The sequence below is a fragment of the Schistocerca americana genome, chromosome 5, assembly GCF_021461395.2.
Source record: "Schistocerca americana isolate TAMUIC-IGC-003095 chromosome 5, iqSchAmer2.1, whole genome shotgun sequence".
Lineage (NCBI taxonomy): Eukaryota > Metazoa > Arthropoda > Insecta > Orthoptera > Acrididae > Schistocerca > Schistocerca americana.
The window spans coordinates 657303420-657591777 of NC_060123.1; the positions used below are offsets into that span (position 1 = coordinate 657303420).

At 42.7% G+C, this 288358-nt stretch overlaps 2 protein-coding genes and 1 non-coding gene across 4 annotated transcripts; 2 read left to right on the forward strand and 1 right to left on the reverse strand.

The window, feature by feature from the left end:
* The first annotated feature begins 17089 nt into the window (after positions 1 to 17089).
* Positions 17090 to 198150, forward strand: LOC124616617 (probable cytochrome P450 6a13). The gene is made up of 8 exons (XM_047144940.1): positions 17090 to 17272; positions 75491 to 75686; positions 119083 to 119522; positions 135439 to 135611; positions 158935 to 159164; positions 167818 to 168051; positions 191791 to 192048; positions 196750 to 198150. The coding sequence occupies exons 1-8, from the start codon at positions 17090 to 17092 to the stop codon at positions 197004 to 197006; spliced, it is 1971 nt and encodes a 656-aa protein (XP_047000896.1). The 3' UTR covers positions 197007 to 198150.
* Positions 190827 to 190901, reverse strand: Trnat-ugu. Its single transcript has one exon. It is a non-coding gene; the product is annotated as a tRNA-Thr (tRNA).
* A 25165-nt stretch (positions 198151 to 223315) lies between the features above and the next one.
* On the forward strand, positions 223316 to 235651 carry LOC124616093 (poly [ADP-ribose] polymerase tankyrase-1-like). Of its 2 annotated transcripts, XM_047144347.1 has the most exons (4): positions 223316 to 223375; positions 228861 to 229428; positions 231827 to 232108; positions 235076 to 235651. In XM_047144347.1, the coding sequence occupies exons 2-4, from the start codon at positions 228872 to 228874 to the stop codon at positions 235560 to 235562; spliced, it is 1326 nt and encodes a 441-aa protein (XP_047000303.1). In that variant the 5' UTR covers positions 223316 to 223375; positions 228861 to 228871; the 3' UTR covers positions 235563 to 235651. The 2 variants fall into 2 exon arrangements, with proteins under 2 accessions (XP_047000303.1, XP_047000302.1); XM_047144346.1 differs by lacking the exon at positions 223316 to 223375 and having other exon boundaries at positions 228753 to 229428.
* The last annotated feature ends 52707 nt before the right edge of the window (positions 235652 to 288358 follow it).

The window sequence follows — 288358 nt, forward strand, 5'->3', positions numbered from 1 at the left end:
TATCTGCTCCTGGGTACGCCTTACAATCCAGTATCTGATTTCGGAATCTCTGTCCGACCATGATGTAATCTAATTGAAATCTTCCCGCATCTCCCGGCCTTTTCCAAGTATACCTCCTCCTCTTGTGATTCTTGAACAGGGTATTCGCTATTACTAGCGGAAACTTGTTACAGAACTCAATTAGTGTTTCTCCTCTTTCATTCCTTGTCCCAAACCCATATTCTCCTGTAACCTTTTCTTCTACTCCTTCCCCTACAACTGCATTACAGTCGCCCATGACTATTAGATTTTCGTCCCCCTTTACATACTGCATTACCCTTTCAATATCCTCATACACTTTCTCTATCTGTTCATCTTCAGCTTGCGACGTCGGCATGTAAACCTGAACTATCGTTGTCGGTGTTGGTCTGCTGTCGATTCTGATTAGAACAACCCGGTCACTGAACTGTTCACAGTAACACGCCCTCTGTCCTACCTTCCTATTCATAACGAATCCTACACCTGTTATACCATTTTCTGCTGCTGTTGATATTATCCGATACTCATCTGACCGGAAATCCTTGTCTTCCTTCCACTTCACTTCACTGACCCCTACTATATCTAGATTGAGCCTTTGCATTTCCATTTTCAGATTTTCTAGTTTCCCTACCACGTTCAAGCTTCTGACATTCCATCTGAAGCAATATATATATATATATATATATATATATATATATATATATATATATATATATATATATATATATATATACACAGGGCGGGTCGCAGGTGGCGGATAGCGAATGATCCATCAGATATGGTGGACAGTTGCGAATAAGGGGAAACCCACATAAGCAGTCCCGGACCGAGGCGGCAGCATCACGAGGGTGTGGGAGGGTGACTTTTGGCAAGGGTCACACTCATTCAAAAACCACAGAACCCGAAGACGTTGCTGTGTCATGGCGAGTAAGTGCCGCCATTACAATAAGCACTGTCAACACCCAAATCCAGGACGCGTCTGAAGTGGGAACCATCGGCATCCTGGTCAGCGTCTGTTCACACAATGTGCGGCTGGTCATAATGCGCCAGGAACTAACAATCCCTGGTTCTAAACACCCAGTGGAAACACTGGACCAACTTGATTACAAGCAAGTATGACTCGTGCAAGTAATAACAACATTACCCCAGGTGGTAACCAATCCACCCATCAACAGATGGCAACCAGGAATTCGGATTCTGGGGAACCTGGACTTACACGATTACATCAGAGAAAGTCGGAGCTCTCTGGCAAACTTCCACTTAAAACACCTACATACATTGGAACCTTTAACATAAATACATTAATCCAACCAGGAAAACTTCTAAACCTTACAACAGAACTTGAAAAGCAAAAGATAGTAATACTAGCTTTACAGGAGACACGTTTTACAGATGAAGAAACATCAGATTATGGCAACTATCGCATCTTTAAGAGCAAGACGGATAAACGAATCGGAAGAGGAGCCCCCCATCTCGGGATGGCGTTTATCATACACAAGAGCGTGCTCAGCTCCATCAAGGAAGTTATTCCCGTAAATAATAGGATAGTGACGATGCGCTTACAATGTGCCAACAAAACATACACAATGGTTAATGTTCATGCTCCCACAAACGGAGACAACAAGAAAAACCCCATAGAAACAGAAAAGGTCTGGGAAAATTTGGAGAATACAATGGCCAAGATTCCAAAAGATGATACAAAAGTTCTACTCGGCGATTTTAATGCCCAAATTGGTAGAGAGAAAATCCACCAAAAAACCGTAGGCAAATATCCTGCACATAAATTTACCAATAAAAATGGTACAAGGCTCATCGAACTATGTAAGCAGAATAACCTGAAGATAATGTCAACATCTCTATGTACCACCTGGGGTAATGTCCAAGAAAACAAAAGACATGGAGATCTCCTATACAACAAATTGGCGAGTTTCAAATAGATCATGTGGCGATTTCATACCCAGTACAAAAAGAAATTTACGACGTCCAAGTACGCAGAGGAGCAAACATTGATTCAGACCATTACCTAACTAGAATTAAAATCAAGTTTACAGCACGAAGAAGTCATCAGAAGAAAACAGAAATACAGAAATATGACACCAAGAAGATTAAAGAATCTAAAGTAAAAGAAGAATGGGAGAAGGAAAAGGCAAACACATGGGAAGAATTTCATTCTAAAATCACGCGAATAGCTAAGGAAACTATTCCCTTGAAAAAGATATTCAAACACCCTTGGTGGGATTCAGACTGTGAAAATGCATTGGAAAGGAGAAAAAAGGCATTTCAAGAATATAACAGTAAAAAATCACAAGAAAGTCTACATTTATTTAACGAGGTTAGAAAACAGGTTTCAAAATCTATTAGGCAAGCAAAAAGGAAGTACACAAAGGCACAACTGGATGCCATAGAAGAAAATTTCCAAACCATAATACAAGAGACTTCTACAGAACTTTCCCAGATAAAATACGAGGATATATCCCTCAAAATTTATGTTTCAGAAAACCAGATGGTAAATTAGCCCTAACAAACCAGGAAAACTGTCAAGTATTGGCTCAATATTTTTCTAACCTACTAAATTGCCCAGAACCTAGTTTAAGGTTTCCCAAAGAAATCTGTGCCAACGCTCAACCGGATTCATTACCACCAACACAGGAAGAAATCAAATGTCACATTAAAAACTTAAAAATAATAGAACATCTGGCGAAGATGGCATTGTTGCAGAGCTATTAAAAAACCTAGGACCAAAGACGTTGCAAGAGCTCACAAAAATAATAACAAAAATATGGGAAACAGAAAAATTACCAGAGGATTGGAAATGTGCCCTTATTCACCCGTTACATAAAAAAGGAGACAGAACAAATGTCAATAACTACAGGGGAATCTCACTTTTACAAGTCACCTACAAAATTCTCTCAACATGCCTGCTGAAAAGAACACAAGAGCAGCTGGAACGCCAAATTGGTGATTATCAAGCAGGCTTCCACCCCGGTCGCTCATGCATAGAACAAATATTTAATTTAAAGACAATATTAAAACACAAAGCAATTAGAAATGCCCCCATAATTTGTACATTTGTAGATTTTAAGAAAGCCTATGACTCAATTGACCGGCAGTCTTTGTTTAACATTTTAGAGGAACTTGGACTTGACTCCAAAACACTAAGGCTCATCAAAGAATCACTGACAGACACTGTATCTAAAGTTAAATTCAGGGGAGAAATCTCTGAACCTTTTCTCATAAAAACTGGAGTACGTCAAGGTGACGGGCTATCTCCACTTCTGTTTAATATAGTCCTGGATAAAGTCATTAAGGAATGGGGAAAAGAATTAAAAAATCAATCCTACTGGAAACCAATCCATCTTGGTAGAACCAAAGACAACGTGGAGATATCTTGTTTAGCATTCGCGGACGACTTGGCCATACTTGCAGATGATGAAGAAATCGCCACCAAACAAATAGAGATCCATAAGGAATGCGCGGATAAAGTAGGTTTACAAATTTCGTTTCAAAAGACAGAATTTTTCTGTACGAAATTCCATATACACAGTTTGAACACAAAATATGGAAAAATAAATAGAGTAAAACATTTTAAATACCTAGGTGAAATTTTGGAGCCAACCGGAGGAGAGAAAGTTGCACAGAAGATCAGACAACAGAAAATGAAGAGAGCATATGGTATGACACATGAAATATACAATAAAAAATGCATCTCCTCGAACACAAAAATCAGACACTACTGCGCAGTAATTAAGCCAGCAGCACTATATGCTAGTGAAACGCTCACACTTCACACAAAATGTGATTTAGAAAAAATACTAAAAGAAGAACGCAAAATTATGAGAAAGATTTTAGGTCCAAAATTAACAGAAGAAGGATACCGGATACAATCAAGAAGAACCACAGAAACTACACTCCTGGAAATGGAAAAAAGAACACATTGACACCGGTGTGTCAGACCCACCATACTTGCTCCGGACACTGCGAGAGGGCTGTACAAGCAATGATCACACGCACGGCACAGCGGACACACCAGGAACCGCGGTGTTGGCCGTCGAATGGCGCTAGCTGCGCAGCATTTGTGCACCGCCCCCGTCAGTGTCAGCCAGTTTGCCGTGGCATACGGAGCTCCATCGCAGTCTTTAACACTGGTAGCATGCCGCGACAGCGTGGACGTGAACCGTATGTGCAGTTGACGGACTTTGAGCGAGGGCGTATAGTGGGCATGCGGGAGGCCGGGTGGACGTACCGCCGAATTGCTCAACACGTGGGGCGTGAGGTCTCCACAGTACATCGATGTTGTCGCCAGTGGTCGGCTGAAGGTGCACGTGCCCGTCGACCTGGGACCGGACCGCAGCGACGCACGGATGCACGCTAAGACCGTAGGATCCTACGCAGTGCCGTAGGGGACCGCACCGCCACTTCCCAGCAAATTAGGAACACTGTTGCTCCTGGGGTATCGGCGAGGACCATTCGCAACCGTCTCCATGAAGCTGGGCTACGGTCCCGCACACCGTTAGGCCGTCTTCCGCTCACGCCCCAACATCGTGCAGCCCGCCTCCTGTGGTGTCGCGACAGGCGTGAATGGAGGGACGAATGGAGACGTGTCGTCTTCAGCGATGAGAGTCGCTTCTGCCTTGGTGCCAATGATGGTCGTATGCGTGTTTGGCGCCGTGCAGGTGAGCGCCACAATCAGGACTGCATACGACCGAGGCACACAGGGCCAACACCCGGCATCATGGTGTGGGGAGCGATCTCCTACACTGGCCGTACACCACTGGTGATCGTCGAGGGGACACTGAATAGTGCACGGTACATCCAAACCGTCATCGAACCCATCGTTCTACCATTCCTAGACCGGCAAGGGAACTTGCTGTTCCAACAGGACAATGCACGTCCGCATGTATCCCGTGCCACCCAACGTGCTCTAGAAGGTGTAAGTCAACTACCCTGGCCAGCAAGATCTCCGGATATGTCCCCCATTGAGCATGTTTGGGACTGGATGAAGCGTCGTCTCACGCGGTCTGCACGTCCAGCACGAACGCTGGTCCAACTGAGGCGCCAGGTGGAAATGGCATGGCAAGCCGTTCCACAGGACTACATCCAGCATCTCTACGATCGTCTCCATGGGAGAATAGCAGCCTGCATTGCTGCGAAAGATGGATATACACTGTACTAGTGCCGACATTGTGCATGCTCTGTTGCCTATGCCTATGTGCCTGTGGTTCTGTCAGTGTGATCATGTGATGTATCTGACCCTAGGAATGTGTCAATAAAGTTTCCCCTTCCTGGGACAATGAATTCACGGTGTTCTTATTTCAATTTCCAGGAGTGTATATCAAACCTGGCAGCAGACATAAGAAGGCGAAGATTAAAATTTTATGGACATGTCACTAGACTTCCCCCCACATGACTCACCAACAGAATTCTCACTTACATAGAAAAAGTCAAATCAACAACACCATGGATTAGCCAAGTAAAATTAGATTTACAAAAAGCAAATATTGAACTTAAAGATGTCAAAGATAGAAAAACTTTTAGAAATAAGGTGGAAAAGTGGATTGTATTGTCGGAGAAGGAAGCACTAAAGAGACCAGGAACAAAATGGACAGAAGAAAGAAAAAGAAAACATGGAGAACGAATGAAAGAAGTATGGAAGAAACGACGTCAGAAAGCTTTGCGTGATCCTTCTGGGTCCATTCGCGATAAGTAAGTATATATATATTAAAAAAAACAGTTTGTGGAAGTACGGTACAAATATGGAATACTAGGGTAGGGCTATGGAACACTAGTATTCCAGATTAGTGACACGGCCATCTAGAAATTTAGAAACGCAAATAAAATCGGTAATTAAATTTAAGTAGGTAACAACAGCTTAACGTATTAGCTAAACGTCTGTTTAGAAAGTGTATTAATAATTTGTACGTTATGACCAGAATGAGAAACTGAAAACCACCAACCTGCAACAATTATTCATCCTAGTGAATTCGTTAAAACAGCTTCACTCACTGCAACGGCTGCCAACTGCAGTGTGAAAGCAACCCAAAGCAGTCTAGAGCTACTGAACATGGTTTTCAAGCAGCTCTCCAGCGCAGAGCATTTACTACCACTGCTTCACATTTGTACCTCTTCTCTCTCTTTTTCTCTCTCCCCCCCTCTCTCTCTCTTACTAAACAAATGAACTTACCATTTTTTCAGAAATATTAAACTCACCATTTTTAACGGCTGTATGGGCAAGTACAAAAAATTATGTACTCTTACTTTGCTCCACACTACAACATATTCAGAGCCGATCAAAATCAAAGTGTGGATAGGCTTACTTGGAAGTGTTATGGGATACAGATGTACCCACCGCGTTACCAATCTTTTGGGAACAACAGACGTTAAGCTGTATAAACTCGTATACACAGCCATGAAGGATTCGAAGTGTCCAAGTAATCAGCCACAACGAAATGTAAGTGCTGCGAGTAGAGAAAGAGTTTCTCTCTCATTTTGCTTTTTAATCCAGAGGAAAGCAGCGACGTGAGATCATATGCGAAATGCCTCCCTCCGGGGAAGCAGAACTAAAACGAAGAATCGGATTCCCCGAAGGCCGGACCTTAATTACCCAATACTTCAGAGTATTAATCGGAAACGTATAGATACAAGTTTCCTTTTTCCTTTTTTTATGAGAGTAAATACTTGTTTTGTTCAAACTAAATTTAACTTAAGTCCTTTGCATAAAAATACGCTACAAGGACAAATGCAACACCTTCAAGGACTGTGTTCAGTGACACCAGAGTATAATATGTGCATACTGAGCGGATGTAGACCCGTTGTCAGGGACATCGGTGACTGGATGGTGGTCGGGAGACCATTCTGCGCGCTCTCCGAACTGAACAGCAAGCAATAAGTGCGCTGAGTTTACAGGTAAACAGTGCGTGCAACACTCATTCTAGGGTACAACCATGCCCCACCAACAGCTTCAGCCATTTGAACGTCGTCTCATTACGGGTGTGTGAGAACCTGGACGGGCATATCGGCCGAGTGCTGCTAATGTTGGTCACAGTGAATCGATAATCTGTCGTTGTTTTCACATGTGGTCTGTGGAACATTCCCACTCACTTAGACCAGTTTCTGGACATTAACATATTACAGACATACATGAAGATAGACGCATTGTGAAAGCAGTACCGGTCGACCGACATCATCCAAGGACGAAATCCAGACACATGTTGCAACTGCTGTCTCTTGAGCAGCCACTGGGTACCATCTGCTTGCAACAGACACTGGATACCGTCTGCTTGCTACAGCATTAAGGTCACATGTACCTCTGCCAAGGCTACTACTGACGTGACGACACCGCCAATCACGGCTAATCTGGCGTCGTAAAACAGTTGACTGGGGCGTGGATTGGCGCTCTGTTGTCTTGTGTGATGAGAGTCGCTTCTGCCTACATCCGAGTGATGCACGTGAAGGGTATGCTGTAAACCTAATAAGCTCTGGCACCACCACGCTAGTCTACAAAGGTGTCGTAAAACAGTTGACTGGGGCATGCGCTGGCGCCTTGTCTTCAGTGATGAGAGTCGGTTTTTTTTTTCCGTACTCCGCAAGCCACCTGACGGTGTGTGGCGCAGGGTACCTTGAGTACCTCTATCGGTTCTCCCTTCTATTCCAGTCTCGTATTGTTCGTTCAAAGAAGGATTGTCGGTATGTCTCTGTGTGGGCTCTAATCTCTCTGATTTTATTCTCATGGTCTCTTCGCGAGATATACCTAGGAGGGAGCAATATACTGCTTGACTCCTCGGTGAAGGTATGTTCTCGAAACTTCAACAAAAGCCCGTACCGAGCTACTGAGCGTCTCTCCTGCAGAGTCTTCTACTGGAGTTTATCTATCATCTCCGTAACGCTTTCATGATTACTTAATGATCCTGTAACGAAGCGCGCTGCTCTCCGTTAGATTTTCTCTATCTCTTCTATCAACCCTATCTGGCACGGATCTCATACTGCCGGGCAGAATTAAAGTAGTGGGCGATGAATCTCAGTCTGGCATCTGCTTTACCGACGATCAACTTTATATGATCATTCCATTTTAAATCACTCCTAATGCGTACTCCCAGATAATTTATGGAATTAACTGCTTCCATTTGCTGACCTGCTATATTGTAGCTAAATGATAAAGAATCTTTCTTTCTGTTTATTCGCAGCACATTACACTTGTCTACATTGAGATTCAATTGCCATTTCCTGCACCATGCGTCAATTCGTTGCAGATCCTTCTGCATTTCAGTACAATTTTCCATTGTTACAACCGCTCGATATACTACAGCATCATCAGCAAAAAGCCTCAGTGAACTTCCGATGTCATCCACAAGGTCATTTATGTATATTGTGAATAGCAACGGTTCTACGACACTCCCCTGCGGCACACCTGAGATCACTCTTACTTCGGAAGACTTCTCTCCATTGAGAATGACATGCTGCGTTCTGTTATCTAGGAACTCTTCAATCCAATCACGCAATTGGTCTGATAGTCCATATGCTGTTACTTTGTTCATTAAACGACTGTGGGGAACTGTATCGAACGCCTTGCGGAAGTCAAGAAACGCAGCATCTACCTGTGAACCCGTGTCTATGGCCCTTTGAGTCTCGTGGACGAATAGCGCGAGCTGGGTTTCACACGATCGTGTTTTTCGAAACCCATGCTGATTCCTACAGAGTAGGATGTGCATCACATCTGGTGTTTCTGCGAGGTAAAGTAACCCAGTGCCCGCTACATTGTGCAGGTTTTTAGCCCCGTACTAATCCCATTTCTTCGGTGTCCTTTTCGAGCAAGATAATGCACGTCCACAGGCGGCTGGGGCGATGGAACTCGCTCTTAGAGGTGTACAAAAACTCCCCTGTCAGCAAGATCGACAGCCATCTCGCCAAAGGAACACGTATGGAGGATGATGATGTAGGTATGGCGGGTATTGCTGTAACTACTCATTTTTTTGTTATATCTGGGTTTTTACGCTCCAGTTTATCATGACAGTGAAAAACACTTATAATAACCGGTTTCTGAAATAACAGATTTTCAGTTTTTTGTTACTATTATCTCCAAAAATAAATTTACACAAAATATAGCTTTTACCAAAAACAATTACATGTCAATAGTTAAAATTTCAGTAATGAATTAGTACATTGGCCAATATTCATGGTTCAGTCTGTTCATTAATACTCGTTCTATCATGTGTTGTTCTGTACGTGAACCATTTTCATCATTATCATTCAAAAACCATACCAATCTTTCAGGATCAACAGAACTTCCTGCCACACTTGCTCAAAAACTTTGAAAATAAATTTTTTAACACCATTGCTATGACAAATTGATATATCGGTTTTATACCCGACTGACAGTAAGAAGTAAAAATATCTTTTATAACCGACGCCAAAAAATACCTTACGTACCGGTTATTCATTATTAAAATACCGATATCGGATTTAACCGATCGGTTTTCCTCATCCTTATGATGAAGTAGGAAGTCACTCGTTCATGAAGGCCTGTAAGAACCATTGCTCAATTGAAAAAAAGGAAAGGGTACAACATACTTTGCCAGATGCCATTTGTCACCTTTATGCTTGTTTGGATGCGAGAATACGCTTGCGTTGCCTCAGAAGGGAGATATACTTGTGACATTTGTGTTTCATTTGGTTGGATTTTGTTATCATATTCGCTGCAATGATGACCTACCTGTTCAAATGGTTCAAATGGCTCTGAGCACTATGGGACTCAACTGCTGAGGTCATTAGTCCCCTAGAACTTAGAACTAGTTAAACCTAACTAAACTAAGGACATCACAAACATCCATGCCCGAGGCAGGATTCGAACCTGCGACCGTAGCGGTCTTGCGGTTCCAGACTGCAGCGCCTTTAACCGCACGACCTACCTGTCACCTCACTTGTCAACCAAGTGATTTTGTTCATGAGGATGCTACTTTTTACCGGCCGTGCAGATCTGTGTAGTGTGTACACGCCAATTTTATTAAAATTATACCTCTTTTGCTCTATATGGATTTAAATATCGTACACGGACAATAGTCAAAACTGACAGTTGGTAGTAATGTATAAATTATGGGTGGCTTTATGGTTGTGAAAACAAAGTAAGTATTAAAAAAAGGAACGGTTTTTTTCTGCGCTGACAATACACTGAAGAGCCAAAGAAACTGATACACCTGCCTAATATAGTGTAGGGCCCCCGCGAGCAAGCAGAAATGCCGCAACACAACATGGCATGGACTCGACTAATATCTCAAGTAGTGCTCGACGGAACTGAAACCATGAAGCCTGCAAGGGCCGTCCCCAGATATACTCAGTAGTGTTCATGTCTGGGGAGTTTGGTGGCCAGCAGAAGTGTTTAAAACTCAGAAGAGTGTTCCTAGGGCCACTCTCCAGCCATTCTGGACGTGTGGAGTGACGCAATGTTCTGCTGGAATTGCCCACGTCCGTCGGAATGGACATGAATGGAGTCAGGAGATCAAACAGAATGCTCACGTACGTTTCACCTGTCAGAGTCGTATCTAGACATATCAAGGGTCCCATATCACTCCATCTGCACACGCCCCGCAGCATTACAGAGGCTCCACCAGCTTGAACAGTCCCTGCGGACATACAGCGTCCATGGATTCATGATTTTGTCTCCATACCCGCACACGTCCATCCGCTCGATACAATCTGAAAGGAGACTCGCCCGACCAGGCAATATGTTTCCAGTCATCAACACTCCAATGTCAGTGTCGACGGACCCAGGCGAGGCGTAAAGCTTTATGCAGTCATCAAGGGTACACGAGAGGGGCCGTCGGCTCCGAAAGCCCATATCGATGATGTTTCGCTGAATGGTTCGCGCGCTGACACTTGTTAATGGCCCAGCATTGAAATCTGCAGCAATTTGCAGAAGGGTTGCACTTCTGTCACGTTGAACGATTCTCTTCAGTCCTCGTTGGTCCCGTTCTTGCAGGATATTTGTCCTGCAGCAGCGATCTTGGAGATTTGATGGTTCAAATGGCTCTGAGCACTATGGGACTTAACATCTGTGGTCATCAGTCCCCTAGAACTTAGAACTACTTAAACCTAACTAACCTAAGGAGATTACACACATCCATGCCCGAGGCAGGATTCGAACCTGCGACCGTAGCAGTCGCGCGGTTCCCGACTGAGCGCCTAGAACCGCTAGACCACCGCGGCCGGCTCGGAGATTTGATGTTTTACCGGATTCCTGATATTCACACTCGTGAAATGATCGTACGGGAAAATGCCCACTTCATCGCTACCTCGAAACGCTGTGTCCCATCGCTCGTGCGCCGCCTATATCACCACGTTTAAACTCACTTAAATCTTGATAACCTGCCATTGTAGCATCAGTAACCAATCTAACAAGTGCGCCAGACGCTTGTTGTGTTATATAGGCGTTGCGGACCACAGCGCCGTATTCCGCCTTTTTACACATCTCTGTATTTGAATACGCATGCCTATATCAGTTTCTTCGGCGCTTCGGTATAAGATCATGTAAGAATGAAATTTTTTTAACATATTTCATAGACGTGGGAAATACTTATACCAGAAGGTAATATGGAGCGAGGACTGGGTTCAAGAAAGGCGAACTGACAATTTAAAATTTTTATTGGAACTAAATATTCATCAGTGATTACAAATTATTGAATGATTAGAGTCTTGTTTCTTGGGTACACCTTCTGTGGATTATATGTCCCAGTGGATATTTAGCAAATAATTTTCATTTATACAATTCACGAAAACTTGCTACTAAATAGAACTAAATCTTTGTAAAATTTTAATTTTCTTGAAATAGTTAACCACTGAAAAAACCGTAAGAGCATAATGACCATTGACGCATATAAAGTTTACTTGAAACTGCCTGATTAGGAAAACTGTGAAACCATAATAAATATTTACGCAACACAGTATAACATGCACAATTTTCTGCTAACCATGAAAAGGTAATGAAAGAAATTTTTACAATTTTTTCCCCGATTTGCATACCAGGCAACGAAAATACCTCACGTACTGTGGCAGGCATGTAGCATTAACAGCCCTTAAGGGTACAATAACTACCAACACTTGACAAGGATTCGAAATTTTCTTTTGACCGCAGGTTGGTTGAGAACCCAGGCGCCACGATAGGTTCAGACCCTACGGAGACAACAGCCGCGCAGCAGACGGCGGCAGATGACGCCGGACTAGTACTACTGACAACACTCACTGGAGAGCCACTAACGTTACGTTATATCAGACATTTCATCAGGTAATCTGAAAACAACCATAACTAGTTCCTGGACACAGTATCACTAAAGGGAGATACCCACAGAATTCTACCAAGTTGCGAGAAAATTACACAGCCAGAACTAAGAGACTAGTTTCTTCCAAATATTTTTTGAAACAATAACACAGTTGTCACACATTATAATTTACTCAGTCATGTAGGACTAGCATTATGCAGAAGTCTCAGATAACCGTGGACACAAAATGAGCCGAAACATCGTGTGCTAACAGCATGAGCAAAGCAACTAATACCCCTTTTTTCTGAAATAGAAGAATATCCCTTCAGCATACTTAAATATCAGTTTGTACATACATCTGTATTTGAATGTTTGCCACTGTAATGCGAACCTCTGAAGTCACACATCTTATATCACACAGAAATACCCCAATGCACATTTGTCTGCTCAGGCATGGCATATGACATATACAAAATGTGTGTGAATTCTTAAGGGACCAAACTTCTGAGGTCATCGATCCCTAGACTTACACTACTTAAAATAACTTAAACTAACTTAAGCTAAGAACAACACACACATCCATGCCCGACGGAGGACTCGAAGCTCCGGCGGGAGGGGCCGTGAAATATACACTGGTGTCCAAAATTAAAGCAACGCCGGCCGCTGTGGCCGAGCAGTTCTAGGCGCTTCAGTCCGGAATTGCGCTGCTGCTACGGTCGTAGGTTCGAATTCTGCCTTGGGCGTGGATGTGTGTGATGTCCTTAGGTTAGTTTTGTTTAAGTAGTTCTAAATCTAGGGGATTGATGACCTCAGATGTTAAATCCAATAGTGTTTAGAGCCATTTTGAATTAAAGCAACAAGCGGAAATTTTGCAAGGTTGCGTTTATTTTGCCACAAAACAGTACAGTCAGGTGATAGTAAAGTAGAAACAATATAAAGAACACAAAATGTAAAAACTGCAACAAGCGTAACGGTAGACGAAAATGTTCTTCGTTTTTTGCAACTTAACGGATTTACATACACATTCCGACCAGTGGTTAATGCGCTCAGTACGAGGTGTGACTACCTCTGGCAGCAAAACAGGCCTGACAGACGACGGGGCATGCTGTGAATGATGTCACCAATCTCATGTTGAAGCAATAACGCTCTTTCTTCCTGGAAAGCTGCTCGCAAGTCTTGGACAGTGGCTGGCGGACGCTGATGTGATGCGACCCGTGTCTGTAGTGCATCCCAGACGTGCTCTATGGGATTCAAATCGGGAGAGCGAGCAGGTCACGCCATGCGTGCACTATCCTCCGATTCCAAGAAAACACCAGCCATGCGTGCTCTGTGAGGTCGAGCACTATCGTCCAGCAGTACGAAGTCTGGGCCCACGGCACCTCGCAACAATTCCATACGAGGTCCCTAGATCTCGTCACGATACCTGACACCAGTTAAACCTCGCCGATCCACCCCCACAATTTCATGAAGAGGTGCTCGAGTGGTCGGCGTAATCCCTGCCCACACCATCAGTGATCATCCTCGATATCAGCCTCTTTCCACTAAGGTTGGCTACCGAAATCGTGTTCCACGTTCCCCCCACGAATCCACTGTTCGACTGCCCGCGTGACATGTTGACGGCTCCACTATAGACGTTCCCTTGTGTGAACACGCGTTAGAGGTTCACATACAGCATGTCTCCAACAGTGAAGGCCAGTCTGCCGAAGCCTTCTGTATACCGTTTCCCTCGATACAATACGTGCAGTGGATGCTGCAGTGTTAGATGCTAGTTGCCGTGGAGTATAACGCGCTACCGTCGTGGTGTTGCAGCCAAATAACGGTTCTCTCTCTCTGACGTCACTCGCGGTCGGCCCCACCCTGGTCTTCGGGATACACTTTGGATCTCTATAAACTGTCACCACATCCGACAAACAACAGAACGCTTCACATGAAGTCCTCCTCGGGCCACGGATCAGTTTGCGACAGACCTGCTTCCATTCTTCCCATGGGCCTTGTAATGGTGCTTGAACTACGTAACCATTACGGCACCTCACCTCAACCTCTCGATACCAGCAATATTCTACTGTGTTTCTGTAAAATAGTTAACATATTTCTGTGACAATATTCAGATTTGATTTCATTAATGTAGACGTACTTTGATACATCGATATGTTTATATTGCAATGATATTACTCTTATGTGTATTCTTTCTTTTGTCACTATGATCTTTACTGTACTTGTAACTCTGATTTTTGGGCGCGTAAGCGGTTATTGGAGAGTCAAGTCTTGGTCGTCATGTTGAAAAGACGCAAATTGTAGTCAGTTTATGAAATGGGAACTTTAACAGTGAGGAAGATATTTTCAAGTATGTTTTATATCGTGAAGCGATGTTGCAACAAAAGTAATAAAAAGAAGTGTAACTTAAACTCGGAGTGCTGATTACTTTTTTACATCATCATTGTCCTAACTTGCAAAAGTTTAATCTTAAAGAATGATTTATGAAACACGTCTATAAAACTTTTGAATATCGCAGAATAACACCTAGGCCTCTTTGCATCCGAGCTTGGAATCATCACTACCTAGATTTTCGACGATTGAGCCATGAGTTCACAACAAGACCAGCGCGGGAAACACGAAAAGATGAGTGCCTAGTTTATCCATTATTTCAAGAAATCGCTTTATTAACTGTGCTCTAATGACACCTGCCACATAATATAACTTTGTTGTTGCCCGAAAATGCAATATTTAGCAGCGTGAGCAACACTACAATCATAATTAATTTTTGACCTTTGTTGTAGTAGGGTTTTTAGAGCCTCCACAGCAGAGAGCCTTTAGGCGATTTCTGTGTGTCATAGTGCACCGTCTGTGACTGTGTACTCAGCGATTGTGGGTGTGGGACTACCCGGCAAACACTACCCCGTTTAGTAGGTGCCCTGACGTCATCGTTAGCCTGGTTGTCCGTTGACCAGAATGCCATCTTCCGTGCAGAACACGATCGTACACATATCTGTTTAGAGTTTGTACGATTATATCGTGTATTAGACAGAGGACGCGGAGATAGTGGTTTGTTGCTTAAACTTTGGACACCAGTGCATATGAACGGCTGATTTCAATAGCGGTACAAGTCCATTACCTCCACTTTTCTCTCTATAATGCTTCTGAAATTAATGATGCAAACAAAAAGAAAGAAAGGTTCATCTCTGGCAAGAAGCCATATGCTTGAATATTTCTGGTATCTCAACTGCAGCTTTTTCAGCGCTCATTTAACTTTAGGACCCTGTATCTGATAATGAACAAAAATGGACTTGTACCACTATTGAAATAAGCCCTTTATATAATCAGAGAGGTTATGGAGAAGTGAGAAACGTCTCTAACACATGAATTACAACTGCTCCTAAAAGAGAGAATTGTGTGATTTAACCAAAAACATTAGCAAGTAAAAGTTAACAGAATACTGGTTTGTTACCACTGGTATCCACAACAGGCTACGTAACTTGTAGTGTAGGCACGCGTTATGCAGCAGGAATATAGGCGTAGAACACAGTATTAATTCTTTGCTGTCTATTAATCACCCAGCATACTACTGTCGTACAAAATCCATCGTCTCAGGCCGCAATTGCACGTCATCGCCATATGCGTATCCGACCGTGAAGTCTATATGAACACTGATCTCTCCCGAGGTCCATTCAGTGCCTTTAGCCAGAAAAAATTCGCACGCATTCCGTACTGAGCTTGCTCAGGAGGAACCGGCAGTCTCCATGCGCCAATTCACACTGCTACCATTCTGCGCCTGTAGCTCCGGTTTCCGGACCAGAATCTACATCTAAATCCATACTTCGCAAGCCACCCGACGGTGTGTGGCGGGGAGTATTTTGAGTACCTCTATCGGTTCACCCTTCTATTCCAGTCTCTTATTGTTCGTGGAAAGAAAGATTGTAGGTATGCCTCTGTGTGGGCTCTAATCTCTCTGATTTTATCCTCATGGTCTCTTCGCGAGATATACGTAGGAGGGAGCAATATACTGCTTGACTCCTCGGTGAAGGTATGTTCTCGAAACTTCAACAAAACCCCGTACCGAGCTACTGAGCGTCTCTCCTGCAGAGTCTTCCACTGGAGTTTATCTATCATCTCCGTAACCCTTTCGCGATTACTAAATGATCCTGTAACGAAGCGCGCTGCTCTCCGTTGGATCTTCTCTATCTCTTCTATCAACCCTATCTGGCACGGATCTCATACTGGTTCAAATGGCTCTGAGCACTATGGGACTCAACTGCTGTGGTCATCAGTCCCCTAGAACTTAGAACTACTTAAACCTAACTAACCTAAGGACATCACACACTTCCATGCCCGAGGCAGGATTCGAACCTGCGACCGTAGCAGTCGCACGGTTCCGGACTGCGGATCTCATACTGCTGAGCAGAATTAAAGTAGTGGGCGATCAAGCGTACTGTAACCTACTTCCTTTGTTTTCGGATTGCATTTCCTTAGGATTCTTCCAATGAATCTCAATCTGGCATCAGCTTTACCGACGATTAATTTTATATGGTCATTCCATTTTAAATCACTCCTAATGCCTACTCCCAGATAATTTATGGAATGATCTGCAAACGTCAAAGGCGCTGGCCGTGACAAATGTGCCACACTACGGCACAATACTGAAGTATTAGTTCGGAAGCGTTCGGTCAAGGTGTCGGCGGTTTAAACCCTTTCCACTTTTTTAAGTGTAGGTACATTCGACCCAGGCCCAGAGCAGAGGTTTTTCCAGAGACGCGCAAAGTCAAAAAGTTAACAAGCGGCGTGGTAGCTGACGTCTGCATCACGTGCAGTCGCTGGACCGTGACGAAGTAATGCGCTACCCTTTCAAGGTCTGTTCTGCTGGAGGAAAAGGAGGCGGGCAACCGCGTAATGGGCCAGTCGGCGGTTGTACCTGGAGTCGGCTGCGGCAGTGCGAGGCGTGGGGGCAACAGTGGGAGAGCCAAGTTCACAGCGGCCGCTTCCTCGGACTCACTTCAGGGGCGCCGCCGACACAGGTAAGCGTTCCGGCCCTGTACAGCGTGATGTTATACTTTCGCGGCGCTCTCTGCTGTGGAATGTCTTACCGTATGACAGTGGCGCACCAGGTGGCGAGAAAACCGGCCATCTCGTAACGTCATAACATACACTCAGTCGCAAAAGTATTCAGACGACACGTAACGGCGCATAATTTTGCTGTTTGCCGCATGAACAAATACAGAAATTGCACTTTGTAATGTATTTGGGACTCTGGGTACGATGTCGCAACATGAAACACGCGTCAAATACGAAGAATTGTTGTTGGACATGTGTCTGTTACGTAATATTTCCTGAAAACGGCATGGGAAGGTGCAACAAAAGTATTCGGACCAAGGCGGACAACGTGAGAGAATAGTTCATTCCGACACTCACAGAGGGTGAAGCGACTGCAGTGTGTCCATTTCCGCGAGACGATAGCGATGATTCGTAAACACGTATCGCGAGCCTGTGCAGGTCGACGATGGGACGCAGAGGGAAGTGTTCTACATTCGAGCAAAGGCAACTTGTCGTTTATCATCATGCGAAGGGGAAAACCTGCAGGGAAATTGCCGCAATAGTGAACATGAAGAAAAGTGCAGTTCACGACATTATTAAACGGTTCGAGAAAGAAGACGGACTGGAATTCCGTTGCAGTACAGGACGGCCACGGGCATTTTCACAGAGAGATGAACGTGTGATTGTGCGAAAGGTACAACAGAATCCGAAAATATCTGCCACACGAATTGCAAGTGAGGTGGAGGGAGACTTTGGTATAAAAGTTCATCCCGAAACGGTGCGGAGAGTACTACGACGGATCGCAGTACCATGGTCGAGTGGTACGGCGAAAGCCGTTCGTAAATGCAGTGAACCAGAAGAAACGTATGCAGCTTGCGAGGGAATACGACGAATACGATCAGGCTTGGTGGAATCGGATGATATTTTGCGACGAATGTAAATTTACATTATGGCAAAGCGACGGAAAGGCAGACGTGTGGCGAAAGACCGATGAAGAGCTGAATCCCAGGAACCTCAAACCAACAGTAAAGCATGGAGGTGGGAGCATCATGGTGTGGGGGTGCATGTCCGGCAGTGGTGTGAGTGATTTAGTGTTCATTAATGATACGATGAACAAGGAAGCGTATTTGAATATACTGCGAGGACCTTTGAAGCAGAGTGCACGACATCTAGGTATTGCGAACAACTTTCATTTTTATCAGGATAATGATCCCAAGCATACAGCGCATATTGTACAAATGTGGTTGCTCTTCAATTCCCCGAAAGTATTGCATCCCCCTCCCCAATCACCAGACCTTAACCCAGTCGAACATTTGTGGGATAAATTGAAACGGACTCTCCGCGCGGACAACATCTATACGAAGGAGACCTTGAAAGAGAAACTGCGCCAACAATGGGCAAATATAGGCCCAGATTTCACGAAAAAACTCGTGGAAAGTATTCCTAGTAGACTGGAGGAGGTATTGAAAATGAAAGGTGGACCCACAAGGTATTGACATTTTCGTCGTACAACTTATGAACATTTATTGGACAGTGTCCGAATACTTTTGTAGCAGCAGGGTGTGCAGGATGTTTCATTTTTGTTGTTAATTTTTCTGTTATTTATGTTTTGGAAACGAAATAATACAATAATTCCTTTGTAATTAATGTTGTTACGCATATATATTGCTAATAAATATGTTTGGGTTCATAGTGAGTGTTTCTCGAGTACTCATTGTGAAACTTCCCACTGTCCGAATACTTCTGCGACTGAGTGTAAGTAGGAAACAGAGTCGTCAGAGCTTCCACTACAATTTTCATAACCTCCTCGCAATATGCAATACATTTCTCGCGACACACGTGAACGGCACGATGGCGTAATATTTTGGACTTCGAACAAGGTGCGAAAGTAATGTTATTCTGCGTCACAAAGTAGCTGCAAGCCGTGCTACGAACTTGCGTTCGTGACAAACTACGTATCAACCTAGTACACACCGAAACTATCCACAACACTGCCGCAATCCCAACTGTAAAACGCTGACATACACAAGTTCACGTTTTTGTCTTTGTGTACTAATAGCCGCTCATACAGTTGCAGATGCAATGGGGTACACTGAGAAAAACTGCAACAAAAGAACGCGGAAGATATACCGTAAACAGCGGCAACAATCGTGAAACCATGCTGTTGCTTATAGTAAATTAGGTGTTATAAAATTATTCACAGGAAACAATATTTGGAACCAAACAGTACACATATAATAATGTTTTACGATGTATTATAACAATGCTATTTCTGCAAGTCTAAGAGTCAAAGAACCCACAGATGAGGCGAAATTTGTCGCTAAAACTACTTTGCGAATAAATAAATAAATAACACAAGTGTTTTGCATCAAGGCGGACCCACAATCTCATTGTTCTTTTTAATTGTTATTGTAAGCAATTTATGAAACAGTTAATATATTAGGTTGGAGCATCAGTTCGTTGCGTTTTTGTTTTTCGTGTTGATATTCCGGTTGCTATGAGTTTATTTATAGATCGTCATTACTTGCTATTTGACTGCACATATTGTCTTTTTCTCATTTGGATATAGATAGTGGACGATAGAAAATAGAGTGCCAATTGGAGAAATGCGTGGAGTGATACTTCGCCACGAGCATTCCGCCGGCCGGAGTGGCCGTGCGGTTCTACAGTCTGGAACCGAGCGACCGCTACGGCCGCAGGTTCGAATCCTGCCTCGGGCATGGATGTGTGTGATGTCCTTAGGTTAGTTAGGTTTAATTAGTTCTAAGTTCCAGGCGACTGATGACCTCAGAAGTTAAGTCGCATAGTGCTCAGAGCCATTTGAACCTTTTTTTTTTTTTTTTTTTTTTGAGCATTCCGCTTGACAGATAAAAAACACTATACACTGGCTGGGAAGCTGTTCCGCAACACTTTATTCACTTGGTCTTGCACCCTCAATTCTCCACCTTTTCCACTCTCTGTCGAACAAGCTTCAAGCAACGTACTATTCGGATGAAAATGCGCTCCGAATATGGCGCAACGAGTTCTTTGCCACAATACAACGTGCTTGCTGCACTTGCGGAATGGTAAAGTTACCCCAGCATTGTCAAACTGTTGTAAATAGTGATGGAGAATATATTATTGATGAGTAAAGTCTCTGTTATGCCTATCACTTGTTTATTAAACTTACGAAAAAACGGTACGAATTTATGCACCAAGCTAATACATTACTGCGTCTGGTGCGTTAATAAAGTATCAAGAAAGCTGAATTATCGCAGAATAAATGCAAACAGAGTAAAATCTCATAATGAAATAAGCTACAACATATTTGTGAAGAACTATTTTCAAACTTATTTCCGTCTTTCCACCTTACTTCCCGATTTATCCTCAATAGCGTATTTTTTTTAAACTTAGATCTAATATTTTTAAAAATATGCTTGTAATCTATGACTTTGCCTCTACGATACTTCTGTGGTTGGATGTCTTACTATGGCGGGCACTTTTCTTGTCACGTCGTTATTTTGCACGCGTGCTGAGGGTTGACACATTCTTACATTTCACTCGGTGTTCCAACACGTGAATGATTATTATCTAATCTAATTATTTCATCTTCAAGAGACATCTGTGTTGAAGACTCTGTTGTTACTGTGTCTAAAGTTGTCACTCTGATGCAGTGAGGATTGTGGTTTCCTCTGTCTATCCAGTTTTATTGCATTTGCTATTTTATCGTCACGGCCGTGTGGCAATACTCTCTTCAGCGGCAGTTGTGGTGCTGTTCTTAAACTGATTGTGCCCGAAGTGTAGCGGCCTACACTTCGTGTCACAGTCTGGGTACACTAACTCTTTCTGCAAAACGTGTTGTTTTGTGCTATCAAAAATATTCAAATGTGTGTGAATTCCTAAGGGTCCAAAGTGCTGAGGTCATCGGTCCCTAGACTTACACACTACTGAAAGTAACTTATGCTAACAAGGGAACCTCCCCATCGCACCCCCCTCAGGTTTAGTTATAAGTTGGCACAGTGGACAGGCCTTGAAAAACTGAACACAGATCAATTGAGAAAACAGGAAGAAGTTGTGTGGAACTGTGAAAAAATAAGCAAAATATACAGACTGAGTAGTTCATGGGAAGATATGCAATATCAAGGACATTAGGAACGCAGGAGCGGTGTGGTCTCGTGGTAACGTGAGTAGCTGGGGAACGATAGGTCCTTGGTTCAAATCTTCCATCGAGTGAAGAATTTAATTTTTTATTTTCAGTTTATGTGACAAACTCTAATGTTTTCATCACTTTTTTTGGGAGTGATTATCACATTCACAAGAAAACCTAAATCGGGCAAGGTAGAAGAATCTTTGTACCCATTCGCCAAGTGTACAAGTTAGGTGGGTCGACAACATATTCCTGTCATGTGACGCACATGCCGTCACCAGTGTCGTATAGAATATATCAGACATGTTTTCCTGTGGAGGAATCGGTTGACCTATGACCTTGCGATCAAATGGTTTCGGTTCCCATTGGAGAGGCACGTCCTTTCGTCTACTAATCGCACGGTTTTGCGATGCGGTCGCAAAACAAAGACACTAAACTTATTACAGCGAACAGAGACGTCAGTGAACGAACGGACAGATAATAACTATGCAAAAATAAAGAAAGTAAAATTTTCACTCGAGAGAAGACTTGAACCAGGGACCTCTCGTCCTGCAGCTGCTCACGCTACCACTGGACCACGCCGCTCCTGAGCGCACAGTGTCATCATGTTGCGTATATGGTCCATGGACTACTCAGTTTGTATATCTAGCTTAATTTTTCACAGTTCCACACAACTTCTTCCTGTTTTCTCAACTGATCTGTGTTCAGTTTATTAAGGCCTATCCACTGTGCCAACTTATAACTAAATCTGAGGGGGGTGCGATGAGGAGGTTCCCTTGTAAGAAGAACACACACCCATGCCCGAGGGAGGACTCAAACCTCCGGCGAGAGGGGCCGCGTAATCCGTGACATGGCGCCTCAACACGACACCCCCGGGATAACAAGGCCGCCCAGCCGTGTTAGTGACGTCACAGTAAGCGGCCCATAGCCGACGCAGCAGTCCACGGACACCTCCGTACAGACGCGCCTGATGCTAACCATCTTCTGTCCGTCATACAGAAAGGAGCGAACTATAATTCGAACCAAAGACCAAATTATATATATTCTTGTAAACAGCATAAAGGTTCATAACGAAATACCGATTACATATACGGGCAGGAATAAGTTTAATCGATTGAGGAACTTTGCCAGTATTTTATAATTGTCAGAACACTATTTAGCTTTAAAACTCGCATACAGGTGGTGACAAATGCCAATTGACAGCAGGACTTAACATTTTCAAGCTATTACACTGAAAGTAAATTATCTTAAACACTGTCATACATAGCAAAACCCTCACAACTTTCGTTTACAATAAGGTAACAAGAGTTCGCTTTATCTCATAAAACACATGACTATTGTGAATTTACTCATATGTTCATGGTGACAGCTCTTTTCAAGAATTTTTACAAGTGTATCCCCAGTAATAAAGAATGGAAACAAAAGATAGATATCAAATATTCTCCTTTTAACATAGACATCACTGAACACAAGATTCTGTCTTGCACTGTGATACTAAGGGACTGCTCTTTCCTTTAAGAAAAGCCTGACAATTTGAAGTTCACTCTGCTATTGAAGATACACTTCTTGAAACAATATTAAAAATGTTATGAAAGGTAAGGAAATGAAATACAGCCAAGTGCATTACATGTAAGAATATGAGCAAAAGGCTGAGGCTCTCTTTACTTACCATTTTCAATCTCTCTACAGCTTATTTCCTTTTCCACGTAGAAATCACCAACTGCAAGTCTCATTATTGCTGTTACTAACAAAGTGCTTTTCTATTTAGAAAACCTGACAATTTGATGTTCATTCTGGTACTGAAGATAAAAACTTTTCAGAGGAGTTCTAGAACCTATTCCTGCCCGTATATGTAATCGGTATTTCTTTATGAACCTTTATGCTGTTTACAAGAATATACATAATTTGGTCTTTGGTTCGAATTATAGTTCGCTCCTTTCTGTATGACGGACAGATCGTTAGCATCAGGCGCGTCTGTACGGAGGTGTCCGTGGACTGCTGCGTCGGCTATGGGCCGCTTAGTGTGACGTCACTAACACTGCTGGGCGGCCTTGTTATCCCGGGGGTGTCGCTGAAGCCGCGCGACAGCTCGGCGCGGCTTTGTTCTATCCATTAGTCATTTTGTACTCCCGAAAATAAACGTTAATGAAGAAAGACAAACGCCGTGTCAGTAGCATTTTATGTTTATTAGGATTACCGGCTTCACCACTTGCCAAAGACCACCTTCAGATCTTAATCTAATTACTGCGAGTCACAGTTAATCACCAGACCGAAGCTTTAATTTAGGTTTTAGTTGAAGCTTCGTCCTAATAGCGAATTAGGATTCACAGGATTAGATTTGTGTATGAAGGTGACATCTGGCAAGGGTCGAATAAATCTGAATAAACATAAACTGCGTCTCACACGGTGTTTGTTGTTCTTCGTTATTTTACAAGTCACCCTACTCTCAGATGTCATTTCTTCAATCATGAGAAACGTTCATCTTCAGTAAATGTCTGTAGTTTACGAGAGAATCGTAATTAAGCCGCCCGGTACTGTGATGTTACATACCTCTTGGGGTCCTTAGGAATCCGGAATTAATGCAGATGTGGTATTTTTTTATTGCTGGAATCTTTTGTAAGAACTGTGTTGCGAATCACTGTAATGCGTCGGAAATCGAATTCAACAATGTGGATTATCGGCTGCTTGATGGTTGTAGATGTATACAACAAAAATAAACAGGTGTGATGTGATTGCATGTATCAAACTGTGATTGCGAGTTACCAGTTTGTAGTGGGTTAGTCAATATTCTGCAGGCTGAGCCCTAACTATATCGACAGACTTTGAAACGTGGACCAGCACTGCTTGGTAGGTGTTTTGATGTAAGAAATTCTACGTGACTCCGTGCAGAATAATTCATTCGTTTACTGCCGCATTTATCTTTGCGATTAAATTATACTGGGAATATCGCTTCTGTAGAGATACGACGACGACGATTTTATCGGAACCGAAGTCGAAGTCAGAGATTACGCAATTGTGAAGTCGAAATCAGAGTATGTACTTAATTATCTTTTCTAGATGATAACAGCATTGTTCAACATTGTCAATGTATTTACTCAAATAGCAAAATTATTTTTAAATAACTCTGTACTACCTGTAACGGTAAACTTCTTTGTTTATTTTGCGTACTCTCTTACAACTTCTAGTACCTAGGTGCAGTTAGTGACTGCAGGATCATCGAAAATCTGCGATTTTAATGATCCTGTTGATGACGTCAGAAATAAGCTAGAAATTCTCCAAATCAAAGGGCAGTCAGCAATTTTTTTTACCCAAACGATTCTGTCCATTTCTTATTATCTTACAGGTTTAGAATAATGTTACAATAGTAATGTACAAACAGTTTCAAATATAACATAATTAAATCTGAGAAGGTCGCAACTTGAAAATAATAAGTAGTACCCCAAGTGTAAAAAGACAACGCAAATCCTACACAAGATATTTCATACTTCATAAAATTAAAATAAAAAATATACGTTTACGTATAGAACAATATATGTACGATACACAGGGTGTAAATTTTAAGTTGACAAACACGAAAAATAAGCTTCACATGAAAAAATGTGTAGAATCCAAAGTTGATTATTTTCTAGGGGGACATGTGCTGGTGCTAAAATTAGCCCGCCACCCCTGCCCTTAGGGGGTGGGGCAGGAGGCAACTTTAAAATTTCTAATGGGAACCCCCATTTTTTATTGTAGAATCAGATTCTACATAAAAAACTATGTACATGTTATCTTAAACATTTGTTTTGATTCTTGGTAGTTGGCGCTGTAATTCAAGAAAATCCATGTTCTCATTTTTGCGTGGGAAATGAAAAATTTTGATTCGCTAAAATTAAAACTCTTCCTCTCTCCCCATAGGGTGGGGTATGAGAGAGAGGAATTAGAGTTTTACAAATGTTGAGCCAAATATTAATTTTTTCCGCAGATTCGGACTGGGTCAACATTTGTAAAACTCTCATTTCTCTCTCTCAAACCCCATACTATGGGGAGAGAGGGACAGTTTTAGTTTTCGCGATTCAAAATTTACGAAGTAAAAAAGTATTTTTTACTTATCCGTAACCATTTTCCACGGGAAAATAAGGACATGGATTTTCTTGAATTACAGCGCCAACTACCAACAATCAAAACAAATGTTTAAGACAAAATGTATGTTGTTTTTTATGTAGAATCTGATTCTGCAATTAAAAATGTGGGTTCCTATTTGAAATTTTTATTTGCCTCCCGCCCCACCCCCAGGGGGCTGGGGTGGCGGGCTAATTTTAGCGCCAGCAATGTCCCCCTCGAAAATAATCAACTTCGGATTCTATACGTTTTTTCGTGTGAAGTTTATTTTTCGAGTTATTCTAGTCAACTTAAAATTTACACCCTGTATATTTAGGATATATTTGCCTGACAATGAGAAAGACTTGTTAAATGACCCATCATGACAATAGCCACTGAAGTGCAGAAACATCGGTCAAGTGTAGAACGATATAGAAATATTTCTAGCTGATTTCCGCCAGCTGTGTCGTTGGGAATACCATTTCATATACGCGATTGCATATGGTGTTACTGATGCTGTACGTATTACTGCTAATCGAATGTCGAAATGAAAAACAAAGTAGTAGGGGAGGTGGGGTATAGGGGATTTAGAAAAGAAACGACTTTTTAGACAGATCTCCGTGCACCGTTGTAACGTACATTAAGGACCATCAAACTAGTATTTGAAGTTTTTTTAAATATGTGTCACCTTTTCGAGGGTGTTCATTCATAAGTATTAAACTCAGTTTTTCCAAGGGCGTGTTTCACCCTCTTAACGGCCATATAAACGCGTATAAAAATGTGTTTCTCTAATTTTGGTCTACACTACAACACATTCAAAGCCGATCAAAATCCAAGAGTATTGTTAGAGAGCTTTACTTGTGAGAGGTTCGTCGCGTGCGACAGACGGTCCATTAACAGTGACACACAGACGTATTTTACGACACTGCAGATGTGCATTGGGAGACGCGGAGATATTTTGAATTTAACCCACGACAAATGGCGCAACTTTCGGTGATCACAAACTGTACACCAGCTCCTCTCCTCCTTTAGGCCACTAAATAGTGACGACGAAAATTTCTGCCATCACGGGGATTCGAATCGCGCATCTCATAGTCTAGCGCGACCTTACAAGCTTGTGTTAGCGGTCCCGTACATGAAGGTGGGTTTACGTAAGCACCCAGTGTGGGTGCATCTACTTATGAAGCGTTGGCGGTGAGATACAACGCAACAGCGCCACAAAGACGATAAGAAGAGCTGTTCCAGCAATCTCACCGTACTGCCTTTGGTCTGTGCTTAGAGGTTTGCAAAAAGCCGCTTTTTTAGTGATGAAGTGTTACGTCTGCGAGTAGCTTTCGAAGGGCCTTGTAGCGCGTAACTCAGAAGTGTCCATGGACCTGTGAGTCACGGGTAAAATGAAGTTGTTGTTGTTGTTGCCCTCAGTCCTGAGACTGGTTTGATGCAGCTCTCCATGCTACTCTATCCTGTGCAAACTTCTTCATCTCCCAGCACTTACTGCAACCTACATCCTTCTGAATCTGCTTAGTGTATTCATCTCTTGGTCTCCCTCTACGATTTTTACCCTCCACGCTGCCCTCCAATGCTAAATTTGTGATCCCTTGATGCCTCAGAACATGTCCTACCAACCGGTCCCTTCTTCTTGTCAAGTTGTGCCACAAACTCCTCTTCTCCCCAATTCTGTTCTATACCTCCTCATTAGTTATGTGATCTACCCATCTAATCTTCAGCATTCTTCTGTAACACCACATTTCGAAAGCTTCTATTTTCTTATTGCCCAAACTATTTATCGGCCATGTTTCACTTCCATACATGGCTACACTCCATACATATACTTTCAGAAACGACTTCCTGACACTTAAATCTATACTCGATGTTAACAAATTTCTCTTCTCCAGAAACGCTTTCCTTGCCATTGCCAGTGTACATTTTATATCCTCTCTACTAGGACCATCGTCAGTTATTTTGCTCCCCAAATACCAAAACTCCTTTACTACTTAAAATGTGTCTCATTTCCTAATCTAATTCCCTCAGCATCACCCGACTTAATTCGACTACATTCCATTATCCTCGTTTTGCCTTTGTTGACGTTCATCTTACATCCTCCTTTCAAGACACTGTCCATTCCGTTCAACTGCTCTTCCAAGTCCTTTGTTGTCTCTGACAGAATTACAATGTCGTCGGCGAACCTCAAAGTTTTTATTTCTTCTCCATTGATTTTAATACCTACTCCGAACTTTTCTTTCGTTTCCTTTACTGCTGGCTCAATATGCAGATTGAATAGCAACGGGGAGAGCCTACAACCCTGTCTCACTCCCTTCCCAACCACTGCTTCCCTTTCATGTCCCTCGACTCTTATAACTGCCATCTGCTTTCTGTACAAATTGTTAATAGCCTTCCGCTCCCTGACTTTACCCCTGCCACCTTTAGAATTTGAAGGAGAGTATTCCAGTTAACATTGTCAAAAGCTTTCTGTAAGTCCACAAATGCTAGGAATGTAGGTTTGCCTTTCCTTAATCTATTTTCTAAGATAAGTAGTAGGGTCAGTATTGCCTCACGTGTTCCAACATTTCTGCGGAATCCAAACTGATCTTTGCCGAGATCGGCTTCTACCAGTTTTCCATTCGTCTGTAAAGAATTCGCGTTAGTATTTTGCAGCTGTGACTTATTAAACTGATAGTTCGGTAATTTTCACATCTGTCAACACCTACTTTCTGTGGGATTGGAATTATTATGTTCTTCTTGAAGTCTGAGGGTATTTCGCCTGTCTCATACATCTTGCTCACCAGATGGTAGAGTTTTGTCAGGACTGGCTCTCCCACGGCCGTCAGTAGTTCCAGTGGAATGTTGTCTACTCCCGGGGCCTTGTTTCGACTAAGGTCTTTCAGTGCTCTGTCAAACTCTTCACGCAGTATTGTATCTCCCATTTCATCTTCATCTAGATCCTCTTCCATTTCCATAATATTGTCCTCAAGTACATCGCTCTTGTATAAACCCTCTATATACTCCTTCCACCTTTCTGCTTTCCCTTCTTTGCTTGGAACTGGGTTTCCATCTGAGCTCTTGATATTCATACAAGTGGCTCTCTTTTCTCCAAAGGTCTCTTTAATTTTCCTGTAGGCAGTATCTATCTTACCCCTAATGACATAAGCCTCTACATCCTTACATTTGTCCTCTACCCATGCCTGCTTAGCCATTTTGCACTTCCTGTCGATCTGATTTTTGACACGTTTGTATTCCCTTTTGCCTGCTTCATTTACTGCATTTTTATATTTTCTCCTTTCATCAGTTAAAACATTCAATATTTCTTCTGTTACCCAAGGATTTCTACTAGCCCTCGACTTTTTACCTTCTTGATTCTCTGCTGCCTTCACTACTTCATCCCTCAAAGCTACCCATTCTTCTTCTACTGTATTTCTTTCCCCCATTCTTATCAATTGTTCCCTTATGCTCTCCCTGAAACTCTGCACATCCTCTGGTTTAGTCTGTGTATCCAGGCCCCATCTCCTTAAATTGCCACCTTTTTGCAGTTTCTTCAGTTTTAATCTACATTTCATAACCAATAGATTGTGGTCAGAGTCCACATCTGCCCCTGGAAATGTCTTACAATTTAAAACCTGGTTCCTAAATCTCTGTCTTACTCTTATATAATCTATCTGAAACCTGTCAGTATCTCCAGGGTTCTTCCATGAATACAACCTTCTTTCATGATTCCTAAACCAAGTGTTACCTATGGTAAGTTATGCCCTGTGCAAAATTCCACCAGACGGCTTCCTCTTTCATTTCTTACCCCAATCCATATTCACCTCCTGTGTTTCCTTCTCTCCCTTTTCCTAGTATCGAATTCCAGTCACCCATGACTGTTAAATTTTCGTCTTCCTTCACTATCTGAATAATTTCTTTTATCTCATCATACATTTCATCAATTTCTTCATCATCTGCAGAGCTAGTTGGCATATAAACTTGTACTACTGTAGTACGCATGGGCTTCGTGTATATCTTGGCCACAATAATGCGCTCACTATGCTGTTGGTAGTAGCTTGCCCGCAATCCTATTTTTTTATTCATTATTAAACCTACTCCTGCATTACCCCTATTTGATTTTGTATTTATAACCCTGTATTCACCTGACCAAAAGTCTTGTTCCTCCTGCCACCGAACCTCAATAATTCCCACTATATCTAACTTTAACCTATGCATTTCCCTTTTTAAATTTTCTAACCTAAGGGATCTGATATTCCACGCTCCGATCCGTAGAACGCCAGTTTTCTTTCTCCTGATAACGACGTCCTCTTGAGTAGTCCCCGCCCAGAGTTCCGAATGGGGTACTATTTTACCTGCGGATAATTTTACCCAAGAGGACGCCATCATCATTTAACCATACAGTAAAGCTGCATGCCCTCGGGAAAAATTACGGCTGTAGTTTCCCCTTGCTTTCAGCCGTTCGCAGTACCAGCACAGTAAGGCCGTTTTGGTTAACGTTACAAGGCCAGATCAGTCAATCATCCAGACTGTTGCCCCTGCAACGACTGAAATGGCTGCTGCCCCTCTTCAGGAACCACACGTTTGTCTGGCCTCTCAACAGATACCCCTCTGTTGTGGTTGCACCTACGGTACGGCTATCTGTATCGCTGAGGCACGCAAGCCTCGCCACCAACGGCAAGGTCCATGGTTCATGGGGGTAGGTGAAATGAAGTACTTCTTTTAAAATTATTGCATGACGTTCATTGTTGCCTCTAAATATAATTTTCTGGGCTATGTACTTAATTACCTTAACAGATGGACACACGGCAATGCGAAACAGGTACTGAAGCTGCTGTAGGACTCACCTGAAAAAATGTTGCTTGAGTTGTTTACGTAATGCATACTGTTGCAATTATCGTAATTCGATATAGCTCTACCGGTTCCAAGCAATGTTAAGCTCTTCATCACTCAGCCATCAGTTTACATTGTTCCATATTATTTTATATCCATTTTAGATTTCTTGCCATGCAGACTGTTTATGAGGGCGTGCTGAAAAGTAACGCCTCCGAATTTTTTACTATGCTCGCAATATCCGTTGGTATATTAAATGTCATGCTTACTGCTCTGTCGAATTTCCCGCTTCGCTGACGCAAGTTGCGACCTTCTGTGGCGAAATGGCTCCCAATTGTAGCGTGTGACGTGGCGGTGTGAAACGTAACAATGTCGATGGGCGAGAGAAACTCTCAGAAAACTGAAAGCAGGAATTCGAAGAGTTTGTCCGCACATGGAACACTCTCTCATTCAGCACGGCAGTGCCAGGAGCACACAACACTGCGACATGTGCAACAATCCGACGCCTTGTGATCACTGTCATAGATCATCCTCCACATATCCCGACTTGTCCCCAGACGATTTTCATCTCTTTCCAAAACTTAAAGAATAACTTCGAGGACTTCACTTTGATAGCGATGAAGCGGTGCAAGCAGAGGTGAGGTATTGGCTTTGTCAACAAAGTCAAATGTTCTGCAGTGACGGTATCAACAAACTGGTCTCTCGTTGGAAGAAAGTCACCAGGGAGACTATGTTCAGGAATAAATATGTAGACATGAAAAATAATGGTGTTGAGTATTAATAAACTATGTTTTATTTAAAAACTTTAAGAGTTTTCACATAAAAAATCGGGAGACTTTAGTTCTCAGCACGCCCTCGTAATAAATTTGCTGGCAAAATGTTCCAGATTATTATTGCGTGTATTTAATGCCTCTATTAACCCTTAGGTGACGTCTAATTTGGTTTTTCGAGTTACCCAGGATGTAAGCAACTGTCTATTTTCGCTAGATTTTATTCCTGTACCATGCTGAGAACTATCCACTAGCGACTGCAGAAGCTACCTAGTTAACAATGTGTGCCTAGTAATTGCGAAATTGACTGATATATCGAATATCGACTTTTCATTAACTCATCTGTGAGATTTCCATGCTGACGACTGATCAGAGTTAAAATATCTCTATTCGTATCGTTAGAAATATTAGATAGCGTACTTCTTACTTGAAAAAAAAAAGGTTTGATACAAGAAAGTGGTATTATTTAAATTTGTTCGACAAGAGATCTGGCACTGTTGAGTTACGTACAAGCTTTTCCAAAACATTTGTTCAGTTTTTACAAAAAAGAAATTTATTGCTTATCAGTTAAAGAAAGTTTATGGTGGTGGTTAATTACAAAAAATCTACATTAATACAGACATCCGAGAAAATACGTCGTTCCTAGTTGGAATTCTTTTAAAATCTGCAACGTCAACATTTCTTAAAAACTGATTTCATGAATGACATTATAGTGACAGATTAAATACGAATATTAACATTTCGAAAACAGTATCGCTGTAGAAAAATTTAGAACAATGGCGAAAAGTCGTGGAATACTAACTTTTAAAACTGAGCTATCTTTTTAGCTTGTGTACAGAAGCCCATTTTTTCCTGTTACAAGATAGAAGGTTATTTCTTGATTACCAGTGAAAGAAGCTCTCTTTCAATGATTCTACAGCCTCCTCCGAACTCTGTAAACCACTGTCAAGTGCATGACACAGGACACTTTCGATTATACAATGTATTAGGCTCTCTTCCTGTTCCATTCTCATATGGAGGGCGCGAAGAAGACTTCTTCAATGCCCAGTTTTACACGGTATTTAGTCTAATCTTGTTTTCGCAGCCCCAGCAGGAAAGGCAGGCAGGAGACAGTTGTACAATCCTAGATTCTTCACCCAATATTGGTTGTTAAAACTTCGGAAGTAGGCTTTCGCAGGATACGTGGCGTATATCCACAGACGTGTGCCAGCTCAGCTTTGCACCATTTCCGAGCCACTCTCCTGATGGTCAAACAAACCTTTCATCATTTGTACTGCATACGATCAGTATCCCCTGTTAGACTTACTTTATGTGAGTCCCACACACTTGATTGTATTGCAGGATGGATCGCACATACTATCGGAGAGATCATCAAGCCATGTCTGGCCCAAATTGTCACTCTCTTCAACGGGGATTCTTCCACTCAAATTGCGCCGAATACGTGCTCGTTGTCGACGTCCAAAAATATCACGCTTCAGTCGATGCCACACACGTTCGTTTGCGTTTATGTCCGAGGAACAAGCGGGCCATTCCATTCTGATGATCCCAGCAAGCCGAAGGAACGTGTCCACGAGAACAGCACGATGAGCACGCGATTTATTCTCCATCAACATGAAATTTTCACCGAAATATTGGCGACGGGGTTCCACTATTGGTTGCAGAATCTCATCCCTGTATAGTAGAGCAGTGATATTACTCAAACTTCCTGGCATATTAAAACTGTGTGCCGGACAGAGACTCGAACTCGAGACCTTTGCCTTTCGTGAGCAAACTGAGCTACCCAAGCACGACTCACGCCCCGTCTTCACAGCTGTACTTCCGCCAGAACTTGGAAACATCCCCCAGGCTGTGGCTAAGCCATGTCTCTGCAATACCCTTTCTTTCAGAAGTGCTAGTCCTGCAAGATTCGCAGGAGAGCTTATGTAAAGTTTGGAAGGTAGGAGACGAGGTACTGGCGAAAGTAAAGCTGTGAGGACGGGGCGTGAGTCGTGCTTGGGTAGCTCAGTTGGCAGAGTACTTGCCCGCGAAAGGCAAAGGTCCCGAGTTCGAGTCTCGGTCGGGCACACAGTTTTAATCTGCCAGGAAGTTTCATATCAGCGCACACTCCGCTGCAGAGTGAAAATCTCATTCCAGTGATATTGCTCTGAACAACTGCCCCCATATGTTGCTACCCCAGACCATACCTTATTGACCATCGCCGACACTGTGTTGAAGGCGTTCGAGTTGTAACCGGGTTGTCTGCAAACACTTTGTCTGTGATTATCAGATCAGAGATTGGTCCGTAAACACCCCCCGGCCGGCCGCTGTGGCCGAGCGGTTCTAGGCTCTTCAGTACAGAACCGCGCGACTGCTACGGGCGCAGGTTCGAATCCTGCCTCGGGCATGGGTGTGTGTGATGTCCTTAGGTTAGTTAGGTTTAAGTAGTTGTAAGTTCTAGGGGACTGATGACCTCCGATGTTAAGTCCCATAGTGCTCAGAGCCATTTGAACCATTTGAAACAACCCCCGGCGCCAACCTAGGGGCGTCCATTCTGCATGATATCTTGCCCATCCGTAACGGAGTCCATGGTGTTCTGGTGTCGAGAATGGAAATTCGCATAATTCAATAGTCTCCTAACAGTCTGTTGCGACACTTAAGGTCCTGCAGCCTCTTAGAACGCCAAATTCACTTCTGAAGCACTCAGTCCGTGGTTCCTTTGACTCAAATGTAGTAGATGTCGATAATCCTGTGCACCCACTGAACGAGAAAAGCCTGTGCGCTGTAAGCCCTCAGCACTACCTGTTATCTCGAACCGATTTGATCTCGGTACACACGTCGAACAACTTCCCCGGTTGACAAGCGTTGAACGCATAACGTGATGATGCAGATTTGATCATTGGCTGCGACTGTCCTTCGTGGTATGACAGTTATTCACTCTAATGTTGCACAGACGCCTCACATGCGCCCATACTGGAGATTTTGCTTTCAACTGAAATGCGGCTATCTTTTCGAATGCGGCGTTCTATCTGTGGGTAGTGCTCACGGTGTCTGTATATATGTTTACAAACAATGTCATGGGTTACCTTCCGATTAGTATATAGACATGCCGGTGGTGATGATATTTGGCCGGCCGGTGTGGTCGTGCCGTTCTAGGCGCTTCAGTCTGGAACCGCGCGACCGCTACGGTCGCAGGTTCGAATCCTGCCTCGGACATGGATGTGTATGATGTTCTTAGGTTAGTTAGGTTTAAGTAGTTCTAAGTTCTAGGGGACTGATGACCTCAGATGTTAAGTCCCATAGTCCTCAGAGCCGTTTGAACCATTTTTTTGATGATATTTGGATTGTGGGGCACTCAGCTGCGTAGTTATGAGCACCCGTATAAATTCTCAATCTTTTTCACTGTCTAGTCTCGCCACTTTACCGAATGATGATGAAATGATAAGATCAACAAACACCCAGTCTCCAGGCGGAGAAAATCCACGACATGGCTGGGAATCGTACCCGGGACACCGTGATCCAGAGGCAGCAACGCTAGCCACTAGATAACGAGCTGTGGACTGTACATGAACAGGCATACTGGGGTGTTGCAAAAATTTTGCTGATGTGTGTAGTTATTTCATTAATATACAACATGAGCAACGAAGGCCACAGCGCAGTCTACTGGGCCATGTATGACATTATTTCTGGTTCTGCCACTGACTCTTCATCCAAGATAACTTTATACAGTCTCCCTACCAAAAAATTTTCAATCCGGTGACAATGTTTCTTTGTACCCTAATGACAGTACTTTCGTTGACAAGAGTTGGTATGGTACTGCATAAAACAGTGTTTGGAAGCGAAGAGTTACCGCATCTAGCTGATGGCCTTAGTGAGTGGCTTGCAAAATATGATGCGGGAAAGTGGTAGATAGGGTTCAGCTATGCTGGAAGGAATGGGTAATGTCGCTCTGTTCGTGATATCTCCTCGTGTTCGAACTCTGAATCTGTTCTAAGATTCTGTAACAGATCGGTGTTAAACAGATTGTATGATACTTTTGTACATCGCTTCTGCTACCCTTCTAGAAGACTGGTGAGACATTTGCTATCTACTGGGCACAGTTCGCAGTCAGAGATCTACACTGTAATATGATTAAAGGAGAGGTTAACACAGTTGAAAATTCTGTATATAATCTGATAAGAATTCCATCTGGCCCTGATGCGTTGTTCAGTTTTAGTGATTTGAGCTGTTTCACAATCCCATAACACTAATATCTATGTCGTTTGTAGACAGGTTGCCCCATAGGGAATGGTCAGAGTTCCGCGGTATTACAGGAATGATAATTTGAAGCAAAAACTTCATGCGGATATAAGCCCTATTCCGAATGGTTTTCAAAACAGAACACAGTTAATCTACATTTTTATTTATTTTATGTATTATTTAATAAATTAACTGGTTCACACATGTACAACACTTAATAAACATCACAACATGCATTTTACAAAGTATCGACTGGAGAATATGTACTTTTAACACATTCACCTCAAAGTATTATCGTACATATCATATTATCATATTACAGCTGTTATACAGTTCACAATAAATGTTCAAATACCTTATTGTCAACAAAAATGGCTCTGAGCACTACGGGACACAACTGCTGTGGTCGTAAGTCCCCTAGAACTTAGAACTACTTAAACCTAACTAACCTAAGGACAGCACACAACACCCAGCCATCACGAGGCAGAGAAAATCTCTGACCCCGCCGGGAATCGAACCCGGGCGTGGGAAGCGAGAACGCTACCGCACGACCACGAAATGCGGGCTATTGTCAACATCAGTGCATTTACCGAGCGAGGTGGCGCTGTGGTTAGCACACTGGACTCGCAATCGGGAGGACGACGGTTCAATCCGTCTCCAGCCATCCTGATTTAGGTTTTCCGTGATTTCCCTAAATCGTTTCAGGCAAATGCCGGGATGGTTCCTTTGAAAGGGCAAGGCCGATTTCCTTCCCAATCCTTCCCTAACCCGAGCTTGCGCTCCGTCTCTAATGACCTCGCTGTCGACGGGACGTTAAACACTAACCACCAACCAACCAATCAGTGCATTTGTGTACTCTTGAGAGAACGTGTTGTGTTGCACGTTGCCTAATAGCTGGACCTAAGAACATGTTACCGATCGTGCCGCAGCAAACAATGATCGAAAATCAAACTTGGGAATTGGTTTCCACTGTAGCATGTGGCTTTTTCTGTGACCGTCGGTGATTATTACATGTGTTGTTGATACAATTCCGTGTAAACGTGACTTCAGCAGTGAGTAGTATTAATGGAAGCAAATGACGATTGTCATTCAAGCAGTGATAAAATTCAAGTCGTGTGGCATTGTAGTCAATGCGATGATTGTGGGAACGCTATATGTGAAATTGGTACAACTTTACGTATTTAATGTTCGCCATACAAATGTCTGTGAGTCTGTGCAGAATACTGTGATAAACGCGGAGGGGTAGTCCCGTTCTAAACTGAAGTCTACACTCACTTTTTTTGTAAATGTTAAGTGCGGCCCTCCACGCCGACACTTGCGTGGTGACCATTCAAAAATACGTTACCTCTGTTTTGGTTAGTATCTAAAAAGAATTCTGCCGAAAATGCAGTGATTTATTTTCGCTTGGCTTATTAACCATTTGTAACTTTGAGACAAGAGACACGAGTGGCGAGTAATGCGTACAACCTACGCACTTCTCTTGTTGCTATATCAAACTTTGCTTCTTTTGCCAAAACACAGCGGAGTTTACACCTCACTAACGTGTTATGCAGACTCAAATATGAGAGAAATCTAAAGCAATGGTTTATTAAGTTAGGAACTGAGGAAACGTAAGGTCAGTATCTCATGAGAAAGCTCATCCTAGGTACAAAAGAAACGTGTGATGTCCTCACTTATGTTATTTCAAAACCCATAGCATTTGTCGTTCACCAGCTCTCTGTGGCCGTTAAAATCAGATTCTTTCATCGAACAAGCCTGTAGTTAGCGAAATAACACGGTAGATAATGAAGTTTTGCGTGCTATCGTTTGCCAAAATCTCATTTCGGTATCTCAAACATTTTATGAAATATGAAGAACGTTGTGGATATTTCACCTGGCTATATCGCTGACGCAGCGCGATCGCAAATGAGCGTGCTGCCTCAGATCAATTTTCTCGAGACTGGTGACAGAGACCTCCACCCAAGTCTAAAGAAAAATTAGATGTTAGCTAAATTTCATATGCACTAAAGTATTATGTAATATACTATACATAAAATCATAGCGACCCCCATATTTCATTGCAAACTTTTTCGAATTTCGCGCAGTGTCTTGCGTCCACGTAAATATCACAAAAAGCATGACGATTAACGAAATGATGGGCACATCATCATGAACTTGACATAAAAAGCTATAAGTAAAAAAAAAAAAAAAAAAAGAAATTTCTTTTGCTAAACAGTTTCTGTAAAATCGTTTGAGAAAAGTTACAGGGAGTGAACTTCGATTCTATTGCCGACAGACAGTATCGGCCTCCCCTTCCGAACAAACGAATGAACTCGCCCAGACCTTTGGACGAAAATTGGTCACTGTGAATCAGCCACCGACAGTATCCTGTGCGGACTCTACGTGCAGAATGTCGCTGTGTGTTGGTTTTAGGGCAATGCTGCCCCATTTCCACAATGCGTTGCTGTTCCTGCGCAGATTGTTGAACCACATGTTCAGAAGAAATGGGAACGTGGAAGAATACGTGTTTCACGCAGTGTGCTGAAAACTCTGATAGACAGCAGCCGTGAACATACACCGTATCTCCATATTCTTCGTTAGTACAGATATGTGACATTTTAGCCAGCGAGTGCACAAACACAGTTAACCGGTGGTTGCCTCTGATGCACTCTCAATCCCTCACCATAGACAACTGCGTGTTCTGCGAGGCAGCGTAATGGTAGAAAGACATACCGAGCAAAGAGCTTGAAAGCAACGAGGTGGCTTGGCCTAGATTACAACGTCAAAGAGTTTGATTTGGTAAGACACGTGGGTGCGCGCGCTTGCCCAACAACAAATGTACATTAAACGTGTTCTATCTCGGAAAGCATTCGGAATAAGGATAAGTTTCTTGCTTGAAATGAACATTCCTGTCATATCTGTGAATGTTGACAATTTCTCCTGTGACATCCTGTACTTGCAGTAGTATAAGTATTAAAGTGAGGCTGCTGTAATTTCGTTGGTAAAGGAACATTTGAAAATGTTCCTTTTGCTTTTTTGCCCTCAGTTTCGGATCCTTTGTCGTCCATGAGTGTCTGTTGACGGCTTCGAAGGTCTTTACATACGACCAGAATTTCTTTTGGGATTCGTGAGAGATCGTTCAGTAAGTAATCGTTGAAGGCTTCATGCATTGCTCTTCTGGCAGTCAAACACGTTTCATTTAGCATATAACTGTAACCCTTTGTTTTGTTTTGTACATATTTTTGCAGTAATCGCTGTTTCTTTAGAAATTTTTTAATAGAGACTGTAAGCGAAGGTGATTTCCACACATCATACACTGTTCTATCGAAGGAAATAACTATCATATGCTCAGTCCACTACGTTTCTAAACTTGCACCACAGTTAATCTGCATGCACACGGCCAGAGGTAAAAGTGTCATGTTCTTACTGCCACTTTATCTATTTTACGTAACATTTGAATCTTTCTACTTTCTTTAGTTGTCCTTTGTACTTTCGTAATCAATATTAATCCAGTTGCGTTATGACCATAGCGAACAGGCTCACTGTGGACATGCTCAAAGAAGTAAGATATATTTATCGCCAATAGAGCCGATAGTTACCATGTGTTCTGGGCAGTGTGGTTGCGGGACATACATACTACCTGCAACGGAGGGTGTTTGATCTGCGTATTGTAATTTACGCACTTACCTCTGTTAGTTTCTTTAAAAGCACTGACTGCCCCGAAGCGACGTGTAGTGTAGTTCAACATGGAAAACCTGTTTAAAAGAGATGCTGCACTATGTATGTCAGCAAGGCACGTAAAACGTTGTGGTTCCTGCTACAAAGAGGGTTCGTTATCATACGTGTGACTGAAGTTACCGCATAAAACAAGTTCGAGACTAAACGCTCGTCCTACATTCTGATCTTCATAATTCCTAAACAGATACATTGTCCGCCCTAACATACAGTTCTTGGCGTAAAACACATATTTACCCTCTGTTGACTCCATCACTTTCATTCAAAAATCACATGCTGTCAATAGTGGAATGCGCAAGTACAGAACTTGTAACTTTTTGTTTAAAGAAACCAGCAGCTTTCAACAGTCAATAAACGTGTTTAAAATACAACAAAAAATTGCCCTGAGCACTATGGGACTTAACATTTGAGGTCATCAGTCCCCTAGAACTCAGAACCACTTAAACCTAACTAACCTAAGGACATCACACACATCCATGCCCGAGGCAGGATTCGAACCTGCGACCGTAGCAGTCACGCGGTTCCGGACTGAAGCGCATAGAACCGCTCGGTCGCCGCGGCCGGCTAAAATACAACAAGGGTTATCAGTTTTTGCTCGCTCTGTACTACACAACTCACCAATGTCTAGTCATCTGAAGTTCGGAATAACAATTGTTCAGCATGCCATACGGAATTTTTAAGATTATCGGAAGGGACTAAAATTTTTGAAACTTATAGAAACGTTGTTTACGGCAGATCGCAATCATTATTTGAAATACTCTATTTCTTAACGAATGTAAATTACATTTTTACTAGCACGCACAAGCGCACGAAGGCTATGAGCCCCGAGACGAGCGCAAGTAAATTTTGCCATTCTGATTGGCAGAAACACGCTGTAGCTTCATAGTGCTTCGCGGACAGCTCGTTAATGTCGCCCGCTGACAAATCCTCATTCTGAATTCATTTAAATCATTTACTATAATTTGTATTCCCGAAAATTAACCAGAAGTAGTCTTATTTTTACTTGATTTAAGGACAGAAATAACAATTTTGCTTCTACGGTCCTTGAGCTGCTCAGTGTACATTAAACAGGTGTGTGCGACTCACTGCTATGTTGCACAACATGAGTCACGCCCTTACCTACAGCGTGCTGACAAACTTTCAGAGTTAGTAGTATGGCCCAAAACAAGAAAGATTTGCCTGATAAACATGGGCTGTAGAATGCATAATTCCAGAGCTATGTACACTCTTTATTAAGGTATAAAAGTTGTTTCCTGTTGTTTTTATGTAATTTCCAGAGAGCGGGGCAGCTTATAGGATAGAGTTGGCAACAAAGTGAAATATGATAGCAAAGTTAATCGACGATTCAGACATGATTTCTGTTTTCAGCCACTCGATGGTATATCATGTCACTTCGTTATTGACCTCTGAGAAATGCTTACCGAAACTTGCTGTAATGTCAGCAGTTCAGAAGTTCGGGAGAACTGCTCAAGAAATTACGATTCGTTGGTCTTGCAGGTTAGATGACGAAGCATAGTCTCAAGAATTTGGTTCCATTTAGCCCAGTCCTAAAAGTTAATAACAGGTTCTGACTATACAGGGTATCCCAGGACGGATGTCCGTTGTGCATTACGACGGACTTGAGCAATTCCAGCATAAAAATGCGTCCAGAATCGCTACAGACACTTCTGAGCTTAAACAGTTCCGCTGACCACCAGACTCCCCAGACATGAACATTATTGATCATGTCTGAGATGTATTGCAACGCGCTGTTCTGAATAGATCTCCACTCCCTTATGCTCTTACGGATTTAGGGACAGCCCTGCAGGATTCATGATGTCAGTATCCTCCAGCACTACATCAGACATTAGTCGAGTCCATGCCACGCCGTGCTGCGACACTTCTGCGTGCTCGCGGGGGCCCTACACGATGTTAGGCAGGTCTGCCAGTTTCTTTGGCTCTTCGGTGTAGTCGCGCCAAAATTCTGTGCCATCCCGCACCCGCATCACTGGTCGATGACTAGGAGCTGCCGGACAGGGGAGTATAGCGTCCCATGAGTAGACTACTATTGACACCACGACACTAACGGCTGCATCTGGTGTAGTGCCGTGAGTGGGAAGTATGGACCGATGTTGAGGGTCGCCGCACTGTACTCTGCGATAAGTCTCAGGTCTGCTCTACCCCAGGCGATTCTGTCGGCGGGTATGGCGGCGACGTGGGAAAACGTCACATTCTCTCAATGTTTTGAATGGTACATGTGTATTAGTTTGTGCGTCAGCTCCCACAAAATGCCAGTGTGCTCGATATCAAGGACTAACTACAACAGCTGTGGCCTACCTTGTCATATTAGAGAAACAACGGCTTTATGATACAGTTCTCAACCGAATCAAAGCACGTGAGGGATATGTCGTAAAGAATCCACGGTTTGGTACTATTGTGGATTGTTTCATGCAACAACAATGAAGCCGGCCAGTGTGGCCGAGCGGTTCTAGGCGCTACAGTCTGGAACCGCGCGACCGCTACGGTCGCAGGTTCGAATCCTGCTCGGACATGGGTGTGTGTGATGTCCTTAGGTTAGTTAGGTTTAAGTAGTTCTAAGTTCTAGGGGACTGATGACCACAGAAGTTGAGTCCCATAGCGCTCAGAGCCATTTGAACAACAATGAAAATATCGTCAGGTGTAATTGGGAGCTTGAGGAAGAGGCACGTGTTTTTGTTTTATCTCTGTGTACTGTAACATTAAATTGGGGTGAGATAGAAATGGACCGTGCAAGGGTCTCGGGTAGTGTGACTATTGAACACTAGAGGTCGCACATTGAGATCTAAACTTTATGCGGCAAAAACTTACAGAAATCCACAATGCGTTAATTGAAGTTTGTCGTGAGTTTACAATAGATAGAAGTACAGTTTTACGTTGGGTTAATCGTTTTCATGGTGGTGTTATGAGTACAGACAATAATCCAAGACCAGGGAGGTCAAAAACGTCAACAGATGAACGAAGTGTGAAACTTGTGGCAGTTGCTCTTGAAGAAGATCGTAGCGCGATTTGTGAGGAATACTGTGAAACCACGGGAATTCTCCCAACATCATTATTCCGTATTCTGTCAAATGATTTCAAGAAGAGAAAAATTTTTGCGAGATCGGCCCCACACTATTTGACTATTGAAGAGAAGCAGAAACACCTGGACATTGCAACCTTGCTCAATCAACGATTCGATCGTCAAAGTCAAGGATCCTTGTTTAGAACTGTCTCTATTGATGAGTAGTGGATCAGAGACTTTGAATCGGAGCTGAAGTCACAATCCAAGCTTCGGGTCCTTTGCGTCCAAAAACTTTCGATGCGTTGAATGAAATCTCAAGCAAATGATGATTTTTGCTTACGATCACCAAGGAAACATCATGACACATAGAATGCCATGTGGAACAAGTGTCACAGCAGTTTACTGTCGCAACTCCACGCAAAACCTGCGCAGAGAAATACACAAAACCCATCCTCAGTTGCTCAAGCCTGGGCCATTTCTTCTCCACGACAATGCACGCCCGCATAAGGGGCTCTGTTAACAATAGCTGCGCGAGCACTGATGGGAAACGCTGCCGCATCCTCCCTATAGCCCCAACGTGAGTCCACCAGACTTCGACATCTTCCCGAAGTTGAAAAAAAACCTATGCTTGGACGTCGTTATCTTTCTCTGGAAGAGCCATTCGACAGTACAGAAGTGCTGTCCTGGATGGAATAACAGAGTTTCAGTTTTGTATAAAATCTATGACGGACACGTCGAGACAGTCCGCTCGCGCTAGCGCTTGAGACCTCTAACCTCCGTCGCTGCTAACTGTTAACATCCAACCTCCATCACTGTTGGCTGTTCACGTCCAACTGGGACCTCGACCAGCCACACAGAGCCTCTAACAGAGGGCGCACAGCGCTGTCAGAGTTGTTACCGCAGTCTGTCGCGCTGCCAACATACACACATATAAACAGGCTACTTACAACACTCTGTACGAAGCATGTATGGCAGTAAAATTGACATACGTACACCGACGGTAAAAAATCATAACACCAAAAATAATTAATGTAGAGTAATGAAATTTCGGGAAAACATTTGTCTAGGTAGCATTGCAAGATCACACGGTAATATAAGCACAAGATAAGCCACTACAAATATGAAATGCTGATACATTCATCATCCGTGTTGAATGGTCTCTGTTGGATTCCTTTCATGTTACTTTCTCAAATCTGTTGTCATTTATGGCATACATTTCACTTCTATACGGAACCTACATCCGCTTTCTTTTATATACTGTATATGATAAGATACTGTCATCCCCCTTCCCTTCTGTGTGAGAGGATGAATGAGCGAATGTATTTCTAGTTGCATGCTTGATGGCAGTAGACAAGCCTGTCTGCTAGAGAACAGTAGGACCAACGTCGGAACAGGTAGCTACACTTTCTAAAAGCAAACAGGTTTCTATTCTTAGTATGGTTTTGTCCGTCCCTTGTCATGTTGGTATAGGAAGCTGCCTCTGGTCACTTCCGTTTCTATCTGTGAAGCACCCTCGGTAGGGGCCCACGGCAGTCTGTCCGTGGCGAGCGTCTGAAGTGGTAAGATCTCCCGCTAAGCGCGTCTCTGCTAAGTCCGTAGGACAATGGATTTCTTAAGTTCAGCCTAACTGAAAATTTAATCACCTTTATTTCAGGTTTAGATCTAAAATCTCTAATGTTATCTTAAATTGCAACACAGTGCAATTTGAGTGCGAAGTTCAGAATATCTTCCAGTAGTTGCTTTGTCACTACCTTGTGAGTAAAGTGGAACCACGTGTTGAGGATCCGTAACTCTCACTAATATCATCAATCTTAAATGCGAATGTGCGTGAGATTATAACGTTTCGTCTTGACAATATTTTTCAATATAGCAACTTTTCTTTATGTTCAACCCACGTGAGATGTACTTTGTGAGACCAGTACCACGTGCTTATACAATTGTTTGACCCATCAGGTTAATAGTAAGACGACAGTAACCAGTTCAAGGTTTTTCTTTTGGAAATTGCGTTTCAATGTAATTTATTTTAATTATCAAAATTATTGTGGAGTTACACTCTTTGTGTAAACCAAGTTGACCAGGTGAAGCATGTGGTGTAATCATCAAAGTAGCCCTCAGCTATTCTTTTCGGGAAGATTTCACAGAGAGTTAGTATTAATTTAGTATACCAGTGTGTGGTAATTTGATGACGGACAGGATTGCGCTACGAACGTAACTTCTTTGGGTGAAAATTGAATCGGTTGGTTGTGGTTAATTTCCTCTTGCATATGTTTTTACGTTCTTTGTGTGTTATTTTACGAATGCAGTGATGTATGCAGTCTCGCAACCTTGGCTCCATATTTGATGTGTTCCGTAAGATTACAAACTCACATTTTCACAATCCTAAATAAGGCACCAGCTCAGTTATGAATCAAGTTTAATATGCTGAAATTTTAACGGAACAATGATCAATGTTAAAATAAATGTCCCAATATGAACTGATTTATTTCTTTTTATTTAAATTCTCTTTATATATATATATATATATATATATATAATCACCAGTTGTCGTAAGATGACTACTGAAAGATTATAATTAATGTTAGTCTGGTTGGGAATTTGGTATGCTAGACTGGATACCTGATGAAACAGTTGCTCAGTAATGCAAGGTTAACTTCCCCAGATAGCTCACGGCTTTTAACCCGCTTTTATTGCCTTGAATATCAGCACTGCTTTAAGAACAACTTAATGCATCAATATTACAGTGTAACCGCCAGAATGTTGAATCCTAGCATGCGAACGTGCCTGCATTGTGGCGTACAGTTTCCAGATGTCAGTTTGTGGGATGGAGTTCCATGCCTGTTGCACTTGGTCGGTCAATGCAGGGACGATTAATGGTGGATGTGGATGACGCCGGAGTCGTTGTCCGATTATGTCCCATACGTGCTCGATTGGAGACTGATCTGGTGATTGAGGAGGCCAAGGAGACGTGTGGACACTCTGTAGAGCATGTTGCGTCACAACAGCGGTATGCGGGCGAGCGTTATCCTATTGGAAAGAAACACCCTGGGATGCTGTTTATGAATGACGGCGCAACAGACAGCTCGGTTGCAGGCCCTCAGCTAGCCTCCGTCTCACCATCGCACGGCCATCACTGGCACCGAGGCAGAATTAGCTTTCATCAGAAAACACAAGAGACCTCCACCCTGCTCTCCAGTGAGCTCTCGCTTGACACCACTGAAGTGGCAAATGGCAGTGGTTTGGGATCTGCGGGATTCACACTACAGGGCGTTCGGCTCATCGCTGTCCTCGAAGTAAACGATTTGTAGCAGTTCGTTGCGTCACTGTGGGCAACTGCTGCTCAAATTGTTGCTGCAGCTGCAGTATTATGTGCCAGAGCCACCTCCACCCTGCTCTCCAGTGAGCTCTCGCTTGACACCACTGAAGTGGCAAATGGCAGTGGTTTGGGATCTGCGGGATTCACACTACAGGGCGTTCGGCTCAGAGCTGTCCTCGAAATAAACGATTTGTAGCAGTTCGTTGCGTCACTGTGGGCAACTGCTGCTCAAATTGTTGCTGCAGCTGCAGTATTATGTGCCAGAGCCACCTCCACCCTGCTCTCCAGTGAGCTCTCGCTTGACACCACTGAAGTGGCAAATGGCAGTGGTTTGGGGTCTGTGGGATTCACACTACAGGGCGTTCGGCTCAGAGCTGTCCCCGAAGTAAACGATTTGTAGCATTTCCTTGCGTCACTGTGGGCAACTGCTGCTCAAATTGTTGCTGCAGCTGCAGTATTATGTGCCAAAGCCACCTCCACCCTGCTCTCCAGTGAGCTCTCGCTTGACACCACTGAAGTGGCAAATGGCAGTGGTTTGGGGTCTGTGGGATTCACACTACAGGGCGTTCGGCTCAGAGCTGTCCCCGAAGTAAACGATTTGTAGCATTTCCTTGCGTCACTGTGGGCAACTGCTGCTCAAATTGTTGCTGAAGCTGCAGTTTTATGTGCCAGAGCCATACGCCGAACGCGATGTCTTGCCTCTCCATAATGTCACTTGGTCGTCCGGAGCCATGTCTTCTTGCGACCGTACAGTCTAGCGGCCACTGCTGCCAGGGATAATGGACATTCCTGCCAAGTCTTTCTGCAGTACTGCAGAAGGAGCATACTGCTTCTCGCAGCCCTAGTACACGATCTCGTTCAAACTCATTGAGGTGTTGATAGGGGCGTCTTTGTCTCTTTAAACGCAATCTTGACTAATCTCAAAGGCAACTAACGCTCACGACCATTACAGAAGTGTATTTAAAGCAAACTTGTTTTGCAATCCTCATAATGGCGCTCTGATGCTAATACCGCTACTCTTACGCGACTGACGCAAAATTCGGTTAGACATCATCTTTCAGGTGTACAAACACGCCTGTCAGCTTTCGTTTATGTCGCACAAGTCCTTCTTGGTGTTGTGACTTTTTTTCTGTCAGTGTATGTGACATATAGTTCACTGTCTCATGAAAATGCCGTCTCCAAGTTGTAGGTAGACCCCGCTGTGGGCCAGAAACAGCTTCACTATTCACTTCGCAACAGATAAACGAAATAATTCATTGCACAACACAACAGTATCTATATGATAGCTACTACACTGCTATAGGGCTTACGCAGTGTTGCTGTTATTGTTATTAGTGGCAGTAGTCAGACACACAGCATTGGCAGCCTGATATCTTCGTTTCTGCCAGTTCAGAAGTAAGGAGGCCACCAGTGGAATGCTTTACAAACAGTAAGTAGAATGCACACATTTTTGTTTGGTTAATTTTAAATGTGTGTGCAGGGTGTTGTAATCTTACCCTCCCACACATAACTATTAAAATTCTCTGTCTTTTCGAGAGGTGTAAGATATACAAAACAGAAACTTTTTGCTTACCTTCATTTTCTCTTCTTGTTGTTGGCTGCAGTTATTGCGTCTACGGATACATTCTTGCCGCTGAAATTTTGAATTTGTAGGTTCTTGATGACTAAATAACTGATGAAGATATGCCTGTATTACTCTTGAATTTTATTCTTTGAGACATATTCGATATAACACCGTCATTACATTTCCACTTAATATTCCAAATTACATTGTTAGTGTCGATCATAAAACAATAAAACGTCTGGCTCCATCAGAGGCACAGCCACTACTACTTACGTTCTGCGGTACCTACAATATTCCAAAGAGTTTACAAAGCAAAAGAGTTTACAAACTTTCTTCACAAAAAAACAATCATCACCAAGTTATAACATTATTTTATAAATGAACCCAGAAATAAATTTAATAATTAGCGTTAGATTGTGCAATTAATAATATGAATTTTAAGTACGCCAGATATTTCTATAAGAAGAATAATTTTAACCATACATGCAGAGTGTAACAAATTAATTTCTTTTTATATATTTTATCCTGAAATATAATGCATCGTAAACAAAAGCAAATGAAATTCTTTCAGTGAAACAACGGGGATAATGTTTGCCTATACGAGATTCGAAATTAATCCTGGTATCGGCTATTTCTATAAAAAAAGTTAATGCTAAAGGAGGATGTCCCATTGAGGCAAGGAGAAGGAGGGTAGAGGAAGAAAGTTTTGTAAAAAGTGCCTGTCTTCACTAAAGATAATAATTAGCTTTCTTTTCTGAGAAGGAGTTCTAGGTAGCACTCATGATGTACTGAGAATGGCTTCACCATTGTATAGAAAAGGTTGATATAAATAAGCAGTACCAATTGTCTCTGTTGTGACTTAGCAAGACAGCCAAGTCATAACGAGAGGAAGCCGAAAGGCACGCGTTAAGCTCACGCAGATTGGCGTGAGGTCTGGAACAGTTAAAAGGAAATGAGAACTTAGAAAATGGACGCAGTTGCTGTAATACTTAACTTTAATCCACAATTGTAGAACATCTCTCTTTACGGTACATGCTTCATAATATTAATTATCAATTGAATACGGCGCCTTGCTAGGTCGTAGCAAATGTAGCTGAAGGCTATGCTAACTATCGTCTCGGCAAATGAGAGCGTATTTGTCAGTGAACCATTGCTATGAACGTCGGCTGTACAACTGGGGCGAGTGCTAGTACGTCTCTCTTGACCTGCCGTGTGGTGGCGCTCGGTCTGCTATCACTGACAGTGGCGACACGCGGGTCCAACGTATACTAATGGACCGCGGCCGATTTAAAGGCTACCACCTAGCAAGTGTGGTGTCTGGCGGTGACACCACAGTCTCATTGACTTATTTGTATATGGTTTAATAGAACACTTAAAAACACTAAGTATCATTTATCTTTCGACATTTTAAAAATAAAAATGTCCAAAGAAAATTATGTTTTGTTCTAAAGTTTCAAAATGGTTCAAATGGCTCTGAACACTATGGGACTTAACATCTGAGGTCATCAGTCCCCTAGAACTTAGAACTACTTAAACCTAACTAACCTAAGGACATCACACAGACCCATGCCCAAGGCAGGATTCGAACCTGCGACCGTAGCGGTCGCGCGGTTCCAGACTGTAGCGCCTAGAACCGCTCGGACACTCCGGCCGTCTTCTAAAGTTTATTTAGGTGATAATGTTGATAATAGGGGGGGAAGGAGGGAGTGGAGGTACTAGTAATATCTGATCCCACTCGGAGGTAACGGTCTCAGAAATATTGGAAAACGCTGGTATAAATCGTGCTACTCTTCAACCAACAACTGTCAGATAACTACGTGAAAGATCGAGCAGGCGTGGCATAACGTATTCCAGGACAGTATTCGCCATCACTACGATTGACTGGATGTCAGTGTCATCCTCTGCGTAGCCACCTGTGGAGGCTACATCACTTACTAATACGTGTGTGTCATCATGGTTCGATACCTGGTACTTCACAAACGTTTGTGCTATTGATCTGCAAATGAATTCATGTACTCCCTATGCACTTTTGGAACAATAAATCTTGAGTGAATTGGAAACCTCTAATATGGTGTACTAATTACACACACTAAAAAAAGATTTGCATCACCTCGGTTGCCAGAACTCTTTAAGATAGACGGTGACTGTGGATATTGTAACACAGACAAAGTCCCTTTGACTGTTCAGAGATGTCACTAAACCCACCCAAAGATGTAAACAACCACGCATGAGCAGCACCTATTAGACGGAGATGGTCCGGCAGCCGATCAGTTCCAGTCATTCCACCAGGAAGGAGGTACACAGCTCGTGTTGTCTGTAGTTCAACCATGCCTAGACGGTCAATACCCGCGGTTCGATCGCGTCCGCGTTGTTACTTTGTGCTAGAAAGAGCTCTCAACAAGGCAAGTGTCCAATCGTCTCGGAGTGAACCAAAACGACGTTGTTCTGACATGGAGGAGATACAGAGAAACAGGAACTGTCGATGACATGCCTCGCTCAGTCCGCCCAAGGGCTACTACTGCAAAGGATGACCGCTACCTGCGGATTATAGCTCGTTGGAACCCTGACAGCAACGCCACCATGTTGAATAATGCTTTTTGTGCAGCCACAGGACGTCTGTTACGACTCAAACTGTGCGCAATAGGCTGCATGATGCGCAACTTCACTTCCGACGTGCCTGGCGAGATGCATCTTTCCAAGCACGACACCATGCAGCGCGGTACAGATGGGCCCAACATGCCGAATGGACCGCTCAGAATTGGCGTCACATTCTCTTCACCGATATGCCTACAAAGAGACAGTCGTCGGAGACGTGTTTGGAGGCAACCCGGTCAGGCTGTTGCACTGTCCATCGAGTGCATCAAGGTGCGGGTTTCCTGATGTTTTGGGGTGGCATCATCTGGGGCGGACGTACGCCGCTGGTGCTCGTGGAAAGCGCCATAACGGCTGTACGATACGTGAATGCCATCCTCAGACCGATAGTGCAACCATATCGGCAGCATATTCGCGAGGCACTCATCTTCATTGACGACAATTCGCGCCGCCATCGTGCATATCTTGTGAATGACTTCGTTCCGGATAACGACATTGCTCGACTAGAGTGGCCAGAATGTTCTTCAGACATGAACCCTATCGAACATGCCTGGGATGGATTGAAAAGGGTTATTTACGGACGTGAGCCACCAACCATTCTGAGGAATCTGCGACGAGTCGCCGTTAAGGAATGGGACAATCTGGACCAACAGTGCCTTGATGAACTTGTGGATAGTATGGCACGACGAATACATTCATGCATCAATGCAAAAGGGCGTGCTACTGGGTATTAGAGGTACCGGTGTGTACAGCGATCTGGACCACCACCTCCGTAGGTCTCGCTGTGTGGTGGTACAAAAGTGCAATGTGTGGTTTTCATGAGCATTAAAAATGGCAGAAATGATGTTTATGTTGATCTCTATTCCAATTTTCTGTATAGGTTCCGGAACTCTCGGAAACGAGGTGATGCAAAGCTTTTTTTGACGAATGTATTCTTCCGCCAGTGCAGATTAGGTAACACCTAACCAAAATTTAAAGATTAAAAACAGTCTCGATCAAGACTGTTTTTAATCTTTAAATTTGAATTTTAAAGATCACATTATAAATACGTTTATCAATTATGCAGGGAAAATATAGTCCCATCGGAATGAAGAACTCATTTTTTAAATTCAAGGCAGTAAGTTGCCTACTACGAGGTTGCCCATTATAACTACTTCTATTTAACAATGATATCGATGCATTAGTAAGACAATGGTGTTTAGCAAATAACCGCAACATTCAACTTCAGTGTAATAACATCTTGGATTCTATACTGTAAGCAGACAGTATAGGCACGCGTTGCTTACGCTGGAGATGAGTTGCCACACCATTATTCAGCCTCTAAACGTTTCAGCAAAAAACTATAACATGGTAATCTCAACGATGAAATATAGGGCCTCGGCCTTAAGCACAAAATGTTTATCAGAAGGAAAATTTGTGTAGACCTCCAATAACAGAGTAAATCAGTTATTTTACAAATATTTAAAGTTAAGCATTGTGTTATACAGATGATCCAGATGTATCACACAAAATACGTAACCTCAGTAGAGCACTCAGAATTACCAGTCCTGTTTTCAAAACAACGAAAGTAAAAAAACAAACAAGATTATCGGTTAATAGAATTGTAGCACTACCTCTGCTCTGTTATGAAAGCGAACTATGGGGCACTCGACCGCTGTGTTATCGAAGCAAACTATGGGTCATTGGAAATCAAAAATGGAAGTACTTTAGAGCCATTGAAATGAAAATTCTTACGAAAACTCGGTGATATTCTCTTCTGCAACACAAATACATATTAAACTCCAGCCAAGAGACGCTTATAACACGTTACCTCGAAGAATACAGGATGTTATAAGAATTGGCTATTTCAAACTGCCGCGATAAATTCTGAATTACATAACGAAGAGGAGGGGTTGGGGAGGGGGGAGGTCAGTGGGTCGGACAAACAAGAAATGGAAGGATACCTTAACAGACCACTAGGTCTATCACTTGAAAGGATTATGATTACTATGGCAGGAGGCCGGAAGGAATGGAGGCCATCGTACAAATAAGCGAAGCTTTTAGCTGAATGTTACACATAGTTCTGAATTTCGACTGCAGTTAGAAAATTTTTTGTAGAACCTATATCGTCAGTCAAGACAGCATTAATTATACCATCTTTCGATATTAGTTTGAGCATACGATAGCAATTTTCAGACTTGTTATTTAAAAGCTTCCATAAGTACACGAACCTTACTGACAATAGGAGTGTTGTAATTTACGATCGCTGTCTCTTTCTAACTTCGTAGCAAGATTAAAAATCACTTTATTTGCCATAGTCTAGAACACCGTGCTTCAAACAGAGATAATTGACAAATTTGGTTGAGTTATATGTAGTTTAGAGCAACAGCAAATTTTCTTTTCAGTTTGTATTATAAGGAGTGACAGTACGCAGTAAGAGTGCTGTTACATAAACGCCATGCGCCTGGGTTTCTCCACTAAACGGCGGAGATTCCGCGTGTAGCTGGAGTTACGTAACAGCACTGAAGGACGAAGCTGTGTCCTTTAATCACCGTTAGGTGCTCACCAGGAAAATTACGAAGCAAGGGTTCGTCAGGTCGTTCTGCTAGTGTCGACGAACTTAATTTCCTCCTCTTATTGTGTTTTAAGAGCGGGTCCGCACCGCACTCGGAGGGGACTAACTTCACTGACGTAGCTTGCAGCTGGATTAATGCAAAAGAGCAGAGCTGTATACAGCGAAACATTAACTCAGTTGACATATAACTGAAGCTGCGAAAGCTGGTGATTGTTGGTGCAAGTCGTGGATGAGTACAGCATTCACTGAGAAAACTGTAGAACAACACTCTCTGCAATGTGTCTATGTTGTTCATCACATCAGGTTTACAGCATCCTGGCATTGTGCATTCTCGACAGTGAGATACAAGCCTGCTGAGTTAAAGGCATTGATCAGGACTCATTTTCAGGACACAACAGTTCTCAGAATTTGTTATTCCAAAGAGAATTATCGTTAGAAAAAAAGTGTTTTCCTTGTTGACCACACTTTGAAAGACGTCAGTAAGAAAGATTAGTGGCTTTAAAATTAATTTTATAAGCGATTGTGCAAGGAAGAGAGGTTGGAAGATCTGAATTCGTATCATTTGATGAACACTGTATACTGAGGTGACAAAAGTCCTGGTATGACGATATACACACATACAGATGGCAGCAGTGTCGTGTACACGAGGTATGAAAGGGCAGTTCCATGCAGAAGCTGTCATTTGTACTCAGGTGATTCATGAGAAAAGGTTTCCAACGTGATTATGTCCGCACGAGGGGAATTAACAGACTTTGAAGGCGCAGTAGTAGTTGAAACTAGACGCGTGGAACATTCCGTTTCGGAAATCGTTACAGAATTAAATATCCCGAGATCCAAAGTGTCAAGAGAGTGCCGCGAATACCAATTTTCAAGCATTACCTCGCATCATCGACAAGGCAGTGGCCGAGGGCCTTCACTTAACAACGAAGGGCAGTGGCGTTTGCGTAGAAATGTCAGTGCTAACAGGCAGGCAACAACGCGTGAAATAACAACAGAAATCAGTGTGGGACGTACGACGAATGTACCCGTGAGCACAGTGCAGCGAAATTTGGCGTTACTGGGCTACGGCAGCAGACGACCGACGCGAGAGTCTTTGCTAACAGCACATCGCCTGAAGCGCCTCTCTTGGAATCGTTATCATGTTGGTTGGACCCTATACGATTGGAAACCGTGGCCTGGTCAGACGAGTCCTGATTTCAGTTGGTAAGAGCTGGTGGTAGGGTCCGAATGTGGTGCAGACCCCACGAAGCAATGGACCCAAGCTGTTAGCAAGACACTGTACAAGCTAGTGGTGGTTCCATAATGGTGTGGGCTGTGTTGAAATGCACTGGAGTGGGTCCTCTGGTCGAACTGGACCGATCGCTGGCTGGAAATCGTTATGTTCGACTACTTCTAGATCATCTGCGGCCATTGAGTTGGAGCTCCCAAACAATGACGGAAATTTTATGGACGACGATGCGCCATGTGACCCGGCGATTTGTTTGAAGAACATTGTGGACAATTCGAGCGCCCGACATGAATCCTATCTAATATTTATGGGACGTAATCGAGAGGTCAGTTCGTGCACAAAATCTCGTACCGTTAACTCTTTCGCAATTGTATACGGCTGCAGAGACATCGTGGCTCACTATTTCTGCAAGGGACAACAAAAGACTTGCTGAGCCCACACCATGTTGAGCTGCTGCACTACGCCGGGCAAAAGGATATCCAACTCGATATTAAGAGGTATACCATGCATTACCTGTCACCTCAGAGTACAGGGGATCGGTAGCATAATTATAGACAACATTTTTGTTCCTTCTTCAGTACTAGAGGAGACCTCCGTTAGTAAAAGGGTAAACGGCTTTCTGAGCCTAATGCACAAATTTCAACACTAAGATGAGTTTATTCACACACACACTTGTTAAATATAAATCCACAGAAATGTTAATCCACTAGTAACAGAGATTTTCTTTAAACATCATTACCGAACAAGAGTGCTGTCAGTTTAGGCGATAAATTTGATGCTGTCTTCACCTCACTCACGTTCTTTGAAACCTGCTTTCCATTAGAACGTTTAAAACGGGGCAGTAGCACGAGCAGGTAACATAGGTGGATGACTAATGGGATAAGGATACCATTAGAACAAAGTTGGAATTATATCGTAACCTTAGAAATAATCACAACAGAACTGCCGTAGTCCATTACAAAGAGTACGGTACTGGAAAGCGCTTAAAATGTTAAGAACGCAAAAAACGTGTGGTACTCACATGGAAAACATAATCTCAGGATAAAAATAAAACCAGTTTTTTTTTATTTTACACGACTAGTTCTGCAGGACCAAATTGAGGAGAAAATCTCCAAGGTCATGGAAAGTGTCAATACATGAAATTACAAAAAAAAGGAATAACGGATAGAATTTAATGTTTATGAACCCAAAAATACAAGCCATAAATGTATGTAAACGCATTCAGCAATATACCACAGGAATTAGGTTAATTTTTCAAGGAACTCCTCGACAGGATAGAAGGAGTGACCCACGAGGAAACTCATCAGTTTCGATTTGGAAGCGCGTCAATTACTGCTAAGATTTTTTAATTCTTGTGGTAGCTTATTGAAAATGGGTGCAGCAGTATACTGCACACCTTTCTGCACAAGAGTCAAGGAAGTGCGATTCAAATGCAGATTGGATTTCTGCCTAGTATTAACTGATTGAAATCTTCTAATTCTTGGAAATAAGCTGATATTGTTAACAAGAAGGGTCAGTAAAGTATATATATTGAGAAGCCAATCCCAAAATATCCAAACAGGGGTCGACAAGAGGTTCGCGAACTTACACCACTTATCGCCCGAACCGCCCTTTTCTGAGCCAAATTATCCTTTGAGAATGGGAAGAGTTTCCCCAAAATATAATATCATACATCATAAGCGAATGAAAATATGCAAAGTAGACTAATTTTCGTGTCGAACTATCACTTACTTCAAATATCTTTCGAATAGTAAGAATGACAGCATTAAGTCTTTGAACAAGAATTTGAACGTGGGCTTTCCATGACAATTTTCTATGTATTTCAATACATAGAAATTTGAATCAGTCATGTGACCATTCTGTGGAATTAAAACGTCGGGTTTCGTTGAATTTATGTGTTAGAAACTGTAAAAACTGAGTCTTGTTGTGATTTAGCGTTAGTTTATTTTCTACAAGCCATGAACGTATGCCATGAACTCCACTATTTGAAACAGTGCCAACGTTGCATCAACATCCTTTACTACCAAGCTAGTGTCATCAGCAAACAGAAAATTTTAAAATCACCTGTAATACTAGAGGGCACATCGTTTATATAAATAAGGAAAGGAGTGAACCCCAACACTGATCCTGGGTCACCCCCCCCCCCGCCCCATTTGACTGTGCCCCACTCAGACCCCACATCACAAACATTCTCAGCCATATTGATCAGTGATCAGTAGTGAAGGAAATGGTGGCCAGCAACACATGGTCAAATATATAAAGCCAATATATTGTGAAAATGTTTTTGTTCTTGGTAAGTCAGTTACCTGTACAGAATTTTACAATACCTTTCTGAGTACAGCACGTGATTTAACAAAATTTAATTTCTACAGGGAATCACGTAACTCTTCTAGAAAATGACTGCCGCCTGAAATAAAACTCCGTGATACAGAGAAGGGGAAATGAAATGAAATGATCATATGGCATTTTGGCCGGGAGGTCCCATTTGAGAAGGGGAGTTGTGTCATTAATTAATTCGCTCAAGACTAAGAACTCCCATGGATGAGATGGAGTAATCTAGCAGCATACTAAAGCACTGTGCTGCTCATATTAGTCCTGTATTTAGCCACATTTCTAATTTTTCCTGTGGGAATAGGCAGTTTCCTGAACTGCTAAGGTACTCAGTAGTTACACTGCTTTATAAAAAAGGGAGAAAGGAGTAAACTAGAAATTTCAGACCTTTTTCCATTCAATTGGTATTTGAAAAGAACATGTATCTTAGGGTGACAGAGTAAATGTATAGTTTGGTTTTAGAGGTAGGTCAACAACTGAAAAAAAAAATTGTATTCTCTTTTCTCTTTGAACCACTGGACAGATTAAACAAGAATTCGCGAACACTAGGCGTCTTCTTTCATTTAACTAATTTTGTTGGTCACAAAATATTCCCGCAGAAGCACGATCACTATGGGATAACAGGATACTCTAAGAACAAACATCGAAAAATCATTCTCCACAGTAATGAGAACGATTATGAGGTGGCGTCTGACTGGAGCATGGTTAAGTGGGGGGTTGCCCGAGGGGTCACATGATATGCTTTCTAATAAGTCAGGTGATTCTAAAATATATCTGTTTGCTGGTAGCACTAGATTGGTAGTGAAGGGTCTTGAGTGCAACATAAGTAATGTATCAAATAGTGCAGTTTCAAAGCACAAATTCATGACTTGTAGAAAATGAACTAATGCTAAATCATAGCACGGCTCAGTTTTTACAGTTTCTAACACAATTCATCTATAGCTGAGATTCTTATTACACATAATGGGCATACGATTAGTGAGACTAAACTATTCAAATTGCTACGTTTTGAGAGACGTGGTAGCTGTCATGGAAATCCCATGTTCAAGATCTTGTTCAAAAACCGAATCCTGCTATATTTACCAGTGGAATTGTGGTAGTCCAAGATGAACATTGGTCTGCTTTGCTTATTTTCATTCGCTTATGAAATATGGCATTATATAAAGCGGTAACTCTTCCCACTCACGAAGCGTACGGTATTTTTTGTTCAGAAGTGGGCAGTTTGGGTGATATGTGATGTAAGTCGTGAATTGTTGATCAGGAGTCTGAAATTCTGACGTTGGTGAGCTTATTCCCAAAATTTTGCAGCTTTCATTCAGTTACTAGGCAGAAACCCAATCTGCATTTGGTCACACATTCCTGACTCTTTATGAAGAAAGGTGCACATCTATTTTCAATAAGCTACCAGAATGATTAAAAAATCTTAGCAGTAATACATTTTCTAGTCTTAACTGAAGAATTTCCTCATGGCTCACTACTTGTATTCTGTCGGGTAGTTACTGAAAAAAAGCAAACTCTTGAGTTATATTGTTGATAATGCTAATATATACTAAGCAGAATGAGTTTCACTCTGCAGCGGAATGTGCGCTGGTATGAAACTTCCTGGCAGATTAAAACTGTGTGCCGAACTGTGACTCGAACTCGGACCTTTGCCTTTCGGGGGCAAGTGCTCTACCATATTTTTTTTATTTTTGTCTGATCATGTAGCATACTAATTTATTTATTTCATTTTTTTGTACATTTGTTGAGATCACACAGGCGAAAAACAATTGTGTGTAATTACCATCAATAACAATCAAAATAAAAAGGGAATTATAGAATTTAAAGAAAACGCCCTCCTGGCAGAACGGACAAAATGGCATCCGCGTCCCGCGAACTTGTGGGTAGACGCACTCAGAATCCGTAGGCAGTCAGGCATGTTCCAGGCACGTCTTCACGAAGAATATTGCATTTGCTCGCACATTGCACTGAGTTCTGGTATTACACAATCTCACTGGGATCACCTTCTCATACCTGGGACACCCCAGCTGCAAGGGGTATCGAAGAAGGCACTACCCAAAAATTTGGCATAGTACTGACGGTATCGCGGATCGTGCACGAGAAAAGTAAAGCGATCTTGCAGGAACGGCCAAAACTCAAGAACACTCTTATCACCTTCACAGAACAAATAAGAGTTCGAGAGGCCTTTTATTCAGATCACAGCATTGGTCTTCGTACATGGGAAGTACGTCTCATCTGGGAACAGAAGAGATTTTGGTGTAATGGCATGGGGAGCCGTACGTAGAAGAAAGGCAAGCGTCTTCTGAACCAGCTGCCACACCTCTGCAGAAGATCCAAACAGCAGTCGATGTTCGTCCGCATCAAGCGTGTGACAACGAGGACACAGCGGCGAATCTGTCATTTTTATGGCATGTAGACGAAGTTGTGTCATGTATTTTCCATTAACGATCAGATACCAGGTCGCACGAGCGTTCATGTCGAGGAGGATATGTTGCACAGAACGCCAAACCACGCACCATGCGATCGTAGGATGTCGGCTTTCCACAACATTCCGAGTATGATTTATCATCATTAGGCGGTAAACATCACGTGCAGTAGAGTTTCTCTGGTACTAGGCAAGTCGGCATGGACATAACTGTATTCGATAAAAAAGGTCCCGATACGTGAGAGCGAGGAAGAAATATGGGCTTCTGCAACAGGGGCCACTCGAGAGGGAGGGGCCAGTTCGTCAATCAGACTTCCCGATAATCCGGTTCGGCGGCGGGTCCACGACTTAACCATCGTTCTTACATAAGGGGCAGCTGCTCTCGCTTGGACGTTGACAAGGTCGAGGCCGCCATCTCGAGGAGGAAGTGCCGGCCGAAGTGGCCGTGCGGTTAAAGGCGCTGCAGTCTGGAACCGCAAGACCGCTACGGTCGCAGGTTCGAGTCCTGCCTCGGGCATGGATGTTTGTGATGTCCTTAGGTTAGTTAGGTTTAACTAGTTCTAAGTTCTAGGGGACTAATAACCTCAGCAGTTGAGTCCCATAGTGCTCAGAGCCATTTTTTTTTTTTTTCGAGGAGGAAGTGTCTGCGTGTCGTAGCGGACTTTGAAGATAAAAGACCCGCGCTTACAAAGTAGCCGAAAGTCGCCTGAAGTCTGTGTGCCATTGCCTTTTGGCATCGGTAAAATCTGTGCCAAGTGGCTAGTCTCGAGACTAGATGAGTGTTAACAAAATCCACCCTTTGTAACATGTCCAATGCTCTCAGGAGATTGCCACGAACGTACGTGCGGATAGCTTGAAGCAGGCGTTTATAGTTAAATGAGATCGTGCGCTGCATATCACGCGTGAAGGTGATCCCCAAACATTTGAGCTTGTCCACTCTCTCTGCTGGAAGACCTCTACCGACGGACATAGCACTAGATTTCGTCAGGTTCACACGGGTGCCCGCAGCAGTCCCTTACTGGTTGATCCACGCCAGTGCCTCTCGCACTTCATCCTCCGATAGAACCATGAACACCGCGTCGTCAGCATAAGCGCGGCAGATGAAAGCATTCTCCCTCATTGTTATTCCTGTGAGCCGGCTCCTCAAACCGTGTAACAGTGGCTCAAGGGCTATGGCGAAAAGCAGCATCGACAGCGGACATCCTTGACGGACCGACCACATGACATTAATAGGGCCCGCCACACGGCCATTGACCAGCACTCGCGACGTGGCACCACGGAGCAGCCGCAAGACGATGTGTATAAACCTGTGGGGAGAGGCCATCCGTCTGCGTACGTTATCTAGAAAGGTATGACTCACTCTGCCAAAGGCGAGGTCGAAGTCCACTTTCACTAAGGCACAGCGACGGCGGCAGGCCGTGGCCAGTGCTATGACGTCACGGTAATCGCTGGGTGCCGTCTGAATGTTACTGTCACCACCAAAGCACGTTTGATCCAAAGAGATGGCTTGAGGAATGACGCGCCAAAGGCGAGCGGAAAGAATCCGGGTAAAAATCTTGAAGTCACAATGTAACATGGTCAACGGCCGATAATGCCCAACTCCCCGACCTACCGATGGCTTGGGGGACCGGGATAAGCAAGCCTTCTACGAATTCGGGAGCGAGAGGAAGTCAGGGTTCATCCTTCATACGTCGCAGTCGAGCGTGAGCCCATGATGTGATGGAATGTGCAGTAAAACTCCAGCGGGTACGCATGTGGACCTGGGGCTTTATTCGCCGCACCCATATGAAGAGCATCGACGACGTAATCAGCCGTAATTGTCGGTGTGAGAATCTCCGCAGCAGCCTCATCCAGGCAGGGTACTCGTCAAGCAACGGAGGACATCAGTCGTTACCGCTATGGTCTGGTCCTCTGCTGCATATAACTGGTTGTAGTGATCCACAAAGGCTTTCACGATGTCATTCTGGGACTTCAATCGACGACCATCTGGCATGTCGAGAGCGCTGACAAGCTTTCTCCGATACTGCTGCTTCTCTCGGATAATATGATGCATGGACGGGGGCTCTCCTAGTACACAATCGTGACATCTTGCGCGTACTGTTATGCCTTCAAGACGGTGGCGCATAAGAGAAATTATCTTCGCTTTAATACGTTGAATTTCATCCTGTCCTTGAACAGAGGGGGGCATGAATGAAATTTTCACTCTACAGCGGAGTGTGTGCTGATATGAAACTTCCTGGCAGATTAAAACTGTGTGCCGGACCGAGACTCGAACTCGGGACCTTTGCCTTTCGCGGCTTTCACAGCTTGTTGAAGTTTGGAAGGTAGGAGGCGAGGTACTAACGGAATTAAAGTTGTGAGCACGGGGCGTGAGTCGTGCTTGAGTAACTCAGTTGGTAGAGCACTTGCCCGCGAAAGGCAAAGGTCCCCAGTTTGAGTCTCGGTCCGGCACACAGTTTTAATCTGCCAGGACGTTTCAGAGGGGGCATGGTTTGAGAGTTCCCGGAGAATTGTGAAATAGTATTCCATGGTATGTCATCGCCACAGCATTTTGTCGCGACCGTAATTCATCATCGAACGACCTAAAGCAGGCTCGGTGCAGTCGAGCCACCACCGGAATGTTGAGGAATACGCTGGAAGGCGTCTCACGCAGTTGTTCCACGTCGTTTCTACGACCTGCCTGCATTCCGGATCCTTGAGATGGGCAACATTCAGGCCTCGACCGCGCCACACATTCTGCCCCTGGGGCGAAACAGTGCAAATGTGGGCGATATGGTCGGAAGAGGCGTTAGGCCGTAACTCAGCGTCAAGCGTGGCAAATTCGATTCCTTGGGAAACGTAGACACGGTCAAGGCGACTTGCTGAATGGCCGGTGACGTACGTATATCCAGGCCGATCACCATGCACGCGGTCCCAAGTATCGGTGAGGTTCAGTTCATGCACGAGCAGCTTGAATTCCTGGCATGTGGTGAAATGGGGATGTTGGTCCTTCTGGGATAACACACAATTGAAGTCGCCGCCAAGAATAATAATGATCGTAGCGGCCTACAAACAAAGCAGCCACTTGTTCTGAATAGAATCGCGACCGTTCCCGTCGCTTGGCCGTGCCCGAGGGAGAGTAAACATTGATGACTCGGACACCGTGGAAAGTCACAGCAAGACCCCTAGCCGATGGTAGGTAAATCACGTCGTCTACCTCAATGCCTTCCTTTAAAAGAATAGCTGTCCCACTGCCTCCGTCTGCACACGACGTGCGGTAGAAACATAGCCATAGACATTAGGAAACGTCGCCAGGCGAACTTCCTGCAAAAGGGCAACATCGAAGTCCGACGTCCTCAACATTTCACGGAGCAATTGTAGTTTGACAGGGGTGCCAGTGGTTTTTACATTGATAGAGCCAATCCTGTAAGCTTGTCGTGGAATTGGGACTACTTGGATGGTTATGGAGGCACCAAACTTAGCATCGAACAGGAACGTTGTCCCAGTAGGCTGCACATCCCCATCTAGCAACCTTGTCGATTAGCAGTCGTGGGTTGGAGCAGCAGTATTCGCTACTGTCTCAACGGGGGGTGTTTCGTTGTCTACATCGTCAGACCACGCAAAGGTGCATGGATGGTGTGCGTCCGGTGGAGTACCTGTGGAGTCCGAAGGTGGCGTGACGTCGGTGGTGGAAGAGTGGTGCTGGCTCAGCTGCTGTTCGACGTCCATAGGTCCAGCGTCTGGTGCATGCAAAGATGGTTGTACCTCCGACGGGGTTGAGACCGCTGTCTCCACCACGGAATGGTCCATCGGGCCAACATCTTGACAGTTGTGATACTCATCGTCTTTGCGTCCTGCAGGTGCCAGACGGGGTGATCCACCGTTCCCGACGTCTCTTCGGCGACCGTTGCTTGCGCACGTGATATTCGGTGTCCGTAGACGCCTGGGGATCCGGATGTTCGGGCACAAAAGCATCGGTAGGCACAACCATGGAGTCGCAGGCCATCCCCTGTCCTAGAGAATGCTCACCAATGCACATGTTGGGAGGAGGAGGCAAAGACGCCGGTCCTTCCGCAACAGCCTCAAGCATTACCGGAGACGACGATGTGGCAGTAGTAGGAGCCAGTGGTGATCGCGGTCGGGGGTCGTTGTGGAGAACTTCGAGAAACGTCAGCGGTAGCGTTGTCGGAGCGGTCGTGGGCGGCAGGTCCCCAGGCGCTAACTGATTGATTCTGCGTTGCAGTAAGCTGGAACGGAGATGTTCGTCTTGGCCACATCCCGAGCATGTTTTCGGCTGGCAATCATAAATAATAATTTCACGGCAGCCACCAATATATAAGTAGGACGGCACATGTTTGATGAACTCTATGCGGATTTGTCGTCCTCCACTGAGAACCGGATATGTAGTGAACTGAACCCACTTTTCAGCTGTATGGGCGGAATGCAGATACCACTACCTCTGAAGGAACCCCGAAATGGAGTTCAAATACACGTATCGTCCGCAGTCCAAGTCCCGCATGTTCCACAGTTACGTCACCGATGTGTCCATCAGAGTGACGGAAGACCACTTAGAATTTTGTTACATATGTCTTCGTTAACCAATTTCACGTAGACCACACTGCTCACTGTAGACAGGTGGATGCCAGAAAGATCGTTGTAATCGATCTTGACTTCATCTCTGATAAACTGATCGATTTCCAGAGCTTTTGGTCGGGCATATTCAGGTGCAAACCTAATCTTCGGTGTCGACTTTATGTGGACATAAGCCATTCTCTGTCGAAGGAAATATAGCGCGCTAAGACGGCAGAATCACGTAAACAACTCCGCGAGCGAGCTGCGCGACGAGGACATAAACAAGCTGTCCGTGCCGCCAGCGTGCCGAAAGGGGACTCCATCTGAGCTACCCAAGCACGACCCACGCCCTGTCCTCACAGCTTTACTTCTGCCAGCATCTCGTCTCCTACCTTCCAAACTTCACAGAAGCTCTCCTGCGAACCTTGCAGAACTAGCACTTCTGAAAGAAAGGATATTGCGGAGATTTTCATTCTGTAGCGGAGTGTGCGCTAATATAAACTTCTGCCAGTCTCGGTCCGGCATACAGTTTTAATCTTGGCTTCGAGGCCAGACGGTGCCCTATTTGTTCAGAGACGGCCCAAAGAATGTAATGGACTTCTGGGCTTATCTACAGGAACGACATCTAAAGATCGTGAACACACCGAAATACCGACAGTATTTTTCTAACTTCCTATGAAGTGCATTTCAAGAGCCTCCGCATAGTTAGAAAGTCCAGGGTTGTTCTTGTTGTTGTGGGCTTCAGTCCTGAGACTGGTTTGATGCAGCTCTCCATGCTACTCTATCCTGTGCGAGCTTCTTCATATCCCAGTACTTACTGCAAACTACATCCTTCTGAATCTGCTTAGTGTATTCATCTCTTGGTCTCCCTCTACGATTTTTACCCTTCACGCTGCCCTCCAATGCTAGATTTGTGATCCCTTGATGCCTCAGAATATGCCCCACCAAGCGATCCCTTCTCCTAGTCAAGTTGTGCCACAAACTTCTGTTCTCTCCAATTCTATCCAATACCTCCTCATTAGTTATGTGATCTACCCATCTAATCAACAGCATTCTTCTGTAGCACCACATTTCGAAAGCTTCTATTCTCTTCTTGTCCAAACTATTTATCGTCCATGTTCCACTTCCATACATGGCTACACTCCCTACAAATACTTTCAGAAACGACTTCCTTACACTTAAACCTATACTCGATGTCAACAAATTTCTCTTCTTCAGAAACGCTTTCCTTCCCATTGCCAGTCTACATTTTATATCCTCTCTACTTCGACCATCATCAGTTATTTTGCTCCCCAAATAGCAAAAATCCTTTACTACTTTAACAAGGGGAGGCCGCCAATTGTGAAATTCAGATTCGATTCATACTGCGCATAATAAAAGCTCATGGCCAGCGGTGTAATGTGGCAAAGCACCAAGATGCACTTCTCAGCCGTTGTCGAGAAAATCGACAGTTAAAAGAAACCGTTGCGGTGAAATACTCTCTACGATTAACAACGTTCTACAGCGTCGTGGCGCAGCGGTAAGCGCTCGGGTTCGTATATATACAATTCCCACCGAGCGAGGTGGCGCAGTGGTTAGACACTGAACTCGTATCTGGGAGGACGACGGTTCAATCCCGCGTCCGGCCATCCTGATTTAGGTTTTCCGTGATTTCCCTAAATCGCTCCAGGCAAATGCCGGGATGGTTCCTTTCAAACGGCACGGCCGACTTCCTTCCCCGTCCTTCCCTAATCCGATGAGACCGATGACCTCGCTGTCTGGTCTCCTTCCCCGACACAACCAACCAACCAACAATTCCCGGCAATCAGTTGCAACAATTATGCATATAATAAGTTGTTGAAAGTCGTTTGTCGTAGAATAACTGGCGACTTCGAACATCATTATGTTTTCCGCAAACAAAGTGTATTTCACAAGTATTATTAATTATCTTCATAATGTTATCCACGTATAGTTAACGGAAGACGTAGAAACGATATTCCGAAACGAATACGTATAGCGTAAGTCAAACGTTCGAATTAGAGTAGAGACCCCACGAACACAAATTTGCTGTGGCAGGGAGGAAATATAAACTCCGTTTCTCGCTCGTTACACTTGAAGGACAGATGTTAAATGGGTCGAAACGAGCCGCCGCATAACAGCGTAGTTGCGTGCTAACTTCGAAAGAAGGTAGATGCGGTCCCTAGCGCAACCTATAACATCGTCGAAAATCAGTGCGGACGGGAGAGCTTTGGTACACCCTGTTAAAAAAAGGGAAAAATGGAGGCGGTACAATTGGAGAGCGATCCGCCTTCACCAACGTGCATAAACAATTCATTAATAGTATATATATATATAAATTTGCATGGCGTGAGATTCGATCCGGCGACCTTCGGATTACGAACCCGAGCGCTTACCGCTGCGCCACAACGCTGTAGAAAGTTATTAATCGTGGAGAGTATTTCACCACAACGGTTTCTTTTAACTGTCGATTTTCTCGACAACGGCTGAGAAGTGCATCTTGGTGCTTTGCCACATTACACCTCTGGCCATGAGCTTTTATTATGCGCGGTATGAATCGAATCTGACTTTCACAATTGGCGGCCTCCCCTTGTAAGTGTCTCATTTCCTAATCTAATTCCCTCAGCATCACCCGACTTAATTCGACTACATTCCATTATCCTCGTTTTGCTTTTGTTGATGTTTATCTTATATCCTCCTTTCAAGGCACTGTCCATTACGTTCAATTGCTCTTCCAAGTCCTTTGCTGTCTCTGACATAATTACAATGTCATCGGCGAACCTCAAAGTTTTTATTTCTTCTCCATACCTACTCCGAATTTTTCTTTTGTTTCCTTTACTGCTTGCTCAATATACAGATTGAATAACATCGGGCAGAGGCTACAACCCTGTCTTATTCCCTTCCCAACAACTGCTTCCCTTTCATGTCCCTCGACTCTTATAACTGCCATCTGGTTTCTGTACAAATTGTAAATAGCCTTTCGTTCCCTGTATTTTACCCTTGCCACCTTTAGAATTTGAAAGAGAGTATTGCAGTCAACATTGTCAAAAGCGTTCTCTGAGTCTACAAATGCTAGAAACGTAGGTTTGCCTTTCCTTAATCTTTCTTCTAAGATAAGTCGTAAGGTCAGTATTGCCTCACGTGTTCCAATATTTCCACGGAATCCAAACTTATATTCCCCGAGGTCAGCTTCTACCAGTTTTTTCCATTCGTCTGTAAAAGAATTCGCGTTAGTGTTTTGCAGCCGTGAATTATTAAACTGATAGTTCTGTAATTTTCACATCTGTCAACACCTGCTTTCTTTGGGATTGGAATTATTATATTCTTGTTGAAGTCTGAGGGTAATTCGCCTGTCTCATACATCTTGGTCACCAGATGGTAGAGTTTTGTCAGGACTGGCTCTCCCAAGGCTGTCAGTAGTTCTAATGGAATGTTGTCTACTCCGGGGGCCTTGTTTCGACTCAGGTCTTTCCGTGCTCTGTCAAACTCTTCACGCAGTATCGTATCTCCCATTTCATCTTCATCTACATCCTGTTCCATTTCCATAATATTGTCCTCAAGTACACCGCCCTTGTATAGACCCTCTATATACTCCTTCCACTTTTCTGCTTTTCCTTCTTTGCTTAGGGAGAAGTTAAATTATCGATGCGAAGAATCATGAACGGAAGATAAGAATCGGTGGATACATTGTACTTATGAGAAGACAAACCAGGATAACAGAACAGCGGGGGGCATTGGAAATCCGATTCTCCATTTTGATTTTTTTTCTCCTTATGCAATGCGAGAACAATGTTCAGTTCAATACAGAAATATTATTTGTGGTATGAGAAGGCAGTGGTTGATACCGAAATTTAATTTCACTTCAATGTGATATGTGAACCAGGATTTGCTTTAATTTGTGAAAGATATTCATTGTAATTTGAATCTTGGTTAGTATTTCTTTTTAACGTAATTTTATTGTGTTTTTTATTTCTGATGTATGTTTACCTTCCAAAGCTTACTACTATCACAATGTTAATTTTACGTCAGTCTGCTTCATAGTTATCCTTTCAGTTTATATAGGTATATATATAAAGAAATTGTTAATCTAATTTGTAATACCAACAAAAGTAGTAGTTTTTTTGGTTTCTGTTGCTCCTGTTTACTTGTCTAAAAATAAAAAAATAAATAAACAAATACATCAAAAAATTAAAAAAAGGAAGCAGGAAACCATGGTTCGAGACTCGGTAAAAAAAAAGGATGGAAGAGTACTTACCCGCAAAAGGCAAAGGCCCCGAGTTCGAGTCTCGAGTCTCGGTCTGGCACACAGTTTTAATCTGCCAAGAAGGAAGTTTCGTATATTCAGTTTCATTGATGATTTGAACAAATTGTATGCCAATAGTATTAACATCAGACTGAAAACAATAGCATCTGTAGAATAATAAACAGACAGCTTTCAATCACTGAGAAGTATTTCAAGTATGAAACACAACAAGCACTCACAAGCTTTAATAAATCATTAAATAATGTCATCAGAGGTAAGCTATCAAATCAAAAACAAAGAAACATGTTAAATTAGCACTTAAAATACTATATGAAACGTGACAGTTGTGACAGATATTGGTGGAAAATAAGCAATACAAATAAATAAACATATGAAGAAATATAAAATAAAGAGATATTCCAAATTTAAAAGAAAATTTTTAAGTTCTATCAAAAGATGTAACAGCGAAGATCAGAAATGAAAACATTAAAAAGAACTTGAGACAGCTAGTACGAGAAATAGACAGAAACTATAGAAGAAGACGGAATGAACACATGCAGAAAATGGATTCAGAAAAGCTACTAATAAGTCTAATAAATTAAGAAAAGATCTATTGGCAGCAAATGAGTAGATAAGAGCTATGAAAAAGCTAAGAATGGCCTAATACGGGGAGTGAAGAGGACTGTTTGTTGATCATGGTATCTCTGAATGATTCATTTACAAATTATGACTTCCATTTGCAGTCTTCGCTCAGAATTTGTCTGTCGAGTTATGTGGAACATTAGCTGACAACGGACACGTATTCAGATGGATCACAGTACACAACCCAGCTTGGCCAACGCAATTTATGCGTGCTGCGGTATCTTTAAATATTCTAAGCGACTGCCGGAATGGTTTCTTAAACTTAGGTCATAGACGGTTCGTTGCCTCTTTCTTGTCCAGATGGTTAAAAAAAAATGGCTCTGAGCACAATGGGACTTAACATCTGCGGGCATCAGTCCCCTAAAACCTAGAACTACTTAAACCTAACTAACCTAAGGACATCACAACATCCATGCCCGAGGCAGGATTCGAACCTGCGACCGTAGCAGACGCGCGGTTCCGGTCTGAAGCGCCTAGAACCGCTCGGCCACAACGGCTGGCCTTGTCCAGATGAGCTAGTGCTCTGTACCTCATGACCTCGCTGGCGACGGGAGGTGAGACTGTCCTTGAGTTGAATGATTAACTTGAGGTACAACTGTCCTCAACTAGAAGGTTAGTTTTCCCTACTCGGCAAGGTACTAGTTGAGATGCTGTGCCCTTGCTTTCCTCTTACCTTTGAACTGACTTACTTAGCAAGGCATAGGGGAGATCTGCAGTTTAACGTGCACTTCGAAACATTCTGCAACTTGTCTTTGATCACATTAAGAAACCATTGTTAGAGGGGGACAGGCAATAAGTTGCAGAAAAAAGGACTACTAACGATAGAGGACTGAAGCTCGGGGCTTCAGATTTGTAATTCATAAATTACTGTCGGGTTCCAAGCCCTGCCGGCCGCTGTGGCCGAGCGGTTCTAGGCGTTTCAGTCTGGAAACGCGCAACTGCTACGGTCGCAGGTTCGAATCCTGCCTCGGGCATGGATGTGTTTGATGTCCTTAGGTTAGTTAGGTTTAAGTAGTTCTAAGTTCTAGAGGACTGATGACGTCAGATGTTAAGTCCCATAGTGCTCAGAGCCATTTGAACCATTTGAAGCAAGCCCTATCGAGTGGTTAAGTGCCCACGAGCTTTCGGCAGAGATCTCTTCCCAATCACAGCATCACAGACCGTACTCAGCTGCACTCCACCGTCTTTGTCGAGGGTATTGTCCAATATTTTGATGACTGTTGCTTCGTTTATTACGCTATTCCAGAAACCGTTGATGCGTTTAATAATAGAGTTATCGTCTAACGCAATTCAGTGTCCGTTTCCCAGTGCGTGCTCCTCTTCAGCTGATTTATCGGGATTGTGAAGGCGGAAACACCCTTCACGTTCTATGCGGCGCTGTTCGATAGTGCGGACAGTCTGACCGACATACAGGGTGTTACAAAAAGGCACGGCCAAACTCTCAGGAAACATTCCTCACACACAAATAAAGAAAAGATGTTATGTGGACATGTGTCCGGAAACGCTTACTTTCCATGTTAGAGCTCATTTTATTACTTCTCTTCAAATCACATTAATCATGGAATGGAAACACACAGCAACAGAACGTACCAGCGTGACTTCAAACATTTTGTTACAGGAAATGTTCAAAATGTCCTCCGTTAGCGAGGATACATGCATCCACCCTCCGTCGCATGCAATCCCTGATGCGCTGATGCAGCCCTGGAGAATGGCGTATTGTATCACAGTCGTCCACAATACGAGCACGAAGAGTCTCTACATTTGGTACCGGGGTTGCGTAGACAAGAGCTTTCAAATGCCCCCATAAATGAAAGTCAATAGGGTTGAGGTCAGGAGAGCGTGGAGGCCATGGAATTGGTCCGCCTCTACCAATCCATCGGTCACCGAATCTGTTGTTGAGAAGCGTACGAACACTTCGACTGAAATGTGCAGGAGCTCCATCGTGCATGAACCACATGTTGTGTCGTACTTGCAAAGGCACATGTTCTAGCAGCACAGATAGAGTATCCCGTATGAAATCATGATAACGTGCTCCATTGAGCGTAGGTGGAAGAACATGGGGCCCAATCGAGACATCACCAACAATGCCTGCCCAAACGTTCACAGAAAATCTGTGTTGATGACGTGATTGCACAATTGCGTGCGGATTCTCGTCAGCCCACACATGTTGATTGTAAAAATTTACAATTTGATCACGCTGAAATGAAGCCGCAACCGTAAAGAGAACATTTGCACTGAAATGAGGATTGACACATTGTTGGATGAACCATTCGCAGAAGTGTACCCGTGGAGGCCAGTCAGCTGCTGATAGTGCCTTCACACGCTGTACATGGTACGGAAACAACTGGTTCTCCCGTAGCACCCTCCATACAGTGACGTGGTCAACGTTACCTTGTACAGCAGCAACTTCTGTGACGCTGACATTAGGGTTATCGTCAACTGCACGAAGAATTGTCTCCTCCATTGCAGGTGTCCTCGTCGTTCTAGGTCTTGCCCAGTCGCGAGTCATAGGCTGGAATGTTCCGTGCTCCGTAAGAGGCCGATCAATTGCTTCGAACGTCTTCCTGTCGGGAGACCTTCGTTCTGGAAATCTGTCTCGATACAAACGTACCGCGGCACGGCTATTGCCCCGTGCTAATCCATACATCAAATGGGCATCTGCCAACTCCGCATTTGTAAACATTGCACTGATTGCAAAACCACGTTCGTGATGAACACTAACCTGTTGATGCTACATACTGATGTGCTTGATGCTAGTACTGTAGATCAATGGGTCTCATGTCAACACAAGCACCGAAGTCAACATTACCTTCCTTCAATTGGGCCAACTGGCGGTGAATCGAGGAAGCACAGTACATACTGACGAAACTAAAATGAGATCTAACGTGGAAAGTAAGCGTTTCCGGACACATGTCCACATAACATCTTTTCTTTATTTGTGTGTGAGGAATGTTTCCTGAAAGTTTGGCCTTACCTTTTTGTAACACCCTGTAGAACCGCCCACACCCGCGCGCTGTCTTGTTCATTCCAGGTGTTCTGTGGCGTACGTAGTCTTTCACAGCTTTCATTAGTTGCCCGATCTTTGCTGGTCTGAAAACTGTGCCGATGTTTGTTTCTTCAGCAGCCGGCTGATCTTCCCTGTTATTGATCCGCAAAACGGTAAATACGCAATCTTCTTCGTGTCCTCTTCGGAGGTTTTCTGCTTCCGTGGCTTAGATGAAACTGCTTGCGCAATTTGTCAGTTGTTGTAGCCGTTTTCCTGGAAAACTTTACGTAAGTGAATCTGTTCCCTCGGCAGGCTTTCGGCATATGAGACGGTTTCAGCTCGATGTACCGAAATCCTCAGAGCAGACAGTTTCTGTGCTAGGTAGTGATAACTGGTGGCGTGCAGATAGCAATCCTCGTGGGTGGGCTAGAGATAAAGGCTGTGACCGAGACATCCACCGGATTTACGGCGAACAAGGACGTCGAGGAACGGCAGCTGAATACGGCCGGAGAACACTTGAGTGGGGAGCTGAAGCGGGAGCACCAGTCGCGCCATCAAATCATTATTAGATATGGTGCGGGACTGAGCACCAGTGACGTCACTGGTGACGGCGCGCCTATAGAAGCTCGGCAGCGGCATCCACAGGACCGTCAACCACCTGACAGTGGAAGAGGAGATCTCTGTCGAAAGCTGGTAGGCAGTTAACCACTGGACGCGGCTCGAAACCCGAAGATATTTTGTTACTGAATATCGCCTTAAGAGCATGCTTTCTCTCTGATTTGTAGTTTAACACACAAGTACCAAATCAGTGAGCCTCGCAATGTTCACATATGATATAAATCAAATTTACTGAAATGAAATAAATGAATCGATGGAGATGAAGTCAGGAAATCTGCAATTACACGAAATGATATCAGTGCAAACCGTTCGCATATCATGAACATCCGATGTAATGAATGTGTAGTGAGAGCTGAAAGACTGTGCAACACCGGGGTTTGAACCCGGACCTTCCTAGACTTAACCATTAGACTACTGATTTTTTTAGGGCCTCCCACCAGTCCTTCAGCCTCTCGTTATGCTCGGCGTAAACTTGTAGCCCAATACGCTCGGCGTAAACTTGTAGCCCAATACGCTCGGCGTAAACTTGTAGCTCAATATGCTCGGCGTAAACTTGTAGCTCAACACGCTCGGCGTAAACTTGTAGCTCCTAACGAAATCTTCCTTTCGCATTTTGCCCTGAAGTGTCTCCCAAACTGCTTAAGTAATTCGTCTGAAAACGAAAACTGCGTCTTTGTAGAAGATGAGCTTCTTCATGAAAAACCGATAGTAAACAAACATAATCAACTCTTTAAGGAAACAAAAATAAATGGGTATCCTCTGGGAAAAATAGTAAACGCCATCATCTAGGAAAAATGATAACAGATGATTCAGGAAGACAACAAAAAAGAATGCCAACCCGGTCGTAATATAACTTCTCGTGAAATTACTGAAGCTGTCCGTGCGAGTGACGAAGGTCAATCTTTTACAGACCCATGAGCACGTTTTGTTTTCATCTGCGCACACGAAACGGTGCTCAAAAGTGTGTTCCAAAGAGCACTTCATGCAGTATGGGTCTGGTGCCATTCCGATACCAAATACTTTCTCTCGCGTCACTATTTTGTCACTGACATCGCCATATCGCTGCGACATGACGCTGGTGGCCGAAAAGTTTGATTTATATTGAACCACACGCATATCTAGCTCTTTCTAGAATGGGCTATTTGTCTTGGATGTTCGGCAGGTAATTCGAAGAACCTCCTGTACAAGAATTCCATAGATAGTCGTAGGTTGTTCTCACCACTCTAACTAGCATCGGTGTCGTATTGCCTGATATATGGAAAAGCGGAATCTGAGCTTGGCATGTGCATTTGAAGGGAAGGGACCGGGGGACAACATGTCGGTAGTTTCCTGCTGAAGCATCAATGTTTTTCTGATGGAATTTGTTCTCGACTGTGATGCCTGAGATTTACGTACATGGGTGAAAATGAATCCGCGGATTTCATAGACCAGTTCCTCCGACTGTGGTTGGTGTTGCAGCAGTCTCGAAGCGTACTTTAAAACTGTTTGACGACAACGTGGCGAATGCATCGGCTGGTAATATCTGTTTTCCTGTTTTGGGTGCTATAGGGTAAACGGACGCAATGTGTTTTACTTTGGGTTGCACATATGGATTTATAAACTGCGCCGTTTGTAATTAGTCCATCTATCGTTGTCAGTATTCCCGTGATTGCCTTTGAAGAAGATGTTTAAAATGTCCACAGGCCTCACATCGATGTCTCATGGCTTTCTGAACACGATTCCAAATTCCAAGAGTATGGCGTATTTCCTCACAACCTGCCACAGTTCGATTCTGAAGAGATTGCATGCCAGGCACTGGATACAAACGCACCAATGATTTTAAATGCCCTCAGAAGTTAAGTAGAAATCATATGGGTTCAAATCAAGTAGGCGTGAAGGTCATCCACCTGGGCGACCTCTACCTATCACACAACCGTGAAATATTAGAATCAAGTACTGGCAAGCTGTACAATTTAAATGTGCTGGAATGCCATTATGCAAAAAGATAGCTCGTTTGCGATTGATAAGCGGAGTGTCTTTCAAAAACATGAACTACGGTGTTTTCCAAGAAGATTTTGTATGCCTGCCCCATAAGTCTGTTTACATGTACGTGGTGTCCAACTAACTGACCACCAACAACACTGGTCCACATGTTGAGAGAGAACTACACTTGGTGATATAATGGAACAATTGCGTGAGGGTTTTCATTTTCCCATATACGCTAATCAGCCAGAACATAACGACCACCTACCTAATAGCCGGTATGTCCACCTTTGGTACGGATAACAGATTTGTATGGTTCAGCTTTATACTTTGTACATTGCATTACCACCACACTGTCAAAGATATCATTTACTGCGCGTCTGCGCTTCACTCTTCATTTGTAACTTGTTTTACAACTTCGTTCACAAACATTGTAATTTCTTTGGCATCAATAGTTGATGATGGCCTTGTGAGCTGAAAATCGGTTAACACAATAAATTAATACTGTTGAACAAAAGAAAATTAGCGATTTTCATTTACCTAGGAGTTACTTTAGGCAGAACGTCACGCTAAAAATAACACGTAATAAAAGCAGCTCCGTACAAGAAATTACGTTACGAAGAAGCTATGTGGCACTGCATGGGGCTCTTCAGCATCTACGTTAGGAACAAATGCTTTAGCTCTAGTTTATTTAGAAGCAGAACACTGCCACCACGTCTGGCTTAACAGCCCCAACACCAAGTAAACACACATCGAACAGAAGCACACAACGCAAATGATTTCCGGTACAATTAAGAGATTAAGAATACCACCACCTAGTGGCTACTAGTCGTAAGCCATATACCTCCACCACAACATCGACGAAAAAAGAAATTTAAAAAAATTCAAAACAAACAACAACTTCCTTTTCAGCCGATGTCTGATTGCATATGTATTGCACGACTCCGCTCTAAAAAAAAAAAAAAAAAAAAAAAAAAGCGTTTGCTATCCAGAAATGCAATGTATCTCTGTAAAACCGAATGGCTTTGACGTCCAAAGTAAATCCTGTGTAATTCTAAATCAAATTTAGAACTAATCATGGCAGATGTGCGGACTCATGGAGTAAATGGAAACTGAACACATCTCCGAAGTGCGACTGTGGAGTAGAAAGGCGGACAATCCAGCGTATAGTGCAGACATGTTCGCTAAGAGCCTACGATGGATAATATGAAGACTTACTGAACACTACCGATAGCTGAATTAACAACTTTTTTGTAATCTACATGTTTCTTTATGAATGTTATTCTTAGTTTATGTTCATCAATGTAATTATTAATAACGCCATAACTAATACAGGGTGTCAGGATTAAACATATAATAATATAAAATGTAATAACTTGACATGTATTTGAGATATTTATGGACGGTATATTTCTACAAATATGGTAAATCAAAATGTTTTTTTTCTTTTCTTTTTACACACACTAATACGCCTCGGTACGTGCACCAGTAGTAGCGCGACAGACATCTGAACTGCATTTCGCTTCTCTCAAGTATTTTGCAGCATTGCAGGCGTAACATTTGTGATAGCTGCACGGCGTCGTGTACTGTCGAACCAAGTAACTGTAACTGCGTGTTTACTTGTCGGATTGAGTTACAAGGGCTTCGCGGGAAGGACGTAGAATTAATTCAGCAGTAGCTTCGGAACTACGTGGTTGGGGTGGTGGCCCGATATCGAAAGCAAACTCCGTTTCCCAAAGCCGCGTGCCCCATTACTTGATTTTTACGCAGATGGGAACATCATCACTTGGTCGCATCCCAAACCACGTGTGCGAGAGAAAGCACACACACCACCTTCTGCTGTGGAGTCCGCATGCCTATTGAAGCACGTTTACGTGAACAAGGCAGTTACGCACATGGGTATGCGGCACGAACTGCCAGTAGCAAGCACAGGTGACTTATTGAGTTACCATACGTGTAGAAGCAAACCGCCAATAAATATGTCAATTACGTCTCAAGCTGTTGCACTTTATGTCAGTGTATGTTTAACCCGGACACTCTGTAAATAAATTTATCTGTAGGTTATTATAACTCAGAGAACAGCTCTGACAGGAATGCTTGTGTAATTGTTAGTGTGCGATCACAAGGTAATTGGAATACCCACAGTATGCGTCAAACTGACACTGTGCCAGCACGTTATGCAACAGCTTACACCACCAAGATCTCGTTTTTGATTAATTATTAGCTCCCTGAACTGGCAAAACGGAAGAGAAAGCAGTTTACTACTAAATTAGCTGTGCGGCAATAACGCTCTACATCGAAGGATAGTTAACCCGTTATAAATATGAGTAGTGACATTGAGATTCGAACCAGGTAACCTGCTGTAGGTTTCCGCACTGAATCAGCGCTTCAGCGAGGTCGGCAGGCAGCCAGGTGGGAGAGCTGTGTTGCGTCACGGGGTGACGGCCGCTCTGCCTGCAGGGAATGCAGTGGCTGCCCGGAGCGACGGCCAGCGAGCCGAGGAGCTCCGCCGCCGGCGAACGTAGCCGAGGTGTGCCGAGCAGCAGCAGCGGCGGCGACGGCGTTGGCGTCGGCGGCGACTGCGCAGCCCCCGGCGGCGGCGTCAGGCTCGAGTTCTTCCTGCCGCTCGCTCTCAACATCGCGTCCCTTTTCTTGGGTGAGTGACATATCTTCACGGCAGTTCCTCCTCGTGTCGTCACCTTCAAGGGTGGGGGAGACTGTTGTACCTCGAAACACCTTTCATAGAACACTAAGAAGGGGTAAGTAGGCATGTTTCTACAGCTGAAAAATGATTTCTGTTCAAATTTCGTGCCAGTCGCCTAAGAGTGGCGCTAGTGGTGCCACTATGAGGATGCTGTCGTGACCGTTAGTTACCTTTTGTACTGGACATGGTGAGTTGATGTTAGTCAAAGAATGCCTTTAAGGTGATGGCTCAAATGGCTCTGAGCACTATGGGACTCAACATCTGAGGTCATCAGTCCCCTAGAACTTAGAACTACTTAAACCTAACTAACCTAAGGACATCACACACATCCATGCCCGAGGCAGGATTCGAACCTGCGACCGAAGCGGTCGCGCGGTTCCAGACTGAAGCGCCTAGAACCGCTGGGCCACACCGGCCGGCCTTTAAGGTGATGAAGGTGACATTAGGCACTTGGTGCAGGTAGTGGCAACTGACCCTTAACATAGACAAATGTAATGTATTGCGAATACATAGAAAGAAGGATCCTTTATTGTATCATTATATGATAGCGGAACAAACACTGGTAGCAGTTACTTCTGTAAAATATCTGGGAGTATGCGTGAGGAACGATTTGAAGTGGAATGATCATATAAAATTAATTGTGGTAAGGCGGGTACCAGGTTGAGATCCATTGGGAGAGTCCTTAGAAAATGTAGTCCATCAACAAAGGAGGTGGCTTACAAAACACTCGTTCGACATATACTTGAGTATTGCTCATCAGTGTGGGATCCGTACCAGATCGAGTTGACGGAGGAGATAGAGAAGATCCAAAGAAGAGCGGCGCGTTTCGTCACAGGGTTATTTGGTAAGCGTGGTAGCGTTACAGAGATGTTTAGCAAACTCAAGTGGCAGACTCTGCAAGAGAGGCGCTCTGCATCGCGGTGTAGCTTGCTGTCCAGGTTTCGAGAGGGTGCGTTTCTGGATGAGGTATAGAATATATTGCTTCCCCCTAATTATACCACCCGAGGAGATCACGACTGTAAAATTAGAGAGATTCGAGGCCGCACGGAGGCTTTCCGGTAGTCGTTCTTCCCGTGAACCATACGCGACTGGAACAGGAAAGGGAGGTAATGACAGTGGCACGTAAAGTGCCCTCCGCTACACACCGTTGGGTGGCTTGCGGAGTATAAATGTAGATGCAGATTATCAACACCTCGCTACATTTGAAAGAGATCATGTAATAAGGCTACGAGAAACTGGATGTTCCTTCTGCGATACTGCAGAAAGACTTGACAGGAATGTGTATGATTGTTGGCAGCGGTGGTCGCGAGAATGTACAGCCGCATCAAGAACAGGTTCCGGATGGCCACTTGGCACAACCGAGAGGGAAGACCATCGTCTTTGGGCGTATGGTTCTGGCGCATTGTACTGCATCTGGACCAGCAATTTGAGCAACAGTTGGTACCACAGTGACACAATGAACTGTTACAAATGGGTTACTTCGAGGACAGCTCCGAGTCAGGTGCCTTGTAGCATCCATTACATTGACTCCAAACCACCGCCATTTGCGACATCAGTGGTATCAAGCGAGAGCTCAATGGAGGGAAGGGTGGAGGTCTCTTGTTTCTGAGGAAAGCTAGCTCCACCTCAGTGCCAGTGATGGCCTTGTATTGGTTAGGAGGAGGCCAATTGAGGGCCCACTCGTCTCGTATAGGGTGACTAAGGGATGCTGCAGTCTTGGAATGCTATGCAACAGTTCAAACAAATAACATTAGCAGGTTTTTTTACATATAAGAAGATTGACAGTGCTTAACTTGTAATGTACAATGGTGTCTTAAGCAATGGGCGACATGCTAACAGTAATGTTCTTCCTGTACACAATGTCCAAACAAACAATGGATATGGTAGCACTCTCTGCTAGGCCATGCTAATACTGTCCACTAATGTCCGCCCAAGGCTGTTTTTTTTTCTTTATTGTAATTTCATTCCCCTGCTCATATGGACAGGGGCTGAAGCTCTGTGCCTATTGCACTTGGTCAGTCAATAAGGCGACAGTTAATGCTAGTTGTGGATGACGCTGGTGTTGTGCTCCAATGATGTCCCATATGTGGCAGCGGCACAGTCCACCACTCTTCAGCCAAATCCGAAGCTGGCAGGAACGGCGCTTATATTCACTCGGCTAGATGCCTCTCCTATCGTGGTGACGACCTGGTCAGCACGCTATTGGCCCATGTCGCCTCACCACCTTCTCTGGTCTTCCGTTCTTCCTCTTCGTTCTGGCGCTTGTGGTGATGCCAGAACAAGATCTATCTCCAATCGACCACATACGGGACATCATTGCAGCACAACACCAGTGTCATCCACAACCAGTATTAACCGTCGCCTTATTGACCGACAAAGTGCAATAGACACAGAGCTTCAAGATGGCTCTGAGCACTAGGGGACTTAACTACTGAGGTCATCAGTCCCCTAGACTTAGAACTACTTAAACCTAACTAACCCAATGACATCACACACACCCATGCCCGAGGCAGGATACGAACCTGCGACCGTAGCAGTCGCGCGGTTCCAGACTGTAGCGCCTAGAACCGCTCGGGTAGCGAGGCCGGCGCACAGCGCGTCACCCCACAAACTGATATCTGGCAGCTATACAACACAATACATCCCAATTTGCGTGCCAGGATTCAACAATCTGGCAGTTATGCACGTTATTAATGTACCAGCATTTCACATTTGCAATAACTTACCTTGTGTATTCATTAATCTGTGATGTTACAGTGTTAGTTGGCTACATATGTTACCTAGACAAATGAAATATCGACATTTTATTACTCTACATTAATTATTTTTTGGTGATGCGATTTTTTTCCGTCATGTCTATTTCTTTACTCTGTTTTAAATGATGGCAATCAGGTTTTGTGGGCTGCAGTCTTACAATAATTACTCTGGAAAAATAAAATTTTTCGAAATGTGAGGAAATGTTCCCACGTACCCAGGAATGTACCTGGGGCCAAAAACTGGCTCATTGAAAATGTGTGGGACAAAAAGGATAGTATTGCTGTGACTTTAATAATGACTTTGTTTCAGTAATAGATTTATAGACTGAAAGGTTAACTCTCACACTTTAGGTTGGAAACATTGAAAAAATGAAAAATCGCCATTGATGTTTATGAATCTGCAACACAACAGGCGCATTGCGTCACGGAATAAGCAAAAACATCACCAACAATCCTCGTTGAGAATTCTGTGACCAGGTATGGTTAAGTGGCACAACACCCCGTCACAACGTTCCCAGATGGGCAAAGTAGTTCGAGAAGAAAGGATGCATATGCAAAAAGAAAATCACAGAACAGCCATCTGCTGAGAATGAAGTGGTGGAAAACATTCGTACGCTCTACGAAAGGAGCCCCGCAAAATTCACATGTCGTACCAGCAGAGAACAGTCAACAGTGTGGTGTGTGGTGTGTGTTGCCCATACGCCTGCAGTTCAAGGCTCACGGAACTCAAATGTTGTAAGACCTAAAACCAGTCGACGAACCAAAACGGAAACAATTATGCATTGTTTTTCACGCAAGGACGGCAGTGGATGGTTTTCAAAGCAGACTTGTGTTCTCTCACAAAGCCACATTTCATTTAAAAGACAAAGTAAACATGCATAATTTGAGAATATGGCGTACGCAAAACCCACACGCACCTCTGTCAAATAAACATGATTCTCCGTCACTTAATGTTTTCTCCGTCTTTGGTTCTTTCTCCTTTCCAGAATCTGCCGTTACAGGCATAACATGCCTCGATTTGGTTTCTCTGTGACTGTTGACCCACGTGATATAAGTGGCGCCCGACTTCATTTTGGAGCAGATCAGAGCCCTGCCAAGTTGGTATAACATCGTACGTTGTTACCTCAATGAACATCCTCGTGCCTGCTGCTGTGACCGAGCGGTTCTAGGCACTTCAGTCTGGAACCGCGCGACTGCTACGGTCGGAGGTTCGCATCCTGCCTCGGGCATAGATGTGTGTGATGTCATTACGTTAGTTAGGTTTAAGTAGTTCTAAGTCTAGGGGACTGCTGACCTCAGATGTTAAGTCCCATAGGGCTTGGAGCCATTTGAACCGTTTTTTTTTTTTTTTTTTTTTTTTTTTTTTTTTGGCTAAAACATTAAAGAAATTGGAAATTTGTGATAAGTTCTTATGGGACCAAACTGGTGAGGTCATCGGTCCCTAATCTTAATCTAACTTAAACTAACTTACGCTAAGGACAACGCATACACCCATGCCTAAGGGAGGACTCGAACCTCCGACCGTGACAAGACGGCCAAGACCGCGCGGCTACCCCGCGCAGGAAACATTAAAGAAACTCCGCTGCTAAAGCACATGCAAATTTCACGTGTTCGATGGTAGAAAACTGTCTTTCGATTGGATGTACGAGATGACGCACGACCGGCGAAGTATGGCTTAACCATCCAAATGTTATGTAACAAGTTTTAAAAATATGGAGAGTTTTACTCGCCAGAGGATTCTGTAACTGCAGAATTAACAAAATCTTCCAAACACCTTTAATATATTGTTCCTCTCCCCTGCCAACCTTTTGTTCTCAGAGTGGCAATTGAAACCTACGTCCTGAATTATTTGCTGGACGTATTCTAATCTCTGTCTCCTTCTACAGCTTTTACCCTCTGCATCTCCATCTAATACCGTGGAAGTTATTCCCCGATATCTTAACAGATGTCCTGTCACCCTGTTCCTTCTTATTCTGTTTCCCATCTATTCCTTTCCTCACCGATTCTACAGAAAACCTCATTTCTTACCTTACCTTACCAGTCCACCTAATTTTTGACATTCGCCGGTAGCAACACATCTTAAATGATTAAATTCTCTTCTGTTCTGGCTTTCCCACAGTCCGTGTCTCACAACCATATAAAAATATGCTCCAAACGTACATTCTCAGTGTTCCAGCATAACGTCAAGCGCCTGCATGACGGGCAAGAGCGTTAGAGCAGAGAGGGCGGTCAGACGGCGTCAGCGAATAGCACGCTGACCCACCCCACTCTAGTAAACATCGAAACAGTGGAGCCATCTACACGAGTAGGACATAAGCGCCACGCCGCCTCGCCAAGACCCGAGTGGAAGTCTAGCCGTTCTACGAAAGCTACAGCAGCGACTGTATTGTTAGGAATGGTATATACTGAAGAGACTGCTTGTGTTTCATGTCCTCCTTTGCTTGCGACATCCCACTGCAAATATCTCAAAGTATAGTCATTTATCTTACTGCAATAAAAATCTGTTAACACCATTTGCTTGAATTGCTGCTGAGCGGTCCCGGAAAGCAGGTTTCCTAGGCACCCTATATTAGACGAGTGGGCAGAGCAGAACATTCGAGGGTTGGATTCCCTCTCTTCTTCATCGAAGAGTTTCACTGCCTGGGCTACTCTCAGGGTGCGCCTTCGACGTGGAAGATCCCTGCCGTGTCGTCTGCTTGCCGTCACCGTCACCGTCACCGTCACCGCCGCCGCCGCTTGGTCGCCGCCTTCCGGTCCTTGCAGCCGCCGCAGCCGTCGCCGCCTGCCGGGGCTCGCCGCCCCCGCCTGGTCGCCGCCTGCCGGTGCTCGCCGCCGCCGCCGCCGCCGCCGCCGCCGCCGCCTGCCGGGGCTCGCCGCCGCCGCCGCCGCCGCCGCCGGTGCCCGCCGCCGCCGCCGCCGTCCGGTGCCCGCCGCCGCCGTCCTGACCCTGGTCTACGGCCGTCTTCGTCTTCATCCGTCTTCGTCTTTGTCTGTCCCCAGTTTCTGTCCTCTCCTCTTCGTTCTGTTCGTTCTTGTTTCTCTCTCCCGTCATGTCCACCCCCACCACCACTGTCACTACTACCACCACCGCCATTGTCTATACCTCCCCTTCTGCCGCCTCCACCACTATAACTTGGTGTGCCCAGTCCCACCCCCCTCCTTCCATTCCACCTCTCCTCACTCTCCCTTCACCCTCTATCTTTGTCGCCCCCTCTCCCGCTTCTTCCTCCCGCTCCTCTCGTTCTGATCCCTTCCCCCCACTCCCCCAGCCTGTCACTGCAGCTCCAGCTCGGGTGATGGCCCGTCGGGCCACTGCCCACGCCCAGCTCTCCCCGTCACCTTCGCCATCACCGCCGCCACTCCCACCGTCATCGTCATCGTCATCGTCGCCGTCGCCGTCACCGTCACCATCTCCGGCGCCGACTCCGGCCCCGGGACCTGCCCCTCCCCGCCACATTCCCGTTGTTCCCATCCCCCACACCTCCTCCACCGCCGTCAAGCGCCCCGGTGGCACCCCTGCTTCCTCTGCTTCCAAAAAGGCTGCGCCTCGTCCTCCTTCCCCCACCCATGATGCCATGGAAGTCTCCCCGCCTGTCCCTGCCCCCTCATCCTCCTCCTCTCCCCCTTCCTCCTACCGCTACCTCCTCTCCCGTCCTGATCCCTCTCTCCTTGAAGCCCGGAACCTCACCCTCTTCCTTCGCCAGCATTGTCCTGGTGCCCCCATCTCCCTCCTCACTCCTCGCCGAGATTCTGTTCTCATCTCCTCCCCCAGCCCAACCCTCCATACTGACATCCTCTCCCGTCTCCCCATCACCCGTTTTGGTCCCAACGCCTCCCTTACCCCTGCTCCTTCTCCATCTCCTACTCGCCAACCCCAACCCCTGCGTCGCCCGCCGACCCTCACCGCCGTGATCACGCAGCTCAGTCCGTCGATCACGGAGGAGGAGGTGTTGGCGAAGCTCCAGGCCCATCCCACGCTGGAGGTGCGGGCGGTCCGCCGCATTTTCAACTCGGCCGGCCCCACCCGCCTTATGCGGGTTTTCTCTGAGGACGCCCCCTCCATTGACCGTCTCCTGAAGGAGGGTGCCCTCCTCTTCCACCAGCGGTACAAGGTCGACCCTTCCCGTTCCCCTCCTCAATCCCTGCGCTGCCAGAGGTGTCTGCGCTATAATGCGCACCCCACAGCTGAGTGCCGCGAGGCCCCCACCTGCCCGCATTGTCGGCAGGCGCACTTCCTCCGGCAGTGCCCTAACCTCCAATCCCCTCCCTCCTGTAATACCTGCAATCTCCCTCATCCCACCTACTCCCAAAAGTGTAAAGCCCGACCCCCTCCAACCACTCCTGAACTCACCATACCTGTCCGTCCTCTGGACGCCCCCACCCCTCCTGGCAATTCCCTTCGTCCCCCACCCACCGCTGAGGACATCATCAGGTTCCTCACCATCGTCCTCCAGAATGTTCATCCCTTTCAGCGCCCTCACACCCTCCAGCAGATCTCCCTTGCTGCCCGTTCCATCTTCCAACTCAAGATGTACGCCACCTACTCCAACAACCAGGCCCATTTCACCTTCTCCCGTCTTGACACCCTCGTTTAAATCCCAGTCATGGTGCGACAGCAACGTATCCTTTTCAACAACATCCGCTCCCTTCCCGCCAACAAAAACCTGTTCCTGCACACCCTTGCCACCCACCGCGTGGATGCCTTCCTCCTCAATGAAACCTTCCTGCAACCCCACCACACAGTCCACACTTCGCCCTACCTCCTCCACCGCTCCGATAATCCCCACCCGATTGCGCGTGGCGGAGTTGCCATTGGTCACCACCGCCAGATCCCCGTTCGGCTCCAACCTCTCCTTCCCGACCCCACCGAACACCTGATCCTTAGTCTCTTCTTCCCCGGCCTTACCGTTACCTGCGCCACCATCTATGTCCGCCCCAACGCTCCTATTCCCTTCGACTTCCTCTCCCACGTCGATCGTACCTTTTCCTCCTACGTGATCGCCGCCGACCTCAACATCCATAGTCGTTCCGCTGCCCAGTTACGGCGATGGCATCGGTTCCTCTCCACCCTTCAAGGTGACCTCGTCCCCATCCCCCGGCATACCCGTCCCGAATCCAACTCCACTCCTGATGTTATCCTCTCCTCCCCCAACCTCCTTGGCCGCATAACGGTGGATGTCCTGGAGCCTATTGGTAGCGACCATCTCCCTGTCCTCCTCACCGTTTCAGACGGTCGTCGCCCTCGCCCCGACCCTCGTACTGACCCTCCCCCTAAGTATGTCCACGACTATTCCCGAGCCGACTGGAATGCCTACCGGGATACCCTTTCCACCCAGGTCGATAGCCACCCTCTCACCTACCACCACCCTGACGATGTCACCCATGCCGCCTCCTTTCTCCAGCGGACCTTGTCTGAGGCCGTGGAGGCCCACGTTCCTACTGTCGCCATCCACCCCCACCGTCCTACCTTACCCCCACAGGCCGTTCTCCTCCTCCGTGAATCCCGTCGTCTCTACCGTGCCTTCCTCCGCACGCGTGACCCGGACACACTACGACGCCACCGGCAACTCCAGCGACACGTTCATAATTTGCTCGTGGCTAAGAAACGCCGGGACTGGCGACAGACATGCACCCGTTTAAATGCAACCCTACCAATCAACTCGTCCAAGTTCTGGTCGGCCTTCCGTCGCCTTACCGGAACTAAACCCTCCCCCTATTATCCTCTTCTCCATGATGATCACCCTTTCCCTGACTCCCTTAGTAAGGCCAATCACTTTGCCTCCTACCTCTCCGATGTATTTTCCGTCCCCGATGATCCCCAGTTCGATTACTCCCTCTTCCCGGATATCCACGATCGAACTGACACCTCTTCCCCTCCCCTCGCTCCTGGCTTCCAGTACTTGGACAACATTACACACACGGAACTCAATGCCCCTATCACTACACAGGATCTCATTGCTACCCTCCGCACAAAACGCAACACCGCTCCTGGTCACGATCGTGCCACCTACCGTCACCTTCGTGAAGCTCCTGTCTCTTTCCTCTCCACCCTGGCCAGGCTCTACAATGTAGCCCTGTCCACCGGTTACTACCCCGACCTGTGGAAAACCTCCCGTATCCTCATGTTCCTTAAACCTGGCAAACCGCCGTCCGCCGTCTCCTCCTACCGTCCCATCAGCCTTACCTCGGTCTTCAGCAAGGTCCTAGAATCTATCCTCACCCGCCGCATCCACCAGCATCTCCGCCAGCACCGCCTCCTTCCCGTCACCCAGTGTGGCTTTCGGCCATCCTTCTCTTCCGACGATCTTCTCCTTCACCTCACTCATCTCCTTTCCGAACAGCTTAATTCCCGTCGCTCCGCCATCTTCCTCTCACTTGACCTCGAACGCGCTTATGACCGCGTCTGGCATTCCGGTCTCCTCTTCAAGCTCCAAACCTTTGCCCTTCCCATTAACTACGTCCGTCTGATCGGTTCCTTTCTCTCCCGCCGTCCTTCCTATGTCACCATCCATAACACCGATTCCTACACCTTTTTCCCCTCCGCCGGTGTGCCCCAAGGCTCCGTCCTCTCCCCCCTTCTGTACCTTTTGTACACGGCGGACATGCCGCCGCCGTCGCCCCCCGTCCACCTCCTCCAGTTTGCCGATGACACCGCCTTCCTCGCCCTTGCCCCCACCCTGCAACGCTCCCAACGCCTTCTCCAATCCCATCTTGACCGGTTCACCGCTTGGTGCAACCAGTGGCTGCTCAAGGTCAATCCCTCCAAAACCAAGGCAATCATTGTAGGCAAAACCACCCCTTCCTTCCGCCTCCTTGATTTCTATCTCACCGTCTATGGCCGTCCTATCGCCCTCACTCCCACCCTTAAGTACCTTGGCGTCACCCTCGACCGTCGCCTCTCCTGGACTCCCCATCTCCAGACAATCCAAGCCAAGGCACGTTCCCGACTCCGTCTCCTCAAGCTCCTTTCCGGCCGCACGTGGGGTCTGGACCCCTCCACAATCCTCCACACCTATAAATCCCTCATCCGCCCTATCCTTTGTTACGCCCATCCAGCCTGGATCTCCGCCCCCCCTACCTTCTATAAATCCCTCCAAATCCTTGAACGCCATGCTCTCCGCCTTGCCTATCGCATCCGTCTCCCCTCCCCCACGCGGATCCTGTATGATCTCATCCCCTTCCCCCACCTCCTCCTTTTCCTTGAAAGGATACGTATCCTGTACACCTCACGTAAACTTGATCCTCCTCACCCGCTCATTTCCCCGATCCTCTCCCACCCCCGCCCGCTGCCGCGCCTGTATTCCCACGTCCCACCCGGTCTCCATCTCTCCACCCTCCATACCCTCTCCCAAGGTGGCTTCCGCCAGCTCCCTCTCCCTGATGATGTCCTCGTCCCCTCCATCTACCCCTCCTATCAACTTTGACCCTGCCCCGCCCCCCACTCCCCTTGTCCTTTCCTTTCGGCACCCTCCCTCCCTTCTCTTCTCTTCCCTTCTTTTTCCGTCTCCCTGTCCCCTCCCTTCCCCCTCTTCCCCCGGGCTTCCTCTCCCCCTTCCTCCCTCCCCCCTATCTCCCCTGCCCGTGGCATCTCTGCTCTCCCCTCTCGCTCTCCCACTCCCCTTCCTCCTCCTCCTCTCTTGGCAGGTCCCCGGACTCGCACACGTATAGTGAACATTCGCGCGCCGGAGATCGTCGCCTTTTGTGTCTCGTGTGTGTGACGTCGTATAGTGTTTTTGGTGTCCGCCGTCCCACTCCTACGTTCACTTGTGCCGTCGGACTCATCAGTGTTTTGTGCGCCGTGCCGACGTGTTTTCAGTGTTGTTATCATCACATGTGAACGACTCCGTGTTTTTTATGTCTCTGTGACCTCTCTCTTTTGCCTGTCACTTTGTTCATTGTCATTCACCATGTTTTATACTCTTGTAAAACGCTATGGCTGAAGAGCGGCGTAGTGTGCCGCTGCCAGCCTACCTGAGTTGTACAGGTTTTAAAATAACAATAAAGTAAAAAAAAAAAAAAAAAAAAAAAAAGAGCAGAACACTCGGAAATTTTTTTCTCAAATTAAGACCTGTGTGTGGCCATGAATTGCGTTTTTGCCAAAGCTTGTCTGGTTTATGTGTCCTCTTTGCCCTGTCAGTCATGGATTATATTGCTGCCTAAGGAGCAGAATTCCTTAACTTCGTCCACTTCATGATCACCAATTCTGATGTTAAGTGTCTCGTTGTCCACATTTCTCCTATTTGTCACTATTATTGTCTTTTTCTGATTTACTCTCAATCCTTATTCAATATTCATTAGATTGTTCATTCCATTCAATAGATCCTGTAATTTTTCTTCTCTTTCACAGAGGATAGCAATGTCATAAACGAATATTATCAGTGATATCCTTTCACTCTGAATTTTAATCACACTATTGAACCTTTCTTTTATTTCCACCAATGCTCCTTTGACGTACAGGCTGAATACTAGGCGTAAAAGATTACACCTCCGCCTTATGCCCTTTTTAATCCCAGAAAAAGACGGAGATGTAGATGAACATCGTTCTTGGTCTTTCACTCTTACTGTTTCCTCATGGTTGTTGTACATATTGTAGATAATCTGATTATCCTCTATTTTCCTTAGAATTTCGAAGATGTTGCACCATTTTACAATTTCGAACGCTCTTACGCTTTTTCCAGATCGACAAATCCTATGAGTGTATCTTGATTCTTCTTCAGTCTTGCTTCCATTGTCAAACGCAACGTGAGAACTGCTCATGTGGTGCCTTTACCTTTTTTAAAGTCAAATTGATCGTCATCTGACACATCCTCAATTTTATTTTCCATCCTTCTGTGTATTATTCTTGTCATCAACTTGGATGCATGAGCTTTTAAGCCGACTGTGCGATAATTCTCGCACTTGACATCCCTTGCTACCTTCGTAACTGTATGGATGACGTTTTTCTAAAGGTCTGGTGGTATATCGCCAATCTCTCACATTCTGTACACCAAGTTGAATAGTCGTTTTGCTGCCACTTCCACCAATGATATCAGAAATTCCGATGGAATGTTATCAATTGCTACTGCCTTATTTGATCCTGCTTGGTCCATAGCACTTTCAAATTCTGATTCTAATATTGGATCTCCTATCTCTTCCCAGTTGACTCCTGCTTTTTCTTCTATTACGTCATCAGACAAGTCTTCCCCCTCATAGAGGCTTTCACCGTATAATGAGAAAAATAATGGGGTCAGTACTGATCATGTGGGATCTGTGATACTTCGCTCCATTACGAACTTTTTGTTCTGACCATCGGGAAAGAAACTATAAGTCCAGCCATATCACAATTTTTGTGGATTTGCTGAGTATAGGCGCACCAGGTAGCTATAGAAGTGCCATTTGAATTCATCGCCGGAATGCGCCTCTATCGCAGTGCGGCGCGTGAAACATTTTAAGCTGCGTGCATGTCGCTATTGATTGGCAAGGAGGACAGGAACTAGTTCTCGACACTACCACATTAGTAAAACATTCTTAATAAAGTTACGTAGACTCGGCAAACTGCCTACGGGGTATAGCGTATGCGGTAGTTGTGGCGTCAGTTTGATAATGTGAGGAATGATGCTGTAACGAAAGCAAATACACTTATCACGTTACTATCAAGATCGCCACTTTGATACATGGCAAAATAAGAACATCACTTGAAAACCAGTTACCATTTATTATTGAAATACGCGTTAAATAACTAATGCAAGAATCCATGAAGAAATGAAACGGCCATTGGGGAGCAGAACAAACCCTGAAACTGATTTATAGGGTGGTTAAAAAGAAGTGTTACATATTCCTACAGGTGGTAGTACTGGTCAAAACTGGAAGAAAAGTTTCTATAATGATATGACCGGAAATTAATACCTGTTCATATAAGGGCCAATTTTGTACTCTCATTCTGTCTGTTACGTAAAAATAAACACTGCAGGCAGTGGTACATATTGCTGCTGCGCATCTTGTCACATTCTTCGGCCCTTCATACCCTCTTTCAAATACACCTGGTTGTGTTCAGACTGCGATCCATGCATTGCTCACAAAATCATGTAACCTCTGAACATTGAAATGAGTTGGGCATACAGCAATGCCTTTAAATGTCTCCACATCCAGAAACCCAACGGGTTCAGGTCCGGTAAAGGGGAAGGCCGTGCTACCGGACCACCACGACCAATCCATCGCCAAGGAAACGTTGCAGTGAGTACTTGTAAAAAAGCACGGGGTTGCATCCAGCTATTATGTTTTTCTTCCCCTCAAAATATTTATTTTGTTATCCATTACTTTCTCTCGGTTACCTGGAACTTATAAGTGTAATTATTGTACCTAAGAAGCCTCCTAATTACAAATACCACTAATATAAAACTTCGTTTTCAATGTTCATATGTCAACATGTACTTAATTGCTAACTTCCTGATAACATAGATGAAATAGCCATGTGAAGGACCCTAGCATTTATACAGCTAATATTGAAAATATGTTTAGTAACTTCTGCCCTCATTTAGTTTCAGAGTAATTAGATTATTAACTGAAACATTGTTACTGAAATAGAACCCCATATTTTGGCAAACTAAACGGGGTAATTCAGTTAATCTCGTACCTAACAGTCCTAGTTAAACCAAATATCTCTCCACTGTTCTATTAATAGGGAATAAAAATCATTAATTGTAACTTAGGAAAAACCAACAAACAACAATTACTAACTTCAATTTTAATTGTCTCTAAGCACTATGGGACTTAACATCTGAGGTCATCAGTCCCCTAGACTTAGAACATCTTAACCCTAACTAACCTAAGGACGTCACACACATCCATGCCAGAGGCAGGATTCGAATCTGCTACCGTAGCAGCAGCGCGGTTCCGGATCAGTTTTAATTACTACAGATTTATAAGACGAGGTGGCTGGAAGCCTTTTTAGTGCAGTCCGCGGAATGTTGTGAAAGGTACAAGATCTATGTCCACCAAAACCGGGAAATGTACCGCGGACACTTTAACATCAGTTACAAGTCGAAAAATGATTTTATTTAATGTAAACCCTTTGTCCGAGAGATTATTTAGTGACTGTTCTTAATGATTGACTGTAAACTGGTAATTAGTTTTATAAACTGTGTTGAACTTCAACAATAGCTAATGCAAACTATATAACAATAGATTCCGAGTGAGCAGTGTTATTTTCAGATGAAGCTTACTCTGCTCATCGTTTTCGTATTGATATCATTGTTGTACTTCAAGGACAGTGATCTGAGAACTTTATTCAGTGTCTGTGTTAACGATTTATTTGCCACACGTTAATAATTTCTTTTAATTACTACCTCTTAGGTTATTGCACTCGAACAGTCACGTTACACAACATCAACAGAGTGTAGCATGTGGCAAATCATTAATCTGTGCATAAGTTATAATAAGTGAGATTCAAGTCTGGCTATAAATCGCGCGTTATTTAACATCAAAGTGCAATTAAAGTGTTTGGACCGTAAACCTGGTGTGAACCACACGATTTAAAATAGCCTACTTCAGACCACTTTTCAGCCAGATTCGACAGACGCCCAGCTACCAATGGTATATTGGCACCGGTAAACACGGTTTTGCTACATGGGTGGTGCTATATCCTGCATAAACCACAGGCCTCGTCTTCTCCAAGAGTGTAGCGTTCTCCAATAGTGCTGATAATTTATTGCACTGAATTCGGTGCTACACGGCACCTGTTAACCTGTTTGGTAAAACGTATGGCCCTATGAATCTGGCACCGACAATTCCTGTCCATACACTGATACTGAAACGATCCTGGTGCTTCGCATCCATGATTGCTCAAGGATTTGCATCAGCCCTTACTTGCTTACTGTGGTAACTTACTATCCCATCTCTTGTAAATCCTACTTCATCTGTCAATATTACGAATTACTCGTCACAAGTAAAACGGCCCATTTCTCAACAGGTATTTGTTTCCGGACATATAATTATTGGAACTTATATTCTAGTTTTGTCCGAACTACTTGCAATAGCAATGTGTGAAAAAAGATCACCAGGGCATATACTTTACTCTTTCGCACATACTGGTCAATCAAGAGACTTCATTTTTTCCATTAAGCAATATTTCTATCCTTACTTTCATAATTATTGCAATTTTCTCCATTAGATTAAGGTACCTGTAATAACTTGCGAGTTCAATATGTGAGACTGCACTGCGTCTGACCTCCAGCGTCTTTTAGCTATATAATTAATCACGACATAGTGTTTGGTCGCAGCTTCATCAATATAACAGGCTGTTGAGGTCATCGACATCCATACCTCGGTGACCTGGTTTAGGGCAGGGACGCTCGCCTTTGCTACTGCACTGCTAAAAGTACAATATAAAAAAGTATCAGGTCATCCCTATGTGACGCGGAATGACCATTAGGTGTCACAAGATGCGGACCTATCAATATAAAAGAGGGTGGGGGGTCGGGGGTATTCTGTACAGTTCGTGGACACCAAATTTTGTTTTATTTATGAGAGGTGTCCACAAACGTAATCTGGCACAATTAAAAAAACCGAGTATAAAACAAAATTAAACACCAGTTAATAAATACTTTGCAAACCAGTTTCCATTCAACTCATTGCAACTAAAGAAACTGAGACAATCTTCAGTTAACTAATAACAGTTAAAAAAAAGTTTTCAAGTAAATTTGCCACATTTCAATTGGCAAACAATTTAAATACAGTGCCTTGTGGTTTAAAAAGTAAATTTTGAATAGTTTTTCTAAGAAATAGAACGGGTGGGCAGGCTGTGTCTATTTTTGGCAGTGCAGCTTTATTGTAATTAATGATTTTACGCATATGACTCAAGAAAACTGCCGCTTTAAAAGCTCGTAGGTTTATAAATGTAACAGTCATTACAGCCTACTCAAAAAAAGGCAGCCAACTTTCACCACATCGAGAAGAACTTTTACTCGTGACCAACAGTAGACCACGGCATTTTCCTTATTCAGAAGAGAAGTACCGGATGGGATTGACACCGGTCAGTTAAGTACGATGGTCGAAACGAATCTGAGACAATTAACTGGAGAACGTGAGATTCGTACGACCATACGGAAACTATCTATGTAATTCATTGACTTCACTGATTTCTTTAATTTTATTTTATTGATTTCTTATGTAGGAGCAGATTTAAATAAAAGAGCGAATGCAAATCAATAGAACGTCTTATTACAAAGGAAATTTGGTCTAATACAATCACGGAATCATCTCGTTACTGAGGCCTGCTCTTCTGCAACGCCGCGCGAGATTAGCCGAGCGGTCTAGGGCGCTGCAGTCATGGACTGTGCGGCTGGTCCCGGCGGAGGTTCGAGTCCTCCCTCAGGAATGGGTGTCTGTGTTTGTCCTTCAGATAATTTAGGTTAAGTACTGTGTAAGCTCATGGACTGATGACCTTAGCAGTTGTGTCCCATAGGATTTCACACACATTTCAACATTTTTTTCTTCTGCAACCTGACATGATGTCTGAGAGGCGGAACAATTTCCTCAGCAGCCTGGACTCTCCACAATGGCGAAGGAAACGTAAGAGGAAAGGAATCACGGAACCCGATCGGTGTGACAAAACAATTACGTTATTAATCAACAAGAGAAAGAAGTAATCATATGCAACCGTCACTAATGAAGAATAAACAGAGAGAAAGAGCGGCACAAGAATAGTTAAGCGGCAAAGCGAAGTCCCATCGCAAATTAAGGAAATCACGATAAGATCCATCACACGGTTCTTCATTTGAGAAGTATGGATTACACAACCGCGAGTGCAAGCAGCTGCTGAGACACTGATTTAATACAAGGCCAACCACTCGCACCGTGGTCATGTATTCTAACACGAAGGAGCACCTGCTTATGTGATAAAAACTATGTTTTATAAAATATTACTTACACACGCATATTACGAAAATGCATAGAAAACTACGCTCGAGTCGATACAGTAAATTTAAGAACAGATTGTTCTTCTCAGACGTGAGCGACTGGCTACGCTCATTTGAATTACTTAGCGGACAAAAATGTAACGCCAAGTCTAGAATCACTTAGAAATCGCTTAATTTACGGGGGAGAAATGTAAAAAAAGCGGAAAATTCTAATGCTTGCTAATTAACGAATTCCCCAACGCTCTACTGGCGTCGCAACTAAACGAATTTGGTGCTCACTGAGAACATTCCAAAGTCTGCAACATCTCGCTTCAATCTGCTAGCAGCAACTGACCACGTTTCCTTGTCTCCGGAGGCCGGTGGTCTCGCGGTTCTAGGCGCGCAGTCAGAAACCGTGCGACTGCTACGGTCGCAGGTTCGAATCCTGCCTCGGGCATGGATGTGTGTGATGTCCTTAGGTTAGTTAGGTTTAAGTAGTTCTAAGTTCTAGGGGACTGATGACCACGGCAGTTGAGTCCCATAGTGCTCAGAGCCATTTTTGACCTTGTCTCCGGAGGAGAGCTGGGTCCGTTGGACGCGAGAATTGGCGCACCCCTGAACCGGCCAGTCAGAGGGCACTGTTCTTGTCGTGTGACTAGATGTCGTTCTAGCTGGAGGCCCTAATTAGAGGGCTGCATCGTGATTCACCAGAATTCTGTCCTAATGTCTCCAGAGAAACCTCTTTACAACACAAAAAAAAATTGTGAGAAGTGAAGCTTCGAAGTTAATACTACAGCTTGTGAGAATAAGAGAAGTGGCTACTTTGGACTCTACAGACCATTCACACTGCTGGCCCATGTTGCCGAGAACAACGACCTCGGGATGAAAAGGAAGCCATCGTAGATACGCCAGGGAGACTACTGAATTGAATGTAAAAATGACAAAAATTTCTTGCTCCCATCCTCTCTCACTAACCACTGTGAAATTAGCACAGAAAATTATCCAGCCCCACAGGCTTGTTGCTGCAGATTATGAAGTGTTGAAACGATACCTACTTTCGTTAAAAAAATTAAAAATATGTGAAAGGCGAGCATAATGAAGGAAAATGAAAGTACATCTTCCAAATTTTCAATTAAAAATCAGAGTTACTCGGCCGTTACCACGATTAACAGAGAGAATCAGATTTCAGTAATTGAAAATATAAACAGAATTATTATCTGCTCTTCAGTAGTAACGTCACTCATTCGACACATCGACCAAGGTGTGCTTATTACAGGCGAGCGTATTATTAACGGTATACATGAGCACTCTTGCTAATCGGCCACTTAACTACAACATAAAGAAAACAGAGTTATACACATACCGTACATGTAATTACATAAAGGAATACGCCAATCAGTGGGCCCTGGAACGTAATCCGCGGCGAAAATGATTACCGAGTAAATTTACTTGTAACATCACTGCATTTGAAAGTCACAGTATATATGTATTACGAATAAAACACATGAAAAGTTCAGGAAACGCGACAGACAAGAACAAGACTTGGCACGTGGCCTTAAAAGTAACCAAATACATGTTGGCTCCAGTATATGGAAAACACCTTACTAAACCTTTAATAGCCTCTAACACTGTTAGTCTAATTTCGCCAAAGTGCGGCCACATAATTGCAAAAAAGTGGGTCTGCAGTTATAAAGCCATTAGTTCAAGTTTAACGGATGATGGTTCATCAGTTTCAACGTAGTCCAGCTACGTGGATAGATTCCAGCAAGTCATCAGTGGAACACATCCAGTAATCTGCAGCCAAGAGCTTAGGACTCCTCCGTCCTTTGAGAAGCACGACACACAAGGACGACTACCGATGAACTGCTACGTTTCCTCACTGTCCGCGACATGAAACTGTTCAAATTTCCAAGAGCAAATTTTACATCAGATTTGGTCGCCTTAGTCACGTTGGTGTTCAACTGTAGGTGAAATAAAACATAATAAGTGTGTTAAATGTAGATGTATGAGTTGCGTGATTCTTATATGTATTTGTCTTGTAATGCTGTAGGAACGGAGGCAGTTTAATTGAGCCGTACAGTGGCGAGAAGGTGGTTTGCGGCAAAACAAAATCCGCGGCCACACGACACAAATAATGGCGCAGCTGTCCACACCAGCATCAGCGCGGGGCTGCAAATAGTAATATTACGTGACTGTTAAAATTGGAGGAGAACGCTGTTCTTTTGCTTGGAAAATGGGTCAGAATGAAATTAACATAGGCCTTAAGGTCAGTACGGTCTCAACTTGGGAGGTAGGTAGTTCAGTTTTGGCTTCAGCGTCAGTCGAAGTAGTCGGTGATTGGCCGCAGGAATTTTGGTAGTACGTCAACGATTTGGTAAAGTCAGCATTACTCATCCGGTAAATGATGTGAGGCGTGTGGCTCACTAATTAGTAAAGAACTGAAGTGTCAGCTTACCAGCATAGGGCGATGTTAAGGGTTTTCCGTGAGAAGTTACACTACTGGACATTAAAATTGCTACACCACGAAGATGACGTGCTACAGACGCGAAATTTAACCGACAGGAAGAAGATGCTGTGATACGCAAATGATTAGCTTTTCAGAGCATTCAGAAAAGGTTGGCGCCGGTGGCGACACCTACAACGTGCTGACGTGAGGAATGTTTCCAACCGATTTCTCATACACAAACAGCAGTTGACCGGCGTTGCCTGGTGAAACGTTGTTGTGATGCCTTGTGTAAGGAGGAGAAATGTCTACCATGACGTTTCCGACTTTGATAAATGTCGGATTGTAGCCTATCGCGGTTGCGGTTTATCATATCGCGACATTGCCGCTCGCGTTGGTCGAGATCCAATGACTGTTAGCAGAATATGGAATCGGTGGGTTCAGGAGGGTAATACGGAACGCCGTGCTGGATCCCAGCGGCCTCGTATCACTAGCAGTCGAGATGACAGGCATCTTATTCGCATGGCTGTAACGGATCGTGCAGCCACGTCTCGATCCCTGGGTCAACAGATGAGGACGGTTGTAAGACAACACCCACCTTTACGAACAGTTCGACGACGTTTGCAGCAGCATGGACTATCAGCTCGGAGACCATGGCTGCGGTTACCCTTGACGCTTCATCACAGACAGGAGCGCCTGTGATGGTGTACTCAACGACGAATATGGGTGCACGAATGGCAAAACGTCATATTTTCGAATGAATCCAGGGTCTGTTTACAGCATCATGATGGTCGCATCCGTGTTTGGCGACATCGCGGTGAACGCACATTGGAAGCGCGTATTCGTCATCGCCATACTGGCGTATCATTCGGCGTGATGGTATGGGGTGCCATTGGTTACACGTCTTGGTCACCTTTTGTTCGCATTGACTGCACTTTGAACAGTGGACGTTACATTTCAGATGTGTTACGACCCGTGGCTCTACCCTTCATTCGATCCCTGCGAAACTCTACATTTCAGCAGGATAATGCACGACCGCATGTTGGAGGTCCTGTACGGGCCTTTCTGGATAAAGAAAATGTTCGACTGCTGCCCTGGCCAGCACGTTCTTCAGATCTCTCACCAACTGAAAACGTCTGGTCAATGCTGGCCGAGCAACTGGCTCGTCACAACACGCCAGTCACTACTCTTGATGAACTGTGGTATCATGCTGAAGCTGCGTGGGCAGCTGTACCTGTACACGCCATCCAAACTCTGTTTGACTCAATGTACCGGCGTATCAAGGCCGTTATTAGAGCCAGGGGTGGTTGTTATGGGTACTGATTTATCAGGATCTATGCACCCAAATTGCGTGAAAGTGTAATCACATGTCAGTTCTAGTATAATATATTTGTCGAATGAATACCCGTTTATCATCTGCATTTCTTCTTGGTGTAGCAGTTTTAATGGCCAGTAGTGTACTTACTTGGATGTGTACCGGTAGTCTAAGTGTTGAATCTGACTTTGTTAAAGGTTAATTTGAGGGTAATTTAATGTGATTTAATAAAGCAATACTGGGTGCATTGCAACTGCTGTTCGTCTTTTGTGTGTTGGACAAGGTTAAATTGATTTGTTTCGTGATTGGTTCGGATGGGAGATCCGAATGTTCTGAAGTACCGTAATAAAAGTAGTGTATTTGTGTAGTTCGTTCAGAGTTGGTTGAATCGAAGCTTTTGGATACGTTACGGCATTGTTGTGTATTTGTGGGCAATGTATGTTATTGTAGCCCCATTGCATGATCAGATGATTTTTTAACAGTACAAGTGGGCGGAACGTTATAACAGCATTTGGCAATTGCTTTAATTTTGCAACTAAGATTTCATGGTTTAATTTTATACTCACTGCAAATAATCAAGTACCCATGGAACTGTTTGACTGAGCAGATGGAGCTGGTCCTTCCACTTAGACTAGAAGGCTACGAGTGGCTTAAATTAGCCTCTTTAGTTTGCGCAATGTGTTGGTCAAACATGTGAAGTGACTCGGTAGCCTCACCTGTTAAATGTCCGAGTTTGAGTGGCGGTGGCCCTTAGTAGTTTATTTTTGTTTGTTTGAGAGATATTTAGTCCGCTTGTCATGGAGCTGCCAGTCCTCTGGCATACCAACGTATAACTTTATTGTGAAATAGAAATGTTGTTTAAAAAATGGTTCAAATGGCACTGAGCACTATGGGACTTATCGTCTGAGGTCATCAGTCCCCTAGAACTTAGAACTACTTAAAGCTAACTAACCTAAGGACATCACACACATCCATGCCCGAAGCAGGATTCGAACCTGCGACCGTAGCGATCGCGCGGTTTGTTGTTTTTAAAAAAAAATTATATAGCGTGAATCACCTAAAATTTGCACCGCAAATATTGCGGCAATGGAAAATGCTAGTGATGTATGGTACTCATAGAACTGATTGGTAATCAGGGGATAGTATTGTGAGCCGATAAACAGATTGTAATAGTACTTAGAAAGGGTATTTTTTGTGCAAAAGTACACTTTTTTAAACAGAACAATGCATGTTGACATTGTTGTTGTTGTGGTCTTCAGTCCTGAGACTGGTTTGATGCAGCTCTCCATGCTACTCTATCCTGTGCAAGCTGCTTCATCTCCCAGTACCTACTGCAACCTACATCCTTCTGAATCTGCTTAGTGTATTCATCTCTTGGTCTCCCTCTACGATTTTTACCCTCCACGGTGCCCTCCAATGCTAAATTTGTGATCCCTTGATGCCTCAAAACATGTCCTACCAACCGATTCCTTCTTCTAGTCAAGTTGTGCCACAAACTTCTCTTCTCCCCAATCCTACTCAATACCTCCTCATTAGTTACGTGATGTACCCACCTTATCTTCAGCATTCTTCTGTAGCACCACATTTCGAAAGCTTCTATTCTCTTCTTGTCCAAACTAGTTATCGTCCATGTTTCACTTCCATACATGGCTACACTCCATACAAATACTTTCAGAAACGACTTCCTGACACTTAAATCTATACTCGATGTTAACAAATTTCTCTTCTTCAGAAACGATTTCCTTGCCATTGCCAGTCTACATTTTATATCCTCTCTACTTCGACCATCATCAGTTATTTTACTCCCTAAATAGCAAAACTCCTTTACTACTTTAAGTGTCTCATTTCCTAATCTAATTCCCTCAGCATCACCCGACTTAATTTGACTACATTCCATTATCCTCGTTTTGCTTTTGTTGATGTTCATCTTATATCCTCCTTTCAAGACACTGTCCATTCCGTTCAACTGCTCTTCCAAGTCCTTTGCTGTCTCTGACAGAATTACAATGTCATCGGCGAACCTCAAAGTTTTTACTGCTTCTCCATGAATTTTAATACCTACTCCGAATTTTTCTTTTGTTTCCTTTACTGCTTGCTCAATATACAGATTGAATAACATCGGGGAGAGGCTACAACCCTGTCTCACTCCTTTCCCAACCACTGCTTCCCTTTCATGTCCCTCGACTCTTATAACTGCCATCTGGTTTCTGTACAAATTGTAAATAGCCTCTCGCTCCCTGTATTTTACCCCTGCCACCTTCAGAATTTGAAAGAGAGTATTCCAGTTAACATTGTCAAAAGCTTTCTCTAAGTCTACAAATGCTAGAAACGTAGGTTTGCCTTTTCTTAATCTTTCTTCTAAGATAAGTCGTAAGGTTAGTATTGCCTCACGTGTTCCAACATTTCTACGGAATCCAAACTGATCTTCCCCGAGGTCCGCTTCTACCAGTTTTTCCATTCGTCTGTAAAGAATTCGCGTTAGTATTTTGCAGCTGTGACTTATTAAACTGATAGTTCGGTAATTTTCACATCTGTCAACACCTGCTTTCTTTGGGATTGGAATTATTATATTGTTCTTGAAGTCTGAGGGTATTTCGCCTGTCTCATACATCTTGCTCATCAGATGGTAGAGATTTGTCATGACTGGCTCTCCCGAGGCCATCAGTAGTTCTAATGGAATGTTGACATTAACAGATTGAAATTAGGATAAATTAGAATGCCAGTGGTGTTTGTTGCAGGATTCTAGTGCAAGTCGTTTATGAGATATCATATTTTTAAAAGTTCTCACATAGACACTTGCGCAACATCCGTGGTACCACACACTAAAGAACAACACCAATGCTTACACTATTTATGTAGACTGTGACCAGTAACTAGACAATTGATCATCACAGGTTATGCTCAAAACTACAGCCGGCAGCAGCAATACACGCTTCCAGTCTGGTATGGAACGACTGCTGCACACGTGCTGGCATTTCAACAGAGACGTCCGTGCAGGCTGAAGTAGTACGTTCTCACATGTCATCGAGTGTAGTTGGTATGTGCTTCTAGATAGCATCTTGCAGCTTTCCCCACAGAAAAAAGTCTACAGGCATCAAACCTGGGGTACGGGCCAGCCAAGATGCGGGTCGTCTGCATCCAATCCAACGATTTGGAAACAACTCGTGAAGTCATGCTGTAGTGCTTCGCGCACTATGGGCTGGACAGCCTTAATGTTGGTTCCACAGATTCCTCCTAGTCTGCAGAGGAGCATCTTCTAGCATCTGTGAAAGATGGTCTGTATGAAGCATGTGCCTATGAGCTGATGGTTCACTATCACACACACGTTTACACTCCATGGACGCTGACGTTCCACCTGACAAAGCCAACAAGATTTGTCAACAGACCAGTGTGCATGTTTCGGCGATTCATCTGGCCATAATTGGAAAAAGGGGTTCCATTACTAGACATGATACGTCTGGAGTATACAGTCGTAATGCCCATGTCCACAAGTTAATACGATTCCCATAATCGTTCCCATGCTGTTCTTGATGGAGAGAGATGTGATAGGAACGGAACCTATGTCGACGGAGATTGCGTAGGACACTTGCCTGACTCAAGCCACTTCCTGCTACGATTGTAATTTCCCCCTCTTCTGTCGACACTTGCTTCCTTCTGTTACGTCGTCTAGGTGTTACACCACCACTTTCATGTATCTGGTTGAAGTGATTGATAAATATTTGCCGAGATGATTGTCGTTTATTGGGGTATCCTATCACGTACACCTCACAAGAACAAACTGTGTTAATCACCCCTTTAAAAGAGCACGCTGGTCACTTTCGAACGACATAGATGCTGTAACACTGAAACCAGGCGATCACGTGACGCTCCACTGCCGACGTGTGACAGTGAAATGATGTGTTCGGACTAGTCTGTTGTATGGAATCATTGCGGTAAGGTAGGTCGATGCAGAAATGTGCTGGAATGGCAGCTATTGTGGTTGGATGTGCTCGTGTACACACCATAAATGGAGTCCCCCATTTCTTGTCCTATGTAACTACAGTTATGGACCACTCGCAGCTCTAAAACGAGGTGCAAGAAGAGAGGTCGTAAAACGGTCGTAACTGACAGACACCGGATACGACTGTCACGCCTCATCAATGACAACAGATATTCCTGTTGTATGTGAAGGCAGTTAGGAGCGAACATTATGAAGGACATTTGGAGGCGAGTACCTCGTGAAAGACCGTTGCTCATAGCGGCACATTAAGCTGCATGTCTTCAGTGGGCCACACAACACAAAAATTGGACAGTAGCTGATTGGAGGCGTGTAGAGTCACTATTTTGTCTCTTTTCTAGTGTGCACCGACTGTCCAATGGGGCGTTTAACCTATAGTCTGTGTGTGTGTGTGTGTGTGTGTGTGTGTGTGTGTGTGTGTGTGTGTAGTGGGGGGGGGGGGCAGGAGGGGTGGGGAGTGAGTTCTTCGCAACAGAAGTGGTTCTGTGATGTTCTTGGGGGTGTTTTGCGGTCTATGTGTAGGGAGGACTCATTAAGGCCACTATGAACATGACCCAGGATTCAAAAGAATTTTCGTCCAGCAGCAGAGAGTGCGCTGATTCGAAACTCTTTGACAGAATAAAACTGTGTGCTGGACAGGAGCTCGAAAATGGGGTCACTTCCTTCTGTGAAGTTTGGAAGGTAGGAGATGAGGTACTGGCGAAGATAAATCTGTGAGGACGTGTCGTGAATCGTACTTGATAGTTCAGTCAGTTTTCATTTGCGAGAAAGTTTCATGAACCAGGATGCTTATTTCAACGATGTTGGTGACCACCTAGATGTTCCGCGGACACTCCAGTCCTTCAAGGTGACCACAGTCGTGTTCACAGGTCTGTAAGCGTACGAACACTCGGGCACACTCTTGCATCTGGCCTGGCACAATAAACCACCTGGTGTCAGTCTCACAGGAAATGCTTGCAGCTATTTGCATGAAACGTGGCATTCGAAATCCCCGCAGTTTCGTAGCTCTAGGGACTTTAACCATCAATGAGTGTCTTCAGCTGGGCATGGCACATTTGAAGAAATTTGTGGACTCTGTTCCTCAAGCAGCTGAGGATACAATCAATGCTAGATGTGGCGTTACACGGCACGAGCTTGATGTACACTGGGTTTGAGTATTTTTTTTTTTTACGTACTTACACGTGTTATTAAAATTGCAATGTTTCCAACAAACTGTCTACTGGTTCCCGTAATTTCGTTAAAAAAAACTTTCTACAGATTATTAATGGCTGTTCCACTATCCATCTTCTGCACTAGACCATACTCCCATTCACAGCAATCGTTAGGTGTACTTATTATTTTGTACTAATTGATTATCATTATTATTGGTGTTTGGTTCGGTCTCATGTTATTATTATTATTATTATTATTATTGTTATTATTATGAGGCAGTTTATTACAAACAACTTGAAAGAAAATAACGAACTTAAAATTGCAAGCTTGCACCTTTGTCATGACTGACCTAATGACAAAGCTGCGTTAGACAGCGACTGCACAGCTCGGCGTACTAGTTCTGCCGTTTAATGCTTGCATCGGCAAGGGTCGTTTAGCTTCTGTCATCGACTCTGCCTTGTTCTACCGTCATTTGTTAATGATTCAATGATTTGTGAATAGCTCTAATACCCAAAATTACTGTGGAATTACATGAGGGACATCCCAGAAACTGTTTCAATGAAGGTGTTTCTCTTTTGAGCTTTCCATCATTTTCTGAAAGTATATGTGTTCTGCTAGTCAAATTCAGTTTCTCACAATGGCGTTAAGTAATTACCCAGCAAAGGCAGGAGTAAAAGGCTCGGATCTTAAGCCATACTCATGCTGGTCTTGAACGCTAATGTGAATGGGAAATTAAATCTCTGTTAGCGATATACATCAGTAACATCGGTTACGCGAATTTATCAGGTCAGATATTCGACAGTAACCTGGTGATCAGGTACCGTCAGCAGTCTGCTAGGCCCACCGGTTGCCCAAACCACAATGGATGTACAGTTGACAGCTCATGTGACAATGCTGTTCCGCCCCTTGACAAACGCCTAATAGCAAGTAGTCCTGAAACAGAAGACTAGTATGCAAGAGCAACTTGACTAACTTGCGAAACAAACAACACTTGTTTGAACATGGATCATAATTGTGACACCACTCGAGAAAAAAAAAGCAAACTCAAAGTTCCACATTATAGTGCAACAGAAATGCAGACGCATATTCAGCATGAAAAATTCCATGCTGTAAACATAAAGCAATGAAAATCCTCCAGCTATATTTATCACACACGCACACACACACACACACACACACACACACACACACATAGGTGACTGTGTTGACTGTACCACTAATGGGAGTGGCGATACACAGTGTGCAAACGACAACTGCTTACAACGTACAAAAGTGTTGTAGGTAAAGTCGAGGTGAACAGTTTTATACAAGGAACTTGCAGTCTATCAAGTCCTGAAACAACCTCACATTGGTCCAAAGAAGCCACCAAAACTACAAGGCAGGCGCGCCCGGTTACATTTTGCAATATCCTTTCGTCTTATTTACGCCATCGGCACTTACGTATTATAAAACTGATGTTTACGTAAATTTTACCTTACAGTTTTGGGAATTTTAATAGTGAAAAACTAAATCGTTTTGTTTCTCGGACATTCTCGCTACTAGACTACTGTGCTTGTTAGTGTTAACTTTAAATCGAATTGGAAACGTAATAAGCTTTTGCGTAACGTGTCTATTAGTCATTCATCTTTCATAATCCTCGCGGGAAAGATTAACTTCTTAAGGTTAACGGAGGCCACTGGTAAAAGAAAGTGAGAGGGTATTAAAAATCTCGAGCGGCGCGCATACGCTTTGACTACCATAGTTTTTGTAAGCCAATTTGAGAGATTTTTCCTGGATTGATAGATCGCAAGTGTCCTATATCAAGTTGTTAGTCTCGACGTTCCCTACACATCTGTGATATGTTGTGACCAGCTATACAAAAGTAACCTATAATTGAAATGGTTGTTACAGCGCTGAATGCACTATACCTTCAAGTTTTATTTACAATTGTTCAATGGGCTATCTCTGGTAAGGTTTCGCGCCAAATCCTATGAAGCAAGTCTGGCAGTATGGCGGCAACTGATTGCGTTATCCGCCGTCACGGTGTACTGAAAACTGAGCCAACAGAAATTTGCTCCCAGAAAGGGTCCAGTAATCCCCTTGCCTGGCAGGTAGAAGAGCTGAGGGACGCTACCTAGATGTTTTCGAGCTCGCATTTTCAAGCCGTATTAAACAGAACGCTGCAAATCATAAGGTCCAAATTATGAGTGCATCGACAGCGTTCAGAAAGAAATCGATATACATTGCAAAACTATGGAACGTGTAACAGATGCTCTCCGGACCTTAGTCATTTGATTAAAACTTCCTACGATGTACAAAAATCAGTTGACAATTATCACCAGATTCCTTGCATAAATTTCACGATTAAGAAGATTTTTTTTCCGGAATTGTTCCCAACTTTATTTTGTCGCTAAGATTTTTCTTAGCTTTGTGTGTTTCGATAATGTTATGTAAGAGATTTCTTTTTTCAAAAGTCAGATTAGTTAAGAATTATCTTGGTTCCACTACGAATCAAGCACGACTGTCTAATGTAGCAGTTAGTCAATAAAAATTGACTAGTTAAAGACATTGATACTGATGAGGCAATTTCAAAATTTTCAGCTGAAAAAGAAAAAAGAGATTCTAACTACGTGTTAGTCACAAGTGTTGTATTTTATGCTTTTGTGCGGTTGGAAATTAGGGGACGGGGGTGACAACAGCTGCACCAGGTACCAGACTGCCTAGCTACGCCACTGCGTAGACATCAGTCTGAACCAGAGTAAAACATTGGATGTGTAGGTAATAAAATAGGGGTTTCTTTGTACAATCCTGTACAATCAGAAATCAATCACAGCAAATATCGCCAAAACATTCAATAACGTTTCAACAACTCACCAGTTTTAGCTCTACATCATTACTGTGTGTGTATGTGTTTTAGAAACCTTATAAAGTGAACGACAAGTTCACTCACAGAAAGAAAGCTTACGTTCTGCATCTACATACATACTCCGCAAGCCACAGTACGGTGCATGGCAGAGGGTACCTGTGCCACTACCAGTCATTTCCTTTCCTGTTCCACCCGCAAAAAGAACGAGGGGAAAACGACCATCTATGTGCCTCTATACGAGCCCTAACTTCTCGTGTCTTATCTTCGAGGACCTCACGTGCAATGTACGTTGGCTGCAGTAGATATGTTTAATTTGAGCTCAGTATATCTTTATTCATCGTCATAACAACCTAGCAAAAACAAATTTTGCGTTTGGTGTTTTACGTCGCGTCGACTGTTATTATCGTTAGAGATTCGGCGAAAAATACAATCTCTGCTTCTAGGCTGCTTATAAAGAAGAAATATGTACCAGATTTTACATTAGGCCCAAAACAATATAAGTGTCAAAACAGCACCCAACTTTGTACATTACTTTTTGCATAATGCTAGTACAAACAGGCACGCATAAGAAATTACAAAAATATTTTTTGCCGTATATTGCGCTTCTATAGACCATTCACATTAAGTTTTCTTAACCATCTCCTATATTCAGACATCGGTCACTTATCAATTTGTTGTATGTATAGATTTGCTGGAAATGTAACGATAATGAAAAAATGAACATTGAGACAGAATATGTGTTGCGAAATCATGATCTGCTGTTTTAATACATTAATTATGAAGAAATCAAGGCTATAAATGATTCAAGTTTCTAAAAATAAATGTCTAAATAAGATAATAGGTAAAACTTTTAAACATACAATACACGCGAAAAATTTCTACATCTTGTACTGTAACTTCATATGCTTTCCTTTGCCTGCTTGGAGTATACATAACGTTTAGAACTGCTACCTGCTTCAAATGGGTTTTTCAGACCCTTGTGGTTTGGGAGGATTCCGTACCATTTTTCTGACCGCGGGAGGATTTGGGGCTGCGCTCTCTAGACAGCTAGAGCGGTACAAAAGCTGTTTGCTCTTACAGTCAGCTGTTGTGATAGAGATTGTCTTTGGGGGCGCAGTTCGGAAGTGTCTGGGCGCAGGTAGTTTGGGGTAATTACGATGATCCGGGTGCAGGTAAGCTGCCACACAAAGAGGGAGAAGGTATTGGGCACAGATTTCACAGATTTCTTGTTAGGCGCAAATTTCTCTGGGCTCAGTTTTAATGAGTTCGTCGTAGCAGCTCGTCAACGTTTCCCGGAAGCACTGGAACAAACACACTGTCTTTAATGTAACCCCATGCTCAGGAGTCCACTGGGGTTAAATCAGTTGGTCGTGGTGGCCAGGATATTGTTCCACCACGTCAATCCAAGTCGGCACATTCCTACGGAGTGTAGCGGCGTCACCACATAAGGTAGTGTTAATGTGAATTTGCGACAGCGGATTACAGCAGTACCCATAAGTCAGACTCAGGCTTGTTGATAATAGTTTTTTGAGCAACGTCAAATAGCAAAACATGTCGGGCCAACACGGGTGCAAGATTTTTTGAGACGGCGTGTTCAGCAGGACTATTTATTTATTTATTTCATTAGCAGTACAGAGTAACCCTCTGCCTTGAAATGTAAGGTAGGTCAGGCGCTTCTAAATCTAGCAGCAAAGACTTCTTATTATTACAGTCTTATTGCTATACAGTTGTTAATGCAAGAAAGGAATGTAAAGAACATAATACATAGAAATTTCTGTAAGGTTACAGAGAACTGAATGCTTATCAGTTGTTGAAGTGTTTTTATATAATTTGTTTCTGCCCAGTTGATGAGAATATAATTTAAATAATGCAAATATCAAAGAAACAAAAATGTAATACGATAAGTGAGGTGAAAATAAGTTGCATTATGTAGAGGGAAGTACTATACTATCTTTGGATGTTTAATATAGTTCAAGAAACTCGTTGGTTGACAACAGCTTATTTCTACCTATTTCAGGTGAGAATGTCTCACTAGAATCTTGAGCTATTCTCATCTGAAATAGTTTGTGTTTCTGTATTTTTATTGTGATGCTAATATTACATGGAGTGTTGCACGTCAGGACACTACATGATATTAAGATATTCAGTACTTGTTTCTCTGTCTTCTTGTTGGAAGTTGTATATTCTATCTGATACCTTAACTACATACTACTAGTACTATACAGATTAAATGACGATTGAGAATTTGGTACGTGGAATATATGAATTTTAGCTCTACATGATGAATACACTTATGGTTGTAAATTTGTTAGTGGAAATAGACTGAAGAGCCAAAGAAACTGGTATAACTGCTTAATACGTCGTCCGCGAGCACGCAGCAGTGCCACATCACGAGGTGGCATGGACTCGACTAACGTCTGAAGTACTGTTGGAGGGAACTGACACCATGACCCGTGCAGAGCTGTCCATAAATACGTAAGAGTGTAAGGCGATGGAGATCTCTTCTGAACAGCACGTTGCAAGGCATCTCAGATATACTCAACAATGTTCATGTCTGGCGAGTTTGGTGGCCAGCGTAAGTTCAGAAGAGTGTTCCTAGAGCCACTCTGTAGCAATTCTGGACGTGTGGCTTGTCGCATTGGCTTGCTGGAATTGCCCAAGTCCGTCGGAATGCACAATGGACATGAGTGAATGCAGCTGAACGTACATGATGCTTACGCACGTGTCATCTTTCAGAGTCGTATCTAGACGTATCAGGGTTCCCATATCACTCCAACTGCACACGCCCCACACCATTACAGAGCCTCCACCACCTTGAACAGTCCCGTGCGGACATGCAGGCTCCATACCCGTAGACGTCGATCTTCTCGATACAATTTGAAATGACACTCGTCCGGCCTGGTATCATGTTTCCAGTCATCAATAGTATAATGTCGGTGTTGACTGGCTCCTCAGGTGAGGCGTAAAGCTCTGTGTCGCGCAGTCATCAAGAGTAGACGAGTAGGCCTTCGGCTCCGAAAGCCCATATCGCTGATGTTTCACTGAATGGTTCCCACGCTGACACTTGTTGATGGTCCACCATGGAAATCTGCAGCCACTTGCAGAATGATTGCACTTCTCTCGCGTTGGACGATTCTCTTCAGTTGTAGTTGGTCCCGTTCTTGCAGGATCTTTTTCCGGCCGCAGCGATGTCGAAGATCTGATGTTTTATCGGATTCCTGATATTCACGATACGCTCGTGAAATTGTGGTACGGGAAAATCCCCATTTCATAGTTAGCTCGGAGATGCTGTGTCCCATCGCTCGTGCGCCGATTATAACGGAACGTGCAGTCTCACTGAAATCTTGATAACCTACCACTGCAGCAGCAGTAACCTGCCTAACAACTGCGCAGACGCTTGTTGTCTTATATAGGTGTTCCTGAACGCAGCGCCGTATTCTGCCTGTTTGCATATCTCTGTATTTGAATACGCATGCCTACACCAGTTTCATTGGCGCTTCAGTGTAGTTCATAATGACTGTCGGAATAATTCATTCACGCTTACCACCTAGCGGGAACGTCGGAATTAACAGTGTTAGGTGGGGACAAATCTTGAAGACACACTGCATTCAGTGCTGTATCAAACATTTATGTTATTTACCCTTTTCACAGTTAAACGTTACTTTTGTATAACCAATTTGAAAACACCCTGTATAACCGGTTTCATTTGTCAAATCACGACCATCATGAGGGTATTAGATACCACAAATGACTATGTTTGCCAATACTTTTAGTTTTATTAATCAGTCAGGCATGTAGTTTACTCAAGTTGCGTTTTCATACTTATTTTTTTATCATCAGTTATGTTTACTGTTTCAACGACACTTTGCTTTGACAATTATACACAGTTTAAATTTGTAAGTTTTTGTTGTATTTTTCTGTTTTCGTTTTGTTCTGTATTTTGCTTTGAATTACCAACCACTTTAACTGATTTTAGTTTAATTGTAGATTACTAACCTTTTTGTTATCAAATCAATCATATGGAAAACAAACTATTTTGACCCATTGACTGACTATCCCCAGTTAGTTCGAGCAGGACAATTTATTTACAAGGTACTAACGTTCGTGAACATCTGCGAGCGTCTTTCTTTTTTTTTTTTTTTTTTTTTTTTTTGCGTTTCATCGTTTTTCACCTGTAGTTCGTCTAGTTCCGTATGCGGCATGTAGAATTCGTGTGCACCAATTTCTATGCAATTTAGAGATCTCTTGTTTCACGAAGACTCGAATGTACTACTACTTTCTTTAGCAAGGTGGCCCCGCTAGTGGTACAAATATGTGACAGACATTGTACCATTTCTGATTAGTTTTCTGCCGAAAGTGCTTCGGTTGATAGGTGTTACCGTTCTGCTGAGTGCTACGAAGACCATGATATCGAGCTAGTGCTGACTGGGTCAGTTTGGAATTTTTAATGGTATACGAACAGTCTTGAGGAAGCGAAACTAGTATGAAATTCTTGATAAGCATCGCGGATGAATCCTTAATGAAAACAAACAAATCGTCATCTCTACACCTTTTGGATGAATCTCATGCACTCCGCAACCCCTTCGGCTCTCAGCGAGACATTTCCTGGAAACTATTCCGTTAACGACGAAAAAGTCGTATAGGATGAAATGATGCAGTGTTTGCTTCCGGGCAAAAAGTTCTGACGAGAAACGAGGTACCTGACGGGAATTTGTGAGGGCAGAAACACGGTGCTACGAGGGACGTTGCTACCGTAAGTTCCATCATCGTTTTTGAAAGAGAAGATGATGCACCCTGTGACGCAAACAAACGCCATGTGAATCCACACCAGTGGCCGGTTGAACGACGGAAGGGGCATCAGCAGAGGAGGAATGACACAAGCGCAGAGTGCTAAAGAAAAGTGAGTAGCAGCAGACCGGTGTGCCCTTCAAACCTTCAAGAGAGTAGACCAGTTCAAATACCTGGGATCTTGGTTTACCACGGACATCATAAAAATGGACATAAAGGAAAGAATAGCAGTGGGAACGAAATGCATGCATTCCCTCAGAGAGACGCTTGGTTCTAAATCGATCTCAGTGAACAAATGGTTCAAATGGCTTTGAGCATTATGGGACTTAACCTCTGAGGTCATCTAGAACTTAGAACTACCTAAACCTAACTAACCTAAGGACATCACACACATCCATGCCCGAGGAAGGATTCGAACCTGCGACCGTAGCGGTCGCGCGGTTCCAGACTGAAGCCTCTAGAACCGTTGGGCCACAACGGCCGACCTCAGTGAACACTAAGATGAAAATCTACAACACAGTGATATGGCCAGCAGTAATGCACGGTTCAGAAATGTCGTCATAGTGCTGTCCACTGATTGTGGTTCCACGCTTGAGGATCTCGACGAGCAGAAGGCATCTGCACTCGAATAAGCAGGCCGTCATGACCTTACCGAAAATTGCGTGGAAAGCTTTGGATTTCTTTGGCGGAAGAGATGTAGGATGCTGCACTGTTAGCTTTGCCATTTACTCTCGGGGTTTCGGAATGCTGTCGGATGAAGTCATCCCGATGCATGACAACGTCCGTCCCCACATAGCCAATCGGACGAAGGTGACGCTTCAGCGTTTCTGTTGGGAAACACTGAAACATCCTCTATACAGCTCGGATCTTTCGCTTGTGATCTTCACATCTGTGGCTACCCGAAGAAACACATACATGGACATCGGTTACAACCGGATGAGGAAGTGGAAGAGTGGGTGTGGTTGTGGATCCGTCAGCAGCCGACAGCGTTCTACGAAACAGGGACTGATCGCCTCGTCCCCCAGGGAAATAAATGTATTAACGTGTGTGGTGATTACTTTTGAATGGAACCATTCCACGGTCCCGTTATGGCGGTGTTCGATAATCATTTGTCTGCCATTTATATACATTTTCTCGAACACATAAATGTTGAGGCTCTGAAATGTGTGGATGAGAGTTTTACTATTCTGTCAGTTCTCAGTAGTGTGGAGAATTTACGAAAAGGCGTCTGATGGGAACATTCGCTATGAGTTTCGCTTCATTTGTTAACAAAATTTATTGTCATGGTCAATTCCTTAATTCTCTTGTTGTCAGTATCCCCCACCCCCCAGCTCCGATTTTTTAAAGAATCGATTTCCCATGTATAGAACAGCTCTGTATTAAGAAATACTAGTTTTTCTCGCACCTCACTGTTTATGACGTCATGTCTGCTGAACTATGAGAGGTAGCATGATATAATTTCGCAGGTATATTCAGTGGTATATGTGGATGCTGTCTGCAAAATGTATTGCGAGCAAAGTAGAGAATAGTAAATTAAAACATCATGCTCAATGTTTAAATTTTACTGCATGAACAGCGAAAAGATAGTAAGCTATACACTCTTCTCCTTTCATCATTTTGTGGGGAGTATCAGCGAGAAAAACTTTCGAAGAAGTTTGAAATTAGGTATAAAATTTGTTGGAAGTCAACAAATGCTGTAATTCTCAAATGCTGGATGAATATAGTCTGGGTAATATGCGCGTTATTAGTTTAACTATCTCAAGACCAATACAGAGTGTCTGACTTCAATACTTGATTTATTATTTAGAATTTATATCGTAAGATTATACCTCTTAATGAGTAGGTTCTGGCAGCACTTTAAATTTGTGAATTCGGTCAATATAAGAAGGATAGTCGCTCATAACATACGAGGGTTGACTGAAAAGTAATCCCTCCACCTTCGTAACTCTTCAACAGTTGGCAGCATTGGTATGCGCCGAGTACTGGCTTGTTCCGTAGCCTCTTCTCTACAGCTCTAGTTAGCGGGAAGCCTTAGCATTGAACAGTTGTGTTGTTACAGTGTTAAGTATGGAACCCTGCGCAGAAGGTCGGTCAATGCAGTTTAAGCAACGTGCAGTCATTCAATTCTTGACAGCAGAAGGGGTCACCCAAAAGGAGATTCATCAGAGAATGAAAGCAGTTTATGGTGATTCTGTTGTTGTGAGTACTGTGCGTCGTTGGGCGAGTAAGTACAAAGATGTTGAGGTGGGAACATTTGACCTGCCTGACAAACAAAGAGTTGGACGTCCTGTGACAGCAACCACCGAGTTTCAAAAGCAAAATCTTGACAGATTGATTCAGGACGATCGTCTTATACTCCGAAATTGCTAGCATAATCGGCAATTCACAAGAACGTGTGGGTCTCATTATTGCTTTGCTTGGCTATCGGAAGATCTGTGCACGATGGGTACCCCGTATGATGACTCCTGAAATGAAAGCGCACAGACCTGAAATTTGCCAGGAACTCCTCTCGCGTTACGAGAATGAGGCCTTTCTCCATTCAATTGTGACAGGAGACGAAACGTGGGTACACCATTAGGACCCGGAGATGAAACGTCAGTTTATTTATTTATTTACATGTCAAGTTCCGTAGGACCAAATTGAGGAGCAAATCTCCAACGTCATGGAACGTGTCAGTACATGAACTTACAACATAAAAGTAATAACAGATAAAAATAAATGCTCATGAACCTGAAAAAAGTTAGTCCATAAGTTTAAGCAAACGCTATCAGCAATACAATGAGAATCAGCTTAATTTTTCAAGGAACTCCTCGACAGAAATGAAGGAGTGACCCATGAGGAAACTCTTCAATTTCGATTTGAAAGCGTGTGGATTACTGCTAAGATTTTTGAATTCGAGTGGTAGCTTATTGAAAATGGATGCAGCAGTATACTGCACATCTTTTTGCACAAGAGTTAAGGAAGTCCGATCCAAATGGAGGTTTGATTTCTGCCGATTATTAACAGTGTGAGAGCTGCTTATTCTTGGAAATAAACTAATATTGGTAACAAGAAACGACAATAAGGGATATACATATTGAGAGGCCAATGTCAAAATACCCAGAATCGTGAACAGAGGACGACAAGAGGTTCGTGAACTCACACCACTTATTGCCCGAACCGCCCGTTTCTGAGCCAAAAATATCCTTCTAGAATGGGAAGAGTTACCCCAAAACATAATACCATACGACATAAGAGAATGAAAATAAGCAAAGTAGACTAATTTACGTGTCGAAGTATCACGCACTTTCGATACCGTTCGAATAGTGAAAATGGCAGTATTAAGTCTTTGAACAAGATCCTGAACGTCGGCTTTCCACGACAGCTTACTATCTATCTGAACACCTAGGAATTTGAACTGTTCAGTTTCTCTAATCATGTGCCAGTTCTGTGAGATTAAAACGTCAGGTTTTGTTGAATTGTGTGTTAGAAACTGTAAAAACTGAGTCTTACTGTGATTTAACGTTAGTTTATTTTCTACAAGCCATGAACTGAGGTCATGTACTGCACTACTTGAAACTGAGTCATTGTTGCACACAACATCCTTTACTACCAAGCTAGTGTCATCATCAAACAGAAATATTTTAGAGTTACCCAGATACTAGAGGGCATATCATTTATATAAATAAGGAACAGGAGCGACCCCAACACTGATCCCTGGGGCACCACCCACTTGGCAGTACCCCACTCAGATCCCACATCACAGCCGTTACCAACATTGTGAATAATGGCCTTCTGCTGCCTGTTGCTAAAGCAAGAGGTGAACCAATTGTGAGCTACTCCCCTTATTCTGTAATGGTCCAACTTCTGGAGCAATATTGTGAGATCAACACAGTCAAATGCCTTTGTTAAATCAAAAAATACGCCAAGCGTTCGAAACTTTTTGTTTAGCCCATCCAGTACCTCACAGAGAAAAGAGAAGATAGCATTTTCAGTTGTCAAACGACTTCTAAAGCCGAACTGTACATTTGATAGCAAATCGTGTGATATAAAATGATCAATCAATCTTACATACACAGCCTTTTCGATAACTTTTGCAAACACTGATGGCATAGAAATAGGTCTAAAATTATCTACATTATCCCTTTCTTTCTTTTTATAAAGCGGCTTTACTACTGAGTACTTTAATCGCTCAGCAAACGGATCATTCCTAAAGGAAAAATTACAAATATGGCTAAATACAGGGCTAACATGTGCAGCACAGTACTTTAATATTCTACTAGACACTCCACCATAACCTTGAGAGTCCTTAGTCTTCAGTGATTTGATTACTGACTCAATCTGCCTTTTGTCTTTATCACAGAGGAGTATTTCAGACGTCAGTATCGGAAAGGCATTTGCTAAGAAATTTATATGATTTCCTGTAGAAACTAATTTTTTTTAATTCACCAGCAATGCTCAGAAAATGGTTGTTAAATACTGTACATATATCTGATTTATCAGTACCCACTAGTCAGCCAACCGGGCTGTCCATTACTGCTAGTACCCCGTTTAGAATGTTCTAATGGAAAGCAACTCTCAAAGAGCATGACAAATGTGTTATGGAAAGCATTGTATTTATCATCTATATTATCGGCGCTATAAACATCTTGCCTCTCTTGTTCCTTGACAAGTTTTGAAAAACTCTCTATTGCTGTTGGATTAACTTTCCTACGTAGTTTGTAATTAAATACGACATTAGTTTGAGTACAAAAACCTTTTAGTGTTAAAATTTGTGCATCATGGTCCGAAAGGCCATTCACCCTTTTACTAACAGAATGCCCATCTAGTAATGAAGAATGAATAAAAATATCGTCTATGACTGTGCTTCTGTTCCCCTGCACCCTAGTTGGAAAAAACACAGTTTGCATCAGATCATATGAATTTAGGAGATCTACCAACATTCTTTTTCTTTCACAATCATGTACAAAATATTGAAGTCACCACATATAACTACTTTCTGGTACTTCCTACAAAGTGAATCAAGTACCCTCTCTAGCTTAAGCAAAAATGCTCTGAAGTCGGAGTTAGGGGACCTATAAACAACAGCAATTAGAAGTTTAGTTTCACTAAATTCAACTAATGCTGCACAACTTTCAAATATCTGTTCAGTGCAGTGTCGTGATACGTCTATGGACTCAAATGAAATACTGTTTTTTACGTACAGAGCCACTCCCCCACTCCGCAAGGAATTCCTTGAGAAACAGCCAGCTAATCTGTAGCCTGGTAAAGGAAGCCTCTGAATTATCAAATTATTTAAGTGGTGCTCTTATATACCAATAATTTCAGAGTTAACATTTATTAGCAGTTCACTAACTTTATCTCTAATACCTCTTATATTTTGATGAAATATACTAATTCCTTCTCTACTTGGAAACATTACATCCTCTGGAGGTGAGCCCCTAGTTAGAGGCACTTCCTTTAAGCAGGTATACCTATTAGCTGACTTCAATCTAAAAAAGGTGCAGCTCTAGCACCAACTACTACAAGAATTTTTCCATGAGTGATACCACTACCACTACCACCACCACCACCCACTACACTGTCACCTATAAGCTTAGCCAGCCTCCCCTTCCCATACCTATTGAGGTGCAGGCCATGCCTAGTGAAACCCCATCTACTGATAGACCCAACTGGCACCACTGAGATGTGATCCATGCCCTCCGCCATCAGTGCCCTCCCCAGCCCCACATTAACGCGCCTAACAGCCGCATTAAGGTGAGGCCGATCATGACGCTGAAACAGTTGCACGAAATGCACATTAGTACCACCAGTTTGAGTAGCTATCTTAACCAAATCACCACTGACATCATATTCCCCGTCCCTATCGAGACTGTTCCCTGCTCCACCGACTATCACTACCTGATCCTCTTTCGTAAAATTCTTACATAACTACCCTACGCTTTCAGTCACCTGAGCCAACACTGCACTAGGCTTCACAATGCTGGTGACCTGGTACTCACTCCCCAACACTTCCTGCAACTGCTGGCCCACACCTCTACCGTGGGAACTACCTAGCAGCAGAACCTTCTTTCTGCTAGACTTTGCAACTAACCTATGCCTCCTAATTGCTGAGGACTGCTGCAAGTTACCTACATCTACGGCTACACGAGGCTCCTCTCCACTCAGCTCTGACAGTTGGTCGTATCTATTGCATGTATGCAAAGTAAAACTGTCTGAATTCCTCCTCTTTCTAGCTACCTTCTTGCCAACTGCCAGTTCCCATTCCCCACCGCCCTTCACCCTCCTCAACCTATCTAGTTCCTCCTTTGCGCATTGTAACTGCACCTGAAGGGCACAGATCTTACGCTCCTGCTCCTCTATTGTTTCTACTACAGATTCTACATTCCCAGGAGAGGATCTCCCTAAAATGACCACTGACTTCCCCACTGCATTCCCCCCAATGAAAATACTTTGAACAAATCCCACACCGTAATCCACTACTCACAAACCTACGACAGAGCCCACACTTTTCACTCATGGTAAATGTTACAGTTACTGAAAAAGAAACTATACGTCTACGTTACCAAAGTTCAGTTACACCAGTAGAACTATTTAAGAATTAACAGTAATGGTCTCGAGATTCTCTGCCAACTAAGAAAGCAGCTACTTGTATTAATACTACTACAACACAGCCGATACGAATACCAGCAAAAGTTCACAAAATTATTTGCTAACACAAAAAAATCTAAACGACCACTGTAACACTAGGCGAAGTTAAACCACTGAATGAAAATTTTACTGAAATATTTCACTAGAAAGAATAATAAACGTCAGTTGAAAACTAAAGCACGAAATTTACTAAACGACTTCAACACTCTGAAAACTCTATAAAACACAGCGAGCGAACGATTACAAAAGTTTATTGAGTCGTTATTTCGCCACAAATGGCACGCAACACCGCTGAAATCTATTAAATTTAATAACTGTATTACAGAGCACAAATAAGTTTGTCAGTACTTAACTTATAACCGCTATAGCTGCAGTGCACGATGCAAAATGTAAACACACTACTGAGGCGCGAGGCGTAGACGAACGACGAAAGCAGACTCACAAATAATAGACCACTCGAGTCAATAACACAGGAAGAAAGACTGAGATTAATGAAAATCCACTAATAGGTTACTTTTACGGCAAATATTAAAACAAATAAACTTTAAAATAAGTAAATGAAGTCTAAAATTTATAAAATATTAACGAGCTATTTCAACAGCAGTGCAGCACACGTGACGTCACACCAAAGAGAATAGCGACACAAAGACTCCCCCAGAAAAAGAAATTCAAGACGCAGCCCTCAGCTGGAAAAATCATGGCCACAGCGTTCTGGGCCGCAGATGGTGTTATCCATGTTGATTTCTTTGATCGTGGAACAACAATAAATTCAGAGCGTTACATGACAACGTTGCGAACTCTGAAACGACGGATAACAAGGATCCGAAAGGAAAAGGGAAATGTTTTCCTGCAGCATGACAGTGCCAAACTACACACTTCACCTGTCTCCACAGCAGAACTTCAGGGACTGAATCTCACCACCGTACGGCATCCTCCATACAGTCCAGATTTAACACCGTTTGACTTCCATCTGTTCCCGATAATGAAAGACGATCTGTGGGGACATCATTATGCTTCTGATGAAGACGTTGAGAGAACTGTGAGACTGTGGTTGCGGAGACAGAGTGTCGACTTCTTCCGTGACGGCTTCAGAAAACTTATTCATCGTTGGTAGAAATGTATCCAATTGGCTGGTGATTACGTGGAAAAGTGGATATTGATAATTAAAGATCACATTCTGAGGATTATTTCCGCGCTTGATTTACTAAAATATTCCCATCCAAGCCCAATTAACGAAGGTGGAGGCATTACTTTTCATTCAACCCTCGTATATTTCACAGTTAGGTTGACAAACTGGAGCGCACACAGGTTTCACAACACACACAGTTTTATCACTGAAGTGAAATGGAAACGACCACTGGTGATTGGTGAGCGGTGCTACACTGGACTCACTTGCCATGAATAGTCGGCTGGGACAAGAAAAATTCCATCCGAACAGGCCTCGCAAAGCCCAAAGGTCCGACCGCCGCTGTGACACCCTCGCCGATAGGCATGACTTGGAGCGGATATGGAGGGGCACGCCCTCAGCAGGCCGCTCTCCCAGTCACCAGTTTTCGTGAGCAGAACTGCTGCTTCTCAGCAAAGTAGTTCCTCAGTTGGCCTCGCATGGGCTGAGTGCACCCCGCATGCCAACAGCGCTCGGCAGACCCAGACGGTCACCCATCCAAGTCCTACCCCAGTCAGGCAGCGCTTAACCTCAATGACTTGATGGGAACTGGTGTTACCACTGCGGCGAAGCCACTGGAAGAACAAGAAAGATGCTCTGCAAAAGGTACAAAGGAATCAAAGACATTAGCTGCCAGTGAACATTGATATCAATGGAGCAATGGTGTATTGTATCACAGCCGTTCACAATACGAGCACGAAGAGTCTCTACATTTGGTACCGGTGTTGCGTAGACAAGAGCTTTCAAATCCCCCCATAAATGAAAGTCAAGAGGGTTGAGGTCAGGAGAGCGTGGAGGCCATGGAATTGGTCCGCCTCTACCAATCCATCGGTCACCGAATCTGTTGTTGAGAAGCGTACGAACACTTCGACTGAAATGTGCAGGAGCTCCATCGTGCATGAACCACATGTTGTGTCGTACTTGTAAAGGCACATGTTATAGCAGCACAGGTAGAGTATCCCGTATGAAATCATGATAACGTGCTCCATTGAGCGTAGGTGGAAGAACATGGGGCCCAATCGAAACATCACCAACAATGCCTGCCCAAACGTTCACAGAAAATCTGTGTCGATGACGTGATTGCACAATTGCGTGCGGATTCTCGTCAGCCCACACATGTTGATTGTGAAAATTTACAATTTGATCACGTTGGAATGAAGCCTCATCCGTAAAGAGAACATTTGCACTGAAATGAGGATTGACACATTGTTGGATGAACCATTCGTAGACGTGCAGCCGTGGAGGCCAATCAGCTGCTGATAGTGCCTGCACGCGTTGTACATGGCACGGCAACAACTGGTTCTACCGTAGCACTCTCCATACAGTGACGTGTTGAACGTTACCTTGTACAGCAGCAACTTCTGTGACGCTGACATCAGGGTTATCGTCAACTGCACGAAGAATTGCCTCGTCCATTGCAGGTGTCCTCGTCGTTCTAGGTCTTCCCCAGTCGCGAGTCATAGGCTGGAATGTTCCGTGCTCCCTAAGACTCCGATCAATTGCTTCGAACGTCTTCCTGTCGGGATACCTTCGTTCTGGAAATCTGTCTCGATACAAACGTACCGCGCTACGGCTATTGCCCCTTGCTAATTTATACATAAAATGGGCATCTGCCAACTCCGCATTAGTAAACATTGCACTGACTGCAAAACCAGGTTCGTGATGAACATTACCCTGTTGATGCTACGTACTGATGTGCTTGATGCTAGTACTGTAGAGCAATGAGTTGCATGTCAACACAAACACCGAAGTCAACATTACCTTCCTTCAATTGGGCCAACTGGCGGTGAATCGAGGAAGTACAGTACATACTGACAAAACTAAAACGAGCTCTAACATGGAAATTAAGCGTTTCCGGACACATGTCCATATAACATCTTTTCTTTATTTGTGTGTGAGGAATGTTTCCTGAAAGTTTGGCCGTAGCTTTTCGTAACACCCTGTAGACCATATCTGGGATGCCTTGCAAAATTTGTTCAGAAGAGATCTCCATCCCCTCGTACTCTTACGGTTCTATGGACACCCCTGGCGGATTCCTTTAGTGTATGTATACGTGGGGTCTGTTCTTTCGGATATGTCCTTGCGGTTGTGGTGATCACTGTGTCTGGATGGCTTGCTGATGAGCACATCTGCCAGTAACCAAGAGACTGGGTTTCAGTCACTGTTTCAACTTGTCCCATTGATATAAATCAATGCCCATTGGCAGCTAATGCCTTTGATTCCATTGTGTCGTGATTCACAGTGGCTGCCGGATCAAAATGGCGTCCAAAAGAACAGATATCACATGTATACACTATGAAAGGGTCTGAAGACTTAGGACTGAAAGTTACAAAAAAAAAAAAAAAGTATGAGGCCCACGTTATAAATGACCCGTGGCGTATAGTGGTGGTGACGCTGGCGGCGGCGCCGGCGCTGTGGTCCGCGGGCGTCGTGCTGTCGGCGGCCGCTGTATCGGCCTGGTGGTTCAGCTACTGGCGGCGACGCGGCGTGCCACAGCTGTGGCCGCTGCCGCCGTACGGCGACGGCTGGGGCTGCGTGCTGCTGGCGCGCGACATCGGCGCGCAGCTGTCGCGGCTGTGCGCCGCTGCCGCGGCCGCGTCGGCGCCGGTGCTGGGCGTCTACCTGCTGTGGCGGCCGGTGCTGCTGGCCAGGAGCCCGCAGGCGGCGGCGGCGGCGCTGCGCGTGCTGCACGACCACGGGCTGGCCGCCAACGTGCCGCCGCCCCGCGGTCTCTTCCACCAGGCGGGCGGCCGGTGGCGCCGCTCGCGAGAGCTGCTCGTGCCCGCCTTCTCCGGCACCACGCTGCGCGCCATCTTTCAGCAGGTGAGAGAATCCCACAACAGATGTGTTGTGTACATAGTTCCGCGTAGTAAGCGCGTACACAACTTTTCCATTAGAGCGTGCCCCGCTAAGCACAACAGCGCAGGCGCAGCGCTCGTTCGTCTCCGCACTACGAGATGGCGCTGCCTTGGAGACGGACCAAATTCTGCCGATCCGCGTATTAATATGTAAAGCAGCCAATGAGATTGCTGCTAACATAGATACCTGAACGGGCCAGGTACTAAACGAGTGTACAGACCTCCGATTAGTCAGTCTGCATTTGTCTGCATTAGTCTGTACCAGTCTACAGTCAAGTTTCAGTTTGCACCTAAGAAGATTATCATATTCCTGTACATAGCCATGAAGATAAATGAATAGACACTTTGTCAAGTATCAGACATATGTGAGAATAAGATTAACGTACCAAGACTAAAGGAACTTCAGATTGTCAATTATAAATAGCATCCAGAATCAAGTTACGTAAGGTTTATGCTTGTTACTATTTTAATAAATGTGTGTGAAAATTAACCGAGTTCCGTTTAAAGTTGGTCACCATCACTCTGATACTCTAAGCGTGCAAGTGGAATTTCTATCATGTGACCTAACGTCAGAAGATAAACACGCCACGATAAGACCACGAGACATATTGGTCACACTCGCCTACTTCGTTAGAACGACAAGTCAAATAATCTGATGGTGTGCGTACCGAAGGTCTTACAGTACGCACACCACACATCCATAATTGCGAAAGTGTTGCTGGAGCAAGATTTTGTGCACCAACTGACATTTCGATTATTTTCATTCACTCGAATGTCCCAGAATGTTCTTCAAACCAGCGGTGAACAATTGTGGCCTGAAAACATTGCGCATTGTTATTCTGGTTCAGGTGGACCAGAGGACCCACTAGATTTATGTAAACACAGCCTACACTATTATGAAACCACCATTAGCTTGCACAGTGCCATGTTGACAACCTGGGAATCTGGCCTCATGGGGCCTGCACCATACTCAAGCCCTACCATCAGCACTTACCAACTGAAATTGGCACTCGTATGACCAGACTGCGGTTTTCCAGTTGTCTAGGATCCAATCAATATGGTCACGATCCTCGGAGAGGCACTACAGGTGATGTTGTGCTGTTAGCAAAGGCACTCACGTTGGTCATCTGCTGCCACAAGCGGTGGAACAAATACGATTCTTGGACAATTTCGATATCAAATTGATATCACACTGATTGCCTAATTAATTAAGTTGGTCTCCTCTCCTCCTACCCATCACTGTAACAAATCCCCCTCCGCCTTCCCCTCACCACAACCCTATTGGTGGGAAATTCAAATTTACATGGTAAACGATTGTAAATGCCCGAGGGAGGACTCCAATCTCTGACAGGGAGAGGCACATGAACTGTGACAAGGCGCCTCAGAATGTGGCATTAGTAGGTATTCATATGCTTTCGGTAGGATGGTGTCACAGGTGCATGTGTCAATTTCATCTGCATTTGGAGTTTTATCCTCTTGGGGATGTATATACACAAGGTCTGTCCACTAATTTGGTGGGAACACGTCTACAGGACCGTAGAATGGGGAAAACTCAGGTTTGCCATCTCAGACACATTTCGGATGGGCTGGCCTACAGGCAGGGCAAAAGCGTCCTCCACCCTTTTCGATCAGTCTGGGAAATTCACTTAATTGTTTGCAGGGACGTGGGGGGGGGGGGGGAGGAGGGGGAGAAAGACTTTATATAGTTACTTGCACAACTGTGTCTAGTGCTTCACAGATGTTTATGTGCAGACGTAATTTGTCCTACATATCGAAATTGTCTTGCCACAGATCCTGTGTGACATTTAAGTGCCCACGTGTTCTGGGAACAATAGGATGCTGGACAGGCTGAGGAATGTCTATGAACCACACTCATTCTACAGGACGGTATTCTGAAGGAAATCCAGGTCTGTTGGGTCAGACAGGTTTGGAATGGTATGGTCTACTGACAGATATTTTGCTATTGTTCACAGGGTCTGCCTTTCTGGCATATCTCGAAAACACATCCCAGAATGTTCTGGGATGACATATTGTTCAATATTCTGATATACCCCTCCCCCCACCCAGGCCCCCAAGGGATATTTAAGCATCCATGTGATCCGGGGGATAGGACGGCTTTGGACAACCTGAGGAGTGTCTGCACGTGTTCAGACAAGAAGCGCCACCGTGTTTCCCACCAGTTCTGGAGATCGGTGACACTTGATTGTGCAGGTGTTCCACTAATCCCTTCGCACTTTGTCGATGTTTCAGGTGGCAGTTAAGAGGTAATTATGACAACAAAGGAAGCTGCCGACAAAGCTGGGCCTGGGGAAAACCCAGGTCTGCAGGCTCGGACGCATTTGGGATGGGCAGGTGTGCAGGCAGATATTTTACTATTGCTCACATCTTTAGCGCCACACACAGAACGCTTAACAAATTGACAGGAAGTGCTTTGGTGTTTCCCACGAGTTCTGGAGAGCGACGATGCAGCAAAGCAAGTTGCCACCAGTGCGTGTCTCTTTGGGCTCATGTGGCCCACAGTGGGTGGCTGGGGTGGTACGTGCAAACAGTTGACTGCTCGCCTTAGCAGGCAGCCAGCACGTGTCCTCATGGGTTTCTTACGGCACTCAGCAGGCCGGCAGGGTGACACATCGGCCAGTAGGCCACCCATACGTCGTGACTGTCAGCATGCAGGCCTCAGTTGACCACGTAACCAATAGCTGTTTCAGGTGTGCTGCTGGGGTGAGAGAAGGTAGTGTGGTGTGCTAGAAGTGCTCGCATGCCCCGCGCTGTGCCATGGCCCCAGTTGAGTCGCTGGCTATGGTGGCGAGCGGAGATGAGGGCTGTGTGCTCTGCTCTGTAGTCGCCTAAGGAAGGTGTAATTATTATTATTATGCATGATCTTTAAACTACATTTGCGGAATGTAGTAGTGTCTAGGCGATATCTTTTACGATCGATAGCTGTGTTGGGGCACAGGTTTTTGCAACATATTTTGCAATGTGTGTTGGACATGTGTCAGTGCATGTAAATGCTCATAATTTTTAAAAATGTATGCTTATGTGACGAAGCATGTGGAAGTTGCTGTATTTGGACGGTTTACTCCTGTAACCGAAATATCAGATCTGAAGATGGTTCTAAAGGATCCGATATCGGTCATATGAATAAACATTTTGCAATCAAGACGGACTGAAAGTTGCATTATTTGTACAGAGGAATTACATAATTAGGGTATCTAGTTGTACATCCTCCAGCAGGGTAATACTTGCACCTTCCAAATATCATAAAAAAAGAGAGTACCCTACAGTCTCTGACACCAACATATATGAAAAACGAAATTTTATAATGAAAGTATGTTAATATTATTATTATATCCTCTCCAATGGAACTGGCAATTGAATTTAACATGAAAATTTGAATTTACCACGAAAATTAGAATTTGTCAGCAAAATTGGAATTTCTTGCCAAAGAGGGAGGGGTGGGGTGGGTTAGGTAGAGGTGGGGGAGCGGGGATATCCCAGAGGAGAGGGGGGATTTCCCAGGAGGCGGGAGAGGATGAGAGGGGATTAATTGATCACTTTAATTAAGCAGTCAATCACTTTGATATCAAAATTCTCCCACAATATTGACATAGCACATTAACGTCAGATTTAGGTGTACTGTCGTAACGAATACATTCGTCTTGTGCCCCACATTAATTATTAAGATTGTGCGACACAGTGCTGCTTGTCTTTAGCACTGAGAACTCTACAGAAACGCCACTGCCCTCGCTCATTATCACAGAACCTCGGAAACCGGTCGATTTCGTGGACAACTTTGGGATGTACCGCTCACCACGCGTCTCTACACACGACCACGACCATCACCATATGTCAGAGGAATTATGGACTCGTTTGTGAATAAGACGTTTTGCTAGTGACGAAGTTGCTAGTTGACATGGGAGCGCGAGAACTGAAGGCGAGTTGCAAGATGTGGTCTTGCCAAGAACTCTGGATCATACGGTTCTGTATCGTAACCTGTTCATTACAGCCTGGTCTCCAGTGGCTCTTAAAATGGTTCAAATGGCTCTGAGCACTATGGGACTTAACTGCTGAGGTCATCAGTCCTCTAGAACTTAGAACAACTTAAACCTAACTAACCTAAGGACATCACACACATCCATGCCCGAGGCAGGATTCGAACCTGCGACCGTAGCAGTCGCGCGGTTCCAGACTGTAGCGCCTAGAACCGCTCGGCTACTCCGGCTGGCCCAGTGGTTCTTCTGAGATCGTATTGCAGTTCTCTGCCGATATCCGTGCGACGCCGCAACAAGGAGATGGTCGGATAACGATCTTCACGTGGGGTTGTAATGCATTGGCGATCTTGTCCAACTCGCCTTGTGTACTGACCTGTCTCCATGCAGCGTGTCCACAGTCTATGGATGACACATGGTGAGGCTCTGTCCTTTTTAGGATCAAACAGATCGCCCTTGTGACGTGCATTGCATCAGGATGTCACGTTGCACGTGCTTAGTTAAATAGATCGTTCGCCATGACATCTGCTATCTGTGTACCTCAGTAGAAAACAATTGGGACAAAAAAAATGTTCAGATGTGTGTGAAATCTTATGGGACTTAACTGCTGGGGTCATCAGTCCCAACGCTTACACACTACTTAACCTAAATTACCCTAAGGACAAACACACACAACCATGCCCGAGGGAGGACTCGAACCTCCGTCGGGACCAGCCGCACAGTCCATGACTGCAGCGCCTCAGGCCGCTCGGCTAATCCCGCGCAGCAACAATGGGGCACCGGTACTCACTTCCATGTGACGTGTCACCCGACACTGTAAGGCATGACAGAGCCAATAGATGGCGAATGATTCTAATTGTTGGGTACGTTGAAAGCGGAAGTCCCAACCCATGTAACAGACCTCAGCTACCACCTGTTTCAAAATAGGTTTAATCTACGGACGTTTATTTAGGTGTTCCATTAATTGTTTTGAACAGTGCAAGAAGTATACATCAAGAGAACCTACGTCATTCACCGCATACTGCACTGCACTGCTAGATGTGAAACTGATCCTTAGCCTTCTTGTGCAGCACCTGTAGCCTTCTCCCAGCAAAAGCTGCTTCCCACACCACAAGCACTACTCATTCTTCAGTTTACAGACAGACTATGCTATATTCATATCCATGTTCAGATAAGCCGGGGCATGCGAGCAGTTCTTACTTTTCTTTTTTTTGAAATATGAATGAATCCTTCAGCTATATTTAAAGGCCTTGCTATATTTGGTATCGATTTTGGCACAACAACGCAGGCCTTGCTGTATTTGGTATCGATTTTGGCACAACAACGCACAATCTTCGGGTCTTTGTGAATACAATAAACACATGTTTCATATCTGAACCTAATGCACTAAATAAAACTATCTTTAACTATACTTAACACGAATAATACATTAATTCTATTGAAGTATGACAATACCAGTTTCTGTGAGTGTGTGCTCAAAAGTAATGCCTCCAAAATTCTAAATCTTTAATCTTTATGCCTAGATATTTATTTTTTAACATAGTCACCCTGGCGACGAACACATTTCTCCCAACGAGAGACCACTTTGTTGATAGTATTGCTGAAGAGTGTTTGACTTTGTTGATGGAACCACGACACTTCTACTCTACGGAGAACAGAATAAAGTACTGGGAGGCATTACTTTTCATCAGGCCCTTGTATAAGCATCATATAATAAGCAAATTGGTAAATACTTAACAAAAGTAAACGCAATGGATTAGGGGTCTATAATACATTATATTTACATATATTGCACTAAAATGAATCAGTCTTACGAAAGAAGTGTATTACTAGGCGAAAGCATCGGAAACGTCACTAATGTTAAGATGTGCTAATTCATCAGTCGATAAAGTGTAGATCCATATTGCATTATATCTAAATGTAAGAGAGAAGGCTAGAGTCCTCTTCTGTTATTAACAGAAACAGAATGTAAATGCTGTGGTAAGTAGTGCGTCATTACATCAGATGGTATCTGAATGCATCATAAGAACAGAAAATGTAACAGACAAGCGAGGTATGAAGTTCTTTAATCGTATAGTAAAACCCATAAATGTAGGGCAGAATCCTGTGCAACACATTTTTCTCTGCGTAAAGACTGCAACTGACGACGATTTGAGCCAGCTTACTGTATTAAAGCTTTGTTCTCACTCTACAATTCTTACACTGTACATTTCGCTCCATTATCAAACTGATTACTCCCTGCTCCACAAGCGGATAAAGTGTCACTAGTATCCTTCCTAAGAGACAGTCTCCATTCCTTCCGAACTGACTATGCAATTGTAGACGAGATGTGGCTCAATTTCAAAGATATAGTAGCAACAGCAATTGAGAGATTCATACATCATAAATTGGTAAGAGATGGAACTGATGCCCCATGGTACACAAAACAGGTCCGAACGCTGTTGTAGAGGCAACGGAAAAAGCATGCGAAGTTCAGAAGAACGCAGAATCCCGAAGATTGGCTAAAATTTACAGACGCGCGAAGTTTGACACAGACTTCAGTGCGAGATGGCTTTAATAGGTTCCACAACGAAACATTGTCTCGAAATTTGGTAGAAAATCGAAAGAAATTCTGGTCGTATGTAAAGTACACAAGCGGCAAGACGCAGTCAATACCTTCGCTGCGCAGTGCCGATGGTACTGTTACCGACGACTGTGCCGCTAAAGTGGAGTTATTGAACGCAGTTTTCCGAAATTCCTTCACCAGGGAAGACGAATGGAATATTCCAGAATTTGAAACACGAACAGCTGCTAGCATGAGTTTCTTAGAAGTAGATAACTTAGGGGTTGCGAAGCAACTCAAATCGCTTGATACGGGCAAGTCTTCAGGTCCAGATTGTATACCGATTAGGTTCCTTTCAGATTACGCTGATACAATAGCTCCCTACTTAGCAGTCATATACAACCACTCGCTCACCGATAGGTCTGTACCTACAGATTGGAAAATTGCGCAGGTCGCACCAGTGTTTAAGAAGGGTAGTAGGAGTAATCCATCGAACTACAGATCTATATCATTGACGTCGGTTTGCAGTAGAGTTTTGGAACATATATTGTATTCAAACATTATGAATCACCTCGAAGGGAACGATCTATTGATACGTAATCAGCATGGTTTCAGAAAACATCGTTCTTGTGCAACGCAGCTAATTAATGGCCGCTATCGACAGGGGATCTCAGGTTGATTCCGTACTTCTGGATTTCCGGAAAGCTTTTGACACCGTTCCTCACAAGCGACTTCTAATCAAGCTGCGGGCCTATGGGGTATCGTCTCAGTTGTGCGACTGGATTCGTGATTTCCTGTCAGGAAGGTCGCAGTTCGTAGTAATAGACGGCAAATCATCGAGTAAAACTGAAGTGATATCAGGTGTTCCCCAGGGAAGCGTCCTGGGACCTCTGCTGTGCCTGATCTATATAAATGACATGGGTGACAATCTGAACAGTTCTCTTAGGTTGTTCGCAGATGATGCTGTAATTTACCGTCTAGTAAGATCATCCGAAGACCAGTGTCAGTTGCAAAGCGATTTAGAAAAGATTGCTGTATGGTGTGGCAGGTGGCAGTTGACGCTAAATAACGAAAAGTGTGAGGTGCTCCACATGAGTTCCAAAAGAAATCCGTTGGAATTCGATTACTCGATAAATAGTACAATTCTCAAAGCTGTCAATTCAACTAAGTACCTGGGTGTTAAAATTACGAACAACTTTTGTTGGAAAGACCACATAGATAATATTGTGGGGAAGGCGTGGCAAAGGTTGCGTTTCATTGGCAGGACACTTAGAAGATGCAAGTCCACTTAAGAGACAGCTTACCCTACACTCGTTCGTCCTCTGTTAGAATATTGCTGCGCTGTGTGGGATCCTTACCAGGTGGGATTGACGGAGGACATCGAAAGGGTGCAAAAAAGGGACAGCTCGGTTTTTATTATCACGTAATAGGGGAGAGATTGTGGCAGATATGATACGCGAGTTGGGATGGAAGTCATTAAAGCAAAGACGTTTTCGTCGCGGCGAGATCTATTTACGAAATTTCAGTCACCAACTTTCTCTTCCGAATGCGAAAATATTTTGTTGAGCGCAACCTACATAGGCAGGAATGATCATCAAAATAAAATAAGAGGAATCAGAGCTCGAACAGAAAGGTTTAGGTGTTCGTTTTTCCCGCGCGCTTTTCGGGAGTGGAATGGTAGAGAGATAGTATGATTGTGGTTCGATGAACCCTCTGCCAAGCACTTAAATGTGAATTGCAGAGTAATCATGTAGATGTCTCCGTGAACAGATTCCCTCTTTTAATTAGTTTGTCGCAAAACCTATTTCCACTTCAGTCTGATTCAGTATCACTTCATCAGTTATCTGATCTGCCCGTCTGATTCTCAGTATTCTCCTGTAACAGCACATTTCAAAAGTTTCCATTATTTTCTTGTCTGAATTGATTACTGAACACATCTCACTTCCATACAAGGCTACATTCCAGACAAATACCTTCCTTTATGACTTCGTAACAGTTAAATTTTAATTCAGTGTTAACAAAATTAACTTCTTCGAACTTTTCATTCTTTTGCTAGTCAGTAAGTCATATCTTCCCTACTTCGACCATCATCTAGTAGTTTTATCGTCCAATTTTCTAATTAGTTTACCCATGCCTGTTTGACTACATCTAATTTATGTTCTTTTACTGGTTTTAACCTCTCTTCATGAGGCTCCAGCTGATCTTTCAAGTCTGTCACAGACTTGCAATGTACTCGGCAAACCTTAAGGCTTTAATTACATAATGTTGATGTTCCTTGAGGCATATTGATACTCACCTTCAGCTACGATGATGATGTAGGCTGGAGCAGTAAATTTAATGTAGTACCAGCGCCTGTATTCCAACCTGGGTCTCCTGCTTAAGAAGCAGATGCACTAGCCATTACACCACTGTCTCACTGCAGCTACCACACCTCCTTGAAATACCGTAGTATGTCACCCTCCCCGATACAAGTTCCAACTCATCCCGTTCCTATTTCTTTTCTAAACTCTCATGAGTATTGCCAAGGCTCTCCAATATAGGAATAGGACCTTGGCAATGAGTGAAATGAGGTTAATTCTGTATGTAGCTCAGGTGTACGTGATATTAAACATGTACAATTTCTGTTCCTGAGACATACTGACTTTCACCTTTATGTATAGTAAACAGTCGGCCAAAGCAATGAATTAAACTTCGTAGGAGTGCTAGCATTTGAACTTTGGTCTCCTGCATATTATGCAGATGTGCTAGTAGAGCAGCAAGTACTACCCTTCAGAATTTCAAAGAGTCTGTTTTAGCTAGTACTGCCAGAAAACTGCTCTAAATCTACAAACGTAATACACGTAGGTTTGCATTTCTTAACCCTATCTTCTAATAGAAGAGGAAGGAAAAGTATTGCTTTGTGTGTCCCCACATTTCTCCAAAGTGCAAACTCACCTTTCTCGCTGTCGTCTTTCATCACTATTCCATTCTTCTGTACATAATGAAATGTTCCATTAAGCCTTGGAGTTTTACCTCACCTTCCTGTTGTGAAAAGCTATGTTTATCATCATGAGGAATGGATGCTCACTTAAAGCATATACGACCGAGTATGGTGAAAAAGGTTCACTATTTTTAGTAGTATAGTTTCTCAGTTACTGATACTTTTTTGATAAATCACTGTAAAAAGTAAGATCGTCTCCCTGGCCAAATAGTACCGTCAGTGCTTTTGGTGTGGAAGGACCCAGGTTCTATTCCCAGTATTTCCTCCCATTTTTCTGAGATAGGGGGTCTGGATCAGTCGGTGTCCAGTCGGCCTCGTGAGGCAAAATAAGGAGTTGCTTGAATAAAGAAACAGCGGCGTCATCAGGATTCGTCTGCTGGGAATAACGGCTGGAGGGATTGGCGACGCGCTGATCACATCTCCCACGATCACAGATCGCTCCTCGCACTGCCTTGTACTCAGAAGTCGGGCAATCGGAGCAGGCCTAAGGCCTATTCCGTGAGTGGTGCTTACATTACCTTCACATGTCAACAATAATATCCACACCCTCATTGTCGTCAAATCTGTATGAAAATGCTAAATGCAAAGCCTTCCTAAAACTTTTGTCTTGTTTGAAATAGGAGGATGTCACTTCTTTAATAACATTCTGCAAAAATGAACGTATTGTCTTCATCAGAGAAAATCTTCCAACAGTTGTTGCAGAACATATTTTACTCTGTGTAGATTGCACATTTTCCAATGCTGTGACCAGTTTTGGTTCCATTGTATCATCTGTGGATCTGTAGATGTAAAAAAAATAGTGTAATTAATCCTCACATGACCTAAGGTACTCACTGCTATTACTCCTACCAGCAACATATAGCTGATGCCTCGGTTAATTTCAGTTCGTAACTTAAGATTTACGTAAGTTCCTATCTTCACTCATGAGCAAGTGGTAGTCTTTTGTAATTGGGTAAATCTTTTTGAAACACCTTGAATTTTTCTCAACAGGACATTGAATTAGTTTGGTGCAGAGAGGAGAGTGCTACAGTGGAAGAGATGCAGTGAGGTTGGTTCAGTGCAGTGCAGTGTCAGTGGTTCAGCAGGGTGGTGCAGTGACAGAGATGCAATGAGGGTGATGTAGTGAGGGGGATGCAGTGAAGGTGGTGCAGTGAGGGTGATGTTGTATGGGGGATCGAGTAAAGGTGATACAATGAGGCAGATGCAGTGAGGGTGGTGGAGAGAGGGTGGTGCAGCGAGGGTGTTGCAGGGAGAGTGGGGCAGTGGGGGAGATGCATGACGGTAGTGCAGTGAAGAAGATGCAGCGAGATTGGTGCCGTGAGACAAATGCAATGAGAGTGTTGCAGCGAGGGTGGCGCAGTGAGGATGGTGCACTGAGGTGGATGCAATGAGGGCGAAGCAGTGATGGTGCTGCAGTGATGGTTGTGAAGCGAAGAAAATGCAGTGAGAGTGAAGTACCCTAGTGAGCGTGGTGCAGTGATGGTGGTGCAGTGAGGAAGATGCAGTAAACGTGGTGTACTGCTGGTGGTGCAGTGAAGAAGATGCAGTGAGGATGGTGGGGTGAGGATGGTGCAGTTAGGATGGTGCAGTGAGGGAGACCCAGTGAGAGTGGTTCAGCTCGATGAGGGTGGTACAGCGAGGGTGATGTAGTTGGGGTATTGTGGTAGTGTTATGTGGTAAGGGTATCGGAAACTCAGAAATCCAGGGAATTACTGGAAACTTATTTGATTTATTTCAATTCAAGATTAATGGACAGACAACGAGCAGATTCAAGTGATAATAAACTATGATTACGTTTGTAGTTCGGTGGAGTCTCGTCTTTTTGGCTGTTTTCCTGACACAAGTCTACAGCAATGGTGGGCAAATAGCGACCCGTGTGCCACAAACGGCCCGCGACCGGCCAAGACAGTCAGAAGAATCCGCCTCGAACCGAAATTTCCTCCTGATGCGCGACCGAAGATTTCCACTAGGACGGCCGCTTCAATAAAATAGCGCAGTTTAGGTTCTTTTCGTGAAAACCAAGTTGACACTCAGGCATTTCCGATTTACGGTAGTTCCCGACAGCCACAGCGTCGAGTACCAAAGTCGTTTACCTCGAATAGCTCGATGCGCAGTGCTTTTCTGGTTTATCTGGTTTACTTCAATTTTGTCTGGGTAACAGTAAATCTGTAAATTTTCATCTTTAGTGAAAGAATGAACTCGCCCAAAAATCTGTAAAATCAATAATGAATGTCATGCGTTCAGTGACCAATGGAGAATACTTATTTCATTATTAACGCAGAAAATAAAACTGTGTTTGTTGTGTCATGAACCGATAGTCTTATTTAAGAAGTACAATTACGAAGGAGAACTTAGCGAATTTGGCTGCAAACTTTCCAATGACGAACGCAAAATTAAAGCTGTGGAGATTGCGAAGATTCAGGAAACATTATTTACAAAGCAATCATCACTTCAAAATAGCGCTACAGAAGCAAGTCTTATGTTAACCTATAACTTGATAAACACACCAAGGCTTTTCGGATGTCGAGTTTATTAAATACTGTATGCTAAAGTGTCCAAGTATATTGTGCCCTCATGTTAGTAGCAAATTTCAAAGCATTTCATTGTTAAGAAAGACTAAAACAATGCGCATTGACGTAGTGACGGACAGAGGAACAACAGCTGAAGGCTGCGAGAGTTAGTTTGGCTTTCTTTGACAATAGATAAGTACGCAGATCACGAATACACTGCGCAGTTACTTATCTTTATCAGTGGAATTAATGAAAATGTCGTCATCACACAGGAATTACTTGGCCTGGAATCAACGAAAGGTACAATCGATACTCAAGACTTGCTTGAACGCGTTTTGATATTCGGGGAGAAAAGTGACTTCTCCTGGAACAAAATGGCAACAGCTGGGACAAGAACTTTCGTTGGGAATAATTTTGGCTAGTTAAGCTTTTCAAAAACAAGTTACAAGCATAAGACACAGAGAGTGATATCCAGTCTTTTCTTTGCATTTTGTGCCAGAAGAGCCTTTGTACAGGTGTTACTATGGTACAAATAACAAGAGGAAGGGCAGTCCATCACAGAAAGGTCAAATCTTTTCTTGTGGAGTCAGAGTATGAAGACATTATTCACTACAACAATGTGACGTGGTTCAGCTTTGGCAAAGTGTTAAAAAAGAGTTTGGGCAATGCAGAATGAAATCCTCTTATTTCTGGACACGAAGGAGATATATCATGATTATGTTACAATGATAGCATATGAAGAATCGAGATATGAGATGCTGTTCTCAGCTAATGTATTTGAGAAACAGAAGGAACAGAATGTGACACTGGTGCGAAAGCAGGCATGTAGCAGTACTCAAATCAAAACTAGGTATATTTGCAGGGTAAACAGGTGAAGGCAATTTTTGTCATTTACTTTTCTTACGAAAAGACAATCCACGTGGAAGTGTTTCTCTTAAGATTATGGATTATCTGCAGTGTTTGGAGGACGAAGTCACAAGAAGAATCTGGGACTCTGAGAAAAGTGAGCCTCAGTTCAATTTGCCCTCACATCCCATCATTTCTGGTATTGACACAGCACCTGAGGACCTGCAACTTGAATTTTTGACACTCAGTCAGACCACGCTGTGGAAGAAGTGTTTAATGCTGCGACGGTAGTCTTCTTTTCCAAATCTTCGTCTGCTGAAAAATTCCCATGTCTGACAAAAATTTGCTTTGAAAATATTCACTATATTTGGGTCTACATACAGGATATTCCGAAATTTCCGCATCAGACTTTCATGTCTTGTAGAGGGGAGTGAGTAGATAATATTTTAAATTGGAACACATGCCCGAGTACGTACCGTTTCCGTGCTAGAAACATTTGAAACCATTTTGGTAACGCGACCACTTTTACTAGTACGAGTAATTGACGAGGCCTGACTCAGTACGTCACTTGTTTTACAGTTCCACTCATTAACAGCCAAGGCAACTGCTAGTGTTCTCGTTGACGGGTTCTCTGCAGCGTGATGCAGTTCGGCCTCTTCCCATTTGGGCGTCTCCTTGGAGCATTACAGTCACGTCTACTGACGGTGAGGGTATCCGTTCTCGAAGGCGTTTCGTAATTACCGCGAAAAGGGTATGCGATGCAGTCGGACGATGTGGAAAACGATCTTGATAAAGACGGCGAGCTAGGCCATTTAGAAGTATCAAGTCGGTGTACTCTGAAAACGTATACTCAGCCATGTTGCTCTGACACCCGCAGACACGTGACAGAGGCTCGAACCATGTCCGAGAGGTAGATAGGCGTCAAATGACGTCAGCTGATCCGACTTAACTGCCGCTCCCCTCGCCCCCCCCCCCCCCAATCATGATTACTCTGTTGCATGCCTACATAGCAAACATGTTTTCAAATGGCAGTAGGACGGACACGGCGCATTTCCGAATATGGGTTCCTAGTCACAATATTATATAATCTCTCCCCTCCACAAGTCCTACACGCTTCAGTTTGGAACCGCGCAACCGCTACGGTCGCAGGTTCGAATCCTTCCTCGGGCATGGATTTGTGTGATGTCCTTAGGTTAGTTAGGTTTAAGTAGTTCTAAGTTCTAGGGGACTGATGACCTCAGATGTTAAGTCCCATACTGCTCAGAGCCATTTGAACCATTTTACAAGTCCTACGAGTTTGTAACTGGAATTTCCGAACACCGTGCTTATTTGTGAGAAAAGTTATTTTTCCTTGAAGAACAATAGGTGTGAAATTGATGCCCTTTTACAGTCTGCGATGAGCATCTCACCAACCAGTCTCACACCTATTTTTTTTTAAAGTGCCTGCAGCTAAAGATGGTATGAAATTAGCACAAGAAATAATAAACTTAATCAAAGTGCCACAATTCTATTTGATTTACATTTATTGATTTTTTATGATAAATTTGTTCTTTTACAGAAATGCGAAGTTAGCTAATGAATGCCATCATTTTAAAAGATGCTACCCTCTGCTAATCTACGCTTATACAAAGTGACCCCCGAACCAAAAGAATTACTCACTCCTGATCTACAGAGATTCAGAAGTTTGATTTAAGCGGTTAGGAATTTTTTAAAATTTTTATATCATCAGCTGATTAAATGGGGGATTGGATAGAAAATTTTTTAAATTATTACACACCAAACCTTCAACGCTGCGTTAGAGGCTTTTAATTTGGACATTGCTCTAAACTGCTATTTTCGGGCATTGATTATCAGGAAACTTCACGTGGTAGTGCACAGGTTCAGCTTAGGGTTGTTCACGTCCTAAAGACAGTTCAGGCAATAACGACAACTTCTTTGAGCTTGTAATGTTATGTGTGCTTCACTGCTTTTTTTTTTAAACCAATTTGTGCCTGATTTTATTCTGAGAAGCTCAGTAATTTATGTAAATACTGTAAATGTAAATGTGATTCAAAAAGTACTTGTAGTGAAGTGAAGTGCAGGTGGACGGCAAGAAACTCTTTAGCGCGCAATCCCCGCAACGATAGTGGTAGTGAATCTTTGAGTATGGACTCTAAAAAAAAGACAATTAAAAAAAAAGAGGACTGTTCATCTGTATCTTGTGGAAAGAGGACGTGTTGCTAGGCCGTCGCTTAGAACGTATTGTTACATTTAATGAAAATTGATATTTTAGTGATAAAACCGAGTGAAGTATGTGTGAGAGTTGCCAAACATTTATGTATACAAATTTTCTGGAAGTGAAGAATAGAAATATCTTGTTTTTGGAAAAGGAGATGAACTTCATTGTCGTTGCCGTCTATAGATCGACAGAATTGTAAGTGTACAAAGTTCACTAAAATACAGGAAAAGAAATCCATTCTCTACAGTTTTCATTCAATAAGTAACAACCTCTCATAATTTCTTAATTGCAGTAATCGGATTATGTTCTTGTACAATAGTACGGTGCTGAACTCCACTGACCAATTTCGATGTAGCAGGTCGTGTAGTTTGAAGGAAGTTTGTGTGCTAAGCAATCTCCTTTTCTCACGAAAAGCAGACTGCGATTTGATCTTATTTACTTACAACAGTGGTCCCTTAGGTATGAAAAGCTACGAAAACTTGGGCTCAAAGCTATCCGCAATACGGCCAAGTAACTAACAGAGTTGTATTTTAAACCTTAAAGAACAATAACGTCCTCCAAATTGTAATATGTCACCAACTGGTGCAGAAGCTGATCATTCAAGGAGGCAGCAACCAAAATTCAGGTAACAGTTACAACTTAAAGTAAAAATCTCAATCAAAAATCAATCTCTCTCTCTTTCTCTCTCTCTCTCCAAACACATATATAAATATTCATATCATTAAGATAAAAGTCATTTTATGAGCTGTGTCGCGTGCGTGCTGTCCTGAGGCCAGGCGTGAACCATGTTGTGCAGACGCTGCAGCCGGCGGCGGAGCGCCTCGGCCGGCGGCTCGCTTCCAGCTCTTCCCGCAGCGGCGCCACCGTCGCCGACGCGCACCGCTTGGCCAGCGACTTCGCCGCGGAAGTCATCGCCGAGGCTGTGCTGGGCCTGCGCAGGGCTCCGGGGGACGCAGACCACCCGGCACTGTGAGTTCCTCTCCAACACAGCAAATTAGCTGCCCCGGCTGTGCGAGTATGTCAGAGTTATTCAGGGCGGACCACTTTAATCTCTAGTAAGAAATAAATCGGGATGGAGATGGGATGCAGCAAAATGCTTTATATAAAAGTTGTGAGTGACAAACAGCGTCATGCGTTGCTACTAATGGCCCCGACCTTGGACGTGATTTCCATGGTGATTTGGAGGTTAAAGCGATTATTTTAAAATGGGAACCCAAATATTTAATTTAAGCTTTAAAATGAGCGGCAAATTTTACGTATAAAATGTTACATTATTCGAGGCCATGGCAAGGTTCAGTCATGGTCAAATAGGCAAATCGTTTTTATTTCCAGTAGGGATTAAGTCGGAATAGAGGAGGGATACAGCAAAATACAATGTTATATGCAGATCGGAAGGGTGATAAGGGGTTACAATACCATTATCAATAACTACGGTTTTAAACGTAATTACCGAAGGTCATTCGAAGGTTGAGGTTTTTTTTTTTTCAGGGAAACTCCTGTTTGTGACGTCGGATTTCGAAAGAGAAGACAGAGATTTGAACTTTAAGTTTTAATTAAAGTTTTTATTGGCAAAATAAATACATTACAGCTTATAAATGCTATTGTGGCACTTGCGAAACAGAACAAACGTAAGAAAAACGTAGACTATTTATTTGGAAGTCGTTGAATGAGTCCCCTCGCCTCTCGTTCCTCGGGATGCCCCTTGCAGTTTTTATTTAACACTGCATTTTGCTGTGTTCCTCATCTGTTCTAAAGTAATGCCTATTAAAACTAAAAATTTGTTTATTTGACCTTCAGTGAACTAACCATGACCGTGGATAATGTATCATTTTCAACGTAAAACTTACCGCTCTTTTTTTAAATCACTTTAACTTCCAAATCATCTTGAAAATCACGTTCAATGTCACGACCGGTAGTAGCAATGCGCGACCCTCTTTGCCACCAACAGCTTTCATCTGAAACAGGTTGCTGTATCTCACCTCCATCCCGAGTTATTCCGCATTATGGATTAAAATGTTCCGCCATGTATATGTGGTGCCTCTTCTTTCGTACATACGCCAAAGAACAGGCACCATTTTGAACCTGCACCCGTTGTGAATCAAACCACAAATGAATTAAAGACATTAGCTGCCCCTGGGCATTGATTTACATAAATGGGCAAGTTGAAAGTTTATGCCATACAGGGATTCGAACCCGAGTCTCCTGCTTACTAGCCAGGCGTTTTGACTGCACACTATGGCGTCTGGACATAGTGTCACCATAACTGCTTGGACTATTTTAGGATGTCTGCCGTCAGACCCAAATTCTCACCTTATCCCACACACTATTGATGTAGTGCTCCTGCTGATTAGCCTCATTAATAACGGCATCTCGCCGACTCCCGTAAGACTTCGAGCTTGATGTGCATCTGCACTAAAGGGATCATTCGCCATCGTCGCCTTAATTATATGTACATGGTGTCTGTTCTTTCGGACATGTGATGGGTGGTATAAGTTGAGAATTTGGATTAACACGAGGTATGGTAGGGTAGTCTGTATGGGTGTGGTGACTAGTCCGCCTCGATGACGTAGCGGTCAGCACGTCTGCCTAGTAAGTGGGAGACCTGGGTTCGAATCCAAGCCCGGCACAAATTTTCAACTTGCCCCAGTGATATAAATCAGTGCGCATCGGCAGCTAAAGTGTTTAATACCTTTGTGTCTGTATCAAAGGTAGTTGACAATGTGAGTGAAGAGATGACTTAACATACACGTAACTGTACTTGGTCGGTAATCACTTCCAATGGTGGTCCCGTGCTTCTTTGTGATGGGCATGAAAAGAAATGTCGGCATATTGTAAATTAATAAATCAAATCTCAACCTCTCACCACTAGATTAACCATACTGTTGGAACTTATTGGCAGATTAAAACTGTGTGCGAGACCGAAACTCGAACTAGGGACCTTTGCCTTTCGCGGGCAAGTGCTCTACTAGCTGAGTTACTCAAGCACGACTCACGACCCATCCTCACAGCTTTATTTCCGCAATTACCTAATCTGTTACCTTCCAAACTTCTCCTACCTTCCAGTGCACTTGCCCACAAAAGGCAAAGGTTCCGACTTCGAGTCTTGGTGCGAAAGACAGTTTTAATCTGCCTGCAAGTTTCATATCAGTGCACACTCTGCTGCAGAGTGGAAATTTCATTCCGGACTCAAAATATTGTTCATACGGTTACCAGATATGCTATAGTCACCGTCCTTAAAAGAGCTCACTCGTCGCTATGAAGCAGTGTGGATGCTTTAGAACTGGCAGCAGGTGGTCGTGTGAAGTGGCGTGTGTCTACCAGTAAGTTGTATGCAATCAGCACAGTAAGATAGGTAGACGTGAAGAGCGAAATAGAACGGCAGAGAGCAGCTGTCGTATTTGAACGTGTCCATGATCACACCGTGAATGAAGCTGCCCCATTTCCTGATGTATCAGACTATTCAAAGTGTATCCGCAGTGTTGCATCGCACACAGCCCTACAAGTTGGCGTAAAAAGTAAAATGAGCGTCACTCCTCGTCAATCGGGTCCAAACCCGACAGGAATTTCTGTCAGTGAATGCTGGTCCGAATGAACCAGTTTACGAGCGAAGATTACAAAGTGGGTATTTGGATTTGGGTGCCTCGCAAAAGGCCATTGATCGCAGTTGTACATAAAGCTGCATATCTTCAAAGTGTCAAACAGGCACTGCCGTATTTGTGGAAGGGGGGAGGGGGGGTGCGGCTTTCGGACTTATGGCCTCCCCCCTCCCCCCCTCCCCCAGCAATGTGAAATTATACACATGTTCTTCTTACAGACCTGCACACAATATCGTAATACTATGGGCAGAAAACAAGAGCTAAAATCATCTTTGCTTCAGTATGTCAAGAAGTGGGTTGTATGCTGCTATAAACTGCCATCGGCATACTGCTTCCTATAGAATCCGCGAAAACTCTCAGATAACTGACGTGAGCCGGCCAGTGTGGCCGAGCGGTTCTAGGCGCTTCAGTCCGGAACCGCGCGACCGCTACGGTCGCAGGTTCGAATCCTGCCTCGGGCATGGATGTGTGTGATGTCTTTAGGTTAGTTAGCTTTAAGTAGTTCTAAGTTCTAGGGGACTAATGACCTCAGATGTTAAGTCCCATAGTGCTCAGAGCCATTTGAACCATAATTGACGTGAGTGTTCATTGTGATTGTTTAAGAGTAAATAGTGGCTTTAAGTATTAAAGCTTATTTATTTAAATAACATGCTCCATTACATAGTAACATTACATGCTTTCTGCTTTCTTTTAGTAACATGTATCAGTTTACCATCAATGCTGAATTAAATGTAGAGTTTTACGAGCTCAGTCTCAGCACATTACAGTACCCGTAAATGAACGTTAGTGAATACGGAAACATTGCCGCGTTACAGAGGTGATGGCCACACTGTCGCAGCATGCGCTGACCAGGAGATGATCTAGTTTGTTTCCTAACGATTCTCTGCGTTACCGTTTGTTAAATTGTTGAATGATCTAGTTTGTTTCCTAACGATTATCTGCTATACCGTTTGTTAAGTTGTTGAATGATCTAGTTTGTTTCCTAACGATTCTCTGCGTTACCGTTTGTTAAATTGTTGAATGACCGAGTTTGTTTCCTAACGATTATCTGCGTTACCGTTTGTTAAATTTTTGAATGATCTAGTTTGTTTCCTAACGATTATCTGCTATACCGTTTGTTAAGTTGTTGAATGATCTAGTTTGTTTCCTAACGATTCTCTGTGTTACCGTTTGTTAAATTGTTCATACGACACTGTTACGAAAGCCAGTGTTATTGAAGCTAGTATAATAAAATCTTGATTTTGAGAGCTTAGAAAATACATCACAAAACCAAAAATGGAATCATTTTCGACTACTTCTCCAAAACAAGGAACTGTGTCCTCTCAGACCGGAAAAATGGATGATCCTCAACAGTTACCGCTGCTGCTTTTCTCAAACAATCGAAGCATTATTGCTAATTCAAAACCACCTTTGTCGGGTCCTGAACCAAATTAACGTCTTTCATTGACACATCAAGCTCTGACAATCCACCACCGTGCTGTAAGTGATTGCTTACTATCAAATAACGAAAACGTTGATGACCACGTGAAGTTACATCATTTTCAAACCCTTTTTGTGACCGATGTGGCTTACAAACTTCTCCTCACTTTTCAGAGTGCCCAGTACCGTAGGTTCAACCAAAGTTGGATGGAGACATATTTTTGGTTGGTGAACTCTTTCAAAGAGCGCTTTCTGCAATTTCTGTGCGGTTTTCACTAACAAGACAAGTTCGGCTAAAGGTAATCATCGAAATGTTGGAGCCCTGGCAACCTCCAAGTTGTGGAAGTGGAGGCATGCTCTCGAAAAAAAAAAAAAAAAAAAAAAAAAAAAAAAAAAAAAAAAAAAAAAAAAAAAAAAAAAAGGGGTTGAAATGCCTCTGAGCACTTATGGGACTCAACAGCTGAGGTCATCAGTCCCCTAGAACTTAGAACTACTTAAACCTAACTAACCTAAGGACATCACACACATCCATGCCCGAGGCAGGATTCGAACCTGCGATCGTAGCGGTCGCACGGTTCCAGACTGAAGCGCCTAGAACCGCACGGGCCCCACCGGCGGGCCATGCTCTCAAATATTTGAACATCAATACGATCAACATTTAACCATGAGGCTAGTATAATCGATGGCGACAGTCTTCTTCACATGATGATGAACAAGACAAAAAATATACACTACTGGCCATTAAAATTGCTACACCAAGAAGAAATGCAGATGATAAACGGGTATTGATTGTACAAATATATTATACTAGAACTGACATGTGATTACATTTTCACACAATTTGGATCCATAGATCCTGAGAAATCAGTACCCAGAACAACCACCTCTGGCCGTAATAACTGCCTTGATAAGGCTGGGCATTGATTCAATCAGAGTTTGGATGGCGTGTACAGGCACAGCTGCCCATGCAGCTTCAACACGATACCACAGTTCATCAAGAGTAGTTACTGGCGTATTGTGACGAGCCAGTTGCTCGGCCACCATTGACCAGACGTTTTCAGTTGGTGAGAGATCTGGAGAATGTGCTGACCTGGGCAGCAGTCGAACATTTTCTGTATCCAGAAAGGCCCGTACAGCACTTGCAACATGGGGTCGTGCATTATCCTGCTGAAATGTAGGGTTTCGCAAGGATCGAATGAAGGGTAGAGCCACGGGTCGTAACACATCTGAAATGTAACGTCCACATTTTAAAGTGGCGTCAGTGCGAACAAGAGCTGCCCGAGACGTGTAACCAATGGCACCCCCATAAGGCCGGGTGATATGCCAGTATGGCGATGACGAATACACGCTTCCAATGTGCGTTCACCGCGATGTCGCCAGACACGGATGCGACCATCATGATGCTGTAAACAGAATCTGGATTCATCCGAATAAATGACGTTTTGCCATTCGTGCACCCAGGTTCGTCGTTGAGTACACCATCGCAGGCGCTCCTGTCTGTGATGCAGCATCTGGGGTAACCGCAGCGAAGGTCTCCGAGCTGATAGTCCATGCTGCTGCAAACGCCGTCGAACTGTTCGTGCAGATGGTTTTTGTCTTGCAAACGTACCCATCTGTTGACTCATGAATCAAGACGTGGCTGCACGATCCGTTACAGCCATGCGGATAAGATGCCTATCATCTCGAGTGCTAGTGATACGAGGCCGTTGGGATCCAGCACGGCATTCTGTATTACGCTCCTTAACCTACCGATTCCATATTCTGCTAACGGTCATTGGATCCCGACCAACGCGAGCAGCAATGTCGCGATACGATAAACCGCAATCGCGATAGGCCACAATCCGACCTTTATCAAAGTCGTAAACGTGATGGTACGCATTTCTCCTCCCTACACGAGGCATCAACGTTTCACCAGGCAACGCCGGTCAACTGCTGTTTGTGTATGAGAAATCAGTTGGAAACTTTCCTCATGTGAGCACATTGTAGGTGTCGCCACCGGCGCCAGCCTTGTGTGAATGCTAATCATTTGCATATCACAGCATCTTATTCCTGTCGGTTAAATTTCCCGTCTGTAGCACGTCATCTTCGTGGTGTAGCAATTTTAATGGCCAATAGTGTAAAACATCGCCTGGACCAAGGCTTGGTGGGGGAGGTGGAGAAAAGCTACAGAACGCGTAGTCCTTATCATCTAGGCGGTGATTTTCTGTTGACGTCAGGAGATTACATTGATGGAACAAGGGATATTTCAATCTTATTGAAGTTGAGAAACAAGACGACAAGAACATGGGTAACTTTGGTCATATTCTAGAACATCGAACGAAAGTTGATAAAACATACGAGCAAACTTGGAAGGAATTGGTAAACACGACAAATAGATTAGTGCCCCAGTCCAAAATCAGATCATCATTTGCATCAACAACCAACTTCTGGGAAGGATGGTTCAGGCGCATTAATGGCACCAAAGGTGTTACGGTTCTGAGACTGCCTGCATTGCTGGAATGGAGCAACTCTCTCCTTGTGAAAGTTATATTTCCTCGCACCTCAAGATTCCTGAAAATTTTCTGCAATTTGTGCCAATGTTTCATGTAACTGGCAAAGGATTAACCCGATCTATAATCGAAAACTTGGTAAAATTTGCTCTCGATGTGTCATTTTTACGAGGACAGGGCTATGACGGTGGTGCGTCCACGTCGGCAAAAGCCCCTGGGGCTCATGTACTCATACAACAGGACTACACTTCAGCTGTATATTCTCAGTGTGCATCTCATAAGGTCAATTTGTTTAGTCACCAACACATGCAACATTACAAATGTCAACAATTCACTAGGAACACTGGAAGTAGTACGTAATTTCTTTGGGCCACCAAAGCGTAGACAAATATTAAATGATGCCCTTGAATCATTAACCGACGTTCGAGGCAGAAGTTTGAGACGTACCACACTCACTAGATGGACAGAGCGTCTTCACAGAGACTTGAAGGAAATAAAGTTCCTTTTTTTTTTTTTTTTTTTTTTTTTTAACTGTCGAATACTTTGAGAGGTTGTAATACTCATCAAAACAAGAAAAATAAGTCCATTAAACTTAGGTCCGGAAAGGCATACTTCCCGAGATAAACACGTGTTTATAGGGCGAAGTTACGCGGCGGTTGATTGTGGATATTAGCACAGTCGTTGCACTGGCTCTCCGTCAAATGTGTCGGCAGGGTATTATGATGTCTTACAGTATCCTACCTAACATTAGGTGGTCTGCATTCCTTTGTGTGGTTCGAGTTGTGTTGCGGGTTTCGTTAGTTTTCGTCGTGTTAGTGTACCTTATTGTACAGTACTTTCAACCATGGGTACGTATCATAGTGTTGTACCTTCTTACAAACGCCGATTAACTTACGTGTTTACTGTTATTGCGCTATTTATACGTACGAATTGTGTAATACATTTACATTTTTCCTCTTCCACCACATGTTAGCAACGGGAGCTCGACAAGTGAAATGGCGGATATGATAATGTGCAATGGTTTAGCAAAGTGAACGTAGCCTGCGAGCCTGTGCCCACTACGCTGAAAAATATCCAGAGTGCAGGGTGACCTCTGATAAGCTGCTCGGCAGACTTTTCCAGCGTCTGAGGGACACAGGTACCCTTCCACGTCGGAAGATTGACAGTGGAAGGCCCCACACAGTCCGCACTCCTCAAATGGAGGAACGTGTGCTACGTTTGGTGGAAGAAACCCCTGGGAGCACTGTGCGACGATTAGCAGCAGCAGCAGAAGGCGTGTCTCACTCCCTTACCTGTAGGTTATTTCGTGAACAATTGCTATACCAGTATTACCTACAGCTCGCTCAGGCCCTAAGGCCATAGGATCATCATGGCAGACAGCAGTTCTGTCAATGGCTGTTGTAGAAGTGTGCCGCAGATCCACTGATCACATCCACGATTTTATTTACCGGTGAGTTAGGATTCACAAGAGATGGTATTCTGAATTTCCATAACCAGCGTGTATGGACAGATGAAAATGCACAAGCAATTCAGGAAAGATGGTATCAACACTGATTCTCAAACAATGTATGGGCAGGCCTACTTGTCGATAGATTAATAGGGCTACACGTGCTACCACAAAGATTAACTGGAGCGTATTATCTGGACTTTCTGATTGATGTACTGCCTGCATTGCTGGAGGCTTTGCTATTGCAGTAACGAATACAAATGTAGTTGATGCATGATGGCGCACCAGCACACTTTCATCAAAATGTGCGCGAATATCTGAGGCAGATATTTGAGGACTGCTGGACTGACCGTTGGGTCCCCACACCTTGCCCTGCTCCTTCCTCAGACCTCAATCCTCTGGAGCTATGGTTATGGGGACACGTGAAAGAATCGGTCTACGTCACGCCAATCAACGATGTGCGGACACGATAGGATCGCGTCTTCAAAGAGTGCGTCATTCCTTACACTAGAAGGTAGAGGAGTGGATTATCATGAATGGATGCCACGTAGAACATCTCCTGGAAACACGTGTTTATCGCAGAAAGTACGCATTTCACGATCCATGTTTATTGGAATTATCTCAGAAGGTATACATTTCCAGACCCAAGTTTACTGGGCTCCTTTTTCTTGTTCCGATGAGGAACACCCTGTATGTGGTTGTGTTGTTTCGGTTCTGGGGAATATTCAAGAATTTAACAAGCCCACGTCCCACGACACCATATTAGCAACGATCACCAAGGGAGTTTTTATCGTCTGCTCGATTATACTTTCTGAACTGCTTGCGTTGGATGAGTCCATCTGCTGTAACATCAGCGTCAAGATATAGATTTTGCAGATTTAGTCTACATTACCAGTGATCTCAAAAGGGAACTGCTGGCAACTGGAGTCAATATTGACGATACTTTCAGCCGGTTTTTCTTAGAAGTCAAGCAATTAGCTTCAACCAATAGAGTTGAAATCAAGCAACCGCCAATTTCTACTCACCAGCTACGTCGTGCAAATCGGGATACCGGGGATGATGTTGAGGGTCACTACTAAGTGTCTATGCTCCCCTCTGGATGCCTTCATTAGTTCACTAGAGCATCGGCTCTTGACACATTGTGAATTTTAAAACAGGAAAAACTGAAGACATAGGTGTCATTGATGGAGTTACGAAACTACATTCATTTTATGCTTCAGATCCGTTAGCCGCCGATTTAACAAAGACAAGGACTTAGTCGATGAGACTCTTTCATCAGTGTCTAAGTCGATTGGAACAGTTGCCCCAAAACGCAATGGGAGCTTTGTCTATCTGCGACCATCGGATCTGTCCTAATGTGTTTCGGTTTCTGCACCTTTCGATAACTCTACCAGTGACAACGGCCATGAATGAATGCAGTTTCTCCGCCCTTTAGAGAAGACGTACTTAAGGAGCACAACTAGCGAGGCACGTCTGAAAGGGCTCGCCATGGTGACAGTTCATCGAGGAGAAAGGATTGATGTCCAAAATGCGATAAGTGATATGGCAAATCAAAAGAGACTTCAGTCTTACTTCTGTACTTTAAACTTCTAGTAAATGGTTTAATCATTTGATTTATTTATGTGTATTAAAGTATCATACAAAAGCAGATTTTATGAACTTCAAAGTAAATTAACACGGCCCTAGGCTGTAAAAACATGCAATTTATAGAATAGGTACAGAAAATTCTCTTAGCAACTGGATTATGTTTTATTAAAATTATTCAAGCTTGATAACGTTATAAAGTGATTTCATGATGGCATTCATAACCTCAATAAATCGTTTTGTAATGTCATTAAAGTTATAATAATAATTATTATTATATAATCCAAAGACACAGTTTATTTTTATAATTTTGAACATTAAATTAGTATGTATCAATGAAATAAATTTTTAGTTTGAGCTATTTTAAGTGATAATCATATCCCGCCCCCTCCAAAAATTGTAAATACATCACTGAGTCAAACAATACAGTAACTGCACATTAGCTGACTGAACGGTTATAGGGTGGTCGATGAGTCTCGATTTTGTATCTTTTCAAATAATACAAAACTCAGTGACCCAATGAGGCGTTTGAAGGACGGTGTGTGGACTGTGTACTTCAGACCATAGGTGGTTTGGTGATATTTTGAACCTTTCTTCGTAACGTGATTTGGGTACACACATTCAGGTTACCTTGAACATGAACCAGGATGTTGACTTAAACGCTCTGTGTGTCCTTCACACCGAATATGCTGTGGACACTCCCGTCTTCCGAGATGACAAGAGTCGTTTTCACAGGATTGGGTGCAAACGTTTCTGGTTTGACGAACACTGATACCCCTACAGCTCCTCGACAGGGCCACTAAATCATCCGATCTTAAGCCAATAGAGAATGCCGTTCACTGATTGGGACAGTAAGTAAAACGTATCAATTAACATCCCCAGTATTTGGTAGCTCTACAGGATCTTATCATCAACTCGTAGGGAAGCTGGACTCTGTATGCCTGAAAAAAGCTGTGGGCTCTCTTCTTCGTAAAACCGAGTCCATCAAGGCTAGAGGGGACATTCTGCCCTATTAGCGTGATGCCTCCATTGAATGAGAAATCTTATGTTTAATGTGCTTATATGGTAGGAAATAAAAAAAAAGAAAACTTTCAGCAACTGACATAAAGGCTCACGAACATTGCAAATATATAACGGGCAAGACAATGTTGCATGCCTCCACTTAATGGTGGAAGCAGCGTTAGAGTGAGAATGGTTGAGAAGCTAGGAGTGAGTCTGGGGAAGCAAACAATCAAAGGACTTTGCGAAGTGAGTACTGCCGGAGGAACAAAGCATGAGGTTTCACCAAAAAATAGCCAAGATAGCTAGAAAAAGGGGAAGACAGTTGTTACTTGATAACAGTGGTGACGAGGATAACCGTCGGTATGGAGTAGGGTGTTTTTAATTAACACCATATAACCGTACAGGCAAAAGATTTCACGAAAGTTTTAAATTATTTTTTCAGTCTGTCCATCTTTCGCTGCTAATGCCCCATTTTCTCAGAAATTATTGAAACTATTGGTTTGAAATTTGCTCCACACCTATTCGCAAAGCTATGTAGGTATGTGTTCTAGTAAATCTCTTAAGTTTCTACACTCATGCTCATAAATTAAGGTTAATTGCAGAATGTGGTCCCATACAACTTGGCACTACACAAATTGGCGCTAATAGCATAGCCACGTAGGGAACACACAAGACACAGATCTGTAAGTCCACGGTATTGGTGATAAGTTGAGAAAACCGTCCCGAGACACATGTGCTACAAAATGCCACTGTTTCCTGCGCATCAATAAGGGATATGATCACCATGCACACGTACACAGGCCGGCATGGGTTTGCATGCTCTGGATCAGGTGGTCGAGCCGCTGCTGGGGTATAGCCTCCCATTCTTGCACCAGTGCCTGTCGGAGCTCCTGAAGTGTCGTAGGGGTTTAAAGACGTGCAGCGATACGTCGACCGAGAGCATCCCAGACGTGCTCGATGGGGTTTAGGTCTGGAGGACAGGCAGGCCACTCCATTCGCCTGATATCTTCTGTTTCAAGGTACTCCTCCATGATGGCAGCTCGGTGGGGCCGTGCGTTATCATCCATCAGTAGGAAGGTGGGACCCACTGCACCCCTGAAAAGGCGGACATACTGGTACAAAATGACGTCCCAATACAGCTGACCTGTCACAGTTCCTTTGTCAAAGACATGCAGGGATGTACATTCATCAATCATAATCCCACCCCACACCATCAAACCACAACCTCCATACAGGTCCCTTTCAAGGACGTTAAGGGGTTGGTATCTGGCCCCTGGTTCACGCCAGATGAAAACCCGGCGAGAATCACTGTTCAGACTATACCTGGACCCGTCCTTGAACATAACTTGGGACCACTGTTCCAATGAGCATGTACCGTGTTCCTGACACCAAAGTTTACGGGCTCTCCTGTGACCAGGGGTCAGTGGAATGCACCTTGCAGGTCTCTGGGCGAATAAATCATGTCTGTTCAGTCGTCTGTAGACTGTGTGTCTGGAGACAACTGTTCCAGTGGCTGCAGTAAAGTCCCGAGCAAGGCTACTTACAGTACATCGTGGCCGTCTGCGGGCACTGATGGTGAGGTATCGGTCTTCTTGTGGTGTTTTACACTGTGGACGTCCCGTACTGTAGCACCTGGACACGTTTTCTGTCTGCTGGAATCGTTGCCATAATCTTGAGATGACACTTTGTGGCACACGGGGGGCCCGTGCTACGACCTGCTGTATTTGACCAGCATCCAGTCGCCCTAGCATTCTCATAACGTCTCAATATGTGTTCTTTGAGCCATCTGCAACACACAAGTCACCATTAGCACGTCTGAAAACGTCTGCACACTTACTCGCTGCACCATATTCTGACATGCACTCTGCGTATGTGGACTGCTGCCAGCGCCACCGTGCGACGACCGCAGGTCAACTGCACCTCATGGTCATACCCCGAAGTGATTTAAATCCTCAAACTGCCCACCAGAGCGTTGTTTCACCATGTATCAGCATTATCCTTAATTTATGAGCATGAGTGTAGTTTAATTCTTTCTTTGTGCTACTCCCGAGTTCGGTTCTATTGGGAAAAAAATTACTTGTGTGTATTTTAGGCTTCATGGGAGAAGAGGAAGCCGTGCCTCTTGATCCTTTTACTGGAAAAAAAATAAAAAATCACATCAAATTCTCATTTACTTTTCATCTCAGAAAATATTATAGTGAAGTAGCAGATTTCAGCATAATTATTAAATTTGTTGTATTAACTTTAATAATTAGATCGTGAACACTACTATGTATTATGTTTGTCGAACAAATCTGAAGAGAAAATTAATTTTGTTTCTAATCATTATTTTTTGATGAAGTCTCTTTTTTATCCCCCATTAATTTACGGCAATACTCGGATAAATCTGAACCACATATTGATATTGTTTCTCATTTTTGTAAATAATTTATTGCAGTCTTCCATGAACTTGACGCCGTTTCTGCCGGATCATTTACATCTTTCAGTTTGCTGACTAGGTGTTGACGAAATCGTTTTCATACCTCTGCAAATGAAACAAATCAACATCTTCAACTTTCTAGATTTTGAACTCGAAGGTTGAACACGACTGCACAAATTATATACTTTTTTTCTGATATTCTATGACTTAGTTTCAATATTGTTTGTGGAACGTATCTCCATTTTTTCGAAAGACAATCAAACAAGTGGCAGCGTCGATTATAATGTTGTTATTACATATAATGGATGTTAAAACAATGAGAAACCCTTAGGGTGAAACAAAGTAAATCATTCTACAGCAGCAACGCTAACTGGCGAAAAGACTTCAAACGTGCAACAAAACAAATCGATATAAGAACGTAGTCTTCCGCGGCCGGTATCACAGTGATTAAAATTCTTCTGGGTATTATGCCGCGTAATTGCTAAAAACTAACAACAATTGTTAGTGTTTCGCAATGACGCGGCATAATACCCAGCAGAATTTTAATTACTGAAACAAATCGAGTTACAAGGGAAGTACTGACTAGGTAGTCGTTTGCGGAGCTTCATTCGAGGAGAAAGACAAGTGCTGCAGAACTTAGCTTAAAGTTTTTTAGCTGTTTTGGGCTTCGTAGACAGACTTTGCCATATTGCACTCAGATGGGATTGATTTCATGGCCACAATTTTGCAGCAGTAATAGTTGACTGTTATTCGTGATTTTGAAAGTCAGGTGGAGGCTATGGTGATTTGGCTGAAAGGGGTGTAATTATTTAGTGTTAGCCTTGACTTGCGTTGGTAGCGAAAACATAACTGAGGAGTTGCTGATCAGAGAAATAAGCTTCGTGAGATTTATTAATGTAAGAACGGACTGCATTGCTTTCAAGCAAACTCAGATGTTTGATTTTGGCGAGACTTACTGACCTTCACCAGAGAATCGATCTGACCTTAGGGGACTTGGGTGCACTGACGTTGTGTTGTGGGATCACATGCGTCGCTTAGGCCTCTAGTGCGTGAACAGTGACGCGTGTGTGGAGCTAGCGCAGGATTACCTGGCCTGTCTGCAAAAACGCATTGTCGTCCTCAATGCTGGGCGAATCCACCCCTCCGTTCCCAAGGGGCGGACGCCTCGGCTGCCTGTCGCCCGTACACCTGTGATCTTCGTACTTTACGGACAAAATATTGTCAGTCCGCCTCGGTTTACACTGCGACAATGGTCGCGCGCGCACGCCGTTTGCACTGCAATCTTTCTCAAACGATTTTAAAGACACTGTCCGGTAAAAAGGTTGAGTCTCACACTTCTCATAGCCCCATTCGTTAATTTCATGGCGAGTTGCCTGTCATTAGGTTAACAGTCGTAGTTATTGTGATATTCCCATATTCAGTAAGGTAATGTGCTAAATTCGAACACTTTACATTGAAAAATTGGAGGAGGAGGAGATTAGTGTTTAACGTCCCGTCGACAATGAGGTCACTAGAGACGGAGCACAAGCTCGGGTTAGGGAAGGATGGGGAGGGAAATCGGCCGTGCCCTTTCAAAGGAACCATCCCAGTAATTGCTCGAAGCGATTTAGGGAAATCACGGAAGAACTGAATCTGAGTGGCCGGACGAGAGTTTGAACCATCATCCTCTCGAATGCGAGTCCTCGCGCAACCTCGCTCGGTTCAATGAAAAATAGGGGTCGCTATGAATTTGCAATAGGTGCATGATAGTCGACATACGAAATAGGGTTATCATATTGAATTCTTCTTTAAACTTGAGACGAGATCTGTATCTATCGTCAATGTCCAGAAAATGAATGGTATGTAGTGTTCTCACTTCCGATCCATTTCACAAACGAGTATAGAAATGAAATATTCATATCATCCTTCAGATCCCACAAACGATTCGAGAAACTGAAACAAATTTTTGACAAAGCATGCAAAGCGGAGAATATTTTGCAACATACGAGGGTCACTCCAAAAGAAATGCACACTATGTTTTTTAAATCAATCTTTTATTCTACATGTTTCAAAGTTTTACAGTGTGTAGATACATCCATTACGAACAATATTTTCATTTCTCCACATAATTTCCATCCCTCTCAACTGCCTTACGCCATCTTGGAACCAGCACCTGTATACCCGCGCGGTAAAATTCTGGACCAACCTTTTGGAGCCACTGTTTGGCACCGTGCACAAGGGAGTCATCATCTTCAAACCTTGTTCCACGAAGAGAGTCTTTCAGTTTCCCAAAGAGATGACAGTCACATGGAGCCAGGTCAGGACTGTAAGGCGGGTGTTTCAGTGTTGTCCATCCGAGTTTTGTGATCGCTTCCATGGTTTTTTGACTGACATGTGGTCCTGCATTGTCGTGCAACAGTAAAACATCCTGCTTTTGCCGATATGGTCGAACACGACTCAGTCGAACTTGAACTTTCTTCAGTGTCGTCACATATGCATCAGAATTTATGGTGGTTCCACTTGGCATGATGTCCACAAGCTAGAGCCCTTCGGAATCGAAAAACACCGTAGCCATAACTTTTCCAGGAGAATGTGTGGTTTCGAATTTTTTTTCTTGGGTGAATTTGTGTGATGCCACTCCATTGATTGAATCTTCGTCTCTGGTGAAATATGATGGAGCCATGTTTCATCACCTGTCACAATTCTTCCAAGAAATTCACCTCCACCATCCTCGTACTGTTCCAAAAGTTCGCTGCATACCGTTTTTCTTGTTTCTTTGTCAGCCACTGTCAACATCCTGGGAACCCACCTGGCACAAACCTTTTTTAACGCCAAAACTTTCAGTATTCTGCAAACACTTCCTTCCCCTATCCCAACGTAGCGTGACAATTCGTTCACTGTGATGCGTCTGCCAGCAGTCACCAATTCTTTAACACTCTGCACATTGTCTGGAGTGTGTGCAGTACGAGGCCTGCCGCTGCGAGGACAATCCTCAATATTGCCGTGCCCGCTTTCATCACATAACCTGCTTGCCCACTGACTAATTGTACTGCGATCGACAGCAGCATCTTCATACATCTTTTTCAACCTCTTGTGGATGTTTCCCACTGTCTCGTTTTCACAGCACAGGAATTCTATGACAACACGTTGCTTCTGACCAACGTCAAGTTTAGCAGCCATCTTGAAGACATGCTGTGACGGCGCCACTCACGGGAACAGGTTGAACTAAGTTTGAAAACAAGCGGGCCTACACACTGTAAAACTTTCACACATGCAGAATGAAAACTGCATTTTTACAAAAAATAGTGTGCATTTCTTTTGGAGTCACCCCTCACAGCTAATATGTGTAACTTTTTTATCTACTGTGATATACATGTGACTACAAATTTTTTTCAATGATGTAATGTAATCCTTCCAATGGCTATCGATAGCAGGTGAAATAACTGTTAGTATAGCTTTTGTAACACCATAAATGAAGGAATCACACTTGTTTTTATACCAAGCATGACCTTTTCATAAGTTCTTGACCTACACTTGTTACAATTACTGCTACAATTAGAAATTTAGTGAGGTGAAATTGTGCAAGCACCGTTGCGTTTTGAGAAAAGAAGCTGATTTTCACATGGCAACAGGAGGAAAAAAGAAAGAAAGAAAGGTGTGCAAGACAGGCGATTTGCCCCAGCTCTCTGATCCAGTTTCGGCGTAATCCTGTACCCATAGTATTTTAATAATAATAGGTTGACTTTTCAAATTATTTATTGTACTGCCATAACCTGTTACTGCGGTATTTTGCAGACTCGCTAGCCCTAAGTTCTATGCAGTAAGCGTTTGTGCGAAGGCTTATGCTGTAGAAATACACTATGTGATCAAAAGTATCCGGATACCTGGCTGAAAATGATCTAAAAGTTCTTGGCGCCCTCCATCGGTAATGCTGGAATTCAGTATGGTGTTGGCCCACCTTTAGTCTTGATGACAGCTTCCACTCTGGCAGGCATACGTTCAATCACCTGGTGAAGGTTTCTTGGGGAATGGCAGCCCATTGTTCACGAAGTGCTGCACTGAGGAGAGGTATTGATGTCGGTCGATGAGGCCTGGCGCGAAGTCGGCGTTCCAAAACATCCCAAAGGTGTTCTATAGGATTCAGGTCAGGACTCTGTGCAGGCCAGTCTATTACAGAATGTTATTGTTGTCGTGTAACCACTCCGCCACAGGCCGTGCATTATCAACAGGTGCTCGATCGTGTTGAAAGATACAATCGCCATCCCCGAATTGCTCTTCATTAATGGGAAGCAAGAAGGTGGTTAAAACGTCAGTGTAGGCCTGTGCTGTGATAGTGCCACGCAAAACAACAAGGGGTGCAAGCCCCTCCATGAGAAAGACGAGTCCGCAGCTCGTGGTCGTGCGGTAGCGTTCTCGCTTCCCACGCCCGGGTTCCCGGATTCGATTCCCGGCGGGGTCAGGGATTTTCCCTGCCTCGTGATGACTGGATGTTGTGTGATGTCGTTAGGTTAGTTAGGTTTAAGTAGTTCTAAGTTCTAGGGGACTGATGACCATAGATGTTAAGTCCCATAGTGCTCAGAGCCATTTGAACCATTTTTGAGAAACACGACCACACCATAACACCCTCGCCTCTGAATTTTACTGTTGGCACTACACACGCTGGCAGGTGACGTTCACCGGGAATTCGCCATACCCACTCCCTGCCATCGGATCGCCACATTGTGTACCATGATTCGTCACTCCACACAACGTTTTTCCACTGTTTAATCGTCCAGTGTTTAGGCTCCTTACACCGAGCAGTGCGTCGTTTGGCATTTAGCGGCGTGATTTATGGATTATGAGCAGCCGCTCGACCATGAAATCCAAGTTTTCTCACCTCCTGCCTAACTGTCATGGTACATGCAGTGGATCCTGATGCAGACTGGAATTCCTTTGTGATGGCCTGCCTATTACACATTGCCGGCCACGGTGGTCTAGCGGTTCAGGCGCTCAGTCCGGAACCGCGTGACTGCTACGGTCGCAGGTTCGAATCCTGCCTCGGGCATGGATGTGTGTGATGTCCTTAGGTTAGTTAGGTTTAAGTAGTTCTAAGTTCTAGGGGACTGATGCCTCAGATGTTAAGTCCCATAGTGCTCAGAGCCATTTATTACACATTACGACCCTTTTCAACTGTCGGCGGTCTCTTTCAGTCAACAGACGATGTCGGCCTGTACGCTTTTGTGCTGTACGTGTCCCTTCACGTTTCCACTTCATATCACATCCGAAACAGTGGATCTAGGGATGTTTAGGAGTGTGGAAATCTTGCTTACAGACGTATGGCACAAGTGACACCCAGTCACCTGACCACGCACGAAGTCCGTGAGTTCCGCGGAGCGCCCCATTCTGCTCCCTCACAGTGTCTAATGACTACTGAGGTCGCTGATATGGAGTACCTTGCAGTAGGTAGCAGCACAATGTCCGGATACTTTTGATCACATAGGGTACACCTCCTGTACCGCGCTGGTCCGTCCGCTAGAGACCCCCCCCCCCCCCCCCAATACAATTGCCCCTTCCCCTACCGCACCTTCTGCGCAGCTAGCGGCCAAGTAATATTGCGCGCCCTCTCAAGAGTTCACCTAGGATATGGTGACCGATGCGCAGTGACTAGTTTACGTCCAAAGCGCTAGGCAAGTTCATTCGTTTGTTCAGAAGGAGAAGCCAATATTGATTGGCTGCATTCGGCCTGTTAGCGACGCACTCGACGACAGAATCGAGGCGCACGCCCTGTAGTCTATCTCAAACGATTTTGCAGAAAATATTTGGTAAAAGAATTTCATTTTTGCGTAACTCATGTCAGCTTTATAATGACATAGTCATCATTTCATTAATGATCATAGTTATTGTGACACTTGCATTGAAGCGAGACAAACTCGAAAAAATACGGATCACTCTGATTGTGCGTTTGGTGCATATTACATAATATGTTGCTTCATATGAAATTTAGCAAAATACCCATGACGGACGGAGTAAGGAGGACATCAAAAGCAGACTAGCATTGGCAAAAAAGGGATTCCTGGCCAAGAAAGTTCTACTAATATCAAATATCGGCCTTAATTTAAGAAAATTCGTAGAATGTACGTCTGGAGTACAGCATTGTATGGTAGTGAAACATGGAGTGTGGGAAAACCGGAACAGAAGAGAATCGAAGCATTTGAGACGTAGACGACGAATGTTGAAAATTAGGTGGACTGATAAGGTAAGGAATGAGGAGGTTCTGCGCAGAATCGGAAAGGAACATATGGAAAACACTGACAAGGAGAAGGGACAGGATGATAGGACATCTAGTAAGACATGAAGGAATGATCTCCGTGGTACGAGAGGAAGCTGTAGCGGGCAAAAGCTGTAGAGGAAGACAGAGATTGGAATACATCCAGCAAATAATAGAGGTCGTAGGTTGCAAGTGCTACTCTGGGATGAAGAGGTTAGCACAGGAGAGGAATTTATGGCGAGCCGCATCAAACCAGTCAATAGACTGATGACCAAGAAAAAAAAAATAGCTAAGATCTAGAGAAAATTGATCTGATGTAACATACTCATTTGTGATCGCGCGTGCGAGTGGTGAAGCCAGAACGAAATGTCCATCACATTCCTCATAGTTCATAAAAAGTTTGAGATATCGAAATGAGATTTTGGCAATTGATAGCACGCAAAGAGGAGAGTATTTTGCCATATGGATATTATGCAAAACTTCATTATGTAGTGTGTTAATCCACTAACTGCAGACTTTTTTGACGAAAGGACGTAATTTTTAAGGGCTGTTGGTAGCTTGTGAAACGAGAAATGCTGTGCGTTTTGGAACAACAGAAGTCAAGACATTACACGCCTACCTTTGTGCCAAGGATGCGCTTTTTATAAGATATTGACTTTACTTTTCCTCAGTTCCTCACTTAATAAACCACTGTTTCAGAATACTCTTACGTCTGCACAACATCTTAATGAGGTGACAGTGTGTAAACTCCGCTGTGTTTTGGCACAAGAAGCGAATTTTAATGTGGCACAAGAGAAATGTAGCTTTTACTCAAAATTCGCCATTGACGCTTCTATGAAAGTTACAAATTAAATAATATAACGTCAGATGTAGTTGCGAACTTGAGATAGAACTTTTTTTTTTTTTTTTTTTTTTTTTTTTTTTTTTTTTTTTTTTTTTTGCTGTACCCTCTCACATAATATTGGGAAAGGTAGAAATGGACCCTACAGGGCTCAAAGGTGCCTGACGGCCAGAAATCAAGATAGAAACTTTACGCGGCAAAAACCCAGCAGCAATCCACAGTGCATTAAGTCAAGTTTGTGGTGAGTTTACTGCACACTGTAGTACTGTTACGCTAGAATAAAATGGTAGAGCGACTTGTGAGGAACACTATGAAGCCACAGGAATTCTCCCAGCATCACTATTCCGTATTCTGACAAATAATTTGAAGAAGAGAAAATTTGGTGCAAGATGCGTTCCACACTATTGGACTGCTGAAGAGAAGCAGAAACGCATGGACATTGCAACCTCGCTCAGACAACGATTCGACAGTGAAATCCAAGGATTCTTGTGAGGTATTATCGCTACTGACGAAACGTGGATCAGAGACTTTGACCGGAGTTGAAATCACAGTTCAACGAGTGGAGAGTTTCAGACTCTCCACGTCCAAAAATTTCGATGCATCAATCAAAGCTCAAGCAAATGATGACTTTTGCTTATGAGCACCAAAGAATCATCATGACAGATAGAATCCCATATGGAACAAATGTCACAGCAGTGTATTAATGCAAATCTATGCAAAACCTACGTAGAAGGAGGCACAAAACCCAACTTCAGTTGCTCAAGGCTAGGCCACTTCTCCTCCATTGCAGTGGTCGCCTACATATCGGCAATGTTGTAGGCCAAAAGCACCGCGAATACCGATGGGAAGTGTTGCCACATCCTTCCTAGAGTCCAGGTTTGAGAGCACCAGACTTCGACTTGTTCTCGAAGTTGAAAAAACCTGTGTGTGAGCGCTGTTATCTTCCTCTGAAAGAGCTTTCTACCTCTGTTACCTGAGTTATTCGACAGATGCACAGAAATGGTGTCCTGGATGATTAACAGTGCTTTCGCGATGTTGGGATTCAGTCATAGAGAAGCAGGGAGACTATATGGAAGGGCCTAAAGAGATCTTTCTTTCTTTCGCTTACGCCATAGTCCGGCAGCAATCTCAGGGTCGACTTGGTTACAACGGATTTGGCAATGTTAGTGTTAGGGATGGCCGGATGCCCTTCCTGCCGCCACCCCGTACCCTCCAGGACGGAATCAGTGTACCCCAGCTGTCTGTGTCGAGTGGAAATCGCGAAATAGTGCGGACACGTTTAAAATGTCTGCGACTCGTGTAACTGAAGCGGAACGTGAGGACCAGCCCGGTATTCACCTAGCGGGATGCGGAAAACCGCCTAAAAACCACATCCAGGCTGGCTGGCACATCGGCCCTCGTCGTTAATCCGCCGGGCGGATTCGATCCGGGGCCGGCGCGCCTACCCGAGTCCAGGAAGCAGCGCATTGGCTACCCTGGCGGGTCAAGGGCTTTAAAGAGATATTGAAGAAAAAAATATACGTGTAAGAAAACAAAAATTAGTGGGTATCATTATGAAATGTCCGTCGTAAATCGCTGCTTTTGTTGGATTTCGAGCGGAATTCCTTTTCGATATTTTTAAATATTAACCAGAGGAAGGTGACAGAGGGTCTTTTTGAGTAATCGCCATGCAAGTGTGGGCATGGAGGGTGTTCACTTAACATATACAAAAACTTACTTCACTTTACTTTTTCGTGTCTGGAGACTACAATTTGTTTGCCCAGTATTGGGCAACGTCCAACGCTTCTTCTTTAGCCAGCCATAGACCGTCGAGGGTTCATCTGTGGGGGCAGGCAGGGCATTGTAGGAGATGTTCCATGTCCTGTCGAGTGCCACAGTCGCATTTGTCGTCATTTTCGTCCAACAAACCCCATTTGATCAGATTAGATTTCACTGGAGCCACCCCAGTTCTGATGCGGTTAAGCATTCTCCAGGTTTTCCAATTACCAGAAACGCCGCTTGGTGGGTCCTCTCTTAGTGGATAGTAGATGGGGGTTCATCTAAGGCGCAACATAGGAAACGGCGTCTGGATTTGAGTCTGCTGGGGCCACATACTAGGCCAAATATTGAGTGACGGGCATCAAAGGTTTGTTTTAGCTTCTCGGTATGTTCATGGGCTTTCCTACGTGAGTCAGGGTTTGTGAAACCTGTGGCCCTGTGAAGATTTTCTATGGGGGTAGGTTTCACGCAGCCTGTCACTATCCTGCATGTTTCATTCAAGCTAATATCCACCTTTTTTGCGTGGGTGGATCTGCACCATACCGGGCAGGCCTATTCGGCAGTTGAGAAGCACAAAGCTTGGGCTGAAGTTCTGACCACGGTAGGTTTGGCACACCATTTGCTATCGGACAGCTTTCTTATTAGGGAATTTCGTGCTTCTACTTTTTTGCGTGTTTTTTCTCAATGACATTTGTATATCAATGTTTTGTCCAGCACGACGCCAAGGTAGGTGGGAGTATCTGTGTGTTCTAGTAATGTCCCATCCCAGGTAACATTGAGCCTGTACTTTCCCTGCCTCGAGTTCAGATGGAATGCACTCACTTGGGTTTTGGAGGCATTGGGTTTTAGAGAATACTTTTTGTAGTAGATTGACATTGTAGAAAGGGCGGTTTCTAGTTTCTCCTCGATGGCTTCAAACCTGTTGCCTTGAACTGTTATTGCCAGGTCGTCTGCATATACAAAAGTTTTGGTTTTGTCTGGAGTTGGTAGGTCATATGTATATATGTTGAATAGGATTGGCGCTAACACGCTCCCTTGGGCGAGCCCATTTTTCTGATTCCGCCATCGACTCTCTTTCCCCTCAAGCATTACGAAGAACTGTCTATTTTGGAGCATGGATTTGATTATCTTTCAGGGTCTCGTAGGTTTTATGCAGTAGTGTCCGGTGATCTACTGTATCATAGACGGAACTTAGGTCGACTATCTACAAAAAATGTGAGTGTATGCTTCAGTTTAGAACGGCACTTCCCCTGCAGCACTCGGCATTTCCTCTACAGCGCCTGTCCACAACCCCCACTACTACCCCTCCCCACTCATGTCCTGCCGACTGCGCAATTACAGGCCACATAATTCTGCTCGCAGTCTGCTTTCGGGACTTCTTGGGAGTAGAAGAATTTTGTTACTGTTATAGCTGTTCCCTAAATATGTCAGTATTGGAGCATGTAGCCTTGGAACTGTAAGTAGTAATGGAGCAGGTGGGGAGGCGCTGAGTGGTAACCGTGCGTTGACAGGGAGGAGCTGCGCGCGTGGTCGCGTCGCCGGCTGCGGCCGTCGCTGTGGCACTTCCTGCCCACGGCGCTGTCCTTCATGGCGCCCCGCGTGGCGGGGTTGCTGCCCCAGGGCCCGGTGCCGCCCCCCGACTTCCTGCACATCGTCCAGAGGGTGGCCGAAGCCAACGCCGAGGCGGGCGACTGCGCGCCGCGGCGCGACATCGCCACGCACCTCCAGAAGCTGCGGGATGGTGAGTCAATCCTCAAACCGCTGAATGTCTCTTCATAATGTAGTGAGGTGAGGAAAGACATGGGATAAAGATACGCACATATGCAGATGGTGACAGTGTCACATGTTGTTGTTGTGGTCTTCAGTCCTGACACTGGTTTGATGCAGCTCTCCATGCTACTCTACCCTGTGCAAGCCTCTTCATCTCCCAGTACCTACTGCAACCTACATCCTTCTGAATCTGCTTAGTGTATTCATCTCTTGGTCTCCCTCTACGATTTTTACCCTCCACGCTGCCCTCCAGTACTAAATTTGTGATCCCTTGATGCCCCAGAACATGTCCTACCAACCGATCCCTTCTTCTAGTCAAGTTGTGCCACAAACTCCTCTTCTCCCCAATTCTATTCAACACCTCCTCATTATTTATGTGATCTACCCATCTAATATTCAGCATTCTTCCGCAGCACCACATTTCGAAAGCTTCTATTCTCTTCTTCTCCAAACTATTTATCGTCCATGTTTCACTTTCATACATGGCTACACTCCATACAAATACTTTCAGAAACGACATCCTGACACTTAAATCTGTACTCGATGTTAACAAATTTCTCTTCTTCAGAAACGCTTTCCTTGCCATTGCCAGTCTACATTTTATATCTTCTCTACTTCGACCATCATCAGTTATTTTGCTCCCCAAATAGCAAAACTCCTTAACTACTTTAAGTGTCTCATTTCCTAATCTAATTCCCTCAGTATCACCCGACTTAATTCGACTACATTCCATTATCCTCGTTTTGCCTTTGTTGATGTTCATCTTACATCCTCCTTTCAAGACACTGTCCATTCCGTTCAACTGCTCTTCCAAGTCCTTTGCTGTCTCTGACAGAATTACAATGTCGTCGGCGAACGTCAAAGTTTTGTATTTCTTCTCCATGGATTTTAATACCTACTCCGAATTTTTCTTTCTTTTCCTTTACTGCTTGCTCAATATACAAATTGAATAGCAACGGGGAGAGGCTACAACCCTGTCTCACTCCCTTCCCAACCACTGCTTCCCTTTCATGTCCCTCGACTCTTATAACTGCCATCTGCTTTCTGTACTAATTGTAAATAGCCTTTCGCTCCCTGTATTTTACTCCTGTCACCTTCAGAATATGAAAGAGAGTATTCCAGTCAACATTGTCAAAAGCTTTCTCTGAGTCTACAAATGCTAGAAACGTAGGTTTGCCTTTCCTTAATCTTTCTTTTAAGAAAAGTCGTAAGGTCAGTATTGCCTCACGTGTTCCAACATTTCTAAGGAATCCAAACTGCTCTTCCCCGAGGTCGGCTTCTGCCAGTTTTTCCATTCGTCTGTAAATAATTCGTGTTAGTATTTTGCAGCTGTGACTTATTAAACTGATTGTTCGGTAATTTTCACATCTGTCAACACCTGCGTTCTTTGGCATTGGAATTATTATATTCTTCTTCAAGTCTGTCACATGCACGAGATATAAAAGAGCAGTGCGTTGGCGGAGCTATTTGTTCTCGGGTGATTCCTGTGAAAACGTTTTCGACGTGATTATGGCCACACGACAGCATATAACAGACTTTGAACGTGGAATGGTAGTTGAAGCTAGACACTCAGCACATTCCATTTCGGAAATCGTTAGGAAATTAATTATTCCGATGTCCACAGCGCGAAGAATGTGCCAAGAATACCAAATTTCAGGCATTACCTCTCACCATGGACAACACAGTGGCCGATGGCCTACACTTAACGACCGAGAGCAGCATAGAGTTGTCAGTGCTAACAGACAAGCAATAATGCATGAAATATTCACAGAAATCAGTGTGGGACATACGACAAGCGTATCTGGAAAGTGCGGCGAAATTCGGGATTATTGCAGCAGATGAGCGACGCTAGCGCCTTTTCCAACAGCACGACATCGCCTGCAGCACCTGCCGTGGGTTCGTGACCATATCTGTGGAACTCTGTATGATTGGAAAACCGAGGCCTGGTCATATGAGTCCGATTTTCAGTTGATAAGAGCTGATGGTAAGGTTCAAGTGTGGCATAGATCCAAGAAAACCATGGATCCAGGTTGTTGGTTGGTTTGTTGGTTGGTTTGTTGATTGGGGGGGGGGGGGGGGACCAAAGAGACAGGTCATCGGTCCCATCGGATTAGGATGATTCCCTTCAAAGGATCCATCTGGCCTTTGCCAAAGCTATTTAGCAAAACCACAGAAAACCTAAATCAGGATGACAGGATGCGGCTATGAACCGTCGTCCTCTCCAATGCGAGTCCAGTGTGCTAACCACTGCGTCAACTTGCTCGTTGGTTCCAAGTTGTCAACAAGGTATTGTGCAATCTGGTGATGGCTCCATATGGTGGCGGCTGTGTTATATGGAGTGGGTTGGCTCCTGTGGTCCAGATGAACCGATTGTTGATGAAACGGTTATGTTCGGCAGTCTGGAGACCATTTGGAGCCATTCGTTGACCTCATGTTCACAAACAACGATGTCGAGTCAGTTCTGTATGTTTGCTTTGAAGAACATTCTGGACGACTGGACTGGATGATCTGGCCAACCAGACTGCCCGACTTGAATCCCATCGGACGTTTATAAGACGTAATAGAGAGGTTAGTTCGTCCACAAAATCTTGCGCCGACAGCACTTCCGCGAATATGGACAGCCATGGAGGCAGTATGGCTCAGTATTTCTGCAGGAGAATTCCAACGACTTGAGTCCATGTCACGTCGAATTGCTGGACTACGCTGGGAAAAAGTAGGCCCGACATGCAATTAGGGGTATCCCATGAGTTTTCTCACCTCAGTATAGTCTGCCGTCATCTCGCTCTGCTTCTTAATCGTAAACCGCCCTTAGACGGGGCATAAAAGCTGATGTGGGTACGGAGCTGTTTTGTGACGTCAGCTGCTGTTATTTCACACTGAAGAGACATTGCTGCGCATGAAACACGAAGTACGTACTCCGTTATTTCGGGAAAGTGCAACGAAACGTTAACCAATAAGAAGCGAGACCGTTCTCTTCTTCACAAGCAGAACGTTGGTGATGCCATAATGGATTTTGTGGTATCAGTCGAAGTTGAAGCTCCACTTTTGGTGGATTGTATGTTGCGGATAACAAGAAAAAACACTCAGCACTCCATAACCATTCATATTTTCATAAAAATTCTAAAAAATAAAAAGTCAAGAATGATGAGGTGATTCCAAAAGGCACATAGCTGAATGAATGTGCTTTATTCGCAACTACCAGTTCCCGTCAGTATAGAACGCATCTTGAGTTTTTTCTGTCAAGAATACAAACCATTGTGTCAATTTTTTTGAAGTGGTAGAAATCCAGAACCATAGATAGTGTAGGTCTCCCCCTCTGAACCATGGACCTTGCCGATGGTGGGGAGGCTTGCGTGCCTCAACGATACAGATAGCCGTACCGTAGGTGCAACCACAACTGAGGGGTATCTGTTGAGAGGCCAGACAAACGTGTGGTTCCTGAAGAGGGGCAGCAACCTTTTCAGTAGTTGCAGGGGCAACAGTCTGGATGTTTGACTGATCTGGCCCTGTAACACTAACCAAAACGGCCTTGCTGTTTTGGTACTGCGAACGGCTGAAAGCAAGGGGAAACTACAGCCGTAATTTTTCCCGAGGGCATGCAGCTTTACTGTATGATTAAATGATGATGGCGTCCTCTTGGGTAAAATATTCCGGAGGTAAAATAGTCCCCCATTCGGATCTCCGGGCGGGGACTACTCAAGAGGACGTCGTTATCAGGAGAAAGAAAACTGGCGTTCTACGGATCGGAGTGTGGAATGTTAGATCCCTTAATCGGGCAGGTAGGTTAGATAATTTAAAAAGGGAAATGGATAGGTTAAAGTTAGATATAGTGCGAATTAGTGAAGTTCGGTGGCAGCAGGAACAGGACTTCTGGTCAGGTGAATACAGGGTTATAAATACAAAATCAAATAGGGGTAATGCAGGAGTAGGTTTAATAATGAATAAAAAAATAGGAGTGCGGGTAAGCTACTACAAACAGCATAGTGAACGCATTATTGTGGCCAAGATAGCCACGAAGCCCACGCCTACTACAGTAGTACAAGTTTATATGCCAAGTAGCTCTGCAGATGATGAAGAAATTGATGAAATGTATGATGAAATAAAAGAAATTATTCAGGTAGTGAAGGGAGATGAAAATTTAATAGTCATGGGTGACTGGAATTCGACAGTAGGAAAAAGAAGTAAGGTAACGTAGTAGGTGAATATGGATTGAGGCTAAGAAATGAAAGAAAAAGGCGCCTGGTAGAATTTTGCACAGAGCATAACTTAATCATAGCTAACACTTGTTTCAAGAATCATTAAAGAAGGTTGTATACATGGAAGAACCCTGGAGATACTAAAAGATTTCAGATAGATTATATAACGGTAAGACACAGATTTAGGAAAAAGATTTTAAATTGTAAGACATTTCCAGGGGCAGATGTGGACTATGGCCACAATCTATTGGTTATGAACTGTAGATTAAAACTGAAGAAACTGCAAAAAGGTGGGCATTTAAGGGGATGGGACCTGGATAAACTGAAAGAACCAGAGGTTGAACAGAGTTTGAGGGAGAGCATAAGGGAACAATTGACAGGAATGGGGGAAAAAATACAGTAGAAGAAGAATGGGTAGCTTTGAGGAATATAATAGTGAAGGCAGCAGAGGATCAAGTAGGTAAAAAGAAACCCTTGGGTAACAGAAGAGATACTGAATTTAATTGATGAGAGGAGAAAATATAAAAATGCAATAAGTGAAGCAGGCAAAAGGAATACAAACGTCTCAAAAATGACATCTACAGAAAGTGCAAAATGGCTAAGCAGGGATGGCTAGAGGACAAATGTAAAGATGTAGAGGCTTATCTCATGAGGGGTAAGATAGATACTGCCTACAGGAAAATTAAAGAGATCTTTGGAGAAAAGAGAACTACTTGCATGAATATCAAGAGCTCAGATGGAAACCCAGTTCTAAGCAAAGAAGGGAAAGCAGAAAGATGGAAGGAGTATATAGAGGGTCTATAGAGGGGCGATGTTCTTGAGGACACTATTACGGAAATGGAAGAGGAGGTAGATGAAGATGAAATAGGAGATATGATACTGCATGAAGAGTTTGACAGAGCACTGAAAGACCTAAGTCGAAACAAGGCGCCAGGAGTAGACAACATTCCATTAGAACTACTGTTAACCTTGGGAGAGCCAGTCCTGACAAAACTCTACTATCTGGTGAGCAAGATGTATGAGACAGGTGAAAATCCCTCAGACTTCAAGAAGAATATAATAATTCCAATCTCAAAGAAAGCAGGTGTTGACAGATCTGAAAATTACCGAACTATCAGTTTAATAAGTCACAGCTGCAAAATACTGACGCGAATTATTTACAGACGAATGGAAAAACTGGTAGAAGCCGACCTCGGGGAAGAGCAGTTTGGATTCCGTAGAAATGTTGGAACACGTGAGGCATTACTGACCCTACGACTTACCTTAGAAGAAAGATTAAGGAAAGGCAAACCTACGTTTCTAGCATTTGTAGACTTAGAGAAAGCTTTTGACAATGTTGACTGGAATATTCTCTTTCGAGTTCTGAAGGTGACAGGGGTAAAATACAGGGAGCGAAAGGCTATTAACAATTTGTACAGAAAGCAGATGGCAGTTATGAGAGTCGAGGGACATGAAAGGGAAGCAGTGGTTGGGAAGGGAGTGAGACTGGGTTGTAGCCTCTCCCCGTTGCTATTCAATCTGTATATTGACCAGCAGTAAAAGAAACGAAAGAAAAGTTCGGAGTAGGTATTAAAATCCATGGAGAAGAAATAAAAACTTTGAGGTTCGCCGACGACATTGTAATTCTGTCAGAGACAGCAAAGGACTTGGAAGGGCAGTTGAACGGAATGGACAGTGTCTTGAAAGGAGGATGTAAGATGAACATCAACAAAGGCAAAATGAGGATAATGTAATGTAGTCGAATTAAGTCGGGTGATGCTGAGGGAATTAGATTAGGAAATGAGACACTTAAAGTAGTTAAGGAGTTTTGCTTTTTGGAGAGCAAAATAACTGATGATGGTCCTAGTAGAGAGGATATAAAATGTAGACTGGCAATGGCAAGGAAAGCGTTCCTGAAGAAGAGAAATTTGTTAACATCGAGTATAGATTTAAGGGTCAGGAAGCCGTTTCTGAAAGTATTTGTATGGAGTGTAGCCATGTATGGAAGTGAAACGTGGACGATAAATAGTTTGGACAAGAAGAGAATAGAAGCTTTCGAAATGTGGTGCTACAGAAGAATGCTGAAGATTAGATGAGTAGATCACATAAATAATGAGGAGGTATTGAATAGAATTGAGGAGAAGAGGAATTTGTGGCACAACTTGACTAGAAGAAGGGATCGGTTGGTAGGACATGTTCTGAGGCAAAAGGGATCACCAATTTAGTACTGGAGGGCAGCGTGGAGCGAAAAAATCGTAGAGGGAGACCAAGAGATGATTACACTAAGCAGATTCAGAAGAATGTAGGCTCCAGTAGGTACAGGGAGATGAAGAGGCTTGCACAGGATAGAGCAGCATGGAGAGCTGCATCAAACCAGTGTCGGGACTGAAGACCACAACAACAACAACACCAGGTAGTGTAGGTATTCAACAAATGTCACTTGAATCAGTATGGTTCTACCGCTCTCAAGTAATATAAAGAGAAGTAACATGTGCCGACACATTCCATGACCTTGGAAAAAAAAGTTGACCTTCGTGTCTCTGTAGCGATCCCACCTAGCAGCAAAAAACCAACGTTTTATTGTGGCCCCCGTTGTTCCATGCAACTTTTGTCCCACAAACGTTTCAGCTCCTATCATACTTCCGGAGTTATTCTTGGTGGCAATAGTTGGCGACTCACCCTGTATAATTGCTAACAAACAGCAACAAGCTCATAAGCCTTTTGTTAACAATTGATGATAAACAAATTAAAGGAAAATAAACTGAAAAACAGATAAAATACTTTTAAAACTGTAATTCTTAATTTGCTGTTAATTATATTTTTGCAAAGCTTGCTGCTGTGGCAGATCGGGAAGCTCTGCTAATATTTGGCGCCCACAATTCGAATAGGAGGGGGAGCACAAGTCGCTGGTGTAGGTACACTACTGGCCATTAAAACTGCTGCACCACGAAGATGAAGTGCTATAGACGCGAAATTTAACCGACAGGAAGAAGATTCTGTGATATGCTAATGATTAGCTTTTCAAAGCATTCTCACAAGGTTGGCGCCGGTGGCGACACCTACAACGTGCTGACATCAGGAAAGTTTCCAACCGTTTTCTCATACACATGCAGCAGTTGACCGGCGTTGTCTGGTGAAACGTTGTTGTGACGCCTCGTGTAAGGAGGAGAAATGCGTACCATCACGTTTCCGACTTTGATAAAGGTCGGATTGTAGCCTATCGCGATTGTGGTTTATCGTATCGCGACATTGCTGCTTACGTTGGTCGAGATCCAATGACTGTTAGCAGAATATGGAATCGGTGGGTTCAGGAGGGTAATACGGAACGCCGTGTTGGATCTCACCGGCCTCGTATCACTAGCAGTCGAGATGACAGGCATCTTATCCGCATGGTTGTAATGATTACAGCATTATGATTTCGCATCCGTGTTTGGCGACATCGCGGTGAACGCACATTGGAAGCGTGTATTCTTCATCGCCATACTGGCGTATTACCCGGCGTGATGGTATGGGGTGCCATTGGTTACACGTCTCGGTCACCTCTTGTTCGCATCGACGACACTTTGAACAGTGGACGTTACATTTCAGATGTGTTACGACCCTTGGCTCTACCCTTCATTCAATCCCTGCGAAACCCTACATTTCAGCAGGATAATGCACGACAGCATGTTGCAGGTCCTGCACGGGCTTTTCTGGATACAGAAAATGTTCGACTGCTGCCCTGGGCAGCACATTCTCCAGATCTCCCACCAATTGAAAATGTCTGGTCAATGGTGGCCGAGCAACTGGCTCATCACAGTACGCCAGTCACTACTCTTGATGAACTGCGGTATCGTGTTGAAGCTGCATGGGCAGCTGTACCTGTACACGCCATCCAAGCTCTCTTTGACTCAATGCCCAGGCGTATCAAGGCCGTTATTACGGCCAGAGGTGGTTGTTCTGGGTAGTGATTTCTCAGGATCTATGGACCCAAACTGAGTGAAAATGTAATCACATGTCACTTCTAGTATGAATGAATACCCGTTTATCATCTGCATTTCTTCTTGGTGTAGCAATTCTAATGGCCAGTAGTGTAGTACAGTGTTTCGAGCACACAAAGTAAGATGGCTTGGGGAATACTGAATTAAATGATTAAATCCACTGATCAATACTCTAAATTCGCCTGCTCAACTTCGGCACAGATTAAAGCAATTACCATTTGATTTTAATTTAGTTTCAACCCTCGGAGGGGGCGATCGGTCCCCCCCTCCTCCCACCCCCCCTGCCCTGGATACCTTTTATACGCCCTTGGATGGATCGATGACAGAGCAGCATCAAAAATTTAATTTATAGTAAATTTATATAAGCGGGCCTTGTGTTGTATACCTCTGTCATTAGGTAACTACCGACCACGCGGCAATACATCGGTTGTTTGGTGCGACGTGACAGGTGTTTTTTTTCCCCACACAGAGGGCCTGATGAGCGGCGTGGAGACGAGCGTGCACGCGATGCTGATGTTCTCGGGCGCCATGGAGGCGACGGCGTCGGCGCTGGCCTACTGCCTGCTGGAGGTGGCGCTCAACCCGGGCGTGCAGCGCCGCCTCAGGGCCGAGCTGAGGGCCGCCGGGGCCCTGCAGGGAGCGGGCCGCCGTCTGCCCTTCGACGCGCTCGCCGGCCTGCCCTACCTCCACTGCGTCGTGCACGGTGAGCGCCGGGCTCTTCTACCACAGTCCGCGGCTGTTGTGCTTCTCAGCTTGCCCGGTCAAAAGTTACACTGAAAAAACAAAAAAAAAAGAGCCAAATCATTAGTGTCCTACATGCTTTTATATTGAGAGGGGGGAGGGGAGTACTTTGTACCCGCCAGGGTAGCCGAGAGCGCTAACGCGCTGCTTCCTGGACTCGGGTAAGCGCGCCGGCCCCGGATCGAATCCGCCTGGCGGATTAACGACGAGGGCCGATGTGCCGGCCAGCCTGGATGTGGTTTTTAGGCGGTTTTCCACATCCCGCTAGATGAATACCGGGCTGGTCCCCATGTTCCGCCTCAGTTACACGGCTCGGAGACTTCTGAACACATTAACACTATTCCGTGGATTAAACTAGACGCAGACAGCTGGGGTACACTAATTCTGTCCCGGGGGGGGGGGGAGGGGGGGGGGTACAGGGTGGCGGCAGGAAGGGCATCTGGCCACCCCTTAAACATTAACATGCCCAATCCGATTAACGATGGCCGACCCTGCGTAACTGTGGGACAATGCTCAAGCGACAGAATAGAATAGAGGGAGGTACTTTGTTCCCACCTTTTGAAATGATTGTACTCTATAGTCTGATTTAAAGTAGTTGCCACTTGACGTTTGCGCTGCGAAGTTGCGGCGTTGTCACGTCAAGCACTGGCTGGAGGCAGCCGCCTCAGCGCATCGCTATCCCCGCCGATAGGAAATCGTTTTAAAGCCTGTATCTTCTACAAAAAGTAAGTAAATTTCAAACGCACGTATGATGTATATCTCTACAATGTCTCTCAATCTGTCAAATATCTATTCTTAATTTTAATTAGGACAAAAGTTACGTTAATTTGTTTGAAACCATTTAAATTCTCGATTTCGCAAACAGCTTCTAACTTATCACGTCATTACTGAAAAACTATTGGTGTCACAGCAAAATATTATTTTTCCATTCATTACCAAAATAATGCACTCGGCAAAGAATCCTTAAAAGTTTTCGTAGTGCATTAAGTTTCCTGTATATAAATTTCTGAAAACAGCGTTTTTAAGCAACCCTATCAGTACTTAACTCGAAACAAGTATGACGTTTAAAATCTCTATCCCCTATAAATATAATGTAAATATTTTGAAATTTACTTGCAGTATCGGTCTCAGTGGTATCTGTAAGCATATCAAATATCTTTTCTTAATTTTAATTAGGGCCGTTGTTACATTAACTATTGAAGTGTGAGAAATTTTCGCGTCCGGAAAAGTTTTCTTCTTTAGATTGCAAATCTCGAAAACTATTACACACATTCAATAACATCTTGGCGTATATACAAAATGAAATAGAATTACTTACCGTAAGGAGAGACGAGAGCTGGCCAAACAGTATTTCTTAGTCTCACAACAACAATAAGAATTAATCGAAATAAATTCGCAAACACAATATTTCATGGCAGTAAGTACACTACACACTAATCAGACAATGCGAAAACACCGTTTAATTCAGAGTCGGAGTCAGTGGAACTATCCATGTCGCTGCTCGTATTGACAGATACACTCCTGGAAATGGAAAAAAGAACACATTGACACCGGTGTGTCAGACCCACCATACTTGCTCCGGACACTGCGAGAGGGCTGTACAAGCAATGATCACACGCACGGCACAGCGGACAAACCAGGAACCGCGGTGTTGGCCGTCGAATGGCGCTAGCTGTGCAGCATTTGTGCACCGCCGCCGTCAGTGTCAGCCAGTTTGCCGTGGCATACGGAGCACCATCGCAGTCTTTAACACTGGTAGCATGCCGCGACAGCGTGGACGTGAACCGTATGTGCAGTTGACGGACTTTGAGCGAGGGCGTATAGTGGGCATGCGGGAGGCCGGGTGGACGTACCGCCGAATTGCTCAACACGTGGGGCGTGAGGTCTCCACAGTACATCGATGTTGTCGCCAGTGGTCGGCGGAAGGTGCACGTGCCCGTCGACCTGGGACCGGACCGCAGCGACGCACGGATGCACGCCAAGACCGTAGGATCCTACACAGTGCCGTAGGGGACCGCACCGCCACTTCCCAGCAAATTAGGGACACTGTTGCTCCTGGGGTATCGGCGAGGACCATTCGCAACCGTCTCCATGAACCTGGGCTACGGTCCCGCACACCGTTAGGCCGTCTTCCGCTCACGCCCCAACATCGTGCAGCCCGCCTCCAGTGGTGTCGCGACAGGCGTGAATGGAGGGACGAATGGAGACGTGTCGTCTTCAGCGATGAGAGTCGCTTCTGCCTTGGTGCCAATGATGGTCGTATGCGTGTTTGGCGCCGTGCAGGTGAGCGCCACAATCAGGACTGCATACGACCGAGGCACACAGGGCCAACACCCGGCATCATGGTGTGGGGAGCGATCTCCTACACTGGCCGTACACCACTGGTGATCGTCCAGGGGACACTGAATACTGCACGGTACATCCAAACCGTCATCGAACCTATCGTTTTACCATTCCTAGACCGGCAAGGGAACTTGCTGTTCCAACAGGACAATGCACGTCCGCATGTATCCCGTGCCACCCAACGTGCTCTAGAAGGTGTAAGTCAACTACCCTGGCCAGCAAGATCTCCGGATCTGTCCCCCATTGAGCATGTTTGGGACTGGATGAAGCGTCGTCTCACGCGGTCTGCACGTCCAGCACGAACGCTGGTCCAACTGAGGCGCCAGGTGGAAATGGCATGGCAAGCCGTTCCACAGGACTACATCCAGCATCTCTACGATCGTCTACATGGAAGAATAGCAGCCTGCATTGCTGCGAAAGGTGGATATACACTGTACTAGTGCCGGCATTGTGCATGCTCTGTTGCCTGTGTCTATGTGCCTGTGGTTCTGTCAGTGTGATCATGTGATGTATCTGACCCCAGGAATGTGTCAATAAAGTTTCCCCTTCCTGGGACAATGAATTCACGGTGTTCTTATTTCAATTTCCAGGAGTGTATAATCAAGTCTTCGATACTTCGTTGTAAGATACCTTCATTGTTCTATGCGTTCTGTATCACTCCTTTCAATTGATACTGTTCAACTGTGCAACTGTGTGTGAAATCTTATGGGACTTAACTGCTAAGGTCATCAGTCCCTAAGCGTACACTCTACTTAACCTAAATTATCCTAAGGACAAACACACACACCCATGCCCTAGGGAGGACTCGATCCTCCGCCGGGACCAGCCGCACGCGATACACTACCTTCTGCCAGTCTTCCGATGTCACAATTACAACTGCCTCTTTCAAAAGGCGTTCCACTTTGGTTAATGTGAATTTCTTATTTTCTGCAGCAATATGCCGTTTAACCTGAGCTCATATCAGCTCTAGTGCGTTGAAATGGCAATAGTAAGGAGGCAATCTGAGCACTTTATGCCCGTATTTTTTTGCTACTTCATCCATAATGTAAATCAGGTTCTTTGGCTTGTGTTGCGACACAAGTTCTAATAATTCTGCCCTTGTCAAATTACTGTCGAACTGTACCTTATGTTTCTGTAACCAGCTAACAATGTCGTTTTTCCTCGTTGCCTTTGTGGGTGCTTTATCTTGTATTACTGAGTGATAAGGAGCGTTATCCATAACAATGATAGAGTTTTTTGTTAAGTTCTGGAGCAGACAGTCTTCAAACCATTTAACAAAAGTATTGTGGTTCATATCTTCGTGGTAGTCAGTGGAGGACTTATTCGAACTGAATAGCAGCAGACAATTTGGAATGAAATCTTTTGAATTTACGGCATGTGCTACAATTATCCTTTTTCTTCTGCCGATCGGAGCTGCCATACTACCGCTGATGGTACCGTCTGTCCAGCCTTTTTTTAAACTGTATCCTGCATTCACCTACGTTTCATCAAGCCAAACGGTATCATCAAAATTTGTCCCCACTAATTTTCTAAGAAAGCGGCATCACCAGGTTGCAATATCTTGGCGTTCCATTAGTAACTTTCTGCCAGAGATGGATTTACAGCGGAATCCTAACATTTTCACGACTCGTAACAATGACGATTTACTACCGTGAAACAGGTCAGCCGCTGTGAGGGTAGCATGTAGTTTTTTGAGTGTTGGATACTCCTTCCTCGAATAAAATGCATATGTTTGACGACGAATGGCATCTTCCTGAAAAGAGTAAAGTTTTGTGACCCTCTTCTCTAGTCGCCTCTTTTTCCCAGGCGTCTACAATTTAGATGACTCACTTGAGCCTTCTTTCGTGAATTTCTCCTTGCAGATTCTTATTACTGATCGTTCGCTAACTTGCAGAGCCGCTGCAGTTCGCTCCACCACCTTATCCAAGGAACGAGAGGCCCTCCTGCATCCCCCTCTCTCTCTCAAAACACTCCCTTAAGGAACACACGTATTCACGCGTATAACGACGCCATGCCCGCCACTTTTTGGAGGTTTCCGAGGAGTGTGCAGCCTCGGCCTCCCTCTCTTGCGACTGCTTTCCTCAGACATCGTAAACACGCGAAGCTACAAGTCACTCAAATCTCTCAGCCGCACGTCTACAACGGCTCGCTAAGGACTGGCTGGCACAATGCCTTAGTCAGCTCAGCAGAGCGAAGTGGCAACGCAGTTGCAGCCGACAGCGCCGGCCGCCATTGGTTTATTGGTGGCGGGAGCCCTGAAGCCCGTTGCCTGTCAAGTGACAACTACTCTAAATCAGACTATAGTCTGTTATTTCGTACTCTAAAATTTTGAAAACGTGTTTGCGATCTTTAATGAATTCTTCTACCAGATTCCACAAATATTTTAAGTTTTTCAGTCAAGCGTAAGCCAAAAATTTAAGTCTTAATTGTACAAGTCACTTCTCCAATGCACTTCATATTCAGTATTTTCAGGTTCAGGACCTTACTCACACATCAGTATTTCATTAAAAATATGTTGTGAATAAAAGTGAATAAGAATTAAAGAAATTTTGCTTTTTTAGAATGAACGCAAACTGACTCCCTTGGTAGTACACGTTATTGAAAGTGCGCTGAAGTTACATAGTGTGTGCTAGAAGATATTTTCCTGTTCAGGACACCACTACACATCTGTGCAGCCTTAAAAAGTATGTTGTTAGTATAAGACAACGAAAATTAATGACTTTTGTATATTTTTCCATTTTTTAGTATGGACATAAAGTCTTCCACCCCCCCCCCCCCCCACTTCCTTGGTTATGCGCGTTATGGAAAAAGCGTTGCTATTGCTGAGGTTAATGCAATTTGTAGAGTTTTGCGTTAGTACGCTCGAGCTCGAGAGTTCGATTCCGAATCTAAAAAGCTGAACTCAGCCCACAGGCATCACTGGATGCGGATAAGGAGGGGCATGTGGTCAGCACACCGCTCTCCCGGCCGTATGTCAGTTTCCGAGACCGGAGCCGCTACTCCTCAACCAAGTGGCTTCTCAGTTCGCATCACGAAGGCTGAGTGCACCCCGCTTGCCAACAGCGTTTGGCGGACCAGATGCTCAGCCATCCAGGTGCTAGCCCGGCCCGACAGCGCTTAATTTCGGTGATCTGACGAGAACCAGTGTTACCACTGCGACAAGGCCATTGGCCGGTTCCGTATGTAGGTGTAACTTTTTCTTTAATTTTCTAATTTCAGGCACCTTAATCGTTATAGAGCAGTCACTGCTGGCGTATACAATGGCTACAACACCAACAACAATCCATCTACTACTTCATAAAAACTGTTACATGGTCTTATAAACTTCCGAACACTGACCAAGTTCTCAGCTGCCAAGATCGTTAAAATCATTTATTTATATAGATGACCGGTTTCGACAATTCTCTGTTGCCATCTTCGGGTATGTTTTTACCATTACATAATCACGTCCATGATGTAAATATAATCTCATCCATGATGTAAACTTAGATCCGAAGATGGCAACAGAGAGTTGCCGGTCATCTACGTGAATGAATGATTTTGCCGACCGCAGTGTCCGAGCGGTTCTAGGCGCTTGAGTCCGGAACCGCGCGACTGCTACGGTCGCAGGTTCGAATCCTGCCTCGGCCATGGATCTGTGTGATGTCCTTAGGTTAGTTAGGTTTAAGTAGTTCTAAGTTCTAGGGGACTGATGACCTCAAATGTTAAGTCCCACAGTACTCAGAGCCATTTTAACCAATAAATGATTTTAGCGATCTTGGCAGTTGAGAATTTATTCACTGTTCATAATTCTACAGATCACCGCCACACTGACGATGTGAGAAGTGAATTACGTGAGAGTATCTTCAATATGCGTAACTCCCACCATTGGTGTAAAGTCAATGCGCACGTCACTCGAGATCCGGCATGTCAGGTCTGCTTTAACATCAACATACGGGCTGCAATATAGGAGACAGTGTCCTGGGTGTCTTCATCTAGCTGGACTGGCTGAGTGAGCGAAGGTGTCAGTGTGCCTGTCTAAAAATTTCCGATTCCTGTTCGGCAGAGTTTGTGGTTCCAACATGATGGGGCACCTGCACATTTGGGAAGAAACGTGCGGAATCGGTAGAGGCGATGTATATGTACAGACAAAAAATGATTACAGTTTCAGAAGAACTGGATGATTTATTGAAGAGAAACAGCTTCACAGATGGAACAAGTCAATAAAGCCATTGTGCAAGCAGATATGCGGCTTGGCAATGACTGATAGAGTTATTGGATGTCCTGCTGAGGGATATCATGCCAAATCCTATCCAACTGACAAGTTAGGTGGTCAAAATGGTGAGCTGGTTGGAGAGCCTTCTCCGTTATGCTCCAAACGTTTCTAATTGGTGAGAGATGGTGCGACCTTGGCGACTTTGCTTATAGAGTTTTCGGCCTGGAATCCTACTGACTGGATTAGAAGTATCTTCAGTGAAGAGTCCCGTTTCGAACTGAGCCCCGATGACCAACTAAGACGTGTCTGGAGACGCCCAGGACAGAGATGGGATACCAGCCTGACTGTCACCCGCCATACGCCTTACAACCAGGAGTGATGGCCTGAAGTACCATTTCTTTTCATAGCAGGATCCTTAGAGCACAGCGGTCCCTCGAAGATATTCTACAATTCGACCCGTTTTGTTGCCCTTCACGGCAAGCTGTCTTGGGCTTACATTTCAGCAAGCTAATGTCCGCCTGTATAAGGCTAGAGTTTCTGCTACTTGCCTGTGTGCTTGCCAAATCGCACCTTCGCCCGCAACGTCACCGGATGTCAATCCAAACAACGTTTGGGGCGTTATGGGCAAGACCCTCCAACGGTCTCGGGATCTTGACGATCCAACGCGGCAGTTGGGCATAATTTGGCACGATATCCCTCAGGAGGACTGCCAACAACTGTGTCAATCAACTCCATGCCGAATAACGGCTTGCATAAGGGCCAGAGATGCGCCAACGCGCTACTGAATTGCTCAATCTGTGGTGTTGTTTCTCTTGAATAAATGATCGATTTTTTCTGAAACTGTAATCATTGGTACGTCACAGCTATCGATTTCAGTCCCATCCGGATAATTTCTTCGTGGTGAGTTGTCTTTTCATCTTAGACTTTATTTCTAGCGTGTCTAACAGTTAATTATTACATTTAATGTCAGAAAACTGTTGTTGTAGGATATGTATTGCTCAAGACACAGTGTATATTACAGTGTTTTTGGGTAGATCAAAATTAGAATACAAAAAATAACATCTTGACCCCGAATCGGACTCACGAACTCAAGTATTCCAACCCAAAACTCTACACACTGAACTAACTGAACAGAACAGCTACTGAGCGCTGACTGTAAATATTTTCCATACACGTGATTACAGCGTGCCAAGTAGGTTATCTTCCACGTCCGTTTTCTGTCAAAAATATCCACATCACGAAAGTTTGTTACAGTCATTATTGTACTGTTCGTATGCGAGGATCGCGCTGTGGAGTTTGAGTGTGCGAATTTAGACTTACCCTGGATATGGAAAGGTTACACGCCTGTTATTTGTTTGAAGGGAGTCGTGTCGTGCATCGCGTAAGAAGGAGCAAATTCTACCACAACATGTTAGAACTCCATAGTGGCAACATCCTCACCCATCGAGACCGTCCACGTTGGTCAGGATGCCACGACTGCCGTATGTAAATAGTATCATTATTTCGGAAGGCCACACACAATGTCATGCAGAACCTCAATGGATTCGAGCCATTAGTCCCAGCGCATGACATACTTGCTTACTCGACCGTGCGGGACTGTGCAGCCACATCGTGTATCTTGAGACAGGAAATTGTCTTGTGTGCAACAAGACCACCACTTTCATGGTTAGTGTAAACTGTCACCTCTGTGTACGACTGTTGTATGGGCGCCTCTTGATGCAGCAGCACAGGAAGGTGCGGCGATGGTGGTCCGTCCAAGGGCAACACTGGACACAGGAGCTGCACTACCCAGTCCAAGTTCTACGTACAGAGTCCAGAGTCTTGGAAGAAAGTGAACACTGCCAGATTTCATTCGTCGTCGTCATTTGGGCGTAGCACCTAGCGTGATGCTATAGGGTGCCGTTCGGTATATTCAACATGCTAACCTCTAACTCAGCGGACTCAAAGTTAATGATCAACACTGGACTACGTCATGGCAAGAGTCGCTACATACACATCGTCAACTTGCAACGCACGAAAACACCTTAGTTGATCGATGTAAGAATTACATCGATGTAAGAAGTGCAAAATTCTCCAGAAAGTTCGAGAAGATGTTATAAATCAAAGAAAGCTGAATATGCGACCGAAATCCTGTATTCGGCTTCCTAATAATCACTGTTGGCAAGCTTTATGTGGTATCGTCCAGGACCAGCGGTACCACACCAAAGTAGGCAACGCTGATAGATAGTGCAGGCATTAGCGAGTTCTCTCTGCAATCAGCAACCAATGGAGGCACTCCGGAAGACCCCGCCTCCCTCTCACCATAGCAACGCTCTCATTCTGACGTCACGGTAGTGCCGAGTATGCAAGAGCTCTGTCCAGTTCGAGACCTCGGCTACAGCAGTCGACGCCATCGTGTAAGACGCTGGCAGTAGTTAATGTTTCAGATGAAATGTACTTCCGTAAATGTATTTTGTACTGCAAGAGAACGTTAATCTGTGCATCAAGTGATACTTTCATAGTCAATAACAGCTGTAAATTGTCCAGCACTTCTGTGGCAAAGAACTGTATGAAAGTGAAGTAAACCTTTTATTCATTTTGGTAATGAAGTGAACTTTTATTTGACGTGCTCTAGTTTTATGAGCCTTCTCCTACAGCAATCTTAAGAACCCACAGCTGTGGCCAGACGATTGTAGTTTCGTCCAGTCACAACACTTTATAAATCGGATTATTGTTAGAGGCTTGTTTTGGAATCGCTACAATCATTCTCTGGATGTACTTTAAATATAACACAACCACCACTAAGACTGTGATAGTTGGCTAGATATTATCTCTACTTCTGTCAGCTACGTATCTATGCTGTAAGGCACCTTATGGTCTATTGGGAAAAGTACTTCGTGTTCCACTATCATGCCCCCGAACCCCTTCCCTTTTCTCATTCCATTCGTCAATATCGCGTGGGAAGAATAATTTTAACAGTCCGTACGAGCTAGAATTTATGTGCGGCGGAGTCGTATGTTGTCCGAACCTTCTTGCAACGCACATCCTCGGCAGTTCAACAGCAGACTCACCGATGTTCACAAAGCCTCTACTGTAGTAGCTGCACCGGACTTTGATCATTCTTTCGCGCTTACTGAGCGAATCCATGACAAAACAAGCTGCTCTCCTTGGATATTTTCTAGTTCCGCTGCCATCCTACCCTGTAACGAATCCAGGGTGAACAGCAGTGTTTCGGACTTGGTCTTACGAGGAATTTGTTAGCTACTTGCGTCCTGAGTGGAAAATCGTGTCTGCCTTTTCTATAGTTAGTTTTAAATTATCACTCCCATAAGCTAGACATTTAACGGTTGTGTCTCCAGTAATGGATCGTCATCGCGTAATTCCACAATAACCCATCCTGCCTTTTTTATGTGAAGTATTAACATTATTTTAGTCTTCCCAACAATTCATTTCAAAACATAAACAACATATTGCGACATATATTTCTTTATATCTAGTTTGGATTAGTTGTTTGCATGTTCCATGGATCATAATTATTGTGAGCTTTGCCATGATGAGGGATGAGTCAGTTTTCCAGTGAAAGATATGCCAACATGCTGACCATTTACGTGAGTGTCTTAAACTACCTATTTTTTTTTTACGGAGAATAATTTATACACAACTATGTTCAATCACTCTTTCTCAAACCATACATACACACAGCATTGTTGGTTCCTGGTTCCACATGCGTAGTGGTTTCAGACCAATCTGCGGACATGGTATAAATAACTTTCATTAGACCCTTCAGGCCCTCTTGATATGGCCGATGTGTTTCCATCCCTGATTCAAAATTTGATCCTACTTTTCATTACGAAATTTAGAACTACTTGGTCAGTGCTGAAATGTCATCAACTGATCTGAAGACGAGCATTCGAACGCTTGCAAATTATCAGTGGGACCATCTATCAAATATCCTGAAAAATATTGCAGAAGGAAACATATCAAAGTTCACAGAGTTTCAAATCGAAATCTGGGAAGACCTGCGGGTACACGCCTACAAAATGGTGTGGCTCAAGAACTAAGTGAGACTGCAAAATCCACTCAGGCTTTTTTCGAGAAACCCATCATGTCTCTCGTTGAACTGTGTTGTTTATCAAGCAGGCATTTTTTTTCCATATGCGAGCCATCATAAACGACCCAATCTTTTGGTACTCGGAAGATGACTCCAGTAAACTTTATAAATATTCATTGCAAAGTATCATGTAACCGTCTTCTACACTATAGTTGAATTTGATATGTGGGATTTTGTTCCCCTTAAGAGCGATGTGTTGAGACTTCCTTGGATAAATAACTCAGCACGTCACTATTCACAGAACAAATCGAAACATGTGAAGATAATTTCCGGAGTACCCCAAGGAGCCTGCCCGGTTAGCCGCGCGGTCTACGCGCTGCTTTCCGAGCGGGAAGGCGACACGGTCCCCAGCACGAATCCGCTCAGCAGATTAGTGTCGAGGTCCGGTGTGCCGGCCAGCCTGTGGATGGTTTTTAGGCGGTTTTCCATCTGCTTCGGCGAATGCGGGCTGTTTCCCCTTATTACACACCTCATTTACACAATGTCAGCTATTGCTGCACAAACACTGTCTTCATATATGCGTACACCGTAATTACTCTATCACTCAAACATTTGGGGTTGCACTCGTCTGGTATGGGACGTTCCCGGAGGGGGCAGTCCACTGGGGACCGAACCACACAATAATCCTGGGTTCGGTGTGGCGCGGCGGTGGGGTGGGTGGACTGCTGTGGCCCTGTGGCCTGTTGTGGGGTCGTGAACCACTGCGGGCTAAGGCGGGACGAAGGCTCTACATCGTTACTGTTTACGTTGTATATAAATGTGAACCGTGGATTTATTTTCAAAGAATATTTTATATTTATATTCTTAAGAATTTATTTTATTTACTAGCGATTCATCAAGAACATTAACACATTTAATCACATTATGTAAGAATGGAAGTAGTTGCCAGGGAGTAACTGATGAAATCATAAGCAAATTCCTTTTCAACAAATGGTAATTTATTCACTTTAATGGTGCCTAAAGCCTTCTTTTAAAAGAAACAGATTTATAATCAGAAAGCACCCTCTAAATATCAACTTACAATTTATTCAGAGGCAGAAAGAAACAAATTTTTGACTATATGAGCTTTCGGCTGAGAACGTTGCCGCTCCCTTTTGATACGGCCGCAGTTACGACCGCTCATAACAACCTCTGAAAGACTACACTGGTGCAAATCTGCAACACACCAGATTACTTTAAACTAAAAGTTTTTAACAATTCAGCCGGCCGAAGTGGCCGTGCGGTTAAAGGCGCTGCAGTCTGGAACCGCAGGACCGCTACGGTCGCAGGTTCGAATCCTGCCTCGGGCATGGATGTTTGTGATGTCCTTAGGTTAGTTAGGTTTAACTAGTTCTAAGTTCTAGGGGACTAATGACCTCAGCAGTTGAGTCCCATAGTGCTCAGAGCCATTTGAACCATTTTTTTTAACAATTCACACAAGCACACAAACTATGCACCCCGTAGGAGGGATGGAAATGGTACAAAAACCAAAATTAAAATATTAACTTTGCCACCGAAGGTGCAACTTGATTTTAACTTCTAAGAAAAGTCTTACTGCGAAATACTTTATATACTAAAATGACCATTTAAATAAAAGCCCATGAAATGCAATCTTATATAAAATTATGCAAGGTTGGCCAAACAAGCTAACACGCTCTACAGTACACATACACCGCCTCTCAAGATGATAGGCAAGATCAAAACATATTTCAGGAATTAGGCCGTTACACTCCAAGCAATAAATTCGTTAACACACCAAATCCAACAAACATGACAGTTGCAGCTACTAACGTTCAGTAGATTGATGGGGAGATTACCGAACAATCCGAACCGCAAGTTGCTCTCACCCGCCCCTACTGCACAAGGAAAAACGGACCACCCAATTCATAAACAACCACCTTCCCGCGGGCGGGCAAACGGAGAAGAATGGTGGGACGACCCCAAAACAAAACGGCTGGTGATCTCACCAAGAAAACATGTAGAATTTGACAAGTAAATGAAATAACATACCACCAATCACTTAACTTATAATAACTGCGATTTCTGGAGAAGACCTGGCGCAGCATCCCCGAATCGCTCTCCTGAACCGTCCGCTGCCAGCCGCTTCAACGGACGCAGGAAGGCACGCCGATCTCCCGTCTCACGGCGTCGCAGCTCGCACCGGCCAGATCGATGTCGTGGGTTGACTCCTATTGCTTTCGTGTCGACCGCGAAGTCATTACCCCTCGCTATACGGCGCGGCCCACTGGACTCACGTGGCGACCTCACATGCGCCGACGCTCAAGTGGACAAGTCATCTTGTGTCGGAGTGCGCGACCGTCCAACCGATCGATCCAACCGCCGATGACCATTGCCAGAGCAAACACGCGCAGACTGGAGGCCTAACGCGCAGTCTCAGATGCAGGAACTAAGCCCCGACCGGGCGACCACTCGCTCTCTTACTGGCGGAGTGGAAAGACTCTCATTTTGCCGGCTTTAAGGGTTGATTCGAACGACCCACATACTAGCACTCCGAACGACATACAGACAGTAACTGCCTAACAGATGCGGACGAGAGACAGATTAGCGAGCTGGGGACGAGAGACTGACGCAGACTGAACGACTGACCCAGACTGACCCCGGACTGACCGACTGACGAGCTCATAGCGCCCCTTAAATGCACGTGAAGAGGCAACCTTTCCCCTTTCCCACCAGAGGGAGACACCAAAGCTGCGATTGCCACAGCGGCGCCACCACCAGAAACGGAGGGCGACTGCTTCACACTACGCGCTGCGGCGCGCCCTTCAAAACAGCAATTTTTACCACGGCTCAAAATGATTTAGAAGAAAGCGTCGGATGCTATGTAAAACTGTTCGCAGATGATGCAATTGACGATAAAAAAGGAGCAACGCTAGAAGACCGTTTCGATTTGCAGAATGACTTGCAGTGATTGATGAATGATGGAGGCTCTGGCAGTTGAGGCTGCATGCAAATAAATGTAACATACTGCATATACAGAGGAAAAGAAAACAACTACTATAGAATTACGCTATTCATGACAGGCTGGAAACAGTATCTACCGCAAAATATCTAGGAGTAACTATCCAGAGCTACCTGAAGTGGAATGACCACATAAAAGAAGTAGTAGGAAAAGCAGATGCCAGACTGAGATTCATAGGAAAATTCTTAAGGAAATGTAACGCATCCACGAAGGTAGTGGCTTGTAAGGGATTTGTTCGACCGATTCTTGAGCATTGTTCATCAATATGGGATCCTTACCAGGTAGGACCGAAAGAAGAGATAGAATGGATCCAACGAAGAGCGGAGCATTTGGTACGGGATCTATTAATCGATGCGAGAGCATTATCGGGATGCTTAACAAACTCCAGTGAAAGACGTTACAGGACAGGCGTTGTCCAGCATGGAGAGGTTTTCTATTGAAATTTCGAAAGAGTACTTTCCGGGAAGAGTTGGACAACATATTACTTGCTCCCACATACATCTCCCGTAATGACCACGACCAGAAAATTCGAGAAATTAGAGCCAATACAGAGACTTATCTACAATCATTCGTCACTCGCGAGTGGAACAGGGTAGGGGCGGTCGGTTAGTGGCGTCAGAAGTACCCTCCGCCACACACCATTAGATGGCTTGTGAAGTATGATGTAGATCCAGATGTAGAGTACATTACACGAGACGAACCAGAATCCCACCGTCAAAATTCTGGAGGTTGTCCACGGATACTGTCTGCGTAAAGGTCTCCGTTGGCTCACTGCGGAGTGCTCGTAATCACGTAATGACTTGTTTGGTTTGTTAGTTCAGTTACCTTTAGTTCTGCGTGTATACATTCACTGCAGTAAAAAAAACTGCCACGTGCACTCACAGAGACGTACAACACAAAACACAGAGTAATCCAACAACCCTCAGTCGGATGCAAAATTCCTGTGTGTGCCATCGCTACAGGAACTTTTCAGCAGAGCACTGTGCCGCTATTCTGTTGCATTCAGTAGTCCCATACAAGATGGCTCTGAGCACTATGCGACTTAACTTCTGAGGTCATCAGTCGCCTAGAACTTAGAACTAATTAAACCTACCTAACCTAAGGACATCACATACATCCATGCCCGAGGCAGGATTCGAACCTGCGACCGTAGCGGTCACGCGGTTCCAGACTGAAGCGCCTTTAACCGCACGGCCACACCGGCCGGCCCCATACAAGAGGCATAGCACATATTGGCCAGCTCTTCATCAGTTAACCTTCCTGTGAATCTCTGTTAACACACAGCTAGTACTTCCAGAAAAACGAATCTGTGACAATAGGGAGTAGTACTGAAAGTGAGCTGAAGAGCGAAGACTAAAGTGGAAAATAGCGCGGTCAGTAGAAAGTACCGTGAGAAAATGAGACAAGTTTATTTCCAGATAAAACATACAGGCCATACTGCCGATAGCCGCATGGTTGTGCAGATATTTTCACTGCAGTAGAGATACAAACATCAAACAAAATTCTATTGGCCTATTCTATAACGAGCCACATTCACGGGTCCTTTGCAGCAAAATACTCACTAAATGTCCCTGAACAGCCTCCGACAGTTCGGTGGATTTCGGATTCACGTTGTTTATTGTGTTGATGGTCAACTGCCAACCCCTTGCACCAAGAGGCATTCTTCTACAGGGCATCTTACGAATACATTTATCTGTAACTATTTGGCATTCAACTGTTTAACATACTCTACAACAGCGAATAGCTGCATGAGTCTTCCGAAGTATTCCAGTGAGTTATTTATCTATACTGCGACCAGTAACGAACATTTTGCAACAAAATGGGTTTGTCGACCTAATTTCAAAATTGGAATTGTCTGCAAGGGATAATCTTCATTCGTTCTTTTCGGAAAGCTTCTTCTTGAAGCTGTAAATCAAAAAATGAAGTAAATAGAAAGTATAAAAAACAAATAAAATGCGATTAAGTTTGTTCAGCTCATATAATGGCCCAGCGTCCTTTCTCAACCACCCCAAACACTTCTTCAACCATAAGAAATAGAACTGAAAATTGAATAAATTAATGTATTCTCACTAACATTAAATTTGGTTAGCCGTCGATATTTAACAGGTTTACTGACTGTAAACACAATGGATGAAAACAGCTTTAAAGAAGCCGAGATGAAAATGTGCCAGTATCATGAATGTCTTTTACAGGCTGGCTTAGGCACCTGTAAAATCTGTAAAGCAATCCTGAAGTTGACGACAGGAGCCACATCAAAATTTTTTAAGTGCTTACCAGTACCATTTGCTGCCATGGGTAAAGTTGAAACTGAAAGACTGACCAAAGAAGGAATCTGGAGCCAGTGAAGGTCAGTCAATGGGTTGCCCCAGTTGTGGCTGTACCAAAGCCAAATGGATCAATAAGAATCTGCGGAAGTTTAAAACTGACTGTGTATCGATAGCTGCAAATAGATCGCTGTCCGATTCAAAGGCCTGAACAGCTTTCTCAAAAAATCAGAAATGGCAAATGTTTTACAAAAATAGATTTATCAAGTACAGATCTCCAGCTGGAACTGGAGGAAGAATCCAAGAAGATAACAGTTGTCAAAACTCGACTTGCACTGTTCCAGTACGAAAGACTGCCATTCTGCGTAGCAACTGCTCCTGCAAAATACGAGCGATTTGTGGAAGAAATAAAAAATACCACAGCTACATAACCCAAATACAGGGACAGTACAAACACGATGATCACATGAATAATTTCGACGTGTTTGCATACACTGCAAGAAAATAGCCTCAGGTACAATGCAAAGAAACATGAATTCTTCAGAAACAAAGTAGACTACGTAGGCTACATCACTGATGCAGATGGAATACGACCGCCGGTCGCTGTGGCCGAGCGGTTCTAGGCGCTTCAGTCCGGAACCGCGCTGCTGCTTCGGTCGCAGTTTCGAATCCTGACTGGGGCATGGATGTGTGTGATATGTTAATTAGATTTAAGTAGTTCTAAGTCTAGGGGACTGATGGCCTCAGATGTTAAGTCCCATAGTGCTTAGAGCCAGCCATTTGAACCATTTTGAATACAACCATCCTAAGGCTGTGAGGAACCAATAAAAAAGTTGCCTCATCCAAAGAATATCGAGGAAGCAGAATATTTTGTTGGGAAAGTAAATTACTGCAACAAATTCACCAAATGATTAGCTGAAATCACTGGGCTACTGAATCAACATCGAAAGAAAGATGCAAGGTTTAAATGGACCAAGCAAGCACAAGCAGCATTTTTGAAGCTCAAGAAGGAAACTATCAAAGAAACTAAATTGGTGCACTTTGACCTGACTCAGACCGTGGTGTTAGCCACTGATGCGTCTTTGTATAAAATCAGAACATTAGTGTCCAACAAATATTCAGCTCGAGCATAAAAATTCATCTTGTTTGCTTCCAAGACTTTAAATGAACATCGGGTCACATACAGCCAAATTGGAAATAAAGGACTGTCCATAACTTAAGAGGTCAATAGTCATGTTGGGTAAAAACTATAACGAAAAATTGTTTTTGTTTTGTAATCAAATGCCAAACTGATACAATTAAATTACAATTATTGATTTAGTTTCAGTAGAGGGAAACGAACCCTAAAGAAACTACATCGCATCATTGATAAATCATAACTTTCCACCAACAATGTACCTCTCACAGTTAACATTCTTTTATACCACATATTTCCTCTTCGATAATAAGTTTTATAGTAATACCAAACACTCACAAAAAATCATTCAAGGCAGTTTGCAAAAAGACAGGTTGTAATTTTGTGCATAGTAAATATGTCATATTTCAAGTGACGAAACTCGATGAACGCTGTTATACGGCATGCCCGCTCGCCTTCGATAAACTATGAATTGTTTGACTAAGAGCTGTCGCCAGCGCAGCGCTCAAACACACTGCTGATCATAGGTTTCCTGCAATTACATAGCGAATGTTGCTACTCGCTGTAGCAAGAATCAGTGAACATGAATTAATGCTTTAATTTTAGTTACTGTTTGATGTTATATCACGCAATGAATTTTGCAAAATTGGTACAGGCAATTTAAACGAATTCCGCAGGGTTCTATCTTGAATTAGGAGAGTAGAAGCTATGCCATTAAAGGCTGTTGCAATGTAACGAAGTTTCAGCGAATGTAATTTATGAATATTTGCTGTTAGTATGACTATTTTACCACAGCCTGCTTGATCAGTAAAGCAAAACACATTTTGGGCACTGGCATGGTACTACACTTTATTCATGGTAGTGAACTTTATTAATGAAGTTCAGTACCATGACATTGATAAAATGTGTTTTGCTTTACTGCCCATGTAGGTTGTGGTAGAACATTCACACAAACTGCAAATATTAGTAAATTAAATTCGCTGAATCTTCGTTGCATTGCAACAGCCTTTAGTGGCGTAGATACAACTCTTCTAGTTCAAGGTGGAACCCAGCCAAATTCATGTAAACTGCTACTCCAATTTTGGAAAATTCAGTGCCTGAAATAACACACACAGTAGCTAAGATCACAACATTAATTCATGTTCACTGATTCATCTTGATGAAGTTTCCATGTGTCCTCTTTAAATGAAACACGAATAACATGGTCAATTATAGTACGCTGTTCACATTAGGTCTTTCATAAAGTTCATCAAATTGTAACTCTTCATGGATTGGATCTAAAATATCTGCTTCAGGAAATCTGGTACTAACGTTGGAACAGGTAATCCAGGCAGTCGACTTGTCAAATTATGCCCATTCAAAATATCAGATTCTAATAGTGCTCAGTTGTAAGAAATTTCTTCATTGCATTCACTTGAAATATCTTCGAAAAGAAATATTCTAATTTCAAGCCACAATGCTAAACTACCTGCTGGTAAGTTCAGTGCACAGGTTATGCATGCCACCCAGTGTTGCCGTCAGGAAATAACAATTGATATGGTAATGGTTCCAGTGATGAATCTAAAATAGAGATATTTTTCACTGTATGAGTGGGTTTAAAAAAACACACCTACTCTTTTTCGAATGGTGCTCACCATCAACTGTGGTAAAAACAGTAGCCACATCAGTTTTAATTGGAATGCTGGAGGTCTAAATTTTTGTCAACCATAATAACCGAACAAATTTCTCTATTTTCATTTTCTGTTCTTACACAATAGCCTTTTATTGCAGTGAAATAAAACACCAAAGGGTTAGCATGTTCTAATTTAACAGCAGTTTCACGCATTACATTATCAGGCTGATTTCATTGTTCATTCAGTCTCTAGAGAACAGTAGTGTCGATGTCATAGAAAGATATTGCGCATGACATGGTGAACGACCATACATATAAGTGATTGGACCTGATCTACGATAAAAAGTGTTGTATACCTTAAAGTAACAGAGTCCACGTAAAATTGAGCCTGAAGATTTGGCCTCAGAACTGACCATGACAAATGGTGCATTGTAGCTACTAATATTACTGAAATAATTCTTCGATTTCTCTTGAATTCTTGGAAAATTTGAAGTGCCTTGAAAAATTAATTTTATATTAATGCCGACAAATTAACTTTTCCCTTATGACAACACAATGTGAATGCCATTGTATCACGCACAGTAACCTCGGTTGCTAAATGTTTTCCATTACAAAATCTGCACTGCCAATTCATCAAACTGCTATTGTAACTCTCAAAAATATGTGAAATTACCTTCAGTCTTCATTAAATGTATTTTCACGAAACGTTGTTAATTTCGTGTGTCATTTTCCCATAGCACCTGATCGGTACGAAGGGCAAGAGTTTTTAGCACTTCAGTTTTCGATGTTCATGTACTGGAGATTTTAAGGCGTGATAGAGAAGGTATAATCAGAGTTACGAATATGAAAGCATCTACTTTCTTCTACCTTTCTTAATGGCTATGTGCGTACGTGATATGCTTTTCTTTGTGCACATCTATGGCAAAGTACCTTTCAAATTACGTAAATTTCATAGGCCCCCTTCTATAAAAAATCGGAACTTCAATTTTCGTGTTCACGTATTAATATAATGACGGTATCTCAGTTTCGCATTAACGTATTAATAATATGACTACAATCTATTAGCCATCATATTCGCAAATGAAACTGCAATCCCTTACAGCGCCACAGAAATCATCTACCCATTCTGAATATGTCTGCCCATGTTTCTTTTTTGTGCTGAGGAACTTGCATGGGGCCCTCGCCACAAACCTTTTTGCTTTTAAATGGGCCGATAGTTTATAACTAGCTAGGAATATTTTTTGTTACTGCTGTCCTTTTGCTCAAATGTTCAAATGTGTGTGGTTTCGTAAGGGACCAACGCAATCCGTGACATGGCGCCTCTAACCGCTCGGCCACTTCGTGCGGCGTCCTTTTGCCCAAAGAGCTTCGTCAGCATGCCAATCGTGTCAGTGCCGATCCATGACAGAAAACACACACGTTTCTGGTCGTCATCTGTTAGCAAGGTTGCCTCGAAATGTTGATCTAGGCGTATAGGTATCCGTACCATCGTTTCTTTGTTCTTTCGAACATGTCAAACGTTGGTTTTTTGATCCAGTGACGCAACACTGTGTTTTGCCGTCAGTTTAATAAATTGCTTTACTCTTCTGATGCATCCTGATGTTGTTCTATAAACTGACGCTGTTGGAGCGTCAACACCTCGATATAAGCTCCGTGAGTTCTGCCGATACCAGTATGGTTCGTTAAAGTCTTGAACGTGGCTGGAGGCAGCAGCTGTAGAATACAGTGCTCTCGAGGAAATATGAAAAACAGCCAAATCAGTTAGAACAGTAAAGAAGATACATAAATACGTATAAAAAACACTAACTTTGATGTACGTTCTGGGAAATTTTCCTACGAAATTATGGTGACGACTCCGCTGTATGTATCTAATTGAATCCCCCCTTTCCCCCTTTTTCCATCCTTCCACTTACCCCCCCCCCCTTTATCACTTATAAATGACATACTTGAAGTATTTTATATTTGACTTGTGTTCTTGGTTCCTAAAAAATTTTTTGGGCGATGACCAAGTAAAACGCTGTACGGTTGTCTTTTCATACTATCGTATTGGCACTAAGTTCCTCCTTTTTTATGTCAGTGTTTTAATACTGCAGTCGTTTCCTAGTCAGTTCATTGCTATTCTTTCCGTTACTGTTACGCACTAATCCTGCACATGCATCTACTGCTCTCTCGTGTTCTAAATTTTCCTCAACTCAGTTCAAGAGACATCGGTGTGGCGTCAGTTCACTAGATGTAGTTGTGAAACACTTTCTAATGGCAGTCAGCATGGTATGTTGTGATACCATTATTACGGATCTGAATTTTATCTTCGTTTGTACCTTATGGCAACATTTTTATCGTAACTCCAAAACATTATATAAAGTGAGTGTAAATATTCTTTGTAAGTCAGTGATTTTTTTGTCACTTCTAGTTTATACCTATATTTTTAACACGTATAGATTGTTAACCGATTTAAGTGTCAGTTATTGATACTTCTGAACATGACGTTTTTATAGACGTCGAAACCTAGGTCAAGGGATTCCAATAAATATTTATTCTATTGTAACTCCTTTGGCTGTTTCTTACTTTTCTTCTCGAAAATTTGGCTCACCTTTACGATTCTTTGAGTTGTAGTCACCAGGTTGTGTGGTACTTGGTTACCGGCCACGTAATTATAATTCTTGAAATTGCCGGCGTATTAATACAGACGTTTGTTAACACAAAAAGACACAGCAGAATTTCTGTACAGTAACAGTGGAACATACGCGAATGTACCAAATTAACAACAACTCAACACAAAACTAAAACTCATGGCACATCTACATATGCCTAGAAATTTTACTAAAATGTGGGAAAGTTCAAAAATAGTAAACATATAATACAATTAAAAAAAAACAAGAAAAACTTGCTCAAGTCTTATGTAACTTTTTCTTTATTTTGCATGTTTCACTAGACTAACACGAGCATCTTCAGAACTGTGTAAATAGAATGCGTTACACCATCATTCAAAAAGACAAAATTAACAGATTCTACTCACAACATGGCAGATAACATTACGTGGTATTTACAACCCGTTATGAATCTTAGAAACTTGTTCATGGCCCTTAAAAGTGGCAACTCTTTACCGTCTTTATGACGTTAGCAGAACCAACATGAATGGTCTTCCTGTTTGCCATGTGGCTTAAATACGAAAGTTCCACAAAATTTCAAATTGCTACCTTGAAGGATATGAGCAAGTAGGTATTCATACCAAATATGTGCTTTATATATATATATATATATATATATATATATATATATATATATATATATATATATATATATATGTGTGTGTGTGTGTGTGTGTGTGAGTGTGCGCTGTAAACACACTACACTCTGTATAGTTTGATGTAATAGTTGTAGATGTAAGAGCACTCATGCCATTACATATGAATGGTATGTTTAATCTGCATTGAAATAGCTGATTTTTAATGTCATTATTAACCTATTATATACATGACATGTATATTAATGCCTGGAAAAGTAGCGATTATGATTTCAATTTGTAATTTTATTACGTATCTTCAAAATTATTTTAATGACCATGTATGTCTTTTAGATTTGTATGTGTGAACGCCCAGAACAGCAGTGGGTATTTGCCATAGTTTAGTGATAGAAGTTTAGGGATATGAGTGTTTTTTGTGTTGCACATAAGACTTCATGAGGTAGTTTCAACGAAAGCGGATATTGTCAAGACCTTGAGTCACTCACCAAGAAATCATATGTCTTGCTGTTTAATCTTAGAATGCACCTGACCAGACAGTTTAGATTAACTGTGCACAACCAACTTACACCATTTTATGTACACCGGCAGTGCTATACACTGTCCGATATTTGCAACGAGTGGCCCTCGGCCGTGTAATGTAAGTTATCATATTGTAAGTTGACTTTGTTAATTTATCTTATCATATGGTGGTGTAACACATTGTATTTGCACTGTCCTGAAAATGCTCACATTGGTTAAGAGAAAATAAAGCATATATGACGGTAGTATCAGTTCCCGAAAGAACGGTTACTGTTGATGACCATGCAGCTTTGCTAGAAATGAAATGATAATTAGATGGACACCCTAGCTGCAAACAGACGTTGATATACTTCATTAGGGACATGTTGGAAATGTGTGCGCCGACCGGGACTCGAACCCGGGATCTCCTGCTTACATGGCAGACGCTCTATCCATCTGAGCCACCGGGGGCACAGAGGATAGTGGGCCTGCAGGGACTTATCTCTTGCACACCCCCCGTGAGACCCTCATTCCCAACACGTCCACACCACTACATTCGTAGTGCGCCTAATAGATGTTTGCCCATCATACTCATTACTCGTGGCAGATTAATCTACCGAGTCCCGTACGAGTTCGGGCATAGTGTGTGCGTTCGGACAAGAAGGTCAATGGCTGGGAAGCCATATTTTAACTATATATGACGGTAGTGTCTGTTCCCGAAAGAACAGTTTCCGTTGATGACCATGCAGCTTTGCTAGAAATGAAATGCGTCAACCATATAAGCAGGAGTTCCCGGCTTCGAGTCCCGGTCGGGGTACACATTTTCAACATGTCCGCAATGAAGTATATCAACGTCTGTTTGCAGCTAGGGTGTCCACTGAATTATCATTTCATGTAACATAAAGAAAAGCTCACATGCAAATTGTGGTGGCTCTACAATTTTATTTACGATAGTGATAGAAGCTGAAGAAATAAATTAGAATTTGTGCTATGGCCGGGACTTGAACCCAGGTCTCCTCGCTTACTAGGCAGGTGTGCTAGCCATTACACCAGCACAGTAGTTTGAATGAATAAAAAAATATGAAAAAATTCCATTTCTATCATTATTGTAGATAAAGTTGGGACTCAAATGTCTCGAGGAAAATGTAATTATATCTACAATTTTAATTTCTAATTGTTGCCGTTCCCCTGCAGGTAAAATATATTAACACAGGTTTCTCGCAGCTGTACCGCTACAACATAACACGACTTTGGTTAAGCGCAAAGCTGCTCTGTCATTTGACAGTCTCACAGTTTCCGGATTCCTCGCAGCAGTGCCGCGCGGCGTGATTTTCTACCGGGCAGTGTGGTGTGTGCCGCAGAGACGCTGCGCAAGCACCCGCCGCTGGCGATGCTGAACCGCGAGGTGGGGCAGGAGGCGGCCGAGGCGTCGGCGCAGCTGGGCTGCCGCCTGGAGCCGGGCACCGCCGTCGTGGTGCCCCTGGCGGCGCTGCACCGCGACCCCAGCCTCTTCCCGCAGCCGCACCTCTTCCTGCCCGAGCGGTTCACCCCCGAGGAGGCGCAGCGCAGGCACCCCTGCGCCTACCTGCCCTTCGGCGGAGGGCCGCGGACCTGCATCGGTAAGTCTGTCCGCCGCGCCCTCCCCCTTCCGAGGTGACTTTTTCCAAGAAAAGTTGGCCAGCTGGGGGTAGCACTCTCGCACTGAGGGTTCTGCAGTTCATCCATTCTGGAAATCGAGAATGCCGCGCGGGATTAGCCGAGCGGTCTTAGGCGCTGCAGTCATGGACTGTGCGGCTGGTCCCGGGGGAGGTGCGAGTCCTCCCTCGGGCGTGGGTGTGTGTGTTTGTCCTTAGGACAATTTAGGTTAAGTAGTGTGTAAGCTTAGGGTTGGTTGGTTGGGTTGGGGAAGGCGACCAGACAGCGAGGTCATCGGTCTCACCGGATTAGGGAAGGACGGGGAAGGAAGTCGGCCGTGCCCTTTCAAAGAAACCATCCCGGCATTTGCCTGGAGCGATATAGGGAAATCCTGGAAAACCTAAATCAGGATGGCCGGACGCGGGATTGAACCGTCGTCCTCCCGAATGCGAGTCCAGTGTCTAACCACTGCGCCACCCCGCTCGGTGTAAGCTTAGGGACTGATCACCTTAGCAGTTAAGTCCCATAAGATTTCACATACATTTGAACATTTTTTGGAATCGAGAATCTAGACCATATTTGCCTGTTATCGACAATGACACTGGCCATGTACTGGTCCCATGAATTCCAAGATTTTCAAGAATCTGTTAATTTCAATAATATAAATGTGACATAAAGTTACACAGGAGACAGGCGACCATTATTATAATGATCAGTAGCTCTCCATTCAGGCTGACTGGGCCGCAATGGTTATGATAGATTAATTCCGAAAGTCGCCATATGAGCAATAAAGTCGTTCCTTGGCTGATGTTTGTTGTTTACCATTGCAATCTAGTCACTCTGAATGCAGGGCTACTGACTGTTTTACTTTCAAGCTTGATGTCAGAAAACAAATGACAAAATAATTACCTTTTTCAGGATGATGTTGTTGTTGTGGTCTTCAGTTCTGAGACTGGTTTGATGCAGCTCTCCATGCTACCTTATCCTGTGCAAGCTTCTTCATCTCCCAGTACCTACTGCAACCTACATCCTTCTGAATCTGCTTAGTGTCTTCATCTCTTGGTCTCCCTCTACGCTTTTTACCCTCCTAAATTGGTGATCCCTTGAAGCCTCAGAACATGTCCTACCAACCAATCTCTTCATGCAGTCACGTTGTGCCACAAACTTCTCTTCACCCCAATGCGATTCAATACCTCCTTATTAGTTATGTGATCTACCCATCTAATCTTCAGCATTCTTCTGTAGCACCACATTTCGAAAGCTTCTATTCTCTTCTTGTCCAAACTATTTATCACCCATGTTTCACTTCCATACATGGCTACACTCCTACAAATACTTTCAGAAACGACTTCCTGACACTTAAATCTATACTCGATGTTAACAAATTTCTCTTCTTCACAAACGCTTTCCTTGCCATTACCAGTCTACATTTTATGATCTCTACTTCGACCATCATCAGTTATTTTGCTCCCCAAATAGCAAAACTCCTTTACTACTTTCAGTGTCTCATTTCCTAATCTAAATCCCTCAGCATCACCCGACTTAATTCGACTACATTCCATTATCCTCGTTTTGCTTTTGTTGATGTTCATCTTATATCCTCCTTTCAAGACACTATTCATTTTCAGGATATTTAATTACAAATTAACAGTTTACTTTGGCCGTGAAACCTTGGGTCTTGTCAAATTTCATATTCTAGGTAAACGGGAAGTAACCTATAGATTTTGATGAGTAACTTTGCGAGTGTCAAAATATGTGACCTAAGTGGGCACTTACTTTGATTGTGTTGACTAAGAACATTCAATATTTTTTTGCACCGCCAAGGCACCATAGACAATAGTATGTTACATAAATTTCAACTTGATCTGTCTAGTAATTCCTGAGAAAAAAAGGGGTCTTAACAGACGGAAGAACAGAGAGCCAGATAAGAAATAGAAAAAAAAGTTCTATTCGGATTTTTTCCTTTGCTTGTACAGTGAACCCTTACTTCTTGCCACGTTTTATAATTCTTGTCAGTCAGGACATTGCCTTTGTACACTGAAGCACCAAAGATACTGGTATTGGCGTGCGTATTCAAATGCAGAGATATATCAACTGGTAGAATACGGTGCTGCAGTTGGCAACGCCTATATAAGACAACAAGTGGCTGGCGCAGTTGTTAGATCGGCTACAACGGCAGGTTATCAAGATTTAAGTGAGTTTGAACGTGGTGTTATAGTCGGCACACGAGCGATGGGACACAGCATACGTGGGGCATTTCACGAGTGTACCGTCAATATCAGGAATCTGGTAAAACATCAAATCTCCGAATTCGTTGTGGCCGGAAAGATATCCTCCAAGAATGGGACCAACAACGACCGAAGAGAGCGTGACAGAAATTCAACTCTTCCGCAAATTGCTGCTGACTTCCATGCTGGGCCATCAGCAAGTGTCAGCATGAGAACCACTCAATGAAACGTCATCAATATGTCCTCTCGGAGCCGAAGGCCTACTCGTGTGCCCTTGATGACTGCACGACACGAAGTTTTACGCCTCGTCTGCACCCATCAACACCGACAATGGACTGTTAATGACTGGAAACATATTGCCTGGTCGACAGGATCTCGTTTCAAATTGTATCGAGCGGATGGACGTGTGCGGGTATGGACACAACCTCGTGAATCCCTGGAACTTGCATGTTTGCAGTGGACTGTTCAAGCCGGTGGTGGCTCTGTGATGGTGTGGGACGTGTGCAGTTGGATTGTTATGCGACCCCTGATACGTCTAGATATGATTCTGACAGGTGACATGTGCGTGAGCACCCTGTCTGATCACCTGCATCCATTCATGTCCATTGTACATTCCAATGGGCTTGGGCAATTCCAGCAGGACAATGCGACACTCCACACGTCCAGATTTGCTACAGAGTGGCTCCAGTATCACACTTCTGAGTTTAAACACCAGACTCCCCAGAAATGAACATTATTGACGATATTTGGGACGCCTTGCAACTTGCTATTCCAAAGAGATCTATCTCCACCGCATCGTACGGATTTATGGACAGCCTGCAGGGTTCATGGTGTCAGTTCTCTCTAGCACTACTTCAGACATTAATCGAGTCCATGCCATGTAGTCGTTGGGGCACTTCTGTGTGCTCACGGGGGCCTTCACGATATTAGACAGGTGTACCAGTTTCTTTGGCTCTTCAGTGTATATAGAAATGCACTACTAGCCATTAAAATTGCTACACCACGAAGATGATGTGCTACAGACGCGAAATTTAACCGGTAGGAAGAAGATGCTGTGATATGCAGATTAGCTTTTCAAAGCATTCACACAAGGTTGGCGCCGGTGGCGACACCTACAACGTGCTGACAGGAGGAAGGTTTCCAACCGATTTCTCATACACAAACAGCAGTTGACCCTCGTTGCCTGATGAAACGTTGTTGTGATGCCTCGTGTAAGGAGGAGAAATGCGTACCATCGCGTTTCTGAGTTTGATAAAGGTTGGATTGTAGCCTATCGCGATTGCGGTTTATCGTATCGCGACATTGCTGCTCGCGTTGGTCGGAATCCAATGACTGTTTGCAGAATATGGAATCAGTAGGTTCAGGAGGGTAATACAGAACGCTGTGCTGGATTCCAAAGGCCTCGTGTCACTAGCAGTCGAGATGACAGCCATCTTATCCGCATGGCTGTAAAGGAACGGGCAGCCGCGTCTCGATCCCTGAGTCAAGAGATGGGTGCGTTTGCAAGACAACAACCATCTCCACGAACAGTTCGACGACGTTTGCAGCAGCATGGACTATCAGCCCGAAGAACACGTCTGTGGTTATCCTTGACACTGCATCACAGACAGGAGCGCCTGCGATGGTGTACTCAACGACGAACTTGGGTGCACGAATGGCTAAACGTCATTTTTTCGGATGAATCCAGGTTCTGTTTACGGCGTCATGACGGTCGTATCCATGTTTGGCGACATCTCGGTGAACGCACGTTGGAAGCGTGTATTCGTCATTGCCATACTGGCGCATCACCCAGCACGATGGTATGGGGTGCCATTGGTTACACGTCTTGGTCCCCTCTTGTTCGCATTGACGGCACTGTGAACAGTGGACGCTACATTTTAGATGTGTTACGACCCGTGGCTCTACCCTTCATTCGATCCTTGCGAAACCCTACATTTCAGCAGGATAATCCACGACCCATGTTGCAAGTTCTTTACGGGCCTTTCTGGATACAGGAAATGTTCGACTGCTGCCCTGGCCAGCCCATTCTCCAGATCTCTTATCAATTCAAAACGTCTGGTCAATGGTAGCCGAGCAACTGGCTCGTCACAATACGCCAGTCACTACTTTCGATGAACTGTGGTATCGTGTTGGAGCAGCGTGGGCAGCTGTACCTGTACACGCCATCCAAGCTCTGTTTGACTCAATGCCCAGGTATATCAAGGCCGTTACTACGACCAGAGGTGGTTGTTCTGGGTACTGATTTCTCAGGATCTATGTACCCAAATTGCGTGAAAATGTAATCACATATCAGTTCTAATATAATATATTTGTCCAATGAATACCCGTTTATCATCTGCATTTCTTCTTGGTGTAGCAATTTTAATGGTCAGTAGTGAAGAAATATTTCAATGAACCTGTTACCTGGTTGTCCTAACGAGATTGCAGACGTTGGATGACAGCGCTTCTTGTTGGCAGGTAAACGCCTGGGCCTGCTGCTGATGAAGGCGGCGGTGTCGGAGGTGGTGCTGCGGTGCCACCTGCAGCCCTGCCCCTGGACAGCGGCGCAGCCCGCCGCCGAGCCCTGGGCGCCCGTGCTGGTGCCCCAGGGAGGCATCTGGCTCCGCTTCTCGCCCCTCCAAGATGGCTGCTGCGACGACCACGACGCGGTTGCTGGCGCCACCTCGCGACCTGCGAGCAATCCGGACGAGGCTGCAGGCACCAGCTTAACATAGCCCCCTGATGGTGCTGATGGAGGTTTCTGGTCGGCGCTGTAGAGCCAGCCGACTCGCAGTTTTTCAGTGTGTGGACCCATTAGCCGCCTCACTGTTGTGTATTACACATTGGGTCCTCGACTGCCCGCTCTTCATAACGAGTACTGACGGTATTCAGATCTTTCGAGATATGGCAGTAATAACACTGAATCTGCTTTGTTGATGAGCAGGATATCGCTTCCAAAGCAACCAGTTCCTTTCCAGCAAGATTTGCTTACCACTGTTGCGAACTCGCAGTCTTACGGGTATACACATCATTCCAGTCTCGACAGCCCCAGTGATTGGATGAAAGCACTGGGACGTTTCTACAAACTGACTATTAACCGTCTTAGATTTTCCATTTCTTACTTCATGTGCATATGGTAGCTTATGCTACCAGAGTTTTTTGTTAAACTGGCCATGAGTCTACTAATCTTATTTCAAACTATGCCGCCCTAAGCAGTGTAACCTCATAGTCACTGATTTGGATTTTTACGCTTGTGCAAATGTTAGATTCATACATGTATGCTGTTGTCTTTTAATGGTAACGCTGCTTAAGATATGTTGTTAGAAATAACTGCTTTTTTCGAAAAATGTGGACTACAGACAAGAACTGAACACGGAATTATCGTATTCGCCACCTGATGTTTCTGAAACCTTTCTCGAACAGATATTTCTGTTAATCAAATTAATCCGTTGCAAGATCTCTTTACGCACATTCAGTGCTCTTCCGTGTTTCAGACAGTCTTGGCTTGAGTCAACAGGTTACTAAAGTCTGCTTATTAATTTCCCAGAACAGAAGATTTTGTGGATTACAGATATGTTGCAAAGAAGAAAAAACATGGTTCTCGCTCTGAGCCACCATATATTTATCAATCGTAGGCTGTTTATAATTTGACAGAAAGCTAAACACCTATCTTCGACTGGGCTTAAAACGTTCTTACAGGAGTCTCACAACTACAGTATGAATTCTATTTGCCTAGAAAATACTATCCAGATGCGATACGCCAGTTTAAGTGTGAATAGCTCAAGAAGAACACAATGACGATAACAAATAATGAGTTGGATGATTACATCTGATATTAAGGATAAGTGTACTTCAACTGAGTTTCGTTTTAATGACACATGTTATCATTGATATGGTTTTACTGAAACCTGTATATCAAATGCATCATGTAAAGTAATATTTAAAATATGTTAATAAATATTTTCATCGCACAAGAGAACGATAGTAAGAATTCTTATTCTCATAACGTAGCTCTGCCAGAAAATATTCTATCAGAAATATGTTTAGCCTATACAGGGTTAAGGTATCCTGCAACAGACTTCCTGTAACTATGTTCAGAAAACTTTGTGCACAATATCAGTACTTTCACAATCGGCGAAATGATCTTCATACCGTACTTTGATCAATGTAAATTTTATCACTCACACTCGGAATTATCGTCGACTACGTTTGATGGATTTGTTATTAGGTTCATATCTTGTTATGTTCCACGTACCCATCAGTATGTTCATAACAGAGCCATCAATCAGCTTCAAAAGTGTGCTGTGCATTTTGTTTACAGACGCAACTGTAAACGGACATTTTTTAAGACTTTCGCGTCTTGGCAGCCCTGTTATAGAAGTTTATTACATTTTCGTACTCCATTTTGAAATGATGGCTGCAGTATTTTTCTGAAACTAATAGAACTACTCCGGGTTAGTAAGGCTTTTCAAACGTGAAAAACTGGTCGAAAGTACCATGTACCTAGGGACAAACATTCTATTCATCTTTAGAAATGTTGCAAACCAGAAGAATGTTGTCAGTACCGTATTTAAAACTCTATGTGTTACATTATTACTCTACTAGACACTAATACCAATAATCAAAATCGTATTAAGGAGAAGTATTATCAAAAACCATTTACAAGTTAAAGACATTTTGATATACAAGCTATTCGCAACTAATACATATTTCCATTTTCAAGACAAGGATAATTGTTAAACAAACGCAATTCATTTGCGAAGCTGACGTGTTCCACTGCAGAAGACTTTCTTCCACTGCACGGAACAAGATGACACACGACTGTCCAATGTCAGCTGGGTGGTCCCGACTGTGCGAGGACCCAGAGTTCTACCTGCTCTTCAAATGTGAGCGCGCACTCTCTTTACTAAATAAGTCATCTGCGCGGTGGTCAATTTTTGAATCAAATCAGCTGCATGTGAAGGAAAACAAAATTAAGCTGGCACTACAGCATTTTCCTTCAAATTTTGAGAGACTTGGGACCTTATATGGCGGCTAAGCTATATCAGACATAGGTATGGTTCAACATGCTTGATGAAATACTCATGCCCCTACTGTCTGAAAATTAAAGCCGAAAAACCTGTGAAACGCCTCACAAGAATTGGTTGCTCCTTCAGACCTTATGTAGAATGTTTCACAATGTTTTGACGATTTCAAATTTGAATAATGTGAGCTAAAAAAAAAGAAAAGAAAAAAGAAAATAAGATACACCAATAGTGGCGCCATCTGTTAGTAGTGCGGAGTGTCAAGTTCCATCCCACATGCAGTTCAGTAATCACGTCACAGTGGTCGAAGCAACATGGTACGTTCGCGATGGAGTGCTGTTTTCGCTATGGCAAATGTGGAATACCCATACAACGTGGCATTCGTAACGATTTCAAGATACGGCCACGATATCCAATTCCTGCTCGCGGGACATTGTTGATTTGGTAAGAAACGTCCGTGCAACTGCCAGTGCATCGAATCGAAAGTCAACCGGCCCTCGGAAAATCGAACTTCCAGAACATCGAACGTGTGCACCCCAGTTTACAGGCAAGCCCCCGTTGTTAGTTAAGAAAAATTGGTTCCAAAAGGACGGCGCGACATGCCACACACTCAACAAGAACTTGTGTAAGTTCTCCGTAAAGCGTCTGGTGAACCCACAATATTCAAAGGCGACTGTGTCGAATTGACACCTACCTCGACTGCCGTACTTTTCGAAGGCGAGAGGCTGAGAAGCCTGCAACAGTTTGAAGATCGAACTCACGACGAAATTTCAAGAATTCCTCCAGCAGTTACGAAAGATGTCTTCAAAAACTGGATGAATGCTTCGAGTATTGTGTAGCTGTGAATGATCATCATTTGTGCAATGCGGTATTTCACGAGCAAACTTGAATAAACGCTGCACATTGTGCAAAATGTTCGGCTTTGCTTCGCGATTAGTTTGTGTGTTGGTCAAATTTGAAATCGTCAAAGCATTGTGAAACACCCTGCAGTATTCTAAGTCCAATTTTCGGGTAGAATCACACACCCTGAGTGTATGAGATTCGTTGTCAAATATTCAACAAAACATGAACCTGACTTCATTAGTAACCAGAATGTGGGTTGAACTGATACCAACAGGTCAATGCAAACATTACCAAGGAGCAAATGAAACACTTGTGCACAGTCGACCTGTTTATATCAACCATCATCATGTGCAGTCGACCAGCTCGCTAAGATAATGTTGAACCTACCCGCACGCAGTTGGCAAAACAGTAAACATCTCTGTGCACAATCATTACACACCGTTTTGTGCACCTGGTTTTAAAAAATTCACTCAGCATAAACCTCTGTGTCTGAAGAATTAACTACAGCCTCAAAACAGTTTGAAGCCTTCCGCGGGCGCATTTTTTTGTAGAAATTCAGCGAAGATAATTTTTTCTATCCTGTTAGAATTCTGGTCATCTAACTATATTTATTTTTTGATAACTTTACTTTTGTGATTTAGGACCAAAAACTATCGCGGTACATACACTGAAGGGCCAAAGAAACTGGTGTAGGCATGGGTATTCCAATACAGAGATATTAAGCAGGCACAATACGGCGCTGATGTCGGGAACAAGTGTATGGCGCAGTTGTTAGATAAGTTACTGCTGCTACAATGGGAGGTTATCAAGAAGTAAGTGAATTTGAATGTGGTGTTACAGTCGGCGAACGAGCAATAGAAAAGAGCATCTGCGAGGTAGCGATGAAGCGGAGATTTTGCCGTATGACCATTTCACGAGTGTACCGTGAATATCAGGAATCTGGTAAAACATCAAATCTCCGACATCGCTGCAACCGGAACAGGATCCTGAAAGAACGCGACCAACAACGACTGAAGAGAATCTTTCAAACGTGACAGAAGTACAACTCTTCCGCAAATTGCTGCAGATTTGAATGCTGGGCCATCAACGCGTGTCAGCGTGCGAACCATTCAACGAAACATAATCGATATGGGCTTTGGAGGCCAAAGATCCACTCGTGTGCCCTTGATGACTGCACGACACAAAGCTTTACGTCTCGCCTGGGTCGTCAACACAGACATTGGACTGTTGATGACTGGAAACATGATGCCTGGTCGGACGAGTCCCGTTTCAAATTTTATCGAGCGAATGGACGTGTACAAACTCATGAATCCATGGATCATGTGTGTCAGCAGTGGACGGTTCAAACTGGTGGAGGCTCTGTAATGGAATGGTGTTGGTTGGTTGTATTGGGGGAGGGAACCAAACAGCGATGTCATCGGTCCCTTAGGATTAGGGAAAGTTCGAAAGGAAGTCGGCCGTGCCCTATCAAAGGATCCATACCGGCATTTGCCTGAAGCGATTCAGGAAAATCACGGAAAACATGAATCAGGATGGCCGGACGCGGATTTGAAAAGAACGTCCTCCCGAATGCGAGTCTAGCGTGCTAACCACTGCGGCACCTCGCTCGGTAATGGTGTGGTGCGTATGCAGTTGGAGTGATATGGGAGCCCTGATGCCTATAGATACGATACTGACAGGTGACATGTTCGTAAGCGTCCTGTCTGATCAAATGCATCCCTTCATGTCCATTATGCATTCCCACGCACTTGGGCAATTTCAGCATGACAATGCGACACCCCAGTGTCCAGAATTGCTACAGAGTGGCTCCTGGAACACTCTTCTGAACTTAACCACTTCCCCTGGCCACCGCACTCCCCTGTCATGAAGATTATTGAGCATACCTGGGATGCATTGCAACGTGCTGTTTAAAAGTGATCTCCAGCCCTCGTTTTCTTACGGATTTGTGGACAGCCCTGCAGCATTCGTGGTGTCACTTCCCTCCAGCACTACTTGAGACATTAGTCGAGTACATGCCACGTCGTGTTGTGGCACTCCTGCGTGCTCGCGCGGGTCCTACTCGATATTAGGTACGTGTACCAGTTTCTTTGGCTCTTCAGTGAATATCACCGCCACACCTTTGTGAGGTATTCCTTTTGTGAGCTGTTATGTGTTGACACTACTCGTAAAAAATTATGAACAGGGTATTTTGTTTTAATTTTATGTTTTCTTTTACTTTATTTAAAAAATATTTGTCATCAATATCAAAGTTTACTTATCACAATGTGAAAACAATCCTTGAAACTTTATCACACTATAAAGATATGAGCTGATACAGGTCACAAAATGTATATTGCAGAAGCGAAGCAATGTGTTCCGAAAATAGCAGTGATCCCACGATAACCGGAAACTGATTGTTGTAGCAGTTTTCATACACCTGCAAGCGAGCTACCACAAGAAGTCACACATCGACAGAGGTGATAAGACGTATTCCCAAAGCTTTGGGATACCCATGAGCTGGTGGTAAGTGTGCTGTCTAGTAACCATTCAGACACGGTTGTTTGGTGGGATATAAACTTCCCGCCGTCCTGAATGCTATATTTCACAACAAACCGAGACTACAGCTGGTGCAGCGGACTGCCTCTAGATGTCAGGAGCGTACAGAAATGTGAACACGTATTCCCTTGAAGGCTGTACAAATACATTTGGTGGGAAGCATATCCCCCACCGTTCGCTAAAAGACTAAACTATTATACACCACTTAAATATATAGAACTCGTAAAATTTAGAAATCTTATGTCTGACAGCAACAAAAAGTAGAAAATGCCGGAAACTACTTATCAGAGTTACTAGTGCGCAATCCTTCCTATGACTCTACAGTATGGTAACAAAAGTGATGGGATACCTCCTACTATCGTGTCGAACATCCTTTCGCAGGGCGTAGTGCTGCAGCTCGACTTGCCATGGACTCAACAAGACATTGAAAGTCCCCTTGAGAAACTTTGAGCAACGCTGTCTCTATAGCCCTCCATAAATGCGAAAATATTTCCGGTGCAGAATTTTGTGCACGAACTGACAGCTCGATTACGTCCCACAAATGTTCAGTTGGATTCATGTCGGGCGACCTGGATGGGCAAATCATTCGCTCGGATTGTCCAGTATGTTCTTCAAACCAATTGCGAACAACTGTGGCCCAATGATGTATGGTGCATTGTCATGGTCCATGAATGGCTGGAATTGCCTCCAAGCAGCCGAACATAACAATTTCTAGTCAATAATTGGTTCAGATGGACCAGAGGACCGGGTCCATTCCATGTAAACACAGCCCACACCATTATGGAGCCATCACCAGCTTGCACAGGCCCTTATTGACAGCTTGGGTCCATGGCTTTGGGGGTCTGCGCTACACTCGATCAGTACTATCATCACTTACCAACTAAAATCAGGACTCATCTGACTAGGTCGCGGTTTTCCAGTGGTCTAGGGTCCAACTGACATATTCACTGGCCCAGGAGAGGCGTTGCAGGCGATGTCGTGCTGTTAGCAAAGGCACTCGCGTCGGTCGTCTGCTGCCATAGCCGATTAATGCCACATTTCGCCACACTATTCTAACGGATACGTTCGTTGTACGTCCCACACTGATTTCCACGGTTATTTCAGGCAGCGTTGCTTGACTGTTAGCTCTGACAGCTCCGTGGAAATGTCGTTGCTCTCGAGCGTTAAATGAAGGCTGTCGGCCACTGCGTTGTTCGTGCTGAGAGGTAATGGCTGAAATTTGGTACTGTCAGCACGTTCGTGACACTGCGGATCTCGTAATATTTAATTCCCCAACGATTTCCGAAATGGAATGTCACATGCGTCTAGCTCCAACTACCATTCCGCGTTCAGAGTCTGCTAATTCCCGTGGTGCGGCCATAATCGCGTCGAAACATTTTCACATGAATCACCTGAGTACAAACGCGGCGCTCTTTTATGACTCGTGCACGCAATACTACCACAATCTGTATATTGGCACAACGCTATCCCATGACTTTTGTCACCTCAGTGTTAAGTCGATCACTGGATTGAAACACCGTCCAGAAAACATCATGTATTCCTGGGCACACTGTCCTCCAGGTACAACACTCTTCCCTACAAACTGTGATTCATCCACAAGCTCAATACTAGAGGTAAAATCAATTTCCTTGTACAGTATACATCCCTATCTGTTGGAACAGAACGGGTTTTTATGTTCTGATGTAAAACTCTGTTGAGTCACCGTCAGACATGAGAAGTGGAATTCAAAATTCTCAGATATTCAAGATGAAAGTAAAAAGATACCTCAAAAGCTACTAATACTATAATTCAGCAGAATATTTGGAGTCCAGGAAGTGCGAAGGCTAGTCATAACCTTAGAATTGTCTTCTGTGACATAAGAAGCTGCGACTGCGAAAATTGGAGACAAGTCAGTTCGCTCTTCATTTGCACCCTTCAATACGACACATTTCTTTCATACAGTAGATGACTTTACTGGACCCTCAGTTGTAAAAGTCTACATTTAGGTTGCTCGTTGCACGTTTCATCTCGAAAATCAACTTATCGTCGTTCTGGAAATGTCTGCCATTCAGTGGTTTTTTTCACCATCTTCGTATCCTTTCATCGAGCCACATAGGGTGTTAACGAAAAATTTGTCTCCACTTTGCTCTATCTTTATATGCTTTTTTCTTGATATAGTTTCCCAGTTTTCTCTTCTAGACTTCAGATTTTTCTTAATTTGATCCAGCCATCATTTTCCGGGTCATCCTACAGACCTTTCCAGTGCACATCCATATCGAAGCCCTGTTTCGGCAGAGGGTTCTCCTTCATCCTCTTCGCATGTCCATACAACTTGAGCAGTGCAGTACTCAGTCTCTCAGTCATTGACAGGTCCACTTGCATCTCTCCCCTGATGTCTTCACTCAGAATTTTGTCTCTTCTAGCCTCCTGCTATGCTGACTGTAGAAACTTCATTTCACATGCTCGTATCTTGCTCATATCTGCCTTGTTTATTACACAGCACAAGCAGCAGTATCTCATAATCGGCAGGAGATACGTTTTAAACATGGTCTGTTTGGAATGTCCCACACAAGCTTCTGGATTTGATGAAAAAGATTAAAACCCTTTCTTACTCTGATTTGTACTTCAAGTTTGGATATTCTACTTCCTAGGTAATTGAAAGTTTCCACACATTCCGTTTTCTCTCCGTCTAGTATCAGATGTCCTGCTCATAATCATTGCTACCGGTTTGCTCTTGCTTACTCTCACATGGCACTCTTTAAATCTGGAGTTCCATTTCCTTTACATTCCCTGTGCTTCTAATTCTGTTTCTCCCCAAATAGCTACGTCATCAGCAAAGACTAAAGCATTGACATGACTATTTTCCATCTTCATGATTTCTTCTTTTTAACCACATTTATAAATGTAATAAAAGACAATGTGGAAAGTGCACTACCCTGATGCACTCTTCTCTCTCTGTTCTGAACCAAGCCACATCTGCCGGTACCCACTTGTACACTACTTTTGCAGCCTTAATATAGCATTTCCACCTCCATTATTGGGGAGTTTGGAAACATTAGTTTTTCTGAACACTCTCAGATCTTACGCCCTGGCACAATGTCATACGCTTAATCCAAATCCAGGAACACGATTATGAGACTTTTACCCTTTTCCCAACACTTTTCCGTTAACGTCTAAGTGCAAAATATGACTTCTGTTGTTCCTCTGCTGCTTCTGAATTCACGAGTTCCTCTTCAAACTTGTTTTCTAACAATGATCTTAATGTTTGCTCAATAATCTTTTCCAACATCTTAAGACAGCGTATTATATGACGACTCTTCTGTGATTAGAACGCTTCCTCCTACTTCCCCCTGTTCCACTCATCTGGTACTTCATTTTTCTTCCCAATGAGTCCCAGTGTTCGATGTTGCTGTTGTATTCCTTGGATGCCTGCGCCTTGTACATGTCCGCTGTCAATTCATCTGGCCCAGATGACTTGCCTCCTTTCACTGCTTCAAGAGATTTTCAATGTCTGTCCAGGTAATAGGTAGTTGTTCTGCTTAAGGTACTGGTAAATCCTCTGTTTCTTGCACCTCCTGCATTATCTCCTTGTAACTCAGTAATGTGTTGAAGAATTTTTTCATCTCTTCTCTGATCCCTTCTGTATCCCGGATTAAACTCTCATTTTTGTCTTCCTATCGCTTTTATGCCTCCACTATCAGATCTTTTGCTTTTTACCAATCCATATACCATTTTTTTGTTCCATTGTTGTCCTCCTAGTCTTTGGGTGAATGTTTGCCTATTTCTTTCCTTTTCTTCCTTCACAACCATTTTGTCCCTATATGCCTGTTCCAATGCGGATAGCTTTGGGCATCTGCTGGTTTTATCCTGTGTGTTTGTCTTTGTTTCTCCTTATATTCGAATTTCTTTGCTACGTTCTGTTCTTTTTAAACTTTCTTTATCCTGTCATTCCACTAGCTAGTTTCCTTCTGTATCACTTTACCTCTTGTTTTATCATGGACTTGTCCAACTCAGTTTACTAACATTGTCTTAAATATTCTGTCTATGATCTGTCTATGATCTGTCTATTTCAATTTGGGTATTAACAATCACCTATTACTATAATGTTATTTTGATGGATATGATCTTCCAGCCCCTGGAGGAAGACTTCTTTGTCCTTATTGCAATATCCTTGTTGTGAGGCATGCACTTGTACAATTGTGAGCTGCACTGCCTGTTTCATTTATTGACACGTTTGCAGTTGTCAGACTTTGATAGAAGTTCTTCTTTTCCGCTTCCTTTAGTCTCCATTCTTTGATCTTCGGCTTCTTTCTTGAACAGGTTGTGATAGTCGTTTTCTGCTTCATATTAGCTCTAAGTAGTCTATGATCACTGTCCAGTGATTCTGTCGCTACGACATCTGCGTCTCTTATTCTTTCTCCGATATGTTTGGTCAGCCATCACGTAATCAATAACTGAACTGCTTCTTGCATCCCAGCTATATCTGATGATTTGATAGCTGTCTTTTTTTCTTTAACAAAGTGTTCTTTATCGGGAGTTTATTTCTTACACAGAAGTGTAATAGGTGTACTCCTTTGGTATTTCTTCCTCCACGCCGGAAAGCGGCCAGCACCTTTTCATATCCAGATGTGTCTATTTCAATTTGGGTATTAACAATCACCTATTACTATAATGTTATTTTGATGGATATGATCTTCCAGCCCCTGGAGGAAGACTTCTTTGTCCTTATTGCTATTCCTTGTTGTGGGGCATGCACTTGCACAATTGTGAGCTTAGTTTTCCTAGTATTTATTCTGTCTTTAATGATTCGCTCATTGATGTAGATGACATCTGCAATAGCATTTAAGTCCCTATGAAGCACGAGACCCACTCTATATTTTGTCACGTTTTGACATTCATGCTTATACAACTTGTAGCCTCCCCTGAGTTTTTCTGAATTTGCTTCTTTCCATTTTGTTTCACTTAATTCAAGACAATATATTTTTCATCTGTATCCCGGATTAAACTCTCTTCGATATTTCCAATTAGCGTTATGATGTTCAGAGTTTCTACTCGTAATCCATTCTGATATTTAGGTCCATTCCTTGTACTGCTGTCACATTTAGGTTCCCTTCTTATAGTCCCAGGATAAGCACCAGACTCCAATGGATCATCATTTGTTCTGGGGGCATGAGAAGATCAGTCTACATTTGGTTTATTCAATCCGAGGCGTGTTCTAGTGTTGAAAGCAATACATTCATACCCAGCTATTGAATTGTTAGGCCTAAGACAGACGAGAATTTTCTGTTGGGATTTATTCCCCTAGGCTTTGAATCCCTCTTCTCCACAAGGCAATGATGTGCTCTATTTAACTCTAGGGTTTGTCACTTCCTCTTTCTCTCTCAAAGGCGTCGTCTGTCTTCGCCTATAAAGCTGAGTGCCTCTCTGAACTTGGCCATTCTTTCACACCAGCCTACTGATGTGAAGGGTGCCCAACCCTACAAAGTGGATGAATCGGACAGGAACTGCGCAAGTGGAGGTTAGCGAAGGTGACGCTATCTCCCTTGAGCCAGTTTAGTGGTTGTGTGTGATGCCACAAGCAAAGGCAGTGGTTTCTTCATGCCAGAAAATAGGAAGAAATTACTTAATATCGTATCAGGAGAATACGGAAGGATGACGCAAAATTTCGTATGGCAGAGAAGGTACTTGTGTGACTATGTCCAGTACAGAATAAGCCGGGGCATCGTCGTGGAGCAAAAACAGCCCATCAGACAGCTTTCCGCATCGCTACATCTTGACTGCCTCCCGTAGCCTCGTCAGGAAATTTTGGTAGTGACAGTTTGCCTCTTACGAGAACAATCTGTTTGCATCACAATTACACATACATCTATACTTCGCAACGGTGTGTGCCGGAGGGTAATTTGAGTACCCTTTCATTTCCCCCTGTCCCTGTCCCTGTCCCAGTCCCTAATGGTTCGCGGGAAGAACGATTGTTAGTAAGCCTCTCTAGTTTTGCTTGTATGTTCTTTTCATGAGATTTACATAGGAGGGAGCAATACATTTGTTGAGTCTTCAAGAAATTTACGCTTTCGGAAAAATAACAGTAAAGCACTCCATGATGCAGAAGGACTCTTTGCTACCTATACCTCTGGAGTTTGCTGAGTATCGCTATTATACTTTCGCACTTACTTATTTAACCTGTAACGAAGCGTCCTGCTCTTCTTCAGATAGTCCCTATTTCCTCTATCAATCCTACCTAGTACAGGTCCCAGTCTCACGAGCAATATTAAAGTTTTGATCAAACGAAGGTTTTATGAGCTACCTCCACTGCCTCTGAACTACGAGGTGCATTCAAGTTCTAAGGCCTCCGATTTTTTTTCTCCGGACTGGAAAGAGATAGAAACATGCGCATCGTTTTAAAATGAGGCTGCGTTCATTGTCAATACGTCCCAGAGATGGCAGTACCGTATAGCAGATGGAATTTTACTGCCAGCGGCGAGAATGAGAACTGTTTTAAATACTTAAAATGGCGGCGTTATCCTTACTTGAACAGCGTGCAATCATTCGTTTTCTGAATTTGCGTGGTGTGAAACCAATTGAAATTCATCGACAGTTGAAGGAGACATGTGGTGATGGAGTTATGGATGTGTCGAAAGTGCGTTCGTGGGTGCGACAGTTAATGAAGGCAGAACGTCGTGTGACAACAAACAGAAACAACCTCGGGCTCGCACAAGCCGGTCTGACATGATCGAGAAAGTGGAGAGAATTGTTTTGGGGGATCGCCGGATGACTGTTGAACAGATCGCCGCCAGAGATGGCATTTCTGTGGGTTCTGTGCACACAATCCTCTATGACGACCTGAAAATGCAAAAAGTGTCATCCAGGTGGGTGCCACGAATGCTGACGGACGACCACATGGCTGCCCGTGTGGCATGTTGCCGAGCAATGTTAACACGCAACGACAGCACGAATGGGACTTTCTTTTCGTCAGTTGTGACAATGGATGAGACGTGAATGCCATTTTTCAATCCAGAAACAAAGCGCCAGTCAGCTCAATGGAAGCACACAGATTCACCGCCACCAAAAAAATTTCGGGTAACCGCCAGTGCTGAAAAAATGATGGTGTCCATGTTCTGGGACAGCGAGGGCGTAATCCTTACCCATTGCGTTCCAAAGGGCACTACGGTAACAGGTGCATCCTACGAAAATGTTTTGAAGAACAAATTCCTTCCTGCACTGCAACAAAAACGTTCGGGAAGGGCTGCGCGTGTGCTGTTTCACCAAGACAACGCGCCCGCACATCGAGTTAACGTTACGCAACAGTTTCTTCGTGATAACAACTTTAAAGTGATTCCTCATGCTCCCTACTCACCTGGCCTGGCTCCTAGAGACTTTTGACTTTTTCCAACAATGGAAGACACTCTCCGTGGCCGCACATTCACCAGCCGTGCTGCTATTGCTTCAGCGATTTTCCAGTGGTCCAAACAGACTCCTAAAGAAGCCTTCACCGCTGCCATGGAATCATGGCGTCAGCGTTGTGAAAAATGTGTACGTCTGCAGGGCGATTACGTCGAGAAGTAACACCAGTTTCATCGATTTCGGGTGAGTAGCTAATTAGAAAAAAAAAAAAAATCGGAGGCCTTAGAACTTGAATGCACCTCGTACATTTCCTGAAGACTCTTCCAGTGAATCTCAGTCTGTTGTCTGCCTTGCCTGCAGTTAATTTTACGTTGTCATTCCAATTTAATATCACTCCATATGCATATTCCTATGCAGGGTGAACCAGAATTCTTCTACTTTTCACACTTCGTTCACTGATACCCTTCGAGTATTTTTCTATAAGGGTCCCACAAGCAATAGAAAAATGGGCGTTCCGGTGCAAAGGATGCTGCCAGGCCCATCCTCATCAATTCTTCTAGACCGAAGGGCTATTGTTATCTAATACCTCTATTGCTGTCTAATGCCCCTACTGACCTGGAACAAAGCACTTTTATTTTCTAATCCCCCTATTGTTTTGTTAAGTGGTTTTTCATGTTCTCCCCTCCATTGATCTGGAACAAATCGTACTCTCTGTCAAGGTCACCCCCCTCAGTTTCCCAGTTCTGTTATATAGGGTATTGTCTCCCTGTGTCATTTTCTTCCCTGTACGTCTGACATATGCTAACTGCCCTATGTATAAAATGGCGGGAACTTCAAAAAACGACTGGAAATGAAAATTAAGCAGCATTTTCCCCTCAGCCCTATGATGTCACTGCGGAATTAAGGCAGTTGCCAGTATAAATTGGCAGGAAATCAAAAAAAATTCAAGATGGGGCATTGTCCTACTGATGTGAAATTGTCAATCAAATTCAACTCAGCTTCAGTTTAATTCAGCTACTGCAGAAGCTTGCAGAGAGCGATGGCAAAGGGTGTTTGTTTTAATAAAGACATAAACACTCCTATCCTTTCCTAGCATAGAACAAGTGGACACATCCAAACTTTGTGTGACGTCAGAGGGGTATTGTTTAAACTTTAACATCAGAGGAGAAGTTTTATAAAATCTGTGGACAAATGGGCTACCAAGATTATTAAACTTGGAGAAAGTACCCTTTCGATTTAGGTACCGAATTGTAAATTTGTGTTCCTTTGTAGCATCGAACTTAATCTTAAAAATAGTATTTTTCTATAAACAAAAAACAGTAACACATTCTATCCTAGTCATAAGGACTTTTTCTCATCTTAAATGGGACTTACCTACAAAAGCCAATGTGCTGACAGTTTCGCACATCTCAGTAAACACTCCAAATAAGCGATAAGATTATAGGATAGATGGCAGTTTGGAATTCCACACTTGCGAATTCACCCTATAAATTTTATGTCTTGCTTGCTTTGGTAAGAGCTGACGATTAATCTGATAGGAGTGAGGCATCACTTTGAGAGAAGTGAGGGTCCCTTCAGACATTATTGTAAGCTCTTACTCAGCACAACACGGCATTCATATCAGATCCTGTGCATCACTGCAATGATTCTGAGTTACGTAACGAAGGATTGACTTACAAAACAGAATAAGTAATGAATGCCGAATTGTCATCATATCCTCGTTCATGTCTCACATATGTTTTAGAAGTGGAAGCAAAATGGGTTTGGTTTACTGTGCTTACTTGAATGTTCCTTCAGCCGAAATCTAGGTTAAATGTAGCTACATGTACCGGCAACGTGATAACCACATTTAGTTTTGTATGCCACTGTAAGGAAGCTGAAGAATGTCCTGAAGGTCTGAGCAGCATTATAGGGTATTTAAGGATTGGGGTATTGTTCTGTTGTAAGATCATGAGGTTGATATATTCTGCTCATTCCGATGTTCCTCGGTACACTGAGTCTGTTTTACGCCGTATTTCCCTGCCACATGACACCTAAATATGGTATGTCACAGTAAGCAAGCTGTAGAACGTAGGAAAGTATCGAGCAGAATTACAGTGTAACGAATGAGGCAGTGTCCAGCTGCAAGATTGTATATAACTAATGTTGTTGAAGCGGAAGCAGATGAGCCTGGTTCATACTGTTCGCTTCAACATTTTCTCAACGTATTGAACACTTCACTTTAGGCAACTGTTTGGCACAACATGATACCCAAACCTGATCCTGTGTATCGCAGCAGGAATGACGAGGATCGTAAAGAAGAATCTACAGTAAGCAATTAATGGGACACTGTCCATCTGGAAGATAATGTTTCACAAGTTTTCTAGCAATCCGTGTAGAAAGAGCTTGGTTCATACCGCTCGCTACAATGTTTCCCCTACAAGCACAAAAGTTATTTTACGGTATATTCCAAAAACATTACATAGAAATTTGCTATTGTATGTCACTGTGAAGAAGCTGGGCAATAAACGAGGAACAATGCTGAATTATAGCCTAAGGAAGGCGGGAAGATCGTCTCTAGCTAATGTTGCAGAAACGGAAGGAGAGTGCTGTGTTTATGTTGTTCACTTAAATATTCCCCTGAAAAACTTCAAAGATGCTGAGAAACGTAAGGAAGGATTGAGGTGATTAACAGCGTGAGTATGGAATGGGACATTGTCCAGTTTGCACTTTGCCGGAATTGCCACCTATAACTTCACGTAAATTGTTGCTAGCAGACACAACACAGCGCCAGTAAGAGAACAAATTGGAAAAATTGTTTGAATAGTCTTACGAATTACGATTTATAATATGAAGGAACTCAGTGGTAACATTTCTGTACACAGAAGTTCAGGTTCTGGGGAATTACAATTACACACACAAATGGCAGCTATTTGTGTTGATTGTTATCGACATATTTTTAAATACCTTTCCGTTATGTGTTATTATTATGTTAAGGTCAATAGCCGTGACTTCTGATAGTTGGTTTCTCCTATATTGACATCAACACACTAACGGAAAAAATTGTAAGCGTGTATTGTACACTGTCCAGTAATACCAAAGATTAAATACCATAAATTGATCGATATTCATTTGAAATTATTTGTTCTAAACACGCATGTAAGAGATAGCGCTGTATAACCTTCCTATAACAGAAATAATTTAATTTTCTTACCCGTAACCCTTTAGAATAGCCAAGGATCAGTACTAGCATTACACACGTCAGACCGATCTTTAACACAAGTTACAGACATTAAACGCGCTCAGTTCCCCATTGGGCTTTTAGTAAAATCACAGTAAAGACTGATAAATTTTGCTACCTTCTGACTTACGCGTACTACCTTCACCAAAAATCCAAAACGTTTCGAATGTATGAATTTTGACGGATGCAGTCAGGGATCTATTTTGTTGCTACGGCAACACCCGTCAATAATATAAACAATGTCTCTGTCGTTACGTTACGAACTAGGTTCGAAAACTTTTCACTTAAGAACAAAAATAAACCAAATCTATGTATTTTCCGTACTTCTAGATAGATAACTCACTTTTAGATCTTCTTAAACATCAGTTATAGCCATAATTATTTTATTATGATTTTGAAGTGAAAATTCTTTAGCTCGTAAATACTTTGGATTACCTATCGCGTTCACTTTTAACTTAAGAGTCTCTGACTTTGACGACACTCTTCTACTTGTTAATATTCCACAGTTTAAGATCTCTCTTGTTTCTGTCATAAGGAATGACTTCCCTCAAATAGCAATTATTTAGCAAATGAGAACGCGGGAACTAGGTTTTGACTTCTAAGCAAAACAAAAATTTATTTTCTTCTTTTTACTAAGTACGAACAGAAAGAAACGTCCTTGAGTGACCGAGTAACAACAAAACTAAATCCCCACTTTAAACGAAATAAAGTAATATAAAAAAATCATAAATGCTACCACCACATTTTTACTCAATTTAACACACAAACTGCAAAATTCTCAGCCACTTCGGGTGTCAGCGACTCGCTATCCCACTAACAAAAACACAATCAAAATGTCACTCGTTGCTATCAACTACAGGAATAATGGTTGCAGTGGAATTCCGTTTTAATATGGTTCAGCTAGTGTCTGGATCAGCACGAAACGATACTATTGCAACTCTGAATGACGTAAACTTTGTCAAAATTAAAGAAAATCAAAAAATAAAACACCGGTCTGGATATTCTGGTAACAATCTCCAAATCTCTTCGAAAATCGAGAATTCCGTTCGACAGTAAAATAATTCAATATCCGCCAAATCCTACTCACACATCACCTCAAATACCAAATCCATTAATACATGCCTGTTACTCTATGTATCAGAGAACGCCTTCGTCAACTTTTTCGATTAGTCACAGCACCCACTTTATAGGTGTGCTACAAATACACTATAAACGGAGCCCCGACTCGAATAGCTTCAATCCGACCGTTGAAATCAAACAATACATCTTCGATTCACGATTCACAATCCTTATAAAATTCGTTACCACCTTACAAGTACAAAACGTAAACCCCCACTCGGCTAACTGAAGAATGTGTCACTGCGATAATTCTTCAAAATAAATCGAGGAGCACAATTAAGTTAAATTATTTCCAATCCTTAGTATCCAGCTGTATATCCGCTGCTGTAATCTTTCACCGAAATACAGACATTTCTAAAATTGAGGAAACTTCCACCTGCACAATAAATCGATACCACCGTCCGATTAATTAACATCAATAGCTAATAGCTATCCATGGAGAAGAAATAAAAAACTTTGCCGTTTCCCAATGGCACTGTCATTCTGTCAGAGACAGCAAATGGCATAGAAGAGTAGTTCAACGGAATCGACAGTGTCTTGAAAGGATGAACATCAACAAAAGCATAACGAGGACAATGAAATGTAGTCGAATTAAGTCAGGTGATGCTGAGGGATTTAGGTTAGGAAATGAGACACTTAAGATAGTTTTGGTATTTGGGGAGCAACATAACTGATGGTGGTCGAAGTAGAGAGGATATAAAATGTAGACTGGTAATGGCAAGGAAAGCTTTTCTGAAGAAGAGAAATTTGTCAACATCGAGTATAGATTTAAGTGTCAGGAAGTCTTTCCTGAAAGTATTTGTGTGGAGTGTAGCCATGTATGGAAGGGAAACATGGGCGATAAATAATTTAGACAAGAGAAGAGAACAGAAGCTTTCGAAATGTGGTACTAAGAAGAATGCTAAAGATTAGAGGTGGTACTGAACAGAATTGAAGAGAAGAGCAATTTGTGGCACAATTCGACTAGAAGAAGGGATCGGTTTGTAGGACATGTCCTGAGCCATCAACGGATCACCAATTTAGTATCGGACGGCAGTATGGAGGGTAAAAATCGTAGAGGGAAACAAAGAGATGAGTACACTAAGGAGATGCAGAAGGATTTAGGTTGCAGTAGGTACTTGGAGATAAAGAAGCTTGCAAAGAATGGAGTAGCATGGAGAGCTGCATCAAACCAGTCTCTCGACTGAAGACCACACCAACAGCTAACAGCATCAGCTAAAATTAGCGAACAAACAGCAACTAACAGCCGATCCTTCTGACCCTCTACACGCAAACTTAGTGCCTTTAAGTGTATCTCATTGCTCCTTGATAGTAACTGCCTTTCCTCGGGCATAAAACCCCAGCTGAACCATTTTGTCAATAAATGTACAGTGCTATCATTATTCCTTAACAGTTATCAGTGAGCAACATATAGCCGTCGGCCTTTTCTCTAGCGGCCAGTTTGTCCACGATAGTCCCTGGCTCCAGCGCTCTGCGGTTGTTTCTGGGCTGACGGGTGATCTTTCACGCCTCCTCCCGAACATGGTGTAAAAGCTACTCGACTATCTACACAAATACATAAGACACATTACATACAAAAAGTTATAAATTTTTACATGTTCCTTTCTCTATTTGTCTCGTGCTGTTTCAGTAGAGTGAAACGAACCCTAAATAAATAAATAAATATATATATATATATATATATATATATATATATATATATATATATATACTACATCGCCAAAACGTGCGAAATCATTATGTACCAGTACAAGTTGGAAGATAATATATGATTAATGCTGTACAAATGGAAGCAGAAGTCAATTTCTTCATTCTTTCTCTTCATTGTCCACTCAACACACTTCATACGCTATTTTACTCAACTATGCTGCACTGCATGATACCCAAAGCTAATCCATCGGGCACAAGGACGTTGAGGTAAGTAAGGCAGCAAAATAATACGTGACGGACAAAGCAAGGAGGCCACAAATCGCAGGCAAGAAGGGCATTCCTTAGAGAAGTTCACTACAATCAAACATTGGCCTTATTCGGAGCAGGAAATTCCTGGGGATACGCATCGGGACATCATTCATTAGCAGTGAATTATGGACTGTGGGATAACTGGAAGAGAAGAGCATCGAAGCATTTGAAACGTGGCGGTACAGAAGGATGTTGAAAACTAGATGTACTGATAAGGTAAGGAATGAGGAGATTGTCTGCAATGCGGTGCCAACCTACTGTAAGACAGAGCGGAAAGATGGCACTGGATCACTTGGCACTTCCAGTGTGGCACGTAAGTCACGTGGCTTGTCATCAGCCATGTGAGAGAATGCTATTGGCTGAGCTATGCAGCAATGTACTCGTATTAGCCAAACAAAATTTCTTGGGGCTGATTGGCGGAAAGACAAGGCAGCAGATCCTAGCCTTGTGTCGCAGCTTAAATGTCAGAGCTGGCAAATTACTCACAGAAGGGAGGCCATCAGGAGCAGATGTGTTTCGGCTGTATCAGCTGCTCACTATATTAACTGTTGAATTTATTGCATTAAAACTGGAATCGGTGTCGGTGATTAATAGATCGGAATCGGTTCTCGTTAATTACAGTCAACCTTAGTCTTCACATTCGCATGTTCTCCTTCCGTTATTGTGGCGTCGGGTATAAGTGTCTTCAGTGTGCCGTGCGGTTAAAGGCACTGCAGTCTGGAACCGCAAGACCGCTACGGTCGCAGGTTCGAATCCTGCCTCGGGCATGGATGTTTGTGATGTCCTTAGGTTAGTTAGGTTTAACTAGTTCTGAGTTCTAGGGGACTAATGACCTCAGCAGTTGAGTCCCATAGTGCTCAGAGCCATTTGAACCATTTTGAACGAAAGCTGCAGAGTAACACGTGAAAAACATTATCGAGAAGAAGGGACAGGATGATAGGACTTAATGGTTAGACATCAAAGAATTGCTTGCATGGTACTTAAACGAGCAAATAAAGAACTTGCGACGATTCGGTGTCGAAGGTGAAACTTCGTATCACCAATTCTTTAATTTTCTAGTTTATAAACTGTGTCTTTATTTTTGTAGCGAAACCGACAAACATGGGGAAGCATTACAGATTTTGGTATTTAACGTTCTGAGCATTCTTGCCTCACATACTTGTCAGTGAGCAAATTTATAGTTGTTAGGAATCTAACACTAACAACTTCATTCGTTCACAAAAAATCTTACGCCATAACGCTCCAATAATTCATGTACAACATTTTCGAAAGTTGGAATTTAATATAAAAATCATGTACACTAATGTAGAGAAAGTGAGTCCTGTTCTGTCCGTTTCATCGCATTCGGATGTAATCCATGCTCACGCCACGATTACAACGACGCAAGTCGTATATGCCATATGACGCCAGAACTGAACGACTGATCCTGAAATTTCCTGGCAGGTGAAAATTATGTGCCGGACCTGGGACCTTTTACTGCCGTGGGCAGACCAGCTGTGTGGCTGGATTGAAGAGTTTTTAGCAAACAGAACACAGCATGTTGTTATCAAAGGAGAGACGTCTACAGACGTTACAGTAACCTCTGGCGTGCCACAGGGGAGTGTTATGGGACCATTGCTTTTCACAATATATATAAATGACCTAGTAGATAGTGTCGGAAGTTCCATGCGGCTTTTCGCGGATGATGCTGTAGTATACAGAGAAGTTGCAGCATTAGAAAATTGTAGCGAAATGCAGGAAGATCTGCAGCGGATAGGCACTTGGTGCAGGGAGTGGCAACTGTCCCTTAACATAGGCAAATGTAATGTATTGCGAATACATAGAAAGAAGGATCCTTTATTGTATGATTATATGATAGCGGAACAAACACTGGTAGCAGTCACTTCTGTAAAATATCTGGGAGTATGCGTGCGGAACGATTTGAAGTGGAATGATCATATAAAATTAATTGTTGGTAAGGCGGGTACCAGGTTGAGATTCATTGGGAGAGTGCTTAGAAAATGAAGTCCATCAACAAAGGAGGTGGCTTACAAAACTCTCGTTCGACCTATACTTGAGTATTGCTCATGAGTGTGGGATCCGTACCAGATCGGTTTGACGGAGGAGATAGAGAAGATCCAAAGAAGAGCGGCGCGTTTCGTCACAGGGTTATTTGGTAACCGTGATAGTGTTACGGAGATGTTTAATAAACTCAAGTGGCAGACTCTGCAAGAGAGGCGCTCTGCATCGCGGTGTAGATTGCTCGCCAGGTTTCGAGAGGGTGTGTTTCTGGATGAGGTATCGAATATATTGCTTCCCCCTACTTATACCTCCCGAGGAGATCACGAATGTAAAATTAGAGAGATTAGAGCGCGCACGGAGGCTTTCAGACAGTCGTTCTTCCCGCGAACCATACGCGACTGGCGCAGGAAAGGGAGGTAATGACAGTGGCACGTAAAATGCCCTCCGCCACACACCTTTGGGTGGCTTGCGGAGCATAAATGTAGATGAATGTAGATGTAGATGTACTACCAACTAAGATATACATGCACGACTCTCGATCCGCCCTTACCGGTATTTCATTTCGGACCTACCAGAGTAACGACTGACGTTGTTCGTATTCAGAGTCTGTTGAAATGTCCAGGCATGAAGTGCCAAGTTCAGAATCGATACTCAAGATATTTCGATATCTCGCATCCATGGAAATTAAAAGTGACTGGGCTTTGATACATACACAGAGAGACAATTATACGCGTAAATTATCGTTTAACATTTATGTCAAACAATGGGTACCTGCTATTGTATAATACTGTGCAATACTGTGCTAGAGTACTGCGAGAGAGAGAGGAAAGATTGCGTTGGATGACTTGGCACTTCCATCGTGGCACCTATGTGACACGACTTGCCATCAGCCATGTAAGAGAACGCTATTCGCTGAGCTAGGCAGCAATGCATTAGCCAAACAAAATTTCTGGGGGCTGATTTGTGGAAAGACAAGGCAGCATATTCCAACCTTTTGTCCCAGCTTGAAGGTCGGAGCTGGCAAATTAGTCATGGAAGGGACGGCATCAGCAGCGGATGTGAACCGATTGTATCTGCTGCTCATCACATTAACTGTTGAATTTCTTGCATTAAATACAGAATCGGTATCAGTGATTAAAAGATCGGAAGTGTCTCTCGTTAATTACAGTCAGTCTTCTATGTTCGCTTATTTGCCGTCCTTTATTGTGAGGTCGCGTATGTGTGTAATAAGTACGTTGTGTGTAATCTTCTCAAAGTTGCAGAGTGGAATAGAAATATGTAACGAATGGAGTGTAAAGTGCAGTGTATACACTACAGGTTAAAATACACTGCAGGGTAATTGGATAATTATATGGTATCCCCTTTTAAATCGATGTGCTCTCTTCACAACCAAAACAAGTAGTTGAGGATCCCCTTCACAATTCATCATTGCAGCTATACCTCTAATGAGCCAACGACCAGCGAACGGGACATCGTCTGAAAGAAGCGGGTTAGTGGATTTCAGGTGAACAACCGTGAGATCTGACGGACTTACATGTCACCAATGACGACCCCACCGTGTGCAGTTGCTTTAGCACAAATAGAGGCTCATAACGGTCTTTCCGACGCAAGGGGAGTGTTGTAAGCATTCCTTTATGACATAGAACTTAATGTTGAAAACAGTACATTATTTGTGAAAACGAGTAACACACTCTTTTCCAGTCATAACGACTCTTATCTCAACTGGCACAGGGCTTATCTACAAACGCCAATAAGCTGCCAATGTCGCAACTGCAACACTCTAAATCAGCGATAAGCTGATAGGCGAGATGACGTGACTGAAATTCCACACTTGCGCAATCAGACCAGTAATTTTCCGCCCTGCTTGCTATGGGAGGGGCTGAAGATCAGTTTTTGAGGACTGAGGGGTCGCTTTGGGATGAGTGAGGTTCACTGCATGGCTTGAGAAGCAGAAGAGGTGAGTGCCTACTGGAGTATCGGACACCACTGTGGCTGCATGTCGAGTACATAGGGGAGGTGGCAGGGTGGAGCAGGGGGCAAATAGTCCGCCCCCGGTAGCTGAGTGGTCAGCGCGACAGACTGTCAATCCTAAGGGCGGGTTCGATTCCCGGCTGGGTCGGAGATTTTCTCCGCTCAGGGACTGGGTGTTGTGTTGTCCTAATCGTCATCATTTCATCTCCATCGACGCGCAAGTCGCCGAAGTGGCGTCAGATCGAAAGACTTGCACCAGGCGAGTGGTCTACCCGACGGGAGGCCCTCGTCACACGACATTATTATTAGGGGGCAAATAGAGGAAATATCGGGGAGAATGTACTCCAGGAGAATGGTAGGAGCCTACATTCCTTAGGTTCCTTGAGAAAATGGGAAAGACTGTCTGGTTTTACGATTCATGGAAGGAGGGAAGGTTTCGGTTTAATGTCCCGTCGATGATGAGGCTTTCCATTGGAGCGCAAACAGGAAATAAATTGCCTTTGCTCCTTTTACAGGATATTATGTAAGTACATTACATTGCCTGGGTATGTATTTATTCCAATTCTATTAGCTCATCTCCTTCTGTCTCCTCTCTTTGTCCATCTGCTTCGCCCTCCTCTCTGTCCATCTCCTTCTGCTTCCTCTTTCTGCCCACCTTTTCCACCCCTGTCCACCCGCCTCCACTCCATGTACACGCCCTCCTACCCGTTGCTCTGTCCATCTGCTTCTCCCCCCTGTGTCCATCTGCTCCTTCCCCTCAACCCGTCTGCTCCTCCATCTCTCCTGCCCCACTAACTTCTACCCACTCCCTTTCTCCCCTCTTCCCCGTCCCTCTGCCCATTTCGTCCTGCAGCCTCTCTCACTCCATCCTCCCCCCGTCTCTCTCCATCTCCTCCTCACTCCTTCTTCTGTCCATTTCCTCTGCCCCCCTCTCTCTGTCCAATTCCTTCTCTTTCTACCCCCCTTTCCCGCCCCCTCCCCCACTCCACTCTGTTCATCTCCTCCTCCCTCTGTCTGTGTCCATGCCTTTCTTTCCCCTCTCTGCCTGTCCATCTCTTCCTCCTCCTCCTCTCTCCACCTTATCAAGCTCACTCAGATAGTGGGCTGCTGGTTCTTAAACCCTGCAGTACTTCTTTGCAGATAATAAGTAACATGTATACTAAATTTGGTTGAAATCGATCCAGTTGTTTAGGAGGAGCTTCTTACTCACAGCTTTGTCAGAGTATGCACTTTCACTAATGTTTCACATAATTTAAAAAAAATGACATGCATATTTGTACACATATCCCACCTGCATCTGTAGCCACTTTGGCCCTGCAGTTTCGCTTCCGCGCAGCCCAGTCTCCATGATGTCACGTACCTTCAAGATCTTTCGCATCACAGTCAATTTCCTAACGAGTATAGGGAAAATTATGCGTTGTATGGGTCTATAATGCTTCGTCGTAAACTAGTAAAAAGTAGTCTAGGAATTTTCCATTTCACGGATCTTTTTGATCGTTTAAAACTCTGTCCAATTGATCTTTTAGATGGATATAAATTACCATTTCTCCCATGACATCCACAGCTTCACCTTTCTGTAAGTTGTGTAATACTTGTTGTGATTTATTAATAGTAGGTATTTTACGGTTGACGTTGCAAGTGTGCAGAAAAGGTGGGTGGGCTGTTGTCACTTAATGCCATGTGTATCTTAAATGGTGCGCTTTCCTTCCTGTTTGTTCAGTATACGTAGTTGATTTTTATAGTTGTCAGTATTGTTTCAATAGACTACTGTGATGGATTTTATGTACAAGACCATTGTAAAAACTGTTCAAAAATGATGTGCACCCACAGCAACAGAACATATATTTTCTAGTTATTTCACGGAAATTACAGGCAGTCATATCTACACTAATGATGTACGGTAATTAAATACACTTAAGAACGAAGACCTATATGGCTTAATCAACGAACTCCTGTAAACTACTTGTAATCTATCTAGTGTATATACGTTAAAAACTTCGACCTTATAAGAGCTTTGCAGCAACTGCTCGAAAATAATGTGTTCATAAAATAAACTATTTGCAATTTATTTTATGACAATTTTACGCAGTCGTAGGAGCAGAGATGTACATGGCATGATATACCATTAATGAATCCTCTATAAAGTATATTATAGTCCTCTGGAATATCGCCGGCCGCTGTGGCCGAGCGGTTCTAGGCGCTTAAGTCTGGAACCTCGCGACCGCTACGGTCGCAGGTTCGAATACTGTCTCGGGCATGGATGTGTGTGATATCCTAAGGTTAGTTAGGTTTACGTAGTTCTAAGTTCTAGGGGACTGATGACCTCAAATGTTAAGTCCCATAGTGCTCAGAGCCATTTGAACCATTTCCTCTAGAATATCTTGGGATATGACCTGATCTTACGTTAAATTCATAAGTAATACTAATATATCCAGTGTATAATGCTTACGTTTTAGATACATGAAAATTGGTTAAGGTCGAAATTGCACAATCGTACATCAAATAAAGAAAATGTCAGCCGAAGGTACCACAAAATCGTTTAAATAATTCATCATAGCTGCAGACCCTGTCGCGTTGAAGATTCTCTAATATATATAAAGAAAAATTTGTCCTACTTTGTCCATTTCACATTAGACTATTCACTCAAGTCATACAGAACTGACCAACAAACATCACAATTACATACACACCTATCGTACAGAAAATGCAGAAACAGATTGTTTGATGCTGTTCAGATTCAGATCGAAACAAAATGTTCAGGCACACAGAGTCAAGTTTCAGAACATATTTTGATATTTCGCACTCCTCAATAACAGAGCTGTTCGATAAACGGGTTGCGTAAGCCTACCTACGCGGCGCCCTCATGATGTGAGCTTTTCAGTTCTTACGGTAAACACTCGAGATAACCGATAAACTGATAGGCGCCGCCTCGTTACAGTCGCCTGTGGAGCGAGGGCAGGGTGCGGTCATGTGACGTGGCAGCGGCGGAAGACCGCAGGTATATAGCGAGCAGAGCGGGAAGGCTGGGCCGACTATTGCTGCCTGCGCTGCGGCTTCAACGGCTGACGGGGCGCTGCGTGTGTGTTTGCTGACATCACTCCTCCCTGACTCTCGGGTGAGTAGAGGCTCTGCGCGACGTGCTCGTTCGCTGTCACAGTTTATTGATGTAGTGAGAAAGTGTTGTACTGCTCCGTCGGTCGATTACCGGAAGGCATACGACAGCATGCGCAACCTAATACTTTCCAAAACGCCGCAAATGGAAACTGGATTCTTCATGGGCTCATATGTCTGGAACTTCTGGTGATAGACAGCTAGGGCCAAGTGTTTTGTACAGCCCTTGGGCTAGAGACCACTTGTATACCCAACAGAAGGATTGTCCTAGTGTCACTATCCTACAGTTCAGGGTCAAAGTATTTACATTACACACAAATGGATCAAAACGGTTGGTCCTTTTTGTATTTGATGTGATCTACAGTGGGCCTTAAGGGCTTACGAAGGCACCATTAGTTCATGGACATGTCCTTTGAAAATCACATACAATGATGTTGTACCATTTTTTTCGTACCAAAACACACTCATTCCACTTCATACTGCTTAACAGCGTTACGCCTAGGTATTTCATTGACGCTGCTAATACTTATTCGAACATTACGCGTTTCTTTTTCCTACTCATCCGCACTAACTTACACTTCTCTACATTTAGAGCTAGCTGGCATTCATCACATCAATTAGAAATTTTACACTGAAGACCCAAAGGAACTGGTACACTTGCCTAATATCGTGTAGGCCCCCCGCGACCACGCAGAAGTGCCGCAACACGACGTGGCAGGGACTCGACTAATGTCTGAAGTAATGATGGAGAGGACTGACACCAGGGCTGTCCATAAATCCGTAAGAGTACGAGGAGGTGTCTTCTGAACAGCACGTTGCAAGGCATCCCAGATACGCTCAATAGCGTTCATGTCTGGGTAGCTTGGTCGCCAGCGGAATTGCTTAAACTCAGAAGAGTGTTTCTGGAGCCACTCTGTAGCAATTGTAGCAATTTTGGACGTTTGTGGTGTGGCATTGTCCTGCTGGATTTGCCCAAGTCCGTCTGAATGCAAGTTGACATGAATGGATACAGGCAATCAGATACGATACTTACGTACGTGTCACCTGTCAGAGTCGTGTCTAGATGTACCAGGGGTCCGGTATCACTCCAACTACACAAGCCCCACACCATTACAGAGCCCCCCCCCCCCCCCCTCCGTCTTGAACAGTCCCCTGTTGACATACAGGATCAAGGGATTCATGAGGTTTCTCCATAACCGTACACGTTCATCCGCTCGATACTATTTGAAACGAGACTCGTCCGCCCAGGCAACATCTCCCCAGTCATCAAATAGTCAATGTCGGTGTTGACGTCTAAGGCGCTGCAGTCATGGACTGTGCGGCTGGGCCCGACGGAGGTTCGAATCCTCCCTCGGGCATGGGTGTGTGTGTTTGTTCTTAGGATAATTTAGGTTAAGTAGTGTGGAAGCTTAGGTACTGATGACCTTAGCACTTAAGTCCCACAATATTTCACACACATTTGAACATTTCGGTGTTGACGGGCCCAGGTGAGGCGTAAAGTGTGTTGGGCAGTCACCAAGGGTACACAAGTGGGCCTTCTGCTCCGGAACCCCATATCGATGATGTTTCGTTGAATGTTTCGAACGCTGACACTTGTTGATGGCCCAGCACTGAGACCTGCAGCAATTTGCGGAAGCGTTGCACTTCTGTCACGTTGAACGATTCTCTTCAGTCGTCGTCGGACCGTTCCTGCAGGATCTTTTCCGGCCGCAGCGATGTCGGAGATTTGATGTTTTGCCGGATTCCTGATATTCACGGTACACGCGTGAAATGATCGTACGGGAAAATCCCCACTTCATCGCTACCTCGGAAATGCTGCGTCCCATCGCTGTGCCCCATAGCTCGTGCGCCAACTATAACACCATATTCAAACTCATTTAAATCTTGATAACCGGCCATTGTAGGAGCAATAAGCTCTCTAACAAGTGCGCCAGACACTTTCTGTCTTATATAGGCGTAGCCGACCGCAGCGCCGTATTCTGCCTGTTTACATATCTCTGTATTTGAATACGCATGCCTACACCAGTTTCTTTGGCGATTCAGTCATCTTGCATCCTCTTACAATCACTAGATTTAGATGTAGATGTAACCGTCTACATCTACATCTGCATCTACATGGATACTCTGCAAATCACATTTAAGTGCCTGGCAGAGGGTTCATCGAATCACCTTCACAATTCTCTATTATTCCAATCTCTTATAGCGCGTGGAAAGAAAGAACGCCTATATCTTTCCGTACGAGCTCTGATTTCCCTTATTCTATCGTGGTGATCGTTCCTCCCTATGTGGGTCGGAGTCAACAAAATATTTTCGCATTCGGAGGAGAAAGTTGGTGATTGCAACTTCGTGAGAAGATTCCGTCGCAACGAAAAACGCCTTTCTTTTAATGATTTCCAACCCAAATCGTATATCATTTCTTTGACGCTGTCTCCCATTTTTCGCGATAATACAAAACGTGGTGCCTTTCTTTGAACTTTTTCGCTGTACTCAGTCAGTCCTATCTGGTAAGGATCTCACATCGCGCAGCAGTATTCTAAAAGAGGACGGACAAGCGTAGTATAGGCTCTCTCCTTAGTAGGTCTGTTACATTTTCTAAGTGTCCTGCCAATGAAACGCAATCTTTGGTTAGCCTTCCCCACAACATTTTCTGTGTGTTCTTACAAATTTAAGTTGTTGGTAATTGTAATACCTAGGTATTTAGTTGAATTTACGGCTTTTAGATTACACTGATTTATCGTGTAACCAAAGTTTAAAGAGTTCCTTTTGGCACTCATGTGGATGAGCTCACACTTTTCGTTATTTAGGGTCAACTGCCACTTTTCGCACCATTCAGATATTTTTTCTAACGTTTTGCAGTTTGTTTTGATCTTCTGATGACTTTATTAGTCGATAAACGACAGTGTCATCTGAAGACCACGGAAGATTGTCTCCAAAATCGTTTATATAGATAAGGAACAGCAAAGGGCCTGTAACACTACCTTGGGGAACGCCAGAAATCACTTCCGTTTTACTCGATGACTTTCCTTCAATTACTACGAACTGTGACCTCTCTGACAGGAAGTCAGAAATCCAGTCACATAACTGAGACGATATTCCATAAGCACGCAATTTCACTACGAGCCGCTTGTGTGGTACAGTATCAAAAGCCTTCAGGAAATCCAGGAATACGGAATCGATCTGAAATCCCTTGTCAATAGCACTCCGCACTTCATGTGAATAAAGAGCTAGCTGTGTTTCACAGGAACGATGTTTTCTAAACCCATGTTGACTGTGTGTCAATAGACCGTTTTCTTCGAGGTAATTCATAATGTTCGAACACAATATATGGTCTAAAATTCTGCTGCATATCGACGTTAAAGATATGGGCCTGTAATTTAGTGGTTGGGTTGGGATTGGGTTGATTGGGGGAAGAGACCAAACAGCGAGGTCATCGATCTCATGGGGATTAGGGAAGGACGGGGAATGAAGTCGGCCGTACCCTTTCAAAGGAACCATCCCGACATTTGCCTGGAGCTATTTAGGGAAATCACGGAAAACCTAAATCGGGATGGCCGGACGCGGCATTGAACTAATTTAGTGGATTACTCCTACTACCTTTCTTGGTGTGACCTGTGCAACTTTCCAGTCTTTGGGTACGGATCTTTCGTCGACCGAACGGTTGTATATGATTGTTAAGTATGCAGCTAATGCATCAACATACTCGGAAAGGAAACTAATTGGTATACAGTCTGGGCCAGAAGACTTGGTTTTATTAAGTGATTTGAGTTGCTTCACTACTCCGAGGATACTTACTTCTACGTTACTCGTGTTGGCAGCTGTTCTCGATTCGAATTCTGGTTACAGTTACAGTTCATTTGTCACAGACAACCTTTACTGGTAGTTGCTTGACAATGCATCGTATACAGGGTGTTACAAAAAGGCACGGCCAAACTTTCGGGAAACATTCCTCACACACGAAGAAAACGCTTACTTTCCATGTTAGAGTTAATTTTATTACTTCTCTTCAAATCACATTAATCATGGAATGGAAACACACAGCAACAGAACGTACCAGCGTGACTTCAAATATTTTGTTACAGGAAATGTTCAAAATGTTCTCCGTTAGCGAGGATACATGGATCCACCCTCCGTCGCATGGCATCCGTGATGCGCTGATGCAGGCCTGGAGAATGGCGTATTGTATCACAGCCGTCCACAATACGAGCACGAAGAGTCTCTACATTTGGAACCGGGGTTGCGTAGACAAGAGCTTTCAAATGCCCCCATAAATGACAGTCAAGAGGGTTGAGGTCAGGAGAGCGTGGAGGCCATGGAATTGGTCCGCCTCTACCAATCCATCGGGCACCGAATCTGTTGTTGAGAAGCGTACGAACATTTCGACTGAAATGTGCAGGAGCTCCATCGTGCATGAACCACATGTTGTGTCGTACTTGTAAAGGCACATGTTATAGCAGCACAGGTAGAGTATCCCGTATGAAATCATGATAACGTGCTCCATTGAGCGTAGGTGGAAGAACATGGGGCCCAATCGAGACATCACCAACAATGCCTGCCCAAACGTTCACAGAAAATCTGTGTTGATGACGTGATTGCACAATTGCGTGCGGATTCTCGTCAGCCCACACATGTTGATTGTGAAAATTTACAATTTGATCACGTTGGAATGCAGCCTCATCCGTAAAGAGAACATTTGCACTGAAATGAGGATTGACACATTGTTGGATGAACCATTCGCAGAAGTGTACCCCTGGAGGCCAATCAGCAGCTGATAGTGCCTGCACACGCTGTACATGGTACGGAAACAACTGGTTTTCCCGTAGCACTCTCCATACAGCGACGTGGTCAACGTTACCTTGTACAGCAGCAACTTCTGTGACGCCGACATTAGGGGTAATCGTCAACTGCACGAAGAATTGCCTCGTCCATTGCAGGTGTCCTCGTCGTTCTAGGTCTTCCCCAGTTGCGAGTCATAGGCTGGAATGCTCCGTGCTCCCTAAGACGCCGATCAACTGCTTCGAACGTCTTCCTGTCGGGACACCTTCGTTCTGAAAATCTGTCTCGATACAAACGTACCACGCCACGGCTATTGCCCCGTGCTAATGCATAAATCAAATGGGCATCTGCCAACTCGGCATTTGTAAACATTGCACCGATTACAAAACCACGTTCGTGATGAACACTAACCTGTTGGTGCTACGTACTGATGTGCTTGATGCTAGTACTGTAGAGCAAGCACAAGTCAACATAACCTTCCTTCAATTCGGCCAACTGGCGGTGAATCGAGGAAGTACAGTACATACTGACGAAACTAAAATGAGCTCTAACATGGAAATTAAGCGTTTCCGCACACATGTCTACGTAACATCTTTTCTTTATTTGTGTGTGAGGAATATTTCCTGAAAATTTTGGCCGTACCTTTTTGTAACACCCTGTATATATTGAGTGTGCTGTGTGAGGACAAAGGACTGCTCAGTGACTCCGTGTTTCAGACTCGTCCACAATGGAAGCAGCTACGGAAGTTGCGGAGACGGCACCCGTGCCGCCTGGCCTGGGAGACCTCCTGGACGCGGGGGACGGCGCCGTGGTGACGCTGGTGGCGGGCGACACCAGGCTGGCGGCGCACAGGGCCGTCCTCGCGGCCAGGAGCCCCGTGCTGGCAGCCACGTTCCAGCACGACACGTCGCACGTCACCATCACGGACGCGGAGGGCCCGGTGCTACGCCAGCTGCTAGCCTACTGCTACACCCTCCAGGCCCCGCAGCTGCCCAGCATGGCTCCCCAACTGCTGGCAGCTGCCGACAAATACGGCTTGTCGGGCCTGAAGGACGCGTGCGAGCAGCAGCTGGCCGCACGGCTGCACGTGGAGAATGCGGCGACCACGGCTGTGCTCGCGCTGAGCCACTCTTGCTCCAGGTTGAAGGAAGCCGCTGTCGCGTTTATAAAAACCCACACCTACGAGGTGGTGATGACGCAGGGCTGGGCGGATGCTGTGGTCAGCCACCCTCACGCTGTTGTGGAGTTAACTTGCCTGATTACAGAGCCACCTGCACCAAACAGGTATGCACATAGTCACTTATTCTCCCAGATTTGTGCATGTATCTATCTATGAGTCTACACTCCACAGCACATTGTGATGCCCTTACCACTGAGCTTCCTTAGAGGGCCGGCCGGGGTGGCCGAGCGGTTCTAGGCGCTTCTGTCTGGAACCACGCGACCGCTACGGTCGCAGGTTCGAGTCCTGCCTCGGGCATGCACGTGTGTGACTTCCTTAGGTTAGTTAGGTTTAAGTAGTTCTAAGTTGTAGGGGACTGATGACCTTAGAAGTTAAGTCCCATAGTGCTCAAAGCCATTTGAACCACTTTTCCTTAGAGGTGGCTGAGCTATGAGCCATACAGCTGCAGAAGTCACGTGCATGTGTCTCAAAATGCTTGCTTTACCTTCTCTCAACAGCTTCATCATGTTGTTGTTGTGGTCTTCAGCCCGGAGACTGGTTTGATGCAGCTCTCCATGCTACTCTATCCTGTGCAAGCTTCTTCCATCTCTGAGTAACTACTGCAACCTACATCCTTCTGAATCTGCTTAGGGTATCCATGTCTTGGTCTCCCTCTACGATTTTTACCCTCCACGCTGCCCTCCAATACTAAATTGGTGATCCCTTGATGCCTCAGAACATGTCCTACCAACCGATCCCTTCTTCTTGTCAAGTTGTGCCACAAACTCCTAAGCCGGCCGAAGTGGCCGTGCGGTTAAAGGCGCTGCAGTCTGGAACCGCAAGACCGCTACGGTCGCAGGTTCGAATCCTGCCTCGGGCATGGATGTTTGTGATGTCCTTAGGTTAGTTAGGTTTAACTAGTTCTAAGTTCTAGGGGACTAATGACCTCAGCAGTTGAGTCCCATAGTGCTCAGAGCCATTTGAACCATTTGAACAAACTCCTATTCTCTCCAATTCTGTTCAATACCTCCTCATTAGTTATGTGATCTACCCCTCTAATCTTCAGCACTCTTCTGTAGCACCAAATTTCGAAAGCTTCTATTCTCTTCTTGTATAAACTCTTTATTGTCCATGTTTCACTTCCATATATGGCTACACTCCATACAAATACTTTCAGAAAGGACTCTCTAACACTTAAATCTATACTCGATGTTAACAAATTTCTTTTCTTCAGAAACACTTTCCTTGCCATTGCCAGTCTACATTTTATATCCTCTCTACTTCGACCATCATCAGTTATTTTGCTCCCCAAATAGCAAAACTCCTTTACTACATTAATTGTCTCATTTCCTAATCTAATTGCCTCAGCATCACCTGAGTTAACCCGACTACATTCCATTATCCTCGTTTTGCTTTTGTTGATATTCATCTTATATCCTCCTTTCAAGACACCATCCATTCTGTTCAACTGCTCTTCCAAGTCCTCTGCTGTCTCTGACAGAATTACAACGTCGTCGGCGAACCTCGAAGTTTTTATTGCTTCTCCATGGATTTTAATACCTACTCCGAACTTTTCTTTTGTTTCCTTTACTGCTTGCTCAATATACAGATTGAATAACATCGGAGAGAGGCTTCAACCCTGTCTCACTACCTTCCCAACCACTGCTTCCCTTTCATGTCCCTAGACTCTTTAACTGCCATCTGGTTTTTGTACAAATTGTAAATAGCCTTTCGCTCCCTGTATTTTACCCCTGCCACCTTCAGAATTTGAAAGAGAGTATTCCAGTCAACATTGTCAAAAGCTTTCTCTAAGTCTACAAATGCTAGAAACGTAGGTTTGCCTTTCCTTAATCTTCCTTCTAAGATAAGTCGTAGGGTCAGTAAGTGTTCCAGCATTTCTACGGAATCCAAACTGATCTTCCCCGAGGTCGGCTTCTACCAGTTTTTCCATTCGTCTGTAAACAATTCGCGTTAGTATTTTGCAACTTTGACTTATTAAACTGATTGTTCGGTAATTTTCACATCTGTTAACACCTGCTTTCTTTTGGATTGGAATTATTATATTCTTCTTGAAGTCTGAGGGAATTTCGCCTGTCTCATACATCTTGCTCACCAGATGGTAGAGTTTTGTCAGGACTGGCTCTCCCAAGGTTGTCGGTAGTTCTAATGGAATGTTGTTAATGGTTATGCCTTTCAAATTTCTGTGTTTGTTGTTGTAATGTATTCAAGCTGTCCTATCGAAGAGTTCTGGTATCACTCCAGCATTACTGTTGACCCTTGTACATAACTTTAAATACTTGTGATTCGTTTTGAGGCACCTGTTATTCGTTATGATAAGCTAGAGCTGACGAGACCTCCGGAGAAGCAGTGTGTAAACTGATTATTGCACCCACTGTTGTCATAGGCAGTGTATGTTCTGCGTGTATTATCCTTGTAGAGAGTCCCTAAGCAGTCCTGCCTATAGTAAGCAGCTATCTAGTCCGTACTTGAACTTGCTCACCTATGCTGTGTCTCTCTGTGCAGCCCGCCAGCCACTACAGAGGGTGGACCAGCCACTACTGAGGGTGGACCAGCCACTACAGAGGGTGGACCAGCCACTACAGAGGGTGGACCAGCCACTACAGAGGGTGGACCAGCCACTACAGAGGATGAGGGTGCTATGCCAGCCACTACAGAGGTTGGGCCCACCCCTGCCTCTCACCGCCAGCTCCCCTGCGACCCCAGCCAGGCTCACGTCACAGCTGCGCTGCCCACGATTCCCCAGCGTACAGCTTCGCCTGATGAAGCCACAGCCTCCCCCATGCGGTGAGTTGCGTCACTACATGTTCACATACTCCACACTCATAATACCACTTATTGTGGTGTTAATCAAGTATAATGATCAAAACATTAAATCTCGCTATATTTTGATAAAGTGTAGTTCACATTTGTCTAGAACAATTGCTCGTTTCATACATTTGGGTGTGCTGAATTTTGACGTTCGAGTCATCGTGTATAAAAGAGATTTTCGGCATCCGTCCTCAGCTTCATTGTGTGTATTATGTTCCATTCAGAATATAAATACACTAAAAAATACGACGTACCAGGACAGAATTATCGAAATGGGACAGAAATTGATAGATGTCTTGTACAAACAACTGATTACACTTTCGAAAAAATTGGATGATTTGTTCGAGAGAAAGAATTTCACAAACTGAGCAAGTCGATAACACGTTAGTCCACCTCTGGCACTTATGCATGCAGTTATTTGGCTTGGACTGATTCAGAGGGTTGTTGGATGCCCTCCTGAGGGATACTGTGCCAGATTCTGTCCAAATCTCGAGCTGGTTGGAGGGACCTACTCATAATCCTCCAATCGTTGTCAACTGGGGAAAGATCTGGCGACCTTTCTGGCCAAGGTAGGGCTTGGCAAGCATGCAGACAAGTAGCAGAAACTCTCAAGATGTGTGGGTGGGATTATCTTGCCGAAATGCAAGCCCAGGATGGCTTGCCATGAAGGGCAACACAATGGACGGTAGAATATCGTTGACACACCGTTGTGCTGTAAGGATGCCGAGGATGACAACCAAAGGGGTCTCGCTATGAAAAGAAATGGCACCCCAGACCATCACTCCTGGCTTTCAGGCTGTGTAATGGTCGCGAGTCAGGTTGGTACTCCACTGCTGTGGTTGGTTCTCCACTGCTGTCTGGGGTGCCTCCAGACACGTCTACTGCCTGGAATCTCACTGACTGGAGTAGAATTGTCTTCAGTTACGAGTCCCGCAACCAGCTGAGCCCTGATGAACAGTGAAGACGCCTGGACAGTGGGGGGATACCAATCTGCTTGCCGCCTACCAAATGGTAGGACAATCAGGAGAGATAGTTTGCCAAGCCATTTCTTTTCATAGCAGGACCCGTCTGGTTGTCATCCATGACACCCTTCACAATACAGCGATACGTCGACAATATTCTACGCCCCATTTATGTTACTCTTCACGGTAAGCCACCCTGGGATCACTTTTCAGCAAGATAATTCCCGCCTGCACACGGCGAGAGTTTCTACTACTTGTCTTCGTGCTTGCCAAACCCTATCTTGGTCAGCAAGGCCGCCGGATCTCTCTCCAATTGGGAACGTCTGGAGCATTATGGGTAGGGCACTTGAACCAGGTCGGGATTTTGACGATCTAACGCGCCAGTTGGACAGAGTTTGGGACGATATCCCGCAGGAGGACATCCAACAACTCTATGAATCAACTCATTGTTGCCAATGCATTATTGACCTGCTCAGTCTGTGAAGCTCTTGCCAGATAACGTCATCAGATGTCTTTTCTAGATCTGCAAACGCAATATAAGTTGGTTTATTTTTCTGTGATTGCTTTTCGACAAGGAGTCTCAGTGCCAGAATCGCTTCTATGTGATTGCTTTTCGACAAGGAGTCTCACTGCCAGAATCGCTTCTATTGTTCCCAATCCCCTTCTGAAACCAAACTGATCTTCATTCAGCATACCCTCCACCTTCTCTTCAAATCTCTTCAGAACAATTTTTTTTTTTTAGAATTTTTGATGCATGTGATATTAGGCTCAAAATTTAGTACTGTTCACATTTTGTAGCTGCAGCGTTCTTTGGTATAGGAACAATGACGCATTTCTGGAAGTCGGTCGGTATGTCTCCTGTATTATAGATAGACCTAATACGTTTAAGCAGCATCGGTTTCATCCTGTCACCAGCATTCTTTATTAGCTCTGCAGGGATGTCATCAATACCCATTGCTTTGTTGTCCTTTAATTCTTTGAGAGCTTTGTCAAATTGTTCTTGCAGAATGTCATTTCCCTTGTCATCTTCATCTACTTGCTCTTCTCTTCCTATTTCTTCCTCCGAAAGAGGTGTTCCAGCATACAACTCCTCTATGTATTCTTTCCATCTCTTCACGACGTCTTCACCAAACAGCATTTTCCCCTCTTTATTTTCTATTGTGCCAGAGAGTGTTATTTTACGCTTGTTAAGAAATTGATTTGCTGTTCTGTAGGCTAAGTCAGTTCTTTCGTATTTTCTTCCACTTCCCTGTACATTTCCTCAAAAAAATTTTCTTTTGCTTTCGTAGCTTCTCTGTTAACTAAATTCCTTAGTATTCTATATTCAGCTTTTCCTTGTGCATCAGTTACATTTTTTTGAATAATCTCCTGTTCTCTATAAGCTCAATAATATCTGTTGTAATCCATTTCCTCTTGTTTTTGTCATAATTGTCAGAGCACCAAGATCAATCCCGAATATATGAATTGTATGAGCCAGTAGTAATGTAATTTGTTTATACAGACTCATTTCCAATTGAAACGGCTAAACCAGCTTCTACATGTTTGTACAGCGTTGATAGGAAGAAAACAGTGTTTGGATGACGGATTGCAGATTTATCAGCTGTAACATCTCCATTGGCCGAATAAGAAAAGGACTTTATTTTTAACTGCCTTTATAAAGAATTTGCTTCATTTTGCTCTTAACCACATGTAAACACACAGTTTGTGGCGTCGGTATAAAGGAATAGTCTTGTAGGATCGTCATAGTGAGGTTGTCACATGCCAATGACAAGATGGTATTTTTCGATATTACATCGATGCTGCGAGATATACAGTGTGTTCAGAAAGCCAAGATTACTCTCAGATCCTACAGGTTTTGTTGATGCATTGAGACACAATGCATCCCCAAGAATCTTCTTAAAGATAGAGAGAAGGAATGTGTGTGAATGTGTGTGTGTTTATTGTTTATAGTAGGGTATAAGAATCTCGATGTTTTGTGCAGGAACCTTCCTGGACGAGAGAGAGACGGGAGGCTGATACAGGCAGCTAAGCAGGGGACAGTGGAGGCGCTGCAGGAGCTCCTTGCGACAGGCGCAGACGTGGGGGCGAGAGACGAGAACTGGAGCGGATGGACCGCCCTCCACTGGGCAGCATACTGGGGAGATGCGGAGGCGGTGAGGTGCCTGGTAGATGGCGGGGCCCAAGTGGACGCCAGAGACCACAGGAAGATCGCGCCTCTGCATTTGGCTGCATTCAATGGCCACACGGCCGTGGTACAGATGCTCCTGGCGTCCTCTGCTGATCCCAACTCCAGGCACCATTGCGGAGGGACACCTCTGCACGCGGCAGCACACAGTGGCCACGCAGACGTGGTGGCTGTGTTGCTGGAGGCAGGAAGTGAGATGCGAGCCAGAGATAACATGGGGAAGACCTCCCTGGACTACGCCAGGCTGAATAAACACCAGCACCTGGAAGAGATGCTATTTTGAAGCTTGCAGACCTGTAATATAATTATGTGGAATAAAACAAAAGTTTGCTACATGACTTTCCATTACATTTAAAATAAATAATACAAAAATAAATCCTCTCATCATTCCTTTGTACCTATCATTACCTAGTGGATAAAACTACTGCAATAGACACTGTAACAAGAGCGATAAGGGGAGTGGTCCTTAAAGTAATGTAAATAACCTTTCTTTTGATGAAATGGTCAGCACTACATTTCTTCAGAAACCTAAACAAAAATCAACAACAGCTGAAAAATACTCCATTACCAATAAGCTCTAGACCTCTACTTAAAACGTGTTTCTCATGGCATACAAAATTTTCATATAACTTACAGAACTGTAGCCACGTGATGTCTTCGACAGTCCCCAATATTTTGACACATACGCACCCAATCACTTTTAGGACACAAACGCAGAACTGTCAGCGGTTATTGATGACATCACCAGGCTTCATCCCTGTAACATGTTACAACCTGTCCTCTACATTATTTGACTACCGAAAATTAGTTGGTATGAGCCTGTTAAACTTGTGTAAATTGCACCATACCCACGTTACTGTCATATAAGCTGTGTGGCTTTACTTTGGCTTTAGGAGAGGTAAAGGCACCAGAGAGGTGGCTCTGATGATCTACCTGATAATGAAACCAAGAATGAAGAAAAATGAAGGTATGTTCATAGGATTTGTTGACCTAGAAATAGTGTCTGATAGTGTTAAATGGGGCAAGATGTTCGAAGTTCAGAGAAAAATAAGTCAGAAGACTGGATGACCAAGAATGAAGTGCTTATATTAAAAAGTTTGTTAGACGGAGATAAAGTCTTTTGTTCCTACTGTTCAATCTACACTGATCAGCCAGAACGTTATGGCCACCGGCCTGCTATCGATATAAACCTATACAGGCGATAGCAGCGTCACCTGGCGAGAAACGACTGCTAGTGAGATACACGCACGGTGCATGCAGTGTCAGTGAGTGTGGTCTCCCGTGTGTAGAATGGGGAACGCGCCCTATCTATCTGAGTTGGACCGAGGACAGATGGTGATGGCTCACAGACTTGGTACGAGCATTTAGAAAACTGCACGACTTGTCGGGTATTGGAGGAGTGCTGTGGTAAGTGTTTCAGCACGTGGCGAAACCAATGTGAAACCACATCCAGACATCGTGGAGTTGAGCGACCACCTCTCATTATAGATATTGGACGTCGTAAGCTAGGCAGACTCGTAAAACAAGACAGGCAGCGAAATGTGGCGGAGCTAGCATCAGACTTTGATACTGGGTAGAGTAGAAGTGTGTCTGAACATGCAATGCGCCCAGCACTTCTAATAATAGGCCTCCACAGTTGACAACCTGTGCATGTGCCAATATTAATGCCATGATGTAGACAAGTACAACTGAAATGGGCACACGACCATCGGCACTGGACGTTGACGCAGTGACAGAGTGTTGTGTGTTCCAATGAATACCGATACCTTCTCCGTCATGTTGTTGGGAGGGCGCGAAGCCGTCGTCTTCCAGGGAAACAGCTCCTTGATACCTGCACTGCAGGACAGGGACAATCTGGCAGCGGCTCCATTATGCTCTAGGGAACATTCACGTGGGCATCCATGGGCCCACTGAACCTCGTGGAAGGCACCATGACGGCACACTGGTTGCAGAACATGTACACATGACAATTACGTTTCACAGCGGCAGTGGAATGTTTCAGCAAGATAATACGCTGTGTCACAAGACAGGAGTGTGATGGACTGGTTCGAGGAACATAGAGGCGAGTTCCAATTGGTGTGCTGGCCCATCAGCGCGCCAGATCTGAACCAGATCGATCACGTCTGGGATGTGATTGAATGTGGCATCCCCAGAATTTACGGAAGTTAGGTAACTTGTGTGTGCAGATGTGGTGCCAAGTTCCTACAGTGACCTAACAAGGCCTCATTGTTTCCGTGCATTGGTGCATCACTGCTGTTATCCATGCCAGAGATGGACACACTGTCTATTAGGTAGGTGGTTACAATGTTCTTGCTAATGAGTGTATATACTGAAGAAGCAATAAAGGAAATAAAGGAAAGAGTCAAGGGTGGGATTAAAATTTGGCCTGAAAGGATATCAAAGATACGTTTCGCTGATGACACTGCTATACTCAGTGAAAGTGAAGAAGAAATACAGGATCTGAGGAATGTAATGAACAGTTGAATGAGTACAGACTGTAGATTGAAAGTGAACCATAAAAAGAGAAGAGTAATCAGGGATCAGCAGAAATCAGAGAAGTAAGAAATTTATCATGAAAATTGGTAATCATGAAGTAGACCAAGTTATGGACTTCTGCTATCTTGGAAGCAAAATAAACCATGGTGGACAAATACATGAAGACATAAAAAGCAGGCTAGCACAATCAAAGAGGGCGTTCCTGGTCAGGAGAAGTCTACTGGCATCAAACGTGGATCTCAATTTGAGGAAGACATATCTGACAATGTTCGTTAGGAGCTCAGCATCACTGCACGGGATTAGCTGAGCGGTCTCAGGCGCTGCAGTCATGGACTGTGCGACTGGTCCCGGCGGAGGTTCGTGTCCTCCCTCGGGCATGGGTGTGTGTGTTTGTCCTTAGGATAATTTAGGTTAAGTAGTGTGTAAGCTTAAGGACTGATGACCTTAGCAGTTAAGTCCCATAAGATTTCACACACATTTGAACATTTGAGCTCAGCGTCATATGGTAATGAATTATGTACAGTGGAAAAAGCAGAAGAAAATCCAAGCATTTGAGATGTGGTGCCACAGAAGAACGTTGAAAATTGGATGGACTGATAAGATAAGGAAAGGTGTGGTTCTCTTCAGAATCGGCGAAGAGAGGAACATATGGAAGAATAATGGACAGAATGATAGGGTTTAAGTTGACATCAAGGAATAACACCCATGTTATTAGAGGGAGCTATAGAGAACTAAAGCTGTGGGGAAAGACAGAGACAGGAATAGCCCCTACATCCAGCATATAATTGAGAACACAGAATGCAAGTGCTACTCTGAGGTGGAGAAGTTGTAGCAGCACAGGAATTCGTGGCGTGCCACATCAAACCAATCAGAACACTGATGATCAAAAAAGAGAACAAAGAAGATAAACTGTGTGATTAGAGGTTACAATGTCTCTATAGTTCTTATGTCAGACTAAATTTACATCTGTGTCTGCAGTACATTGACAGTATGTATGTTTAATTACAATGTGATATTAGTAGCATTATCCACATATTATCACAAAACTATGACCTGAATCATGTTATCAGTTCATTTTTAATTAAAGATAATGAAAAAACCACCTCAGTTCATTCCTTTACCAACCAGCAATAACGCTGCTCTTACGAAAGATAGCAACATCTGTTAGGTAATACAGACCTTCATTCCCACATTACAGTACCCTATAGCATATTTTCCAGCTTTCGATACGTCCCTAGATCTTGAGTGCGTTTCCTTCGGCAGGGTGTCACTTGGACAGAGCGCCTGCAGGGGCCGCCAAACAACCCGCCGCACAGCAATTCTGGCCGGACAGGCGCCGCTGCCTACAGCGCCCTCACAGTGCCAGCTGTCAGTTTGCCCAACTACTGTTCGCACGAACTCAAAAAAAAAAAAAAAATAAATAAATAAATAAATAAATAAATAAAAAATAAAAAAAAACAGATGGGACAATTTACAAATGAGACATCAATGCCACTCCACCACGAAAAAATAAAAATCAATGATGCTTGTAATACTTTACGAATCCGCAAAATTACTGACCAATATCCCTAACTTCTGTTTGCTGCAGAATCCTAGAACACGTTCTTAGTTCGAATACAATAAACTTTCTTGAGACTGAGAAGTTTATGTCCACGAATCAGCATGGTTTCAGAAGACACCGCTTATGCGAAATTCAGTTTGCCCTTTTCTCGTACGATATACTGCGAACTATGGATGAAGGCAACATGCAGATTTCATATTCCTAGATTCACGAAAAGCATTTGACACGTTGTGCCACTGCAGACTGTTAACACAGGAAAGGGTATGCAGGGTTCCCAGATATGTGAGTGGCTCCAAGACTTCTTAACTAGCACTCAGTAGCAATCCCCTGTTTTGTTATTCGTATTGCTGATCGTATAGTTTTCTTAATTATTTTTCCAAATTCCAAAGTTTTTTGTATCTGTATAGTAATTTTACATCTACATCTACATAGATATTTACCAGCCACCGTACGGTGCGTGGTGGAGGATATCATGTGAGAAAAGGGCAAACTGAGTTTTGCACGAGCTGTGCTTTCTAAAACCATGCTGATTTGTGAAAAGCTGCTTTTCCGCCTCAAGGAAATAGAAATTTACTATATTCAAACTGAGAATATGTTCAGAATTCTGCAGCAAACCAATGGTAAGGATACTGGTCTGTAATTTTGCCCTTCTTATATACAGGAGTCACCTGTGCTTTTTTCCATTCGCTTCAGATTTCGCGCTGGACGAGAGATTCGCTATAAATGCAAGCTAAGTGTGGTGCAAATGTTGTAGAGTATACTCACAAAAATATGTAAAATCGAATTAGGATTCCTCTCGAACCAGAGGACTTACTTGTTTCCAACTCTTTCGGGGGCATCTCGACGCCAGGAGTGCCTATTGCTATGTCCTCTATACGGGAGCCTGTGCGATGGTGGAACGACGGTATGTCTGTACGATTCTTGAGCATGAACGATTTCTTAAACGCGGAATTTAAAACTTCAGCTTCCTTTTACTATCGTCAATTGCCGCACCAGAATGGTCGACAGGTGACTGAATAGAAGTCTTCGACGTGCTTTGTGATTTATGCAGGAACAGAATTTTCTTGGCTGGATCTGCTGCTAAGGTATGGTGGTGGTAGTTGTTGTATGCATCGAGCATCAATATTTTTACAGACGCGCGAATCGCTAGTAACGTTGTCATAATTTGCGCCTTCTCTTTTAAACTTAAAGTGTAACATTCTTTGCTTCCTCACTGTGTTTCCAGGATTTTGTTATTAAATCACGGTCGGTCTTTTCCATCCCTAACCCACTTTCTCAGCATATACTTCCCCAGAGAATGATTTACAATCCGTTTAAACTTCGCCCATAATTCATATATGCCCGTCGTACTGGAACTAAATGATATCCATTCATTTTCTAAATGCGATGATAACAACTCCTTATTGCGTTTTCCAGCAAGAATACTCTCCTAGCTTTCTTGATTGGCTTATTAACTTTAGTAACTATCGTCTCTAGGATGACACCACGATCGCTAATCCCTATCTGTATACTGATACCATTGATAAGGCCAAGCCTGCTTACATTGTGTGTGGGGCCTCGAAGTAGCTGCTCAATACAGCTTTCGGCAAACACGTTCAAAATTGCTTCACAACATTACCTGTCTGCACCATATAGAATGAATCAATAGACGTCCTCGTCTATAAACGTTAAAGTCGCCTCCAACTAATATTGCACGACATGAGTACTCCCACACTACTGAGAAACGAGCATAGACTTTCTTTTTATGACTCTAAAACTTTAAATGTAAATTGAAGGGTATCACTGCTGTCACCTGCATCGGGACAGTAAGCGATATCAGCGGTGACGAGCGAAAATGTGTACCGCAGTGGGACTCGAACCCGGGATCTCCCGCTTATTAGGCATGTGCGGCAACCACTGCGCTATCCGGGGCACCGCGTTAGCGCAACTGCACGGACTATCTCGCCACGCCTCATGTCCGGTCCACACTCGCACCGAGTCCCACCTACCCAAAATTCCTGTCCATTATACTCCGTATGGCTACTCAGAGATTCCCACAGGAGGTCGGACGTATTTGTGCATTGGCACTGAAGAAGGTGGATCAGTTGCCCAGTTAGACTTATCAGTTATATAAATGCGACTCTAAAACTGTCACAGTGGACTCGGGTGGCTGGTAAAAGCATCCAGCAATTAAGCTGATTTCATCTAGATCAGTTATACCGCTCAAGGTAACTTCACAGCCACACTCAAATTCTACCACAATAGAGACAATATTTTTGTCGACTGCAATGATTATTCCCCCTCCTATGGCGTAAAATCTCTCTTTCCGACCAACGTTCAATGAGTCACTAAACATTTTAGAGCTTTTTGCCTTGGGTTATAACCAGCTCTCAGTCCCTAAAATTTCCTGGAGTGCAGTAAATTCTAGAAGTTTGCTACGAATACTCAATGTACTGATAAAATTTTGGCAGTCGAAGTGTCTTTACTCTGAATGGGGTATGATTTTGCTATCTTCATATTGGCCAGTGAATGTTCATCAGAGTACCTCAAACTGCCAATTATCTTAAAACACCCGCATGTACATGCCAGAAGTACTCCGCTACCTGAGTAGCTGCTTCCTTCGTCTAGTGTATCCCTGACCTATCAAGAGATGTCCTACAATTCTCCACCTGATAACGCAGGTCCTGAAATCGGCAGCCAAGACCGTCACAGTGTCGACGAAGCCTTTGGCTGCGACCCTCCACTCGGCTCCAAACCAGAGGACCTCAATCAACTGTTGGTGCAACGCTGCAAACTGTGAGCTCTGCTTGGATCCCGTGCCTGAGGCCAGCACACCTCACCACTTCCGCCAGCCGCCCATGTGAACTGAGGAGGCTCTCACAACCAAAACGACAGGTGTGACTGGTGCTGGCGTGAGCCACAACTTGCAGGTGACTGCACCCTGCGCTCTCTATAGCCACAGGCAAGGCCACCTCCACATCTGGGATGACGCTGCCCAGCAGACATACTGAGTGTGCACATCGGGTTTCTTCCCAGCTCCGAACGCTACTTCCCTAAGGAACTCCATAACATCTCCATCATGGAACTTCCAATAACTAGCAAACCCCCCCCCCCCACCCCGCCTCTCCCCTACCACCGTATCCATGCTTGCACCTGATCCACTCACAGGGTGAATCAGCGAGGCCAGATGGCCAGTCTCAACATTGCCTTTCTTCCTCGAGTGATGGGAACGCTTTACCACCTGCCACTCAACCCGCAGTGAAGTGGATCCACTGCATCAGAGTCTGCGGGCGAAGCAAGCAAACCTTGAGGTGTCCAATGCAAGCCGGACGGTGTGGCCAAGTGGTTAAAGGCGCTACAGCCTGGAACTGCGTGGCCGCTACGGTCGCAGGTTCGAATCCTGCCTCGGGCATGGATGTGTGTGATGTCCTTAGGTTAGTTAGGTTTAAGTAGTTCTAAGTTCTAGGGGACTGATGACCTTAGAAGTTAAGTCCCATAGTGCTCAGAGCCATTTGAACCATTTGTCCAATGCAATGCGCCAGATTCTCCGCCACCTCTACAACCTGAGGAAGCAACCTGAAGATGGCTGACAGTAGCTACATCTACATCTACATCTACATTTATACTCCACAAGCCACCCAACGGTGTGTGGTGGAGGGCACTTTACGTGCCACTGTCATTACCTCCCTTTTCTGTTTCAGTCGCGTATGGTTCGCGGGAAGAACGACTGCCGGAAACCCTCTGTGCGTGCTCGAATCTCTCTAATTTTACATTCGTGATCTCCTCGGGAGGTATAAGTAGGGGGAAGCAATATATTCGATACCTCATCCAGAAACGCAGCCTCTCGAAACCTGGACAGCAAGCTAGAAGTACCTTCAGCTGTTAACGAACTGCAGTCAGCTTCTCCTGCGTCCGCAAACATCATGCGCACATCCTGTTCATTCTAACATGACTACCTTAAGTAAACTATCTAAGCACACAGAGAAACCTAAACATACAGCTTACTACCCTCCTCACATCTCACCAATGGAGGCTGACTCCTTACTGAGCTCTGCAGATGGCCATTCAAATGTTTATCAACCAACGTACCGTTCAGTCATATGGTATATCAAAAGAAATCTATAACTGGACTGAGTTTTCTTCACAAAGAGGAAGCAGCATCTTATCATAGCTGTAGAGCCACTGACAGATGTGGAAGTGACTTCAGGCATACTCTGTGGAAGTATATGGTGCCCTTGATGTCCATCATGTACATTAATGACCAGACAAGCAATATCGAATATAAGTCAGAGTTTTTGTAGATGAGACATTGATCTGTAATGAAGTGCTATCTGATTAAAAAAACTGCACAGCTCAGATTTTAATCAGATTTAAAAGCGAAGCAAAGATTCACACTTGCTCTAAATGTTGTGAAATATAAAACTTCACAAAATGCTAAACCATCGCTTCCTATGGTTTCTTTATCAACGAGCTACAAATGGAATCAGTCGACGCTACAAATACAGGGTGTAAGTGTTCGTGGGGATGTGAAGTGGGACGATCATTTATGCTCTGCCATAGATAAAGAAGGTAGTGGGTAGTGGACATGTATTCAGTGGCAGGATTCTGGGAAGATGCATAACAGTTTTTTTTTTTTTTTTTTTGTGTTGCCTCACTGTGTTCACCCACACCAAATAGTAATAATAGGCGGTGTAGGGATTTGAGCAATACGTATGGTCACAACTCTGTTTGCTCCACGAGAGAGCGTCACAGAAATTCTGAGATGCCTGAACTGACAAATACCTGAAGAAAAGCGCCAACTGACTGTCTTGCGCAAGCACACTTAAAAACTTCGAAAAGTAGTACTACTTGAAAAATTCAGAAATATTCTACAATCGACAATGTATGTAGCCACGAAGAAAAGTTTACGATAATTACGGCATGCACAGAGTCGATTATGGAATTATACATCCCCACGAACACTTACACCCAGTATTTGTAGCGTCGACTGATTCCATTTGTAACTCATTGATAAAGAAACCATAGGAAGCGATGGTTTAGCGTTTTGTGAAGTTTTATATTTCAGAACATTTAGAGCAAGTGTGAATCTTTGCTTCACTTTTAAATCTGATTAAAATCTGAGCTGCGCAGTTTTTTTTATCAGATATCTGGCAAAATTCCCACTTCACAAGGACTGCAAACACTGGGGCAATCGTCTGTTGCTTGCGAATTATTGAACATATATAGTGCAGTTTCATAGAATCCTGTCAACAAATGCAAGGGAGTTATGCTGTGCAGACGCTGAAGAACTAGGTAATGATTAACCTGACACCAACTTGCAAACCTCAAATATTGTCATAATGTTGACAATCACGCAAAGTTTGGAAGGAAGGAAAGACAATTTCTACAAACTTACAAAAAGGCTACGTGTATTGTGTCTCGAACTGGGGACCTGGAAACGACAGAGAGGCTTCGTTCTGCAATAGCCCACAGTGGTCCACAACACCACAACAGGCCACAGCAGTCCTCCCACCCCGCCGCCACCCCACACCGAACCCAGGGTTATTGTGCGGTTCGGCTCCCAGTGGACCATTCCGGGAACGTCTCATACCAGACGAGTGTAATCCCAAATATTTGCGTGGTAGAGTAATTATGGTGTATGCATGCATGGAGACTGTCTTTGCGAAGCAATCGCTGACATAATGTAACTAGGCGGAAGAAGGAGAACCAGTTCGCATTTGACGAGGCACATGGAAAACCGCCTTAAAAACCATCCATAGGCTGGCCAACACACCGGGCCTCGACGCTAATCCGCCGGGCACATTCGTGCTGGTGACCGGCACGCCTTCCCCCTCAGGAAGCAGTGCGTTGGGCTGCGTGGCTAGCTGGGCAGGCAAAAGCCTCGGCACTATACAAGGATTTTTATATGAGACAGCAGTGTGGATACTATTAAAGAAAATAAAATAAAGGCTCCATGCAATGGGAATAATGGATAGGACAATTTGTGGCAAAAGCATAGGTAGGATAGAAAATGAGGACATCAAAAAATTGGTGGTAATAGACTAATGTTGGTGCAGAGGTATGGTTCAGTGAAGCATGTGAATGTTTGCATGGGGCACAGGCAGCTGTCTTATGCTTCCTCTATTTGTGTTCAATTACCTCTGCAACATGTCACTAATCCAGTTCCTGGTATAGGGTGATGAGTAGTGCAACTCAGTCAAGAAATGCTGCAGGATAACTGATTGAAATATTAGCCTGCAGAAAGTGAGCAGTGTTTACCGTTTATCTGCTGCAAATTTATTTTGCTCATCAGCTCCATGTTGGCTACGTAACTGAATCAAACTGTTTGAAAAATAGCTGAACTGTATTTTCACATAAAAAAACAGAAATACTTCCACAAAGTCCTTACCAAACAATAAGTACACGTCCCTAACACACAGTTCTGCGTTCATTTAATTCACTCAGGCTGCAAACTCCCACTAAACAACCAGTGTGCATGTTGAACCAATGACCTAAAGGTTAGAAACTGCAACTCAGTATGTACAGTGTATATAATCCACTATTGGGTTACACAACATAATATATGCCCTCATAAATACTTAAATATGGAGTTTTAAGATTAATTACACTCTCCAGTCACTGCACCGCACGTTATGATAGCATTAATAGTACCATCCTGAGGCCTGTGCTACAGTATACTGGACTTCACACCTTTTTTTTCCCACCATATGTCACAACTGCACTGTGTATTGCCTATTGTGGCAAGACAGACCTGACATCAGGTGGTCAGGCAGTGAAGCTTTTGGAACTCAAAAATTGTACTCTGGATTGTTATGATTATTCTAGAGAAACAGCATCACAAACCAGGAAGTTAATGCATGAGTGCATCACATGTAAGTAAAATACAAGTTATTTTGAGTTGAAATTATTATGATATTGTAATGTACATGCAGTTACAAGACTTTTGCTTGTTTTGAGCTACCAAAACAAATTTTATATATGAAACATTAGTAGCAGGAAGATGGAGCTCCGATCCCACTTTTAATATCAAATTGACATGCAATTAAATTAAATTGATCGGTTCATTAAACACTCTCCAACCCCACGTCCCCCCACCCTCACCTGGATGAAGTCATGTGCTTTCCTCAGCCGCCACGTGGGCCCCTGCCCCCTCCATGTCCCTCCCCTTCCCTTCCCTCCCACCTCTTCCCTCCCACTTCCTCCCCCTCACCCACCCTACCCTATACGCAGAAATAACGTATTTGACGGGAATTTAGAATCTTGATGGAAATTCCTTTGTCCAGAGCTATGCTGACATCCCACCCCCACTCGGAAATTGGTGGGAAATTAAAAATGGAGGTGCCCTTTATGGGACTTGAACCCTAGTCCTTCTTGATGAAGGGCGCAAGTACACCACCACCCTCCCCTCCAACACATGGAAACTGCCCAGATGTAGGAAAGGAAGGTTAGGTTAGTGTATCTTATTTATTTTGGTTGAGAATCTGAAGTAAATATCGGTAAAAATAACGAAATTAATCGGCCCTAAGTACACAACTATACGCAGAGCACTAGGCAGGGACTGTCTAAAATCGCAACACAGTTCAAAAATTGACGATGCCTTATCACTGGTGTTATCCTGCTGGGAAAAAAATTTCGCAGTACTATTCGAAACAAGTGGCAGACACACTCAAACTCTACCTTTCACCTACAAGCTGACAGGAAAAAAGGCTGGAGTGGGAGGTATTATCTCTATTTTTAGGTGGGAAATATATTCACTGACGATATGGGCAGAGAGAAGTTTGATAAGTATATTATCTGTAAGCATACAGTTGAGGACTCTATCTGTCGCTATTTGACGTCAGCATTCACTACAGGTGCCCGGTTAACAATTGCACTGAAGCCCATGTAATCAAAGCCAATACGCACTATCACAACTGATGGAAAATGCTTCACTGTTCTGATTGCATATTGAAGTTGTCATGAAAAAAACCAGCATTCGTAATCAACGGGTCACAATATACGGATGTACTGGGGAAAACAGTCGTCCCTAAAGATTGCATAGTGAGTGGCAGTTGCAGCTGTGTCCTAGATAGGCGCTCACGAAGTAATTATCTTAGAGGCAGTCTTACTCGCCCCCCCCCCCCCCCTGCCACAGGAAAGGACACAGGTCTGTTCTGTCTTGCCACAGGTGATGTAGTAAGAGACCCTTCTGGCGGCATTGATACACTATCTTCAGTCTGCAGAAATCAGTCACAGATAGACGAAAGTCAAGAAGAGAACGCTTCATGTAATCTGTTTACGCAACAAACTGTCAGAGCCTGTCTTGTAATAGAACCTCCTATGAGATGTTACTGTGGCCCTCTCACTTGTGATACATCAAAATCAAATACTGTCTGTGTGCTAACGTTTGAAATTTTTTATCCGTAACTCACCTCTACTGTTGTGTCTGTAAACATTCCATCATACTGCAGATTACTGCATTATAGTTCGTAAGCAATTTGGCCATCACGGCCTGTTTCACACAATCTCCTGGGGAAGAAACTATCATTTGTAGGTTCCAAAATGAGCTATAATTCAAGTTGTGTCTACTTTATAATTAGAAATTACGAAGTATGAAATAACATAGAGCTTGATGTAACACCTATTTTTAAACACGCAGTTGTGACGAGAATAATAAAAACAGTCATGATCCCATGAGCACAGATATAACAGACTAATATTAGTTTTGTAAGCAAAATTGGTGTAGTTTTGAGAAAACTTTCAGCATTCTGACTTTAACCAGTTACAGCTCCTCATTTAATAGAACCTCCCATAAGGTTTTTCTGTATCTCTCTTTAGAGATATACCGAAAAATATATACCATTTGTGTGTCGACATCGAGTATATTACACAAACGTGTGTCGCTCCATTGGAGCAGGTGACCAGCGGTCGAAGTTGCTTCCACAGACCTGTGTAAGGTTTTGTCAATGGCACTGGAGGAAGACCATATCTAACAGACTATCAGTCATGATTGAGGGTTCCTGTATTGTTCATTCATAAGAAGTTTAATACATTGTTTTATCGGCTGTAATGCATCCAAACAGTGCATGAATACAGCTTTGTGCACCGCCATACATTTTGTCTTTCTACCACGACTTCAAGGTCTGTGCCAGGTGCTAAACCGACATTAACACGTTTTGATCCAGTGGCTCTCACAGAAAGCTGAACACGGTATGGTGTAAACTATGCAGCTCCAACAACACGCAGGTTGGTAGAGATAAAACACAGAGGCGAAGTTACTCAGTAACAAAAATGGGAAGATATCGCAACATATGGAAACTGGGAGTGTTTGCGGCACTGTAGAGCGTTTCCAACAGCTATCCGAAGGTATATACAGATAATCTCAGCCTCAACAGCAACGGGTTAGCCGCTCTCGAAGTTTTGGTTTGAAGAGCGTTTTCTCCTCATTTTCCAATCATATACATGATTACTGTTCCGGTGTTGACCAACACCAGAAGGTGCTGCTCACAACACGCCCAAGGTAGTAGAAATAAAAAGAGGTAAGGTTATTTCAGAGATGAAAAGAAAAAAAAAACATGTGGAGTGCATTGCAGCATATGGAAATAGGACGAGTCTGCAGCATTGAGGAATGCTAATAAACAACTGTCTGAAGGTGATGACCGCTATATTTAACCTCATGCTCCGCAGCAACAAGTAGCAGATATCCAATGTTTCGCCAAGGCTTTCACCCATATCAACCAAGTGATCACTATGTGGTAATCAACAGCATACCAGGGGACGGATCAGACAGGAAAGTCACCGTTGATATGGGACAATGTACTGTAATACACACTGCAGTTGACAGCATGAGTAATTTTAGCAATTTTACCAGTTGTTCCGATATTTCAACGCCAGCTAAACACCTTATCACCGCTAAAACACCTCTCCATTGCTTTGCAGGTACCATATACTAGATTGCGAGTGTAGATAGGTGATTGTGCAGTACGTCCATATGGCCATACACACCAAAATATACCAAACAGCATCCTATACCGATGTAATTAAGCTATCTACATTTTTCGAGCACATCGATCATAGTGCATAATTTTCGATTACAACTGGCCATTTTGCCCTGTTTGACAGACGTCACAGAGTATCCTCATATTCATAGGATAAAACCAGAAATTGACAGATCCCTTTCACATTGTCCTTGACCAATCCTCCCACACCAGTCTTACCCAAGGCATCCATTCAAATGCATGAGATCTCTCCAGATGCATACATGTCAAGGACAGTAGCACCTGTTATTGGTGTATAGTAGACATGATAGTGTTGTGGTGATATAACAGGTGGTTAAGAAGAAATATGTGATTCATAAATGATACAGCTCCAGAACGATGGAGTCTGAAACATTTCATGTAAATCAACCATGCTATCAATTCTGAAGCATTAGTCCACTGTTTGGAGACAGTACCAGGAAAGTACTGGCGTGAGAGAAATGATCATAGAGCAATTAAAGACACTGTTGTGGTTACACGCTTCTACATCTAAAAGTGCTATATTGTTAAAGCCATATGGTTTCTAAAGTATTAGTCATGCCGAATGCAGTAATCTTAATACTCTAATGCAGCGTATATTTCTCCAACATCAGATGTACAACCACCCCGCAAGTTCCTTACCCCAATCATCATGGTGACAAACTTTAAAATGATAAAACTACTTCCTTCTACACTATTCCAGTGACCTAGGAAGGCATTATCAGTGTGTAACCACCGCTCGAGCTGCTTATGAACCAACTAGAATGAAGTCAGGAAACTGCTGTTCTTTCTCTTAAGAAATTAATGGATTTTTTACATCTTTTTAAGTCAGAAGCTTTGGTACCCTCGAACACATTTCCCACATCAGTCATGCTTATCATTAGCGGTAGTAGTATTGGTTTTGAAGGATGCGGCTGAGTCACACTGGGAAACAGAGCGTGGAAAAACTGACATGAATATTTTCGATGGCGCTGATACATTGGTTTAACTCCCACATCTTGCTGCACGAAAATGCACATGGAGAAGCAGCAACTTCTTATGAGGCAATAAGCGCCATGATCATTAGCCAAACGAGATGAAACAATCTTATTGTTGTTTGCAATAGCGCCACCATAACTCTGGGGGTGTTCCTCTTGCACAAGGAAGTCCTGGTTTGATTTTAGGCAGTTTTGCGCATGTGTAGTATGATATAGCAATATGTCCTGACACCCCATCTCTCGAGTACACCCCCTCACCCTATTAAAGGTGATATATGTGACATTGGTCCATTCTCCTACATAACACTGTAGGGAATGGCTTAAATCAGATAAATGCATTGATTCTTCTCCTTAATACTTAACGAATAATATTTTCTGTGAGAACCAACCGTGATTCGGTAATATTTATATTAGACTGCTTGTGTGAGAACACAGTTATGGATTGGGATACATATGTTTCGCCTGCTTTAATATAGCGCCTCTGTGTAAAACTTACATCGCCTTTCTTCAAGTATGTCGTTTATAGGCAGAGGATAGGTTAAAAATGAATGCAGCCAGAGCATAATTTATAAGCTTTTCTCGATCTTGAGTGTCCAGGTACCCCCAACCCATTTCAATTCCCTGAATTTCATGGTACTTTTTCTCTAATTTTACATATTCTCGGTCAGTTTATGTAATTTTGCAAGTTTTTTCTCTATTCTACACATTTCGTCGTATTTCCCTCAATTTTGCGCATTTCCCATCAATTTGTCGCAATTATATCAGGTATTCCTCGATTTTTACCGATTTTATGTCGTTTTTCAGATTTCCCTTGATATTTTTCCGTATGTTTGTGGTCGTAATGCAGCCATACCCATGCGCTTTTTGATTTTATACAAGGATATTTGCATGTCCTATACACCAGCCCACTAAAATATCCTAAGAATTCCCCCTTCCCGAAGATCTACATGCATGCATTTTGGATAGGAAAATCATGAAAAGGATAGTAACACTCGCAGATTCGAAACTCGTAGTCTGGAAACAAATCCACGTACAGCTATGACACATCAGAGAGCTTGTCTGCAGACTCATGTAGCGACGCACTTGGTGGAAAGTCAAGGTCTGCACAGCTCTACACATTCATCTGACTTCCACTCCACCATGTAGGGATCTGCAACAGGGAGCTGACATGTGTACAGAGTTCATTTCTACTAATTACTATGATATTTTTTCCCATACATATACGCTCTTATTTCTTACCAGATAATCGTCGCTACTTTTGTTTATACCTTCCAACTCTGATACGTCCCTACAACCATGTCAGGACGTCTACAAACTGTAGATTTCGTGTATTTTTAACCTAGTAATAAGTTATTTGGTATTTGACAGTGTGTCGAATGCAGTTGGCCTCATGAAATGTTAAGAGTTCTCCGTCCCCGTATCTACAGAGAGCGCATCGCCAGCAATGTAATTTGCTGACGAACAGATAGCAAGTTATGCATTCAAACCACAACAATCCTCCGCTGACAGCTCTAAACACATATATGTAGAGACTATGTATGCGTATTACCAATTGTGAAATCTCGATTTCAGCCGTTTGTAAGTTATTTTAGACGCTGCTACAGCCCCGCAAATAGCGAAAAACTCTCTGCAGAATGGTTATGTAGGGAATGTAAGCACATTTAAATTCATCCTGCTAAAGAGCATAACATCTTCGATTAAAGTTATATTAAAGATCCACAATGATGCCACATAATCATCCCAGCTCCCCAACTTTGTGCCCTAGATGTTTATTGGATGGAGGGAGAAGTCCTTCATGAGCATTATTCTTATGTACAAGATGTAACAGAACATTAATGAGTCGGTATAGCACTATACTCGAATGTGTTAGTAATTCCTGGATTATCGCTTTGGTGTTCTTGTATAGGCCAAGTTCTTCTAGAATTCGGATCAGGGTTTTACCATAAATCGAGTCATACGCCTTTTTGAATCCATTTAAGTTTGATTAAATCTTCAAGAATAGCGTCTTGGGTCAATAATATGACAGTGGATACTGAGTGGCAGACCTCTTTTTCTGGGGGAACACCGGGGAAGCGTATCCCTAAACTTTCTGAACTCAAAATAACTTCTTAACGCTATTGTATTTCAATTTTCACAACAGAAACAACAAGAAGAGTGAAGCAAGGAGATGGGATCTCCCCTCTGCTCTTCAACTGTGCCCTCGAGAAGGTGATTCATGAGTGGTGTAACAAACTGGAAAACCAAGGAATTGAAAATGGTGTCAGGCTGAGTTAAAAGAGACATTGTCTCGCTTTTGCAGATGATCTTTCAGTTTTTTTTTATTTACTGGGAACAGCTGAGATACAGATTAACGAGCTTAATGTACAAGCACGGAAGGCTGGCCTCGAAATTTCATTTGAGAAAACGAAGTTTATAATGAACATAAATTCACCGCCAAGGGAGCTTGTTGAGGGTCAAGGCAAAATTAAGCGAGTTTAAATGTTTAAATACCTCAGAGAATGGATAACAGCTACCTTGTCCAAAAAGATGCCTTCATATCACGAATGAAGAAAGTGGAAATGGTATTCCATTTAACCAAAAACATCTGAACAATACAATAGTATTGTTCAATGTGAAAATTAAGGCTTTACTGCAGTGTTAACCATCCACGTCTTGTACGCTTCTTAACGGTCAGTAATGAACAAAAAAGACCTAATCGAAAAAGTGGAGGCCAAGGAAAAGAAGATTTTGAGAAAGATCATAGGTCCCATTAAAGTGAATGAGGAATATAGAAGATGTCAGAATCATGAACTCTATTCCCATATAGAGTAGATAACTGATACCATATGGAAAAGAAGGATTATGTTTTATGGACATATGACCCAAATGAGCCCTGGAAGAATCACTAATCGTATGATATAGTTTAAGAAGAAGAAAACAAAATGCGCCTGGTTCACAGAGTTGGAGAAAAAGCTTTAAAAAGTGGGGATCACCCATGATAACATCTTGGAGCATGTCCCACTCAAGGGGAAACTTATTGTGAGGCAGGGTTTTCAAGAAAAGCCAAAACTACGAACAGGAAAGGCTTGGACCCAGGAGAGTAAGGAGCAACACCAAGAACAAATGTGGGAGCACTGGGCAAACATCAGAACACCTAAAGCAAGACAGTTGAAATAATGTGGTCCAAAGCTGGCAGAAATGAATGAATAAATGAGTGAAAGTTAGAACTGAAGTCCTCAAAGGGAATTCCCACTCTACAGCAAAGTATGAGCTAACTTCTTAGTAGATTAGAACTATGTGTAGAACCAAGACTCGAACTCAGTACCATTGTCTACAGCAGGCTATTACCCAGCCAAATGAGCTATGCAGGTGTGACTCATGACCACTTTCACAGCTTTACTTTCTCCAGAGGCTCTCTTCCAGACTTTTTTGTTTCTCACTGTACTAGTCTCACAAGGTATGTAGTGGACCTGCAAGGACCATTGGAGAGAGAAACATGGAAGTGGAGCAGTGAGGGCAAGTTGTGAGGTGTCCCTGAACAGCAAAGTTGGTAGTCAGTTGCTCACAATATGTACAATGCACACTCTGACACATTGTTTTAATGAGTAACAAAGTTTGAAAAATAAATGTTATCGAATTATGAATTGGAAGGTGGCCAGTTCAGTAAGTGTTATACAGATGGTGAATTCAGACAGACATAGGTTATATATTTGTTTAAAAAACTATGTACAAGTTTCCTGTTAAAACTGACAGCAGGGAAACAAATGATTTTCTGTACTCTGCTGTGAAAATCGTCTGTTTCACCATCAGGATTTGAGCATTCTTTCTGATCTTACACAGTCGTATTATTTTTTCTCAATAGAGTCTCCTCCTGTCCTCAGTCCATTTTGTGCCAGGTTTCTTTGGGACTTCAGTCGAAAATATACAAAATTTTAAAATTTCTTCAAACTCAATAACATTAATTGGCCATTCTTTATTTACTTTTTTACCTTAATAAACAAAATGTAAATTTACAAGTTTATCTAATTTATCATCATCATTTTTACAGAGTTTAGTTTATTGATGTGGAAGAGTAATTCTGTATTTTTCATCTAAAAATAATAAAATGTTATCCCCAAACTTACTAGATAAAATTGCACCTTTTGAAGTTACATATGATTTATATTTCTTAAGTTCTAATAATTTATTCAACACTTCTCAGCAAACATAATCACAATAGTTAAGTTCACTTAATAGATTTTCAGTATCACTATTCATGTACATTTTTATCTATAATGAAAAAATTTAAACAATGAAAGAAGAGCAAAATGTTTGGAAAAAGGTTTGGAGAACATTTCAATTTTCCCAAGAACCAAAGTTTTCAGTTTTTATCTTCTCTAGTTTTACAAAAATATTTGGAAAGGAAATGAAAACAAAAAGAGAAAAGATCATTAACGTTTCTTAATTTTTCATTCATTAAATAAATTCATTGATTTATTTAATTCTTCTTATCACACATAATAACATATGGAATAGTATTGTAAGGAATATTCTCATTAAAGAATTCACATAATTTCATTGTTGTTTTTGATTAGTTAAAACCTTCATTCTTCTGCTCATATTAGTTACATAAATTGGATAAATCTGCATAAAATTAAAAGGACTTATATTTACATCATTATTTAATTGCATTTTTCGTTTAAAATCTCTACAAGAATCATAAGCTTTCAAAATGTTATTTGGCAAATCAAGATTCTACAATTCTTGTGGAAAAACTTTATGTCTTCCATTTTTAATATAGATATTTTATAGTTGAACATGGTCAAAAAAGTAGAATCAAGTAATTGATTGTTCTTTCGATTAGTTGGGAAAACAACATAAATAAAATGAGGCATATCAAAGTGTGTAGCATTATAGCAATTAGTAATATCTAGTTCAAAATTTCTTTTTCACTGTAACCCAGCAATTGAACTTTCAAGAAAGAAATTGGAATTTTTTGATTTTTAAGTCTTTCTTTTTCTAATTCAAGTGAATATTCTGGTCCATACTTAAAAACAGGTACACGAATTTCCAGACTTTTAACAAAAATTAATCTCGTTTAGAAAGATCAGAATTATCATTATCTGTAGCCCAACGAAAAATAGAATCTTCTTGAAATTTTCTAGAACTCCAAATAAATTTAACAGTTAAATCTCCTTCAAACACAAATTCCTTATAATCCTTAAAAATCCACCCAATAATTCTAATGGGTAAAGAATTTAATTTAGTTTTAATTTTTCCATTATTAAGAATATATCCTTCCATATTTACTTCCTTCAAAACTAAAGAAGTTAAATAAATAAGAGTTGAAGAAGAAACACATGGATATTTAATTCTGGATAAAATACTATTTCCTTTCTAAAAGTAATGACATCAGACAATTTTCAAACATAATTATCAATTAATTTAATATTTGCTTTACAATCACATGCAGAAAACTCAGTTCCATCTGTCTGAATAACATCAAAAGAAATATAAAGTTGAGACAAATTAGGATCAATGTAATCATCACCAACATTAATATTAATTTCAGTTTCCTTGTTAACATGATTTTAAAAAAAATTGTAGCTTTTGATATGTTTCATTATTTGCTAAGGAAAAAATTCATTAATTCATGTTTAAAATGACTGTAACATTAGCACCATTGAAGTCAAATAAATTTACATTTTCATCAGATATAAAAGTTTCTAAATTTTGAATACTACTGAAAATTGGAATTTTTATAGGATGATTTAGTTCATCAATTATTGAAATACCAAACTCAGAATTAGATTTAAATGAAGCAATGCTGTTACATTCTTGATGAAAATGATCATTTTGTTTCACAAACTTTCCCTCAGCCAAATTAAAATTGACATTAATGAATTTGAATGGAATAATTTAAGAACATTTTTAACAACAGTTTTTTTATTGGGTTCAATAATTTGGTTATGAAATCACCAACACTTGCAAAATGATTTTCTTTTAAATTCATTTATAATTTTTTATGATTTTAAATAGTAATTCTATTTTAAATTTTACCTGCTTTAATATGAATATTTCGATTTTACGAATGAAAAAATTTTTCTAAATTTTTCAAACTATATTGACTAACAGTTGTTTCTCCATCACAGTAAAGTTTATCATCTTTCGAAGTTGATAAATTTGACTAAATACGAATAAGTTAAACATATTTGTAAGCTTCTCTTATATTGTTCATATTGTTTTTTTCAGAACTCAAGAAATACTACTCAATTGCAATTCTACTCATTTATACCAGAAAAAATACATAAATAAATGACAGATTGGGAATTAAAAATAAGAATTCAAGTAAAGAGGTTACAAAAATAACATGGTATTTTTTTACCAAACCCTTTTCAATGGGCAATTCTAGATCCAAGTGGAAACAGAAAATCAACATTAATAATTGATAATTATGTTTTAGCACGTGGCTGGTTAAATTGGAAAAAAATTAATCATTTGTATGTTTACTCAAAAAGCTTAGAGCAACAAATATATCAAAAAATTTAAAATAGTTAAAAATTGAAGATTAAATTAATGAAAAATTATTTTCTTTCATTGGAAATAACGATGAAATTATTTTATTAGGTGAATGTGAAGAAAATTCGGAAGTAGTATTTGATGATTTCATTCTGGAGAATCAAGACATAGGGAATATTTTACTAGAGGAAGGTTGATTTTGTTTGAGTCAAACATATTCAAAATTACCAAAGCAATTTTGACGATAACACAGGAGTGTCATAAGCAAAAGAAGACATGCAAATAAGAAATCTCTTCCATATATACATTTTCTTTCTATGTTGCTGGTCTTGAAGTACCTAATCTTGATGCTGCTGTGGAATTGGGCCACGATCAGTCACTGCAGCGCTTATGTCATCTTCTCATAGAGGTCACTGCCATTGCATTGTCGCCCTGGAGAGAGATTCTATAGCATGCAATTCACAGGCCCTCTCTTCCAACTGACTTTGCGCCATGACGTGAATAATTTCTACATTGATTACAAATTGCTACCCAGTGGCAAGACTAAAGCAAAAGCAATAATAATTAAACTCAATAATGATCAGTTCAATAGTACAGATAATTTTTAACTAATATTAAAAAAGAACGAGATATAAAAAGCTGGTGGAAACTTGCTCATAACATTAGGCATACCTGAAGGAACATTTCTTCCATTGATTTTGGCATTTTATCATATTTAGCTACTGTTGGTTCATTAATCGGCGGAACAGCTGCTTTTGCCAATGCAAGTAAAAATAAAGAAAAGGTGATAAAGAATTGGAATATGAAAAAGGCAGAATCAAGCAAAGGAAAAAAGGGTTCAGGGTTAAGAAACGAAACTATAAAAACTAATTAGTCTGTATCCTTGTGGAATAGTTATTTCGATATAGAAGAACTTGCTAAACAATTAAAACTAAACACTTTCATGGTATCTTCTTGATTGATGAATTACCAGACAAAGCAAAATATACTGAATGTGGACTAGTAAAGTTAGGTAGACCTGACCATGCTGGCACACAATGGATTTGTTACCATAAAGAAAATAATAAGAGATTTATTGTTGATTCATTTGGTGGTGACATACCAATTCCACTAGTCAACTATTTGCGAAAAATTAACTATATTACAGTTTGAAGAGAATGCAAAATTTCGATTAAGTCATTTGTGGTCATTTAGGCATTGTTGTTGTTGTGGTCTTCAGTCCTGAGACTGGTTTGATGCAGCTCTCCATGCTACTCTATCCTGTGCAAGCTTTTTCATCTCCCAGTACCTACTGCAACCTACATCCTTCTGAATCTACTTAGAGTATTCATCTCTTGGTCTCCCTCTACGATTTTTAGCCTCCACGCTGCCCTCCAACACTAAATTGGTGATCCCTTGATGCCTCAGAACATGTCCTACCAACCGATCCCTTCTTCTGGTCAAGTTGTGCCACAAACTTCTCTTCTCCCCAATCCTATTCAATACTTCCTCATTAGTTATGTGATCTACTCATCTAATCTTCAGCATTCTTCTGTAGCACCACATTTCGAAAGCTTCTATTCTCTTCTTGTCCAAACTATTTATCGTCCATGTTTCACTTCCATACATGGCTACACTCCATACAAATACTTTCAGAAATGACTTCCTGTCACTTAAATCTATACTCGATGTTAACAAATTTCTCTCCTTCAGAAACGCTTTCCTTGCCATTGCCAGTCTACATTTTACATCCTCTCTACTTCGACCATCATCAGTTATTTTACTCCCCAAATAGCAAAACTCCTTTACTACTTTAAGTGTCTCATTTCCTAATCTAATTCCCTCAGCATCACCCGACTTAATTCGACTACATTCCATTATCCTTGTTTTGCTTTTGTTGATGTTCATCTTATATCCTCCTTTCAAGACACTGTCCATTCCATTCAACTGCTCTTCCAAGTCCTTTGCTGTCTCTGACAGAATTACAATGTCATCGGCGAATCTCAAAGTTTTTATTTCTTCTCCATGAATTTTAATACCTACTCCAAATTTTTCTTTTGTTTCCTTTACTGCTTGCTCAATATACAGATTGAACAACATCGGGGAGAGGCTACAACCCTGTCTTACTCCCTTCCCAACCACTGCTTCCCTTTCATGTCCCTCGACTCTTTAACTGCCATCTGGTTTCTGTACAAATTGTAAATAGCCTTTCGCTCCCTGTATTTTACCCGTGCCACCTTTAGAATTTGAAAGAGAGTATTCCAGCCAACATTGTCAAATGCTTTCTCTAAGTCTACAAATGCTAGAAACGTAGGTTTACCTTTCCTTAATCTTTCTTCTAAGATTAGTCGTAAGGTGAGTATTGCCTCACGTGTTCCAGTGTTTCTACGGAATCCAAACTGATCTTCCCCGAGGTAGGCTTCTACTAGTTTTTCCATTCGTCTGTAAGGAATTCGTGTTAGTATTTTGCAGATGTGACTTATTAAACTGATAGTTCGGTAATTTTCACATCTGTCAACGCCTGCTTTCTTTGGGATTGGAATTATTATATTCTTCTTGAAGTCTGAGGGTATTTCGCCTGTTTCATACATCTTGCTCACCAGATGGTAGAGTTTTGTCAGGACTGGCTCTCCCAAGACCGTCAGTAGTTCCAATGGAATGTTGTCTATTCCGGGGGCCTTGTTTCGACTCAGGTCTTTCAGTGCTCTGTCAAACTCTTCACGCAGTATCATATCTCCCATTTCATCTTCATCCACATCCTCTTCCATTTCCATAATATTGTCCTCAAGTACATCACCGTTGTATAGACCCTCTATATACTCCTTCCACCTTTCTGCTTTCCCTTCTTTGCTTAGAACTGGGTTTCTATCTGAGCTCTTGATATTCATACAAGTCGTTCTCTTTTCTCCAAAGGTCTCTCTAATTTTCCTGTAGGCAGTATCTATCTTACCCCTAGTGAGATAGGCCTCTACATCCTTACATTTGTCCTCTAGTCATCCCTGCTTAGCCATTTTGCACTTCCTGTCGATCTCATTTTTGAGACGTTCGTATTCCTTTTTGCCTGCTTCATTTACTGCATTTTTATATTTTCTCCTTTCATCAATTAAATTCAATATTTCTTCTGTTACCCAAGGATTTCTACTAGCCCTCGTCTTTTTACCTACTTGATCCTCTGCTGCCTTCGCTACTTCATCCCTCAAAGTTACCCATTCTTCTTCTATTGTATTTCTTTCCCCCATTCCTGTCAGGTGTTCCCTAATGCTCTCCCTGAAACTTTGTACAACCTCTGGTTCTTTCAGTTTATCCAGGTCCCATCTCCTTAAATTCCCACCTTTTTGCAGTTTCTTCAGTTTTAATCTACAGGTCATAACCAATAGATTGTGGTCAGAGTCCACATCTGCCCCTGGAAATGTCTTATAATTTAAAACCTGTTTCCTATGCATATTTACATTAAAACTGTTGTCAGATAATTATAAATTCAATAACATTTTAAACCTAATAAATGGACATTCTGCAAATTTAAAACCTGGACAAATGCAAAAAGTCAATGCTAAATTTGGAAATATTCAAACAAATATAATCAAACAATCTCAGAAAGAATTATATAACATTTTTAAAGTAACTACAAGATATATTGATTCTAAAAGCAGAAGATTAGTAGATATAGAAGATGCTGCAAATGGGTATGGTGCTGTTACTAAACAAACTTAGACAATGAATTAAAGAATCATGTTACCAAATCTGAATACACAACTATTCTGGCACAATTCAATAACTCTGTCACTGAAGCAGATCTCAATGAAAAAATTAATCAGGTTCACAAAGCTAACCTAAGCAACTGGTTACAAAAAACATAGAAAAAGCTTTTGTGGGTTGTCTGCCAATGACAGATTTAACTCCATTCATAAACCAATTAATCTATCTTCAAAATAGTGAGTGTGATAAATGTATCATGAAATTTCATTTTGTAACTGGTGATGAATTATTAAAATGTGTATTTGAGTACGATTAAAAATTAAGAGAATTTTTACTTTTGGAACCAATGTAAATGGTGGCCTGTCACCTACTGAATTTAAAATAGAGATACAGAAATACAATGTTGATGAACTGCAAATTTTGTGTCCCACTCAACTCAATAAACCACCGCTCAAAATTTTTATACTGCAAAGTCAATACATTAAAACTTTATTTGCTTCAGGTGAATTATTAATGTTTGTTGGATCTGTAATGGACAATCATTTTTGGTTCCTGAAGTGCAGAAAATTTACTGAAACACCTAATCCACACAGAACAACAACTAAAAATGAAAGACAGAGGAAGGAAGCCCTTTGCACAGTATGTAAAACTATAAAGAGTACATTTGTTTAAAAAAATTTGTAGATGATATAGTGGACAAATCGTTCATCCCTTCAAATACACAATCCAATACTGCTAACATTAATAAAGAAATTATTAATTAATTACATAAACCAATGAGAAAAAATTTTAAAAGAAGAAGTGTTGTCACATTCAGTTTGATGGTTTATAGTACGCTGACTAAGTAGAAATAGATTCAGGTAACGTGAAAAGAATTAAAAAAATAAAGGATGTAAATATTTATTAACTGTAATTGATGTTTTTTCGAAATTTTCATTGGGCTATTCCAGCCAAGGACAAATCAGGTAAAATATAGCTGATGCTTTTGAAAAACTATGTAGAGAGAGAAATTCGAGAAATCTATAGACAGATAACAGAAAAGGATTCTCTAGTAAAGAACTTAAAAACATATGAAAAAATATAATATTAATCTATATTCAACGTTTACTAAATTAAAAGCACCTGTTGTTGATAGATTCAATAAAACACTGAAAGGAAAGAGATGTGGAAGTGATTTCCTCTTCAAGTAAATTGTAAATGGGTTGATTTTGATGAATACACCATTACAAAATATGCAACAATAAAAATGAAATTAAAAATGTGAATAACAAACGTTATAAACCAACTACCATTGTATCTAATGCTAAACCAAAATTTAAAATAGGAGACGAAGACAGAGTATGTAAGGGAATTTTTGAAAAAGGATACAGAGCAAGTTACTCAACAGAAATTTTCGAAATTGAAAGGGTTTTCTTTCTAATCCAATCACACACAAATCAACACCTTTAGATGGAGAAGAAATGAAAGCAAATTTTTATGAGTAAGTACTACAGAAAACAAATTATTCTGATATGTATCTTGTTGATAAAGTTTTGGGAAAGAATGGAGATTATATGTTAAATGGTTCTGATATGATAATTCACATACTAGTTGAGTAAATAAAGATAAAATTATATTATAAAGAACGTTCATCTATATAAATGTGTACACCATGAACGAGGAAATTAACACTTTCACGTTTCCTATCAGTGTTTTATCTTTATGCTGAAGATATATCTATAAAATTTGAAGACTGCTTCAGGAGTCACCACATTCACAACTTATTAACAGATTATGCACAACTTAGAGGCTTCTTCTGTTGCAACAGAATATGAATTATTTATTTCATCTAAATGGAGACGAAATGTGAGGGCAGCCCATAGTTAAAAAGCAGACTACCAGTACTTAAAATTTTTATGTGAGTTGTCTACACTTAAAATGCTCTTTCCCTCATCCTAAATCATTTCCTTGATTCCAATAATCGAATACCTTTTGTTTCAAGAAGTTTTTATAATGTTGTTCTACCACGTTACTCTCTAGGCAGATTATCTAACACAATTTTATGATTTATCTTGTTGTTTGCTTTAATTGTGCACTCTTTAGTGATGATAACAGGCTGTATATATTCTGTCAATGGTAAAATATGGTCATATAACTTGTTTTTAATTTCGTTATTATTGAGTCATGTTTGTGTAGTTATGAATTATTTTCTTCCTCAACAAAACTACCTATGTAATATTTCATGTCATCAGATTTCATATAGTATAGTTCTTTGTGAAACACTTAAAAACAGATTAAATATTTTCTTCAGTCACATTGTAGTTGATACACTCTTTGATGTACACATAATAAAATTTATAATCTGGATGCTCTCCTGCGCTGTGTGTCTAGTTTTTATTAAGTTGCTTTTTGTTCCAGCAAGTTTAAAAAATGACATTTTTATAATGCGTGAGTAGTGATGATGTAGGTTCTACTGTTCAGCTCTATTTGATAGGTTACCTGTCTTAATTTTTCGCTGTTTGCTTTCTCTCCTTCTAGTTGTGTAGTAAGTTGTTGTTTCTGTTCTATCTTTAGCCTGTTTTTGAATTCTATAGCTTATTGTTCAATAACTTTTAGAGACAATTTTTCAACAGTTGGAGTATACTTCAGTTGATGAAATATTATTTTCTCAATAGTAAAAATAAATTTTCTCACTTCTTTGCATTGGATTGTATTGAATGTAATTACTGAGTCTTTGAAGTTATCAACTATTAGTAAAATCAATTTCTTTTGAGATATATTATTTGGTTTTAAAGTTTTTAGTTAATTTTGTTTGTATTCAAATACTAATGCTAATGGATTATCATATTTAGTTGGTATTTGTTCTTATGACTAACTCAAAAATATTCATTACTACATTTGGTAAATATTTTGCACCTTGAAATAGACCGTTTCTTATTAAGAAATAATCTGATAAATGGTGAATCCCTAGCCCTACAAGTTACCAAATTAAAGCTACAACAAAAGAATTAGGATATAGAGGATATTATGAAGTGAGAAAACAACCATTTATTGATCTCGTCAACAACAATAATAAACAGATGAACTCTATTGTAAAAGTTTTAAGCTAGAGCAAAACCAACTAGGAATTGAAGGATATTCCAGACTAAAAAGGAACAGCCTACTGCATGGATTGATAATGATTATGAAAATTTGTGTCTTGAAGAATTATATAAATTGACAACTTGTATTCAAAAATCGAAACATATAGAAATAAAGTTGTTGATTATATTAAAGAACATGATGCATTTAATAAAACGGGATCAACATTTATACCTGGAGGTTAGAAATAATCTGAAGATTTATGAGAAAATTTCAAGATAAAGTTAATTGGCATACTGCACTAACTAAACAAAATTTATCAGTAGATTTAATAAGAGAATTTCAAGACAAATTATACTGGGATACTATATCATATCAAAACCTAACTAAAATTTCAAAAGAGAATTTAAAAATAAAATTAATTGGTATATTATATCAACTAAACCAATAAATCTCTAGATTATATAAGAAAATTTAAAGAGAGTATAAACTGGAATGCAATATCACAACGAAATTTAACTACAAATTTCGTAAGAGAATTTCGAGATAAATTGGATTGGTTAGATATTTCAAGGAATCATAATTATCTGAAGATTTTATGAGAGAATTTCAATTCAAATTTCAAATGAACAACAACTATTCAAAGATTTTATGAGAGAATTCCAAGACAGAATAAATTGGAATATTATATCAGTAAAGCAAAACGTATATGAAGGTTTTATGAGAGAGTTTCAAGACAAATTAAACTGGGATGTCAAAATTTATCTGAATCATTGAAACAAAGAATAATAACGCCTTTTTAAATAAGGCACTGACTGTTTCATATGTTTCACTGTTCAAAATCTTCCATTTGTGAAAACGACATGTAATCATGTGTTTCATAAGGAATGTGTTAATAACTGATTAACAGATCATCCTTCTTGTCCAATGGGTACAAATATCATTATAAGAATGTTATTAAAATATAGAGGAGCCAAAGATTTGGGTCATGGAATTTATGAAATAAATTTCATAAACAATTTCAATTTTCCAAGTTCCAGGTTTTCACAGCCTGCAATACCATAATGAAGAAAACATAAAATATTCATAAATTGGCATCACACCTGCTATTATACTATCTCAAACTGATGAAGACTAATTATATTACCAAACACATCTTCTTGTGTGTAATGATTCAAAATATGAAAATAATTACGATAGCCAGCCATGCTTAGATTTTCTGTCATTCTGTGGAATAAGTTCATTGAGGTGAGATCATAATTAAATCTTAATAGTTCTTGAAAATTTTAATGTATACTGTGTATTTTTCAATTGTTTTTGTAGGCTACTTCTATGTATTCCAATTATATGACAATTATATTCATAGTATCCTCAAATAATTTTAACCCTCCGGCAGTCGCGCATGTATCTGTCAAATACATGACCTACTTTTTCTCTAATATTACCGCAATGAACAGTGGTAACGGTTTGCTGGCCCACTACATCTTGTGTCATACCTTTCTTATTGCTTCACAGGAATTTCAGTCTTATCCAGATACTGACAAGGTCATAAATGAGTCAGGTGTGGGAACGTGTACTGCCTGTATCTCTCAGATACAGCGCGCCTACTCAGGTAACGCTTTGTCGCTGCTAATGACTGCAGCTGTTGCATTATTTGCAGCGTACGCAAGTCGGCAGTTGCGTTGTTGTCTTCTAAATGAAGCATCGTTTCATTGTAGCTACGTGTACTCTCTTTCAAAATGAGTAAACGATATGATCTAGAAAATCCTAAGGATTTGGAAGAAGTACATCGCCTTCTTCTCGACGACGAGGTATATCCATTGAAGATGAAGACGATCTTGCAGAAACTAATTCAGAAACCGAATATATACTCGAAACACGATCTGTAGAGTCAGACACAGATCACGAATTTGATGAAGAGGAAAATAATGAAGCGCAGGAAACTGATGAACATCATTATTTTGGTGAGTAGAAAAGACAATAAATATGCTTTCAGATGTAATAATATCAACAATATCTAATAATGATGTAATGTACTTATTTTTTTATTCTTGGTAAGGATGGAGCTAAATGGAGGAAAGTGCCTTGGAAAGCAACACAGACACGGCCTCATAATATACGAACCAAACTGCATGGGGTAGTTGGAGACACAAAGAAAATGGTAACTGAAATTGACTGCTGGAGCCTATTCATCAGTAATGATATCCTAGATCTAATTGTGGTCAACACTAACAGGCGTATAGCTGATCTAAAAGGAAACTTTGCTCGCGAGAGTGACTGCAAGGACACAGACGCAATCGAAATAAAAGCCTTTCTTTGCTTGTTATACTTTGCTGGTGTGTTCTGTGGTGGGCGACAGAATGTTCACGACTTACGGACAGCATATGACCTTGGTCTGAATATTTTTAGAATGACCATGTCCGAAAAACGTTTCCTGTTCCTAATAAGATGTGTTCGTTTTGATGATGGAGCCACAAGACAAGAACGGCGCAAGATAGACAAATTAGCAGCCGTGAGGGAAATGTTCACCTTGTGTTTGAATAACTGCAAGACACATTCCTCCCTCGGTCAGAACCTCAAAGTTGATGAGCAGCTACCAGCATTTCGAGGCCGGTGTGGATTTCGCCAGTTCATACCATCCAAACCATCTAAATATGGCATCAAAATTTTCTGCCTATGTGATGCCAAGCTTTATTATACTTACAACACGGAAATATATTGTGGATTACAACCAGAAGGACCCTTTCAGAATAACAACTCCGCCAAAGAAGTAGTTCTGAGACTTGCCGAACCGATATATGGGACGGGTAGAAACATTACAGCAGATAACTGGTTCACTAGTTTGGAGTTAGTAAGAGAACTGCATAAAAGGAGACTGTCGTTGGTAGGCACAATTAGAAAAAACAAGAAGAAACTGCCATCGAATTTCGTAGCACCAAAAAGTAGACAGCAATATGATAGCGTATTTGGCTACAGCAAGAACGAAACCCTTGTGTCGTATGTACCGAAAAAAGGGAAAACTGTAGTCCTCCTTTCGAGTATGCATGTATCGTCCAGTGAGGTTTCGTAAGGTTTAGAGAAAAAACCAGCAATTATTCTACACTATAATGACACCAAATCTGGAGTTGATGTATTTGACAAACTCTCTGCAACCTACAATGTAGTTAGGTCAACAAGAGGATGGCCTATGGTGATTTTTTTCCACCTGTTGAACATTGCAGGCATCAAGAGTGATTTTCTTGGGCAACAAGAATAAATACTCAAATCGGCGCGTGTACCTCAAAACTTTGGCTCTGATTCTACTGCAAGATCATCTCAAAAGAAGAGCTCTTATTATGACTCTACCTGATGATATAAAGTCAATGCTAGTAAAGTACAAACCTAAAGGAAAAGAGCAAGAAAACGCTGAACAATCCTTGGAATCAGAAAACAAGAAAAGAAAAAGGTTCCAGTCATGCTACAGGGAGACAAAAAAGACTTGTCTCAGCAAGTATACATGTGAAAAATGCGGTACACATCTTTGTTTGCAAAAGCACGCAAATATAATTTGTGAACAATGTCTTTCTCTAGAGGGTAATCAGTATAAAGAGACATGCTTTCATTAGTTCAATAATTTGTTTGTATCTATAATAAAATCAATTTTTAAAAGAATTTCATGTACTTCTCCATTACAAAATGTCAAATATTTCTGTTAATTTGAAAGTGTAATTAGCCTGATGGTCACTTCCGTATTTGTAAAATCTGTAACAATAAAGGTAACTGCAATTTAAAACAAAAACAAAAGAAAAATAACCTGTAAACAAACAAAAAACCACAAAAATCGTCGCATGTATCCACGAGATACATCGCGACTAGTGGCGTCATGAAAGTTGACGCTCCTGCTGGAGGGTTAAAAGAATGAAGGTTGGTCTTACATCAATTATCTGAGGAAGAATGAAGGTTGGTCTTACATCAATTATCTGAGGAACACATGTGAAGCCATTTCTGAGATTATGTTATTGCTTTGTGTTAAGAATCCTACAGCTAAATCAAATCTGTCATCTGATTTTTGTGTATAATTGTCCTCAATTTTATTCAGATGTTTTACATCATTTACTTGATTTTCACTCTTTTGTCTGTATGATCTATCAGATTTCCATATAATTGCTTTACAGAATCTTTTGTTTTATATTCTCCATGTTTATGAAATAAAGATAAAACTTCGGTAGTAACGCGTTTTTTAGTCATTTAGATTCCTACTTTGTGGTTTAAAAATTAAAGAATATAGACCAGATTAATTGATAAATATTGTGTGAAGCTGTGAATTTTGAGAGGTCTCTGAAACGGAGATCCCTTTAAGATTAGCGGAACACATCTTATTTTCACCATCTACATAATTTTGTATAGCATTTAGAGGTTTCCTATGTTCTAAAATTTCAGCAACAACCTTAACCTTAAACCAAACATTTGATTAATTACCACAAATGCTTGCTTCCCATTGTATGTAAGCCTGTTGACAAGATCCATGACTGCTTCCATTTTATAGAAAGCTTTTCTATTAGTAGTATTTTTTAAATTCATCACACCTTGTAATATTTTAAGTATATACAAATGAAGGTAGTTGAACTATTGCTCTTTGGGATGACAGTAGTGGCAGTGGCAGAATAGAAGAGTAAAGCAATAAAATATTTGAATAGTTTTCATTGTGTGGATATTTCATATATGAATGAAACACTCAAGTGAGTGATGTTATACTCAGAGAAAAATTAGTTTTATTTCTGTTAACATAAAATTTTGATATAAATGTTGACTTAATTGAATAGAGCTTCAATTTTTTGAATATACCTTAATGTGGTGTAAAAGATACATTTTTTAGCTGTAGAAACAATATGTATAAAGGAAATATCAAGTATGAAACAGCACTACAAAGGAGCAAATAAGTATTAGAAGTAACTGCGGCAGTATTTCGTATTATAGTAAAATATATTGACATTCATTTTGTTCATGATAGCAGTAATGTAATATTTTGATTAGAAATAAAAGTTAAATACATACAAAAAGTACTGTTCAAAAGATGTGGAAGGAGAAGGTAATGTGTTTGGTCATACCTTTTTTCCAAACGTGAATAATGCTCCAGTAGAGATACATGTGGTTAAAGATTAGATATGGTACTTAGAGGCTGATGGGATGTGCCAAGCTACCAAACAAATCTACTTGAAGTTTTTGTTGATGAAATGTATAAGGTATGCAACATTCACAACTTTAGGGAGCAATTAGTATCCTCATTACAATGTTTAAAATTTAGAATTTTCTCAAGATGATATAGATACTATTTAAAGATCGTATTGTGCAAAAATATTGGTACTAGTCGTTTATACAGAAGAGCACACCAATTACGCCATCTGAAGCAGGTAAATCATTATGTCAAATTAAGAAGTTCGATCACATATTATTTGTGAATCGAATTTTATATATTTTTATCAGAAGTAGGCAGAGGTAGGTAATGATATGAAATCATGATTAATAACTATCTATTACCATTTTTATCACAAAATTAAAAAAAAGTAAACAGAGAATGTCAGAGACCAAGTGTTAACACTGTGTTATTTGTTGACAACATGTTATTTATGATAAATTTTCCAGTCATTACAATTAGTCCCAGAATATCCAAAGCCACCATCTAATATCGGATTATGTAATGATTTTGTGTTAAATGGTACAGTTAACACACATTCAGCTAGAAAATATATGTTCCTTAATCATTTTTTTCTCTTTAGATATGGATGAATATAATATTAAAAATAAAATGTATAGCACTATAAACAGACGATTTTCTGGATTGACTACAGAAATAAATTCTGCATTCAGATTCATTAATGGGATACTGCATTTTTTTAAGGATAGTACATTCTGTGAATATAATAAATTCACAAAAAATTTGTTTCAGCTGCTACAGCTGACTTACCTTTATTTCCTGTTCATCCCAATAAATCATCATCATTAGTTCCTAAGTAATAAATATTTTAAAAGATACACTGCATAAGCTAGAAAATGTTACTAGTGCATTTATTTTACTCTTCGCTATTAAACATTTTCTACTTAAATACAATCATCAAGCTTTATTAAATACAGCATGTGTATATATTCCAAAACTGAGAATTCAACTAATAATTTTACTTTACAGAAATTCACAACAAATAGGTTCAGGATAATATGCAGACACTGTACAAATGAATATTGCAAACGAATACCTTGTGAATGTGGGAAAAACGTTCCTGCAAATTATAGTGTTAATCACTTGAAACGAATTCTGAGTAATGAAGATATGAGGATATTCTTGTTGATGAAAAATGATGAACAGCAAGGAGAAAATGCATCTGTTATCAAGAAATTATAGTCGTTTCTGTTGATGACAGGTACTCAAGAACATGTAAGGAATGTCTGAAAAATATCAAAAATGAGAAATCTACTATTAAAAATCAAGATGATCATGCTCATTCCCCAATTAGTTTCATTTTAAAAAATTAATTTTAATTCATTTAAATAAGGTACTAAAATGGAGAATTCACAATTGTTCGACTTTGTGATTAGTGTACAAAAAATAATTTGACTGGATACAGTAAATAAAAAAAGCTGATATAGTTACACTTACTAATAGACATCCTTAGAAACAATTATCGTCTTCTAAAATTCGAAGTTATTATGAAATTTTTCAAAATAATGAAACTAACCAATGAAAGAAATATTTCATTGTTTTCCTAATGTATTAGCGAAATAAGAAACAGAAGACCAGTTAAAGATTATCTAGTAATAATGCATTTGCTAACAGACTACAGACTATAAATTTCGAAAATAATCTAAACTGAGTCTCATTTTTTAATGTAATGAAAGCAAAAATTATGAAAATAACGAAAAATTATCTCAAAATTCATGGTAGACTGAAAGTGACTAAAACTTGTAAGCAAGTGAAAACATTAAAAAACTTATATTTCAGAAATGGAACTAAGGAATCATCAGAGAGAAAGAAAGTTGATTAAAATATGGTAAACAAACTATTTTATCAAAAATTTTCATGCAAGAGGATCAGGTTTGTCACTAATCACAAGTAGTGGCATACAGTTAGGAACTGAAATGAAATTATCATATGGCATTTATTGGCCAGGATATCACTTTCAGGGTTCAGCTGTCGTACTGCAAGTCTTTTTAGTCGACACCACTTCAGTGACTTGCGTGTCAATGATGATGAAAGCGAAGATGACAGACATACAATACCCAGTCCCCTGCTGGGAATCGAACCCAGGCCCCCTTGTGTGGTAGCCGGTAACGCTACCACTGCACTGCAGAGGAGGACTAGTTAGGAACTAATGGATATGTTAAATTCAGCGGCTTATCTTATGTTGACTTTCCAGGAGCAATTAAAAAACCTACTATTAGTATGAGAAATAATGATAAAAAAAATTTTCTATGGGCTATAAAATGTGTTTGATTTCCTGTTGATAAAACTGTGGATGAGTCACAAAACATAAAAATGTTGGTTTTCAGAGTCATTAGAGAGTTAAAAATTTTGGATTTCCTGTAGTGGTTGATAATATTTCAAAAACTGACTCTAACATTAGAGTATCTATTACCGTTTATTCGTTTGATGAAAAATATTAAATTTATCCATTAAATGTTACGTTATGTAAGAAAGAAAAGCAAATAAATTTGCTTTATTTCAGAAAATGATGAACATTCACACTATTGTGTATACAAAATTTATCTAGATTTATTTCGAGGCGAATTACAAAACGCGAAGAAGTAAAATTTATTTGTTGTATGTTTTACTGAACTTCAACAGTAAGAAAAATTAGTCACACCACAAATTGGTTAGTTAACGAAGTAGTAGTTATTTATGCAAATTTTGAGAGTTTGCTATCAAAAATTTCTAATTGACAACAAAATTCAAAAATTTCAGTGAGGTGTCAGATACGTCTAAAACAAGATGTATATTTGAAGTAGATCTAGGATATCCTAGAGAACTACTGATTTACATAAAGATATACCATTAGCTCCCACAAATAATACTGTGCCTGGAATCAAAAGAGTAAGTTGTTGAACAATCCTGAATAAATGTATAATTAAATAGTTCACTATGGAAGTCTTAAACAGTCTCTGTCTCTAGGAATGAACATAGCAAAACTTCAGAGAGTTTTAAAATTTAGCCAATCTGATTGAATGAAAAAAATGTAGACTTTAATAAAGAAATGAATATGAAAGCAAAGAATGATTTTGAAAAAGATTTCTACAAACTGATGAATAATTCAGTATTTGGAGAAATGATGGAAAATATTAGAAACAGAGTGGATATAAAAATAGTTTCAGATGGAGATAAATATGAGAGACTTGCGGCAAAGTCAGACTTCAAAGGAAGAACAATCTTTAAAGATAATCTTGCTGCAATTCACATGAATAAAACAAAAATTATGTTTAATAAACGTGTTTACATTGGTATGACTTAAATTGATTTATCTAAAGATCTGATGCATGATTTTCACAATAAAGTTATGAAACTAAAACACAGTGAAAATAATGAGTTTTGCTATGGAGGTATGGACTGTTATATCTACAACATACAGACTGAAGATTTCTATGAAGGCATGAAATCAATAATTGATAAATTTGATAATAGTGATTATCCAGCAGATAATACATACAATATGACACAACTTAATATGAAATACATAGGAAAAATGAAACATGAATGATATGGAAAAATAATGAAAGAATTTTGTGGTTCAAAAGCAACTATGTATGTTTATAAAGTTGGCAACAAGGTAGAAAAAAATCAAAAGCAGATAAGAAAAATGTTCTTAAAAATAAAATAAGCTTAAAAGATTGTAAAGACTGTTTGTAATAAAACTGATCTATGAATTTAATGCAAAGCTTTAAACATGAAATTTATTCAATCAAGGTAAATGAGAAAGCATTGTGTTCTCATGATGATAAAAGATATGTTTTGGGAAGCAAAATAATTACATTGTCATATGTACCTTACCATCTGTCACTGTCATCATCTTCATCATTGAAATCTCCTTCCCCCTCTTTAAAAAACGAATAATATAGCTCAAGTTTATTTCATACGATTTCTGCAATCTTCTCAACAATATAAACCCTTTCCCATTGTTGTGTTTGAGTCGTTCATTTATAAAATTTTAACAAATTTTTTACTATAAATGGTGCCCATACTCAAGAAGTTCAATAATGTAAGCTATTATCATTGTTTGAAAAATTATTGAGCTAGAGGTAAATGTTTTGTATAACATCGCTGGATGGAAATATTGTAATACTAGATATGGAGAAACGTTTTGTAATGAGCTCAATAATGAGTTTATGATTCTTTCACCAGATAGATATACGGAATTAGTAACTAATTGGGATTTCACTATCTTTTGTAGGTGGATGGGTTAAATTGAGATAAATGGATTGAAATAAATAAAAAATGAAAACTATGAATTTCATGATTTGGAATTTTTAGTTTAATTGAAATTTTACCTTCCATTTTCCAATATATATATATATATATATATATATATATATATATATATATATATATATATATATATTATTGGTGTTTTGCCCTTAAAGAGCGCATTTGGACTAAACTACATGGCCAGTTCCTTTTGCTGCCTTCCTTGCTGCCCAAACTTCCCTCATTCGCTCGCTGTGTTTCTGTTTCCGGTCCTCTGTCCATGCTTCTTGTCGGCTTCGTGTCTTCGGCTTCATCTTGATTGCCTTTTTGGTTGCCCATATTTCTTTCATCTTCTGGCTGTGATCTTGCTTTCGTTCTTCGGTCCATTTTATGCCTGTTCGTTTGTCGCATTGTATCTCATGTAGTTTACTTTTCTTAATGATGTTTCTGAACTTTATTCTGTCGTTTATTGTGTCTGCTGTTATGTTGAGCTGGTTCAGGTCGTTTTCTACCTCTGCCACCCATTTGTTGTTTCTAGTGGTTACCCAGTCAAAGATCTGTTTGGTCAGCCTGTGTGATGGCATTCTGTATAGGTGTCCATAGAATTGTAGTCTGCGTTTTCTAATCTTTTCTGTGATTGTCTCCGTATGTTTGTACAGTTCCTCTGTAGGTTTCTTGATCCATATTCCATTGTTGTTAGTTGCGCCAAATATTTTCCTAAGTATTTTCCGTTCTACTTTTTCTAATTGTCTGATACGTGTATGCCCTCGGATTAGTGTGGTCTCTGCTGCATATAGTGCCTCGGGGAGCACCACCGTGTCGTAATGGCGTAATTTGGCTTTTTGTGAGATAGACTTCTTGTTGTAATGATTCCACACTACTTTGTATGCCTTGTCCAGTTTAGTCTTTCTTTCTTCATTTGAGTCTCTGTTATGTCCACTCATTTGTAGTGTTTCACCGAGGTATTTGAAGTTTGCTGTTTTGTAAATCGTGCCATACTTTGTGTTCAGAGATGAGAGTTTCTTTGTGCTCATAAACTGTGTCTTTTCGTAAGAGATCTGTAGTCCAGTTTTGGAAGCGATTTCGTGCAGTTTTTCAATAGCGTCTTTTGTTTCCTTTATACCTTTCGTGACAATTGCCAAATCGTCTGCAAAAGCCAGGCATTTAATCTGTAGGTTTCCTAAGGTTATCCCCTGCTGTGATGTTTCCCATTCTTTTATGACCTTATCTAACACCAGATTGAAAAGGAGAGGTGAGAGGCCATCGCCTTGTCGGACACCTGTGCGAATTTCGAAGGGCTCTGATAGTTCCCCACAGAACTTTACTTTGGAGGTCGTGTTGGTTAAAGTTTGCTCTATGATAGCCCGTGTTTTGTTGTCTACTTTGTATTCTGCTAGAATTTTGAAGAGAGTTTTCCGGTCGATAGAGTCGTACGCCTTTTTGAAGTCAACAAAGGTAATGATCAGGTTCTGTTTGTGTTGTAAAATCATTTTCAGGTTCCAAATTTGTTCCGCACAAGACCGCCCTTTACGGAAGCCTGCTTGGTATTCCACAATCAGGTGGTCGGTTTGGTATTCTAGTCTGTTCAGTAAAGCTTTAGAGAGGATCTTGTATGTGACCGGTAGTAGGGATATTCCTCTGTAGTTGTTCGGGTTAGTCTTGTCACCTTTTTTGTGTAGTGGGTGTATCAGGGCAGTTTTCCAGTCGTCAGGAATTTTCATGGTCTTCCAGATGTCTTCCAAGATCCTGTGGATGTCTTTGGTGAGTTCTGGGTCTTGTAACTTCCAGATTTCCGCGATGATGCCATCTTCTCCTGGTGCTCTACGATTCTTGAGTGACTTTATTATTTCTTTAACTTCTTTAACTTCTTCTAGAGTTGGAGGTTATATATATATATATATATATATATATATATATATATATATATATATATATAATGAATTGAAAGGAAGTACGATAATATATATTTTCTGTAGGTTGTGATTAATATTTTCTATAAAAAACGACATCGCTTTATGGACATTTTTTCTTAGAATAAAATTATCTACAGCCTACAAAAAATATCTGTTAATGGGCATGTTGATAGGACCTCATCCTTTGGTTTGGCGAGCTATTCACGACGCAAATAAGACCATACATCACCAAATATTAGTTAAACATCTTGCAGAGAATTTTAGAAAAATTTGGTATCATCGTTATGTATAATAAAGTTCAAGTGGGTAGAGAGATTCTGTCGCTGACCTAAGAGTTTGCTGCACCTATACACTGCCTGACATAAAAAAAGTGGACCATAGAGGAGACATGGTCAGATGTAAATGTAACTTTCTAAATGTACACATTGTAGTTGGGAATGTAAATGACTCAAGCTACAATTCTCTGTGACACCCACCACAGTGCATTAGTGTTGTTCATGATTAGTGTCATTACCAGGACTGGAAGAGTCCATAAAGTCCATAAGGAGTGTGAACAGCATTAGATGTCAAGAGGTCACTGTGGAGGATCTAGAGAAACTGCAAACTCCAGTGAGACAATGTTATCAGCATCTGATATGGGTATAATTGTAGGTCTCGATATGGCTGACAGATCGAACCACGCAACATCTCAGAGTTTGAAACTTGTCTGCTTGGTTCAGTGACAGTTTATAAATTAATGTTGAACTAAATAAGCCCTCGGTCACAATTTTTAGTCTTTTTGGCCAGTTTTCAACACTTCATTGGAAATTAAATATTTGAAGTGGCCTATAAAATAAGTTCAAATCTATGGGAAATATTTTTATATAAAAGGTACAAGAAAGAGACAGTACTTAGATGTCACATATAAAATTAATATCAGGTCTGAAAGGCTTGAGTTACAAAATTTTTTGAAAAGAATATGAAACGCTAGCCACTATGGTCTACTCATACCTATAAATCCACAGGTACCAACAGACTAAGGCGAACACATTAGCAAGTGTGGACAGATGAACATTTTTTACACCAAGAGTGTAATATAGCAGCCATAGATATAAGTAGGCTATTTAACATTTAAAACACAGACAGTTGAATGTTAAAATGACCAGTATTTAGTACATGAACTCACAGGGAAAGTTTTATTTGACAACAGCAGACATGGTAAATTATGCTTATATAAAAGCATAGATATACAGTTTGAAGACTGACAACTGATTAACAGTACAAAAAGATGCAGTACTTACACATCAAGTATAAAATAAATATTAAGCGAAAAAGCTTTAGTCATAATTTTAAACTTGAATGCCTGGAAAGCAAGCCACTACAGGCTGCTCGCATATGTCGCGCTACAGGTAGCATCAGACAGAGGCGCCCACATTAACAACTGTAGGCAAGTGAACATTGCACCGAAAGTGCCATCTAGTAGCCGCATGTACAACCTGGCTACTTAACATTCAAATAAAGACAGATAAATATTGTGATGAACATTATTCGGTGTATGATGTAAAGGCAATTTTTGTTTGACAGTGGCAGATAAAGTAACATTTTGTCTACATCAGAGCTTAGAAGTACAGTTTAAAGTGTGAAAACACAGAAAATACAAAAGGGGCTGAATGACACAGCCTGTAGAAAACGATATAACATGAAATAGAGCCAATAAATCATTTAGTAAACGAAAAATTATGAGTTGACTTAGATGGTAAAAACATGTCGGTAACTGCACGAGGAAACCAGAAATTAATTGACAAGTAATGGCTCTATACCGCTGAAGAAAGTTTTTTTACACAACTGTAGCTGCTCATTGAGAATGAGGCTATCATTTCTAGAAATATGTTTAAAAATTTCTAATTCTTCAATAATATCTAATCTACGTCCTTTCTTCTCATTGTGCCAAATGTTGATATCATGAATAGCTTTAAGTGCATGACCTTAATCAGAAGGTGGTCCGCAAAAGACGAATTTTGGGTGCTACTGCCATTTTTTCTTAAAAGATGTTCTTTATGTCTGGTTGTAAAGGCATGTCCTGTTTGTCCTATGTAGTAAGAGCAGTAGGTGCGCAGAAAATCTTATAGATGCCAGAACTTCCTAAAGGGGAACGAGTTGATTTTAAATTATGAATGATGTTCTTTTTCAAATTATTATTGGTAGAAAAGGCAACATTGCAGTTATATTTATTATGAAGAGGGCGTTGGATCTGATAGGAGATGGGCCCCAAGACAGGTATAGAAAAATACTTTTTGGGTTAGATTCAATGATAGGGGTGCCAAGAGCAGTAACTCTTTTAACAGTTTTCTTTTTAAGTGTGTCATCTACTATGCCAGGTTCATATTCGTTATTAACTGCTATCGTTTTGAGTAAATTCATTTCATCTTTGAATTTTTCTATCGAGAATGGGATAGAAGTAGCTTGGTAAATAGCAGGCTGAAAGAAAGCGTTTTTATGAGATTGTGGGTGCATGGAAGATGCAGGGACGATCTGATCAGTGTATGTTTCTTTACAAAAAATTTGAATGAGATTTTATTTTCTTCTACTGTAAGCGTCAAGTCAAGAAAGTTTAATTGGCGAGCCTCGCTTTCTAGTTCGATGCTGAAAGATATTTTCTCATGAAGTTCATTGAAGAGATTGAAAATACGGTCAATGCCATAAGTAGGTCCCTTGTAGATGACTAAAATATCATCAACGTATCTAAAATAGGAGAGAGTGCCTAGTGCTATAGGTGAAAAACAGTTAAAAAACTTGTCTTCTAGAGAGTTGATGAAAATATCAGCAAGAATACCAGGTAAGGGATTTCCCATAATGAGACCATCAGATTGCTGGTACAATTGTTCATTAAATTCGGAATAGTTGTATTTGACTACGACTGTGATGAGATTCATGAAGTTTGTGATTTGTTTATCTGCAAGAGCTTTTTTTGAAATGATGTAATTTTTTTTCTACGATTGTAAGCATTTCTTGCTCAGGAACGTTAGTTTAAGGATATTTGCTTTCAAATGAAAATAACTTGCTATCTGAACTGCATTCTAAATCTTTTATTTTATAAAACAATAAACTGGTAGCCAAGATTGCAGGAATTCTTTTTATTCCATGATTAACGGTTTCGGCGAAACTAAAGCCGCCATCATCGGAACTTAGGACACATACAGGTAACAACATCAAGGCAAACAACGGTTCAACGTTGTTATTTTATGGACTAAGGCATGACAGTTGGGGTTGGGATAATTATTCTCGAAAAAGAACGATTTTTTCAGAGTTTCGTTCAGGAATTTATCTGCTGCTGTTAAACAAAATATTGCCATTACATCATGTACCAAATAATGTTCGTTACAATATTCGTCTGACTTTATTTGAATGTTAAGTAGCCAGGTTGTACATGCGGCTACTAGATGGCGCTCTTGGTGCAACCTTCACCTGCTCGCAGTTGTTAACGCAGGCACCTCAGTCTGATGCTACCTGTAGCGCGACATATGCGAGCAGCCGGTAGTGGCTTGCTTTCGATGCATTCTACTTTAAAAATTGTGACTAAAGCTTTTTCTCTTAATATTCATTTTATACGTGACATGTAAGTACTGCTTCTTTTTGTACTGTTAATCAGTTTTCAGTCTTCAAACTGTGTTTCTATGCTTTTGCATAAGATAAAAGTTACCATGTCTGCTGTTGTCAAATGAAACTTTGCCTGTGAGTTCATGTACTAAATACTGTTCATTTTACCATTCAGCTGTCTGTATTTTAAGTGTTAAGTAGTCTACCTATATCTACGGCTACTAGATGGCACTCTTGGTGCAATATTCACCTGCCAGCATTTGCTAACGTGGGCGCCTCAGTATGTTGCTATCTGTGGATTTATAGGTATATGCAGCCCATAGTGGCCTTCCTTTCATGTATTCTTTAAAAAAAATTATGACTTAAGCCTTTCTGGCTTGATATTTATTTTATATTCGAGATGTAAGTTCTGTGTCTTTCTTGTATTGTTAGTACTTATGTTATCGGCCACATTAAGTATTTAATTTCTGATGAAGGCATTCACAGAAGTGTTGAAAACTGGTCAAAAAGACTAAACATTGTGACTGAGGGCTTATTTAGTTCAACATTGAACCCATGCAATATCCATATTTGTGGAGCATTTGGATATGATGGTGACCCAATGTTGGACTGCATGGTAAGGTGAGGGCGGGCATACTCCTCATCAGGTTTCCAGTCTCACCACCACAATTGAAGATCACCATAATGTTCATCAAGCACACTGTAACCCCTTCACATGTGCCCCTACTATCCAAGAAAAGTAATGGTTCACCTGCAAAATTTTGTGTGATCCTGCACCATTAGTTGGTAGCTAGCAACAGTTGAAGTCGCAATAGCCATTCCAGCTGCAGGCTGCCTTAACACCACAACACAGTGGCTATGTTTAGGTTGGTACCATAAATAGGAAGCATGGATTTTCTGATGAATAGTGTCGTATTGTGTTCAGCAACGCTTTGCAGTTCTGCACTACACCAGGTGACCATCAGTGGGGACTATGGCGGTGACCTCAGGTGAAGTGCCATTCTTGCAGTGTTTTATAAAGACACAGCATCTTGGTATCATGGTGTGGGTGCCATCATGTACGTGTTAGGTCATACCTGGTAGTGTGATTCAGGGAACTCTCATGGCACAACAGAAAGTCACGAACATCCACTGTCTTCATGTTTTACTTCTTTGAGACAATATCATAGTGGCATTTTTCAACAAAACAGCACTCATCCATGAATGGCATGTGTCTCTGTGCATTGTGTTCGTGATGTTGAGGTAAACCTGTGACCAGCAATATCATCAGATTTGTGGCCAGTAAAAATGTGTGGGATCATTTTGGATGTCAACTCTGTCTTACTGGCAGTATTAAGGATATGACGGACTATTCACAGTAGTCGTGGGCAAGAGTGCCTATACGATAGTTTCTGACTACGTTTGGGGGGGGGGGGGGAGGCAAGACATGGGGACATGGAGTATTTTTAATATTTTGGAAGATGAATGGTGAGTTGCAAGAAGGTATTAAAAGGTCTTTCTTGAAAGATAAACCCCTGAATGCAAGCTAGAGGTTTCTTCCCTCCCCCCCCCCCTTGCGCCTGTGTATGGGCACACGTGATTGTGGGCTAGCTTGGCTCAGGAGAAGATAAAATGGCATAATGAAACCCTTACCAACCGAATCAGTATTTGTATATAGTCCCCACAGCATGAAACGACATACTGTTAAATGGGTTCATACTTCTAACTTCTTTATAAATTTGACTCAGTTTTGTAATCAACAATGTAATTTCATATACCGTCTTAGCACATGAATTGTCATTTGCTTTCCTCCCACCCCCCCTTCCTTATGCTTCGTTTTTTTCTCAGGAAGTATAGAAGGCATCTTCGTTTTATTTCTTGCTGTTGTAGAAGGCAGGTAAAGTTAAGCATAAACTAACTGTTCAAAACCAACCCTGTAGGAAGACTGTGTGATGATTCTGTCGTTAGATCCCCACATTAACTCACAGGTAAAAGTAGACCTTGTGTTGGATAGCTATTGAAAAATATGAAGAAAATGTCAAACATCGTGCCCCAATGAAATTTCAGTTTCGTTTCATGAAAGGACAGTATGCAGCACTAGCACCTTCCCTAACTCACATGGCAAATAGACTGAAGCAGAGGTTTCTCCTGTGTGTAAGAGATTAATCACGCAATTTGCAAACGAACCAGCTCCACCTTTAACTGTAATTTGTTGCAAGCATCCTTTCCCAGTAATTGGAGAAGATAGGAAGTCCTTTCAGTCTATAAAAAAGCGAGACCTCAGAATTGATGGATACCGTCCTGTATCACTCACCGGTATTTATTGTAGGAAGATTGTAGAACATATTGTGAATTAAAACACGCTGAGTATGGGGAACTTAGTGACACTGTCTATGGACAGAGAGAAGGAGATGGGTCATGCATTTATCCTCTGAAAAGTGCCAGACCCATTGAAAGAGTAAACTTGTTCAAACGAGATGTATAATCAACATTGGAATTGATTTGAAAATTTCTTAGCAGGAGAATACTACAGGTTATCATAGCCATAGAGTGATCCACATACATAGAAGAAACATCTCATGTTCCAAAAGAAATGCTCTGAGCAAATAGTTTCAGTGGAACAGAAGGATCTACCAGAAAGTGTTATCCAATGCAAATGGTACCAATATTCTGTTGGTGTAGACAAAACTACAACATGATGTAAAGAATGGTATTTAACTGCAGTGTAGTGCAGAGAAAAGAGAACATTTTGTGGCAACCTTGATGTGGTATCAGTTGTAGGGGAAAATTGTCAGTCTGTGTAACAGTGTCGGACATTTAATCACGACATTCAGTCGGCGTGGAGTGGTGCAGATTGCTGCAGCTGCAGTGCCTGCATTTCACTGACATTTAGGGTACGCACAGAAGGAAAGCAGACTACATACACATGGGGCCCAGCATGAGGTCGCTTGACCCAACACGAAAAATATCCCATTATTATCCAATGAAGCAGTACACAATGGCAGCCTGGTGTCGGTACTGGCTAGTGTAGTTCTGAGCCTGCCAGCGAGCCAGAATGAACGTGACATCCTTTACCAGCTCTCAGTGTGCCAGCTGGCGATGTGCTGTACTGATAGAATCGAGGTGCACGCCATGCAATCTTTCTAATACGATTTTACAGATACTAATCAGTAAAAATATAGATTTTCACGTTACTTATAGCTTTGTATGTCAGTTTCATGGCGAAGCGCCCAAAACTTCATCAATGTCATGTTTAACATGATGTTCACTTTTAAATACGACAATGTGCGAAATTTGAAAAGTTTGCAATGAAATGCAGATGTCGCTCCGATTGATACATATTACATGTGTTGTTGCAAATGAAGTATAGCTAATATGTAATGAATTTTTCTTTAGAGTTGATAGGAGGTTTCTGTCTGTCTCCAATCTCAAGAGAATGGAATTTATGTTGCACATTCGCTTCTGACCAGATCCACACGAGAATGAAAGGTTCATTGCGTACCTCGTATGCCCTGAACTATTCAAGATGTAGACACAAGATTTTGGCATGTGGCAGCACTGTTTTGCTACATGACTGACATACATAACTTTCTTATCTATGACGATATAGACGGAGCTATGGTTATTGTTTATTTTTTTCCAATCCAATACTGGATTTTTTTAAGAGTTGTCAAAAGCTATTGAAAAGAGAATTTGCTAGTATGAAAATAAACACTAAACTTCTTTTCTTATGTTACTGCAAACTGAAAAATTGAGGTTCTCCATAAACTATTGACGTCTCTGGTCGTCAATTGCTTGTTTATTATGACGCTGTTTCAGAATTATGTCACAATAGCTGCTAAAAGACGAGTTTATCCAAATTATACCATGTTTTGGCAAAAGAGGTACAGTTATACCCGTCAACCAGAGACACATATTCGTTACTCGTAACTGATGTTGGTTTTTCAAATGAGAAAAGGATAAAATTCAAACAAAAATAACTTGCCAATTCTGTTGCAGTTTTGGCAGAATCCCATAACCCATTGTAATTTTAGTATTGAACGACTGAAATGGAAATTTTAAAAGGATTTTTTCCCTGTTCTTCATCTGAGAAATATGAAAATAATTGAAAGCAAATAGTGTACTATCTTTATGTTCATATCGCCATTCAGAGTGAAGTGGTTATGTCCATTTCAATGGCTTTTTGATGTGTTAAAGACAGAGTATATGAATTATAATCTATTTTAAACTTAATGAATAGTCTCAAGCGGTTCATAAAGTAATCACTATCATGCTGTCATGATCTTGTTATCAAGGGATATACAGGCAACAAATCTTGCTATTGCTAATACAACAATGTTGCATTTTTGTTTAAAGATTAGGACTGACCCAATAAAACTCTCTCATAATTCTGAAGCTGTGAACACAGTGACAACTAGCAGAACCTTGCCTAGTATTTGCCAAAGTCAACATCACTGATGAATTAAAAAATATCTGTAGTAGATATTCAGTCCCTCATTCTGTACAGGGATAGGAATAGAAAGATGGTACAATATTTGCTGCATTTTTCCTTATGTAAAATATAACTGAGGTGCAGAAAGAAAATCATTGGTAAGTTTCAGTGCCAGCTGTTTATTATCAAAGATACGCTGCGTTACAGGATTTCTTGGAAATTGCAACAAAATTTGCGATTTATTTTCATGTGACTTGCTAAAGTGTTTTTCTTCAAAGAAGTGTCATTAGTAACGAGTTTCGAGTAACTCATACATTTCTATAATTTCGGCGTTAAAGTTTCCTTTCTTTGCCAAAACACAGTATAAATTGCACAGACTAGTTTTGCAATAGCTATTGTGACAGAATCTTCAAACAGTGTGCCTTTTAAACAAAAAACAACTGCCCAGAGAGGCCAATACCTTATGGCAAACCACATTGTGTCGGTTTGCTGTAACATAAGGGCCGGCGGCTGTGGCCGAGTGGTTCTAGGGGCTTCCGTCCGGAACAGCGCTGCTACAACGGTCGCAGGTTGGAATCCTGCCATGGGCATGGATTTGTGTGATGTCCTTAGGTTAGTTAAGTTTAAGTAGTTCTAAGTCTAGGAGACTGATGACCTCAGATGTTAAGTCCCTTAGTGCTTAGAGCTATTTGAACCATTTTTGTAACATAAGGGAAGAAATTCAGGTAATTTCCATACCAGCAAAATTTCTTTACACTCGCTATCAATGACTTTTTAACAACGACCATACTGGATTGAAAAAAAAAGTTAAATTAAAACTGTAGCTTGATCTATCTCGATGTAGATAAGAAAGTTATGTATATTAACCATATGGCAAAATACTCTCCTCATTGTGCACTATCATTTGCCAAAATCTCGTGTCGATATATCTAAGGGCTTAGAAGATATGAGGTACTTACGAATATTTCATTCTCGCGTGCATGCAGTTGCAAGTGAATGTGCTACGTAAATTTCATTTTCTCGAGGTTGGAGACAGACTTACCTAATTGCGAATGTGGCAGTAAGTACTACATTAGCGAGATGATGGACACTTCACAATGAAGCTGACATACAAAGCTATATGTAACGTAACAATCAATATTTTATGAATAATTTCTCTGTGAGAAAGACTATAGAGCTAATGGACTGTAAATGAAGTTCTACCCGTAATGGCACTGCCGCACCTTGACTAGCAAGACAACCAGCGTTCTCTGTGCTGGACAGTGCAGCGAGTCAGCACACAGACTACCAGCTTTCTTTCTGTTCTTACACTATGGGCACACACAGAAAGAGCGTGGATAACCTGCATAGGGATCACCAGCGCGAAGTGGCTTAAACGAGCACGGAAAACAGCCCCATCTTACCTAATTCGGGAGCCGGGTATGTGGGGGGCGGCGGCACCAACTGACATTATCCCACATCTGCCGGCGAACCAGAACATACGAGTCATTGTCGCTCACTTTCAACCCGCCAGTTGGCGACAAGGAGCATTATCAGAGTCGACACACACAACATTTCTCTAATGATTTTACAGAAAACAGTCGGCAAAAAAATTGATTTTCATGTTATTCATAGCTTTCTGTGTTAGCTCTACGTAGAAGTACCCACGACTGCTTTAATCGCGTAAGTGTTGTGTTATTTGCCTATTAAGTGAGATATTGCACGAAATTCCAAAAGTTTACAATGAAAATTTGGGCGTACTATAATTTTGTATCTGGTTCATATTACATTGTATGTTGCTGCACATGAAATTTAGCTAACATTTCAAATTTTACTTGGGACTTGGGAGGAGGTTTCTGTCTATTAACAGTCTTGAGAAAAATGATTTTGTGTAGTGCACAGATTTTCAATTGCTTGTGCTAGTAGTAAGACCAAAATGAAATATTCGTATTATCCCCGATATCTCATAAATGGTTCGAGATATTAAAACGGGATTTTAGCAAATGATATAATCCAGAGAGGAGACTACATTGAAGCAAAAAATGTCGCAGCACCAAGAAACAGTTGGGCAACATAAATGAAAGTTGGTATCCATGTTTCTATATCTGAAAGATGATGTCTATCGAAATTTCGCGATAGTCACATAAGAGTGGCGCTAGGAGCGCCACTATGAGGACGCCAATCAGGTTTGCTTTAAATACACACCGAAACGGTCGTGAGCATTAGTTACCTTTGAGATGGGACCTGATGAGTCGATGTAAGTCAAGAACATCTGTAAGATGACAAAGACGCCATTAACAACATCTCACTGAGTTTGAACGAGGTCATGTAATAGGGCAATGAGAAGCTGGATGTTTCTTCTGCAATATTGCAAAAAGACTTGGCAGGGAATGAACAACTAAAGTTGGACTGATCACAAAGAAAATGTTGTGGGGAAGGCAAACCAAAGACTACATTTTATTGACAACGCTTAGAAGACACTACAATTGTTTGTTGTCTGCTAGATTATTGCTGTGCTGTAGGGGATGCCTAACAGACAGGATTACTGTAGGGCATCGAAAAAGTTCAAACAAGATCAGGTAGTTTTGCGTTATCGTGAAATATACGAGAGAATGTCGCGGGTATGACAAACGAGTTTGGATGGCCATAATTATAAAAAAGGCGTTTCTCGCTGCAGCGAGATATTTTCACGTAATTTGAATCACCAACTTTTTACTCGCCAACCTACACAGGGAGAAATAGTCATAATAATAGTATAAGAGAAATAAGAGTTCATATAGAAAGATTTAAGGATTCAATTTTCCCACGTGCTGTTATAAATTGGAACAGTGGAGAAAATAGTCTGAAGGTAGGTCTAAGAACAGTCTACCAGGCATTTAAGTGTAAATTGTAGAGTAGTTATGTAGATGAAGACCATTTTCCCAGAAACAGTCACGTAACATATCCAATTTCATAATGAAAAGCAGTTGACCGTACTATGTAATTTTCACTGAGGAATATGATAAACAGCAGTAGTAGTGACTGACAGACACTGACTAATGTAACCTTGTAGGGATTGGTTCACTTGAATAAATTACAGGTTAGACAGAGAATTTTGCCTGTGCTGATTAAGACTGCCCTCATTCGTCGCAGAGAGATAAAGAGTGAAGCGAGCTTTCTGTGTAAGATGGTAGGACGAATGTTATTGGTTAACCAGATGGAGGAGAGCCCACGGAAGGGGACTAGTGTATTCTAAAGAGAAGATCCAAAACTCAGAAGATCCAGAGCCCAACCAATCTGAATTCAGTAAGAAATGTAAAACATGGCAATGAAACATTTTGTTGTGGTAAACATTCTATAAGAAATCAACTTCATCTTCTCCGTCATCATCAACTGCATCTGCGCCTCAATCTTCGACTTGTCTTCTGCCAAGTGCTGCTGCTAGAGACGACATATCGAAGAACTTACAAAAATTTTCTGGCTGACTTGCACTTTGCCTTTGGCGTTGGTGCCGCCAGAGAGTGATTTTGCAGCCACTCCATCTGAAATACTGTGGCGAGATCGACCCACAATTGCGAGACTATGTCTAGGGAAACTGAAGTCATATTGTAACATTTTGATCACTTCAAGCTTCACTTTGAAGACTACCATTTGAAATCAGTGAACAGTCCGCATTCAACTCCAATCACAGGCATCACATTCCCTTCTGTAGTATTATCTGTTGTCAGTTAACCTCACGATAATCACTGGGTGCTTTGTGCAATTATTAGTGCGGCATCTTTCCCCCCAGACCCCTGCATCAAATATGCCAAGGCCTCATTATGTAAATGTTGCCACTGTTTGTCTTCTATTCGTCTATATTTTTATTGGAATAAATGAAAGTAATTGTAGTTCATGTCACACTTAATGCTCATAAGTTTCCACAGTCATTTTTTTACAGGCTATCCTAATTTTTGTGACGTCTGCCAGGCTTACAGTTTATTTGAGCCCAGGTCATACATACATAGTGTGGTCTAGTCTCGGTGGAAATGAGAAACAGTTGAAATCGTTTGTTCGTTTGATATGAATAAAGATGCAGGGCCCAATGGAATATCTATCAGATTCTATACCGAATTTAACCGTCGAGTCAGACTCTGTCTCTACCATAATACACCATAGATCTCACAAACGCAAAACAGTGCACAATGGTAGGAGGTAGCCACAGTGCTCACCTGTTTACAAGAAGGGTAGCAGATGTGATACACGGAACTCCCATACAATATTCCTGACATTCATTTGCTATGGAATCTTAGAACATATTCTACATGTGCTCATATGTCATGACGTATCTCAAGCAGAAAGACTCCTCCATGCCATCCAACATGGATTCTGGAAACATCGATCATGTGAAACGAAACTTACGTTTTTATCAAATGACATTCTTAAGGTCATGGGTCAAAGAGTCAAATAAATGAGGTGGTCGCAGTGTTTCTAGACTACCAAAAACCATCTGATCCAGTGCAACATGATATACATCCTTATTCCATACTAGCTTAAGCCCAATAGCACACTACCCTTCTCTCAAGATATTTAACCCGTGGTCACTATTGATCTGGACAGAAAGTCTTACAGAGTTACCCCCTCTGCTGCTGCTATAGCCAGTAAAGTCCCTACAGACCCCCCCAGGAGTGGATAGAACTGTGGAAGGAGATAGTCGAGTGACACTGGCTTTGCGATCTGTGTTCTGAGGGCTGTAACAGTGAGAAAACCTTCAGTCGAAGAACTGGACGTATCACAGCTGAATCTACATCACTCTGGGGTTTGTAACTATGAGTGAAGTGTCTGGTGATGAAGCCATTGTTGAGTTCACATTCCTCGTGCTGCCCTTCGAGTGTGAGGAAGTTATCTACCAGCTTGGTCTTGATGTCTTCCTGTAGCAATTGCTGTATATCGAGTTTTACTACACACCTGATGTCAGAGTTCAGAGTGGGCAATGCAGTGTCGGATTCTGAAACGATGTGCATGGCGGCTGTGAGCTGTGCACCTGTGGCGATTGTATTTTGACATGTTTTATCAGAGATCCTTAGTTTTAGAAACAACTGCAGTAAATACAAGTGTATTAACTTATCTACATCTACATCCATACTCCGCAAGCCACCTGACGGTGTGTGGCGGAGGGTACCTTGAGTACCTCTATCGGGAAAGGGTAAAGCCAACGTCTAATAATGGCATCGTTACTGGTAAAATGTACTTTATTATTTACAGCAGTACAACATGATGTGCATCCGCATTCCATACAGGCGTCAACACAATAGTACACCACTCTCCTCTCAAGGTATTTGTTGTGGGTTGGCAGGAGAGCCAACACCGGGTATGAGAGGAAGCCGAAAGGCACGCATTTTAGCTCACGCAGGCTGGCGTGAGGTCTGGAACAGGACAAGGGAATTAGACTTTAGAAAAAAGGACGTAGCTGGTGAAATACCTAACTTTAATCCATTAATGATGAGCGTCGCTCTTGACTGTACATGACTCAGTATCAATAGTAACTGGTAATGGCGCCTTGCTAGGTCGTAGCAAATGACGTAGCTGAAGGCT

Bases quoted from the DNA above. Each gene is read 5' to 3' on its own strand.
- LOC124616617 (XM_047144940.1), top strand. From the start codon at position 17,090: ATGCGCTACCCTTTCAAGGTCTGTTCTGCTGGAGGAAAAGGAGGCGGG. The intron at 119,523-135,438 runs GTGAGAGAATCC...CATGTTGTGCAG, and splicing joins TGCGCGCCATCTTTCAGCAG to ACGCTGCAGCCGGCGGCGGA. The intron at 135,612-158,934 runs GTGAGTTCCTCT...GTGCGTTGACAG, and splicing joins GACGCAGACCACCCGGCACT to GGAGGAGCTGCGCGCGTGGT.
- LOC124616093 (XM_047144347.1), top strand. From the start codon at position 228,872: ATGGAAGCAGCTACGGAAGTTGCGGAGACGGCACCCGTGCCGCCTGGC. The intron at 229,429-231,826 runs GTATGCACATAG...CTCTCTGTGCAG, and splicing joins GAGCCACCTGCACCAAACAG to CCCGCCAGCCACTACAGAGG. The intron at 232,109-235,075 runs GTGAGTTGCGTC...TGTTTTGTGCAG, and splicing joins GCCACAGCCTCCCCCATGCG to GAACCTTCCTGGACGAGAGA.